General features: G+C 45.8%; 4 protein-coding genes and 4 non-coding genes across 16 annotated transcripts in view; 2 read left to right on the forward strand and 6 right to left on the reverse strand.

The window, feature by feature from the left end:
* Positions 1 to 1,965: 1,965 nt before the first annotated feature.
* On the reverse strand, positions 1,966 to 158,879 carry GDPD5 (glycerophosphodiester phosphodiesterase domain containing 5). 6 transcript variants are annotated; one of them, XM_032201666.1, is made up of 17 exons: positions 158,702 to 158,879; positions 102,184 to 102,347; positions 47,063 to 47,166; positions 40,090 to 40,183; positions 39,552 to 39,611; positions 36,452 to 36,550; positions 35,290 to 35,383; positions 31,496 to 31,641; positions 21,566 to 21,648; positions 18,647 to 18,797; positions 16,946 to 17,164; positions 15,127 to 15,284; positions 13,053 to 13,200; positions 10,216 to 10,298; positions 7,624 to 7,638; positions 3,599 to 3,711; positions 1,966 to 2,289 (listed from the first exon to the last, which is right to left on the reverse strand). In XM_032201666.1, exons 2-17 carry the CDS (start codon positions 102,298 to 102,300, stop codon positions 2,174 to 2,176), a joined length of 1,800 nt encoding a protein of 599 aa, XP_032057557.1. In that variant the 5' UTR covers positions 102,301 to 102,347; positions 158,702 to 158,879; the 3' UTR covers positions 1,966 to 2,173. The 6 variants fall into 6 exon arrangements, with proteins under 6 accessions (XP_032057557.1, XP_032057534.1, XP_032057542.1 ...); XM_032201643.1 differs by having other exon boundaries at positions 102,184 to 102,358; XM_032201651.1 differs by lacking the exon at positions 158,702 to 158,879 and adding an exon at positions 125,540 to 125,569 and having other exon boundaries at positions 102,184 to 102,358.
* A 26,259-nt stretch (positions 158,880 to 185,138) lies between these two features.
* Positions 185,139 to 191,806, forward strand: SERPINH1 (serpin family H member 1). Of its 2 annotated transcripts, none has more exons than XM_032192325.1 (5): positions 185,139 to 185,271; positions 187,635 to 188,251; positions 188,429 to 188,527; positions 189,002 to 189,234; positions 189,418 to 191,806. In XM_032192325.1, exons 2-5 carry the CDS (start codon positions 187,669 to 187,671, stop codon positions 189,718 to 189,720), a joined length of 1,218 nt encoding a protein of 405 aa, XP_032048216.1. In that variant the 5' UTR covers positions 185,139 to 185,271; positions 187,635 to 187,668; the 3' UTR covers positions 189,721 to 191,806. The 2 variants fall into 2 exon arrangements, with proteins under 2 accessions (XP_032048216.1, XP_032048208.1); XM_032192317.1 differs by having other exon boundaries at positions 187,638 to 188,251.
* Positions 191,807 to 193,229: 1,423 nt separating this feature from the next.
* Positions 193,230 to 198,103, reverse strand: RPS3 (ribosomal protein S3). The gene is made up of 7 exons (XM_032207689.1): positions 198,046 to 198,103; positions 197,522 to 197,652; positions 197,099 to 197,192; positions 196,096 to 196,190; positions 195,211 to 195,398; positions 193,880 to 194,076; positions 193,230 to 193,301 (listed from the first exon to the last, which is right to left on the reverse strand). Exons 1-6 carry the CDS (start codon positions 198,073 to 198,075, stop codon positions 193,883 to 193,885), a joined length of 732 nt encoding a protein of 243 aa, XP_032063580.1. The 5' UTR covers positions 198,076 to 198,103; the 3' UTR covers positions 193,230 to 193,301; positions 193,880 to 193,882.
* Positions 193,515 to 193,645, reverse strand: LOC116485226. Its single transcript, XR_004252826.1, has one exon. It is a non-coding gene; the product is annotated as a small nucleolar RNA SNORD15 (small nucleolar RNA).
* LOC116485225 lies at positions 194,423 to 194,571 on the reverse strand. The gene has a single exon (XR_004252825.1). It is a non-coding gene; the product is annotated as a small nucleolar RNA SNORD15 (small nucleolar RNA).
* On the reverse strand, positions 195,593 to 195,742 carry LOC116485224. Its single transcript, XR_004252824.1, has one exon. It is a non-coding gene; the product is annotated as a small nucleolar RNA SNORD15 (small nucleolar RNA).
* An 8,818-nt stretch (positions 198,104 to 206,921) lies between the features above and the next one.
* The window catches only part of FCHSD2 (FCH and double SH3 domains 2), a 136,145-nt gene continuing 54,708 nt past the window's right edge, over positions 206,922 to 288,358 (reverse strand). For 2 of the 3 annotated variants that reach the window (XM_032188308.1, XM_032188317.1), the window contains exons 4-21: positions 274,143 to 274,219; positions 272,888 to 273,032; positions 269,314 to 269,447; positions 268,573 to 268,627; positions 268,010 to 268,138; positions 245,985 to 246,107; positions 241,980 to 242,075; positions 240,895 to 240,966; positions 231,705 to 231,821; positions 230,172 to 230,276; positions 217,771 to 217,932; positions 212,798 to 212,932; positions 211,972 to 212,055; positions 211,662 to 211,839; positions 211,060 to 211,280; positions 209,586 to 209,715; positions 209,346 to 209,428; positions 206,922 to 207,802 (exon numbers count right to left, since the gene is read on the reverse strand). In XM_032188308.1, coding sequence (XP_032044199.1) covers positions 207,719 to 207,802; positions 209,346 to 209,428; positions 209,586 to 209,715; positions 211,060 to 211,280; positions 211,662 to 211,839; positions 211,972 to 212,055; positions 212,798 to 212,932; positions 217,771 to 217,932; positions 230,172 to 230,276; positions 231,705 to 231,821; positions 240,895 to 240,966; positions 241,980 to 242,075; positions 245,985 to 246,107; positions 268,010 to 268,138; positions 268,573 to 268,627; positions 269,314 to 269,447; positions 272,888 to 273,032; positions 274,143 to 274,219 — 2,130 coding nt within the window. In that variant the 3' untranslated portion in view covers positions 206,922 to 207,718. The remainder of the gene's footprint in view (positions 207,803 to 209,345; positions 209,429 to 209,585; positions 209,716 to 211,059; positions 211,281 to 211,661; positions 211,840 to 211,971; positions 212,056 to 212,797; positions 212,933 to 217,770; positions 217,933 to 230,171; positions 230,277 to 231,704; positions 231,822 to 240,894; positions 240,967 to 241,979; positions 242,076 to 245,984; positions 246,108 to 268,009; positions 268,139 to 268,572; positions 268,628 to 269,313; positions 269,448 to 272,887; positions 273,033 to 274,142; positions 274,220 to 288,358) is intronic. The other variant, XM_032188328.1, reaches the window with a different exon arrangement.
* On the forward strand, positions 284,943 to 285,014 carry TRNAP-AGG. Its single transcript has one exon. It is a non-coding gene; the product is annotated as a tRNA-Pro (tRNA).

The raw sequence follows: 288,358 nt of genomic DNA on the forward strand, positions 1-288,358 counted from the left end.
AAAAAAAAAAAAAAAAAAAACACAACTATGTTTCACAGACTCGAGAGAGTACCATATAGGAGAACAGCATTTGGGGAAGGTAAGAGGGCGCATGGACCATGGGCTTGTTCCACCTACATTCATAAAAAACAGGGTAAATGCAAATAAATTAAACTCAGTTTGTGATGCTTTAGTAGGCATCTCCTAAGCAGCGCAATTCAGATTTTACTTGCATTATAGGAGTATTTTTTTACATTACTTTGACACGCCTTCTTTTCTACAACTAAGATTGCCACTTTCATCCCCATTTCTTACACACTGAACACAAAACTTTGGTGCTTCAGAACACTACTTCCGTAAACTAAAAAAAAAGCAGTTCAGTACTGCCAAAACAAGAACAAACTGCTCAAAGCTGTTTATTGAGGCTTTTTTTCCGGCTTTTCTCTTGGTTTTAGGTGTTGAACATGACGTACATCAGCATCCCCAAACCTCCCTTCTTTTTCTGCAAGGGGACTTCTCCCAGCCGCTGAAGGGCTTTGCAGCCCGGCTCAGCCAGAGCCCAAAGACTGAGCTTTGGCTCCTGTCCCCTCCACGGGAAACGACTTTCATGGTCCTGGCATTTTCAGGGCTTCAAAGGAAGCTCGTGCTCAATGGGATTTCCCACTTTGCACGTTGTGTCGACCGAGATCCAGCGAGGCAGGGAGCGACCCAGCAGCAGAAGGCTGCGGGGACGGAGCCAAGTCCCATTCACACCACCAGCAGCCTTCGGGATGGCTTCAGCTGCCTTGGGAACCAGCTCTGTGTGAACAGCAGTGACCCAAAACCAGGCTCCTCTAGCGAGCTGAGCCTGCCCTTGGGCTGGCTGCAGGCTGTTTCAGGGAGGGGATGAAATGTAACTGCCATCTACTTGGTTTCTGAGCTTTTATTTGCTTAAATCTCTCATCTAGGATTTTGGTTTAAAGCCTTTTGTATTGGAAACACACTGCTGAGAGCTCTCTCTGTTGTCAGCTTGTCAGCATCTGCTGCTGCAAAAAAAAACCACATCACTCCGTTGGAGGACACCAACATGCAGCTTTAGAGACCCTGCTTTTGAAGCAAGGAGGAAAAGTCTCCTTGCAGGAATAAATTACTCTCCTGGGCTGCTTCGCCTTCCAGACTATTTACAACTCCTTCATGCACGGGCATCTGCTTGGCACGGAGGGGCTGACACTGCACCATCACCACCCCTTCTTCCTGCATGGCGAAGCAAGGAGCATCTGCAGACACCACTCGGAGTGGCAGGCACTTTAGCCAGACATGAGGGGTGTTGGTGCCCGTGGCGTTGCTTTTTGCAAGCCATCTGGGCTGCCAACAGAGCCCAACTCATGAAGATAGAAAGAGCAAGGACAAAATCCAAGCATTGCTGCCAGCAGAGGCCAAGCTTCAGCTGCCACACAGGGTTTGCCTTCAGACTACAGCAGAACATCTCAAGGCCATTCTTCGTGAACATCCAGGGTTTGGGGATGGGGGACAGGATGGGGAGAAGGTGCCCAAGTGACTGAGCCAGTGCAGCTCCTTCCCCAGCTCTGAGCTTCAGCAGGGAAGAGCAGTCTCCTCTCCTAGGAAAGTTTCTCTCCTCCAAACAGTTAAATTAGAGCTAAAACTTCATTGCCCAGGAAGGTGGAGAGGAAAGGGAACAAACAAAAAAAAAAAAAAAAAAGAAAGAAAGAAAAACAAGGAAAAAAGAACAAAAGTGACATTTCACAAGAACTTCACAACATACGGTTTAAACAATTCAGCTACACCGTCGCTGCACCGAGGGAAGGAATGGAGCAGGGTGGGGAGAGCTGTCCCAGCTCCCCCCCGGGACTCAGGCTGTCACATCAAAATTCAAATAACTTCAGCCATAAGGGTAGAGGATTTAATGAACGTGGTATTTCCACTCATGCCCTGGAAAAATTACACCAAAAAAAGACAAAATTCGGATTTTTTTTTTTTTTTTTTTTTTTTTTTTTTACATATTTACAAAAAACAAAAGCCCCCCCAACCTCGCAACCAGGGAGGTGGAGCAGCCACTGATGGTGGAACGGGAAGGGGCGAGCTGCCCAGCCAGCAGTTCCTTCAAAGTCCCGTCCCATGGCCAGCAGGAGAGCACGGCTCTCGTTGCCGGAGCGAACGTGGGGTTGGCCACCCGTGGGCTTGGGCTGGAAGCCCCTCAGTTCATCCGCAGCTTGGTGTCCCGGTGATCCGTGGGGGTGACCATCTCGTTGGCGTAGCCGTTCTCGGAGCAGAGGGACAGCTCGTCCGTGGTCTCCACGCCGTTGTTGATCTCTGGGGAGGGTAAAGAAGGAGAGGGCATCATCACAGGGGTGAAAAGACCCAGGAGAAAGCTTGTGGTTGAGGGAACAGCCATCGAGCAGCCAGCACGTGAGGTCTGTCTGATCCTACAGGGATTTAATCCCTGGCTTTAGTGACACTGCCACCATTTTAAACCAGTTGTGAATACGATCTGCCCCCAAATTTTGGCTCACCTCTAAATTTCAGACCCTGAGTGTCCTGTCAATATCAGAAGCAAAACTGGAACCCCCCATATAAGTGATGCTATGCCACAGACTGAATTATTTGCCTTTGGAGATGAGGATGCAAGATACTCAAACTTAATCCCTACCCCAGCCACTCTTCTAGAACTGGGGAGACTCCAGTAGTCACTGGTTTCACTGGGAAAACCGTGCCCCCATCAATGTTCTAATAGTTAAACTCCAACCCTAAGCAAAACCATTTGTTTCAGAGGCACAAATCCTTAACACACATCCCCTACCTCACAGGGTGGTTTGTGTCGAAGACAGTTTACGTCTAGAAAATAGTGGAAATAGTTAATTTTGCTATGACCCACTGCTTTCTCACTCTGGTTTCCCTGGATTTATTCCCCATTTTGACTGTTTCTGGAGGGCAGAATCAGGCTTGCCGTGCCCACAATAAGTTCTCTGAAGCAAGAGTTGTCTTTTTGGCTGTGTGTGTGTACATCCAGGACAATAAACCCTGATCCCTGCTGGAGGTCTCTAGCCCCTGATACGAGGAATGAACACCAACAACAGAGCTCCAGGGGCAATTTATATTCACATCCCTCCTAATGTGAGCTCTCCAGCTTCATGTGCCAACTTTAATCTTTTAAAGCTAAACATTTCTTTCTTTGTACACGTTTTTGAGATCTTTCTTGGAGGCTGGATCATTGAGAGGAAGCCAGCATACACTAACACAGAAAGGCTGGGAGGATGACAGGGATCCAGGTCTACCTCAAACTCGTCACCATTATCTGCAGCAACTCACAGCACTGCTTTAATTTACAGTTTTGACAGTGTTGGTAATTAAGAGAGGAGGTGTGAGACAGTGTAAGACAGCTGCATAGCACAGCTTGGGAAGTTAAAAGCAGGATTTATGAGCAAATCAGTGCTCAGGTCTGGAACATTTTGGGATGGGTGAGGCAGGACCACGTCCCACAAGTGGTTCAGTGCAGCTGGATCGGTCCAGCTGCCCTGTCCCAGCTGTGGGAGATGACACCCATATCAAAACCATCTCCCCTCCAACAGGTAGCAGCTGTAGGATGGAGCGAATAGCTTCGTGCGACCGGCCCCATTCATACCCGAGAAGATCAGCTTCTCCTTCATGATCTTGACATCCCGGCTGGACCGGCGGACAGCAGCACTGAGCATGATCTGCTCCGGGTTGTAGGTCCTGATGCTTCCTAAACGCCACCTGCAAGAGAAGAAGGGGTTATCAGGGGCTGGAGGCCTCAGCCCCAGGAGCGTCCTCTCCAAGCAAGTGGCCACCAACACTGGGGAGACCGAGTCCCAAAGACCCTCACACCTTCCTGCCCTGGTGCCTACACAACCCCGCATGATAGGAAGATGTTTGGAGATGAGTGTGTTATCTCAGGGAGGGTACAGACATAAAAACTGGTCATCTCTAACCACCTTGAGCATCCTAAGTGTATTAATTTCACCGAGGACCACATCAGCTACCCAACTGCCCTGTAGGGGTGAACTATTTTGATTCTTAGGGTTGGAAATAGGGAACAGAGACCAAGCCAAGTAAAGAAACCAGAACCTTTTCCTCACTATGTGGCACCCTCACGCTTGTAGGAGAAGAGAGCTCAAAGTCAAATAAAGGTCTCAAGCCTGAGACATCACCACAAGATGGTCTGAAGGGAACTCAAAGCAGTCTCAACACAGGTAGCTGTCACATACGATGCCCTTGATCATAATTTCTCCCACTTGCCTTCCCAAACGCCAGGTCTTTGCTTACAGGCTTTTACCCAAAACGCAGACTTCTTATAAAAACAAAACTTCATGAATACAATGAGGCTGATAGGAACCCGGCTCCCCATTAAAGTCAGCCAGGCTTTTATTCTAATTACTGAATGCATATAAATAAACTGACTGATGCTAGTAATAAGCGATTGCAGCCAAATCATAGGATTTTCCTTTTAAACCTCTTTTTCATCCTGGGAGCTTCCCTGGATCACAGAACCTCAGCTGCAGAGCTGCTGGCATTAAGAGAGAAAGGCAGGCTACTGCAAATAGGGGAAAAGCAGGGCTTGGTGGGCTTTCGTGGCCCCAAACCCACCAATTCTCCCTATCTCCTGCCCAGAGAGGAAGGCTTTCAGTTATTCCCATTCTCCCTGCCAGAACCAGGGATGTAACAAAGCTATTTGATGGAAAAACAGCAGAGACTTACGGTGGTTTATGGGGTTTCTGATCTTCTGGCACCATCTAGTGGCTTACCCACACAGGAGAATGTAATTTTTCTGGTTTGGGGTGACAGCTGCCTTCTCTTAAATGCATAACCTCCTCCCCATTCCGGGGGCAGAAAACCTGAGGAGCACCCCCCAAATCTCAGCCCGACAAAGCAACACCCACAGATGAGGTTCTGCAGCTCTTCCAAACCTAGCTGGTGCTCATTCCCTCTGTTTTCCCTCTTTTTCCCAAATCTCAGCAGGTGACTGTCAGGCTATAACTGAGGTACAGATGAAGGTGGCTGCTGGGATGGCAACACTGCACCACGCATGGGCCCATGGACAGAAGCAACATAGAAGCACGCAGTGGAGAAGACATTAAAGCACTAAAAAAATTAAAACATTTTTCTTTTTCATCTAAGCTGAGCTGCTCTAACTTAGAAGACGATCATTTCTGCCCTTAATGTCCCACATAGGCAGATCCTAAAATCAATATGTGCACAGGATCTCACAGGATAAGACATTCCACAATCAAACCAAAACATTGCTGCACGTCTTCTCCATGCCCACAACAGCCTAATGATGAAAATCCTGGTGCATTGCATGGCCAAGAGGCACAACCATCTCTTGCCCCCAGATCCTAAACATCCCATGGAGGGCATGGGCCATTTTGGGGCCTGGACAGCCCAGCCTCAAAGGGCTGCAGGGTCCTTTTCTGAAACCTCTTGCCAAGAAGAAAGACTACTGCCCTCTGCTCCCCATCTCACGTGGTGGCTGTGGTCAGACCCAGGCCAGCTAAACGTGCACGAGGGGCCTGTAACTCTTGCAGGAGTGCACTGCTCTGCTTGAATAAGCTAAGAAGGTTTCAAATTGAGTTTTCCATCCATATAACCTCAAGGCTCTGTCAACAAATCTTTCCTCTCTTAGCTCCAAACGGGATATCCCAACTCAGGCTCTCCAACAGCTCTTGCACCACTTCTATGGGCAATGTCTTTGCAACCTGAGCTGGAAGAGAGGGACCCCAGGAATCCCAAGTCCTCACTCCCAAAATCCGAGGGCCTTTTACTGGGCTAGTAGAGGGTGACAGCAGATCCAGCCAGGATTTCTTGGGCATCCAGGTGAGAATTTCAGTGCTGGGTAAGAGGAGCAGCTCACAGCAGGGATGTGTTTTCAAATGGGACCCACCCAAGACACAACACCAAAACCAGCCCAAATTTGCAGGGGTCATGCAATTACTCTTTTAGCTTCTGCATGGGACCGCTGGCAGCTACAACAGTAAGCCAAGTTTTCAGCAGCCACCCCCATTTTTTACAAAAATGGCTTAGCAGAGAAGCCATCAGCATTTAACCGTGATGCAATTCCAGCTACACCATATGAAACACTTGCTGCTGTGCTCAGTAGAGTTGGGATGCCAGAAAGCTTGTTTAATAGAAAATAACACCTCTCCTACCCCCTTGGACTCTGTTGTGATCGGCCACAGTTAGGACAGCAGTGTGCAAAAAGGGCAGCCCAGAGAGGGGCTCGTTGTGCCAGCCAGACTGCAGGGAGGTCTTGTTCTGGGAGGTTGGCAACAAAGCAGACCAGACGGACACGGGGTGGGAACAGACTAAAAAATACTGGGACAACAACACAGAGACAGCACACAGAGTGTTAGGGCCACCACTGGGGCCGTTGGGTTGGAGGAGAAATGGCAGGGGAAGGAGATGGGAAATGGCAGACTGGGAGGAAAATAGAGGCGATTGGTGCCAAGGTGATAAAATGGAAGGGAGCAAAGAGCCAAGCCAGCCACAACTGCACATCCCCGTCCTGCTACAGCTCTTCTCTAAAGCCTGCCCCACTCCTCCATGCCTCTCTCCTCTCCCTACCCCCGTGAAAAAAGCAACGGGGAGGTGGCAGGAGGCAAACACCCAACCTCCCTGCACCGCTGGAGGGCTCAGCCTGGCCCCATCTCAGGGAGGTGACGCGAGGACGCAACGCCACAAGTCCAAGGTACCTTGAGGAGCAGGCAATGCTTCCAGGTGGCCAACCCCAAACCCCAAGGCAGTGGGTGGGCAGGGGAAGAGGGGAGGGCTAAGCACACCTAGGGAGTAGCCAGCCCTCAGAAATACAACCCCATGGCACAAAGCGGAAGGAATGGAGAAGGTAACGCGTGAAGAGTTTGGTCCGAGGACGGACGTGGTAAAGGCTTTACTGCAGAAAGGCGGCAGCGCTTCCCTCCAGTGGGATAAAAACTACTGGGGAGAAAACAGCCAATGCAAGGAGAAATCTGGGTGTCCAACTGATGGCACTTCAACATCCCAGGCTCATCCCATTCCTGGCTGCAGCACTATTTTCATTTTCATACTGTATTTCTTCCAGTTTCATAGTGGTGTGGCTGGGAAGAGACTCAATGAGTACAGCAATTGCTGAGCCAAATCTTGTCAGATATTAGCCCTATTCATTCATTTCCAGGGCTGGAGAAGTGATACTTCATATAAGTTTTACTTTTTCCTCTATAGAGTTGGCCAACTTAGAAGAGGTTTGTCTTAAAAACCTCTGGTAAATGCAGAAAGAAGGGAGATATTTTGCAGTGAGATTAATTCCATGGAGAAAGCACTGTCTCCACTGGGAATTTCCCAGTTTCAACACACCGCAGGAGCTCAGAATCAGGGTTGTTTTAAAAGGCAGTGATTTGGATCACCGTAACAAAAGGTCAGATTGCCTTCAAAACATCCACCAGCTTCAGCATCAGGCTCCTGTGGTGCTCATGGCTATGGACCATGCAAAGTTCAGACCCTTGTGGTCCCCCTCTGAAGCCAGATGTTTGAAAGCATCCCGAAAAAGCTGTGCCCTGCACTGTCCTTCTGCAGTGAAGCCATAGCAGAGAGGGAGAAAGAAAGAGAGAAAGGAAGGTTGAATGAAAAAGAGAAAGAGGAAGAAAGCACCAGAATTACCTGATCATGTGATAGCTGTGAGATGCCAGAATGCAGCAGAGAGAAAGAGGAGGAACATGCACAACAGTCAGAGCAGTAAGAAAATAAACAAGGCAAAGAGGCAAAAGAGATTGGTTAGAAGTCATCACGCTCGGTATTTCCCCCTCTGGAGAGGCTGCCAGGATCCGGTCACCAGAGCTGAAGCAGAAGAGCAGGAGCAACCCCTGCCCGTGGCTACGGAGGAGAGAGAAGCCATGCGGAGAGGAGACGACGAGCACATCGAAGCAGTGCCTCTGTTCCCACCCACCCCCTCGTCCCTCGCGTGAAGGAAGCGGCTCCGTTTTGCCCCAAAAAGAGGGCTTCAGGAAACCAAACTAAACCACACCACGACATATTGAAGGCCAAACATTGAGCCCTGCTTCTTGGAGCTGAGCCACGTCAGCAGGTAGCTGGGCAGTTCTGCTGCAGCTTAGTTTTGGTTTATCCTCCGTGCTGCTACCCATTCATCTGCGTGGTGGAGAAGCCATGAACAGCAGGGAGATGGGGGTCTCCTAGCCAGGATGCACAAAGCAGGAGCTCTCAAAAGAGCAAGCCTTGCTGTAGAAAATGCAATTTCTGGTACTAGAGTTTCTCCCTGATTCTGCTAACTTGGGGTTGGGCTGTCCCAAGGCAGAGATCCAACAGAAGACATTTGACCCTCGCCATATTAATCCTTCCATCCTTTACCCTCGTTCCTCTCACCCTACTCCTTCAAACCATCTCCAAGCTGGGAGAAATTCAACTTGTGAAGAGAGGAAGAGTCCAGATAGTGCAGTGTCCATATAGCTGGGACTTCTGCTCTCCAGGCATGCATCGGCTCACTCTGCTCTGGGACCTACAGCTTACATTCAGCAGTATGACTCAGTCTAATTTCTTCAGCCGTGGCCTTCTGATTCAGAAAGCCTGCTAAAAGCAGCTTTGGGAGATGATGCAAAAGACTTCAAGTGTCTTATTGCCTTGGCCTTTGAATTCTGCTCTTGAGAGAGGAGCATTGAGAGACGTCAGACCCTGCCTTTCTGTAACTGGCAGAGAAATACAGGGCCTGAAGAGTAGGGAAATCTCTTGTAGGGAAATCTCTCATTAAACCAGCTGATGAATCTGAAGGGGGGGAGAAAGCTTCCAGACAACGCAGCCACACTGCCCTTCTGGAGGAAAGGTTTAAATGGCCGCAATTTGAATCACCATCATTCTTAGCAAAATTATAAACACATTGGCAAAGCTCATTTGGGTCATTGGTTTCATTAAGTGTTGGTAAATCTAATCGGAGAAGAGGGTTCTGTATCTGTTTCTCATTCTATCTTCCTGTGCTGGAATCGGTGACTGGTCTGGGACTGTGCAAGTCACGAATTTAGAGGGACAATTATCACCAGAGCCGACATATGGCCTGAAGTCAAACCCATAGCAGGTGCTGGCAGGAGCAATAGCCTGCTGTAGCATGGCAAAACTACCCAGGTAATTATCTACCCTGGGGAGGGAAAGGGATTGCTGCAGGCAGATGATCTGGGACGATGCGACAGCAAAATCACCAGCTCATAAGGCTGAAGGAAATGAAATTGCTACTCCTGACACAAAGGCATTTCGGAGCTCAAGAGGGAAGGAAAGCGTAAGCCCCTTGATGTCTCTAGGACAGTAGTTTGTGCATGCTAAAGCAGATGAGTTTATAAAGCTGAGGGAAGAGAGGGGTGCAATTTCAAAATGACACATTTTCCCAGGAGAAGGCTGCTGTTCTCGCCGGAGGGAGCACATCTCCCCCCTCCTGAGCGCGCATTTTCCCAGAGAGGGTTATTACACTGTCATCACTGACAGCGAAAATGCCTCCTAGGAGAAAAGGCTCATCACCGGGAGGAGACCGTGGTTTCCTCCCTTATAATCAAGAGGAGGGTAGTTTGGCCAGCTCTGCCATTAGCAAGTTGATTTATCTCCTACTGACTTATCAGTGTCTTAGCTAGCCCTGCTCCTGGGCTCTATGCTCTGAAAATGTTTTGTTTTCAGTGACCTGGGCTGACGAGAGGCTTCTGCCATGCACTCATTGCTCCCCGTTTTCTTTGAAAAATGGAAAATTTTCTCAAAGCATCAGGCTAAGCAACTGATTTGATCTGTTCAGTCATAACAGCTTTGCATCACTTAATACATTGCTTTAAAACGTTTCCATTTCTTCATCAAGTGGAAACCAAATAAATTAAGAAAATCTAAAAAAAAGCCTACATTATAAAAACTGTGGAATCTCATAATATTCTCTTTTTTCTTTAAAGCATTTAAATCCATTTCCCCAGAAAACATTTACGGTTTCTCTACCACACGCATTTATGAGAGGAGCGAGGAGTCTGTCACTCCTACTGTGAGATGTCTCACTCTTCTTAAAAACAGTGACTTCACCCAATTCAGTGTCATCACAGGAGTGGAATGACTTATTGTTTGCAGTCTTTGTAGGAAGTTTCAATAAACAGTTTTCCTGCATTTGCAATCCAAGTGCCTGAGGAGCACTGCAGCCCTCTCTTCCATCTCCACCCCACGCTCTCAATGAAAGCACACTCCACAAATACACGAGAGTTGAGCCATAACAATGCTACTTACTTCTGGAATATAAAAACTCCTACAATTATGATAAATGAAATGAGATCAGAAGTGATCCAGATTAAGCGGTACTCGTCTGGAGGCTGGAAGACAAAAAAAAAACAGGAGCAGATCTGAAAGTTTGGCATAATCACACGGAGACCACACGTTGCTAAAGTTACCACCAGGGCGGAAAGAAGAGCACAGAGATGAAGGAGTCACGTATAAATCACAAAGTTTATGACATTTCTAATGTTTGCCTATGACCCAAAGTGATGTTATCAGGAAGAATCACAAAAAGGAACAATTTTAATCTCTGCCTCTTTTCACGTGCTGATGTGTTCTCAGAGCTTTGTGGGCTGGAGTTGAGTTTCCTATCTCAGCTGTACCCCTAGGTGAGGTAAGAGGCCAACAAACTTCTGCTTTGCCAGACCAAGCCTGAACAACATGGCTCCAACCAGGATGCTGGTTTCTTACCAGACAGATCCATCACAACCATCATTAACACATACAAGTAATGTTTCATTAGAGGAATAAAATACATAATGCAAAAGGAGGAGCTCATGCAACAGTAGGGTGACATGGGCAACATCAATTGGGAGCCATCAGCTCTGCTGCCTCCATCTCCCAGCAGAGAACAACTTGATTTCTGGTCACTACCTCTTTATGTGTCTCGAGTAACCCTGTGAAAATGTACTGCAGAGCTGGTAGGGCAAAGCTTTAATTAGCCAAAGCTTCTGATGGAGATTTAATCCTTGTGTTTCCCAGCTTAATTACAGAAAGGTGACATTTGGCAGGGTGTAGACATCGCACGAAGATCTCTCTGTAATGTTACATTTGCTGCATCTGCTAAAACAACAGATGCAAAATTGATATTTCACATTTTCTTGGCAGAAGAATGCCATTATAATTGTTTTGAAGGAAAACTCAGGAGTCTTCTAGGTTAGAAGAAAACCTACGCATTTAAATTTTTAATTTATCCAAGCAACAGCATTTCACGACTGAAGATACAAACATCAGGTTATTTTGTGGGTCAAAGGTTAGATGATATATCCCAAGCAATTTGTAGACATGACTTTCTGGGCAAACTCTAGGACCCTATGTTGATGATTTAAAAAGTAAAATAAAAATAAAAATCTGCAATACCTGTAAAGTCCTGCAGAAGGCTCACAGCTAGCAGGATTTGATACCAAAACAAGGTTTTATGAGCAGGTTTATTGAAATTGGAATTTCAATATGGTCAAAAAGAGAAAAGTGGTGTTTTTTGATTTTGTTTGTCTTTTTTTTTTTTTTTTAATTTACTTACTTTTATTGTTTAAAGACATGCACTCAAGACATGCTCTCACCTCTTTAGAGGGGAGCATGGGCCAGCAGACATCTATCATGCAGAGAAAACTCATTGTGCTGCCTCATCCACACTAAAATATGCTCAGGAATTTTCTGTGTCACCCACAGTTTCCAATTTTGGGGAAGAGCTCTTCCTTTGGGGTCAATATATTTAATTTTTTTTAAATAGTCTTTACTCAGCTTAAGACCTATTCCTGAAACCCTCCCATTTGCAACCCTTCAAAATCTTCATCAATTCAGCGTAACCAACCAGAGGGCAGCTCAAATCTGAGGGAGAATCCCCAAAAAAGCAGGGATTACCCACTTTGAGAATATCGAGCTGGGGTCTGAACCCCAGGCTTGAGCTTTTCAAACGCCTCCTCTACAGCATGTCAGAGGATTTAGGGGTATGTGCTCACAGCAGAGGGCTCACTTGGAAATCCAGCAGATGGCAGAGCCCTTTGAGGAGGGCTCCAGCTACACCAGCTGCATTTCATCTCTGACAATGAGGCTTTTGCAGCAAAAAGCTGCCAGCGATGTGCTCACAGCTCCTGCCAGCTGTAGCAGAGGACAGATGTTTGCCGCAGCAGCGTTCAGACAATGATAATCTCTTCTTCCAGCAGCCTCAGACTGGTGACCTTTTTCAATTTTCCAGCGCACACCAGTGTGAATTTGTGTAGTCAGACACAAGCAGAAGGTTAAGCTAAGGCTAAGGACACTGTGCACAGATGTTCATAATCTTAAGCTCCTACCTCCCACTAAAGATGTGGATAACTCACTAAAGCCTGTTAACTTCTTCTTGTGCTCATCTTACCTCCCTTTTCCCAAGGGATCTGCCAGAACAGTGGGCAAAACAGCTGTCTCCTGTCCTACCCCCATCAGGATCTGTTATCAAAAAAAGAGCCCCATCGCATGCATGTATGCCTCCATAGCTGAGCTCGTGCTTTGGGAATGTTTTGATGCAGATATTTTCCCTCTGCTCCAGCACAAATATTTCTGTTTGGCTCAGACACCCAAAGTGCCGGCAGAGATTTCAGAGGGTTTGCTGGCTACATGATGGGTATCTGGCAATAGCCAGAGGTAAACCTCTCCGCATCTGGTATTAAAAGCAGTGAAAAACCTAGTTCTACATCTTGCCTAAAACACAAAGCCATGTTTGCTGTTTCTCCTGCAACTCTAGCAGTAGGTCTGGAAAGTGTTTTTTTGTTTGTTTGTTTGTTTTTCCATTGGAGAAATATGGAAAAGTTGAGTGGATTAAACAGGATGTGTGTTGTGTTCTCCAAGGACTCCAAACCCTGCATGGGGAGAAGCGAGGCCACCTGAAGGAAGGGGTTGTGCAAGAGGTGCTTTAATCCTTTCCCTTTGCAGGTCTCAGGCATACAGAGGGTGAAAAACCTCAACAGCACATTGAACCCAAGCAAACCTTCTTGGAGAAACCCCCCGGCTGTATGGATGCTGTGTTTCATGGCCACCCCTCCACGGTGTCCCCTCCCTCCAGAGGCTCCCAGCACCTTCCTGGCCTTCGTGCTTACCATCAGCCAGATGGGAAAAGGCACCTTGCGAAGGATGTGGGAGCTGTCGGAGGTGACCGACTGGACACCAGTGCACCAGAGGATGGAGTACAGCCAGGGCTCGTTCACAGTGTAGAGATTCACACTCAGGTTTGCCGTGGTGTAGTCCCTGCCAGGAGACAGATGGGGCGAGGGGTGAGTCTTGCGAGCATCAGACCCTCAGCTCAAAGAGGAGAGCTCCCACACCAGCTGCTCTGCTGAAATCCAGATTTATTGGGTTAGAAGTGCATGAAATGGGTTTTTAATAGGGCACAGTCGCCTCATAAGCAACCCAAGGGCATTGCAATCGAGTGGTTTGAACTTGAAAGCTTTCTTATCCTCTGCCACAAGGCCACAGCCACTATCTGCCCAAGGCCACAGCCCATTTCAGACATATCCTCGTGAAAGATGGATGCACCATGTTTCTCTAACCACCACCTCATCATGTTGATGTACAATTAACATCTGGCTCGGATGCCTGTCACGCTTCGAAGGCAATCTACTTAATTAAAAACTGACTGGGTTTGCAGCATCAATTCCTACAGCTCCTATGCCCTTGTTTTGGGGACAGTTGCGAGGTTACAGCTTCCAGTCTCCAGAGGTCATTTTGTGTAAGAGGCTAAAAACTTAAAGCTGGGGTACAGAAGCCGTCAGCAGTGAATCAGGAGCTAATATCGGACTCCTTCTACCCCTGCAATTTGCATAAATTGCTGTTTTTCCTTACCCACAAAGCAGAAACATCACTAGTCTCCATGGCATGGACAGCACAGAGATTAACTTTTGCAATTTAGTAACTACCAAAGCACTTTGAGGAGGAAAGCAGCTGTACAGAATGTGGACAAAGCAAAGCTCACACGATCGAGCTGCTCTGGAGGCTAGGGAAGTCTCAAGTGTGGTCACAGCAACGTTGAGGTGAGAAGACTGTGCTACACCAGGGCTTTTTGAACCTACTCAGCTTGCACTGCAGGACTTGAGCGGTGTTTGACCAGGCACCACAAAGCTTTTAGGGTTCCAGAAACACTCAGGTGGCAGGTCTGATTTTGGAGACAGCTGAGGCGGGATTGATGAGAGTTTGGGATTTATGAGGTGGGGAAGATGAGAGTTGGCATATGGTCCTCTCCATGAAAAGAAGCAAACAAGTCGGGGAAAAGAGGCAGGAATTATCCTGGAGGTAAAGCACAGACTTGATTTTAAGGTCAGATAGACCAAGTGCTGGCAGCCACAGAAAGATTACACTAAACAGGACCACTAAATAGGACCAGTCTCAAAGACCTGCAGGCTCAATTCTTCCTCCCTACTTCCAGCACCTAACATATAATAAGACAACTCCTTCAAAAATACTTATTTCCTCTGAAAATGCTTCTTTTTTCAAATATTTCTTTGTGAAATAAATTCAAACTCAAAAATAATAAGAAAAAAAAGCTCTACTACAATCTACCCTTTTCTTAGAAAAGGGCCAAGCCACAAGATAAAATTACACGTCTCAAATATATACTTAGGAAGAAGGCTGCACATGGTGTACCACTCTAATTAAATAAGAGAACTGACCAGTCTAAATAGGTGACAAAAAATAACAAATCAGGTGAATTTTCTGTAAGAAAGAAATTTCTAAAAGCAAGTTTAGACGTTGGACTAATCAAAAATTCTGTCATAGCAGCTCCGGAGCAGATTCACAGAAGCAAAGGGCAGCTACTAATGAGGATGAAAATGAAGTGAACACCTTCACTTTTCCCCAAGGATGACAGTGGAATAAGAATCAGACTGTTCATGTATTTGTGTTTCAGAAAGGATCATTGTGCACTTGGTCATCATGAGTCAGCTGTGCGATCCTGGGAACGGACTGGTTTGTGGTTAATGAGTAGGGACAAGCTTGCACAGCTCAAGTTTTTAACAGCAAGTCCATCTGAAACAATACCTGTATGCAGACAAGGACTGGAATTGCCAAGAAAGATGCTGCTGGGCCAGGGATGCGTGCAGGGCACGATGTTAGAAAGGAGCTGTGGACACCCACTGTGGTGCAAACGGGCTGTCAGAGCATCCAAACGGAGGACCGTACCTGACATCCTCGTTCGTGACCTTGGTGTAGCGCAGGTTGAGCCTCACGATGCCTTTCTCTCTCATGCGTTCTGCGTCCAGCTTGAGGCCAGAAGTCTGCTGGAATCCCGGAGCAATCTGCCTGACCAGCTGCCGCTCTGCATCCGGCAGCCACATCACCTGCAGAGGCAGACAGACAGAGGGTGGGTATGGCAAAGAGGAGAGGAACACCAGGCAGGGCTGCTGACAGCCAGTTTACACCGAGTCAGAAGCAAAACCACAAGAGACTTTGCTTTATTTGTCGTATAAATTGTCTAGAAGACACGTACAGCCTCCCACATCTCTGTATAAATGCATTTCAGGACAGCTGGCAAGCCCAGAGGACTGGAACATACAGCTTTGGAGGTGAAAAGGGTTGAAGTACAAAGAGATCAAGCCAAGGGCTCAAGACTATGGTGTACCCCTAAAAACCTGCCTCCCCTTTTTAGCACAGAGGCTAAAACTGACAGCACAAGACAGGACACACAGGAGAAACCTTCCATGGTCCCATGTTTGAGACCAGTTTCATTCACCCTCGTTTATCAGGACTACATCTATTCCAACCCCCAACCCAGGGCACAATGTAAAGGGGATGCTGGAGCCAAGAAGGGCAGTTTTATGGCTCGTGCTGTGCCCTACCAGATGATCTCAGGAGCATCACTGAGAATTGCTTTGCTTTAACCCATGCTTAATAACTCACCAACACTCATTTACTAAAGCATCAGACCAGCATGAGAATTTGGTTCAATAAGGAACCATCAAATTTGGGTGAGAAACACGACTTCACCACCTCACATATATGTTTTAACTGTTTTTTTTCTTCCATCTCTTTGTGCAATATTCAAGAGGAAGACAGTACGGTCCTCCCCTTGGTCTAGCAAAGTTTGGTGGTGGGTAATGCTGCCACTGTGACCAGAGTTAACTAGACGTTGTGGGGCAGTGTTGGATATTAAAAAACAGTTGGAAATTAAAAGTAGCTGGACCCATCATTGCACAAGTCAGTGCTGAACTTGTCTGTACACGTGGGTGCACCTAACTGGCACAGAGGAAATACTCAAGCTACCTCCCTCACCAGCCTCAGGACATAGCTCTGAAGCAGTCCACGTCTGCCTGGGGGGCTCCTCAATCTCTCTGGGTCCCTGTCTCAACATTTTCCTGCCACTGCAGGGAAAACTAATTTATTTACATCCAGCAGAAACTTCCCCTGATTTAATTTATGACCCTTACCTCCCATTCTCCAGACACGGAGCTCAGGGAGGAGTTTGGGTCCAACTTCTCAGCAACTTTCTTGATGGTTCTGGAGAGCTGCTAGTAGGTCTTCCCAAAACCTTTTTTTTTTTTTTTTTTTTTTTTTTCTCTCTCCTAGGATGAAGAGATCCAGTTCACTCAGCCCCTGCACGAACATCCAGCCTCCAGTCCAGTCCGGTGGCCTCTGCAGGACTGACCCCAGTGTATCAACATCTGCCTTGTGGAAGCCCCACACTGGACACATGATTTCTGAGTAATGGGAATGATCACATCTCTCCTTCTCCCAGCTATCCTACCAGTAGTACAGCCCAAGATTTTTAAGTCTCCTTGCTACCAGGGCATTTTGCTGCATCAGCAGGTACCAGGCTTTTGAAGGTCCATGCTTGCCACCATCTCTGGGACCACTGGCCTGGAGGTAATATCTTCCCCAACATGATTTCCTGGCACCAAATAGTATTACAAAGTATCTAAATGGATCAAACGAGGCACTCAAGGCTGCAGGGAACCCATAACGAGTACAATTTTGGAACCATCACCAACGTCGCAGTACTCACAGCCTGTTGCCGAATTCCTGACGCCAGGATGGTTTTCAGGGTGATGTTGATGTAAGTGCTGTAGTAGGGATGGGCCGGGGGCAGGTCCCGAAAGTTCAGGATGAGCGAGGTGTTATCCTTGATCACCTCCAGCATATCTGCCAGCTTGCAGACCGACTGGTTGGCAGCTTCCAAGTAGTCAGACCTCGAGAGAGACCCAGCCGTCCAGAAAGGGTCATTCTGAAAGCAAAGCACATCCCAGCGTTACCACCACAAAGCACGGACTCTGCATCTCCAGGAGAAACTCCTTTTCCATCCCACTGTGGCCACAGCAGGGGATGCTGATAGCTACACTCATTGCCCATCCTCCTTGAGCATTTCTCTGTGCCTCAGTTTCCCCACCCATGGGTAAGTCACCCTATTTTTCCTCACCCTACTTTTCCAGGAGAAGAGAAGAGTTTTAGGGCAAGGAGTAAGCTGAAAATGTACTTTCCCACACTGTGTGTTCACCAAAGATCCTTCAGAATCCAAAAATAAAAAGAAGCACCTTTTTTAAATAACTAAGAGGATCAGAGAGGAGCTATGGGATGTTGGAGAAGATGGATCCTTCTGACGTATGGACATTCAGGAATGATTATGGCTCAAAGGACACCCCTGAAAGCAGCCTTCCAGCTGCTATCTTGGTCCTTCTCATGTGACAAGAGGTATTTTCACAGCATTGCCACTCCAGCAAGCTTCTGTGAAACAGCACATGCAGCTATAATACACGGGCACCCCCAACACATCTTCAGACCAGCTCAGATCAGAGCAGCAGTGATGCTACTATGGCTCAGGCTGCCACTGAGCAAGCACTCAGGGAGCTTCAAACAGAGACATGAAACCAGTATCTGAGCTCACAGCACTGCAGAAAGCCTTGTCTGAGCTTGCAGAAGCGTGCCAGAGGGCTGCAGCCCTCCTTCCAGACCACAGTTAATGCTCTCCAAGAAGGTTACAGCTGCAGGCTAGAGAAAGAAACCCCACCTGCAAGCTGGCTGCACACCAAAAGGTGGATCAGCCCATCCCACAGCAGTTTCTTCTTTGAGACTTTGAAAGCTGAACGTGCTTTGTTTTGTTCTGTTTTTTTCCCCCCAAGAACAACTGTCTCCAAAATCAAATGAAGGAAAAAGGAATGGTATAGCATGCTCTCTTCTGTTTTCCTTATAATCAGATCAGAGACCTTTACGCTCTGTGTGGTATCAACCAGGCATTAGGTTCCCTCCTTCCAAGTGGTGGAAGAGGCACAGAAAGATGATACAATTTCTCCTCAGCCCCAAAAAGGCTATGAATGCAAAGGATGGGATGCCAGGCTCTGTGGCTTGCAACATGAACAAGCAGACCAACATCCTAAAATTAACTGCACAAACACCACAGAGGCCTGTTAATATATATGTGTGTATATATATGTGTGTATATATATATATATATGTATATATATATATATATATATTTAAATCCACCAAGTGAGAAGATTCCTGGATTTGATAGGGTCAGATTACCTACCAAGATGCTCCAAACAGCAAAGAAAATGACAGCATTAATTTGATAGAGGACAGAATTAAATAGTTCATGGAGATTTGGTTGAGCTGCGCTTCAGACCACTCTATCAAGGAGCTGTTCTTCACCTCAAAGTGGGTTTAGATATGAGCTTCATCCCACAGTTATGACTTCAGGACCCATACCCACCCGTAGGAACCACTCCCCAGCATTGAGCTTTTCCAGGTCAGTCCAGTTGAACATGGAGGCGAGCTCGTAGGCCCTCTCAGGAAACACTTCTTCCACGTTGGTTGTTCTCCTGAGTGTCTTGTCGTGCATCAGAAATGGCACTCCATCATAGCTGTATGGACAGACAGAGGGCCTCGTTACAGGTGGAGATGAACAACCCTTAAACCATCCTAGAGAAATGCCCATCCCCACACTCTAGCTTCTCCCACAGCTTTGAGGACCACATCAAAGTCGTCGTGAAGATCTTGACCAGCTTAACACATCCTCAGCCCTCTCAAGAGCAGTTGAAATGAGATGCAACCAGAGGGGAAAAACAGTTAGATATCTGCTAGATGTTTGCATTAATTCAATTGCTGGCATAACCCCATCCAGCCCAAGTTTCTCTGACTCAAAAATGTCTAGAGTGCCAGACTCACGTAGCTTGGCCAAAAGGAGACACCCTGAACGCTCACAGCAACCAAAAATGCCTGCAAATTCTGTAGCTCCAAAGCTGTCAGAGGTTTCCCATACCCTGTATCCACAGACACATCCACACATGCACAAGCTATTCTCAAATTGTTAATAGTAGATGATGAGTAAGGCTCTCAGACTATATAGGAACTTAATGTTCATGGGCTTTCAGCATGATTCAAGGGCCCCAAGCTACCAAAATTGCTCTGAAATAACCTTTTCCAATTTGAAATGGGTTTCAGGAATCAGCCAGGCTTGTGTGAGTAGCTAAGTTCAAGCATCTTGAAGAAAGCCCACCTCTTGGAAGAATCTAACCAGCCAAATGGTATTTTAAGCCACCTAGACATTACAGAAGAGCTGCTCTGGGAAACCTAAAATGCTCTTCAACCTCTTTTTCAGCCCAGTTTTCTGTGGCTGGATCAGTGGTGACACCACCCAGAGCAATAAAGGTTTGGGGGACAGCTGGGGGACAGCTGTCTGCACTCAGATATCAAGATATCTGACTGGCCATGCAGGCTTCTACAACATTTTCCAAAGCAAGATTCCCATCTTCATATTCAGAAAATAAGATCTGGAAAGGAGATGGAGTTAAACGAAACCCATATGAACTAAGGGACAAGCACTCCCCCAGAGCTATAAGGAGAACAAAAAAAGATTTTGGATGATGGAGCAAATGCTGCCTCAGCTTTCCCATTGCCTGCAGAAGTCCCTTGTCACAAAAGTCACTTGCATCTCATTTGCTATTTCTAGTGTGCATTATGCCAACTGCTTCCCTCCCCCTCTCCACCCAAAGCAACGTGCTGACACAGCACCACCACGCTGCTGCAATCAGAAGGGTTTTTGGTATTTACAGCTAAAAAAAAGATGCTAAGCAACTGCAGAATTAAGAGCATGGAGCGTTTAAGGGAGACAGGAGCTCAAGTCTCAATGTCTTACAGCAGAGCATCATCAGATAGGGCTAAGCCTTAAACACAGCGTGGAAATCTGATGGGGTGCTTAACATTCACTCTCTCCTGTCTCTAATCCTTCCACTTATGGAGTTACTCAGTGCCATGCAGGGCTCACCATGAAGTGCAAGCAGGCACTGGTTTGAAAAAATAATGGAGAGAAAACAGAGCTTTGTAAGAGAGAGAGGAGGAGGTGGGAGATGGGAGGCCCATCAAGCCACAGGCACAAGAAGCATCTTTCAAAGTGATAAGGACAGCAGTGTGCTGCAAACCCTTCCCATAATTGCTGCCAGCTGTATTGACAGCTCTTCTTTTGGTCTGAAGGTCACTGAGGTCCTCTTTTTATAAAGCAGCTTGGGTCACCTAATGGGCCTCACAAAATTGAGCCATTAAGGGCATTATTTAAGCTGTGGGACACTTGGGATGCTCCTCTGGGATGTCTGATGGGTGGCAACGTGGGAAGCTCTTGGAGCTTTTCAAGATCTCTTCCTCCCAGAGTCCAACCTTCTCCTTGGCCAGGGCTAAGGGAAGCAACCTATTTGGCCACCAGATGAATTAAGTGCTCATCTGTGATTCTGGATAGCCAAGCTGTTCTTCCTTCACAACTGTTAACAAAGGAATTTTTGAAGGAACAACTTTATTGTATACATCCCAGTTTATCGTTCATCCATCCACAATGACATTCCACTCCCCAAGGGGAAGAAATTCCTTTAGTTTTCACATTATTTGCTCTCAAACAGCGATGGAAAGTAGAAAGCACCATGACAATTAAGCTCCAGAAGCCCATCTTCCACCAGACAAAAAGATCTTCCCATCAACATCAACCTTCAAACGGGTCATGAAAAAAAAATAAATCAGCTCAGTGTTTCCCTTGTGTTTATAACTGGAACTAAGACAAACTGAGGGATCACCAAAATAAAGCATCACAGTTCCCTTCATGCCACTTCTACCTTCTTGCACATTTATGTAAAATATACGAGGAAAAGGAGTAATAATACTAGACAACGATCACACTCCTGGCACGAAGCACGGTTCTTGAGATAATCCTCTTTAAATGATGTCTAAATTGGCCTTGTCAATTCTGCTCAACATCCGCCTGCAAGGAAAGACTTTGACAGGCGCAGTATGGCCAGGTTCCTCCTTCTCCCAGCACTGTTGTAGGAGGAGAAGGATTTTACTCCTGGGCTGCTAAATTCTTGTGACAGTTTTGCAAGGCTGGTAAAACCCTCCTAAAGACCTGCAGCACGAGGAAGGCAGTTTGGGTCTTCACTCTCTGCACCTCTCCCAGCAGAAGTCACGTTTAAGTGGAACTATTTGTGGTGTCCATGCAGTGTAAGTGGAGACAGCAGGGAGTTATACGATAGATTCACCATTCAATGGGAGAGAGCAGTAACATCCAGACAGCAGATAGAAGAGACCCAAAAGCAGAGTTTGAGCTGTCCACAAAGCATCCATGCTGAGAGCAAGAAACACTGGGGCTTACCTCAGTACGACATCAGCTTGGACTCCATACGTCTTCTGCTCCACTGCCTTCTGGAAGGACATCAGGGTGTTTTCTGGTGCCAACTGGGACAGAAAGAGCAACGAGAGATTAGCAGAAAGTAGGCATGTTTACAAAGCAGCATCAGTAAGGGTGCTGTGAAGAAGGCATAGAAAAATTAGGGAGCCAAAACAACTTTGTTTCACAGACTACATGCTGGCCAGTTATGCTGGAGTACCAGCATCCCCCACACAGAACTGAAGCCTGAGGATGATCCCACTGATGGTCTTTCACACACAGGATGGAGGTTAGTGCAGAGTTATCGTTGCCTACAACACCAGAAACCCAGTGAGCCCAAGGTCTGTCACAAAATTAGTGTATGAGACATTTGCTCACCAGTGTGGTCCCCAGACTGGCTTGTTGAGGGCTCACAAAGTGATTGTTAATCTGATGCTAATTCTCTATCCACGGATAGAGCTACCAAAAACACCTTAATAGTTTTATTCTCCTATTTTTCTATGCAAACAGTGATCACAACGCCCTCATAGAATGACGTAAGTCCATAAACCAATGTATCATCCATACCATGGAGAACAACCAGACCACAGGTTCTGTAGCACACATTTTATTTTCACATATACCCAGTCAATAAAGTAATCTATTGCTAAAACTAAAAATCAGTTGATTTCTCTTAATAACAAATTTTCCAGTAAGTTCTTACCAATAATAATACTAAAACAAAATATTAAACCTACAAAATGAGTCCTTTATAGCTATCACAGATAAGGACACAAATTTTAGTTCAAATTCAATTGTTTTGAATGAAACAGATGACAGCTGAATTAGGATCTGTTAAAAACAATAAAGTATTTATCTTCATACTGTGTTTTTCTACAAAACCAGTACAGCATAGATAGCCCAAAAAATGTCCATAAACCAACAAGAGGCAGACCAGAAAAAAAAACAAACAGACAACTACAAAGAAAAACCTGACAGGCTGCACTGAAATGTGCACATCACGCACATCAAAATAGCTCTATTTTGAAAAATCATTTTCTTATTTTCCAATTTTGCTTTCAGGTTTAGAGCACCTCTAACATCCTATTTTTCCCCACCCATCCCTGCCACCATCAGGAACAGTAAATTTCCACCAATTTACAAGAGACAATGAGCTTTCACAATCCATGTTTTTCAACATTTCTTGAGGAATTGGGAAAGATGAATCATTTTATAAATAAAGACCTAAATGCACCATGCAAGTAAATTGCACAATAAACTTCTATTTAAACTTATATATAACATATATAAACATATATAAGGAGCATTCGTTTTCTTGTGAACTGAGCAATTTAAACACCCAGGTCAGCAAAGCTTTGGGGTAAAATAACCCAACCACACACTCTGTTCTGAAACAGGAGCAACACAACCTTTATATAGATACAGCATCTCTCTGCTGAATTCCCCTGGCTCAAACCACACGTCGATATCGGTTCATTTTTCTGTTTGTTCAACAAAAAGCAACACAGAGGCATGTTATCTTCCCCAAAAAGGCTCCTGATCAATACCTGAGTTGTCTAGGAGAAGGCGAGAGGCATCACCCCCATCACACCCCCTCGCACAGCCCAGTGCTGGGTCACACCAGGTCAGGCTAGGAGAGCTTTTTTCAGCATTTTTGCACGATGCTCAGAGCTGTCAGCAGGGAGCAGCAGCCCCATAAAGATCCCAGCCATGGAAAACCTGCTCCATCTCCTTGGGTTGCTTTGAGCATCTCGGGTTTCGTCCCGAAGTAGCTCGGGTTTCCTCAGGGTGAGCACTGCAAGGTGATCCACTCGGCGCAGAGCAGTGCTCGATGTTTGCTCTCAGACTGCAGCAGCCACAAGGAAACAAAGCAGGCAGCGTTCAAACCATAAGCAGCTGAGGAAAAGAAGCTGAAGGGCGATGGGAGACCACCAGCCCAAGTCACGAAGGGTTGATGAGTGGATGCAACTCAAGTCCCAGCTCAGGAGGTGACACCACATCAAGCAGCCACCAAGCCCACGCCCTTCTGAGCATCCTCATCAGGGATGTGAATGTACCAGGAACAGAAAAGCAAAGTGTACTGAGTTATAAATCATCTCTTGGGCTAAGGGAGACTGGAGAGGACAGGTTGAACTACCTCCACTAAGCAATCGATGTTAAAGCCTTCAACAAGGGTAGGACAAAGAGGAATGACACTGCTGTCACCCCCCTATGCAATTAAGAGCTCACATTGCACAAAGCAGGGCTAAAGAGGGCAAGCAAGCCTGGCCAGAACAAATTCTCCCTCTAATAAGACCTGGCCAAGGTCTTATGTCTTAGCTAAACATCAAATTCTGGCACAGCAGTCCTCATGCAGAAAGGACACTGGCTGTTGTTGCCTCTGAAGTGTATTTTGTCTTTTTTTTAGGGCCAGGATCAGTTGGGCACCAGCCCTCCTAGGTTGCAGCTGGCTGGAGACGCAGAGGAAGCTTTAACCTGAATGGTGGGGAAGTCACAGTCTGCACTGCTGGAGGCATTATTGGAAGGAAACCGAGCAAAACAGATCTGAGGAAGCAAGTCAGTACACACAAGCCTTCATCACCCTCCTCATCAGACTGGGGAAACATTAGTTAGAGCAGAGCCAAGACTGCATACAGAAGCAATAGATGAGATAGATGAAAGATACATAGAAAAAAAAGAAAAAAAAAAAAAAAAAAAAAGGAAAGAGAGAGAAAGAAAAAAAAAGGCAGTATCTTGAGGATAGGATTTCAGTTTGTCAGCCTCGATAATTTTGGCCACATAAAGATAGCAGTGACATTCATGCATCTTAAAGGCAGTGCTATAAAACAGATTGCAGTGAGCTAAAAACCGAGACTGAGTTTCAAGATTTGGTGCACCATGGCTGTCCCATCCTCAGTGCTCAAAAAGATGCCACAGGTCCTGACCCCACGGAGAGAAGATCCCAGCCCCTGGAGTGGAATATTACACTCCTGCCCCTACAGAGTTTGCAGATCAAACTCTGCTTGTTAAAAGGGACAAAACTTAGCTGAACCCTATCAGGGCTGCATGCAGCTGGTCAGATATGAGGCTCATCCATTCCTTTCCCAGGAACTTGACCCCTAGAGGCAAGTTAGATGAACTCACTAAACTTCATGCTGATTCACATTGAGTTTTGCAGCTGTGCAGAGGAAGCAGTGCTCGAAATTATTCCACAAACAGGCTGGCACTTCAGATCTGGCCATCAAAATGCACGCTTTGGAGCTGCAACGTCACCTTCATCACGACACCACTAGACGTGAAGAGCGTCATCCTGAAGAGCGTCACAGATGGGTGAACATCCCTGGCTGCTCTGAATCAGCAAGCAGCACGGATGGCAGCAGAAGTGCCCTCCTCAATGCCGTGCCCCATGATAGCAGGTGTTACAGATAGCCTCTGTCACACCACAGTGCTCTTAATCAAGTTCACACTCCCTACAGCGTGAGCTTGTTGTGAACAGGGAGAATCGGTAACAGATATTTCCATCATCCCTGCCTGCATCTGTCTTTTTCCAAGAAAGATGGAGATAAAAATATATATATATATAAATAAGTCAGACTGTTTAGTACAGAGATGTCTAAATGGGACAATTGCTGGCGCAAGATGTTTTTTGCTTAGTGCTGATTTAGTGTTTTACAGCAAAACTGCAATAAATAAATACATAATCTTTCTGCTTGCATTACCCTCTCTCCCTCCAGTTTGTTTTTTGGCTCTCCTCCTTGTACAACACAGTTAAGTAAATTACATCTAAAACCCAAATCCAGCCACAGCAACTGGACACAATGCGTTTCTTAAGAAGCCAACATTGAAGTGAAGGAAGCCCTGGGGCACGAGGCAATGATTTCACCCCAAAATCCATCCTACAAACCATGCCAACATCCCCTGAAAGCCACGGACAGCCCCCGTGCAAAGTTTCTAAGAGTTTCTTTGCAATTGGTTTGATTGGCTCATCCCTTGCAAAAAAATCAGCCTGCTATTCATATTTTCCTGCTAGGAGACGCAGGAGGTAATTTCTAGAAAATTGCCCATGAATGAACTTATTTTTGACTATTTTTGTGCTCAGAAGTCAATTGCAAGTTCTTTCAAATGGAGCTCTGAAGTCAGGAGGTTTGGACCTTCCTTAACAAATACTGGGAAAGTATGCTAGGTAACAGCACGGCCAGTTGGACATCACTACACTCCTTTTTCCCTCTAACAGCCAGCTTGCCAAGACTTAAAACATAAGTAAATAAATCACCGTATCATTTGCATGTTAGAGAGGCTAACAAAGAAGCTTGCACCCAAAAATTAAATTTGTTCCAAACCGCACCTGCAGCTACAGCAAGCTTTAAGGATATTTTTCATCCATTTCCATCATTTTAAAATTCATTTTGAATTCTCCCTTCCCTTTCATCTCCTCATAAGCCAATAACTGGACTAAAAAGTAAGGCATGATTACAACAATAGCTGAGAATTGGAGTTTTTCCTGCTATAAAAAGATGCTTTTTGGAAGTTCCCTTTGTGGGACTAAGCCTGGGATCTGTCAGTACTTTGGTTTTCAGGATTAGGTCCCACTATGCCAGCTCACTAGGAGGAAATAACAATACTGTTTTAAAAATATGCATCTTTAATCCCCAGGAATTCAAGGTATTTTAGAGAACATCCACATCCAGCATTTCTGGAAACATCTCAGCTAGACTGAAAAGTAGTGAAGGAGTAAAATAAAGAAAAAAAAATATTGACTTGGACAACAGGATAGGATTTTAAGCAAAAAGCCATTAGAGATTTGATTACTAGGCATTCAGCAATCATGAGGTCTAATCTTGCATCACATGCTAGCACTGAAGCTTGATTTAATGAAAGACTACCTAATCATATAGAATGGTTTCAATGAACTCAAGCCTTTCTCCAGGCCTGACAGAAGACACAAATTGTGATTGTTGCTATTAGTTGGAGCAGTGGACAGGTTACCTGGCCATATCTAATAGGTGGGGGTGCATAAAGCAGACAGCAAAGATGTACTGATTTCAGCAGCACAAGCAGTACAAACTGAACCATTTCAGTCTGAGCCCTTAAAAACCAAAGCCATCCCAATTAGGTGGCTGCAACGTTTTGGTATCCAAGTTTAAAATGAAAGAAAGGCCCTCCAACACACCTAAAACAAACAAAACATAGCAATTAAAAAAAAAAAAAAAAAAAAAAAAAACACCGGATCTTCATTAGCTCAACAAGGCTCTCAATAAGCCACAGTTCCAACCAAAAGTCATAGAATGGCTTGGGTTGGAAGGGACCTTAGAGATCATCCAACTCCAAACCCCTGCCATGGGCAAGGATGCCACCCACTAGATCAGGTTGGCCAAGGCACCATCCAACCTGGCCTTGAACACCCCCAGTGATGGAGCAAATCTTCACCATTGGTTTCATCAATAGTTGATATTACAAGATGACAGAAACAGCACCCCAGAAATGCCAGTATGTTGGAGGCTTCACCTTCAAGGGGTGATAAAAAAAACAACACCCCACATGTGCAAGGATGCATTTGCTAGAATTTTCCTGGGACTGCTATGGTATCCTTCCTGCTGAGGCAAAATATTCCCCTGCAACGCCCCAAAAGGCAGATCCTAAGCACAATTAAACACTGGCTCCCCAAAGCACTATGTCCCAACAATGGGTATTTTTCCATTCTGAACTTGTGCAAAGCCCATGAGTCAGCGCTGCCCAAAAATGCTCTTCCCTGCACCGTGCCTGTGCGCGGCGCCGAGACAGCTGCTGCCTGCCAAGAAGGAAGGAGGTCGACGGCATGCAAGCCCCACGTGCTTCACAGCACGCAGACAGATGTTGAGACAGTGCTGTCGAGACATGCCGAAAACCAGCTGTCTGGGTGGCTTGCCAAAAGCATTTATTTCCATGCTATTTGTAGCCTCCAGCTCTGAAATCAGGAGCCGTTCTTGCCTCCGACATGCTTGGACAATTTCCACAGGTTTAGCCCCGATTTGTTTTCTTTCTTCTTTTTTGGCCACAGTAATAGGAGGTGAATTTCTAGGCTTCATGTAGTTTCTAAGGAAGACAGATACAGCTGAAATAAGTTCTTAATGTTATTAATCTTTTGGGTGATTTAGCTACAATTTGAGATCAAAGATCATCATGATGAGCCTAATTTTTCACCTAAGGAATTAGGAGACCAGGAATTAAGGACTAAATTAGGATTAGGAATTAAGGACTATGCCTAAAATCAAATATCATTCAACATCATGAAGAGCACCTTCTTCGGATCCCAAACCCAAAGACAAATTGCCTCAACTCCCAGCACCATGCAAGGAGAACCATCTGGGAGAATACTTCAAAGGCACAAAGAAGCTGGTGACCTACTGGATGGAGTTCCTCATTTTCATATTAGAGTTGGTCCGAAGTTTCTACCTCTCACCCTTGTTTCAGCTCATCCTCAGCACGGGCAGAACACTAACCATCAGAAAGAGAAGACAAATCCATTGGCATTGAAGACAGAACACAGCTAAATCGATGAAAGAAGAATAAATCAAGACCAAAGACACCAGACGCCTGTTTATAAAACCATCTGATGTGCTTAACTTATTAACACGAACGAGTTGCAGAGCCCCCATCTCATGATTCAGACCTGGGTGTCAGATAATTCTTGCTCCCATCAGGACAAGACCCTTTTAAACTGATAGACATCAAGTGAGGTCTGGGTGCCCTCAATGCCCAGCACACTGCTGCCAAAATCCTCGTGCTCTCCTGATAGGACTCCAGATGGACAGAAATAGACACGGAGGCTGAATAGTTAACTTCAGAAGAGCCCCTGAAAAGAAACTAATTGATTAAATGCCTGCTAGAAGAAGGGGCTTTTAGTTAGCACCCTGATGGGAAAAGACATTTAGCACAGTGAAAAGTGGGGATGACTGGTGACATTTAGGTAATAGAAGGTAGAAGGAATTAGGCAGAAGAGCATTTCTAGTGATGAATTAAAGCACATGGGGGGGAGGAAGGGGAAGGATGATACCAAAGAGACATTGTTTTTGGAGGAGCACCAGGTGTCAGCCATTGTGGGGCCTGTAGCTCTCCTGTACTGCAAAAAGCCACACTTCATCTAGGTACTGATGCCAGGATGCTTTCCAATTTTCTCTCGCTACTTAAAATGCAAGGACATTTCCCTGCACTGGTGTTTTGAGACAATTTATATGAGCCATATGGCCTCTGTTCCTCGCTTTTTTTCCTCCACAGAACAAGGACAACAGTTGAATTGCACTCAGATGCTGCGAATTACACTCTCAGAAATCCTAAAGAGAGGAAAGAAGAGAGACAGGGTGTGTGCACGCATGGAGGCCAGCAGGCTCTAGAGCACAAGAAATTCATTGCCCCTCTACAAGAAGCAGTCTCCATACACTGATGAGCCAACGTGCCAGGTACTGTAGCCCTCAAGAAGCACATATATATGGGCTTTCCTGGGAACTCTCAATTTCACCACCTTTTGCCACATATACCACATGCCATCACCCCAACAAATCCTTTATTTAAGGACAGCAAGCATCTTCAGCCATGCCATGGATCCCCTACTCATCAGAACAGCACTCAGCTATGTGCTTCTTTCTAGCAGAAGAGCACTGGTCATGCAAATGCAGCATTTACAGACCCATTCCTGCCAGACTGGTGAAACAGCCAGCTATCAGGCTGTACCAGAGAGCACAGCTCCCAGGTCAATTTGTCTTGCTTCAGGAGATTTGAAAGAAGCATTGCATTGCTATTTATCATCTCCAGTCCCACTAGATGCAGTATCACCTCAGGACCCAAACTCCCAGGCTCCAGACTTTTGATCTTGATATTGCCCAAGGGTGGATGTCTGTGTCCCACAGCTCAGACTCTTCTCTCAGCTATTTTCTTCTCTCCAGCTCTGCTTGGCCATCTCTTCAAACACCTACATAGTAAATAGCCCTGTGAAACCCTGACTCTGTCAGCAGAAATGCCTTTTGGCAAGGCTTCAGGATCATGAGCTTCCAAGCAGACATGAAGACTTGCACTATATACACTAGATGAAACTTTTCAAAGTCAAGGTGACATTTGATAAAGTGAAAAGCTGGGCACTGATGGATGTCCAGAAGAACATTTTGACCTCCTCTATCTGGTTCTCATCCTTCTTTTTTGCCATTCAAGGGCACAGCCAGAGCACACTCCCTACATATATGGCAAAGATAAAAGTCGTGTAAGCCTACTGCCAATGCACGATGAGACATGCAGACTGCTGTTGGAGCTTGGAGCACGGCTTAATAGCCTCTGGTCTTGCTTCTTGCAGGTTTCAGGGCAAACCATCTGCTGGTAGCAGACAACCAGCTCTTTGTATCAGGGAATGGTGAAGGGCTACATCCTGCTGAACAACACCCGGGCCACAGTTCCACGCGCTGCACCAAGCAGCCTCTGTCACTGCTTTTGATCAGTCTTTGCAGCCCTCTTCACCCTAACGTGCAAGAAGCATCTTAGACATGGTTATTCCATACTGTCAGGACTGTTTGTTGGCTCCAAGGAAGAATATGAAGCAAAGCAAACTACCAAGTCTCTGCTAGGAATCTTGTTCCAGGTAAGGCATGTTGAGTTTTCTGTTAACTAGTTCGATCTGGGGAACAGAAGTGTTTTGTCTACTGCTGTTTGATGCCTTTAGATGGCTACAGGGGGCTGCACAGGCCTAGAAACCCTACAGGAATAAAGTCTAACAAATTTTTGTGGTTTCCTGCCATGCAGGAAGCATGCAGAGACCAGGTTCTCACACAGCCGTCTGGCCTTCAAAGTTGGTACAAACTCAGCAGGACGGGAAAAAAATAAAAATAAAAAAATCTGTCATGCCCAGAACTTCATTCCATCACCCACAGAAGCAATACAGTTAGAAGAGCGGTGCAAGTTGGCATTTCAAGGGGGTTCTTAAAGAAAGAAATCATTAAAGAGAGAGAACTGAAATGAAATACTTCTGGGTCATGGCAGATGTTAATCTCTCCCAGTGCACTCTTGGATTTGGAGAGGAACTCAAGCACAATCCAGCTTGCCAAATAGGTTTTGACAACCTGTAGAGATTTTTTTTCTTTGTAAGTAGAAAAGTTAGTTGGATGCCTAAAAAGAACATTTGCAAGGCCAGTGGCAACACTGCAGTGTGCCATCTTGTATGAGATCAATTAACCAGCAGAGAGAAATGGAGGCCCAGGAGCAGAAGCACACAAATTTCAGACCCAGACCAGCATATCCAAAAGCCACAGGAGAGCATCATCTAAGCTCAGAGCTGTGCCCACACCAACAAGCCCATCTTTAGCCTGGACATGACCAGAAATGTTGGAGGAGAAAGGACTACGACTTTAAGGTCTGCCCAGAGACAGGTGACTGGACTGTTTCATCACCTCCCTCTGTCTCACGATGATCTGCACTGCAAGAGCACAGTGCAGTCATGTAGGGTCAAGCACAGCTCCCTTGTTTTTTCGTTTCTGCAGATTACCACATACACAAGGCATCTTGCTGGGAGTTGAATTTAATCATTACTGGTGAGGTCCTGCAAAGGACACAAAGCCCAAGCCTGAAGATCTAAAAATCACAAATTTCTGCTGCAGTTCAAGAGCCAAGCCAGCAGAGGAAAAATAAATAAAATTTAAAAAAATAAACAAACAACACCCAAACAAAGAGAAGAACCAACATACAGAGAAATGCAATGGCACAGAACCCCCTGGACAAGGCAAGCATTACCCTTTGCTTGTAAGCCAGACCATGCCTTGACTCTGGGTTCATGTCCTGCTATACCCACCACAATAATTCTAGCCAGGAGGGCTGCCTCCAAGTGCCATATATATTTTCTTGAGAGCAGTCTGGAGACCAACAAGTCCAGTATCATATTTTAGGCAGGCACCACAGCACGACTAATGTGAAGCCACTCACCATTGGTGCTCCACGGTGACCTATGATGGCTGGCTTTGGGCCCAGAGCCTTCTTCTCCATGATGCAAGGGGACGAGATGGTGAGGGGGACGAGGTAAAGTGCAACTACGACCGCAAGGTATGCAGTGAACATCAGCATCTGCGAAGCTGGAGTGGAAAGAGAAAGATGGTGAGGACATTGGTCATGAACTCATCCTACTACAAGAGCGAAGTCAAAAGACCTTCCTCCTCCTCCAGAGGGGAGACCAGTCTGCAGCCACTGCCCCTAGAACAACAGGGTCCTTGTTTAGGGAAAAACATAATATGTTATAAAAGAAAATCTCTTTGGACTAGTCAAGCTCTGTGAGAGGTTTCATTTGGTACCCAATTTTAGGTAGACCTGTGTGGAGCCAGGAGTAGGACTCGATGATCTTTATGGGTCCCTTCCAACTCAGGAGATTCTATGATTCTGTAATTTCAATTTACACTGGAGAAACAAAAATTAAACAAGCTGCTTAAAAGCCCCAGCCATACAGCCCCAAACCTGATTATTTCTAGCCCTACAGGCAGGCCAACACCACGTTTTGCCCTGCCCGACAGCAGGAACAGGGCACTCGTTAAATAATAGTAAATATAGTAAATTAATAAATAATAATAAAATAAATAATATCTGCAAGTCGTGGCACCATGGTGCACTTCACATCACTTGGGTTTATACTGATCATTCACCAACATCACCTGTTTCAGCCAGGTTAAAGGCACTTTAACAACTTCTGCCAGCAGAACTAAGTTCATTTGCAGTGATGTTTTACTAATTACGATGGGCACATTTGAATGAATCCCCTGAGTTGTGATGGTGCTGCGCTCCCCGGGGTCTCTGCAAGCAGCTGCACTACAGACTTCTCACAGTGCCTGGGAATCTTTCAAAGGTGCTGACAGCACAACACAAGCACCCCTTGTCCACAGCAAATGCATATTCCTTACAAAGAACAGCAGGCACCTTTGAACTCCCCAGATACTTAGATTTAATTGAATACACAGGTATTAAAGCAAAAGTTGCTTTTTGGTTCTCTGTTCTTTTAACATTTTTTTTTTTTAACTCCTTAAGGCTTTGGAACTTTAGGGAAAGCCTCAAAAAAAAAAATTAAACATATATTTGTAATGAACACAAGGTAAGAAAAGGTTGTTTTTGTGTTTGTTTGTTTGTTTTTTTTAAGGGGAAGGTCAGCCCAACCCACCTATGGTCCTGACCACAACTGATCTGGTTTCAACACACAAATCAACTTCTTTTTGAGTCTAGCATCTAACAGCCTCGTTCATGCATGTTCCTACAAGCCAGGATGTAACACTAGTAACTTTGCCAGATAATTTTTCCTCCTCTCTCCGGCAGAGATGTCAATCACCCACAGAGCACTCAAGGATCCGAATGGCTTGAGTTACTGGCATCAAAACCACCAGAAGGACATAGGAGGTGATCCCAGTTCCTGTGCACCCTAGGAACACCACACACCAGCCAGGCTTGCTGGCAATTGGGCCGATTTTGAAAAGTCCCAGGCTGTGCAAAGAATCTGGTCCCTTCCTTCATGTCACTGCAGTTTAAGGATTAAGCAGCTCAGATTCAGACCAAAGAAATGCATGGGCTTGAATTATCTCTTGATCATTGCCTGCAGGTTCAAGGAAATGATGCCCCAACATGCATCGTTATAAAAATGATCCATAAAAACTACACCCAACCGTGCATTCAGGGCAATTGAGACAATGCACACACCAAAAAAAAAAAAAAAAAAAAAATACAAAGTACTTGCTGTTAACATGGGCTGCCCAGGGAAGTGGTTGAGTCACCATCCCTGGAGGTATTTAAAAGACGTTTAGATGTTCAGCTTAGTGATATGGTTTTGTGGAGGACTTGTTAGTGTTAGGTCATGGGTTGGACTAGGTGATCTTGGAGGTCTCTTCCAACCTAAATGATTCTGTGATTCTGTACCTTGGCAATTAGATAGTCTGTTTGGAAGAAGGTCCCCTGGTGACCACCCAAGCTAAGCAAGCAGGACAGATCTCCCATTTTGTGCAACATGAAAGTCCCAATGACAGTTTTTGATGCAAGCCTTCCTTCTCTACTCCTCCTGCTTTGAGCTCACTGTTCTTTATCTGACCTCAGAAACAAGCTTTGAGAACAACCTGCAATCATTTTATTTGTTAAACCACTAGAGTCATTCAAGAAGTATTAATTCTGCAGGTCTGAAAGACACCTAGATGTTAATTTTTTAATTCAGAAGACTAAAAGGGGGGGGGGGGGGGGCAATTTACTCAAGGGAAAAAAAAAAAAAAGCCAAATGCCAAAGAGTATCAGATGCCTCAAAGGAAGAACAAGAACATACTGTTGCAGCAATGACTCTAGCTGCACCAATTATTTCCAAAAGGTTATTATTGAGTGAAATACTATTTTCCCATTATAAGGAGCTGTATGTTCTCAGAGATTTCACTTTTTTTTCAACACCACCATGTCAAACATATCTGCACCAAGAAGTATGTGAACTCATTTGTATATTTTTCATAAGTAAAATGACCCTGAAAGAAACGGGGAGTTTTAAGAGCCAATGATACAGGTGAGATGCATGGTCTTCTTTCAAAAATTAAAAAAGAAATCAGGAACAGAAGAAGAGAAGCAAAACAGCTTTCTAATTTATATATTAAAATAATTCAGGGAATGCAACTGCAAGAGGAAAGGTATGAAGAATTCAGGAGCATATGCAGTCTCTGCTCTAGGTGCAACCACAAATCCTCCCCCAACTGGCAGCCTAATTACATGCTAGGAAGTATTTAAGAAGAACCAGGTTCAGCTCTTTTGGCATATTTATAAATTAAGGCAGAACAATTCTTTCTTTGAAAGGTCTCTCTGGATATCAAAATCTTTCAATCTCCAGTCACCATCTCCAGACATCACTTCTTCATGCTGAACAGCCACTTCTTGGAAGCCTTTCACAAGTGCTGCCAAATCCTTCCAGGGCTTGTATTTTCCTACAGGTTAAATACCAATTAAAATCATTGTTCTGCAGCTGGCACAAGTGTCTGAGAACATCCACAGACACCCTTAGGAAAAAAAGCCCTGTGGGTACAGAAGGAGCAACTTATTTCTAAGGAAACCTGAAGGAACAGTCCAGGCTTGGGAGAGCCCCTGGCAATGAGGTGGGGAAGGGGAAATCAGAAGAACTTGTTTCCGTGGACGGGCTCATCAACCAGAAGAGCTGGGTTAAGCGTGACCTTCAACATCTCACATGTTTCAGAAGCACCTAACCACCAGGGGGTCAGATCTCTGCTCAGGTAGTGAGGCTTTCAAGCAGCACTTAGAAATGTAGAATCAGAAAGGTTGGAAAAGACCTTCAAGTTCATCTGGTCCAACCATCCTCCTACCAGTGTCACTCACTAAACCACGTAGAACATTGCACGTTATCTGGAGAGGATGCAATTATGTATTGTAATGCGGATTAGGGGAAGTCTAGGTGCTTTTATTCATTACATTGTTGAGAACGGTCCTGCCACCTCCAACTGGGCTGTTGTTCCAACAGCTAAGCATCAGCTATGGGATCTGGGTGCATTCCCAGACCAGCTTCGGCCTGTTTTCTCTGTAAACATCCACCTCCCCAGCACAGCTGAGCTGGAGGTTGCTTACCACCTCGGAAGGGAACCTGGAGGGGCCAGCCCTGGCTTCTGCTGGCTGGATTCACCACCATGGTGGCCACCCACCAGCCCCTGACCACCACACAAGCACAGAAGTGGTCTACAGGTTGAAAGAAGAGATGTCCAGCGGGTACTCACTGGCTTTCTCCGTTCGTGCAAACTGCCCAGCTATCAACCACGACAGGGCTGTGACTGCCGCAAGCGCTCCTATGTGCAGGAAAGGGGCTGTGGCCTGCAGGACACGAGAATAGGAGAGAAAAAAATGATTAAACATCCCAACACCCTCCAAATTCACTCATCTTGCAGGCTCCATAGGACATCAGACGATTCCATTTTGAGTTGGATTTTGCAATATTTCTGCTTCAGTCTAGTGCATCTGTTTTGGATCTCTTCTTCCAAATCCCACTGTAGCCTTTAGCACTCAAACCACTATGAAGAAAATGGAGGAAAGTTCTAACCCCCATTCTATGGAAACAGCTCACCCCATAATATCTCAAAATATATTTGATATAGGACCCTTAAACACCGCACCATTTTCGGTAAGGCTCTTGGTGCCAACTGAGTTTTAAATTCCTTGTTGTCCAACTGAATGTGTTGGACTGGACTTCGCCATGGAGCATCATCATGAGAGAAAGTTTGAGATAGGCCCTCTGAGTCATGCTTCTGCTCTCCAACTGCCTGCCTATATCTTTAAAAAGCAAGGAAAAAAAGGGAAACACTTCTGAGAAACGTTAGTCACTTGCGTGAAGGCTATTTTTCCCCCCATATTTGCATACTACCAAATAAGAAGCAGTAATCACCAGTAAAACCTCAAGCCTTTCATGGGCAAAATATTTTTCATATAACTTTTTGAGGAAGAGAAAAGAAGGAAGAGAGAGCGAGTCTATCAAGAAATTCATTTCTTAACTATTTTCCTCTAAACAGCCCTGCAGCATACCACAAGTCTTTCTTAAAAAAGGACTCAAGCACAGAAGTTCCATTATTTTTTAGATATATATACACTTATACACAGGGCAAAAATAAATCCGGGGAATACTCCCACGGCACTGGGAACAGCCAGAGACACTCCAGAAGTGGACACCATGCCCTGAGCACTGCTGCCCACACCAAGATCATGGATTTTTCCAAGTGGAATTGCTCTCACCCTCCAGCAGCTCCGCGTCGCCCCCAGCTTCAGAATTTCCCACCTCTAACCCTGCAGCCAAGCCCTGGTTTGATTTTAAAGGAAAGAGCCCAGAGGATGGAAACAGAGTGATCGCTTTTGTCCCCACCCAGAGAAACATCCCTGCACAGAACTTACTTGCAGTGAAATAAATACCATCTCCCATTCGTCGTCCCAAAGCTGTGCTATCGATGACATGGTCACCACAGTAGTTATCAAGGTCGTCATCAGGCCAATCTGCAGCAAATGTGAGAGTATTTACTTACTGGAGCATTTGTATTGTTATTATAGCAGTTTTACAGATAGAGAAATGGAGAAAGAGAACTTTTTGCACATAACAAATGGCAGTTTAAATAGAGAGTGGGCTCTGCCAGAGTCCTGTGGGCCTGTGATGCACCAGTGCTATGGGGGATTGCTGGATTTCACCCAGCTTGCCTCTCCAACAGTTCCTTTCAGGAATAAACCTTGGACACTCCAGGCAGACAACGAAAATTGCCCTTCAGCAAAGGGTGAACGTGCACAGGCAAGGCTGTGCATCCCCATCACCAAGTGGTCATCCCTGCGATGGGTCAGCACAACTTTGTGCATGGATGTGACTTCACTTGGGTTTGAAATGGAAAAAGAGTTGTGTGGTCAGCATCCAAACCACATTGACAGAGCAGGGATAACAGATAATACAGCATGAGAAGAGGCTCTGGATGATGCAGTGGCTGAAATGAGATGGCAGGATGAGCCCCAGTCCATCAGCAACCTCCTCTAGCCCTCCCTGCCATCTCCACGTGGAAACACTCAGAAGTCTGAGCGGAGCCGTCAAAAAGGAAACGTCGCCTCCATTCTGAAGGTAAAAAGTTCATCACAATCTGCCTCAGAAATAACTCCTCCTGTAAAGATCCGGGGGACTAAATCTGGGCTGTCTGTCAAAAAATAGTTTGCCATCCTCCGCCTCTCCGTCTGGTATCTCAGCCTCTGCTGTGCTGTGTGCCTGCTGGATTCAAAGGATGCTGCTGCTCTGCCTCCCCGTCCCACACACTGTCTACATCTGAAATCCGTGCAGGAGACTCAGGCAGAAAAAGCCAGCTGATACACAGCAATGAATTGATCATCTAGTTCATACAGGACATCTCTAGGCTAATTTCAGGTTTTCTTATTACCCTAGACAAACACCCCGCATCCTCAAACATTTACAGAAATCAGCTTGGTACGTAAGGACAGGATTTCTCTTAGCAGTTTAGCATTCCTGCCATTCCTTTCCTGGCTTCCCCCAGGGATCTGCCAACAGCACGGTAGGTGTCCATGGGACAGCAGTGCTTTACCCTCAGCCTCCACCTTTGGGGGAACACGAGCCAAGCACATGGGGCCACAAGATCTGGCTGCTCCCCACTGAAAAGGACTTACAAACCAAAACGCTGCTTGCAAACCACGTACTACCCATCTCTGAGTGTACTTGCCCATTTAAAAGACACTCCCAGCTCCCTACAGAGCCACGCTGTTTCAAGAGTTCTCCTTATTAAGGGCTCTGAGTAACCAAAGCACAAAGCAATGCAAAAACAATTGTATTTTGCCGTGGGGCTTACATGTAACAGTCATTCTGCTCCCTCATCCTGCGGTCAGACCTCTGGGCCCTCTGCCACAGCCTAACACCAGCACACATCACGATCCAATCCACTTTTCATCCATTTTTATCCCCCAAAGCTGAACTTCCAACCCAGTGGCAAATAAAAAAAAATTGCCAACTAGATTTCACCCACTGGATTTCCTCAGAACACACCAAATTGCCCATGATGTTGCTGCCCTGTGCAGCACAGTGCTGTCAGACCACAAGTCCATCTCCATTTCATCATCTTCTTCTCCCGTCAGCTTAGATTTATCACTTCTTCCCTGTGCAGCTCCAGCTCATCCTACAATCCTCAGCTCTTTCTGCACAGGAGAAAGTTGGAAGGAATCGTGCTGTCTGCACATATCGGACTTTCCCACCCGCTTTAATTTGGTTTTGAAGGCATTTCAGCGCGGTTACAGGGGGAATATTAACTTATTCCAGCCTCTTGTCTCTCCCTTCCTGGAAATCTGAATGAAGGTGGTGTGGGGAAGGGAAGTGACAGAGCAAGATGCCTTAATTGTTCTGAAAGGTGATTTTTTTCAAAGGGAAGGAAGGGTGGGTTTCTGTAGGCAAGAACTGATGCATCTCCAACACATTCCTCTTCTGGACTTGCTCATCCAAGCCCACCAGCCACCTGGAGCGTGTCTGAAAATACCGTCTCCCCCGACGAAGAAACATATGTTAGACTCAAGGATCAACAACTTATTTTCCAGCACCAGTCAGACGGCCTCCACCCCCTCTTTGCAGCGCATCCTTCCCTCCTCCTGAGGAAGCACCATTTCTATCATTTCTAAATCAATTAAAAAAAAAAAATAAAAAAATAAAAAAAAAAAAAAAGAAGGAGGGGATGTCTGTGCTCTCCATGTCCAAGGGGAAGGTACATCTGCTCATGCTCCGATCCTGCAAGACCTTTCATATGTAGAACTGGTTTCAGGAGGCGCTGCGTATTGACAGATTGAGGACAGGTCCCTTAATTACCTATTAGCAAATTGCCAGTTACAATTTAATCCTGCCAAGCCATTTTCTTTGGCACTGCCTCTCTCTGCAGCTTGCTAGCAACCCTTCCTCTCCCCTTCTGTGTTCCAAACACCAGATCTGTATCTTCTCTTACATTTCTCAGAAATCTTTTTCAAACTGATTTAAATGCAAATTGGGACCTCCTTGGGTTTCAGCAAGCTCCAACCTGCGCATTGTGCACCCCCAGCCCTAACACCTACATCATCTCCAAAGCTGTTCCTCAGTCACTGGCTCCAACCACATCCTGAACAGCTTCACATCCACCCAGCCTCTCCTCTGGGGCTGGGTTCAGCACAGAAAGGAACATAAAAGGTTCATAGTAGAGCGCCATAATGAACCAAGACCAAAGCCAGGTTGCCCTAATGAAACAGCTGTTCTCAATCTCCAAAAGCAGGCCCTCCATCAACAGGGACCCCAAATCATTTCCCCAAACATAGAAAAAAATCCTTGTCCCCAGGCTTTAATTGCCACTGCTGCATAATTTTCTCAGTCCTCCAAGATGGGGACAAGCACCACAGACATCTAAAGACTATCATTTTTCCTCAAAACGTGACAGTGAGTACCCCAGTCAGCACCCTTGTCGTTGAGACCCTGCTTGCTTTTGAGCTTGGAAGATCCATTTACCTTGTGAAGCCAGTGCAGGTTCATCTGCTGTCCCACAGCTATGTGACATAGTGCTAGTATCTGGAAAGAAGAACACAAGAGTCAGACACCAGCACGTCAAGGCCATTCAGTGCTGGCACATGCAAGAACACACCACCCACCCCCAAAATACAGCCAAATGAGCTCCATCAGAAAGCAGGGTTGGGGTGAGGATGGTCCAGTGGGCAACACCCAGATCCTCCTAAACGGAAGGGATGGGGATGAAGAGACTTCAACCTCCAAGAAGCATGGAGTTGGAGAGTCTGGTCCTTGGGTGCACAGCTCCTGGAAATCCCACATGGGACAAGTCTGTTCCAGGGTGTCTAACTTTGCACTTAACCAGCTGGGGTCAGAGACCACACATTTTTCACTTTATTTTAGGCAACTGAAGGCTGAGAGAGAGAGGAGAGAGAAATCCCTTCCGAAAGAAAAATTGCTCAAGTTGTAGGTAGGGTAAGAAGCTCGTGCCCTTTTTTTAAAAACAAATGCAAAGACCTTCAGCAAATGGTGTTGTACTCACCAATAACACTGTAATGTATGTAAAGCCAGCAGCAGTCGTTACAAGTATTGGAATGGACCAGTCACTCCAATATCCCATTCGGTTATATAAAAACCTGAAAGGTAAATATGAAATAGAGATTAAGGGACTCAACGACATAGAAACTCCACTAGGATTAGAGAAGTCTGTAGAAAATGGGCCTTTCAGCTTCTACTGCACGGATAGGCAGCAAAAAAAGCACAAACCATTCTGAAAAGTAAAACAAAAAAGCAGCTTTTGTGCTTTGATCCCTCGTGGGAAATTAACTCTGCAAAGAGGAATCCGACAATTATATCAAACACAGCAACATTGTTACTCTGGGAAAAAAAAGAGAAAAAACAAACATACAGGATGAGTTTTCAGAAAAATATTCCCTATAAACAAGAGAAAAGTATCCTTATATTTGCTGTTGTTTGCCTAAACAATAGGTCCAAAGCTGTCCCGTGTGTTCACAAAGTAATAAACACAATATAGAGATGGTATCAAGGACAGGGGAAGAAAAGACTTGCTGCACTTAACTGTGCTTTGTACTCAAGGCACTAACTCTTTGCAGAGGGATAAGGTGATGGAAGAAATTGGATCTTCTGTATGTATCAGAGACAGTGCCTTTTATTTCAGTGGTCTGGAAAGAAAGTCCAATCCTGCAAGAGTGGAGATGGTCAAGAAGTGAGCTTGGGGCTTCCCAAAATGAGGCTGGAAGAGGATCCACATCCTTCTGATCTTCTCCAACCAACTCAAGGGTCTGTCCACCAAGCCTGAAGGATGCCATGGGGGTTCTTGGCCCAGCGAGTTCCCTTGTCCCAGCCCTTCTGGTTACCTTAAAGCTATGTAAGAGATGAGCCATTCGATGGCTCCATGATCCAATCTTTGCAAGGGGCAGCCACAGGACTGGACCCAGCACTCCAGGTGCAGCCTCAGCAGTGCTGAGCATAGGGGAAGGATCACCTCCCCTTGATCTGCTGGCAATACTTTGCCTCATGCAGCCAAGAATACTGTTAACTTTCTTCATGGCAAGAGCACATGGCTTCCTCGTGTTCATCTTGGTGTCCACCAGGGCTCTTAAATCCTTTTCTGCATCCTACAGGTCTATCTCCAAAGCATTTATCTCCAAAACAGCTTCTCTGGTTCCTCTAGACCATCACTCACAAGCAAATTTCCTTCAGTTCCCCTGAGAACACACAGAAGACTTGCCATCTCACTGAGGTGTAGCAGAACAAAAAACAGAGGCCATATTTTTTTCCAGAACTGCTCTAAAACCAGAGAAGCCCATGCTTGTTCCCTGCCTTAGCTGCTGGAATTGCAGTGCTCAATCCCTACCAGCTCTCTGCTGCTTGGCAGGCTTTGTTCTCCTGCTGAAGCTGATTTTAGTCCTCTTCTCTCCTGCATTCACCCAGGCACCCTCTCTGTTCTCAGTTATCAGGTTTCCTAACCCTAAACTTCAGAGGGCAGATCTGGCTCAGCAGCCTGCCTCTCTCCATCACGTTCACGAAGCCACAGCACAAGAAGAGCTTTGTGAACAGGAGCATCAGGTGAAGCAGTCCATTACTGGCAGCACTGCCAGAGACAGTCCCTTGTGCCCGGCAGTGGGTCTCAAATGTCAAATTTGCATTTAAATAGCAATGCACTTCCCAGTAAAGCTATCCTGGAGATGGACTGGAGAGTCATTAAAGCACATTACAGCAAAACTCAAGACAGACTCAGTCCTGTACTGTCCCTGGCCTAGAAGACTGTCCAGAAAAGCTGATGTAAATACAGCCCCAGGGAACAGCATCCTCCCCAAAATAGAGGTGCCCCTTCATCCCCATCCCTACCTCCCAGACAAAAGCTGGTATAACCAACAGGATTTTGGGGTGCAAAGGCTTTTGAGAACTCTTCAGATCCCCATGCACTACTGATAATACAATTATAGCACATGCATGTTTCCATGGTACTCCAGACACATGCCTACCAAAATTGGTGCTTCTGTCAGTGTCCAAAAGGACCCCCTTCTCCTCCCCGAAAAAAAACAGACAAGATAGCAAAGCAACTGAGACTGAGCTCAAAGAACCTGAGCAGGAGCTGTCAAAAAGCTGAAACGAACACCATAGGGATTAGTTTTATAAAACAGCATCCCCAGAGCTGACGTGACCCTCAGTCTCATGCACTACGGTGTTTAAAAGAGGAGACAGACACCACTGCATGCAGCTGTAGCTATACTTCAGTGAGGCCTGGAGGAAGGAGGCAGAAGAAAACACCCTTAAAAGAGCAGCCATATGAATCACAAAGAACAAAATCTGTGTTTATTTTTTGTTGTTGTTGTTAGTTTGTTTTGTTTTTTAAATCATGTTTTGGGATGCTTTTGCACGTTTTTCTTGAAGCATCACCTTTTCACCACAGCAGGCCAGACACTTGCAGGATCCTCAGTCTTCCCTTTATTTCGTGCACCAATGTCATCTAGGGTCACCATGGAGTCCTATACATTCAATCAGGCTCCCATTAAAATAAGCAGAGAACATCCCAAAAGTACCCAGGTCCCACTGCACCAGCAGAGAGGCAGCCAAATCCCAGAACACTTCTTGAAACTTCTGAGAGTTCAAGTCTGACCTGGACTAAAGTGTTTTCCAGTGAATTTTTTAGAAAAAGACATCACTAGGCTGACTGGATTTGTGTTAATTACCTCCATGTAAATCCCTGTATTAAGGGATTCCATAACACAGTAGGTACTGGGCTTCCAAAATACGTGAAAACTGAGAGCTCATGAACTGGCCAAGACTTTTTTGTTAGAACAAACTACAAATACTGCGTGTAAGCAGCTCAAAGACTCAACCTCCTCCACAGCCCCCTTCCCATCACTAAAAATTTTGCATCATTCATCAGCCACAAACTCTGGCCTGATGACTTCCCCAGTTTGTTGTACCCAGAAAAAAAACTCCCACAAAGGATCTGCAGAGCAAATCTTTGGGCTAGACAAACACAATCTATGTTCAGGTTCTGCTCTAGGAGTCCAAGAAAAAAAAAATAATAATAAGGTTCCTGTGCATTCTTTGCTTATGCCAGCACTAGCACTTTCCTTAGCTCAGCTTCAGTACATTTTGAATTTTGCTCTGATGCCCCTTCAAAGTGGCCTTCAGGTCTTCGCTTGATGTGCAAATGACTGTTTTAAAATGCTGTTTCCATGGTAGTCACAAACCAGATGAACCATCTCTAGAACTAAAGAAGGGGAAAAAAATTGCTAAATTTATAGTCTTGCTCTAGAGGAAATACAGCCAGGTTCACAAGTTACAGCACCTTCTGCATCTCTCGTTAATGAAGGTCAAGAGTTTTGTCGCAGTATGTAGGCTTTGACCTTGCACAGATCTGAAGTATAATGCAACAAAATGTTGACACAAAAAAAGGAAATGCCCAAAGCAAAAAAAAAAAAAAAAAAAAAAAAAAAAAGATTTTAAAATCCATTTAAGAGACACAAAGGGCTTTCACTGACAAAGACCTCATTGCATATTCAGGCAGCAAACCTCACAGAAAAAGGTTAAAAGCCTGCAGCAATACATGCCAGGCTATAATTTTACCTTGTCTTTCTCCAAAGCCCATTTCAATCCCAGAATAGTCCCTTAAGTCTCTACAAGCTTAAAGGCCAAGTACACACATTTATGTAGGTAAACCCTACCACTACCACGATTTAATTAAGAGGTCAATTTGGTTTCTACTTAGGCAGGTGCATCCACTGCAGAACCCTGGCTGCGTGGCCTGAACTTCAGGCAGACTTTGCTATGGTCACTTGTAGGTTTCTGCTTCCTCTTAATTCATCCCTATAAACATGTTCAGCAGCATTTAGCAATGCCTTGCACATGTGGGCTAAGAAATGAAGAACTTCTTAATGAATCCAGGTTTCAAGTGTCATTTCAGCCCAACAAACTGAGAGGATAGCACGCTGAGAAGGATGCTGAGGTTATGGAGAACATAAGGTTGTGGGAGCCAACAGGGTACCTCAGTTGTAGGTCAACCCATACATCAGGCTGCGTTAAGAGGAAAGGGATCAGCAGACCATGGAAAGTTGCTCTCCCATCTACTCAACACCGGTGAGGTGCCACCAGCACCACCCTGTCCTGGTTGGGGCCTCCCAGTTCAAGGAGGACGTTGGAGGAGGTCCAACAGAGAGCTACCAAACCATGGTGGAGAGGCACCTGGGAAACAAGGTTTCCTAGGAAAGCTTGAGGAAGCTGAACTTGTTTAGTCTCACAGAAAAGAGGTTAATAGATGATCTAATTGCTGCCTACGCTGACAGACAGCAGCGAAGATGATGAAACCAATCTCTTTGTGGTGACATTGTCACAATGGGAAACGGCCCTTGGAGGTTTGGGTTGGAAAACCTCCTCACAGCGGGTGGTGTGGAGCTGGAACAAGTCCCAGAGATGGAAGTTTTCATCCTTGGGGTTTCAGGAGGACTTCACAATCAACCTGGCTTAGCACCGGTGACAGTCCTACTTCAAGGGCTGGCTGGACATGTTCCTTCACCTGCCGTGACGAGGCAGGTCAAGGAGGCTCAGTAGTATTATCTGTACACAATGTGAGGAAGGACAGCTCATGAGGATGAGCTTCATGAGGCACGACTGAGCTCAGCAGCTCATCACACCAATATGAAGGCAATTTCATGAAGGCAATTTCTTGTCCCAGGGTCTCCATGGAGCCTGTCACCACCTCAGTGCGCTAGACCCCACATGAGGACTATGTTTGCCCCAAAGAGCCCTTCTTATATAATTATAAAAATACGTAAATATGAAAAGGATTTTAAGATATTTGAATGCATCCAGAGGAGGGCATGTGATTGAGAAGAGGCTGGGTTGTCCAGTTTGGAGAAAAGGAGGCTGAGAGGTGTCCTCATTGCTCTGTAATTCCCGGAGGAGATGAAGCAGAGAGGGAGGTGCAGGCCTCTGCTCCCTGGTCACCAAGAACAGGACACATGGGAACAGCCCAAAGTTGCACCAGAGAGGGTCAGACTGGATGTATGGAAAAATTTCTTTACCATGAGGGTGGTCAGACAGAGACTTAGGGAGGTGGTTGTTGCCCCAGGCCTGTCAGTGTTTAAAATAATAATGAGGATAATGCCCTCAATAATGTGCTCTAACTTTTGGTTAGCCCTGAAGTGGTCAGGCAGTTGGACTTGATCTTTTAGGTCCTTTCCAGATGAACCATTCTATTCTGTACTAGTCAGGGAGAGTTCATGGCTTGTAAATAGATCATGGAGCAGAGAGGGAGGCAATAGGAATGAGTATCAAAAGAACATTGACCCCAGAAGTGATAGCCATATCCAGTCAGCAACAGGCTCACAGCTCTGCCGGGACCGAAATGGTGCTTTTATCTCTTCTGTGTGTCCCATCTGGCTGGGAACTTTCCCCTAATTACCATCATCTTTTAATGGAGCCCACCCATCTGTGTGGGGAGGGAAGGGGGCAGGCTCAGCCTGCAAGGACCCACAGTGGAAATTGTTTCCTCTCTCCCTGCAACTGACGTAGCTGCAATTAAAACCTCACCCCATGTTGCCATCCTCCCCTCCCAGCCTTTCTGCAGCATTTCAGGCTGTTGTTAAGAAACCCTGCTGTTCTCCTCAACCTCCAATGCCAGCGCATGGAGCAGGGGTCTAATTGGGGTTACAGTGCATGCAAAGCACTGACCCATTTTCAGCACTGAATGACAATGCTTGAACGGACAGATGTAGCCTTGTTATTTGGCATCCAGAGAGACTTTTCCATGGCTCTTGTGCACATTGTTTTTGCTTTTCCAGTGCTGTCAACCCAGAAGTGCTTCCAATACCATGCAACCAGTATGCACAGGGCAAGTAAAATGCACCAAAGCCCAAATACCTCTTTTGTACATGGAGCAGCCTTCCCCATCTCCTCCCGTCCCCACATTAATATTTGGGAACCCAAAACTTTGCAGCACCACAGCTTCATTGTCCACTCACAGCATTTCCAGGGCATTCATCATCTTTACATGATTTTGTAGACCTTTCTCAACTTCGAGTTAAAACTAATTTGGCTTTGTACTAGAGCAGAACAGGAACGTTCGCATCCTGAAGGTATAAGCTGAAAGGGGACTTGCAAAATAGCCTTAAAAATGAAAAAATAATCAAGCATTTTGTTCATGTTCTTGTTAGAAACAGCAAGAGCAGTAGTGATTGGATTCGGTTCCGAGTGTTGGTCTGAGCAAAGAAAAAACACTCTCCTGGGAGGAGAGAGCTCACATCATTAAGTTAGTAAACATTCTTCCTCACATAACTCTAGTATCTAAAGCAGGCAGTTTATTTAAGAGATCAACTACCCGCTGTGTTTAAAAATTCTGTTTAAATATTATTTTTGACATGAAGATGTTGTCAAAGCAGTTCAGTTAGTACAGAGCCCAAGGTACTATAAAAATGTTTTAGGATGCTGCTGAGATGGTAAAAGAGAGGATGATTTCCAGCACTGAGGGGGAGTTGGCAATACCCCAAACTGCCCAGCACATTCCCGTGGAAAGCTTTACAGCTTCTTCCAACATTGCAAAATTTTCCACACCCGTGTCTGCTTCAGGCTGAATATTTTTTTCATTTATATTTATATTGTGGAAAGTTTTGGCCAGATTGCTCAGCTGCTTCCAAAAAGAGACAATCATAGAAACAAACAAATGAAAGAAATACAAAAGGCTTCTACATGATTTCAGCTCCACTTCGTTTTCTCAAGCTGTTTCAGGGTGCACACCTGCCCCAAGCTCTTACAGCCGAGAAATGGAGATAGGAGAGCACATTACGTCTATCAACACAGATGGGCAGGAGCAGCTCTCTGCCCTCTCTCTCCACCTCGCTTTCCATTTACTTGTCATTAACAAGTCCATCAGAAGGACCCAAATGCATCCGACCTGGTATTGAAAAAGCCTTTTAGAGGCATACAATAGCAGCCAGATCAGTTAAGGGCTTGCCTCCCCGCAGCATGGAGGCTGTGCTCACCAGTTGATTTCATTGTAGTCATTGCGAACTTCCCACCAGAAGTAAAACCAGACCAGGGTCAGGAAGAAGGACAAGGTGAGGATCAGGAACCAGAGGCGCTCCCACTGTGGACAGAAAGAGAAATCACATTAATAGTATTCCATTTCCACATCTCATCTATAGGCTGTTGGGGTTGGATGGTGTAATTGGGCATCTCCAAGGCAAGGAGCATGAACCTGACTGCAAGAGGCTTTTGGGTTACTTCTAGGTTACAAACTTTATGGGTCAAACACTTGATACAGCTGCCCCAAAAGCCTCAAGTTAATTAGATCAGATCTTTTCCCACTGATTTTGACAGATACCAACAGCCTAACATGCCACGTATTTTGGGGAGCTTGCACAAAGAGGAGGAACTGTGTCAATACAGAGATGTTAGCAATGACAGCTGAAGGCAACTCAATGTCAAAAACCACTTGGCTCTGCTGGCTGGGTGAAGATCCCACCTCTTCTTCTCTCTCAGCATCAACAGAGCAGGAGAGGAGACACAGTAACCTCATCTCCCGCCCAGGAGGTGGGAGATCTGCCCCTTCTCCCCAGCTCTGGTCAGAGGGTTTGCATCATGTTGGTGAGTGTTGTGCGGTGCTGGGATGGTGTTCCTCCTGTACGTGGGGCAGGTGGAACAAGGGAGCCTTTCTGTGTACAGCGATGAGTTTTTTATGGTTAGGGCTGGATGTTTCTGTTTTTTTAAGGAAATTGTTTAACTTTTCCATCCACTTGTGAGATATGGAACATGGCATCTTATTCTGACATCAGTTCAGCCTAAATAACCGAGCAATTATCACACGGTAACGACTCTCCATGACAGGTTAGGGATGATACTGCAATACAGACACACAAACCCTTCCTCTCCTTCCCCCGGGGCACTCATCCTGTAGAGCCAAACCACCCAACCACAACATTTATTCCCACCACCACCACATATGCAAGTCTTTAGCAAATAATAACAGCAGCAGAAGAGACCACACCAGCGCCGGATGAAAGATGTTTGCACCAATATTGCGTTTTGATAAATGTTCCAAATAGCAACCACCACCCAAAATAAAAAATCCCTAACATAGCTGTTGAGTACCCCTCTCCAATAGCATGGGTAAAATCCTAAACCACAAGGACATCCATGGAGAGAACAGTGTTGCAGGAAGACTGTCCCTAACCAGCATTGTTTCCATGTGTTCCTTGTTGGTTTTACCCTGCAGGCATTAAATAGTCCACACATGTTTCCGCTTCAAATAGCATCCAGTTTGTTCAGAACAAAACACTGAAATAAATTAGTTATGGAAAAAATTCAAATGAATCCTCTCTTCCCAGAATGAGCGAGAAGGGATGAAAAATTGAAGAAGTGCATGAGCAACTTTACTACTATAATTTCCTTCCAAACCCCGAGCGCACACCATTAATCTCTTTTCAAAATGTCCTTTTCTCTAGTGAACTGTCTCATGGCTTTTCAATTATGCAAAACATAACCAGTATAAACACTGTTTTGGTGATATATAAGAAATCCTACAGTTCTCTGCCCTCCCTTTCCATCTTAAGGGCTGAAACTATTTACTTGACTGCGTTGCCTGTTTCATCATGCATCACCCTGGATACCAGTCTTGTGATACGGTTCTTCCTCGTATGCTCCGTCTTATAAAAAGTGCCAAAAAGAAAGCAATAAAGGGTTGGAATTATTTAACTTTTGCTGTGCCAAAAAAATGTGTTTTGTACCAGAAATTTCCAGTTCTTGGCCAGGGATTATGGTTAAAATTTGTCTTCATTTTAGCTGTTTATTACCCAACTTCTATCCAATCTCAGTGACACCAGGTGTCTAATTCCCATTAGGGGCTTTGCATCCCAGAAAAATGGGGTAAAAGGGACGAGAATAAGGTAAGTAGGAACTTCTACAGTGCAACTACTGAGTACAATCAGACCTACATGGCCAAACTACTCTGGCATGAGCTTAGAGACTATCCTCTCCCCACTTCACACACACACCTGCATCTACAGGCACAGGTGGGTTCTCTGAGAGAAAACACTAAAATTGGAATTTGGGCTTTCCACCTCAAAAAACACACCTTTAGCAGCAGGTGCCAGGCTTGGTGTTTGTATCAACAACACACGCCAGCCTTCCCTAGCACCAGAAGCAGCAGTGAGGCTGCAACATCTCTCCATGATGAACCACCTCCACAGCCAACCACCACAGCACAGCTGAACCAAGCCTCTCCACCTGAGAAATTGTGGATTAAAAGCCACCCACACAACATCTGGGTTCTGTAAACACCCAACCCAAAACCCTTTTACAGCTCTGCTCCATCCCACCAGAGCTCTCCAGGAGGAAGCGATTCCTTACCCTTTCTGCAGACTGTTTTCCTAGGTGCCTTCTAGTCTGTAGATCTCCAAACCTTCAAATCCCATTTTCCCTGTTGTTTGCTGTGTTCTCCTCCCCTTCTGAGTCTAACACCTCCTTGTACACATCAGTATTGACACTGTTGAATCAATTAACCGGTTTTCCATGGCAAATAAGGTTTAAAGCAACTCAAGTGCTGAGATATCAGTCTATTATATGAATCTGAGTCTTTGCTGGCTCTAAAAACACTACCAAAACCACAGTTGTGGAAAATTATCTACATGTATTAAAGAAAATAAAGTTAAATTGTTCTTTGCTAATACAATTACTACATGTTTTGAAGAAAATGAGTGAAGGTTAGAAAGCAATCCTTGATTTTGCATCAGCATGGCTTCAAAAAAAGAAATAATTTGTCTTTAAAAGGTCTTTATGGGATAACTTTGGCCAGTATTCATGCACTGGATGACACTGATCCAATAAACAAGACAAAGAAAACATTTCAGAAGAGGTTTTTTTTTTCCCCTCCTATATATATATACGTGGAATATATATATATATATATATATATATATTATTCATTGACATGCAAGCAGCATAGCTGACGTCAAGCTCTCCAAAAGCTATTTTGGGTCTGTTCCATGATGGTACACCTGCCAGATACACTTGCCTGGCTGATTCTGTGAAAACCCCGTCAGACTCTTTGTAAGTCAAAATACTCTAGCGAGTTAAAGCACAGGCTTGGATGGGTCTTTAAAAGAAGAGAGAACATCTCCCCAGCACCACTAAGGTGATTTAACACCAACTGAACCAGAGCGAGCCTGTCCCACGTGCATTGGATGTGGTCTGGGTCCTGCACAACCTCCGTCCAACAGTCCCTCATCCAAATTGCTATACAGGCCCCTACTTTGCAGGCTCCCACGTGCTTTATGGAAGGTTGCAATCTGCTACGTGCAGCAGCTTCTAACCTCTACTGCCAAAAATAAAGGACTTAAAATCATGCCTTCCCCATCACTCAATCACAGCCACGGTAGGTGGAGGAAATGGTGCTACCTCACCTACAGAATTTCAGGCAGAGCCACCACAAGTTTGGAAGGTGCTCGAGAAAAAGATGTCTACATTTTCAGCTCTGTTAGACTTCACAAGTATGACAGAGCTGACATTTTTGGCAGTTCTTGTAGAAAGTGTGCTCCTCCCACCCGTTCCTCATTCTCCTTCCTTTCTCTTCCCACTGGGATACGATGAGTAATTGCTGGTTATCTATAACTGAGCTTTACCATGCTCATCTCACACAGCGCTCAGAATTGTCCTGCTATGGAACCCAGCTGAGCACATTTGCATTAGCATCCTCTCAGGATGCGTTTTGGAAGCAGCTTGTCCTTTGGTCCTTCTCTTTGTGCTCTGGTTTGGAGCAGAAGGGTTCTGGGTGCAGCTAAACCAGAAGATATTCTCCAGGAGTGAACCCAATGCATCTCTGACACACTCAGTCCACAGGATGAGACTAGAGTAAGTCCTAAGTGACCACATCATCACCTCCTCCTCCTCCAAAAGGCTTTGATCACAGACAGTGAATCTCAGGATGACACTATTTGCTAATGCAGGTACGGCCACGGTGGCTCGTGGAACGAGAAAAACAGAATTTGTCTTATTACACAAAAATGTAATGCTAAATAAAAGGAATAAATGAAAAGTCACCATTTTTTTCTCCAGCTAAGAGGCTGGACAGGCCATGTGCCATGTGCCAGTTAAGCTAAAAAAAGCCAGCAGATGCATGGACTGGACCTTTGCCAGGAGCACACAGCAACATGGCCACAGCCCAAAGAAAGACGGAGAGAATTTCATTTAATATGACAGAAGTGGCTTTGAAGTAAGAATATTTCAAAAATATTAGTGTTTTATCTACATTCTCACTATTTTTGTTCCTCCCAAATGCCCACCCTATGCCAGGTGGGAGTGTGACCAAGTCCAAAGTGATCAGGATGGTAAAAGACAAATTGAAAGAAAGCCACAGAAAGAGCCAGCTCGTGGTTCAGTTGTGAAGTTGGCTTGAGCACTTTATCTTCTCCTGAGCTGTGAGTTTTAATCTAAGTTGTTAGAAACAGCCCTGAGCTTCATACCGCGGTGCACGGAATAGATTCTCCACTTTGGGGATTTCAGGCTTTGGTGAACTGAACCAGCCTCTTCTGCTGCAACTCCCCAACACAGATGAAGGTCACAACTTTATTTACCACCTGGCACCAGCGGAGCAGGAAAGCAGACAGGCTCAGAAAGATTATTTTGATTTCCTACAGGATCTGTAGGAGATGAAATGAAATTCATCTGCACACAAATCCCACCTACCCCTCCTACAGAGTAGACGTAATTTAGTCAAGCCTGCTGTATCAGAAACAATGAGATTTCTCACCCAATTCTACAGCCTGATTATTGCATTCATGCTGGAAGACAACCCTTGGTGTGATATCATTTTTAAACCAAAGAAATTTGTTAAACAACGAAGCCACGATGGTGGTCTTTTGGTTTTTCTTTTGTTTTTTAAAGTTTCTTTAGAGGAGATGCCCTGGCTATCACTAGAGGGTGATCCTCTGCCAAAACTAGCCATGTGCAGAACTAATGCCCATCTGCCACAGCTATTCCCTGCTGAATTATAGGATGAACACATTTCAGTGCTGTGCTGTTCTGGAGATGAAAGAACCATCATGTCCATTTGATAATTTACTTGAAGAACCCTCATCAAGTCTCTAGATCACCAAATTGGCCACTATATTCTCCCCAAGAAAAGCAGATCAGTGCAGTGTAATTATCTGAATAGGGTGTGATTTGGTCTCAGAAAAGCAAGGAAATATTTAAAATATTAAAAGGGTGAGAGCCCAGTGATTGAAAGAAACATGTGTCCTTCTAAGTTTAAATCATTATTATTTTTAAAGCAAGCTAGATCTATCTAAAATATGTCCTAAACCCCCATCTGGAGCACACAGGCAAAACAGTGGGGTACAACATGTTGCAAGACCACATTAGCTTGCTTATTTACCCCCAGATTTATTCCCAAAGCTCACAGAAATGCCGTGCAATGCTCAAACACGAGCTAAGCTGCTCCCTTCGCCCCTCCTTAGCGCTCAGCTGGAGGAAGTCACTGCATTTTCAGAAGGGACACTACACTGTTGGCTTGAGGCCTACTCTGCTAAAGCCAAAAAAAGCCAACACTGCAGCCAGCTGATTTACTGGCAGCTTACGGATGAAGCCGAGCATAAACAGTTTGCTCCACTGAAGCTGCTGGACTCACCCCAGTCATCACCAAGCCTGCAAAGTTGTCAGAAACTTGTCAGCTTGCCCCATGAAAGCAGCATGGCTTAATGTCCTTGAGATGTGCCTGCACCCCCTGGCATTGGCACAAAACCATGGGAGCCCCTCTAAAAGCAAACCCACCGCCTCCAGCATCCTCCCTAGCAAACAGAAGCAGCGTAGGGTTTCAAAATGAAGGGGAAGGAGAGAAGCCAGCTCCGAACTGTGAGCAGCAAGAGGAAATGCCAGTGCCGGAAGGATTAAGGGCTCCATTCCTCCACGGACAGCTCACAGCAAACAGCCACTCGCTCAGCCAACGTGGGTGAAGTTGGGTCCCTTCCAACCTGCGCGTCCCTCGAAGCCTTCCGGGACAAATGCAATGGGAGCTTGCCCTGATGTGTACTGGGGTAGTTAATTTTAGCAGCTGATGGGTGCAAGCAAGCGTTTTGTGCAGCCCCTGTTTTGATTCACACCTCACCGTGAGGATTGTACAGCTCCTTACATCAATCCTTCCCCCGTGGTAGGTTCCAAAGCTCCCCCAGAGCAGCAAAAATCATGGTGAGCAAGATTTCACCTACAGGCTTTAAAACAGGGGTGAGGTCAGGGGTGCCTGGAAGCGAGGAGATGCAAAACAAAGCAGATTTCTTTTTTCTTCCCTGATTAAAACTAATTTTCTTTAAAAGACTAAAAACCAGAGAAACATTTACACCAAAAGCCATTCAGAGGAAAAAATCCTCCACAAACCAGCAGGTTGTTGGGTCAGATGAATGCACCGGGTGGGGTACCATGCTTTGCTTTTTCACAAAGCACTGCCAAGCCTTTAATGGAGAAAAAAAGGGCTTGAAACAAGGCAAGAACAGACCGGCGTTCACAACTGAAGCGAGTCTGCTCTCCAGGTGCCTCGGTCTTTTAACAAAGTTCAATAAAGCAGAAAGACAGTTCTTCGAAAGCAGGGCTCAACCAGCAAAATGCAAAAGGAAAAAAAAAAAAAAAAAAAGAGAGAGAGAGAGAGAAAAACAATACTCTCTATTGATTCCCTTCAGACTCAAAGCTCTCTTACCCCAAAGGGCCTCAAATCAAGAAGGATCATCGCTAGCATTTACAAACCTAAACCGCTGAGAGCAAGAAGAAAAGCCCTTCGCCAGAGATCGCTATGCAGGGACACAACCTGCACTTGAAAAGCAAAGACAGGAAGGATGGGTAGAGGTTGCTACCAGCCAAAAAAAGACAGCGTGATGGCCGGGGGCTGGAGGCCAGCAAAAGGATCAGACAAACCCACTGAAATCAATAGAAAAACTCCAAGTCGCTTCCCTGTGCCCTGGCTTTGAACCAGAACCTTTTATTGCTAGATTCATTATTTCAGGAAGGTGGATAAATTGAGTTTCCTTTCAATTCCACATTCCTCTCTGCCGTTAATTTATATTTCACACCGCACCAGGAAATCTCTCGTCATTAAGTGCTACTGGCAGAGCGGGCGCCTTCCCTGTCTCGCTGCTACTTCAAGCAGAACTGAGGATTATTCTGCCAAAACTGTTCAGAGATCACCTTCCTTCTGTTAAATGCACTTCTTTTTTTCAACCTTCTTCATAAATCCAAACCCCGAGTGCTCCACGGTACCATATTTTGAAAATTCAGTGCAAACCAGAGCACTAAAAACATCTGACTCACCTCTCCGCATGAGCATTAAGTTATAATAAACATTGTGCAGAGCAAACAATCCTAAAGATCAGGCAGAGCAGAAAATTATTTTTTCCATTTCACCTGCTGATAGCATCTGTTTTCTGGTCAGAGGTTTCCGAGACCAGAAAAGTTTCAGCCTATTTCTAACAAATAGAACCAGCTACAGAAAGATGCTGAAGGAAGTCACTCCACACTGAAAAAATAGCAAGTATATTTATGTGTAGCTACCCCAAACAAAAATTATTATCTGTGCATATGTGAGGTTATAGTGGTCTCCACGTACAGTCATCCAGAGGTTTGCTCCAAGCAAGGGTTTCAATATAAAATTTCAATCTAAATCTCTAAATTTGCCCCGGAGGAAGGCAGTCCTCTCTGCTGGCTACATACAGAGTCTCTGAGAGCATCCTCTCACTTTTAAAAATTACACCCAGATAGCTTGAATTCCTCCCACCATCCAACTCATTGAGTCACTGTCCCTGGGGGTGTTCAAGGAAAAGTTGGACGTGGTGCTTAGGGACATGGTTTGGTGGGTGACATTGGTGGTAGGGGGGTGGTTGGACCAAATGATCTTGGAGGGCTTTTCTAACCTTAATGATTCTGGGATTCTATGGGTCTCTTTCCATCAAGGCTGATGGAAATACATTTCACCTCCTGTCCCCATGATCTCAGAGGGTTTGCATGATAATTTTGTGCACAATGGGTGCAAAACAGTCTCAGCCTTCTGTCTGCTCCCTGTGGTGTCTCTGGGAATGCCACCATCTGAGCCAGGACCTGGGCATGCCACACAATGTGGCAGATGCAAGCTGGGGAGCCTCTCCCGGCACAACTTGTGCTCCCCAGCCAGAAACCAAGCGGCGATCGGAGGGACCGGCTGGCAGCTAGAAATGCCCATCACCCGACATGAAGAGGGCTCTTGTTCAAGCCAAAGCGCCCCTGGGAATTCATGGCTTTTGGCCCTCGTGCCAGATCCCACCCATTCTGTCTCCTGAGCACAGTAAGCCTCCTGTTCATTCCAAAAAAAAATAATATATCAAACTAAAGCAGGAAGGAGCTTTTTGACTTTTTTTTCCCCTTCTTTCTTGGTTAGAAAAATCCCAATTGTCAAGAACTGAAGTCTTTCATAGGAAGCATGCCATTTGAAAGCAAATTCTTGCTGAAGGGCATCTCAGCTGGAGGTTTCTGCTCAGAGGAAACCCAGGGCACACCAAGCCCTCCTCCAGCATGGTAGTGCTTCACTTAGGATGGAGAACAACAGCACAAGCACAAAGAAACCAACCCACACATCTTTCTTCACCTCTACCTGTCCAACAATGCTGTTGGAACAGCTGAGGGCTGGGTGATATGGGAATTTAGAGGGGGAAACACAGAAGCCTGGAGGGGTGACGACATGACATGAGGAGGAACAGACCTCAGCCTCCTGAAGGCTGCTGTTGTAACTCTAGCCACAAACCTAACTGGCTTTTTATTTGCATCCAAACCCAACCTTGGGTCGAGGTTTAGTTGGCTTCAGTCTTCTCCCTGTCAAAGACCACATCCATAACCAGTGCAAGCCATCCAACATCAGTTCTACCCTGCCTGCACTAGGATCTCCAGCCAACAGCTACTCCAGACTACCCGATTGACTTAAGACACCCTGATCAGACCTGATTACTATTCTAAGGACATAACCCAGGAGCAACCAGGGTTTCCCAGCACTGATAAAAGAACATAAAAAACAAGAGCAAGCAGTGACTTGAAACAAGTTGCATTAGTACCTCCGCAACTCCATGCAGATTGGATATCCTGATGCCCACTGGTTTCCCTTGAGATACTGGGAGGTCTTCTCCACTGTGCTCAGCCCAACTGTTACACATCTAACACTGCTTCTCCCATCACTTGCTTTAAATTCAAGCTTTCACTCCAGAAGAAAGCACCTATGAGTTTAAGTGCAGAGCTTTCAAAAGAGGTAAGCTCTATTAGCAGCAGCAGCCATGTGGCCTGTGGATAAATCTCTTTCTCCATCCCCCTGCCACAAGATATTCATCATTTTCCCACTGGAGGCTTTATTTTCAGAGACATCCAAGAAAAACAGATCTTCGTACTTGCAAACGCAGCAAGACTGGGAAGATCTTTTACCTTCCTGCAGTGCACATCATCCGTGTGTCCCTAAATATCCACTGGCCCAGGGCTGCACCTACCTTTAACAAGTGACTAGATTTCACTGAAGGATCAAGGCCACGTAGTCCTAAATAATTGCTCTCTACCTCAAGAGCAAACGCAAGAGCCAAACTCAAATTGGAGCACCACCATTACTCACGTGTGATTTCAGGTCATTTAAACCCACTCCCGGGTACAAAGAAGAGTTTACTAATGAGCCTTCACTACACTATTTTCTGACATCTTCAAGAATCAATTTCCTGCAGACATTTATCAGCATTAGCTTAGAGAGGGAAGGAGACAAGCTAACATTTATCCAGTAAATACAAAAGAAAAATTGAAGGCATGATTCTTCATTTCCGGATTACCCAATTGGACCTCCTTTGCACTAACAAAAGAAAATCATCTTCAAGCAAGTTATTAAATCATCTCTGAAGATGAAAGATGACTACATCTTCCAGCTGCGCCCATTTGAACCAGGAGATGAGAGGAACAAAAGCAAACATCAGCTGAAGGATTTTGTCAGTGAGCAATACTTCGGCTCCTACAGCCAAGTTACAATTTCACGAATAACTTATGGGGTATAAATGCATAGTCCTTACAGCAAAATCATGTACCAGAAACACGGACAGTTCTTCACCCCAGCCAGTTTTGAGCTTATTATCTCTGACCACGCTATCCAAGATCAAACTCGGACACTAATGAACATTTAAAGGCAGAATAAGTGAGGGTACAAGGGGCTCCAAACTCCTGCTGAAAGCAGGGCCAGTGCAGGTCAGGCTGCTCAGTGCAGTGTCCCAGCAAGGTCTGAATGTCTCCAAGGATGACAATTCCCAGACCCTGCTCCAGGGTTTGGCCACCATCGTGAGGAGCAGCTTTCACAGCAACTGTAATTTCATAGAATCATGGAATATCCCAAGTTGGGACACATAAGGATCATCGAGTCCAACTCATGGCACCACAATTTCCCTTGATGCATTTTGCATCCCTTGCCTCTTGCCTGGCTCCCTCTCTTTCTCCCTGACCACTCTATAGTTATAACTTCCCCTTCATTCCCCTTCCGCCACTGCACAACCTTCAGCTTCTCCTTGTAGGTTGCAGGCTCCAGTTTGGTTACCCCACTGGGCTCACCTGGCTGTTACTGCCCACCTGGTTTTGGGGAACCCCAAATCAAATCCAGTGCTCAGATCTCAAACATCAGTAGGGAGGAAAAGCCCATCCCTCAAGCTGCTGGCTGTACTTCCACTACAGCAGGCCAAAATGCAATCAGCTTTCACTGCTCAAAGTGCATCCAGTAGCTGAACCTCGTACTGCAGAGGGATTTAATAAAGGGAGTGCACCTTTCAATCCCAAAGACCCAAAGCATCTCAGTGACCAGATCAATACCTGACTCGTAGATGTTGACCTAAGCAGACCTTACATACATTGGAAACAGAATCAAGGCACCTGCTCTTCGATTTCCTCGCCTTAAGAGGCCACAAAGGGATCAGTCTTTCGTCTTTTTGTCAGATTGAAGACTCACGAGCCCAAGAGAGAGCACACAGCAGCGAGCAGGACTCCACAATGCATCAGTTGGCTCTCGTAGCACTTTGTAATCTGCCCAAAGGCATCATTATCCCTCCATCTAACAACCAAGACCACAAACACTGGGTACAAAACTCCGCTGCAACACATTCCCCACTTCTTGCTTTACTCTTCATTCTCATCTTCTCCTCTTCTTTGCTTAGTACTTCAGATCTCATACAGTATACAACGTTTTTCCATTTACTACAGCCTTCTCAGGGCAGAAGATGGGCTAAGCAGAAGGAAACGTGTGTCAACATAAATTTGAGTCCATCCAGCCACTTCAGAAGCACTGCAAAGGTTTTGGCCAGTTTACTACTCCTAGTATGCACATGATGGTCTTTCATGAGAGACATCTGCCAGTAATCTCGTAAATGGGCAGGAAAATGAAGAAATTGGATCTGACAAACAATGGGACCAAAGTAAGAAGGAAAAAAATATTCCTACTGTTCTGGCTACTGAGGCTTCGATAGCTAACCCAATGCTTCCGAAAGTCATTGCAAATCTCAGATAGATCTTATTTGATTATTGTAAAGACCAGGCTAATAGCTCTCTGCACACCTTGTTAGAGAAGGCCATGAATGAGATTTCTGAGCTGTGACATGCTCCATTTACAGTTCAATTTAGCAGGTCAGAGAAAGTGGCAGAAAACATATTACTGAAATATGGGTTCCTGCTGGGGCTGCCATAATTGAACCAAAGACCAACAGATGCAACAGAAAGAGAGCCAAATCTCTAAAAATAACATTATTACACTTCGCAAAACGCCGCTGCTCCCAGCTTCCAAAAACACAACCAGAAAGGGTAGTCAGGCAGGACTACTAATTCAGAGCTTGCACCTTTGCAAAGCTAAGGAGCAACTGGGCTGTTTTTCTTGCCCAGGCACCCTTCTTCCAAACAAAGGGATGACACTACCTGCATGTCCTTCTTTCCCCCTGTGCTCTGCCCCCTTTAGAGAAGACCATTTTCTCTCCAGGTGCATTTCATTGCACAGAGACAATGTTTAACGGGATCCCAGCAGCTCTGATCAACACAGAAAACACTGGCAAATCCCAACGGCACTGTGATGGGAATTCCTACACCAGAGCAGAGACGATGCACAGCTGGAGACGGTGCTATTAGCGGCCCCAAGGGACATTCAGCAGCAATAATAACGTCCTGGACCAGCTCTGCCTCTTGCAATTACATCCTCCCTCTTTCATTCAGCACAGTAAACTGAACTCCTTAGGGAGACTCTGATTCACAAGGGAACAGGACAGAGCATCAGGAGCTCCCCAATCTATTCCCTGCAGCATGTTCTCTACCTTCACAGCACCTGCCTCTGGGTTTTTAGCTTAGTACATCTACCCTGGACAACATAACCAGAGACACGCAGTACTTCTGACCACACTGATGGATGGATTCAAGTACTGGGGACTCCAGTGCACTGCAAAACGATTACTGGTGCTAATAATGTTGTAAAGAGAAAGGGAACGGTACATATATTGCATACTTGGAGGCCATGGGAAGGCAACTCTTTTCTAGTCTAAATAGGTCCAGGTCTTTCTGTCTCTACTGATGAGGCTCATCTGAAAAAAAATAATAATATATATATAATATCCCACTGCTCTCCTGCAGACCAAGTGGAGGAAGTTGGAGCCTTGCCGGGAGCGGAGCACCTTGCTGAGCACAGCACCCCTGCTGAGGTCTCATCAGCATCAAGCAGCAGGAGGACCGCATCCTCGATGTCTCCTGAGGATGTAACTCCTGCTATCACATCCTAGTCTCATGTTAGTCCTTTTCCCAGACACACAATGTTGTCGACTTGCATTCAGCTTACGGTTCACTTTAATTAAAGCACTGACACCCTGGGGCAATGAGTTTTCAGAATAAAAATACATATACATAAGTTTTTATTATATTTTTTTCTAAAAAAAAAAAAGGGGGGGGAGATATATGCAAGTTATCTGACAATACAGCCAAATCACTTACATGAGGATAAAGCTCTGCATTAGCCTTTGCTGCTCCTATTTCTGCCCCAGCCTGCTCTGTCCAGCTCAGTCTCATCCCAGGCTCTGACATGCCTCCAGCTCTTTCCTGGGTGGTGTTTATGAGCTTAATAAGTATGGCTTTCATTAGGAACAACAGTGAAGAGAATGAATACTGAATGCATATTTAAAGAGAATTACTGTCATTACTGGAGTGCTCACAGGAATTCTCTTGTAAAATGCTCTGGTTCAGAACAAATAGTTCTCACCCAAAGAGCCTGACACAGATGTCAAGTGGATTCAAGGGTGAAGGATACGACAAGGAGAACAAACAGCCAGTCAACTTATTCTTTGGATAATTTCTTTCCTCTGCCACATCTTGTTCTTTGCAGAAAATCCCTGAAAACCCAGCTGCAGAATACTACTTTGTCGCAATGCTGGGCATAAACGCCTCATGTTTCTTTGCTCTCTGTGGGCGAGAGCATCACCAGCAAGTGATGAAACCCTGCACTGGCAAGGCAATGAGCGACTCTTGACATCAAGAAGAAGTCCACCTCTCCCCTCAAACTGGAAGAGGGTTTATATTCGAGCTGAAAGAAGCCAAAAGAGCAGGACCAGATGTTCACAGAATAACCAAGTTCACCCTGGTGGTGGTGATTCAAGAGGGCTTCTATATTACACCCCAGCTACGACTCTGTATCTGGGAAAATCCTATTGATGCCCTGGGAATGACAGAGACCAGCACATCCCACCTCCACACAAGATGACAGGCTCTGCATGTGATATCTGCCATCCCCAAAGCCCCACTCATCTCACGTTGCTCATTTTGGTGCGGGTAGGGTCATGCCCATACAAATACAGGAGGAAAAAGCTAAAAATACAAGCATCAACAAAAGCGGTGCCAAAAGGCAGGCCAGAACATCTCCCTACACAGTTGTCCACATGCTATTTCTCCTGTCCCCATCCGCATCAGAAGTAACAGGCAGTGACAGCTCAAAAAGGCATCTGAGGGCAGACTGTCCAGGCATCCCACCCAGTGGGTCAGCTGAACCCCAGCTGAGGAAGCAGCGAGGAAAACTATAAAGCAGTAGATACCCAAACGCCTGCATTATTCAGAAATTCATTGTCTGGAAGGCACAGAAATGCTGATGACGTTAAGCAAAAATTATTGGCCAATAAAACCTGCAGAGAAGCTGAGGCTCTGCCTTACGCAAGGCCCCTTTTTCTGCTTTCCATCGGCTCTGACAAATCGCACATCGCTGCTGTTGCAGTTGGGCATTTTCTGTGATGTTCATAATTCTGGCGTAGCAAAGCCAAATTACATAACAGCAGCTCTGCCACGCGTGTCTAGAGGGGAGCCATGAGATTCCCCTGCAGCTATCTCCTTTCAGTACCCATTACCATGACTGAAATGCAGGCAGCCTACTTGCAGACACGAGAGGCAAGTTGTTTCCATCCTGTTTTAAGCAAGAGCCTGTTTGCTCTACGCATGTCAATAAAGGCATCACAACTGCTCGGTGTCCTGGTGCTTTCCAGTGGCAAGCCAGCACATGAACCCTTCTAATCCTGAAATTTCTCATGGAGTTAGCTGAGTAAGAAGCCAAAGAATCATCTGCAGCTAAAGCACAAAGACATGCAAGGGACAGGGGATGTAGTGAGATGAGGTACTGGGCCTCCAGGTAACAGGAGAGGCATTCCTGATTCACCTCCCAAAAACAGAGCAAATTTCACATCTCTGCTGGGATGTCAGATGGAGACAGCCCAGGCACACTGGGAGGACAATCCTTGGAGGGAAGGCTCGGTTCATTTCCTTGCCATAGAATTATCTGCAATTTCAGAGAAGCCATTTTAAACTCTCTCATATTCCCACTCCATAAAAATGGAAATAATTATCCCTCTCATCAAGAGCTGCTCATTGATTAGAGCACTCCAATCCCTCCACTGGAAGGCGTTCCAGAAATAGCAAGTCTCTGCAGTGCCACTCTTTCTGGAGCTTGCTGAACTCGAGATTTCTCAAAGCAGCACCAAAGCCAGCCTGATTTTTCCACTGTCCTCTAATAAGCGAGCCTGAACAGAACATTTGGAGGAAGTTTAAAAGAACTCGCCCGGAAAATAACCCAGACAGCTGAAGCTCAGGCTCTCTCCTGGCTCTGCATTGACTGGTTGCAGAAATACGCCATGAATCTTACAGCTTTCCTACAGGACTCTGGACACCTTGCAGGAGTGACCTGCTTTCACAAAATTGCCTTACTCAACAGAAAATACATATTTCCTGAGTTGCAGATAAAGCCACTGTTCTGGCCACAAAATAGATGGACCAGGCGCACGCTGTGCATGGAAAAACAGCGAGGGGAAGCATGCAGGGAAAAACTTCCTGAAGCATCAGCCTGGGAGTTTGTAGGCAACAAACAACGTGGCTTTTGGCTTCGCATCCCAGACACGTGCTAATAAAAAATATTTCCAAGTACAAGAATAGAACATGACACACACACTGCCCACGGCATCAACAACACCGTCCCAAAAGATGCCACCACCCAGAGCCCCTCTCCCGCTGCGGAAGAAACCAAGGCTGTCATTTGCTCCAGCCCCGAATTAGGCACAAGCTGCATTGTAGCAAGGTATAAAGCCTGCATTCAGCTATCCTTCACGAGCTTTCTCATGGAGCAAAGGAATGCCTTTCCTTGACATAGGTCAAGTCACAATCCACCCTCTGTGATAAATAACAGCCCAGTTTGAGCTCTCCCCCGTGCCACCGCAGATTTACCATGTCCAGAGGACTAATATATATATATATATATATATTCATTACTCATATCCTCAACCTTCCGCAAGTTTTAAAGCAATTAACTGCTCACAAAGTTGCTTTTATTGGCATAAAAACAGGCTCCTTTAGAGGGGAGCCAAAAATGCCGTAAGCCCCAGGGCGTGACGAATGGCTCAGCAAGCGCAGGATGGGTCTCCTTGGGGCGAACCGCTGGGTTTGTAGCTACGGGAGCACGGGTGCAACGCAGAGACAGCCACAAGGCTCTGCAAGCACCAAGTTTTATGGGATGTTCTCCCCCCTCACTGTGAATCAGAGATGCAGGAGGAGAAGCCAGCCAGTGCGAACAGCAGGGGGGAAGGAAGAGGAGGAGATCACAGCAACATCCCACCCCGCAGCTCAGAGCTCAGAAGAGCATCGTCTCTCGTCTTATAGACAGCTGTACCAGGCAACTTCTCTGCCTGGCATGTCACTAGCATTATTCCTCCCATTAATTATCACAGATAAAGTTGTTTCCTCACTGGCTGACAAGTTTCAGCCTGTTTCACATCTGGTATTAGTTTATTTTTTCTCTCACTGGGCATCAAGAGAGATGTGGCCACAATCTGAACCATGGGGACGTGAGCCCAGCCATCCCAGCACAGCCCCACAAAATACCCATGGTATGCTGCATCCAGTGCTGGCAGGTGCTTTTACCATGATTAATCTGCAGCAGGTTAGGGTCTGCATGAAAATCCCTAAAGCACAAGGTAACCCTTAAGACAGACTGATATTTTCAACAAGTGTAGATAGTGAATTGCCAGGGCAAGGGACAGCAGGACTCAGTATCTAGAGTTATAAAAGCTCACCTAAGGCCTTTGCAGCCAGCAATCCTTCCCACGCTGGCATTAAAATAGTCAAAAGAAGCATTCACTAGGCATCTTCTTAACAGGAACTTCAGTGGAAGCAGCAGGAGAGAAGCAACGAGGCAAAGCCAATCCAGGAATTAACAGCTCAACACATGGACACCCTCCAAGGTACTTTCCTCTGGTGTAAAAGCCTTGCAGAGAGGCTGAGCAGGCAGCTTGGGCATGCAGGTTGCTACAGGCAGCTTTTCACTTCAGAAAGTTTAAAAGCAGCTCTTCAATCTCTGTTTCTTGTTAGACAACGGAGCAGACCCTTGGCAGAAGGTCAAGATGCTCGTAGGGATGCCGACTGTAATGCTATCAGAAACAACTCTCCTCCTTAAAAAGATCTTGGGCTTGAAGGAGTAGCGCAAAAAAAACAAATGCATAGTTGAGAGGGAAAAAAATTGGATTTCATGTTAAAACGGCACCTCCCCAAAAGGAGTTTTCCAAATCAGCTCTCTCTGTGCAAGAGTATAATTGCTCGTTCAATAAAAGCCACGGCAGGAAAGGTATCTGCACAGTCACCGAAAAGGCATCTGTCATCTCCGTGGGCTTTGACATCAAAATCATTAAGTAGAAGATTAACTTGTTGAGCTAGACATTTGACGGGAATGGATGGCGTGCAGCAGTTCTGCTTTTATTTGTCAGCTTTTTTTTTTTTTTTTTTTTGGGCCCTGAGCTCTTTGGTGTCTCTGGGAGCCACAGCTCCAAGTTTCTCCAGACACACTGGGTCCAGGACACTTTGGTTATGCTCTGCTTACTGCTCCTACCAACAACGCAGCTGAGATGTTGCCTACACAATGCATGGGACAATGGAAAAGAAAAGCCTGAATTGCAAACCCGCCACCGAACACAAGGCTGTCAACTGTCTGCCTGCAGGAAGCCCATCCAAATGCTTCCAGTGACAAAGAAATCTGGATTATCCAAATTACCTACAGCACCTCTACTCCTATTTCACTAGCGCTGATGAGACTTTTAAATATAGAATGTGCAAAGCCATATTTCTATTTTTTTGTTGTTGTTTTCTTTTCTTTTTTTTTTTCTTTTTTAAATACACACGATAAAAATCACTCTTCATCAGTCAGGTTATTAACACCTCCAACCCGCTAAGAAACTATCACAGGTAGCTCACAAAGGCGCGGAAGGACTCTTTGTTCCTTCCCATCCAAAAATAGGCAAGGATGCTCGGAGGCAGGAGGTGTGCCGCTGCTCAAGTCCACAGGATCAAGAGGAGACTGTCCTTGGACTTACTGCAGTGCCAAGCATTTTGCAGCTATTGGAAGAGACAAATAAAATGAAAAGCGATCGCTCTAAAGCAATTCACGCACCAAGTGCACGAGCTGAACTCCCTAAGGGACACAATCTTTTGCATTTTCCTGGTGCATTTAATACAGAATTGCTTGCGTTTCATTAGGAAACTCAGGGCAAAGAAAAGAACTCGAACTGTGAGCTTTGGTCACAAGCAAGGTGAGCCACAAACCCCAGCTCCTCAATGAGCTCTGCTGTCCAGCAATCACATGCACACGGGCTGTGATTTCCAGTAACTCCTCCTATCCCCAGCCCAGCAAGTGCAGGATTACTCCCCCCCCCAGTCTCCTCCATTCAGACTCTGCCTGAATTATTCAAGTAAAGGCTCCTCCATCATCTCCCCTGACATCCTAGCCCCAAATGATCTCCATTAGATGCTCAAAAGTTCAGCAATTGCCAGCACCATCCACCCGCACCTGAAAGCCTGAAAGACCGCTGAATTTCCAATTACTGCCTCGTATCACAGGCGGGCATTTCCCAAAGCATTTGCTGGCTGTGGCCAGTAAGCCCTGGGAGTATCACAAAGGACTGAGGGGATAAAAGGATGGAGCCAGTTCCTGCCTGGCATCAGAAGTGTTTTTTCCACCAGCAAAAAGAGCATGAATGTTTGATGAGCAAAGCTTCGCTGACGACTCTTAATCCATTAAGGAAACAACATCGGGGCTGATTTCCCCAGCCCAGGACCCCCATGAAAGACCTGCCTAATGCAACGACTGTACCATGCCAGAAAAAAAAAAAAAAAGGAAAACAAAAAAAAAAAAAAAAAAAAAGAAAGAAAAAAAGTGTTCATAAATCACATGGCAGCAGCCTGGAAGCAGGCTGTAACCGCAGCCCAAAGTAATTTACAGTTGAGTTTGCAGGAGGTGAGAGACAGGAAAAAGGTGGAACATGACCCCCCAGCCTCAGATTAGGAAGCCACAGGAGAATTGCATGTGGATGTTGGTATTTCCAGCAAGAGAACTGCTGCCAGGGACAGGAGTTAAGACATCCACTTCAGCCAAATCACCCATATAGCAGATTAAATAAGAGCAGATTATTCACACCACGGACTTGGGTTCATCTTAAAGCCCAACAATTTGCTCTGGCTCGACACATCCATACCTGGAACAAGCAATAGGGGAATAGATATATCCTTCTCCATTTGGAAATGCCCAAAGGCATCGGTAGTGTGAACAGGAAGCTATGAACCAAATTCGCTCACCACTCAGCCCAAAGCCCAGGGGTTCATTCAATTATAAGAACAGAATCAGCTCAGACCAGCTTGGCATTGGAGATGGCCCTGCTCAATGCCGACTCTTTGCAGAAAATATTTATTTATCCAGCAACTGGGAAGGTGGTGCCCAGGGGTTCCTCCTTACGGGTGCTCACCCTGACACCTTGGATAACTCTTGCAGGTCCAGAAGTTTGTGTTCTGCTCAAGAGACAGAGCAAAGCTTTCTCCTCACGCATCCACAGCATTGTGTTGGAAGGTCTCCAAGATTCGGACTTCAAGGGAACTGGTAGGTTTAATCCTGTGGCCAATTCTCCTCTCAATGTGCTCAATGCCATCTGCAAAAGCGAGCTATTAGCATGCTGCTGCCACCTCACGCAGCAGATACGGATGCAGAAAACAGCAAGAGAGATGCAGTAGCTGCCTGGGGTCGGGCAAGACAGAATATAAAATAACTGTGTCAGAGTCACACGACGGCTTGGAGACAAGGTCTGAAGCCAGAGTTTTCTGCTAGCAGGTATTTAAGAAAATAATTCTCCGTCTTATCAAAAGTTTAGGTCCCGTGTCACACAACAAACGCTTTACACATGTGCTTGGGTAATAAACGGTATGCACAAGTCAGTTGTGAAAGAAAAACATCTTCACTGCTTTGTCACAGGGCTTGATGTGGTGAAATATAAGGGGATTTCTTGCATTTTCTTGCTTGTAGTGATGGAGTAGAGCCAAGCATCTCGCTACGCTACCACCTGAAGTCTTCCCTGTGAGGTGGAGTGCTCCTTGCGTGGATTGGGAGAGGCTCAGTATGACCAGCACAGCTTTCTTTCGAGTCTTTGAGCTTTACTTTTTCAACAGAATCTATGTGTACACCTCAAACAACCACTGCCTGGGAGATTTCCTAGGTTAGAGTAGTTAAACACTTGCTTAAAAAAAGAAAAAAAAAAAAAAGAAAATAAACTGTCCCAGGCTGTCTAGAGGAGCTGGGGGTGCCCCAGCCCTGGCAGTGCCCAAGGCCAGGCTGGGTGGGGCTGGGAATTAGGTGGCCTATAAGGTCTCTTCCAACCCAAAATGCTTGGTGATTCTGTGGTACTCCACACAAAGCTTGTTTGCAAGGGCTAAACATCCCCAGTCAGCTTTGAAAGTAACAGGACATGACTTTAGAGCAAGATTCACCCCTTCATTCAACAATATTCAGCCAAACCAGTCCCATTTTCCTTTAATTTAAGGCCATTCGAGGGCTTTATTCCTCACGCATAACGCAGACATCAGGGCTGAGCTGGATGGCCAACAAAAGCACCTTGACCACATCCAGGCTTTCAGCTGCTCTTAGAGCTACGCAGTCGGGGTGACCGAAAGCTTTGACCACAGTCCCCATGGAGCACGCAGACTCCTGCCTTATGTCTCTCACGTCACCAAAAATCCCCAGGAGTTTCTTCCACAAAGGTGCTTCCCAGAAACAAGTTCCCATTTAAGCATCCCATTTAAGCAAGCCTCCTCTTCTCAGCACAGAGAGGTTTTAGGGGCCCATCCTCTCACCACACGGGCAGCCTCATTTCCCCAATCAAGATAAATTAGGCAAGCCATTCATGGGTTGTAGCAATAAATTTAGAACATAGCAGCATGCTGGAAAAACTAGGTACTGCCAAATGGGATAAACCAGCCCATAAAAGCAATTGCATTATAGATGTTATTGAGCTTCCTAAAGAGCTTCTAAATTATTAGGTTTGGCTCGATACGACATCCCTGCCTGCCTTGAGCAACAATATATAGGTTTATTGGATTATAAGTTATGGTCAACCCTAGAAAGGCACAAATTAAAAATCTGCTTTGGGAGCATAATTATCATAACGTCAGGAGGAGTGATATATGGCACCTCTCTTTTATTCTGCAGCATGGAAATTTCTCCAAGAGCAAAGCATCTTTCTCTAAAAGCTAAGGAAATACCCCACAAATGAGAACATTTATGTATTTATGTGGGGAGATACACAGAATTTGGAGGAAAAAGGTCCACTATAATGATAAATCAGGAAGCAGAGACAGCTCAGGCTGAGATCTGGGGATATGGATCTCCACCAGCCCATTTGGCTGGGTGATGGAGAAGGCAGGAGAAGAAACTCCTCCAAACAGCAGGAGTGTGGCCAGATTTCATGAAACACATTAACCTCCCTTGTTACAGCGCAGCTGAAGATGATCTAGTTAAATCAGGAGAAAGCATTTGGCCTTAGGAAATTCTGCTTTTATTGGGTTCTGTGAAGGAACAAGCCTGTCCCAGTGGGGCACCAGCAAGAATAGGTTCTGGAAGTTGCAGAGGGTTTGTTTGGTTAAAGTCAGTGCCTCTGAGATGTCTATCGAGCCAGAAGAGTTGTGTGGAAGGGAGAGGCAAGCAGTTTCCACCCTTTTCTTCTCTAGGATTGGGCAAGCATACACCAAGACCCTCAGACATTCATGCGGGTGTGTGGTTTCCATTTCTCCTTCCACATCTCCTACTGTAAGAAAAGGAAAGTCCTTGGAAGCATCAATGCTAGAAAATACATTTAAGAGGGAGGAGAAAAAAAAAATAAAAATAAAAATAACTAACAGCTAGAGGGATCCCTTGAATCTAAAATCCCACCCCCAAAAAGCAGGGGGCAGAGACACAACTTTATTTATCTTACAAAGACAGAGCAGACATGGGAAAGAGATTTACTGTTTGCTCAGTCCACAACCCAGCTCTCCATCCTCCAGCAGCCCAGTGATTTTACAAGCCCCCCAAAATTCACTTTGTCTCATTTCCCACCCTGTGTGCCTGCTCTCACCCCATTTTGTACTCTGTGACTGCAATTTAATGTAACGTATTCAAGGAAAACAGTTCAGCCTTTTCCAAGGACGAACCATCATCAGATGAGAGTCACAGAAAGGCTGAAGGAATCAACAGGTCTGCATCAGGGTTTGAATAGCAGCCAATAACTAATAAAAATATCTTGGAAACTCCCACATTGACCATCCCATATGTGGAGCAATGCAAGGGAAAACACTGGGCTCTGATCTCCAGCAAGGCAGGCTGGCCTGGAGCAATACCTTCATGATGTTTTGCTTGGACCACGTGCAAGCCCTAGATGTGAACTCTCCCTGCTTTCTGCAGGGGATTTTTCCTCTTTCTCTGTTTCATGTGTGAGAAAGGACATCACGCCTGCCTTCAACCACTGAAGAAATGCTCCTCGACAGCCAAGAGGAAGGTGGTGCTGGCAGTGAGGAAGCCCAGCAAGCCTCCCAAAACACAGCCTGAACCTTTTGCACTTCCTCCCCACCTACAAACAGGGAGGACTGTGCATGCTGAGGGCTTGCGAGGATTCAGCCCCTGCCATGGAGACCAAAAATCTGTATTCTTTAAAGAGCACAGTAAGCAGATCAGTCCCAGCTTTGGGACCAAGAAAAAACTCCATCAGCCCAAGGGAGTGGAGATAAATTCATATAACAGGTTCACAGAAATTTGTCACATTTTCCCTAAAAAATGACACAAGGAAAGTTCTTCCAGAGCATCTGCAGTTATTAAGTTCACACAAGAGTGCAACCAAGCAAATCTGGGGTGTATCTGTTTTACTTTTGCCCCTACCTGCAGTTCAGAAACAGGGAAACAAAAGGCCAAGCCTTGAATATTTCATGAGTCTACAACTCAGACACCTCTTTGTTGCTTTAAGGCAGGATCCTGTATGAGAGCTCACAAAAAAATGTGCTTCTTGCATCAAGCCCTCACAGGATGCCTACACTTGTTTGGGTCTGAGATTACAGCGATAGATAGACTTCGTAGGCACAGACAAGTCCTTGCATCAAGATAACCCAACCTATTTCATCCTCCCACGAGCCTTCTCAGGTTCTAAGCAGAAGTAACATTCTCAAAACAAGAATGATCTGGATAATTTAGTTTGCAACATTCCCAAAGCTTATCAAAAAGATGTACAGTGGCCCTGAAGTTGTCTTTCAAGCTTAGAGCCCGCAGAGGTGAAGTCTCTATTCACAGACAGCAGAACAATCCTGACACACTCTCTAGACCTTTGAGAAAATTAAAATCATTTTTAAAACCCTGCAAACACTGACATCTGGAATTTTACCGCAACAGGACCCCAAGGAGGATGAATAGCTGCAATTTTGCAGACAGGAATGACACCGCGATGGAGGATTCCTTCACTACTATTTAAAATAATTAGGTTCATATGTACGTAACCCTCCTCTCCCAAATTATATGAAAGCAAATCTACTGTAGAAAGCTATAATAAAGCAGTAGCCAAACACACAGGAAGCACATGAATTATTTCACAAGCTTTCATCATTGGTGTTAGTGTCCTTACAGAGTAAACATGGCTTAATAATAAAGTCCTCCTTAAGCAAAATTTTGGGATGCCAAGAAAAATAAACCATAATCCTATTTCAAGCCAGTGCTATAATCATAGGCAGAAGTGTTTAAACAAAGCTCAAGAAGTTGATGCATGAATTACTAAGCTCAAAACCTTATTGTGTGTTTTCTGATTCTGTGAAAAAGAGCATTTCATCATATTCCCATAAGCAAGTCAACGGTCCAAAACTTTGCAGTTTCATTTTGCATCTACATTTGCTCAATGATCTTTTCCCCCGAGCATGTCTACATATTTAGTTTTTCTCCATTTACTAATCCTTTCCTGCTTTTAATTGGTCTCTGGCCACCCAGAAAACAGTGAGCTCTCAGTTTTGGGAGAGGTTGAACCTTCTCTCTATCACATCTCCAGGAGGATGGCACCAGTTCATCCTCTCAACTCTATGCAAAGCAATTCAAAAAGGCAAGTTCTATCTCTAGGAATATTACTTCTAGAAGAATGGAGTAAACTCAGAGGGGAGGTTAGAAAACAAAATTCCCAAGAATTTCCCAAGAAAATCCCCAAAACTCTTTTTCAAAGCTTCCTAGAGACCCACAGAAAGGGCACTTTAGCACCTTATTTTCTTTTCTCTGAAGTCAAGAGACAAACAATTATTTCACTTTTCCAGAGTTGTCAGAGTGATTCACTATTGCACAAGATAATCAAAAGGCAATGAAAGTATAACAAAGGCAAAAAAAGATAGCTAATCTGTCATTATGAATTGTTAACTAAGCCTCCACTGTCGCTCCCCAACAACGCTCTCTAAAGCCAACTATTTTATTATTTCTCATTTTATTATTTTTTAGCTGCATTTTCCTACTCTACCCAAGACCTGGGGGGAAGCAGACAAAATGCAGGAAGCTACATGCAAGTTAAAATGCTTGCAAGCCGTTTCTTGCCTTTAGCTAATCCACTCAGTTTTGACCCCATGGCTGAATAAAACCAAACAATTTGCGATTAAAATGCAGTATAGTGATTTGCAGTTCCAGGTGCTTTTACCACAGCTGCCTTAATGCATTTGTTAAACTACCACAATCCTGACACAAAAATAGAAAGGATTTTGGTCTTGGTCAGATGGGAAATGCTTAAATTGTTCTATGCAAGTCTTTAATGTCCTTAGAAGGCAGCCTCATTATTTTAAGTGCCCCTTAATCGAAGTGCTCCAGCAGGCTGGTCATCCATCCTCCAGCTGCAGCATTAAGTGCATGATGACAAATAAAGGGTGCTCCTTTTATCTGGGGACACTCCCAGTTTTGCAAGTATCTTGGTACCTCTCTGATGTCTGAACCATCCCAATTCGACCCAGCATCAAGGCAGGACATACACAAGGGTTTGCCACTGAGTTGGAGGCAGGAAAGATTTTTAGAGTGCCCCGATGCCCTTGCAGTATCAGAAATTGATTTCTGCACTAGTCTTTGAAAACCATGTAATCTTGTGCCATGCCAAAGTGAGGAAGTTATATTCCCCTGCTTCCAATCTCACACTTTCTTCTCTTCAGCCCATTGATCTTAGAGCTGGAGTTTGAGAAGAGCTGAATTCATTCACCACTGCTCAACTCATTTGAAAAAAACAACTATGAGTGTCTTTTCCATTGAGAGGTTAATAGAGAAGACAGACCAAACATGACCAAAATCCTGCCCCCACACCCTTTGTAGCTTGCATCTGTGATACCCAAAGGGCAGAAAGGCAAGGTCTGGAGGGAGCAGTAAATACTTAAGCACTTAATAGCAACACCAGCTGAGACAGCATCAGGAAAGGGAGAAACATTTATGTGCAAAAGACAAAAAATGCCAAAACACCAGGACCTTGTCCTTACACACAATACACGTGGATGCATTTATGTTTCTAGAGATGCTCTTTTCTAACCCAAAACTGTTATGCTAAGATACTGAAAATCCAATCACAATGCAGAACTTAATAGTGCTTTTTCAGAATGAGACAATACACAAAAAGAAGCAAACACAATTTATTTTTTTTTTTTTTTTAGATTTTTGCCTGCATGAATCTGTAAGGGTAAAAGCTGGTTGGGAACCTGTTATCTAGGTTATTTTTACTTCAGGTATTTCTCATAGGCCTTGGAAGATCAGATCCTGTGCATACCAAGGGTGACATCGGATACAGCACCTTTGGAGACATGCAGAAGGCAGGAATGGTCAGAGCTAACAAAGGGCATATAAGCATCAATTCCAAAAGGCATGGCTCCCATCAGATGAGAAAACCTGAAGAGAGGTCCTACACCGTCCTTTAGAGGCCAACACCTCATTCATACTGTCCCACAGAGCAGAGACTACAGAAAAATAGAAGCCTGGTAAAGAAAGAGGAAGAAAGGAATAGGAGAATAAAAGCAGTCTCTAGACCCAACCCCTCAGGGCTATGATGGAGGCAGGTTGGATGCAATGATAAAAGCCCATGTTGAGTGCATTGACTGAAAAGCAGCAGGGCTCTCCCCTTCACAGACAAGAGCTGTGGCAGAACAGGAGCTAAAGACAAGAGCTGAGGGTTTACAGAGCTCAGGGGCTGGAGCAGCTCTGCTGTGGGGCCAGGCTGAGAGAGATGGGGGTGGTGGGCCTGGGGAAGAGAAGGCCCCGGGGGCAGGAAAGCTGGGGAGGGACTCTTGGTCAGGGCTGGGGGGCCAGGATGAGGGGCAGCAGCTGGAGCCTGGCAGGGGAGAGGCTTCGGGGAGGCCTTGGGAAGAAATTCTGCCCTCTGAGGGTGCTGAGGGCCTGGCCCAGGCTGCCCAGAAGAGCTGGGGGTGCCCCAGCACTGGCAGTGCCCAAGGCCAGGCTGGGGGGGGCTGGGGGCCCTGACCATGGCAGGGGGTTAAATTAAATGGGCTTTAAGGTCCCTTCCAACCTAAACCTTTCTGTGATTCTCTGACAGGAGCCCACTTACCAGCTCAGTGGAGCTAGCTGCATGACACTCATTGGCCTTCTTCCAGAAAAGCTGGAGCTTTAGCTACCAAAACATGTCAAACTTATGTTCAGTAGCCATATGGTTATTTGACACAAGACATGGGATAGACATGGCCAGGAGATAGAGATGGGGTATATGAGAACATAGAAGAGAGCATTATACATGTATACACCCACCACAGGCAGTTACAACACTTGATACCTGCTTACGTAGAGCATGAAAGAGCACAGCTTTTATGCAGCTGATACCGTACACTGGTCCAAGAGATGTGCTCTGCATGCCATGATCACATTATCTTAGGAAAAAAATGGGACAAAAACCTCTGGTCCTGCCCTTTCAACCCCAAGTCTGAATCAAATGCTGCTATATTTGACAGGCCGGTGAAGTAATTCAGCTTTCTTCCTGCACACGTGATTGCAGAGTCGTCATCACCTTCACAGCAAGCAGCAGCAGCAGCTTTAGGTTAAACAAACAAACCAGAACATTTGCAGAGTTGGTTTTGCAGCACCATCCATCCCTGAGAACTACATTCCTGGGGCTCCAGAGCTCTCTAAAAAAAATAAAACTTAAATATTATATATATGCAAACAACGTTCTTCCTTTAAAAAGGAGATGAAGGTGAAGGAGATGAAGGATTCCCAGCTAGCTCCAGGGAGGTGGGTGGTCACTGTGCAATCCTCTTCTCTCCCATGAAACCAGAACTGAGCTCTTCATCCAGGCATTTGGCTCCAGCCTCCTCCCTGGGCAAAGGCACACATTCAGACACCCCAGAAACAGGTAACACACTACAATTCCTCTGTACTTGCTCATGAACAGCCATAAAAGACTATACATCCTGCAGTCAGTCCTAGACCCGAAAAACCTCTCAAAACCCTCCAAATGGTCCTAGCAGCCCATAAACCAGCCTGAACCACTTGTAGAAGAAGAGCTCAGAGGAGCCAGCTAAGATCAGAGCCTCCATTACACAGAGCATCATAATTCCCATCTTTCCTAAAGGACATCTTTTTCTCACCTAGAAACTGACTCTCTAGAGATATCAGGATGGCATTTAATGTATCAGCTTGTCTTGCATCTCAGAGGGTTTTTCCACCTACAGGAGGGACACAGTTTTGAAGACCATCACTTGCAAAAGTTTGCCTTCAGCTCCATGTCTAGAGACCTTTCCTGATCCCAAAACCATCTTCTTTTCAAAGCTTTCCTTAAATCTACAGTTTTGTCACAGCCTCTATAGTCTCTTGCCTTCCAGTATGGAGAAAAGGTGATTTTAAAGGTCCAAATAATGTTTGCAAAATTAACTTGATGCTCCCCACTCTGCCAGGTGGTCAACCCTGTTTCTACAGGCTTTATATTCCCCATACAAGCATTTCAGCACATGGACCTAGCTCCCCCATCCACCCCTAAACCTCCAAGGCTCTTTTAGCCAGTGCAGCCATCTGAGCATGCCAGATCAGGTGGCGGGTGACATGAGACGCTGAGCACAGAAATGAATTGATTCAGTCTCATGGGTCGCCTGCGTGGCAAGCAAGAGCTCTTCTCAAATGACAGCCATGTGTTCAGGAGGAGGAAAAAGGGGAAATTCCTTTGTGGGTGTTGTTTTGGGGGCGGCATCACAAGGAGGGATGCTCGCACCTTTAGCTACTGCTGCTATAATTAAACATGGGCACAAACAGCAGCTGCACAGATGGGCTGGGAAGTGACGTGGGTGGCAACATTCACTATCACACAGCAGCTGGGCTCGTCACTGACCCAGGGTAACAAGACAGCCCCAATTTGGCACAGCTCCCCCTGACCCCTAGCTCCCTGGCAAGCGTACACCTGGACAAAGCCAGCCCCTGTATTTTGTGCAATGGAGCGAGGAAAATCTCAATATCCATTCCCCACAACTTCGTTTGTGCAAGAACAAAGGATGCCAAATATGCATATGAGAGTCCAACACTGTATTATACTCATCACTTCAGGGCACTTGCACCCTGTGAGCTGTATGTGCTAGATCTCATCTCTCCTCTGGCCTTTGGCATGTTTTTATGCTGTTATCATCACCTCCCTTTGCTACGAAAAAGAAGCAGATACACAGGGCACTGCAGATCAGCAGAGAAGAAACCAGAGCTGCAGAGCTCAGGTGGGTTTTAATTTGCTCCAGAGGAGGACACAAACATACACAGAAGAAATAATAGCCTGAAATTATTATTTTTTTTCTTTTTCTTTTTCCACCAGAAGCTTCCATCCAATTTTAACACCCACTGCCCAGTGATATTGGGGCAGGTTGCTCCTGAAGAATTTGCTCACACACTTTAAGTAAAAAAAATATTAACAACATTTCCTGGCAGCAGGAACACATTCTGCCTGTTTCTGAGAAGTGCCTGAATGCCACCTAGTTCTTTTCTTTATGGATCTCAAAGCAGGGGAAAAACAATCTGTCTGATGTCGTAAAATCAGCACCATCAGGAACAAGAGTACAAGAACTCATTGTCCTCAGCAAGCAGTAGTGAAAAACAGATATCTGACTTTTAAAAGAGTTTGCCTTCAGACAGTCTGATATTACTTAGCATGGCAGCTCCTCGGAGAGAGATTTTGGCTGTTTCCTTGGCGGAGGAGGGGACACCACAAGCAAAAAATATATATATATTAAAAAAAAAAATACAGAAAAACAGATACAAACAGAGCAGGGAATGAAAGGAGAAGGTGTGCTCTATCTAAATTAAAACCAGAAAGCAAAACATGTAATTTTACTGCCAAAGAAAAGAGTTCATTCACGGCAACATTAAATTGCTAAACAAGCCTGTCTTGGTGGTGTATTGCAGAAGTGGTCACAAGTTGAGGCCTTTTCTTTTCCTCCTATTATTTTTTCTGATCTCAGATCCTGTGGAGACCTCTAAGGAGTAGATCTCAGCAGGAGCTCTGCCCTTATCCATGGCCATCCTTCCAGAGGACACCACTGGGCATCACCCCCAGGCCTGGGAGACCTTTGTCCCTGGACCACGTTCACCCTCCCAGCTTCATCGCAGACTCCTGGAGGAGGAAAGTCCAGAAGCTGCTTCAAAAAGCCATTACAGCACATCATTGCTTTCTGCTTGCTACATTAAGCACTTACATGCAGCATTACAAGGCACCTTGGCGAAACACTTCAATCAGTTTTAATGATTATAATGGGGGCTTCAGCAGTCATTCCAGCCTCTTCTAGCTCCCTAATAGCTTCAAGCATTGGTTGCAAGTGTTTAAAATATCAGATTTTATTTGTTTCCAAGCCACAGAGGCACTGGACTAATAAGAAGTTGAGTGCTGACCTCTCATAGAGCAGCTTTACTGCTAACCTCTCATAAACCAGTTTATGTGCAAACACCAGCAGTTGTTTCCAAAATTTCCCTCCGGTACAACATCCAGTGCTGCCACTGGGAGTCGTTTACAAAGCAAAGGTTGCCAGAAGATAAAGCAATCTGCTCCAAGGACAGCATCGTAAGGGTAAGATGAGCATTCTCATTTGCAGGCTAGTTAGAGGGAGTGAAGGGAGGAAAAGAAGAGAGGTGTTCATCTCCAGAGATGCCTCAGTGCTTTACAATATAGCCCTCAATAAGCAGAACGGGTGTGAGTCAGGTTCTGCTGCTGGTCCTGAAAACAAAATGGGTCCAAAAGCATCCTACATGCAGCACAGAAGCAAAAGGTCAATGGAAAAGCAACCAGCAACTCACTCCAGCAGCCCTTGGGGTTGCTGCAAACCACGTCACCCCATCGCCTGCTGACAGGGTGTCACCATCCATCAGGTTTTGTGCTTGCTCAGCATTGTTTTGAGGCAGGAGCATCTGACTTGAGGTGAACCCATCCATCACTGCTGCCAGCAGCCACGGAGGCAAATTGCATTCCCTTGGGCAGCCAGTGCACCCGGCTCCAGCAGCTCGCATTATCCACGCCGGCAGCAGCACTTCCAGCAGCTGGTAATGACAGGCTGGAGAACAAGTGATAATTGATAAGGAAGACAACCGAGGAGCACAGGCAGTGAATTATCTCATGAATCACACCTAGACAGAGGGGGCGGAGAACTTTTCTAGACCTTAACCCTGTTGCAAAACGTAATGGTTTAGCTCCAGTTGACTCAGTGCCTTGAAGCATCCCTACAGGTTGATGCAGATGGGGACCAAAAATGTGTCCTGTGTTGGCATAGATGAGAATTCCCTCTTGCCATCAACACACTGATCCCTTTAGTAATGGTCCAAAATTCAAAAAAAATGCCCTTCCAACTTGTTGGAACAAAGAGCTAGAACACAAGGAGTCAAAATTTAAGCAAAAACATGGCAACTGGGTGCAGAATTGGTTAAAAACACTCAGCAAAAAGAATATTTGAACCAAGACGACTGCAGGGAGCCTCAGCCAGAGCCTCCCTTCCAGGCCCTGTTGTATCAGGCAGACAACTGCCACAGATTGGCAATTGAAATGGTAATGAGGATGGGCTCCTGCAATCAGGGACTCTGTAATTTAGACTGGAGGACTTGCATTTTGCCAAAGAGATGAGGAACAGAATAAGAGCATCTTGTTCCCGTTCCCCAAGGCTGGTGCGGATTCATGATGGAGTCACAAGGTGCCTTTGCCTCCAGCGAGCATCCACCGCCCAGAGCCCCAAACCAAGCCCGTGCACAAAAACAGCTCGCGCCCAAGCAAGATTCCCAGTCCCTCTCCTTTCCACACAAAGTTTGAGGCTGGCAGGGGACTCTGGAGGTCATCTGGAGCCAGCCCTGCTCCAGCAGGGCCACCACAAGCAGAGGGCCCAGACCCACATCCAGGCAGCTGCTGGAGATTCCCAAGGAGGAGCCCCCAGCCCCCTTCTGGGCATCCTGAGCAGAGCCTGGCTCCGTCCCCTCATCACCCCCCTAAATGTGTTTCCTGCAAAGCCAGGCTAGAAAAAACAAATTTTGACCAAACTGAAAGAGCACGGGGAAAAAAAAAAAGGACAGATATGGTCACTTCTTCATTCTTCTCCCACAGTAATTGCTGAGGTGCTTCCCGCAGGTCTGCTTTTAAGCAACATGACCAGCACAGAAAAATCTTTATTTCCTAGAGCAGGAAAAAGTGCTTTCTTAAAACTTGCAGAAGTTTCTAGGAAACAGAGAAAGGAATAACTTTAAATAATTTATCCTGGCTACTGCGCGGAGAAGTTCATCTGCTGATCCCTGCATCTGAGCACAGAAACATTCAGCCACTGTTTCCCCGGGGGAGATTTGGTTTCAGGATGAAGAGATCAGGCCTGGAGAACTGCTCCTGCAGATCTCACAGCCCTTTAGGACACCATGCCCCATAAGTAAGTGTTTGTAGACTTTCTGCCACTCCAAATCCACCTGTAGACACTTCACATGTGCTAGGCAGGTGTTAAGCACTGCCATTACAAGATCTCACAGAATCACAGAATTTCTAGGTTGGAAGAGACCTCAAGATCATCGAGTCCAACCTCTGACCTAACACTAACAGTCCCCACTAAACCATATCCCTAAGCTCTACATCTAAACGTCTTTTGAAGACTTCCAGGGGTGGTGACTCCACCACTTCCCTGAGCAATCTCAGGAGGAAAAGGGTTCTGCCAGTTCTTTGGCCACACTCCACAGGAGGAGACTGAAAGAATCCTAATAAATTTGGATATATGCAAATATCCAACATAACAGATTCTACTTAAAATGCTAGAAAAGCAGATAAATCAATACGTGCTGCCTACTAAGGCTTAGATGCATTACATGCATTCCTCCCTTATTTCCAAACCTCATTGTGGGTGGCATCACCCACAGCCACTCTCAACTTCAAGTCACATCCCCTAAATACGGGCAAAAGCACATCTTTTTGGCCAATGCAACATCCATTCCCCAAACAGTGGTATGAACTTTAACATCATCATGCCTCCAGCACTTTCACCACTCTGGAGATAAATATGGTAAAGCGTTAAATGCCGTTTCCTCGATATCAGATCAGCCCTCCCCCATTAGCAGATGAGGAAGGAAGATTAAATTGCCACCTTGAAAGCCAAAGACAGAATGACTGGCAATAAAAAGGCCAGATCCCGAGCCTGTATTTAATTCACCAACTCCCCACCAGATCTATCATTCAGGGCTTTTATTATCATTATAAAAAGAAACAGACAAAAAAAAAAAAAAAACACAGGAAAAGAAATACAGAATATTAAGGCAAGAAGCACAGGCACAGTCCAGGCTGCTTAGAAAGATAAGATGACAAAAAAAAACCTTAGGAACAAGCACATTTTTTTTCATTCAGTGAGTTTCAGTCTTCACACAACAGAACACAATGAAATGCACTGAATCATGGTTTATTAGCATAACGCTCGGCTCTGCCATCATACTCCAGGGCTCACTCAGAAAAGCCGTGCACGAAGCAAGCAGCTCCCTGTGCCCCCAGGAATTAGCAGCTCGTGGAGATTTGGCAATAGGGCCTGAGGAAACACCTTGCAGTCTGGGATGGGGATGTTCTTGGCAAACCAGCGGAAGAGCTAGTGATAAGCATCAAAGCAAATGCACCATTCTTTATTTTAATGTAGTCAAAAAGCCAGAGCAAAGGGAACAACGAAGAGCAGCAGCTCCCAGTAGTGCTCTGCCTTCCCCACACAGGAACAAGCCTGGTAAAAAAAAAAAAAAAAAAAAAAAAAAAAAAAAAAAAAGATTCCCGGGTGGTTTTGTTTCACATCAGTCATTTATTTTCTGAGAGATAACCAGCTCAGACACATTCAGGCATTGGAGAGGTTTGAGTTGAGTGGCACCTCTCTCTCCAGCTCGGCCACCAGCTCTGCTGGCCTGAGGGAGCCCAACACAACCTCAAAGAAAACACTGATTTCTGAAAACTGGAGAGTCAAATGAGTTTGCATTTCATATTAATAGATCGACTGTAAAATCAGCTGGTCCCTCACCTCAGGCTCCATCAGACAAGGCAGATAATGATTCTTCTGCGTGTTTGTAACACACTGGGGAGAGGCTGGGGCAACGTGGTTGCTGTTCAAGGAGCACAGATATCACCAGACTCCATCAGAGGAGCAAGATCTTGGTCATGCAACAGCCTGGAGAGCATACACTGCAAAACACCAGGCACACAGACAGGTCTCAAAGCGCACCAGAAAGTCAAATGCAGAATTTAGGTTGAAAGAAATAACCAAATGCAGATGTTTGGCTTGACATTATCCAACAACAATGACAGAATACGGGCTGGTGATCATGAGGGTGTTATCCTATACCCAGATCAAACCTTGGTGGGATGAAATCAGGATAAATCCATTGCATCACCTCTACCTACAGCCTAGAAATGGAGGGTGAAGGCAAAGCACTCCTCGCCCCACCTGCTGTGCCATCACTTCATGCATTGGTGGCAGTTGGCATCCCTTCACACCCATGACCCTCTTCATAAAAGGGGCCACATAATTGCAGAGCTGAGCTAAATGGCCCAGGCTACACCTCCTACAATGGTCTCTACAAGTTTTGCTGCACAGCCACCACCTGCCTCCCATAGGAGAGGGTGCATCCACCTGGGACATGCCCCTGTACAGCACCACAAAAGATGTGCTTTAGGCTGGAAGTACAACAAAGGACTTTGAAGAAGAGAAAAGGAGGGAAAAACACCTTGAGATCACCCATTTTCTCCTTAATTAAGAACTGTTGCAGACATAAAACCTGTGAAAGCAAGTGCTGGTGCTACACATCAATCTACCCACTGGTTATTCCCACTGAACTCAATTAAAACCCGTAAGCATGGCCAGAGGCTGACTGGTAAGCACTTTATCTAGGACATCTTCTCATGTACCATTTCCTTATATATCAAAGGATGAGTTTGTTAGAGGAGAGAAGGCCGTTGTCCTCATTCATATGAAAGCCCAGCTGGGTGCTCTAGCTGTCATTAAGCTGTAGGGAGGGAATTGCTTGGGAGAACGCCAGCTCAGGCAGACAAACATCCACCCTTTCCCCAGTTGTCTCCCCAGTCATGGGACGGCTGCACAGCAACAGCAGGCACTTATTTACACAAGAGATGCTTTACTTTGCGGTGTCTGAACATTGCTGGGTTCATAAATTGCAGTTTCTGGACAAGGGCTGAAAGACTGTCTACACCTCTCCCATACAAAACCCTTCCAGACGCCTGGCTGGGAGCAGAGACCCGGGCTGTGAGGTTGGCCAATTTTAGGATGTTACCCAATGCTCTGAGTAACTATTTACGGGGACAGCTTTGAGCTGAGTGTGTCATCTGTCCCAAAGAAATTCATTTTCCAGCTATCCCTCCAGGTTCATCCCAATGAAACCACAGGAGGACGCTGCCCTAAGAGCACACGTTGCTTTAATGGTGTTTTGCTGTCACTTTAGCCCAGGGTGGGCAGGAGAACTATTTTTACTTCATTTTCTCAGCTGCCTTCTTATAAGTGCCAGGCCACCTCCCATTTGATTTAATACATTTGCAGAGCTCTGGCTGTCCCCATCACAAAACTCTCTCATCACAAGGCCAGAAATAAAACTGGAAGTGCTGGCAATCCAAGTTTTCAACAAGTGCTGGTGAAAACTGCCCATAACTTCAGAAATACTTTCTCTCAAACAAATTTCCATACGCCACAATCACAAGCAGTCCAAGTCAAAGAAAACACAGAAAAATCATTTATAACTCTTATTGAAATAATAATACAAGACAACCACATATGAAACAGGTAACTTTTTCCTCTGGCTCTGACTTAAATAACTGAATGTATAAAATTCCTCTCAGATCTCTCCTTGGAGGCTTATGCATACACAAAGGATGTATTTCACAGACTTATCTGCCACCCATAAACATTGCAGTTTATCATGGAAACAGTGACAGGCTGCTGCAGAGGAGCCAACGCTAGAGCTGATGACATTAAACCCAGTGAGAATACCCACTGAATTACAGAGCGGGGAGTTACTCAAAACCCCATCCCAGCCAGCCAGGGTAGATGGGGAAGGAAAAAAAAAAAAAAAAAAAAAAAAAGACTATTTCCCAGCTTGGCTGGAAGTTTTAAAGGGATATTGTTGAGATTTAGGTTTATATTCCAGAGTCAGTAATGCAGATTTAAAAAAATAATAATAATCAAAAAATAGAATAACCAAGTTTGTTTGTTTTTGTTTTGAGGGAAATTTTTACTCCAATAGCAAAATGGGCTGGTCACTCCTGGAGGAGCCAAGCTCCCCACATCACCTGCTAAATTGTGGAGAAACAGTGCCCTTTGATGATTTTTTTTGTGCCAAACATTGCAAAGAGGACCCAGGCATGCAGACAGTGCTTGTCTCTCTTCTTCTGGATGTATTTACACTACCAGCCTCCTGGGAAATATTCAGCTACCAAATCCTCCTGCATCATCCAAGCCATCATGATTATTGACCAGCATTTCCATCAAAAGCAGACCCATAAACACTCAGACACCTCCTCCTGGTGTCTGTGCTGATCGTGCCCTGGCATCCACCTCTGCCACCAGGGCAGAAGTCTCATCATACCTTCCCCCAAAACAGCTGCATCACACCAGGCCTGCTATGGCATCCCTAAGGAGCTGGGATGAAAGCAGCAGCAGCTTGTGCCACCCAGAAAAAAAATAAACAAACTTAAAAACTGTAGACAAGCTGTAGGATATCAGCATGTTACTCCTTTGGTTAAAAGCAGATATGGATTTACTGCTGAGCAATAGAAGAAAAAAAATAGAAAAAGCATCCAGATCCAAAAGCTCCATCAATTGGGAAAGCTCTTCATGAAATAAACACTTGGGTTTCATTTCCCCTAGTTCACGCATTACAGCACCCACAGCCTAATGTTCTTTACCAATGCTGGCTGTCTCAGAAAACAAAATGATTCATGAACAGCTTGCAGCTTGGCTCTGGGTCAGACATGAACAAACTGCAGTGATTTGGGTGAGCATTTTGGGTGCCCAGCTCATGTTTCTGAGCAACCACGATGCAAAGTAACCCGACCAAGCCATAAATGAACTATGAACTGGAAGTGGGAAGAAAAAGTGTTTTACTCGTTTCAGACCCAATAAAACACATGCTTCCTAAATAAAAATATTGCAAAGCTGGTATGTATCATGGCATCCCTGAGCAAAACTAAACTATATAGAAAAAAGAGTCTTTACAGAGTATCAAGACAACTCCAGCAAAAGTACATGACCCTGAATTTATTTCTACTCCCACAAAAATAAGCTCAGCCTGAGAAGGGCTCAGAGCAGCAGAACAATATCTTAGATTAACAGGTATGTGGAAAAGCCTGTATACCTAAGGGGGTTCCTGCTCCAACCACGCATAAAATTCTCCTGTGTTCAAAGGAAATATGCTCAGAAATTACCCTAATGCCATTTTTTTTTACTCTAAGGCAATAGTGCGCCCATCCAGAATAATCTCATTAGAAAATGTCCCCACACACACACACACCAGATATTTTCAATTGGAAATGTTTTTTCTGTTCACTTCCCAGGTGAGTTGATAGACATCAGGTAATTAAAATCAAAAAGTGCAGCCAACTACTGGATCAGACGCACATCCTTCCTCACCTCTGTTTTATTTACTTGTCTTTCTACTTGCTTTCCTCTTCCCCAGGCCTTGTCTTGAGGTTTTACAAGTTTCACTGCTTCAGGACAGCAGCCACAAAAGTAACTCGACCTCTTCAGCACAAAACATCTGAAATTCAGCCCTTTTTGTTTAGCTAAAGAGTGCTGCAAGGAACAAAAAGGGCCAGGTGGGGAAGAGCTACAAAGGAAAGGAAGGAACAAGACTTCCCACCAGAAATCACCTTCCTATCAGAGTTACAACCCTATAATTTGGCTTCTTTTTGCCAGCTTCCCATGCCTCGGCTACCAAAACTCATGCTATGGACTACCTGGAGCAAGGCTGACGGGCAGCCTGTAGTTACTTCACCTCCTTCATCCTTTTGTCATTCATTAGCTCAAATACCTGGCCATTGGAAAACTTTGTCTTGACACAGATTAGCCAAGTGAATTTCTCATCACCCACATACAAACTTCAACCCTTCTCTTGCTGTATTCTGGGTGTTTTATTTCTGAGGTCCATGGATCTCCAGGTGTGTTTTAATCAGTTTTTTTTGAAAGCAGCCAAGCTCAGCTGGATCTGTCCCTCAGGCTGCTCTTAATCCTCATAAAACAAGGGTGCCAGGCAAGTTGCAGCCTCTCTGTATTTATTTTTAAAGTGGGATGAACAAGAGAACAAGGATAATCTTCCTGGTAGTAGAGCACTTTTCCCCAGCTCATCCTAGGTCAGACCAAAAGCTCAATCCAATGTCTTGTTCCCTATCACCTCTGCACCCTTATGTCCCCCTAAAAAATGGACATCCTCCCACCAACTGCACTGGTCTGCTTCCATCGTTACAGGGAACTTAATAGTAGACCATCATCCATGCAGGAGATCAAGTGGTCCCTGGCATGTAGACCTCCTCTACTGGGGTGAAAACACTAGAAAAAGGGCTTACCAAGTGCACAGGCTGCAGCCCCTTGGCCAGCACCTCCTAACGCTCTTGCTGAGGCTCTCTGCACATTTCTACCTCCATTTATTCCTCTCCTTCCCACCCAAGGCCCAGTTTATCTCCTTTTCATCTTCCTCTTGGCCAAATTGACCAGCCAGCACACTGGGAAGAGGAGATGCCCAGAGACCCCAAGGTTCATGTCTCATTCCGTGTATTCATCACTGGGCAGCGTCCGCTACAGTAAGCGCTACAAGCAGGAAGAGATCTTCCAAAGAAGACCCCAATTCAGATACAAGCCAGCTCCTGAATTCCCAGGAATTCCTCAATGATTATTTTTCAGACCACAAAGCATTTTCTAGTTACGATATTTCTGGAGCAAGCTGGTGGCACAAGGTGACTCCAGATGAGCACAAGCAGCTTTATGGATCAACACTATATTTTTTTAATGGAGCGATGTTTTATGGTTTTGCATCCAAAAAGTACTTGCCAAGAGCTGAGAGAAGGGAGCACAACCAGGATGATCTCCTGCCTCTCTCCAGCATCAATCATTGGACCCTCGCAGAGACAGGATGCCGTGTACAATGACCTTTGGTCTGACCCAGTTGGCAAGATCTACAAGCTAGCACTTTGCTTGAAGAGACACTGCCCCATCAATACACGGACTCATTAATCCCATGTGATGGGGGATCCAGAGGGCAAAGACGTATCTGCTAACAAAAGCCATTGAGCAAGCTAACACACAAAACGCTTTCTCCCCCATCTTTGGGGGCAATCCAGTGACCTGAAAGACTATAATAAGAGATTTAGAGCAGAGAAAACTGAAGTCTCTCTCTTTTAAGGGGAAAAAAATCGATAAGATCAGAGCCCTGCCCAGCCTCCACATGCCAAGTTAACGTGAACAGAGACCGTCTGAAACAGTGGACAGTGACATGTCAGATTTACCAGCGTGAGGTTACAGCTCTGCTTCCCAGAAACAAGGGTGCACTTGTTTCTCTATCTGCCAGACAACGGGACGCTTTGTGCAAGTCAAAGAAATCATGTATTTTTCTAATACTTGACATATGGAAGGGATTTACTTATTTTTGCCTGTAAGAGATTTAAACGGGTTCAGTGCACTGCCAGAGGGGAACCAAAGAACCAAATGAAGTCACAAGCTTCAGCAACAGCTGAGTATCCAAAGCCAGCATCCATCTGGAGAGAGGACAGAAGTTTTCCCTGCAAATTTTTTTTTTTTTTTTTTTTTTTTTTTTTTTTACCTCTCAAGGACTGAGCATAGAGGAAAAAAGTCAACCAGCATGGCTATAATATAAGTGCTGGGGTCTGCTCATCGCACAGCAGTGCCACATTTACCAAGCACAGATAAAACACGCCAAAGCATAACACAACAGCATCAAGGCAGGTTTCATTTTGCATTGCCCCATTTATCACTCCCTTCTTGCTGAAGGAGCAGCAAACCCTGATGGCAGCAGACAAATGCAATAAAATCACTCGTTCAGACTCGAGCGCATTGCTAATAACCCTTGCAAACACACACACACTAATTCACATCGACCTCAAGAACAGCAATGAAATGAGATATCCTTTTCAGATATCACTCAGCTAAAAGCTGCACCACCACACCCAGCTCAGCTTCGAGCTCTTGGCCTTCCTGGCAAGGAAAACACCACGACAACACAGTGCAGCTCCCAGCAGCGCGGTTTGCTCAAGCTCTGCAGCGGTTTAGGTGGTTACAAAGTCGGCTTGTTAAGCAAACCCTAAAGCAAGGCATAGCAGCGTGTTCTGAATTAGAGGAACCAGGAGGTGGTTTGTTTTTCCAGAGAGGCCAGCATAGCTGAGTCAAAAAAAAAAAAAAAAAAAAAAAAAAAAAAAGACAAGAGACAGCAGCTAGCAAGAATGAAAGAACAGCTTTGCGGTGAAACCAGCAGTCTGGGAGAGCAGAAAAGCCAACGCGTGCTCTTCCTCCACCATTAACGGGTGGTGTTCAACCTGGTGATGGGGATGATGGCGCTGGAGCCCTGCACGACACCAAAAAAAATAAGCATCACCCCAAACATCTTGATCAGGAGAGGGGTTGCTTGCTTCTAGTAGAGAGGAGTGCCCCAGCTTCTCATCATGTTCCTTTGCTAAGCCTCCCAGTGATTTCCTCCGGTTGAGATAAGCAAGTTTTGTGACTTCTGGGAAGCTTGCTTCAGGAAACCACACGAGGAAGTTAAACACAGGTGACTCAATTTTTAAATAGTCAGAATGCTCCAAGTTGCAAAGACTTCAAATAAGACCTTAAGGTGCATCTTGGGAGGTTTTTTTAATTTTATTTTCTCCTTTTCTCTTCCCCCTCTCTTATAATTGTCCCAGTAAAAGGGCCTTTTTTGACTGTATTGAAGTCAATTGATTCTCAAGTGCTGGCTGACGTCATGTGCAAAGAAGCACGCTGCCAAACAAAGGCTCAGAACCGCGTGTCAAGGAGAACATGACAAATTATGGGTTCAGACCAGTTCATCAGCTCTTCCCTGTTAACAGCTCTTTGTAGAGGTGACACGAAGGGATAAAAAAATTTTCAAGCTTGAGATGAGCTACAAGTATCAGCCACTAAAAAGCTTATTAAAACCTCCAGCCCTAGACAAGCAGAGTTTCTCCTTGCACATCTCCTACTGTCGCTTCTACCCACCCTTGAAATCACACCTGGGAGCCCAGCAGCAGATCTCCTAGAAACAACCCCTAGAAACAACCAGGAGAAAAAGTTTGAATCCGCATTTAAACAACTCTAAATTCAAGGCTCCTAAGTTTTCAAGAGGAACTCACAAGACAAAGAGGCAGGCAAGTGTAGGTCAACTTCATGGCCAACAGTGAAGAACAGTTATCTATGTTTTTAAGCTTTACTAATAGTTTTCTTTTTAAAATAAGCCAACAAGTTAACACAGAGGTCTCCAGCCCATAAAAACACAAGCATTTTTGGCATCCAAGTTGATCACCTCGGTGTTGAGGCCCTCTGGATCCCCATAGAGATGACAGGCAGCCACATCATCTGCAAAAAGACTTCCCGGCAGACTACAAACCGCCTTGCAACAAGCCCTAGACGGATGCCAGGAAAGCCACATCACCACATTTCTTCAAGTTCTTCTCCCCTAACCACAGCATGCCATAGAGCTATCTACCAGAAGCCAAACCACCCATATGCATGTGGTCATGGGGCATGGCTTCATTTTTGCCCACACCTCAATGACTCCTGAAAGCATTAGAAACCTGTGTGCACTGCAGGACACCTGGTCTGGCAGCCACTCTGGATGTTTGCTCAACATCTATTAAGAAAATTCATCTTCTATTAAGAAAAGCTCATAAGAACAATTTCCAAAACTATAATTCCTAACCCATTTGTGCTTCCAAATCTTTGCTGTGAGCTTCCTAGCTTCAGCTGGCCTTTGCTAGTGCTGTCAACCACATTTATGGATGCCAAAACTCTTTGCTTGAGTAGTAAAGCTACCTGGGGAATAGAGACTTCTCTGATGCAGAGCTTTGCTTCTCAAAAAAAAATAAAAAATAAAAAATGCTTGCAATCGAGAGGAATACAAGAAAAAAAAAAAAAAAAAAAAAAAAAAACTGCTGAACTGCTACAGTCTTTTCCTGGTAAAGATGAAGGAAGCCACAGCCGCAACCATCAGAATCAATCCCCTGAACGAGCATCACTGCAATAACCCACATGCTGCAAGAAAGCTTCAGACTTTCAGTTTGTGGTGGCTTTTTAATTTAATGGGACTAGTTTGCAAGCTATGAAGAGTGATTGCCCTGTGGGGAAATATGCTCTATCCGTCCCTCCAGTGCAAAAGCCAGCTATGTGTCTGAAGCGGCGCGCTGTTTGATTTATTAATAAACGGATTGGAAACTCCAGCAAGGAAATTAATCTCAGGCTGTACCTGTTCTGGGATGATGTTGGGGTGAAGGACAGGACCAGGAACTGTGTGCAGTTACTCTATACGGAAGCTTGGCCAGACTCCCAGAATAGGAGGCATGAATGTGAACATCTGTATTAAAGGCAGGAAGATATTATGCAAAAGCACTCTGGCTTCCAAGCCTTTCTGTTCCAGAACTTCTAGCAGCCTCTCCTTCCAAATTAGGATGAACAGCTGCAATGTATTTGTCAAGCTAACCTCTGCCCTCAATTTAGAAGCTTTTTACATCACAAAATAAAACACATACATTTTGAAAACCAAAGGGACTATTAAATCATCCAGCTTGACTTCTGTACAAGAAATGCCACTGAATGTCACCCCCTTACTGGGGTACTGAGCTATAGTTAAACGTGGTTTCTAGGCACACTTTCCAGAAAGAGACCCAATGGTTTTGGAGACTGAGAATCCTAAAGAGTTGTAGAGAAGGGAAAAACAGGTCCAAGTAACCCATTTGTGCAAAGAATTGTTAGTCTGTTCAAGCAAAATCATCCATAGATGCAAATGAAGATGGTTACATGGACTTTAAACTATTCCTTCAATACTTAAGGTCACAGAGGACATCACTTTCAACTCAAAATATGGTGACCCACTCTCCAAAATATCAGGCCAAACACAATATGGGATAATGCTGATTTGTAAAATATCAACACCATCGAAAAGCATTCATAGCACCAGAACCCACAAGTTTGTCCCCCATTGGACTGTAACATGACGCAATTACCACTCATCATCTTTAGAGATGGCAAGATGTTCTTCATTTAGAGCCACATACATAACTTTGGAGGAGAGCTACAGGCTCAACTGCCAAGAAATTTAATTTTCAGAAAAGTCAGCTTAAAAGAAAGCAGCACAGCAGGATTTTTCAGCATGACCTTCAAAAAAGAGAAAAAAAAAAAGTGCCAGGTTGGGGAAGTTTTCCAGGAAACCACAAGATCTTTCATCAGGAGGTTTCCTAGACCCAGATTACAACTTCTGGTCTAAACCAGAGACCACTGAGACGCACCAGTCCTTATGCTGGACAAGAGGAAGAAAATCCAATTACTATTTGGGCATAGCATTTGGAGTGGCTGGATACACATCCACCAGATGCTATCTGAGCTCACATTCATGGGCCACGTGGCAAGTCAGAAAAAAGGTTTCTTAGCTGCAGGCTCCCCAGTGGGAGAGCAATTCATTGCTCCACTCTTCCCAGATGCTCATTTTCAGCATCTGTAGGAACTCAGTAGCTCCAAAACCTGCCCTCACTGCCAAGATTTCTGAGCAAAGCTTATTGCACAGCTCCATCCCTCACACCTTTACAGTTCTGCAGAAGGATGTGTTTTTTTGCCTTGCCATTTTTAGCCAAAAAACCTTTGTATATAAAATCCCACCATGTTCTGCAAAGGAGCAAGTGCTCAAAGGACAAAAGAGAAGAGAGCAGTGGTATAATCCTCCTTTTTCCCAGTTGTACAGACATTTCTCACCCTTCAAAAGCAACTACCTATGTCACTGAAAACCTACTCTTTTCAAGTCTTTTATTCTCAATTCTGAATTAATCCAATACCAAAAGGATGGGATTGAAGGACAGCATGTGACTTTTGGGGCAGAGGAATTAGGTGAAATAAAGAAATACTAGGCAGGTTCATCTCTGTGAAGTCTGCAGCAAACATCTGAATCCTCAGCACAAGCAGCTCTGTACTGAGCAGTGCAGGGCTTCCAAAACGTTTTCACACAGCAAGCATCCAAGACGGGTTTCTCTCAAATGATGCAGGACACATGAGCATCTCTCCCAGCCCAAGCCTCATCTCCTCCCTCCAGTTCTCCCTTTTCACACCCCCAAGCATTTGGGAGCCCATCACTATGCTTAAAGCCTTCCCATCCCAATCTTGGCTAGGTGCTCCACCACATTCCCTTCCCACAGCAACAACCTGTACATGAGCTTGTGCCCCAACATCTGCACAGCATCTCCCACCCATCCCAGCCGGCAAGAATCAGGCCCTTCGTCACTGTGTCTGCCCTCCTGCTGGTGAAGTACCCTCAAAGCCACACATCTCCATCTCCCTTGGATGCCGATAGACCTCTCTAAGAAGAGCTGTAGGGGCAGGACACCATCATCTTGGACCATTTGTGCTCCATCCATGGCTTCATGGGAAGTTCAACCCCTCCAACTCAATGATCTCTTTAATCTCTTTACTTTCTTGTTTCCCTTCCCTGAAGGCTGCTATCCATAGCCACTTAAAACACCAACAAGAGCAGTGCCAAGCTTAAATTGCTCTTATAAATATCTAATCTGCTGCTGAAAATGAGGAGAGGACCCCAGCAGGAGGCTGTTTGCAAAGGACATCTCACCAGCAATCCCCAGGGGAACGCAGCAGCCTTAGTTCCCAAAGGTGTTTTGGCACCATCACCCCTGGGAATCAGGGAAAGGTTTTGCAAGAGTAGACTTGGACCAGTAGACCAGTGAATTCAAACCCCAAAGTAAAACTAAATCACTGGAGTTCATCTGATAGGCAGCAGGGACACCCTGGTTCTCTCTGAATCAGGATAAATGAAGGCTCCTTTGGAGAAGGACCCTGCTTTGTCACCACCCTTCGCTGGATCAGAGAGGGTTTCACACACCAAAACAGGTCAACCTTACGTGATTTTAATATCACCTCACTTCTATCATTTGCTGTATTTATGGGAAAGGACAAAATATTCAAGTAAATAGCATGACATTGAATTAACCTGTGTTAGAGCCACTGCCACTGCTAAAGCTTGCCCTGGTTTCCATTGCTTGTTTTGAAAAACGATGTTTTTCAGTTCAATCTAAAATACCAACCTCTAGCACTGGCAGAAAGAAAATACACTGCCAAGAAAGAAAATATATTTATTTGTTTTGGAAAGCAAGCAGAAAAATAATATCCTTTTTCCCCCTTTTAGAAAACATTCGGTAAATATTTCACCTTCCTCCCTGCAAGTGCTGGAATTCCCCAGTCCCTCCACAAGTGCTGTACTGGGAAAGTGAAGTATTTGCTTATGTAAAGAAAAATTGACAAAGCAAAGCAGTGCATGCATTTAAGGGAATCAACACGCCATCCTTTGGCCTCTTTAGTTTCAATGACAAAGCTCAAGTGAGCTGAATTCCCACAGCCTGGTGGAAATGCTAAGGCATTAGCTCAATAACAAAATCTGCTGGGTGAAATCCACCACACTTTGGGATGCTTTTGCTGCTGCAGCTGGGGGACGTTCTCCCCTACATGGTGATGGGTTAAACCCCATGCTGGTTGAGCATCCAAACCCTATCTCTAATCCAGCATCTTTCAAATCAGTGAATATTTGGCAGGAGTGGCTGCACACCACTGCCTCTGGACTGGAAGGACATCACTGTCCCCAAGTCCCTGGGGAAAATACCCTGGCAAAACCCAAACTTTATAGCCACCAGCTCTTATTAGCAAAGCACAGGGTCAGATCTAAGGGACCACGACCCAAAGATCCCCCTTCCCCATCTCTTTTTCCAAGCATCTCCACCTGCCTCCCTCTCCCCTTTCTCCAGATGCAGCTCCAGCTCAGCACTGGCCGTTTACAGCCTGAAACACGTTTTGCAGATGCTCTGCAGTAAAAAAACCTTTGACACCTATAAAGCATTATAAATCACAGGGCATGTTAATCACCCAGTCTGAGCCCATAATCCGAACCCAGGCGCGCAGTCAATGGGTTTTGCAGACTCCCTCCCACCGGCATTCTGCCTACATGGGGAATAAGCCAGAGATTTAGCATTAGTCAAACATCCTCACCCTGACAGCGTGAGGCTGCACCAGGCAGCAAGTCAAACCCTGCGGCTTTCCTGGGGCTTGGGATTTCTCATCCTTCAAACGAGCATTACAGGAGTAGGAAACATCCTTCACACGGAGCAAGCAGGAAGGAATTCAGAGAGGCCACAAGATCTGCAGTCAGCGGTGACTTTGCATTGAAGAACAGCTCAGGGGGCAAACCAAATCCATTAAGGCTGGAAGTTCAGCTATTTAATGGACTGCTGTTTGAAGCACAGCCCAGCAGCCTGGACTTTTGGTCAAGCAATCATGAACACATCAGCTTTCTGGGCATGTAAAGCCATGGTAGGATCTAGATGCGACCAACAATGGTCTTCTGCAGACTCAAGTGTCTAAGCAGGCAATGGTTTTGGCATCAGCCTTGCCCTGTGGCAGGTTCATCCCTGCCTCAGATATCCAGGAGCTGAGATTGTAGGTCTCTGTGATAAGCAAGCTCCAGGTTAAGACCAGTTTCTGAGATCCAGTTTGCCTCTAGGACATCTCTGCTCTGTGCCAGTCTTCCGTAGGACTTCTGCCCAGACTAAGAGACATTCTGCTCATTCATGAAGGAAATTTCTACTACTGATGAAGCTCTTAATGTTGTTAGGATTCATCCTCTGAAGTACATCACGGAACAGGAAAACACTTGAACAATCTCAACATTCCCAGGAGAACCACCTGCAGCCCTAGGAGAAGTTTAGCACCTCTCCCTGACTCCTGGGCATCTCCCAGAGCCAAGAGGAAGATTTTATGGGGGAGTGATGCCATAAAAACAGATAGCACAATTCCTACAAGGCAGCCACAACAACAAAGGGAGTTCAGTAAAACCTGCAGCAGGAGCTGGAGGCACTGGACCCTGTGATGTGGGCTGGGTGATGTGTCTGCATGCAGCTGTGAGCATCTCAAACCTCATCCCTCCCCAGACCTCTTCCTTGTGTCATCTCATAGCCTCCCTTTCCAATGAAGGGCTCAAAAGGTAGATTTAAAAAGATGTTGTCAGGGATTTACCCATCACTTAAACAAGGTAGCATTGCTTTTGATTGCAAGCATTGGTTAAAATTAAGTAAATCAAATACTTAGTCCAACAATTGGGTTTTTCTGCATTTTTTCCTGAATTTAGCCCATCACTCCAACATCACCCAATAAATCCAGTCGTGGAGATCCAGCTCTGGATCACTGGTCACGTCCCACCACAGAAGCCAGCATCTGATGCCTTAGAGCCAACCACAAAGCAAACAGGCTTCAAAGAGCATCTTTCATGAAAAGCTCCCGTATCTTCAGGCCTACAGTCACGAACATTAACAAACTGAAATTGCATTGAAAAGAGTGAATTCACCCTTCCTGTAATTGCAGTTTTCAGCAAAGCAAGCAAATTTTGTGGGCTAACCAGTGACCTTTGGCCATTGGGGGATTAACACCAAAGACCCTGCAAAGTTCCAGCTCCAAACCCTTCAGTCACACAGGTGTATCACGCCAGCGTGGCTCAGATCATCTGTTCAAGTCATTTAACAGCTCTTACCAAGCGGGAATTACAAGAGTATTTCACTCCGAAGTGAATTAATGCATGTATCATGGACACGGCACAGCAATCCATTATGTCAATGGATTGCAGCTCTGCATTCTTCTCACAGCTTCATCTTTTTCCAAAAGGAAAAAAAAAAAAAAAGCCATCAGAAGCCCCAGCTTGAAGACGCGTGATGTTTTTAAGCCATCTTGAATTATTACCATTTTACTCAAAGGGAATAAATTTTAACAGCAAACACCTAATTTATTAGGAATGGTTTGATAACTAATTTATATCATCCTGCAGCTACACGAGCAGCACTAGATACTTTGAAGTTAGGGAGAGACATTGTAAGTCTGTCTTCTTCCCCCCGTATCTGCACATTTCAGACACCTTACATTTATTTAACCAGAGGGTTAGGAGATGCGTGCCATCAAAACACCGTATCGAGGACAGCAGTGGTGCACCTCCTCCAACAACACCGCTGATTTCTGGTGAGCATGTTCAGCTGCCCCATGGGCCATAACAAACCCATTGCCTTTCCCTCGCACACCATGCACCAACCAAGGCATTTGCACAAAGCATTTATTTAAATCATAAAGGGCAGTCTGCTTTCTAATCTGTTACAGCAGCTCTCTGCTTTTTCTTGCTAAATGAGCACTGCTGAAGTTAAAAGGATGCAGGGAGATGCATCTGGCTCTGGGCATTTCTGCTTTTCCCCACTGCTCTCTCAAGTACCCCAGCAGTCCCAATTTCTTTGCTTTGACCACAACAGGAGAGCACATACCCATAGAGGAAGATGCTTTGATAGCTTGGCAGCATCCAATGCGTGCCCTAACTCTACCTACAGCATTTATTAGCACTAATTAGACCAGCATTGTCACCCCCTGTAATGCAGCATCAGTTTCATGAGCAGAGACTGGGGTAGCTCTGCTCCTCACCAGGTTTGTTCCTGAAGTGTTGCCTGCCCATATAATGACTGCCCTCTGCCATCATTTGTTGGCTGGTAAGAAGGGGTAGAAGGATGCATCAGCTCACATATATTCTGCCCTTGGCATGTATATATCTGGTCAACAGGTGATACAGAGCACTTTGGAATTTTCTAGACTTTAAAAAGAAAAAAAAATGCTAAGGAAAAGGTGTGTTCAGCAAGCCTGGTCTGCAGTATCCCAGCTGGGACACACTGTGTTAGGAGGATGTAGACGCATCGAGATTTTCCTCCAAGTACCAAAATCTGGATGATTGTCATGGAAACACCAGCACAGTCAAACATCCAAGGAGGAATTCAGAGAAAAATCTTGAAGGAAACAATCAGGGTGAAAACATCTCAAATGAAACCAGAGCACCCGAAGTCGTTTTTCTTGCTGTTTTGGCACCAAACACAGCTTGCAAGTCTCCAATCAACTTTCCTAGCACATAGCACAACACGATGGGCTGCAGCTTCCTCCTGTCCCTTCCAACATCTGACCCTGGAAACCCACAGCAAACTCCAGCCCCTCTCTCCAGAAGCTCACTCCAGCAACAGGTCAGAAATCAGGGTCCTCACAGCCAACCATGAGCCTTTAATTCCTCCATCCACAGTGCGTACCCTCAAGAGCTCCAAGGCATTGATGCTACCTCGCTCTCAGCCTTTTTTCTCCCCAAGCTGAGCACAGCAAGCTTGAAGTCATCACGTTTTGAGTAATTTCTAGCAAAGGTGTGGCTAAACCCCATGATAATATGTAATGGATTCCCTGGGTAACACAGGCAGCCTACTCTTCTCTGGAAACCATAGACAAGAGGTTTGGAGGGGAGAGTAGAAGAGTTACCTCCTCTAGCTGCTGCTGGAATAAAGACAGAACATGGAGATTTCTTGAATATCAGAAAAAAATGAGAAATCCCCTTTTGTCCCAGCTTGCCTGGGAATATTTAAGAGGGATTTTCTAAACCCTTTATCCCTATACTTTTTCCTCGCTTTTCTTTCTTCCTCTCTCCCACCTCAACTTCCCAAAGCCTCCTTTTCCTGCACAGAGAGCATATGGCCACCAGTCCTTGGATTTACTAGTCTCTACATACTACGTGCACACCAACTATTGAGCTCTGTTTTAAGCTGTTAATTCAAGGTTGCTTTTCACTACCATCCAGGATGAAAACTTGGGGCAAGATAAAGGTCCATCCCTACAATCTTCTTTAAGGTTGATATTCTGTGTTTCTGGAGATTCCTTGCCAACTTTGAGACTTTCTGGTATACCTTAAGTGGACAAACAACCTACCAACACTCAGTAATGCTGAGCTCACCTTCCCAAATCGCATTTTAAGGCAACACAATGTGTGCAGTGGCTTCAAGAAGGACAGAAGCAGCAGCATCTGCTACACCCCCCTCAAAAAGGCACGAGAGCAAGCAGGAGGGAGGGAGGAATAATGGGCTCCAGCAATGTAATTATTCACCCAGATAATTAGTACAACGCATAAAGAAAAAACAGTTGGAAGGAGCACATCTGGCAGCTATAACGAGGAAATGCCACAATCCGAATAAAACCCTGGAGGCCCATAACGTTGGAAAAGTCACAAGGCACCTTTGTGTATCCGAGGGGGGCTGGTCTGTCTGTTTATCGCAGGGAGCTTGCACATGGATCGCTTCAAAGTTTCTGAATAAAGCAGTAATGACAAAGTATTAGAAATTTTCAAACCGTTGCTCTAAGAGCTACTCAATCACCCCTAAAAACATCAGCCTTGCCCGTGGGTCACTTGTTACACAGAGCACGAAGCCACAGGCAGCCAAGTTATAGTCACAGCAAACAACCCTGAGCCACCAAGCTTTCTGCAGTTCCCGAGGCATTGCAGATCCTGTGCTCAGCTTCTCCCCTCAAAACCGACAGGAAAAACCCAGCACCACCAGACAGCCCCTAACCATATTCACGGGACCTGGTGAGATTTCAGAAGTGTCCATGTTAGTGTGACTCCTGGGATTCAAAATTCATCCATTCTGGCCACCACCAAGTCATCACAGATCAGCTTTGATTTCTGTGCTTCAGTTTACGCTATTACAGAACAAAAAAGCAAGCTTGTAGAGGGGCTAGTGATGCTCCACCCTGCACAATAAATGTGGGAGGGCTGAAAGCTTTGGCATTCCACCCAAAGATTAGAAATTCCAGCCATTAACACTGGACCACGGGGTGGAGGATGAAACCAGAAGGGTGCTGTGCAAGAACCATCCACGTTGGGAAATTCTCCCTTCCACTTGGACGTGCCCATCTTCTGTAGAAGCCTCAGGTCAGGGAGCTTGAGGCACTCGAAGCCCTGTGAAATTTTTATTGCACTTAATCAGAGCAGCCCCAGGTGTTCCTAACACTTCTCAGTATTTTGCCCAGCACAGGTATAAAAGCCTGCTAGTTGAGAGGGACAGGGGACGGAGTGACACTCCTGGCTCAAGGTGTTTCCAAAGAGCCTCTAATATCATAACCTGACAGCTCCTGAGCTCCACGGACTGTGAAGCATCTGCTGCTGGGTGTAGAGGAGCTGATGCATGCCAAGGCATTGCTCAGGACTTGACAGCTCCTCGCTGATGGGAGCAGCATGCCTACAAAGCAGCAGCGATGAGGAAACGTCTCCGCTGCAATTACTGAAGATGTCAGAAGAGGATGGAGGCAGAAAGGAAAGCATTGCAGCAGACACTGCAAAAAAGCCACTTTAAATAACTTGCTTCTGTGCTACACTGAAAGATGAGGGGTTTTGTTTTGTTGTTTTGTGATAAATTCTGAACAAGTCATGTTTTTAGGACAACAAAAACCTTACTGTTATGCCCAAAAATCCAACCTTGAGGGCCCCGTGTTTCATTGACCATCAGTCCTGACTGCCTCAAAGGCTTGCAAAGTAATCCACTCCTGCACTTGGATTTGCACCTCATTAGCTCCAGTTTCACCGTCTTTCCAGGTTCTTAATGAGAATGGGGTTTATTAGACACTCAGGTTAACACCTCTAGGATTTGGGCATTCAGATTGCAAGTTTCTGAAAGGGATTTCGCCGCTAACACTGCTCTTTTCACTCACAACATCCCAGGGGTGTTCACAAGAGTAACGGGAGGTAAAAAAGATGGTACAAGTCCCATGAAGGGCACTATTCACACAGTAGATGAAGAGACCTCCATTTAAATAGATTGTAAATGATACTGAAGAACAGAAAGCACAGAAATCCTGCAATTTCAGTCATCGGGGATCCAAAGCTGCCAATTTGGGTTTCAGTCCCAGGAGATAGCCCTTCCTTCTGTAGGCAATCAAACCAGGCACCTAGCCTTGCCTCTTTTTCCTCTCCAAAACTGCCAAGAAGATGGTATATGCACCAAAATAGGACAAGATGGAAAGTTTCAGTAGCAATGGGGGACACAAGAAGAGATCCCCGTTACATTTTGTTCACCTCCACTTGTATCTCAGAAGGGTTGATGGCTGGGAAGCATGGTTATCAATCAAACCTGTCACCAAGTAGAGAAGTCCTTTGCAAATAGCTATATTATTTTATCCCCTTTGACAGCAAATTAAATAGAACTGCAAAACTCTCAAGACTTCAATATTTAGTAACCACTAAAAACAGCCAGCCAATGAACATAGCTACTTCTTGTTGCTGGATAGATTAAAAATTATCAGTGCAATTTTCTTCTGCAGAACGTCTCTTCCCCCAGTCCTGCCCAGGATGATTTCCCAGGTGTGGTATTTGCTGTGTACAAACAACATGGCTTTGGAATCAATTAAAAAAGAACAAAACCAGCTGATAAATCTAACTTCATGTTTATACAACACAACCCATCAATATCTCCCATGTGGATACCGATCCTGCAAGAGCTCTGGGTGGATTTTAAAAGATGCTGCAGCCAGCTCTGGACTCTTCCTTGGAAGCAAGAGCTGTTCTGGTGGTGTAATACCCAGCAGCAGGTCATTTCGGGTGAAGTACACAAGCTGCACATGGAGCATTGTGTTTATACACAGCAATTAGCCGTGCCGCTCTCTGTGTGTTTAATTGCTGGCAATCCATCAACAGGATCATGCTGTCCAGGAGCTACCTTGGAAGTTGCCATCTGAACTTTGGACCTTTTAAAGCACGCCTGGCCACTACAAGCCAAAGCTTATTTATCCACATTTTCTGCCTTCAGGGAGATAGAGCACTGTTAAGAAGATGCACTGATTTCCTAAGGACTTTCTTGGTTGAATAACCATTGAACAAGCTGTAGTTAGAGCAGAAATCGCTCCTTCACAGTGGCTACAGAGATTATCATGGTCTGAACTTCAGGAAGAGGATTTTTCTTTTACATACCTTTCACTAAAAAGAAAAAAAAAAAGTAAAGGAGACCTTGCCAGTAAATCTGAAGCCACGCAATAGAAGAAGAAATTTTACAGCTGTTTAAACTCAATTTAAAAAGGAGACCAAGTGTGCAGGTTGCTTTCAGCCCCCCTCCTGCACTCTCAAAAGGAGAAATGAAGAGTATAGGGGTGGGATCAGGAAAGCTGAGGCACATTCTTCCCTCTGAGGGCACTGAGGCCCTGGCCCAGGCTGCCCAGAGGAGCTGGGGGTTCCCCAGCCCTGGCAGTGCCCAAGACCAGGCTGGATGGGGCTGGGGGCAGCCTGGGTGATCCTTAGGGCCCCTTCCAACCAAAGCTATTCTAGGAAGGCAAGAGATAATCACAATTCCAGCACACAGTCTCCCAAAACAAACTTGGGATTCAAGCTTACAATTAAAATCCTCATTTTCATGCAAATTTGCGTTTCATGGGAAGCCTGAGCTGCATAAAATTGGAGGAAGAGGAGCAGAATCATTAAAACTCTGGCTGCTGAGCAGCAGCGCTATTCAGAAAACAAACGTTCGTGATCATCACGTTTCAAGGATGCTCTTTGCAAGGCTGGGTCATAGCCCACTGTTAAGTGAAAGCTTTCCATTCTAGAAAACTTGATCTTTTGAATAGAAAGCAATGCAGGGTGCATCATGGCCATCTAAGATAAATTGCTCTCTAATTATCAGAAAGCAAAGCACATATTCAAAATATATAGATGTAACATATACACACCTTATTTTTCCCTTCTCAGGTAGCTCTAGATTTTTGCAAGACCTCCCAAAGCATGGAATATATATTTTAATATATATAATAAAAACTACACTTACAAAGGTTTATTATACTGCAATTGGCTCTACCCTGGGTTTGCAGTGACTGAGTTACTACAGGGATGGATACAGGGTAACAATATACCACTGCCTTTGTGCAAAGCAAATAGGCACTTAAGTTATGGTATGATATTTTCCTAGCTAATCTCTCACAGATACAGCCAAATACCGTGTCAGTATTCACACACATGCAAATAGACCACTCCAGAGGACAACCAGCTTTCATTTGCACTTTTTTTTTTTTTTTTTTACCCTCACCCCATAGTGCTACAACTGTTTATCTCAGCACCTGACTACCTGAGAGGCAGTTTATTGACAGCAAGATGGGGACAGATTCTTCACACCTTGGTTTTTCATAGTCAGCAGCTAATTTTAGACCTTCTCTTGCTCACACAAAAGATAAGCTTTCTCCATTTGTGCCTTTAAAGTGGAAGTTGAGACCCCATGTAGGTTTAAAACAGGCTCAGAGACCAGCCAAGGTACCTTTAAACACAACAAATTCTTATCCAGCACCAGAAAAACAACTGAAATTCCAAGTAGCATTGGAAAGCTGCCACTGATATTTTCAGGTAAAAGAAAAATCAGTGCAATTGGAGCCAGATTTCAATGAGAAGTTATGTCAATGGCAGTTTTTCCTATGGGTTTTTAGCTCAGATACATATGTTCTGGTTCATAAGACGTAAGGAATAAGGCATTTTGAGTATTTAAATTAGTACACGCATGCATGCCAAGACATTACATCCCACTGTTTTCCTGACCAAGTCTTCAAAACCCAACTACACCCTCCGCTGCGGATGTGCCTGGGTGTTTGCTCAAAGGAAACTTGCTGCTGGCTCAGAAAAAACAGTCACTGAGAATAAGCTGGCCAGACAGAGAGGAGGGAAAACAGCACAAACACTTCTACTCTGCAAAAGGAAATTTGTTTTACGCTGCACAAACACAAGCCATGACTTCTCAATTCACATGGGAGCTCCCAGCCAAGCTGCGCCACCAACAATTGATGCGATTCAGAATCCGGAGGACTCTGGCATGGGATCCACTGCCCAGAAGTGTTTTCTCCTTAACAGTCTCTTTTCCAGAGAGGCACTCCATAGCTTGAAAGATTCCTGGTTATAGACTTAAAAGTGAAACAGCAAGCTGTCACCAGAGCAAAACTGAGCCCTCAGAAAGCAATGAAAGTGTCTCCTGGGAGCACTGCCAGAGCAAGTGAGATTTAAGTTTTGCTTTGTGATTTTTTTTCTCCTTCTTCTTTAAGTAATAAACACACACACAAAAGACAACACGAGCACAGAAGAGCAGTAATTTCATCTTTTGGGTAATAGTTGTTGTACACACGACAGCTTTGAAGCTTTGACAGCAGTTTTTTCATCCTCCTCACTGCAAACACAGAGAGTCCTAGGGATCCATCTCCCAGCCCCAAATGACCAGGGACACACGAGTCTGGCCCCAGCTGCCTGGATTTCCTCTGCCAGAGGGAATATAAGCTGCATTTGTGCAGGGGAGGGAACAGTCACTTCTAACAGCTCCTCTGTTCATCCCCAGCTGATTCTCACCTCCCGCTGCCTTCACCTACCTACAAAGGTATTTCCACGCGTACAAAGCAATGCAGGTTCCACATATTTGGCCAAAGATGGAGCAAACACACAAATGATGGAGGAGTAAGGAGAAAACAAAACTCTCCCCAGCACCAAAAGGGAAAATAAAGGACAGATTTAACCAGACCCATACCACTCAACCCCACGGAGCACCAAGACCAACAACCCATGCCCATCTCTTATATCACCCACAGGCTGAGGGCTTCTTCCAGACGCAATTTATAAAAAACACCACATACAAAATAAGCACCCAGCATTTTCAACCAGCATCTCCCTTGCATTCAAAGCTCTTGGGCTGGATTTTCACGGTTCGCTACCCACCTTGGTGGTGTCATCGTGCGAGCGCTGGTACCGTTTCCAGCGGCAGCCGTAGATCCCCGTCAGACAGGACAAGCATAGCTGCGGCTCGTAGTACTGCAGCGGCTGGTGTTTAACCATGCTCCTTCCAGCCCCTCAGGAATGGGGTATCAGAAATCCATCAGGTCCTGGGAGCGCCCTTCAGCAAGAGGAAAAAAAAAAAAAAAATGATAGAGGGGGGAAGGAAGTTAGAGGTGCCAAGCGATGTTTTAATACTTTAACAAGCAATTTAATAATTAACCATGTCCTCTGGCTATTGAGAGAGAATAAATGATAATCAGATCTATTCCCAGCCCTGCTAATGTCTTCAGCTTGTTACTCAACAAGACTGAGGAGTTTAATTAGTCTGCAAGTTTTATTTCCTCGCGCTGTTTCTCCCACACCACTGAAGAGGAATGCATTCATGGGAGCTACCGGTGAGAGAAGCCACACAAGGACAAGAGCAAGAGATAGACTGCTTGCTGCCCGATGATTAGATTCATAGAAATGATTGAAATGTAAAGAACCGTACCCTCCGCAAGCACAGCCTTAAAATTGATTCAGAGACCTCTGCAAAGCTGAAACCCTGCCAAGCTACATCAGTTTACGGCGAGCATCCTACGGAGGCTGCAAAACAGTCCCAGGCAAGGAGCTAACACTTCCGTGCAGGCTGCAAAGAGGCAGATATTACCCCCCTACCTTTACAGCAAACATTCACCAGGATGCAGAGCTGGCTGCAGCCTTCCCCCACCACGGTTCCCTCTCTACCAAGCAGCATCCACTCCCAAAGGACCAGCCTGACTCTGAGGCTCAGTTTGCCACGTGTGGGAACACCTCTGCTTGAAGGGAAAGTACTCTGCTCTATCGATTACAGGCTCCGTGCGTCACAGGGCTTTTCTTTTTTTTTTTTTTTTTTTCATTATTACATATTTAGAAGCTTTGCTTTCATCTCTGGTGAGATTCATATCAAGAACAGACCGAGTCACCGTACATTCTTACTAATTCATAGAGTAAACGTTCGGGGATGGGAACCTCAGAGCAAATGCTCGCCAGTCTCGTGGCGTCACATCGCCCTTTCAGCTGTGCTCGCTCCCACCAGGGGTTTTCCAGTTCCCTCGTGCACAAGCACACACCCACAGCCCACACGCTGCTGTCTCCTGGATAATCAGTGCTGTTTGAGCGATGCTCAAGGGCCATTGAGCTTGCAAAGTGTTCTGCTACCTTTCCAGAGTGCACGCAGTATGTGGGCAGTAAGCAAATTGCACTTTCTATAGGGTAACCACTTCATGGCCACGTATGTAGGATGCCCAGTGCTCAGGTCTTGCAAAAAGCTGCTACAGCTTTGAGCAGCAACATCCTCACTGACAGCAAAGCCTGACATGGCTTGAAAAAGTATCTTAGCCATCTGAAAACCCTTCATTGCCATGTCCTATGGAGGGAAGCCTTGAAGAACTAGGCTGACCCCCTATTTCTCATTTTAGCCACATCCCCTGAGTTCATCCCCCTCAGGATGGACACAGGATGGAGGCACAAGCACATCCAGTCTGAAACCAGAGCTATTTGCTGATCACATCACATCTGCTCTCTCCCAACTCATCTGCCCCAAGCTCTGTGCCCCCACAACCCCATGGCCTCGTGCCCGAGGTCACCTCCCCGCCTGCACTTTATCTTTTCTCATGCTGTTTATAAAACCCAGCATTAGTTACTGCACAAGTTTCCTCTTCCCTTCTCTCAGCTGCTGTCTGCTTTGGTTTGTCCCTAACCAGAGCTTCCCAGGCTGCCTTCCCCACGTGCCAGCAGCACACCACAGGCAGAAACAACTGTCAGCTGGAATAGGGCATGAGAAGCTTGATGCTATTTAAGGCACTTGGACAAAGCCACGATGTCTGCCCTGAAGATCCTGAACAGCAAGTGATGTCAAGATGCAGGACACAAGCAGGATTTAAAAATCATGCTCAGTCTAACAACCCCACCACCAAGCCACATATCAGTGTCCTGAAGACCACGGTTGTTACGAGAAAGCCTTCATGAACTGACTTCAAAAGGACAGCATCTCTCCCCATTTCCACCTCTTCTTTATTTAGTGATGAGGACAAACAGACCCTCTCCGTCGTCAAGAGCTTTGACCAGGTGTTTTATTTGCTGGCTTACAGGAATCACATTGCAAACTCAACCAGGAGTGCTACGCTTGAGCATTTCATCACCCCACTCTTCTCAGCAGCCACTAGCTCTTGTCCAGCCCAGACACCTGGAGAAGTAGTGCCATACAGCAGAGTGCCAAAGCTGGCAAGGCTGACTTTTCAAAAAAAAAAAAAAAAAAAAAAAAAAAAAAAAAAAAAACCTATTCATCCAAAATGCCAAGAAGCTGTGAACAGAAAGTGCCTACAGCAGTAATAAAACCCATATTCTGTGCAAGTCTTGGATCCACCGGTCCTTTAGGGAAATTACAGCTACAGCATTTATGAATGAAGCTACATGAAGCTTCATTTGCTTTATAATTCAAAGTTTTACAGACTTAGCATCATTACAGCACGATGATGTACCTGGGGTTTCCAGAGACAAGAGCTACATCCATCCATATGTCCTTACGTACCAAAAGAGATCACAATCTAAATGGATGGCAACAAGGGAAAAAAAGGATAGAAAGCAAGAGAAGATGACAGTCAGTGCTGCTGTTTGACAGGGGTGGGCTATAGATAGTCAAAGAGTAAACCAAGGCAAGGGACTACTCGTAAACTTCCAGAAGTCTTCTAGGACAGGTCTGAGACACAGATTGCATGTTCATCCTCTCCCAAAATAATAACTAAATAGAAGTCTATCTGGGAATACAACTTGGACCCCAGACTCTCATAAACACAGGGGAGGGGGAAGCATGGGAAGCTTGGATAAAGCTTCAGTCTAACATTTTCAGGTACACAAAGAACTTTCATCTCAGGGCTACCACAAGGATCCCTGAATCAAGCAGTTCAAGACCCACACACACCTCCTCATGATGGCTTATCCAGCAAAGTCAACAGTTAAAGGCATGAACTTTCACCATGGTAAGCTGCACATCCACAGCTAGAGGTACCAGAGCCTTTTCAAATAGCATTGCATCGCTTTAATAAGGTACAAGTGCACTTCACAGGTGAAGACAGACCAGCAATTGACCCTTCTTCCTAAAGAAAAACCCTCACCAGCAGACAGAGGAGACTCAAACCATTCAAGTTTACTGTCCAGTTCTGAAAAGCATCCAGCAGCCTCCCACAGCAGCATCTAAGCCAACATCCCTCAGACTCCTGACACAGTTCAGGAGGATTTGAGTGCTTTTGGTGTAAAAGGGCAGCCAAAAAAGCACATCTGTTGATCAATACATCACCAGAAGGCACCTCTGGAAGGTTTTATAAAACTTGCAAGGCAAAATATAGCTGAGAAGGCTCCGTGCCCCACCAAGTGAAGCTGTTGCCCTCATCCTCTTGCTGAACCACTACAGGGACACACGCTATAGGACCCCATAGATTTTGGGTGCAGCAGCTCTTTCATCCATTTCAGACTGCCTTCCATAAGAGAAGTCAGAAGCCCAAAGAAGAAATCCAACATAAGTTTAGAAAAAGACATTCCTGAACATAGCAACTTGAGCACCTTTGCCTTGAACTACACAAGGCACAGCCTACAGGCCTAAAATCATCCCCTCTTCTCCATCAACATCATTAGGAGATGCACAGAAGCCCCACGCAGAAAGGAAAATACACAACACAGCACCCATCCTCCCCACCACACCTACACAGACCAGGAGGTATGGGAACAGACTGAAGCACAGCAAGCACGATGCTGGTGCTCAGGACAAACCACGGATAAAGTTGCCAAACTGATACCAGAGCTCCTTGCTCGGCTGAGATCATGGACTGCATACTTACTTCTGCCTCCAGAAACGGATTTAAGGGAGAAAAACAGAAAGTCCGCACCTTACAATCAGTGTTCCCATGACATCTACAGCTTTGAGGTGGAGAAAGCAGGCTATGAATGATTCAAACCTCTGCTGGTTAGCGTTACGTACAGAAATGAAAACAGGAAGCAAGACAACATACATTAATTATTCAAATCCAGCAACACACACCAGAAGGAGAAAAAAAAATAAAATAAAGCAAACGCACATAGCTCATCCTCCTTGATTTTAAAGATGCATCAGCTGCCAATAGCTACAAACATCTTAGGTCTGAATAACCAAGTTTGGAAGCCGGCTTGTCCCAAAAGGGGGAGCAGGGAAGAATCCATCTGAAAATACAGTAGGAGCATTTTCTGAAGGCTCCGGGATGCCTAATTAGCACACACTGCATTCCTGAGGTCCTGGGCTGTGGGTATCCGTTACAGCCCGCGACACATTATTCCTTTCCAAACAGCTTTGGAACAAAAAAAAAAACGGCAAGAGAATCCAAGTTGCAAATTTAAAAGGGAAGCTCTCTGGGGAGATTTGGCCTAAAAATTTGGATTTTTTTTTTTCCTGTATGAGTTAACTCCTCCATCGCTGTAGCCTTACAAGCCTGGAGTTGGGAGAGAACAGAGCAAACAGGACTGATCATTAAACATCATTAAACCATCTCTATGTAATCATTTTAGCAAAGGGAAGAGCAGCAGCACAAATCCTTCAGTGCAGTGAGTAAATAATGTGAATGAAGCCTTGGAGTATCAGGTTTAGTAGCACCTAACCCTCTCGCAAGGCTTGGTACAGCCCAAGCCCTCCCCTGTAATCCCTCTCCACTTTTTTATTTAATCAACCCAGTTTCACCCAGGTCAGGCTGATCTCATCCAGCAACTTGGGACAAATCTTTTAATAGCCCAGAGACCAGCAGCTTACTGCACATCCAGCAGCATTATCGGCATTACTATTCTGAATGTCTACATGGTTTGGCCAGGATGATTTGGGGAAAGAGTCGAGAGCAAGGTGCTGCTGCCTGCCTTACCTTGACCTCCTACCTCCAACCTTCTCCCAGATCCCCTGGGCTGGTACAGTGCAGTATGTGACTTCTTGCTCAAGCCTGCCAAGGATGCTGAAACTGCCTCGGCACAGAAAGAAAACAGAGCTGAGGATGTTCTGATGGAAATTCGTGAATCCTGAAGTCTAGGGAGAAGCTAGAGTATGAAAACCCAAACAATCAGGGAGAGCAGGAGCATTGTGGTCTTCCACAACATCTCCACCCATCAAGACGTGGCTGGAAGGACGTAGCAAGTGGAAAACAGTCTCTGTGAGGTTTGAAGAGGAGGATCCCATAGTTTCAGAGAGGCAGGTTTGTTGGGAGAGTGATGGGGACAGAAGAGAAATGCCATGGTCACCACAGCCTCAGTGTGCTTCCACCACACCCAACGATGCCCAAGGCCAGCACAGCAGGGGGACGAGCAAAACCAGAGCAGGCCCCAAGCACATGAAGTGCAATCTCCCAAAATTCAGGCCTGAGCAAACTTTCCCTGCTTGCGGTTGAAATAAATGCCGAAAACACAGGCTCCAGTGGTATCTGAGATATTTTCTTAACCAACCCATTTTAAAAGGGCTTTGGCATATCCTACCGCTTTCCACATTAAAAGTGTTTTTCCTCACATTGGTGACTCATGGGATCACTGTTTATCAAGAATCTCTGTCAAATTTCAACATCTCCATCTCTTATTAAAGCTTCTATCAAGCTGGTTATGCTTAAAACCTTGTTAAGCAAGTAATTTCCTATTCCAAACACATGAGAACATTACTGATAACCAATTATCCATATTGATATTCTTGTAAGCCTTCAGGTCAATTGTTTCCCTAATTACACTGGAAAATTCTGATTTTCTTAAAATACTTTCTCAATAAAAGAAGTTAATCTCTTCAAGAGCAAGCCCTCCAGTTCTACACGCAAAAGAAATCCTTTTTGCCTGGCCAGGACTGAAGTGGTTCAAAGCTTTTAAAGGAACTGATCTAAATCCTTGTGACTTTCACGGTTTTCATAGCAATCTTTCTTCTTTAACATGCTGAGCTCATCCAAAACAAAGTAATGCAATTTCATTTTCCCCAGCTTGGAAGACAGGAATGGAAGAGGGACAATATCCCCATCTGTTTAATAATAGAACAGCTCCTATAGAAGGGATGTTTGCTACAAGAGGAAATCTATATGCACACGCTGAGCAGTACTTTCCACATTTTCTTGGCTCATGCCCAGAACATCTCTGCTCACAAGACCAAGATTTAATTTCGAGGCAGGAACAGCAAGAGAAGAGAACCTCAAAGCCATGAGCAGCTTCAATCACTGAGATGCTGCCTCTTGTGACATAGTTCCTTGTGCCCTTGATGGTGGTGGAGGGTGCCCAAGGAGCAGAAGTGGTGACCCCTCAATTCCTGAAGCCTTCTTGATGAGCCAGTGGGGTTTTTCTTTCCAGTATCTTGTTATTCCCTGCTCTGGAAATCAGGTCAGGTTAGAGGTCTCCTACCTTTTTTTCCCCCCAGTGACAAGCACCCAATTTTATCCAGGCAACACAGAAGAGTCCCAGCACAAGGAAAAGCATCAGATTTGTTAAAGTGCCTGTCGCCACCAAGATTTTTCCCTAGCAAATAAACAATTAAAAAAAAACGATAATCTGAATCCATTCATTGCTGCGTATGTGCAACAAATAACTGTTCCAGTGACAAAAAATATGGAGGGGAAAACTAAAGTTAAGAAGAGGCCTACAGGGGTTGATTTATCAGAGAACTCTTACGAAGAGAAAGAGCACTGTTTCCCTGATGCCTGGTGATGCCAAAAACCCTACGACTACATCCTAGCCCAGGCAGACACCCTGCAGAGCCACTTTGATTCACAAAGCATTGAGTGATGACCCAAATAGGCAGGAGCTGGCTGACGTGTAGCCCCTATGGGTCTGACCTCTTGTTTATTGTTCTTAAATTTTTTTTAAAAATTAACACTTTGAAACTAGGGCAGCTTGTAGTTCGGGGGTTGTACACTTCCAGTTAATGAGAATTCAGACTTCAAAAGATAAACACTTCAAAGGAATTACAAAAGAAGAACTTTTACTTTAATCTCACTAAATAAATAAGCGCGGCACATGCTAACGCCCTCTGCAATCTAGCTTCTCAAACATTTTCCACAAACTAAGGGCATGTTGGGTGCCTAGCATTTTAAAGGGCTTGAAGAAGCGGAACAGGACACCAGAAAAACCTGTACACACTTCTTACAGAGCAATAACCAAACAGCATCACTGCTTTCTGCATGAGCTTGAGCCTTCACAACAAAACCTTGCAGGTCAAGACACCAGTGCAGCTCTGAAAGCCCAACACCTGCTACAGTCAAATCCATCGAGTAGACTCAGTTGTCTCCCTTCTTCCAAAGTTCAGGAGCAAACTGCACCAGTTTCATAGAGTCCTGCCCTAATCCTGCCAGATTATGGCTCCGCAATAATCCCAGGCACCTGCTATGACATCTAAAACCAAAAGCCTACTCCTTTGTCTTGGTCCACATGGAATGGACAAAGCACAGACCAACCACCTTCAATAAACTTGGTTTCTTCTTGGAAAAATGTGGAGACCCAGCTGGAGACAGATTAGAGTTGACAGATGCCTACAAGGATCTCCATGGGCTGTTCCCATCTGATTTTTAAGTGACTATTTACTGGAAACCAGAACAACCAGCTGAAATGGGTTCTGGTCCACATGCAGAAGTCCAAAGGCCACCAGAAGTCAGACCAACAAAGCAGGGAGGACACCCCACACGTTTACTCGTGTTGCTGTCTGGTCAAAGTAGACCAAAAGGATTTCTGCACAAGAGATATTTAATAGTTGGAAGCAACAAAGGCACTCCAGTCTATGAAATAGCAGGTGATAAACAAGGGACTTGCTGGTCCTTTCTTGTGCCAAAGTGTGTCTGGCAATGAGTGTGAAAAGTTTGTTATTTTGGGGGCTGGTGGAGAGATGGGCAACAACAACAGCCAATGCCTCATCAATTGCTCACATCTATTTTTTCTTTTCTTTTAGAAGTAGCAAAGAAGTTTTAAGCAGCCCAAGAGATGTAAAACCTGATTCGCCCTGGCAGAGAAACTATAGGCCACTGAAAATACAGGTGGCTGGGGCGAGTTGGAAGTACCCAAAAAAGTTAAGAAAATGCATAAAGTGCCATAGCTGGTATGGTAGAGGTCTACTTCCACTTCTGAGTGTATGTCATAGGGAAAGCCCAAGTTGGGCCGCACACGGATGTGCCTCCTGTGCTTGAATGGAAAGGCTGGCAACTGCTGAACAAGGCAGGATGCCGTTTGGCAGGCACAGAAACATTATTCCACTGCTGGAACATAAATGTTAAGCTCATTTTTAAGCAAGGCTGAAAGAGACTTTTAAAAAAGGGTAGGAAGATTAATAAAGGAAATATCAGCAGTACCTGAATTCCCATTCCAAGGAGTTAATTAGCTCTATAAGCACATTTCCTTTATATAGTGCTTTCTGGCTAAGAGCTAAGGCTCTAAGTGCTGCACCAGGGTCACTTACCCAATTAGAAATACAAACAGTTTCACATGGAAAGCCACAGCAGCCAAACCACTGCGCAATCTTTACACTGGGAGAGAGGATAGCCCCATCCTTTTGAGCCAGCATTTGGTAGGCACACACTAATTTCCAAGCCAAAAAAAATAAAATGCCAGGAAGCCAACGGATTTCAGCAGTGCACCAGAACGTGCTGATGGGTTAAAAGTGATAAGAACATCCCCAGTCCTCTAGGCTGTGAGACCCTGAACCAGATCAGCCAGGAGATCCATCCCTGAAGGTGTTCAAGACCAGGTTGGATGAAGCCCTGGGCAGCCTGATGTCATGGGAGGCATCCCTGCACATGGAACCAGATGATCTTTAAGGTCTCTTCCAACCCAAACCATTCTAGGATCCCAGTCACTTTTATAGAGTTATCCTGCATTTAAATAGTATTTAAGGGAGCCAGCATTTGGAAAGAGAGAGGGCAGCCTCCAGGACGCCAGCAGGAGTTTCCACGTTACACCAGCCAACTTTTTACGCCATTGCTGGTAAACAGTGGAGAGCTCAAAGCGGAAGAACCTCTGGGTTACATCCTTTCCCAACCACAGATAAGTTGGGGACACAGTTTTCAGAAGGCACAGGTTCTCTAGTACATGTCTGTCTCAGATCATTGGCTCTGCGAGAGAGGAAGATGTGTGGATCACACAAAAAGTCACCAAATCCCATCACCGCGGAGCAGTGCCTCGGCACCATGCCTGGTGGAGCCACCTTGGGACAGCAAGCCAGAAATGTCCAGACTAGCACCACAAGAGCACAGCAGACCAACAGTTAATAAAACCCAAAAAACAGCTCAACAGTAAACTGGGGTGGAAAAAGGGAAGGACCCAGACAGCACCAGGAGCGGCTGTTGATCTTGGCAGAAGGGGTGGAAGAAGCGGTAGCTGAGTCACAGAAGAAGTCAGGCCACAAAGTGCCAAGCAGGTCTGGGGGAAGCTGGAAGGGGAGGGAGGCTGCGTCTTGTCCGGTGCATCCCACGTTCAACCTCTTTTTGCCTACAAACATCTACTAGTGTGCACTGTGATGCCAGCAGAGTCTGGGAGATGAAACCACATCAGTGGAGACAGCCAAGGAGGAAAGGAAAGTCACCAGCGGGAGAAAATACTAGGACCAAGGAAACACAGCTAGATGCTGAAGAATATCTGAGAGTTCCTCCGGTTGTTTTTAAATGAAATCTCTTGATTCCTCAATAAATTTTAAAAAGATTGCACAGCTTTTCCTTCCCACATACCCCAAGAGCTCTGCCATCTCTGCCAAGATGGAGAAGAAACGTTTATATCGAGCCTTATCCAGGCTCAGCATGTGTTTTTGCTGAGGAACTAAAGGGAAACAGAAGTGTTTTTGAACATGCACACCCTGCCATGCAGTTTCCTTTACAGACAAGCTTCTCCCCCCCTCCCTGATTACCCTTTCCTACCCACACCCCGAAGGGTTCACCATAACCACACGTGAATTGCATTAGCGGGCCCTCCGAGGGGCAGTTTTCATCTCTTCTGGAAGGTGTTAGCAACTAGAGCAGAAGTCGGTCCAACACGTTGCTACAGAGGGCTTGTCATCTGCTTTCCCCAAGACGTGTTCCCTGCTGCACTGCTGAAAGTTTGGTTCACGCCAGCAGGAAGAGAGGAGAATTGCACGAACCACGCCAACAGCGCTCATCTGAGAAGGAGCAAAATGCCTCCACACCCACAGCACACACTTTAATTGAAACAGTAAGTTGAGGGGAAAAAAAAAAAGCAAGATTTATTTTACAATCAATACCATGCACGTCTGCTGTGCGACTGCTATCCAGAGAATTAAGCGCGAATGTCCCTGACTTAATGAGAGGTGGAAAGTCCTAGTTAAATGGATTACAAGCTCTTTATTTCCTGTGATTGATTCCTTCCATGCGGCTGCAAGAAACGTTCTTCAAAACTGTTCTTACACAGCAGAGAAGCTAAGCTGGGGGGCAGTAGGCTCGTTCCCCACATACCAACCGCTCCTTCCCTCCCAGGTAAGGCTCCTGCCCACAGCCAACGTGCACAGCTCTGCACCAAAACACCCTCTCTGACCATACTGAGACCCACACACACAAGATCTGTTCCCTCTGCTTCTTCCAAGACATTATTACCCTTCCATTCCCAAAGCAAACATTCACTGCTCCATCGCGGTTTTCTGCTCCTCTGTAGCTCCCTTGTCCTAAAAGCCAGATACTGTTTTGGCTTCCTACACCGAGAGGGCATAAATTAACTTGATAAGGCTCTAATTGAACAGCAAGCTTCTTCCCACTATAAACACCCTGCGTATCCCGTGGCCAAAGTAATCAAAAAAAAAAAAAAAAAAAGAAGATAGCAGGATCTGGTGACATGAGAGACATGAGGAAGCCAACCCCATCTCTGAGATTTTGGAGTTTCTGACTCCAGCACTTTTTCCTTTCCTTTCCATTGTTCCAAATCAGTCCAGCTGCCACCAAGACAGACCACTGGAACCCTCGAAAGTATTTCCAGGCATTCATTTTTGGATAGAGCACTCAAAAAAAAAAAAACTGATGAAGCCCAGGAGATAACCAAAAATGGCCAGCCTCCATCAGTAGATGGATATAGAACTGTTCGTGTCTCTATTTCTCTCTCCCTGTCTACATTAAAGTGCTGAGCAAAACCAATAGTGTGATTGCACATAACAAGAGTTGAAGAACGCATAGCAACGCCAGAAGTGACATAAGCACAAAAAGTGGCTCAAAAGGTTCATGGAAGATGCACGCAAAGTGTCTCAAACCTGGAGATATGACCGATGACTCAGGAAGACTTGTGATGCTACAGGTATCTCTGGAAGGTTGCAAAAACTCCATCCTTGGAGATTTTTTTATTTATTATTTTTTTTTTTAAGACCTGGATGGGAAAAGCCTGGTCCAAGCTCACATTAACCCTGCTTTGAACAGGGTGAGATGGAGCAGAGCCCTCCAATGGTCTCTTCCCACCCCAGTGGGCTGATGGAGCCACGAAGAAATGAAACATTAAGGACCAGCCCCACAGGAGCCCCAGCTTCCAGAAGAACACGCACACAGGTTTTTCAAGTGGAAACCTCCTAAAAAGCGACTCCATTTTACCACCACAATCCCTTTGTGCCAAGCTGTCAGAGCAGACTTGCACAATTGGCACTTTCCACTTCATCACCTCCACTACAGCTTTTAGATCACTCAAAAAAAAAAAAAAAAAAAAAAAAAAAAAAAAAAAAAAAAAAAACCACAAACTTAAGACAATCAAAGACAAGATCAGGAATTATACTCACACCCCCTCCTCCAGCTATTTCACAGCAGATGCTTTGACTTCTGGCGAGGAAGGGCTCAACTCCTGCTCACCCCTCTCCTGTTCCAGAGATGCTCAGAGGTTTGTCTCGCGTTCCTAAAGCCTCTTTCCACTTGTGGCTGAATTCTTTCCAGTCCTGTATAAATCAGTCTCTGTTCAATGCAAGGAGGCAGACGCGACAGTTTCCCTCCCAGAGGATTTACAAGCTCGATCCAGGCACCGCGCGGTGAATGAAAATGGCATCCAGGGAAACAAGCAGGCAAGGAAAGACAGGTGACAAGCACCAGATCATACAGTCACTCGTTCCAGGTAAATACTTGTCTTGACTGCTGATGTGTGTACTCAAAACCCAGAAGCTGATCTTTAGGAAGACATGAATAAGGACAAAGTGATTTTATTGTTTGCAGCCGCATAAATCCTTCAGGGGAAGGGAATTTTCTCATTTCACTGAGCAAGTGGTTGCAAAGTTCCCCCAACGCGTTCTGCTTCCAGAAGAGCATCTCAAAACGCCGGGCAAGGTCATTGCGACGGCGGCATCAGAAGTGACACAGCAAGGGAAGAGGAGAGAGGGTGAAGCCAGAAAGGGAACCACCCCTCCAGATCCACAGGGTGACTCCCAGAGCAAACAGAGGAGACTCATTTCCAAGCTGTGCCTGGAGAGTCCTGTTAATAAAAATAAAAACCAGAACTCCCTCTGACCATTGCATCAGCTGCTATCTTATTTTCCTTATGGAAGGGAAAAGTCATGAGGGATTCATAAACTCATTTACTGATGCAAATCCAAGACCTATCAGTCCAAGGGCTTTCAAACATTTTGCTTTCAAATGTTTTTGAGGACTTTTAGCACAACGAGCATTAACCCAGCCTATTCCAGAGCCATCCCCAGCATTAATGATGCTCTTCCAGACATTTACCAGTGGCACCACCACTCAGCATGCTATGAACAGTGACGAGCAGAGTGGCAGAGCCAAATTAGTTAATTATTACAGTGGAAGAATGACATCTGCAGCAAGCGGCCTTTGCAGCAGGACAGCCACCTTTCCTCCACCCCTGGTGAAACCCTAAGCAAAACTAAATAGACCTATTTGGGTGGACAATAAATCACGGATAATAGGGGCATCCTATAATTCATGGAGCGTCAAGCACTGCTGCCCATCCTTACAGCTATTTCCACCTTTCCCTCTCATCCTTCACAATGAGAAGATGATTGATGGCAGTCAAAGATACCTGGAGCAAACTGGTGAGGTTACAGCAGGCTTTGGAGATGTCACACAAAGTTCTCCATCGAATGTGCCTCAAAGCATCAATGTCCACATCGGTCACTGCTTACGAGCCTCATGCTGCAGAGAACGTGGTCTTGAGGCAAGACCCCAAGGTGTCCATCAATGCACAGTTATGTAGTTTGGTGGGAATTGCTTCCAGCCCAGAGCAGCTTAGCCAAACATCTGCAGGAGCTAAGCAGCAAGTCCCACAGGAGCCCAGAGGCCAGGACGCAACAGCACCAGTATTTTTCTTCCCTTCCCCATGAAGCACTGAGCTTTCTAGGAAAAAGCCTCAAAGAGAAAGAGAGAAAGCTGATTGTTCTTCGTAGCCCTGTGACAATGCAGTAGGTGAGGGGAAAAACAACCGCAGACTTTTACCAGGGCAGAGAGCTCAGAACCACAGACTAAAGATCAGTTATGCAAGCATGCAGTCATTGCTAATAAGCCTGACCAGAGGGATACGTGCTCATTCAACAAGATGACCTTTCCTTCCCTACCAAGAAAGGCATGGATGTCACCGCAGAGATGACACAGACACCACCTAAAGCAGACCTTTCAGCACCAGGCAAGCGAAAAAGCTTCCTGGAAGTCTTTTGATGAGCCATCCTTATGCAAGCATCAAGAAAAGCAGAAACACTTGCTAGTTTGCAAGGCTGAAACACCTACCTGGGAGCATCATACACCTCATGCACACCTGGAATATGGACCAAAAAGCAGCTGAATTCCAGGAAAAGGGAGGACTTTCTGGAGCACAGATCTCCCACAGAAAAGCTTTTTTTTTTTTTTTAATTGTCCATCCTGGGTTTACTTATTAAGAGGTTCCCAGGAAAATTAGCCCATGTAGCTTGAAAGGGCAGGTCAGCTGCACGCAAACAGTTTCCAGGATTAAATGGTTTTCTTTCAGCCTGGTTCACTTTCTAGCAGAGCCCATTTGGGGTTTTCATCTTTAAGAACCTGTCTAGATAAGAACATTGAGGAAAGCTACCATCCACAGAAAACAAGCAGATTTCCTTGCGCTAGCCGAGAGATAAAAATATCTTTATTTTCAGCTTATTTTTCTAAGAAAACTCCGTCTGCTTGCATAAGTCTCTCTGATCACGTACTCTTCTCTGCTCTCCACTACCCTTCCCTCCCCAAGCATCAATGCCCTGGGGCCTCAGCCTCTTCCAAGGCAGAGCAGTTGTGCACTGACAAGCTCTCCAAAAGATGCTGCTGGGTGGAAAAGCATCGCAGGAGCCCCCCAGGGGAAGAGCCGTCCCAGTCCAGCCCACTAGCCCAGACTACTCCACATGTACAGCTGGAGACATGAAAGGATGGAAGTGGGAAGATTAAACACTTGAAATAAGTCCCAAAGAAACAGATTTCATTTGCTCTTAGGTCTTTTTTTTTTGTTTTGGTTAAATAGAAAAACTTTGAAAACAGCTCATGTTAAATAACTTGCTGGATGAAGGACCAACGCAGTATCTGCTACCTCTTGAAAATACTTAAAAGGTCCTAAAAAAAAAAAAAATCTGGCTTATTAACCAAATTAAGAGAAAGTACCAAGTACCTAACAAAGCACCTCTGCAAGTATAAACCCAGTGAGAAAATTCAGGATTAGGCTTTACAAGCACTAGAAACAAAACAGAAAGGACCATCAGCTAGCAATATTTTGTTGTTGGAATGGTTCTTGCACAATCCTAAAACTCAAGGGCAAGACTTACCCTTCCCTGGATGAGCACACCTGAGTTCAGCACCACCAGTAGACTGGATAAACCAGAAGACTTAATCCTAAAGGAAAAGAACTGGCCAAAAAGGGGGAAAAAAAAGAAAAAGGGACTGCTACAGAATGCTGTGTTTCTTAGCTGGGTAACTGGTCAGACTGGAGAAGAGAGGAGGAAGGTGGAACTGGGAAATAAACTGGACCAAGGTACAAACGATGGTTGCTTATATAGTAATAGGAAGCGGGCAATCCCTATGCAGCAAGGAAGAGCAGTAGTAATCCCAGCTTGTTTCAGGCCACAAATGTGAAGATGAGCAGCAGGGAAACCCAAAGATTGCATTTAGCAAGAATCGGTTTATTCAGATTTGCACAAGGCTGCAATACAAAAAACCCTGCATTAACAGGGTAAAGAACTACCTGAGGAGCAGGAAAAAGGCATATATGTATATTCAACAAGAAAAAGACTTTGAGGCCATGGCACCAAGTTCATAAAAATCCCTGTCAAGCACTCTAGGCCAAGAAACCTTCCTCTCAGGTTATTCAGGGATAAGAAACATCTTGAAAGTTCAGGAAAGGGACTGACCTAGGAGGAATTCACAGGGCCTAGCACAGTTACCCCATTTATAAAAGTGACCGGGGTCCTGCTACGACTCAAGGATTCATCAAAAGCACAAGACAGAAGGCACCTGCATAGCATAACGACTTAGGTTAACCTACCATCCATGAGAAATAAAAAAGAAAGACATGAAAAAACATACTTCATGCTTCTATTTCAAAAAATGGCAGTCCATTTTTTTTCTCCTTAAGAACCATTTTCAACTAAAAACCAGGAACCTGACATAGGTGCTCCCTCTGCTTCATCGCCGCAAGACTTTCTTCACCTCCAATTTCCCCTCCATCTGTGAGATGTAAGCATCATGGTCTAGCTAAGGCATAGGAGATTTAGCTTCCACACCACTTGCTAGAACTAGAAAACGATTTTCCCAAACAGGATACAATTTATAAACTGAGCCAGGTACCTTTACATCAAGATACAGCCCAGCTGATGTGTGACAGCAGCTCTGTATGGCTCACGGTTGATTTGACAGTATCTGAATTTCTGTCGATCTAGCAGACCTCCAACAGGTCCTTTTTTATTCCCGGTAGCCTGATCCTATTTTTGGATTCTGTGGGCTTATCAGCAATATGTTTGTCTATTTTTTCCATCTCTGCTACCTCTTAAGCTGGTTCAAGAACAGTTATGCAAGAGTCCCTCTGGTTACAATGGAAAGGAGACACTTTCTTCTCTGACCTGAATTCTGGCAGTATTAGCGCATCTTCCACGTCTCTCAGCCACGGCCTTCCTCATTTTAGAGGTGTAAATCAAATCAATCAGCTGCCCAACACTCAAATATTTTAGGCATTAGAACACAGAGCACTTTCTTAACCAGAAAGTGATTATTTCTCTTTACAAGTCCCTGCGTGGAGTGACTGAGACTCTGTACCTGAAGAAGTTTTCACTTTTCTGATATGGTCAGCTCACAGCTCAGCTATTACGTAAACATGGATCTGGAAGCTCTTAAGCCAAGAAAGCTGGGGAAGAACAAATACTGCAGCTTCAAGCCACTAAGAAGCTTATCAAGAAGTCTAAGAAAGGATGAGACAGAAGACTGCATCATCCACAAAAGAGTCATTCTAATGTCTGCACCCAGCAGATCTAAACAGAGTTACTTTTGTTGGTTTTAGTCAGCCCATAGGTGTCAAGTGAGATATGTGAAGGAAATTTCTATGTTCTTACTGCTCTCTCCAGGTGAGCAAGTCTTTTCACTATTGTTATTTCATAGCAGTCCAGAAGAAATCTGGATTAATAATTGGTAGAAGTCACCTCCTTTCCTAACCAATTCAATGGGGAACCCTATTTTTTCATGTTGTGAACTTAAAAAAAAAAAAAAAAAAAAAAAGCAGACTTAAACCCCTTGGGTCCACGTTTTTCTGCATCACACAGGACGTGGCAGTTCCTGCTCATCTAGCGATGCTCTTGCAGTCAGCCTCTGCATCCTGCAACATCACACCAGGCTCTGCCAAGCCATGAGGTTCAGCTGTAACGTTTTATTTGATCAGCTTGCTTTACAGATGACCTAAGAGCTGACCTGAGAAGGAGATTTGACTAGGTGACATCATAAGCTCCCTCCCCAGAGGGCTTACAGTTTTCCTCATCTTCCTTCTGTCACTGATGTGCCTGATTTATGCACTGATTTATCTCACCAGTCAAGGGAAAACATGGCTCTGTTCTGCAATAAACACAGCTAGACCCTGTTGTCCATCATACCAGTGGGACCAGTATTGCCAATACTGGACAATCTCATTGTCTCCTGTTAAGAACAATGGTGAATGAGCCAGGTCCATCCACTGAGAAATGCACCACAAAGTATTACGAGAACTGAGGAAGCAATAGTCTGTTCTGCTTGCTTAACAGCCACAGTAAAAGCAAGTCTTTTCAAAATCTTGGAAGCACAAGAAGTGTTGTATTTCATCCGCAGCCTCACGTTAATTCTTCTGCCGCACATCAAGGCGCTATGGAAAAGAATATAAGACACAGCACATGCTTCCTGATAGCCAGCTGCCAAGTAGCTATTTTACCAGGCTCAGGTCTCCAGCAGCAGCTTCCACACAGGAACAAGGTTTGCAGGGAGAAGTTTCGGTGTCTGCCTCCTTGGATAGGGAGAGCACAATGCAGTGACCGAGGAAAAAATGACCACTACTCACACTGTACTCAGAAGCGACTTGGAAAGAGGGAGTTAGAAAAATTGAGTGTTTTCCCCTCTTTCTTCCCTCTCTCAATGGATGTTTCCATTAGAGAAACAAAGTGCCTGACCAAGTTTTAAAACAGTCTGAGGTTTGCAGCCAACAACAGACTCCAAAAGAGTCTGGTCAGGATGGAAACTTTTTTCCAGCATAAACCCCCTCAAGCTAATAATGTTGGCCAAATCACTGTAAATCACCATCTTCTCTTTAATCCTTGCTATTAACTTTTAGCTTTCTAAGCAATTTCACGTATTCCAGAAAGCTGGGGTTTTGGATTGTGCTGCTTTCCAAGAATATCCATTTCTCTTTAGCAGCATAGCAATTGCAAGCTATTGAGTAGGCTGTGAGACTTAAAGCCCTAACCCCTTACCTCACGTCTTCCTCAGCACTATTTAAGAAAGGCTGACAACATTCTCACTGCAGAAAACACTCTGCCCCAATAATTAGTAAAACACGGTAAATTTTAACTTGAATAACTTGAACGTTATGCATTTTGTAATGGAATTGTTGTTCAATCTTCTGCCAAGCCCCCAACAATTCCACATTTCTTCCTTTTTTGTTCTTTTGAGTATTGACTGAAGCCTGTTCAAATTTTTTTTTTTTTTTTTTTTTTTGTAAACAGCTGATACCACCTGCTTCCAGCAGCAGGGAGGAAAGCAGAGCATCACACACCTGTTTCTATTCCTGGGACATTATGCAAGCATCTTCTTCACACGCCACCCACACTTTGGTCCTCAATCTGTTTGGCTTCACAGCATCCCCCTCAAGTGAAAACATGGAGGCAGCTCCCCGTCTCGTCTAGCTCTGTCTTTCGTCAGGCTGTTCGTGTTTCATTTCACAGCTTAATAAGGTTTGTTCCCTTTGCTGGTGAAATCTTTGCTACCCATCGTTTGCTCAGCCCACAGGTTTGAACCCAGCATATGCAGCTTGCTCGGCACACCCCAGCTCACAAGTCCTCTCCACAACAGGTGGCTCAGCTTTTACAGGAACATAAGTGTGACTTCTCTTAAATCTTCTTTCAGCTCAAAGTATGCATTTTAAACAGAGCATCCTGAAGTCTATGGGTTTTCTGTCAACTAAGCTTAGATGTCAAAGCTGTCATTATTCAAACTCTCAACAGAAAGCCCTGACTATTTACTATAATAGATATACAAGTTTGACAAGCCCAACCCTGATACTTGGCCACCATACACAAGGAAATGACCACAGACATAAATGCATTATAGAAAATAGTGGAAAGGGGTGGAGACAGCTATTCTTTGGTGACAGGATGCTCAGTAAGGGAAGCACCTTTCCCTAGCACAGGTTCCTTCCTATTAGGCTTCAAGAAGTTTTTCATGCTCTTGGAAGTCACTTTCTATGACATTCTAAGTTCATTCTTGTCCAAAACACTTCAACCACATGGCCCAAGATAATCCCACTGACAGTTTAGACATGGCTGCAAAGAGCTCCATGTGGTCCACAGCCTACAAGAACCACTGTCTCTACCTTTATCTATAGAGAAGTTTCCAAATCTATAGAGAAGTTTCCAAAATATAAGGCTGCATGACTTTTAGATGGGAAAAAAAAAAAAAAAAAGTGGTTGTGCCACTAAGCTCACATTACCATATTTAGGCAAGTAGGATGGAGGGGAACATAGCATATTTCAGAAAACCCTTCATACAGGACAAGGGTTTTGCTTTCTTCCAGAGTGAGACCAAAAGCATTAAGATGACTCCCAGTTGGGGAACCCCAACCCTGTGCCACCAGCTTTCACAAGATCCCTTATTCAGAAACTTCAGGAGCTAGACATGATAAAGAGTAAGTACTGGGATCTCCCAGGCTTGTTGGAGAAAGATGGAAATGCTTCACTTATTGTTATCACAAATAAATCCCACCAGCTTATCTTACTGTCCCAAAAGACCTCTTCTGCAGAGCAAATGATGTCTCAAAACATCCATCCTGGGGCAGCCCAGTGAAAGTCTTACAGAAAATCTTGAGGGTATTATACACAGCACCTTAGTTCTTTGCTGTCGAAATACAGGGAGAAGAATGGAGATTTGGGGATTTGATATAGATGGATAAATATTTTCACAAGGTTTTGCAAGGAGGGAGCTAAGAGGCTACAAATACTCATCTCACAAGGGCCAATATCCCTGGTCTTCAGCGCTTCCTCCTGCTTCCAACATTAGCTTAGGATGAGCAAAACATGCAACAGTGACATCCTCCAGAGCATCAGCTCTAACCCCCTACCAGGATCTGTGGGAGTCACTGGAGGAAGGAGCAGAGCACACTGGGGAGATCAGAGAGCAAGCACAGCAAATCACTCGGTTTTTCATTAGAGCCAGAGAGTATAAGAGCACAATCTCATGCTTGCCACAATCTTTGAGGTTGCAGAAACAGCTTAGACCCACCAGTACATTGGTTTTCCCCGTTTCTTCTCCCACTCAAGCTATCAAGGGGAAATTACTGAAACAAAGCCCTAGAAGGAAGAGGGTCTGGTGTGCTCAGGAGCACCTAAAATGCACCAGGGAGATCCAAGCAGGGTGGCCAGCTTCCTTTACAGCCCCACCTCAAAAGGACATTGAGACAGCACACTACAAGTTATTTCTTACCCTCAGCTTGTAATATTTTGGGTCTACCCTATTCTGTGGCAGGTTTCATAAGAAACTTGTATCTAGGTTGCCCAGACTTTCCCTGCACTCTAGGAACAAACCATGCGTGATGAGGTGACCTTCTAAGCACTAGAAGGAGCCTGATTTTTTTCAGGAGAGTTCAGCAGGTGGCATGCATAGATTTAAAGCCTGTCAGGTATCATTGCTGAAGGCTGCAAGGCCAACAGGATCATCTGTTTTATCCCAAAATAAAAACAACCTTCTAAAGCTGACCACCAATACAGGAGGAAAAAGCAGGTACAGGATCAGCTCCAGCAGATCTAGGGAAAAAAAAAGTCACAGGCAGAGCAGAAGCAACAAGAAAGAGCTTTTAAGAGGACAGTCAATATTCTTGGCAAGAAGTTTGAGATTCACAGGGTGGTTTTTTTTGCTGCGTGGTCATGCTTTGTTACAAACACTCCTTCCCAAGGAGGCTGAAGCCCTGCACTTCCAAACACAGTTGTCAGCAGCTTACAGAGCAAATATTCTCCAGGGCAGTCTCGCACTACTGACTTCATATTTTCACATTAGAAGCCATAAGCTGTATTCAAGATAGACTCCATCTTTGTATTAAAGCAAAAACTCAAGGCTGTCGTAAGTTATAATGCAGTTTATTAGCTGAAAAGTATTTCCAGCTGCAGTTATTGCCTACTAGAAGCGGAACTGGCACCCATTCATCATCTTACTCCTTATGAAAGGAGGCTGCACAGGCAAGACAAAGCTAATCACCAATTTCTTGCTGAAATCAGGTCCCACAGGCAGCAGAGTCACAGAATCACATAAATTTTTGAGTTGGATGGGATCTTAAAGATCATCCCATTGGCAGGGGACTTGCCCTCACAGTGATGGATGGGTGACCCCATCCAGCCTGGCCTTGGGCACCGCCAGGGCTGGGACACCCCCAGCTCCTCTGGTCAGCCTGTGCCAGGCCCTCAACAGGCAGAATTTCTTCCCAAGGCCTCTCCTAGATTCCAGATCTCTCAGGCAAAGATTCATGCATGGATCTAGTAGCCAATTTGCTATTCTTTGCAGCAATCTGGGTGCTACTGAGCACAGCTAGAGCACGTTATTCACTAGGACACTTGCCCAGAGTACAAATACCAGCTGGGCATCAGCAGCTGAACAGAGAAAGGTGAGATGTTCAAGAGTTCAGATTAAAAATAGCTTCTTCAAACAATACCTGGAGGTGGAAAGAAGGTGAGAGGCAACAACACAGAGCAGAAAAGGCTTTATAGCGACAAAGATGCTGGGCAAAGAGTTATAAGACTGTCACAACACTTGTGTGACTGCAGCATCATCCAGGGGATGGAGCCACATCCCACAGTGGCAAAAGCACCATTTTTATTTATTTATTTTTTTTTGCAAAAAGCAACATTTTTTGCATGCTTTTTGCAAAAAGCAACAATTTCCCCTTTGCTTGCTGGGAACAGGAATACACGACAGATGAAGTGTATTACAGCCCTGAAACCAGGTTACCTTAAAAGCCCATATAAACAGCAACAGTTGAGTGCCCTGGGTGGGGAGGATTAGCTAGATTTGTGCACATACACAGGATGCATTTCATCTCGGGGGTATTTTCAAACAGAAAGACAATAATGCCTTTTTGCAACACCTCTCCTCCCCAGATGATCTTTTATACACCCACGTGTTGCACAAGCCTGAAAAGAGGTTCTCAGCATGCAGACGCGAGGCTTTTAAGAGAAGACAGCACAATTAAAAACCTAGTACCTGAAGGGAACAATGGGACATCCACATGGATTAATGCGGGCAGAGGGCTGGATGGCAGGTACAAGAACAAAACATCAGGAGATGCTTCCATTGCAATTATCTCAATCCCCAAACCTACTCTTAAATTACATTCTTCCAGTGCTTTAAGAAATACTCAGACCATCTTATATTTACTTTTAAGCAGCCTTTCTATTACCAGTGTTTGAGCACGCAAAGCCCCAAGGAAGGAGATCAAGCAGCAGGGCAGGATGGGGAAAACTTCAGCTCCCAAAAGGTGATTCCTGCACAGAGAACTCAATGCTGCTGACACTTTGGGGGCAGATAAACATTATCAGAGGAGCCACAGACAGGAATAAGTGTGACTGCCTGCTCCTTTCACAGGCCTTAGATGCATTCAGGTTGCAGTTTCACTAGAGCAAAGCGGATACGCCTGATAAACCACCCCGAAGCTTCCTTGGAAAAAGAAAATGAGTCACTTCTGGCTAGATGCATGCACACACTACTACAAAAAAAAAAAAAAAAAAAAGAGGCAAAAGATCAGTGAAGTATTGACCCGGCTCAAAAACAAACTGAAAGTCCTTTGAAACAAGGATCACATTTGCTTTAACGTAGTTTCTCTCTATTGCTTTTACCCACATGCTTGCCTTCAGACCACACAGCAATTTGCTTTATAGTTCACACTGGCAGAAAGAAAAAAAGCAAGCAGGCCTCCAGAGCATCTAACCACAAAAACCCTCAGCAAAAAGTCACCTACACTGTGAAAGAGTCCAGAATTGTGCAGCAGGTTTTTCTTTCCATCACATGCTGAATCTACAGGTTGAAACCCTCCCCTACAAAAAGTCACCTATCTGGGCACCCGATTTCAGGAAGTTTTGTTGCATTCCTCTTTTAGTCAGATTACTGAAAAACCCGACAGAGATGCTGAATCACCCAGGAAACACAGGCTGGTTTTGAACTGGGGACGAGAAACAGCAACAAGAGCTAAAAATCCTAAAGGGATGCCCCTGTCCCTAAAACTAGGGAGACAAATTGTCACCATGCTATGAGCAGCAGCTCAGCTCAGGGAGAACAGCCAGTTTCTGCAAATCTCTGGAGTAAGAGAAGGGATAAAAAGGAGATGAATTGTGACACTTTGGACCTTAAAGCCTGCAGGTTCACACAAGGATGGTGCCCCCATGCAGCCCACCAGCTAATCCCACTCTCCTGTCCCACCCTCTACAAGACCTCATTTGACACACTTGCATTTCAGGAGCATCAAAGCTTTCTCTTGCAATGAGCAAAATCACAATGAAATGCTTCAAGTGCCCTGCAGCCCTTCAGCAGTGTTCAGGTGCTTGTCTGGTTGCCACAAGCCTGCTACGCTCCATCTCCCTCTCTTCTCCCCCACCAGGACCATGCAAACCACCACCAGAGCCCACAGAAGTGCTGAAAAGAAATCTCACCATCACGTTTGCAGCACGGATGATTTCATCCCAATTACTTGCTCTTGTCATGCAAAACAAAACCTACAAGAGAAGGTTTAAATCCTGACCAAGAAAAAAACACAACCACCAACATGAAGACACTGCTCCAGGCAATCATTTCAGATTTTACATGCTGGGATCAGCCTTTGAGTCTGAGGAGGTTCCCAGAAGTGCTCTCAGAGGGCAGACAGACATTAAAGCACAATTATACATCTGAATTTATGTCTTCACCCTCTGATTCAGGGCAGCCCAAGGAACACGCACATACAGGAACAGCTCGTTTAAAAAAAAAAAAAGAGGACCTGGAAAAAAGTGTGCATGTTATGCCGAGAAGCCGGGCAAAGAATGCAAATTCTGACCTACTTCTCCCTCCTTGCTGGAGAGGCAGCTGCTATTGCTGCTCTGCAAGCACGAGAGACGAGCAGGAGCCCTGCCAAAACTGCTGCAGCGATGCCTCTTCCAGACGCAGGCTGCGCCATGCCAAGCTCCTTGCAAAGCCAGGGAATCGTCCTTCTGCCTGGACATCGAGATCACAACCGCCTGGTCCAGCAGTCGATGAAGTCAGGGTGGACAGAGGTCACTGAAGGGCCTGGATTCATTTTTTAGGCCTGCATCCAACTCTTTTGCCAGTGCCTTCCTTAGCTCTGCTTCAGGGGTGAGGAAGAGCAGCGTCCTCCAGGTAGATGAGAGGCCAGGTGCCTTCATAAAGCTTCTCCCCAACCAACCTCCAAGAGGAGAAGGACATAGCCATTAAGGTGATGGACACATTGTCTTGACTACAACCCCAACTGAACACCCACAAAGTCTTCCCAGGATCCACATGAGTCATCCACACTCCTCATGCAACGGGAGACAGATGCAAGGAAAATTCCAGAGAGAAGGAACATGGAGAGTTTCACCCAGCAACTCTTCCACGGAAGGAAGTTTCCCACTTATTACACAAGCTGAGGCTCTCAAACTAGATCTTGGTGCTGGATTATCTACCTGAGAGCCACCAAACCGCAGGTGAAGCGGAACCAGTAGCATTTAGGCAAGATTCACCCTACCGTGCTCATCATCTCAGGAGGATTACTTCTCTCATGTACTTGCAAAAACATAGCAGCCTGTTTTGGAGGGTCATGAGAAGCTTTCCTCCCAAGCTATCCCACGCTCCTTCCTGTAGGAGAAAGCCTTTCAGAGGAAGAAATTCACCTTATCTCACACGGATGTGCACTGATAGGGTTAGCCATTGGCTTGGGTTCGATGAGTCACAGAGACGCGTCATTGCAAAGTATTTTCATTAAGGCAGCAAACTGTTTCAGCACAAGGTGATGCAAAAATAAACGCAACCAAGAAGCAAGAGCTATCCCTTTTACATCAAAGATCCAGCTCCTTTTAGTCACCTCTTGCTTCATCCAGGGCACAGGATGCAGCTGGCATTTACAGGACACCTTGCACAGCACAAGGTGCCTGGTGCCAAAAAAAAAAAAAAAATCAGGTAGAAGTTACTGGATGTTCCCAGCTTATTGCAGCCAGCTGAAAAGAAATCAGGACAAGCAGAGCAGCACTGAGAGCAGTTTTCAAATAGCTCCAAGTCTCAGCCTGTTTCCAACGCCAGCGTAAAGGCACAGTGTGCACACAGAGGGTGGAAGTTACCTGGCAAATTTCAAGAGATGGGAACGTGAGAGGCACTGACCGTCCCACACCCCAGCAGGAGACACAAGCATCCAGCAAACACTGGTTTCTCATCAGTTCCTGCAAATCCTACCATATATTACACACATTAAGCTCTTAATACAGCCTAAGGTGTATTATTCACCATCTCTCAAGTCTTATGGTTAGCATAAGTGCCGTTACAGGGAGATCCATAAAACCCTAGCTGTACTGGCCAGCAGTTGCCATTTCTGGCCAAAGCCTCCTGCAAACCCTGATTATAGAGAAGGCTTTGTTCAACCTCCCTGCTTCCTTTCCCTCGGGAAGCCTATATGTCAGAAGACCAATAAATGCTGGCAATTTATTACGTGGAAAGACAGCCATGCAGCTGAAAGAGAGAGACCCGAGAGCTGAGCTGGGTTTATGATTGAAACAGCCACAGAGCCCTGCGGTGGCAAGTCAGATTTGTTGATTCTGCTTATGCACACACAGATATCTGGGGGTGAAGGGACATAAAGTAGAGAAGGATTATCGGCTTCACAGGAGAAGTTGGACAGAAAGACGTAGTTCAGCCTTAAAGACCATTCGGGGACTGTGTTGGAAGAAAATAGAGGAAAAAACACAATTTACCAGGAATCAGATAGTTCCCGTTTGAAGAGGCTGTTTGTCAGTGTTGATTAAGGAAGGATTGTTTTTATCCTGAAGGACAGCAGGTCAATCTCCACAGCCCCAAGAGCTCTCACACCTCATTACTGTGATGCCACTACCCCAGGCACTAGAAGCACCTCCAATGTAATTGTGGTGTTTAAATAAAAGAGACTCAGCCAGTATTTGGGGTACTTCTGGCCACCCAGGCACCAAAGTGCTCATTACCACCTATGCAGACACCTTACGCACTACTTTCAAGACAATTGATCATTTCTCTGGCCTCTTCCCAAGGGACTGGGGCATTCAAACACCACTTGGATAATTTGCTTTCCCAAGCCCTTTCTGCTGGGCTGCAGTCAGGGCAGGCATAGAAGTGCTCCTGCATTTCAGCGCACCAAGCAGAAAAGCTTTCTCCACCTTCATGGGATGTGGCTTACAAAGATCTCCCTCTCCCACCCTACAGAAGAAGGAGCTGGGATGTTAAGAAAAGCAATTTATCCTTCTCACCAAAAGCAACAAACAGCCCCAGGACTGAGACCAGTACCTGGGACATGCAATAGATGTTTAAATGTGTTGCCTTCCTCCCATGTCCTGCTGTAAGCACCCTGCCTTGTCCACCAAGAGCACTTCTATTCAAACCAAGATGAAGAGAGCTCTCACCTGTTTAGTTTTATTTAATGCAGAGTGGCAGAAGCATACCTTAAAGGTTTTTTTTAATTATTATTTTCTTTTTTTTTTTTTTTTTTTTTACTTGTAACAAAAGCAGCTGCTTTTTAGCTAAGACACACCAGCACATCCATCCAAAACCAGCAGTGAGGCAGACGAACCTGAGTTCATGCAGATCCTGCTCCTCATTCTTCTTCGTCCTTTGAGGAACACAGCAAAATGTTCCCCTAGGAGAGGCACGGCAATTTTTTTGTTGTGTGCAGGAAATCACACGTACAAGCTGTGCCACTTGCTGAATGAAGCAGAGCTGATGGCTTGGGTCACTCTGCTCTGTTCTTGTTTAATCTTTTCACCAAAACTGAAGGCTCATGGGTTTTTAATGAAGGCAGAAATTCTCAGGTTTCTGTAGACCTCAGACAGAAGATTTCAGAAAGTGCCGACAACCACACGCCAAGTTCAACAGAGGAGAGGTAGGTGGTGAAAATCTGAGCTAAGAGCTCATCCCAATCTGTCCCAAAGTGCTGGGCACTTGCTTAACATCACTCCATCTTTCTCCCAGCAACTCAACACAGAACTAAACAGCTTCTCAGCCATCCTCCTAATTCTCCATGAGGGAACTGAGAACCTGTCCTGGCCTTTTCCAGAGAGCCTTTGCTAATGCAGATGGGCTCATGCACTAATGCACATGGGCTACCTTTGGGGCATCATCCCCAAAACACCACCACAAACTATCACCAACCCATGCTAGAGGTGCTCTGTACTATTTTCAGCAGGGAGAGTAATGTCCTCCCTTTCCCTGGAGCAGGGCTTCAATGGTTTCAACACTGTCCTAGTGAACAGCTTCTGGACCAGATTTTTCTTCTTCCTCAGCACTGTGGGAAGCAAAAGACATCAGCCCTTCTCTTTTTTTTTTTCTTTTTTTTTTTTTTTAAAAAAAAAAAAGAGAGGTGACCATGTAAGCCAGCTTCCTAGCATATTTGGATAAATGTTAATTAATGGCACCTCTACTCTTACAGCCCTGGCTGTTTTTAAAGCCTCAACCGCAATTTTTTTAACAAGGAGAAGGTCACATCTGTGTCTGCTAGGAAAGCTGTATTTTGTTCCTCACCACCTCTATGGAGCCTTTTTAGATGCAGAATTAAATCTTTCTTTATACACAGCTTAGAGCGAGATGAGAGAGAGTATGAATTTCTCTTCACCTCCAAGGCAAGTTAATACCGATCAATCAAAAGGAGCAAGCAAGTCATACAAAACAGGGTTTAAACCTTTATAGGAAAGTCATTGTCACAGCAGAAAAGACAGACCAGCTGCTAAGAGAGTAGCATTTAATCATGCCAGGGATTCACGGAGCCCAGGGAAATCTCAAGTCCACCTTCTGCAGTGGACACACCGGGAGAGGAGACCTCAGGTCACCCTCCCCATTTCCTGGCTTCCTACGGCTGTCTCCATCCTTTTGTGAGGGACGGAAATTGCATCCTCTGAAATTGGCATTAAACCAAGGAAAACCAACTGATTGTCTTTATTTTCCTCCTTGCCTTAATGAGAATGGCATTCACCAAGAGACAGGGGGAAGGGGAAGGAAAGAAAAAAATCAATACATTACACACATTTCCTGCTTTGCAAGGTTAATTGCTCCAGCAAGCTATTAGCATATTTCAGAACACAGTTATCTGCCAAATATTAGATTTTCAGTTACGCTGAACAGTAATTAAGATACTCAAGTCTCCATGAGTCAAAGAGGTGGTTGTGCTACCCACCAAGGTCTCAACCTGGCTTCCCACAAGCAGCTCCAATGCATCAGCTCGCACAAAAATGCTGTGTTCAAGGCTCTGCCCTCGCCAAGTTTTATTGAATCCGCCCCACAGGTTCACGTGTTAAAAGGAAAACTTTCCTTCCAAAAAAGGAGGAAGAAATTAAAGTCAAAGCACTGATTCATAAAAAGGGGTTGATTTATACACTGCAAACTCATGCTGGAAGGGGTAGGAGGATGAATTAGCAGACGGTCCAAGCTGACACATCTTTGTTATTAGCCTCTTGTCATCCCTGGGACAGGGATCCAACTGCAACGGAGAGTGCAACACCAATCCAGCGTCTCCGGGTCTGCCAGTCCTGGTGATTAACTGCACAGACGTTAATTACAGGATGTAAACAGTGCCCTCGCCTGACCCATAACTTGACGTCAGGCATTTAGAGCCCAGCTGGTGCTCTGGGGAGCTGGTCAGCTGCACAGCGCGGTCACACACGTGCCACCTCTTGCCAAGCAAGTGCAGCCTCTTCCCACCACCCTCCCAGTCTGGGGCTGCAGATGACATCGAGCATTGCACCCACCTTTACTTTGCACCCTATTTCTACCCCCACTGTTTCCATTCCCAGAAATAAAGCTCCTCAATGCTGAGAGCTTCTACCACAAAGAACAGAGCAGAACAATCACATCAGCCCAAGCATACACCTGAAGGAAGACTGATTAACACTTGGCACCCCTGGGCCAACACCAGCCCATGGCATCCACAGAGATCAGGGATTTACTCAGAAGCAGTACAGCAAGATCCATAAACACCTCCAAAATTTCCTCTGGCACAGTCCCCACTGCTGTCACAGTGATTTTTAGCAACGAAGGACTCGCTAGGCAATGACCAGCAAGGACTGCCACTGTGCCACCAGAGACAGACAACGGCTGGCATCTTAATACGTGTCACCGTGACCTTCTGCAACTCCAGCTACAAATATAAAGGCATAACAAGATAACAGGAGTGCAAGTGCAACTAGGAATAAAGCAGTTTTAAGCAACCCTGATGAATATTCATTAAATTTTCTTTGCTGCAGTCTTCCAAGCATTTTTTTGTGTCCGAATGCCTGGGAGAGGGAAAGAGCTGATCCCACCAGCCCAGGAGATGCCTGACTCTGCTAGTTAATAAAACTAACACACAGCTCAGCAGACAAACATACTCTGAGCCTTTGCACCAAAGGAAAGGCAGAAACAAACACTCTTCCATCTCCCAGAAAGTCTTCCTTTGCATTAGCTTTCCTCCCAGTATTTCTGTAGGCCACTTCTAAAACATCTGAAAAGCCCCGTTTTGCGCTAAATCCATATCCAGAAGGCACCAACGCTGAAAGATCACATGAAGCAGAGTCAGGATTCCCACACTGCCTTTGAACTATAAGCACTTAAATGAGCAGACAACTTGAAATAAATGGAGTGAGCTGATGTTCATGTGAATTCAACACCAGCTGCTGGTTCTGGGGACTTGCTTTTAGAAGTGTAGTGCTGGATACTGACCACCAGTTCTCAAAAAAAAAAAAAAAAAAAAAAGAAATAACTATGTACAGCACTTCCAAGCACCAATTTTGTGTGTGGTTATGTATGCACGTGCAATCCTCTCGTGTTACATGAGAAAACTGTTTCTGTACCTCCATCCAACCACCCCTGCAAGACCAGGACTCCTGCTCATCTCACAGGGATCATTGTGGAGAAGCACACAGGACCAGCAGCCTGTTCCTGCCCAAACAAACAGGGCTCCTGCATCCTACAGCAGCCTAGAAGACAAGATGTTCGGTTGTGGCCCCCAGGCACAGACTCATTTTCCCCTGTGAGATCCCAGGGACCAGGCTGCACATACCAAACCAGTGTCATCCATACCAAAGGGGTGGGAAAGACATATGGAATGAGATTTGTAACAGCACAAGCCACGTTCATTGTTGCTTCCAGCTTCCTTGCCTTTATTTAATCCGTCCTTCCCTTCCAAAAGCTCCTCCAATAGTTCAAAAAAATGTATTTTCCTGCTTATTTCCCTTCACATACATCACAGCGTGAAACACAAGCTAATAAGCTCCCTCAGGCCAAACGTGACGGGCACAGATAAGGTCAGTCTGGTGCTTATCTCCCACAAAGCTGCCTATTATTAGCAAAACAGGCTTGACTCAAACAAACAGTGCATTAGTGCAGATCAGCCAGAGCAACGCAGACAGCTGGGCCATGCCATTGCTGTCACCTCAAAGGCACCCAGTGCAACGCAGGAGGCAAGCAGAGAGCTAGGATGGCTTCACTTTGCAATGAAGGAGCCTTTGCATTAGTTATCCCTTTGCACTACAGCCCTTGAAGCACAAGGGGCAGTTCTCTAGCATTTAGTTTGGAGCAGAAAACTTAAAATAATAGTAATAATCATAAAGGAATTTCAGAGCAATTTTCAGCTCAGGAGAAACTTCCATTTTCTCTCCACACTTGTGCAGGCAGCCTCATTCATCCGCCTCTAATCTCCGCTCAGACACACTCTGACAACAATTTTAAATAAGTATAGGGATTAAAGGGGTGATACAGACTGCCAAGGTCAGGATGAATGGGAGGTGAAGCCATCCTTGCAGCTGTAGCGTGGACCTGCCCTGTGCACACCATTCTGGGTCCCTGTCCAAAGGACCACAAGGCAAAAGTCGTCCCTGACATTCTGCATCACCAGGAGTGATGGCCACCAAGTAGCCCACCTGCAAAACTTCTTGGCACAAAACACTGCAAAAAACAAGTTTATAGATTTCCAAGGGGGATACTCTTAAAAAACACCCCACCAAGGCCTACAGTTTTTAAGAAGGCATTACAACATGTCTTTAAATTATTACACAGCTAATACAGGAGGTCTCCAAGCAACAAGCTTGGAAAAGCATATCTGATGACAATACCTTTAAGCTTCAGCTGTCCCTCTACTCTTTTCTATGCCTCTGGATCAGCTTTGCATTGAAGACTTTCCAGAAGTACCTTCCCTGTGGCCCAAACCCTGCGGTAATTCAGCTGAGAAAAAAAAATGATACAAGAAGAGCAAACAACTTGTGCAGAGTCAGCAGTGTATTCCAGCGCCTAAATCAACTGACTTGTTTTCTTTTGAGGAATTGGAAAGGAAGGAAGCAGATCAGCACTTCAGAAAAACACTACTACAGCTGTATCCGTGGAGCATTTCTGATTCAAAACAGGCTCCAGCAGTCTCAGGGCTGCTGCAGATTACACGGGACCTGTCTTGGAGACTTATTTGACGCTTCTGGATAGACTTGCACCCAAGCAGAGCTGTATGGAAAAGTACCTGAGATGGTCTCTACAGGATTTCTCTCTAAACTTCTGCCCTCCAGCAAGGGATATCACAGAAAATAAATTATCACCTCACAATAGGAGGAAAGGAGGTATCTCAGCCCACCTCCCAGAATGAATCATCCAAGAAGTGTTCTGAGCCCCAGCTTCTATAGCCTGGTGGGAGCCAGGTCAACATTTTGGTGTTTGGACCTCTGCTAAAGGGAAAACACACTGCATTATGCTATTTCTGTGTACTATGTTCAGTTTTGGGCCCCTCACTCCCAGAAGGACATCGAGGCCCTGGAGCGTGGCCAGAGAAGGGCTCCGAAGCTGGGGAAGGGCCTGGGACACAAGTCCTGTGAGGAGCGGCTGAGGGAGCTGGGGGGGTTTGGGCTGGAGAAGAGGAGGCTCAGGGCAGAGCTTATTGCTCTCTGCAACTGCCTGAAAGGAAGGGGTGGGGAGCTGGGGGGCGGCCTCTGCTCACAGGGAACCAGGGCCAGGAGCAGAGGGAACGGCCTCGAGTTGTGCCAGGGGAGGCTCAGGTTGGCAATGAGGAGACATTTCTGCTCAGCAAGAGCGGTCAGGCCTTGGGACGGGTTGCCCAGGGAGGTGGGGGAGTCCCCGTCCCTGGGGGTGTTCAAGGAGAGGTTGGACATGGTGCTTGGGGTGGCCCTGCTGGAGCAGGGTGGGAGCAGCTCACCCAGGGGTGCCCCCAGCCTCAACCTCTCTGGGATTTTGTGAAGTTTATGCAGGAAATGGCAAATTTGTTTATATCCTAATAGCTCCTCACTTTGTGATTTTTTTTTTTTTTTTTTTTTTTTAGTTTACAGAAGAGCCTAGATAAACTCAGTCCTCCCAATACCATGTACACAACCTGAGCTAACTGCGTTGCTCAGCATCTCTGGGGTGAAGTGACAGGAACTGCACCAGCATGCCCTCTGCGTTACCGCAATGCCCAAATGAGCTCTCCGTACAAGAGAACAGTCCTCTGTGCAATCACTCTTGTCCCCATGAGACAGCATTAAACAGTTTTGACGATGTCTATTTAAACACTGTCTAAAAATACATCTGGCTTTTGACCACTGCAGATGCAGGTATAGCCTGAGTGACTGTGGTAGGGCAAGGACAGATGCTAAACTACAGCTTAGACTGCACTGTTTCAGGGACTTATCTGCCAAGTCAGCAAACATTTCCAAGCAATTCTCAGGCAATAATTTCAGAGGATCGCCTGCAGTTCCTAATCTCCATATGCCTTGATAAGGCCAGGAAAAGGTTTGGGGTTTTTGTTTGTTTTTAAAGAGGAGCATAGATTAAATAAAGAGGAAGAACAAGAGGAATAACGAACAGTCCAGAGGAGAAGCCAAAGTGAGAATCTGCACTAATTTCAGGCCTTTAAAACACCGGTCTCCATTCCTGCATGTGTGGGAAGGCAGTCATCTGGCACATCATAGTACCCACGGCCAGTTCAGCAAACAAAAAAGAAAAATCCACCTTGGCCTGAACAAGTGTTAGATTTCTCATCAGTATTCCTACAGCTACTGCAGATTTAGACCATTATTTCTGTGGACAAGACATCTGCTGGGGGGCAATTTCTGGATTTCAGATCTACCCACTGGACACTACTAGACGCAGAATAAGGTGTTAAATTCTCAGATTTGGCTGATTATTTGTTACAGCTCTACTACAGACCTCACATGTTCTGGAATGGAAATCTATTGTCAGATCCAAGCTAGATACAAACAAATTCCAAAAAACAAATTGGCCTCATTCCCCACGTTACTGTATGAAATGTTTTCCTTAGAGGATCACACTCCTGCAGAACAATCCAGCTACGCAAGCCTCCACGGCAGAAAGCCTCCAGTTTAAGTCAACACAAATTTGAGCTTTCCAAGAGAAGCTTCTATCCAAAGTCATCATTATGGCTATGATGAATCCCATGGAGACAAGTTTCTGCAGCAGAGCTGAACTAAATCACCTCCATGCACCTTCCCTGCTCTGTGGAGGGGAAGAGTCACTGATGAAGCATTTCAGCCACAGGATGGACAGCAGCCATCTGAGTTTCCATCCCACCCCACCAGATAACTTCATATCCAGTTATGCCAAGTGGAAAGTTTTCAGATGCTCATCAGCTTTGTACTCCAGGGAGACAACACCCTCTCCTCCTCTACACGAGGAATTTATTTTTAAGCAGGGAAGTGCAGACATGCTCTTGCTTTTCAGTTTCTTTTTCCTCCTAAATTCCAACCTCAAGGCTCCCATTTGCCAGAAAAAAAAAAAAAAGTGTTTATACATCAACTTGCCAGAACGTGTCTCGTAGCTGTAGCATTTTATTGCTGCTCTGCAAACTGAGGAATGAGAGCAGAAAGCAAGCTAGGGGGATTGCACAAGGTCAAGGGATCCTGGTCCAAAAATCTAAGCACAAAGGACAGACCAGCACCACCCCAGAATCCCAGGACAGACCTTGGATACCAGTAGAGCCATTGAAACTCAACTACGTCATTTCATCACATACAAGTTGAAGCTGAAAGGGTTAGGATCATGTCTGTCCATAAAAAATAATGACATACTCTATGCAAGAAGGTACCGGTCATCATTGCCCCAGGGAACAAGTTTTGTAGGCAAGGTTTTAAATATCCACCAAGGGTTTTCTCCGAGCTTCTAGCCTATTCTCAAATTACAGCTTTCCATTAGAGCATCTCACACAGGCTCAGGCTGTTAATAACAGTGTTTACAGTGGGCGTTGGCCTTATCAACAGGATGAATGTGCTCTGGCTGCATGCCCCATCCCACTACAGCGTGATATAATCCCTTAAAAACATTATCAAGAACTGCTGTTGTTTAATTAGAGCACGTGATTTCCACCTAACAGGAGTGGGCAAAGCCCACGAGTTTGCTGCTGCCTTTCCTAGCTCTCTCCATGAGCTTAGCAACACAAAGCCTATCATGAAACATTCACACCAGCCACCTTTCCTCTTCCTCCCCAGCATAAATCACCAACAGCTCCCTGCAGGAAGCTCTTCTGATAAGAATTGCCAGGTCTTTTCAGCATTTATCTGCTCTGCCACGGAGTCTAGAGAACATTTTCAAAAAGAGAAGTAGGTCAAATTTAAGTAACTGCATAATCAGGTGGTTACTTATGTCCTTAAGCCTGCAGCATCCAAGGATTTATCATCTCTGCATACAGCACTCCACAAATTGCTCAGCTCCAACCTATTGCACCCATGGTGAAGGCTTAGTGAATTGATGAGCATCTTCCCTCATGCTGCTCTATCAAGGCTTGATTTATGACAGCTTGTCTTTGGAAATGCTCGTGGAGAACAAATCCAGTCTTATGAGTAATATTCAAGGCAAGTCTACTAGCTTTGGTATAGTGGATGGCACAGGGGATTGAGATACCTCCGAAATAAGGATTCTCATGGCTTTAGTGTATCATGAAATTATTCACAAAATCCTGTCTGGTCTGAGATGAGCACCATCTCCACTATATTCTTCTTCCCCTGCACCGAAGAGGTAGGCATCCATCTCCATTTAGCCATGTGGCAAATAGGTGATCAAGACCCACTGCCTAGTTTGTCCTCTCCTCCTCTGAGCACACCTTGGTGTGGTCCAAGAAGAGAGGATGCAAGGCCTGAGAGGAGGAACCAAGGGATTCTCAGGCATTGCAGAAGCAAAAATAAAAGTTAAGCTGAAAATAAAAATTTAAAGACTACAGATCACAAGGGTTTCCCCCAAAATGAGTGTATTTGAAAGGCTTTAAGAACAGGCTGACCACAAAAAGACCAGGTTTCATGGACCCTGCGATGGGGATCCAGACAAAAATTACACAGGAATAAGTGGGACCTGAGCAGGAGCAAGAAAAGCAAACCAGAGACTGAAGCTGAGCCCATACATCATCATCGGAGCGCTTCCCACGATGGAGAGGAAGAGGAATGAAAAGAGTCAGCTGCACAGGGAACAATTGCTCCAAGGAAGAGGAAACAACATTGTTTGAGAGATTTAACCAAAAGCCATATAAACCAATCCCCAAACCCCACCTCTCAAGAAAAAAAAAAAAAAAAAAAAAAAAAAAATAAAAAAAAAAGGAAAACCCTATGTGCTTTAGGAAGGCTTAGCACCACCTTGATGTTGCCTGCCTGCTCTGAGCCAGAAGGGAAGAGAAGCAGCTTTGTTTGATTTTTCCAGGTGGTGTTACCAGCCCTTTTCCCCAGGAAGGAAGCCTTCCCCATTCCCCTTCCCCCCAAATTCACCAAGGCTGAGATCGACTCCTTATTCCACCTCCCCCAGTAAAACAGGCCAAAGGACAGCAGGACCACACATTTATTACACTGCTTTGAGAGCTCCCACAAGTCCTCACGGCACAAGAAAGTGGCAGCAAAATGCAGCAGCTCACCCACAGGTCACAAATTCAAATCCAGCCCAGGTTTCCAGGGCACCTGCAGGCTTTTCAGCTTTCATGGGCAAGCCTACAGACTCAACACAGCTCTCAGATGCAGACATTTCCCTTTTTCCCCTTTCATTGAGCAAAGTTGAGGGCATCATCTCCCTCTTTCCAGCAGGGAAGACCCCCTGAGGATGCTTGCATAAGCAGGAGAAATGTGGCCGTGCACATTCCATTTAGCAATGGTAAAATTCATTGCTTCCCCCCTCAGTTAATTCCAAGTCTCCCCGCTGTAACATGATCACAGCTGAATTTTATTCCACTTAAGCCTTCCCAAAATACCTGCATGTCCTTTGAGGTAGTTTTATTTCTCATCAAAAGCTTTGCAGAAATTAAATCCTATTAGCACACAACAATCGTGCAATAACCGTACTTTTTTTTTTTTGCCGACACTGTCTCAAAAGCCTTAGCATACCTCCTCCTTCAAACAGGAGAAGTTCAAGAAATGTTTGAAGCCTCAAAGCACCTTCCTGTGCACAGCATTTAGTGCTAATCCCACCAAAGCCACCCTGTCCTTCACCACTAACACCAGTAACAACCCACTGTTGGATCTCAGCCCTGTGCCACCCCAGCCTCCAGGAGCTCACTATGCAAGACCCTTCCTGGCCCCACAAAGTACAGGTCATGGCACACAACTGAATTATCTCTATCTGAACTAACACCTTTAACTGATTATTAATCAGGTTCCCTGATGACTGGCAGAAGCAAAGCAGTTGCATGCTTGGAGGTTCTTGGAGCATTTAAGGTAAATTTTTCCCCCCCATCTGCTTTTTTAGTGCTAAAAACATCATGGTTTTGCACCTCTTCCCAAAGGAAACTGGACACATCTGCTAATCATTCACATGTCCCACTATCTTTAACCTTTTTCCTACAAATCCCTCTGCATTATTCCACACTACCGCTACAATATCAGGTCAGACACCACTCCTTCCTCTGCAAGATCTTACAAGTTCCTATAGATGCTCTGGAAATGAGCTTTCCACCAAGCAGAGGACAGGACACAGGCAAGGGACAAGCCAAATGATCTTGTAGGCTGTCTTGGCAACATCCAGGAGAGGGAGAAGTCTAAAGCACAGTGCCTGGAAGACCCTTGAGATGTCACCCAACTTGATTCCCCCTATCCAGAGGTGGATTTGTCAGCCTTGCACAAAGCCTTGTCCAAATGGATCCCAAGACCTCCAGCATCATCCTACAGCCCTGCCCCAGCACAGCACTACCAATGGAAAGAGATCCTGCTGGTAAGCTTAAATCATCTTCCCTAAGCCAAGATAAATTCCTTCCTCTTGTTTTCCCCAGTTTTCATGGATTTCAACCTAAAACAAAGTACACAAGGCTGCTAGAAAACAGTATTTCCTTTCAGTCTATTTGTTTCCTCAGCGAGTTATCAGCCACATTATCACATCCTCCTAGATTTCCCCCCTAGGTAATCCCTGTTTTGCTGTGCTACTCACTGGTCCTCGGAGACCAAACAGCACTCAGCCAGGACCCAGGACCAAAAAATCTGCTTCCACGTCCCTTTGCCTGATTTCCTTCCATTTTCTCTTAAACCAGTGGCTGCCACCCAGCTGTCCGTGGTGTTTCATGTGTATCAGGACAGGAGGAAGGTGCTCTGGCACACCTGGGTTTCATCCCCAAAGGTAAGAGGAGCAACAAAACCACTCACCTTTAGAAAAAGGTCTTCAAATCTCCCACGTGGCTTGATATTAAGCTGCTCTTTTAAGTCCTGGGGTTTACAGCCAGATCTCACCCCAGTTACCAACAAGCAGATGGGTTATAAGATACTCCTGCACTACACAACAGGGACGTGGTTATCCAAAACCCACCCCTCCAGGACTTCTGCAGCACAGGTGCCTTCTGGAAGACCTCTGGAGTTCTGCTATAGCAACCAGCTTCCCATACACACACAAGCACTCCACGGGTCTCAAGTTAGAGAGACTTATAAAGTTTGAAAGACAGTCAAATTTCTGACATTTTTAACATTTTTTTTTCCTGATCGGTAGCTTTTCAATCAGCATCTCCACAGAGGCAGGCGCTGGTCTCTAAGGAACGCTTTCAACCCAAACGCTAAGGGAAGAAGCATGCAATTCAGCCCTGACATCTGCTTTCCAAGGCCATTTTCTTGTCTGAAAGCTTGCAGGATAAAAAAAAAAAAAAAAAAAATCCCTATTTAGCACAAGAGGAAGTCTTGCAGTAACTCCAGGAGACAAAAGTTTTTAAAAGGCATATAATTTTGTCCATTTTCTGTCCCCATCCAGTACATCTTTCTAGGTTTCATTAAGCCCACTACAAATTTACTTTTTTTTTCCCCCCCAATGGAAGTACAGATGCCGTTTGATCTAACGATTAGGATCACATTTCCTTCCTCCAAAGCAAAAGGCAAACATTAGCAAGGGCTGCTGAGGTTAAAGTTTAATTATTGCTTAGGAGAGGCCCAAACTCGCTGAGGCAAGAGACAGGGGGGTTAAATAAGTTAGTTGCAATGTATTAAGGGGCATTTAAGAGAGCTGTGTGTTGTAGCAATGGTCAAGTCTTGCCTTTATTCCACCTCCTCTAGCTTTTGACCTGGCCAACAAGCCAGGCACAGACAGGCAGGAGCATCCACGTGTGCTGCTGAAAGCTGTACTGCAGTATCATTACTCTATCAGATTCCCCTGGACACCCCAAAAAGCTCTTGATTGAGATATTTACACCCCGTTCAAGGGAGAGCAGGGGTGGCTAAGGAAACAGTCCCATCCCTAGCTCAGTAAAAACAGCTGATAAATGAGAGCTTTAGCAACAGACAACAGGCTCAAGGCAGGCAAGTTTTGGAGCTGTTTTTCTTTCCTGGCATATAAGTGACACCAGAGGCTGAAGAGACCAGGACCAACATTCAATCCAATGCCTTCAGAGAAGTCTTTGCTAGCAAAAAGGAGAGCTGCAACTTGCTGTCTCCTTCCCTGCCAAGCATTAGGGTAGTTCCACAGATTGGTTTTCCATTTTGGGGGGATGACAGGTCATTGCATAGCTGTTAACTAGCCCTATAAATGTAGCTGGAGGCCTCAGCAAGCCACTAAAACAAAGCTGGTGAACAACTCTACCCGACAAATCGGGGGAGCCATCCTGAAACCACATTCAGCCTTTCCACAGGTTTGTGGAACGACCACAGCAGCTCTTCAAAGATTTAAGTAGCAGCCTGTGTAGTCCTGGAGCTACAGAAACCTGAACGTACCAGGAGACCCACAGCACTGCCAGGGTCCTGCATCTCTCCCCAGAGAATGAAAAGCTAATGTAGAAGCTGCCTTTGGAAGGCTCTTTGGTCTGCAGCACCAGGCAGCTTTTCTGGGTCCATGGCAGAGCCCAGAGGATGGCTTGCAACTATCCATGGCCCAAAGCACTGTGCACCTTCATCCGGGCACAAAGCTGAGATCCATGAAGGCTGCTTGCCCTGGGCACGAGAGTGCTCTGCAAAGTCTACATCAGGCCCTTCTGCAAGATTAACTTCAGTGCATGAAGCACTGAAAAGGAGAGAAGGGAAATTAGAGGAGACTGCTCACAGCTGGCTGAGCACCCCAGCAGGTCCCCATCCAAAAGGCCTGCCAGCAAGGAGAGCACCAAACTATTTGGGGGAAAAAAGAAAGAAAAAAGCAGGTAAGCCACATGAAATTTGTTCCATTTCTGTGCTCATTCCCAACTACACAGCTGGCCTAGTGTTGGAGGTGACCATCAAGAGCTGCAGAGGAAAAGAAAAGGACTCGAAGCTCTTACCTGTTAGGTCCTCACCCCACTCTAGTGTGACATCCCTTCTCCAAGAGACTCCTTCAGCTTTGGGATCTGCCACCAGGCTGCAATCAAGAGGATGCTTTACAACGCCCTGCTTAACACCTTCCCAAGCAGAGACCTGTGCAAAGAGACAAGTGCAGTTTCCTCCTGGTGGCCAAGCTTCTGGAGCGTGGAAATAATCAGCGTGCACACCAGGCACCGCTCTCCAAGCTTAAATTCCTCCTTGTCAGCATCCAGGCTGTGGCAGCGCTGCACCTTTCCGCTTCCTCTGCATTGAAATTAAGTTATTCTAGGCAGCTGATTGACACCAAGTCAAACTCCATCTGTTTCCACCCAGATAAAGATTCCTCCGAGGTCGCTCTGCTAAGTACCTGTGACTTTGCTGCCCTGCACAGGGAGCAGAGGGGTGCGCGGTGCCAAAATTAGCACCCGGGTTTGCTGAGGGTTTATTCCGGTCCAGATGTAAGGTAAAAATCTTTGTGCTATTTAAGCACCCAGATCGATGCAGCAAGCTCAGTGCTATGCACAGTGTCAATAAATGGGAGTTTTACAGTCACTGCCAACGGGCTAGAGAGGAAAATGTAAACACTGCAAGGGAAAAAGCAGGAGGGAGCATTGCTGAAGCCCTTTTTGCTACACTGAAGGTTCACAAGTGAGGTCCATCACCAAAAACTCCCACACAAAGCTCCCACCTCTGCGTTTCATTTCTTGTTTAAATTTTAACTACTTCTAAGAAAAATTAAAACCTTCCTAGCAGCGCTACAGTGCACAGAGAGTACCCAGGACAGGACAACTGGCAAAAGCCACGGCAGCATTGACCTTCATGCCCCACAAAAAAAAAAAAAAAAGAAAGGATTATAAAACTGAAACACCACAGCCTTTGAAGCATAGGATGCATGCAAACATCAGAAAACAGGAGGGGCAGAGAAAGGTAAACTGCAAGAAAGCAGGTACACAGGCAGGAAATAAGAGGTGTGATTTTCTTTGACGTTATAATTACGAGTGATCGGGCTCTTGGGTGACAAATGCATTTGAGCTTTATAAATAGAGGCAGCCAAGCCAAGCTTTCCCCATTGCCAAAACCAGCACCAGGAGGCCAGTGACTTGCTGTAGAGTCGTTGCCCTGAGTGACAGCTTGGATGCAGCTCAACACTGTCACTGCTGCAGCCAGCAGGCAGGAACAGGGTCAGCAAGACCAGCACGCTCACCAGCATCTCCTGAAGCCCTGCTCAGCCAGGTGTTGCACGGGAAGCTTTGTGGCACACGTGGTTCTCTCAAGGCACTGAGATGTCTAACCATGCTTTCAGCAGCCACCTGGATTAAGTATCCACCTGATTTTGCTCTGCAAGCAGACTCGCAAGCATTCTGGGAGAGAAGATGGACATCTTTGCACAGCAAAGCCCTTCCTGCAGTAGGGCATCGAGTCCCTTCTCCAAGTGCTGCAGGATCAAGGGAAAACCAGAAGGAACAAGGCCTGAATGATTGCCTGGGCAGCCTGCACATGTCTGGGCACCACGCGGAGCTCTGAAGTCACCACCTAATGGGCATCCCATGCCACGTCAGAAGCAGTTTCGGACCCACATGCCCAAGCCATGCTGCGTACGACCCAGTGGCAGCCTCCAGACTGGTCCCAAATGACCCTGAAGAAGCACCACTGCTGCACCTAGCAAGAAAAAATTTCCATGAAGCAGCTTGCCTTGCTCTCCCCTCCATGTGTAATGGCCACTAAGCCACCACAGCTGCATTTTACAGAAGAGGCTGGAAGTTCTTCTGCAGCTACTCATCAAGTGCTCACAGGAACGCACACCTAAATATGGGCACCAAAATACTTGCTCAGCAAGGGTTGGCAGAAGCAAAGCATCCTGCCTCACACCGCAAGGGGCGGCCAATCTCATTAAAGGTCAAGCTCTTGCCGTACCAGCACTGCAAGTTCCTATATTGCCAGAAAGCCACAAGTTTGAGTAAGGTTTGAGTAACACACAAAGCTCCCCACACCTAACAGCGCACAGACCACACCGCTGTCCCTCACAGTCACTGACTTTCCAGCAAAAACTCAGGTAACAGGGAAACCTTTTGGAAGATGACATCTCAGAGCAGATTTAGACCAAGTATTTTAGGGACTGAATACTTCCTCAGCAGCCCCACCTGCCCATTAGCTTGTGCTGTGCCACAGGAGGCTCGCCAATTTATTAGCCCCACTAAGCAAAAATTGGGCTTGACAAGGTTGGCAAGGGCATGGAGCAGCCTCAAACTCTGTCCTGATTAAAACAATATTCACTTTTTTCAAAAAACAAAACAGCCCCGTGTCACTGCCACAGCAGCAGGAAGGTTTTCCCATTACCACCTTCACACCCCACTGGCTCCAGAGATGCTCCACGAACTCAGCCCATGGGCACGTTTGGGATGAAGACACCAGAGCCCCTCACCAAGCGCCAGCCCCCACAGAGCTCCCAGTTATTTTTTGGCAGGTCACATCCAACGCTGCAAGGAGTTGTGGTGTTGAGCTACCATCCATCGCTGGGCAGAAATCACACGTGCTCATCATTTGGTACACACTAGACAAAGACCATTAGGAAGGAAATGTGAAGGATGAGAATTGTTGCAGGTTCTCTTTTCTTATCCCTATAGTCCCCCAGTGGCTCTGCATCACTGCTCACATGGAAGAATGCCATTACGCTCAGCTTAAAATACCAGAGCAAAGCCTAGCTCCTCAGCTTGGGAGCCAAGTACAGAGCCCAGCCTCCAACACAGCACTTTCTGCACCCTCTCTCATCTCTGCTCTCACCACTCCCCCAGAAATCCCATCCTTTGGGCATGTTATATCACCTTCGTGCATGCCCCATCTATCCCAGCCCATCACCAAGATGAATCTCCACCAAGTCACCTTGCTCCCTGCTGATGCCATCCCAGTCCTCCCGTGGCCTGGAACCATCACCTTCAAGCTCTCCATGGCAGATTTTGCCCATTGCAAGAGGAATACAGACCTACAGGGTGCACACAAAGCATTTGGGGACAGGGATTGAAGGATGAGGCTTTTAATCCCAGTTTCACCACAAGCTTAACAGTAGTAGCTCAGGTAGGTTTGGTTTTGAGCATCTCACCCCCAACAGAGAAAGCAGGGTGCATGTGATTTTGGGTGGCATTTATCTACACCAGTGGTGCATCTGAAGTGCTGCCCACCCAGCAAGCTCCCTCCCTCTGGCCAGACAGCTAAGATACTCTGAACACATCTCTGGGGCTGTATTTCCATTTGTTAGAGCAGGCATCCAAAAAGTTGAGTTCACCAGCTCAAACCACCAGCATCACTGCAGGAACAGGCCGAGCAGCCCACCTAAGGGAGGCATTTTCCAGGAATGAGGCTTTTCTTGACATGCGACAGCTCAACAGCTTCTTGTGTCACATCTCTGGGTGAGTATGGAAAATTGGTGGAAAAATACTCCTGCAGGTGGCTTGTACAGGCTTTTAACTCCAACCTTCAAAGTGGCAAATATTGAGCAAAAACACAGTGACCCCCCAAAAAACAATTATCAGAGAAAAACGTGGCTCACACCAGGTTTTCTGGTATCCCTCCCATCTCAGGGGATGGCCAGAGCTGGTGGTAAGTGTACTTGGAAGCAGACACCTGACATTAAACAACTCATTTTTGAACCCAAACTCTTCTCCAGAGCAGTCATAAAGTACAGTCAGCCCAAGATCAGCACCAGGGAAGCTGGATTTGTGAGAGGATAACACAAGGAGGGAAAAACTTACATATCTACCTGCCTTTCTATGGTATTCAAGTCTTCACATCCTCGTACTGCCCCACCACCCATCCTGAAGGAGTGCTGTGTCCTCAGCTGACATTTTTCTCCTTGACCAAAGCCACTGAGAATACATGCGTAGAGCAGGCAAATGAGCCCCAGACATCACCCAATGCTTCAGGCATCCTCCCTTCATCACCGCAACATCAACCCCAGGCTTCATTACACATCACAGCATCCAAGGACACGTATCCAAGCATTTCTCACGTTAAAATGCAGGATGAATGACTCTGCTTCAGCTCTCCCAGGCTGAAACAGGAGGCAGATGGCACGCACAAGACCCAATGCCTCTTCTCCCTGGGTAATCACTTTCAGATGCCTTCATCTTGCTGGGTAGGAAGGACTCAGAGTTCTCCAGTTCCTCTGAGCAAACATCCCTCTTGAGGCCAAGGGAGAAGAAAAGCTTCCAGACCACCAGCTAGCCAAGGACAGAACTGCTCCCAGTGATCTCAGGAAGGTCAAAGCAAACACTTGCCATGAATCTCAGGACAATTACTTACTCATAACATCCCACAAAGCCCCGTTCCCAGCTTACACCATTCTTCAGTCATCTGTAATAGAAAATAATTGGCCACAGGATAGCGTTGGTAGGAAGAAAGGAGCATGTTCCCTGTCCCCATCTCTCGCGTGGCTTGAGGAAACCACACAAGGAGCATCAGGCACTCTTTGGGAAGGTCAGAGACTGATACAACCACAGGACTGCAGTAGAGCTAGTCTTATAGAATAACACCATGGAAGTAAAAACATCCCAAAAACATTCCCCTTCTTTCCATGGGAAGATTAGTGTTGAGGGTCACTGTGTTTTAAGCTTAAGAAAATCCCATTGAAGGGATTTTAACCCCCCCAGGGAATAAATACATTAACACCCACAGCAGTAATCCCCAACACTTCGTTGTACTACTTATGCAGAGCAGGCATCATCTCCCCTGGAAGGGGAGAAAATCCAAGCTCAGGCATGAAGGATGAAGGACCTTCATCTGCAGAAGCAAGACCCTCAATGGTTTTTAGTCCCAACAGTCCTAAGATTTCTGTCCAAGCCCACAGGGCTCTGTGTTTGCAGCAAAGAGCTTGAAACACGTTGTTTGCACTTCACTCTGTCCCCAGCTCATCTCCACTGCTTCCCACAAGAGATGTCATGCCAGTGCTTTCTGTGTCCTCGTCACACAGCAAGGTTTTTCCTGAAGGAGATGCTGGACTGGAGCAGTAGGATATTAGTTTTCATGCTGCCTGTGCCATCTGTGCTGGAACTGCAGAGCAGAAAGTTGTATTTTAATTTTTTTTTTCAGGTGGTAAAGGGAAAAAAATAAAATCAAGACCAAGCCATTCTTACAGAGATGTGCATTCAGACAAGTCCTGCTTATCCTGCCCAACAAATTCTGGTGTTTTGCAAAATAACTTCCAGAAAATAAAATTTCTTAAGCAGGTATTATCAAAAGACAACAACTCGAGCAGGCCTCCAGCACCCGAGAGCTGCAGGATGGCCATGGCACACAGGTCTTCACAAAACCCATGCCTCTAGGGCACCGAGATCTTTCAGCCCTATAAACCTAAAAAAGAAGGAAATGACCAACCCTACTTTGGCCATCATTTACAACATTAAAAGAAGCTAGAGGATCCAACTCTGTAGCTGCTTTAAATGCTAGAACAGGAAAACGATTTAAATAAAGCCCTTGTATTTCATGGCAAGGAAAGGATTTATTACCACTGGGACACAACATTTTCCCCATGTGCAGGTAGTTGCTGCCTTCCCAAGTCTCCCACCTGGCAGCGAGCCTTGGGGAGAATCCAGACACCTCAGCAATCCCCTCGTATCCACTCACCAAGCATCCACAGCACGATTTATTTGGAAGCTCAGCCACTTGCAGCCGTATTTATTTTTTTTTTTAATACCGGCTGCATTGCCTCAGCCCAGTGCTTCCCCTCAGCAGCTCTGCCATTTAGCAGGCATTAAACTTGATGGTGCATGAGACATAACAGGGTTTTACTCACACCCCTGTAAAAGAGCTGGCTCGGTAGAACTGACAGCCACAAGTGTTTGAGGCAGTATTTATCTCATACCTTTCCTTCCAGAAAAAAAAAAAAGCCAACCCTTTGCAACCAAACATATGGGAACTGTCACCCCCAAAAAAATAAATTAAAAAAAGGTGAGTTTGGGAGCAGAACATCACATCAGCCTCAGGCAAAGCTGAACCACAGCGATGTGTTTAAGGGTAGGCAGCTAAAATTAGCAGTGGCAGAGCTGAGCCATGTGCAAGGAGGGTGTGAAGTCCTGATTTTTGGTCAAGCACTTGGGTATTCTCCAGAAACAGCAACCCTCAGACAAGGGCTTTCCTCTCCAGTACACATTCCTCCTGGGACTCCACAAGCCTTTAAGTAGTTATCTTCTGGAGCTTTATAAGGTGTTGGAGGAAAAAAAATAAAGAATAAAGACCACCACATGAACACAAAGTTGTGCTGAGATCCAAATCTGATGCCAGCACGTGGAAGGTTTGAGGGTGACGGTACACAACCTAGACACTAAGCTGTTTGCTGCCTCCTCCTACCACCACTTATCTTCTTTTCCTTCTAGACCTAACCCCAGGCTCCACTGTGGTTTTGTTTCATTTCCAACTTGAAGCAGAGAATCACCTCTAGAAGTATGAAATGGTCAGGGTTTCCAGTTTGCAGCTTCCAAGGCAGAAGATGACCCTGTGGTCACTGCAACCACCTTCCCTCAATGCAAAATGCTGTTTGCATCTTCCAGCTGTGCTATTTAAGCAAGAGAAATTTCACAGGAGATGCTGCCTTAAGCACAAGGTCTTTGAGATGTAATAAGTGCCAATAGATGTTCTTTATCCCCAGCTTTATAACATTTCGAGTCAGTTCTGATGTAACTGTTAGTGCATTAATCCTGGTAGAAAGCAGATGGTTTCTCTGTCTGGTACTGGACTTGGATAGCCCCAGGAACTCACATTTCCACTTATTTTAACTCTGGCCTTTTTTTTTTTTTCTTTTTTGATTACGTTGCTAACACAACACTGAGTTAGAAACAGTGGACGCCGTGTTAAATCCTGTTAGCTGATTACACAGCTGAGCAGCAGCAAGTGTTTGCTGAAACACTGAACCCAACTGCCCGATTTGGGAAGCCGACGGTCACACTGACCTTGTGTGTAACAGCAACACAGCGTTTGCTCCCGGTTTTGTCTGAATGCCATCTCCTCCAGCAGCTCAGACTACCTGCAGCACCTCCAGGGCTGACATTCCTTGAGCAAGCACCCAAAATCCTGGAGCATGGCTTCATAGAAAGCATGAGTACTTCTGCCACCAGAAATATTTGGCTATCTGGTTCCGACCTCCAGGCTCCATCCCTCCCGGGGAAGGAGTTTTGGGGAGGACAGAGATGAAAGGTCCCATTTCCTCGTGCCAAAAGGGAAAAAGGATATTTCTGAACACTTCTGATTGCACCACTCCCCTGTACAGCAGATATCACATCTCCCTCCTCAGGAGTTTAGCCCAGAATTAATTCATATTTTTAGAGAGAAGCCGTGGGCACCCGCACTCTGGAGAAGGCCACAAGTTGCAAATCCCAAGAGAATGGAGAAGTCTGCGTACAGATGGAGACAGCTGCCCAAATCAGGACAAGATCTGCTCGTGCTCAGACTACAGCCCCTCCACTCATCTCGGTACATCTGGGCAGCACATGGGAATTAGGTGCTTCCAAATCAAGGTGGGAACCAGGCGATTCCTGGTCTCCATCCACACCACTGCACCCTTTCAGCCCAGGTTTTCACCATCCCTGCAGGTGCCCTAAAAGAGCATCAAGTCAAATCGGAAGATTTGTCGTCTCTGCACTGGCATTCAAGTCACACAAAAGCACCGGGAGCTCTTTCTCCAAGCACAGAGCAGCCCAGCAAGATGCAGGAGGAGGAGGATTCCTTGATTTAATTCAAGCCCACACTGTGACCAGCTACCACCTTCCTCAATCAGCAGCCAGCTCCTTACACGCACAAACCTGCAGGGCAGTAACCAGCTGGCTGCAGGCAAGCCAAACCCTTGGCCAACTTCACAAGCCTCATTCCCCAGATTATTCCCTGCTTTAAAAAAAATAAAAAAAATAAATAAATAAAGCACATTTGAGCAGGACTTACAGAGCAGCAGTACTTCAGTGCAATTCCTCATTGAGCATTTCTCCTAAAGGACCCGAAACACCCACCTCTCCCGAGCCTGGCTGATCCGTAAAGTTTTAATAGGGTTGATAAGCTCCCGGCTGGAACAGCTCTTGCGCACAGCAAGTTTTATCTGCTGCAGAGCACACTTGTTGCCGAGCCTCTTATCGCCACTGCAAATATCAGCAGAGATAGAGAGCAGCACGTAATGCCCATGGAGGGAAGCTGCAGAAATGCAAGCGGACACGTTATTTTTTTTGACAGTTTTCCCCAAGTTCGTGACCTCGGTGGCTCGCTGCTGCTCACCCCATGTACCCCCAAGCTCCGCAGCAAAGTCATCAACATCCAGACCACAAGGAGAAGAGCAGGACAGCCTCTGGCCCTTAAGTCAGCAGCCCAGATCCATCTCTCCAGGGAACCCTCAGCTGAGTTGCAAACTTCAGGAAAATAAGGAAAAAAAAAAAGACAATATTTTCCTTATGCCTGGAGGGAAGAAGCCAAGAGAACTTAAGCAATGGTCTCGTGGCTCTAATACACCACTCACCACTACCAGATTATTGCCCCAGAAGCTTGGATTTAAGGACTGTCATGATATAAGGGTTTTTAGCATCATAAGCTGACACTTTTAGAAATAAAGGACCCCCTGGTCTAAGCTCGTTCTGCTCTTCGAAGGAGATCTGTAACTCTTCACATCCCTACAAGGCTGGACTTCAGGTTACAGCTTCACAGTCAAGCTGCCAGGCTCCATTCCTGCTAACTAATCACATTCCCACTGCAATACAACGGCATTTAGCACATCGAGATAAAGCCATGAGGGGTTTTCAGGCCAGCAGGAGCCTTTACCTTCAGGTCACCGGCTCAAACCCAGCCTTGTTATTATCCAGCCGACCTCTGTCCACTCCTCCCAGCACAGCACAGCCCGTTCTCCAGCCCAGGAATTTACCATCCCACACCAGGTGACAGAAGGGCAGGTCACCAGCATCATTAAAGCTTCCCAGCATCATTTTTCAGCCATGCAGCTTGAGATCAGCATGCACCAAAGCTTTTCCAGCCTGCTAGATGCGTTGCAGCAGGCAAGTTTTTGCAACAGCCCCCCAGAAGCAGGGGCATATTTCCAATCAGCAACTTTTGGTGGAGATAGATTTGCATCACGATCCAGGACAAGAGCAAACCAAACAGGTTTGGAGGGCTGGAAACCCAAAACCTGTAGGAATCAACCTTGCATTCAAGATCGAACCCAGAAGTGGAGCAATCAGCTTTGTTTTCAAGAGCTTCCTCCCCACGTTCTTCTTCCAGAGGAAAGAAATGGGTACGCTCAGGCTTTATCTGGATACCTAGGTGGGTGCATTTCTCCAAGAGCTCTGGCAGATCCTAGCTGGAGGCCATGTAATTTCATCTTCCCTGGGGATAAAAGAGGCACAGAAAGGCTCCTGCTTCCCCCAGATGCCAGCAGGGTGCTCTGCCCCGACCCCACAAGAACCTGTGTGGGGTCAATCCTCATCGAGCCAGAGCAGACAGTAGCGTTAGCTCCTGCTATTTTTCCTTGCCTATGAAACTGGTTGTTTCACTGCTTCCTTGTGCTCTTCACTGCCCAAAAATACCAATCTTGGCCACCCCCTAACCAAGCACTAAGCATGTCCCCAGATGCCAGCAGACGTGGTGGCATCTGCAGCATAGCCTCCCACCTTGGTGGCACCGCTCACCTTCTCCCCAGCACCCTCTGATTTAAAAAGGGAGAACAATTTTCCGGGCTAAAAGTTGTTGATGGAGCTTGGGTTGCCAGATACATCCACCTGGTTACAGATTGCTCACAGCTTCCAGCTTGCTTCACTTAAGGACTTTCCACTTAAAAGCAGAAGGAAAAAAGGTTGGTAGATGCTAAAGCCTAGCAGCCATACACAAGGAGCTCTGGAAGGGTTATTTTAAAGGGCTGACAAGGTAGGTGTTACAATCCCAGAATCATTAAGGCTGGAAAAGCCCTCCAAGATCACCTGGCCCAACCACCCCTTACCACCAGTGTCACCACCAAGCCCTGTCCCCAAGCACCATGTCCAACCTCTCCTTGAACACCCCCAGGGACGGGGACTCCCCCACCTCCCTGGGCAACCCGTCCCAAGGCCTGACCGCTCTTTCTGAGAAGAAATATCTCCTAATTTGTTGTGTTGACCCCACTGATAACATCAAGGAAGCCCAGCAGGTTCCTGCCTCCAGCAACGCTCCTGTGACAGCAGGAGAGATGCTCACCTCCCCAGGGAGGGCTTTCAGGAAGGATTTGGCACAAAAGCCAAAGACCCTCTTGCAAAGACTCCCTTCCAGCTCCAGTTTTGAGCTCATTAAATCAATTGCAATCACACAAACTAAGAAATAGAAGTTAAAATGCCTACAATGATGGCAGTTTTTGCAGCTTCACCTAACCAGTCACCCTGCACAAGGCCAGGACCAGAGCTGAAACCCCAGCACGTTGCAGGGCTGATAGGTGCAGCCACAAGGACGGACGCTTCCTTGGGTGCTGGCCTTCAACTCCACCCTCCTGCCCGTGTTTTCAGGGACAGCAGCTCCCTTGCTATCACCACACGAGCAGATTTATTCTTCTTTGCAAAACAAAACTGCGTACAGAGGCCCTGCACAGTTTGTTTCAGCAACACACGTCTATGCAGCGGCGTGACCTTGCAAGGCACAAAGACTTCCCTGACAGCTTAAGAGACACCAGAACACGCTTTACTCCCACCACATTAACATTTTAACATACACAGCTGGCTTGCCCACGAGCACACCGCATTCCTTTAACGTGCAGCTCTCAGAGCAAGAGCCCCGGGATGCAAACAAGAAACATCCTCGCGCAGAGGGGGCGGATTAGGAAACACTCGTGATAAAGGGAAGCGTCTCCAGCCAAGCTGTAAACCTTGCACTTTAAATCAGGCTTTTAATGAAGATGGCAAGCGCTCTGCATCAGTGATTCATTCAGAGCAAAGGATGAGTTTTAGCTGCTTTGTTTTAACGCTGATGCTGTCTCCAGGCTTGGGGCGGGAGGAAAAGCAGTAGAAAGGAAGCAGAACTGCAAAAAACTCGCAGGCTGTCAGACACCAGCAGCTTTCCAAGTTAACGCCAAAGCCCAAGCAGGGGATAACTCACCCCAAAACATGGAGCCACCCTCCCCTGTGCATTTACAGAGCACATCTTGAGCATTTCAGGAGTCCACAGGATTGTGAACATGGGGAAAGTGTTAAATACGTGTTTTTAAATACATATTTTTGGTAAGCTTTTCGATACCTCAGTAGAAGCTGGAAAGCAAGGCTTTCAAGTTCAGCGTGGCAAGCGCAGAGCAGTCCTTTGCGATAAACACAATTTGCATGTTAACAGGAACAGGGCTAAAAATAGCAGTTTTGAGAAGCCGAAGGTCTCACCTCACCTCTCTGCTCGATGAATTGCAGGGCTCCTGACAACCCCAAACCCACACACGGGTTACGAGGATCGCTCAGCCCTTGTTACAGCACACAGCTCCAAGCCATGGACGGAGAAATCCCAACCCAAAAAAACTCCAGAGGAGGTTTGAGCAGCTGTTTAAAGTCTCATTGAGGAGATGCATGGATAACGAGCAGGCAGAGTGACACCATAATTCCCACCCTACCTGCAAACGCAATCACTGCTCCGCCAGGTGAATGCCTACAAAGCATCACCGACTTGACAGCCTCAAGAAACTTTTCTACCCTGGGCTTCTGCCTCCAAGAAAGCAGTCGGGTAAGAGAGAAACAGGTTTTGTACACTCCTTGCCTCCCCCACAGAGCCTTCCTTGTCTCCAAAGAGCCAGAGGTCAAAGGGTTGGATGAGTCCTTCCGACACCAACAGCTGAGACACACAGGAAATATTTTAATCCCAAGGAAAGCATTAATTACCCCTTGTTAAAAAAAAGAAAAACAAACAAAATCCGCCCAAGTATCACAGCGAGACTTTGCCTTGGTAAATCCCTGTAAACAAGCCTAAGCCCTTGGTATCCATCCCAAAGCCAGGGCGTTTGGGCAGAGTTTGGGCACTGGTGACACACACAGGGCACCTCAAAAGGGCCAAGCCTGCCTCTTAACACCACACTTCTACCCTCACTGCAGGACAGCGAGCCCAGACACAGCCCCAAATCCCCTCCAAGCTCTTTCAGGGAGCACTCCAGGATCACATCAGCTTCCCAACAGCCTCGCTCGGCCCTCGGTGCATCACCCTGATGGCCCACAGCCTTTGGGCACTGCGTCCCAACCAGTAACCACATTTCTCTCGCTGACTCCCACTCCAAAAAATTTAATCTTGTATTTTTCTAATGTAATCCTGACTTGACCAGTAACTTGATTTGAGACTGAGGCAATACAATTTATGATGAGGTGACTGTCAACACAAGAGGTTCATCAATACAAGGCAAGTGGCTCAAGATCCACTCTATTAGAGCAGCTCAAACACTCAGACACCAAAGCATACAATCAGTCCATTACGCCTTTTTTAATGCCACATCCAAAATACCTGTTAAAGGAAACACTGGTTCTCACCTTGTGCTATTTCAATCAGAAGCAAGATGCTTTCCCTGAGCAACCTGTGCGTGTGTGAGCCCAAAGCTCAGCACAGCTAAAACCAGCACCCAGACAGAACATTTCTGCACTCTGCATCTGACCTCAGGCTGGGGGAGGAAAGTTTCACTTCATCTTGCCATGGGGGAAGGGAAACCCATGGAGTGGCTATTTTATAATTATAAAAGATTGTACAAGTTACAATGGCTAACAGAAACTGCAGGGATTTAAAAGAGAGAAACGAGGATTTAAACATTTTAAAAGGCAAACTTGCTTTAAAGGCAAAGCTGGAAGATAAAAGCTGTGTGAACACAGTACCACATGGTAAAACTGAAAGCGAAAGAGGCTCTTTTAAGCATTCCTGGAAAAAAAAAAAAAAACTTACAGTCCATCACATCCAACTCCTCCAGGATGCAGCAGCTCAGACCCTGAGCACCGCACAAGGCTTTGCTGAGAGCCCGGCTCCGAGCAGCACGGAGGACGCAGTGGTTGGAGAGCAGGAGGATTTGATTTTGTCATGGCTCAGGAATTACATCAAAACCAGCACAAGCTATTTCCCAGGAAGAGATTCGCCACCAGCAGGACTGCACACAGATAGGGGATGGAGCTAGCGCCCAGATTTGTGCATCATCTGGGGCGAGGCACGGCTTGCCTCTCTCCTACCCCCATCCCACCCTTCATCCGTGGGAAGAAGAAAAGAAAAATTTCTTTTAAAAAGAGCCCATTTCAGCAATACCTGGCGCAAGAGCCACAAAAACCAGCGCCAAAAACACATTTGCAAGAGGAACGTTTCTCATCAAGCTGATCCTGCCCAAAGGCCAGACAGGCAAAAAGAGACAGAGCTCAATCAAGACGGGTAATGGATTCAGTATGTGCAAACACGCCGTGTGGCGTGATAGACCCAAGCACAGGAAGATTTCCCACTGCCACCCAAGAAGGTCCTTGTTTGAACACCCTTCGGGGGAACACGCCGTACCTTGAACCCCTCTCTTGGCAGAGGCGTTACACAAATATTTAATTACGTACAAAAATAAGGCTTTCGGGGGGTTATTGAGCAACGAGAGGCTATTTAAGCAAGCGTTCAGGCAGTTGTCCTGCCAGTATCTGTGGGTATTTTTGGAGGAAGTGGGGAGAACTCGGCGGTTAGCTACAGAGGAAAAAGCAGCAAAGCCAAACGCCAGCCTGCAGCTTTTTCTTTTTTTTCTTTTTCTTTTTTTTTTTTTTTTTTTTTTTGAAAGCAGAGCCATGCATTAAAGTCGCTGCACCTAATCACTGTTTATAGACGGGCTGGCAAGCAAAAGCAACGGCTATAAACAATCCTTTAAATCCCTTTTCCCCGCATCATGCACGGAATATGCCTGCAAAGGTCTGGTAAACACCGTCAGCGCCCTGCTGCGCACAGAGCATAGCTGGAAGGGAAATGATTTGTAGGGGAATGGGGCACTGGGATCCCACAAGGGGACTGGGAATGGCACCCTAGGGACCCTCCCGGAGCCCTGGGTGGGTGAAAAGGGGGTACCTCCGTGCAGGGCTAGGGGACAGCAGCAGCTCGCTGGTGTCACACTGCCCTCTTCTGAGCAGCAGGCACTGCTCAGCTCCATGTCCAGCTCTGTGCGGTGTCCCCGGGGAGCTACAGCCCTGGGTGACACCCTGGGACCTCAATCCTAAGTGACAAAAGCACAAGGAGAAGCCAAGAGGCACCGCTCACCCTGGAAGTGCCCTGGTTGGCATCGCAGAGCCAAAACCAGCCCCAGCCTCCTCACGCAGCACCAGCAGAGCTTGTTGTGGTGCCACCAGCAGAACCAGAACCTCCCCCAGCCCCATTTGGTCTCCTTGAGGCTTAATTCCCACCTGGTGCAGCCTCTTTATGGCAGCAGCCAAGTGGTGGCCAGGTGGATCCCATTGCTTCATCTCCCTACCAGCAAAAAGGTGCAAAGCATCTCGTTACAGCACTTTTGGGCAGGAGCACGGCCCCCCCAGGGATATTTTCCCATAGAAAAGCAGTTTCAAAGCAGCATCACCCCTCAGGGAAAGTGTGCTACTACACCCCGTGTTTGCAGGAGTCCTAAACACCCATCCACGTCCAACCCCAAAACTCTTCGCGTTGGCTAAACCCAAGCCACGACGCACAAGCCCACAGCTGCACCGCAGCAATGCCGTGAGTATTTCAAAGTGCAACCATCTCCTTTTATCTTCGCCCTCAGACAGACTTAAAAGCCAGCTAAAGGACAATATCCCCTGCAGGTGCGTCTTTTAAAAGGGCACCCAGGTCTGACTTCCACCACCTGCCAGCACCGAAACACCTCGAAGCAAACAAGAAGGGGGAAGGAGCCATTCCTTGCCAAGATCTTGACCTCAACTTAAAATATCATTTTATTGTAATGCACACTTAACACAACCACAAAAGCACCCAATACATACTGATTTTTGCATTGGGCAGAGTGAAACACTACAATAATATTCATGCAGTTATTTACGATGAAATTTACCCAGCACTTTCTGGATAAAGGTGCAAGAAGCACCCCCCGGCCCCGCAGATGTCTCGGTATCTCGCTACAACCTTCCTGGCTCATAACAGCGATTTGTTGCCTTGCTAAAAACTCAACCTTTTATCATTAATTCCCAGTCAGCAGCTTCTGAATCTACAGCCTGACACCGACTAAATTGATCGGAGCCGAACTCATTTTCTTTGCTCGTTGTCGAGGCACAAGACAAACATCAGTCATGCTTCGCCTTCAAGTGGAGAATTCATTGCAGGGAGGAGCGTAACGTGCAGAACATGCTTATTTAATAGAAAAAAAAAAAAAAAAAAAAAGTACAGCTTGACAGAGACACCCACTCCAAAATTAACTCTGCCTCGAAGCAGGGCTTATTTTTGCTGCCGAAGCCGTACCTGGTGCATCACGGAGCAGCTGGGTGCTGCCGAATATCGGCTTGGAGACGCATCAGGTCTCGGCGAGGGGAATACAGGTTAAAATAGCAACTTTTAAGGATGCACCATGTGGACAAAGGGTGTGCAGTGCATTGACGGACTGCTTCCCGCAGCAATCTGACAGCCCACGAACGTGGAGGTGCCAGGTGAATGGCAAGGCAAGGAGCCCGCTGACTCCAGCTTTGCCCCAACCACACCTGCCAAGAACAAGCTGGAGATTTAGGAGAGGGAGAGCAGGTAGATGGCATTCAGTGCAGGATCCAAACCCAAAAAAAAAGCTCTTTAAGAAGCAGCCCTGGTGCTACTTTTGCTCAACAAGCAATGCTTTGAATTTCCCAGAGGAGAAGGCAGAATCCACCCGGCGTGGTGGGGTTCCCCGTGCCCCGCGTAACTTCCTAACACAAAAAGCCCTGGGGGGGCTCACCGAGCGAGCACTCCTTTTCCTTCACACGGGGACAAAGAGCCAGCAAAGAGAACCATAATTATTATTTTTTTTTTAATCTCACATGCAGCGTTGTTATGTTCATGTACCAGTTATCCCTTCCCAGCCCCAAAATCAACCTTAAGACCACACAATTACAACTAATAATAGTGGCTGTGCAAGCCCACCCCCAAAAAGCAAATCCTTGTGAATCCTTATGAGTTAGAAGAAACCTTTTAAAAAAAAAATGCTTTTTGTTGTTTTCTTTCTGGCTGAAGAATCCCCATTTCCATCTGGCCAGGGCGAAATTTAGCAGCTTCCACACCGGGAATTGCTACAACAGACCTTTTCCAGAGGCGAGCTCACATTTCCACTGCGACTCAACTCCTCAACGCCCAGTTTTCTAGGCAGCGAACGCACAGGACTAGCGAGAGAGCTTCCATAAAACAGGGACGGGATTTTTTTCCCTCTCCCCTTTTCCAGGCGAGCTGTCATTAAACCCATTGGGGATTTTGCTTTCTCAGGATTTTACAGCACCGGACAAGCCCGGAGTGAAGCCCCGGGGCTGTGGGACACGGCGGGTGGCGTTATTTTGTGAGCGGTGGATAAAAATGAAGAGTTACCTGTAAAACAAGTATGGCCTAAAGGAGACCGGGGGGGGGGGTGGCTGGATCCACACCCTAGAAGCTGGGGGGGTCCTGGGGAGCCGAGGGGGCACCCGGGCACCCATCCCAGGTGGGTGCCCACCCACGTCCCCCACCGCGCGACAGCTCCCATCGGCTCCCAACTTTGCTTGGGATGCTCCCAGCCAGGTGAGGTAAATATTTATTTACTTTTTTTTTTTTTTTTTTTGGGGGGGGGGGAGCGCAGAGGGTAAGGAAGCGCATTTTGGGCGAAAAAAATGCCTTTTGTCAACCCCGCAGCACCTTTTGGGTGTCAAAAGCTGTGTATTGGCCAAACCCCAACACCCCTCCAGGCTCAGCATCAACCCCCCGGGCACACCCTGCACCCCCGGGGCCGGTCCCAAGGCTTTGGGGAGGGGATACAAAAAGCCCCCCAGTCCCCCCCAACACCTCCCCAGTCCAACCAGTCCAGCCCTTTACCTGCTGCCACTGGGAAATCCTCCGTGTCGCCAAGGTGGGGTGGGATGGGGGGGGACACGGCCCCTGCCAGCGATGTCCCCCCGCTGTCCCCTTGCAGCGCGGGGGCTGGGGACAGCGCAGGGTCGGCAGGAGGGAGGTGGCACCGTCTTGTCCCTGTCCCTGTCCCTGTCCCTGTCCCCGTCCCTGTCCCTGTCCCCGCAGCCCGGCGCGGCTCGGCTCGGCTCCGCCGCCCGCTCCCGGGAGCGGGGCGGGGGCTGGGGGCGGGCGAGCTCCGCCCCAGACAGCGGCAGGAGGAGGAAGAAGAAGAGGAGGAGGAGGAGGAGGAGGAAGGCTGCGCCCGAAAGCTGCCAGCCCCTTCTTAGTAGGGGTACCCCTATGGGGATGCGGCCGGCTGCAAGCATCGGGGTACCCACAGGGTACCCCCCAAGGTGCCCCCAGGGTGCAGGTTTGGGGGTTCCCTTATGGCCCTGAGACCCCTGAGGGGTTGGGGAAGCTTTGGGATGCTTGATCCCAAAGGGGTCAACCCCAAAAAAAGCCTCATCACTTAGCAATGAGTCCCCCCCCTTCTCCTGGCCAAGCCAGCCTTCCTCCACCCCCATCTTCCTCTGAAGCAGGAGGTCTGGAAATCGTCCGCCCCGGGAGCGATGTGCACACACACGCACGCACGCAGGGTGCAGCGAAAATAAAATCTTTTCCTTGGAAACCTCAGCAAACAAGAGCAGAAATCCAGCCCTGCACGCCCCGGGTCGCAGTTAACTGGGCACCAGTAAATCCCCGTTTGGCAGCAGGGAGCGGAGTGGCCGTAAGGGAAAACACTTCTAAGGGAAAGGAAGAAAAAAAATCTGTTTCTGGGATATTTATATCGAAGGCGATTGCATCCCAAAGCCTGCTCAGGGGGACGCTTTGCGCAACGGGGGGTTCCCATCCCAGCTGATGGAAGCAGAAAGGGAGCAGAGGAAAAGGGTCGGGCATGGATTTAGGGGTTGCAGCCTGCTGACATCTCCTCCTCCTCTAATTGTGCCCTTTCCAACCCAACAATTATTTATTTTTTCCATCCTTTTCCATCTTGGTCTTCCCCTGCTCTCCCAAGCGTGCACCGCGGAGGGGTCCCCAGGACCTCACCTGCAAGCTCTGGGGGTCCCGGCACAGGAGGTGCACGTGGTAGCAGTTTGGGGAAAAGATGAGTGTTTTGATGAGTGTTTTGCTCTGCCTACACCACGCTCGGGATTTGATTCCTGCACGCTGTGACAGCAGGGATGAATCAGAGCAGCCGGGGCTTGCTCCGAGCTGCCGGGTGCTGAGACCTGCTGAACTTTGTCCCCTGCGTCAGGTTTTAATGCAAGGTGGAAAACACCTGAAAGCAGCAAGTCCCTTTTTTTTTATTTATTTCCTGCAAATTGGCTGTTTTTCACCCTTTTGGCCCACGCTCTGAGCCAGTCCCAGGGCTGTGTATGGTGCAAAAGGAGGAGACGTGCTGCCAAAACAACACGCGAGGTGACAGACACCAGGCTCCTCTACCAGCACGGGCAAAGCCAACAGCTCACAAGCAGCTTTTCCAAAAAAAAAACAAGCTCAGAAACAACCCAAAAGGTTGCACCCTCCAGCAGGGAAACCTCATGTGGAGGAGAACACAGAAGGGAAAAAATCAGCCCCTAAAACCTGATCCAGAAAGACGATGGCTGGCCACAGCAGGATAGGAGCGGGCTGGCATTGCATCTGGGAGCGCCTTGCAAACGCCTTTCCCTTCCTCTCCTTCAGCTCTGCGGTTATCTTAAATCCTGACGAAAATGCATCCCATGTGGGCACTTTATTCGCTTGCTTGCTGGCTGCTTTGAGGAGCTCGGGGATGTTTTTTCATTTTTTTTTTTTTTCCCTGTGTGCAGGGTGACGGGGGACAGGCGCAGGTATTCGGAGGCACATAGCAGAGCCGTGACCGCAGCTCCTTGCGACTCTGCCAGGCTCTAAACAACCAGGATTACATTTTGCATGCTTGGGTGTCTGCCTAGGGATGGTCTCCTTGTAATTTCAGCAGAAATAGCTCGACCGTTTGCAAGATTCGGGGAAAACTATTTTCTTTTTTGGCGCTGCGGGGAAAATATTCGTATAACTCTTGAGGTTCCAGAAACCGCAGCTGCTCCCAGTGTCAGCCAGTAACTTGCTTTTTCCCGTCCCCGGGAACACTTGCTGAGTGAAATACCTCCGAAAAGAACCGCAGTTTGCACATTTTCAGGATTTTTTCTCCAACGTTGCCAGTTGAACCCGATGCGGACGCCGGGGAGCACGCTGGGCTGGGCAAGGCTCCCTTTTCCAAGCAGCTGTGAAGGGAGGAATGAAGAGCAGCAAGCCCAGCCTGCCCCCAGCAAGCACGTCCAATGTCCAAACCTTCATGGATTGACCAAGGGAAGGAAATTTTTTATTGATTTTCGACCTCTTCTAGGAAAAGAAATGCAGTTTTGGAGTGGGAAAATGTTTTCTGGTTTGAATGTTCCCGATCCCGTTTAGAGCCTGGAGTGCTGGGAGTATTTTAAATATCTCCTTTCAGCATGGCTGGGACTCTGCTGTGCTCATTCCTCACCATGTAACCCCAGCGATGCTCATTTCAGGATTTTACCTATAAAACCTCATTAAAGCCCTCTTGCTCCCCCAGTGATGCATTAAGACCCGGCGAGACCCCGATGCTCGGAGCCAGGGGTAAGTTTCAGTGGGCACATTTCTCACCTCATCCCATAAGAGTTTTGCTATGTGCTTATGGAAAAGGATCATTTTTTGTGCCCTGTCCCTTCCTAGTAAGTCAGAGTATTTTGGGGTGTTGTCTTTTTGTGTTTTCTGCAGTGCTCAGAGGTGGGAAGGTGAGCACAGGAAGGTTTGGGGAACAAGACCAGGTGTATGGTGAGCAGCACAAAGAAAACACAGAAATCAGAGAGCATCGCCTTAAAATAAAGTGGCTGCCACTTACCTTTTGGGGGACAAGACCCCCAAAACAGCCACATGTATGTGCCATATGCAGTCCGTACCCTGCTGCTGTTGGATTCCTCCAGTTGGATTTGGGGACAGAGCAAGGAACAGCTCACAAATTTGTGATGGCACTGATGTCCCATTGGGATGGAGACCCCCATGTTCCATTGGGATGGAGACTCCAAATGTCCTGTTGGAATGGAGACTCCAAATATCCCATTGGGATGGAGACCCCGATGTCCCCTTGGGATGGAGACTCCAAATGTCCTGTTGGAATGGAGACTCCAAATATCCCATTGGGATGGAGACCATGATGTCCTGTTGGGATGGAGACCCCAAATGTCCCACTGGGATGGAGACTCCAAATGTCCCGTTGGGATGGAGACCCCAAATATCCCATTGGGATTGAGACCCTGATGTCCCATTGGATTGGAGACCCCAAACGTCCCATTGGGATGGACACCATTGAGCAAGGGCTGGATGTTAGCGTTGCCATCTCCATTTTGCAGAAGAAAAAAAACAAGGCATGAAAGAAGCAAGGCCAAGCTCATCCCGAAGCCTCCTGCCAACGCCACACTGCACACGTCTGTCTGTCTGTCTGTCTGTCTGCCCGTCCGTGCGTGGCAGCAGAGCTGGTGGGAGGCAGACCCCACCACGGCGTGCCCCAGCATCCGACCAGCCCCGGGCGAGGGGAAGGAAGCATGGCGAGGGACACGCTATTGTTCTGCTCCTGCCAATGCTCGGGGAACGCAGGACAAACAGGAGGGAGAGCTGCGTTTTCCTGTGTTTGTACTGCAAATATTTTCATTAAGGCGCTTTTTCTTAATTCTTTCTCCCGGCCTTTTTGCCTCTAATAAGGGCAAGGAGAGTTCTGACTGCCGGCATCCCCTCGGGCCCCATTATTTCCCCATAATAACAGCCGCAGGGAGAACTCATGGAGCTATTTTGCTGTTACAAACCCTGCATTTCCACCTCTCCTTCACCCTTTGCTCTCCTCACTCCACCCCCACGAGCCCGCACCAGGCACCCAGCCCTGCAACAGGGGCAGAAATGGGTCTGGGAGCCCTGAATTGCTCATGGGCTGAGAGCATGTGAATGTTTGATGTTACCCAGCAACTGGAGGCGAAGATATCGCGTGCCCGCTCAGCCAGGAAACACTTTGCCTGTTTGCACAATAGCTTTGTTTGCCTGCTCTGTGGCGGGTTAACCCTGAGCCCTTTCAGGAGGAGATAAGGTGAGGATGCTTAAATAAGACGAAAGCCAATCGCATGGATTATTGCTGTGGGTAAATCGGGTCCCAAACACACCCTGTCTCCCCTAATTACTGCATGGAGAAGAACCCGTGGCCATGCAGATGGCCCAAGAGCCATGCAATAAATGGGATAACGTTGGCCTGGCATCGTCTGGAGGAGAGGATTGCAGCCAGAACAAAATGCTTTGTGGCACGTCATCGGCACAAATTTAGCCCTGAGCACATCTTCACATAGACCAGAGGCTGCAAGTCAGCAACAAAGCTTCAATGGGGATGATAAATGAGCATTTTTTTAGCTGTTAGGGAAAAACGACCATGAGAAGTGATGAACAGAGGCAGAAGTCACCCCCTTGGACATCTATATCTCACTTTAGATGCTCCTGCTCTGTATTTAAATATGGACTGATTTTATAAATAAATACAGAGTGTGACATCGGGTGCACAATCAGGTCAGTACCCAAGGCAGTTCCTCTCCTTTCCTCTCTGAAAGGTGCAGTTGAGCCCCAAAGCAGGTGAGCAGAGTATTCCCGAGCAAAGGTTAACCAGCCCTTTATCACAGATATTTTATCGCAGCCCCATCTGGCCTCCCTGCCACCGTCCTCCAAATCGATGCCTAGGGAGCAAAGTGTGAACTCTCCCAGCAAGCGGCTCTAAGCGCACTATTGAGGAGGTTTTGGGCCTTTTTGGAGTCATTCACCAGCATCTTGCTCGCTGTCTGGTGGTTCCCTGAGTGAAGACAGCTTCGGGGAGGAAAATCGGGGGCTAACAAAATAATTTCAAACCTGTAACTCCCTTTTTTTGAGATGTGCATTTAGCTGTAGGTGGGAATAGCTGTCCACCCACCGCCAGACTGCGTGGAGGTTCATTGGGAGAACCTCAGGGCAGGTGGGTGAAGCTGTCCCTGAACTAATTACTCTAATTACGTGTTTAACAGCATTCTCCAGATCCTAGATGTGGTCCAGTTAATAAACAAATGTGGCTGAAATGGCGAGGAAAGAATTACTTTTTTCACCTTGTGAAGCACTTTTCCCCTGCCTACGTGGGAAGCAGCTTTACCAAAGATGCCCCAGATGTCATCTGGTCCGAAAAGGATGAGGATGAGGATGAGGACGAGGATGAGGATGAGGACGAGGACGAGGACGAGGATGAGGATGAGGATGAGGATGAGGACAAGGACAGGGACGAGGACGAGGACAAGGATGAGGGTGAGGACAAGGATGAGGACGAGGACAAGGACGAGGATGAGGATGAGGACGAGGATGAAGGCCAAACTTCACTTGCATCAAAATCCAGGCGGGTTTTGCTGCAGGAGCTCCCATCCCAGCCATCCCCATGGGGGGCAGCGGGTTACAGCTGGCTCCAGATACCTGCTTACACCTGGTTTCAGATAAGATTTCCCTTATCAGAAGCATTAATCGGAGGCTTTCGGTGATGCCTTTGTTCTGTGCCCGCTCAGCAATGAGCACGGGGAGGCCGGGGCTCACGGCTCACACCCCTGGTGCCAGCACAGAAATCCCTTTATCGACAAAAGCCCTCACCGACACGTCTCCCTCCAGGAGGACTTTCACCTGCTCCAGCCCGTGCAAGGCTTTAACCTCATTAATTTGGCTCCGGAGGCGACGTTTATATAAAAGCAGAGATAGACACACAATCAAACCCTTCATGGATTACGGTTAATATTAAACAACCCCTCGGGGCGATATCCCTCCGCTTCTCCAGACCGAGGGGAACCTGCAGCATTCTTCTCATAGCTCCTTTGCAGGTCGCTGAAATAAAACCTGGGCGGCACAGAGCCGACCTGTGTCCCCGAACAAAGCAGCTCTTATCCAGCCAGGCAGAAGGGGAACGTGGCTTTGCCGATCGTCTCCGTCCCAGGTTTTCCTCGGGTGGAGACGCCGGGCTCCGAGGGCTGCCTTGGGTGACCCTATAACGGGGGCTTTATACGATGAAAGGCCCCTCACAGATGGCGGCAGCGGGGCGTGTTGGCACAAACAATGCCGAAATTGAACCCCGGCAGTTCAAAACCTCATTGTCCGGGATGCACTACGTGAACCCTTTTCCCCCCTTTTCTCATAAAGAAGCGGTGTTATTTTCTCCCTGCTGCAACATAAGGTCGTTTCTCTATAATGCTGCTCTGGCCTTTCATACAAATTTAATCAGTAAATTGCTTTTTTTTTTTGATGGATGAAATAGGAACAAGGGGGGTGTTTCCTACGATTTCACTTGTCCGAGCTTCGGTGTGCTACGTGCAACACGCTGCTAAAACCACGTGGGGGTTTTGGGGCGTATTTGGCCCATCAGGACCTTAATGGCAGTGGAAAGTGGAGTCCTCCTTGCAGAAGTGCCTGGCCACTGGCTCACGGGGAGGATTTTAAGCAGAATGGGGCTTTTGGCTTCCACCTCTTCCTGGCCACCAGCAGGAAAAAAGATCCCAGGGGACTGGAGGCACTGGTTGGGCCAGGATTCATTGCAAGGTCTCCTTTGTCCCTGGGTTCCAGGGCAGGACAGAGCCCAAGGGAGCTTCGGCAATTATCCTACAAATTCCAAAGGATGCAGGACGGGCAGGACAGGCAGGGCTGCCTGTGGTCAGGGCAGGGTTGGGCACAGCAGCGTTGGAGCATCCCACGGTCCTGGTGTGGGAGCCGCTGCCCTGTGGATGGATTTTGCCAGCCCCAAAGCTGGGAGGCTTTTTGCCTTCGTCCCCTGGACTGCAAAATCCGTCCTCCTCCTCCCCAGCCAGCTCATGATGGGAGGAGAGAAGAGAAAACTGCTTTGATCCCAGTAGATATTAAAATAATTCAGGGGAACTGTGATCCATGCAGCACGTTGTCCTCCGGGGACAAGCAGGAGGGCATTGGAGGCAAGACCTGCCATCACTTGGGCAAATGAGCCCAAACCATCTCCCAGGCCTCACCCAAAAGACACCTTGGCCATGTAAAAATCCTCCCTTCGAGCCAGGAGTTAAAATCCCCAAAAGCGCTCATTTTGACCCATTTCACGCCTAATTAGCCCCGTGCCTCGTTCTTAGCAGAGGGTGGATCCCAGCTCAGGTCCTGCTGGTGGCCCCAGCAGCACGGAGAACCTGCTGGTCTCGTCTGGCCTCCAAGCTCCTGCTCCACCTGCCGAGACCAGTCCTGGGAGGAAGGCTCCCATCCTCCTCACCCGCTGGGAGCACGGAGAAATGCGCTCAGCCTCCGCTGCCGTCCTCCTGGGGCCAGACCTGCCCCTCTTTGTCTGGTTTCATCTCGAGCTTCCCCTCCTCTTCCCGGTCCGGGAGGCTTTTTTCCTGTTTTCCCATGCTGTAACCTCACTTTTTATTTAAGTAGAAATGGTCACGTTTTAGGAACAGGCACCACAGGGGGTTACCAGCAACCCTACACCACGGGGGCACTGCTGCAAACGCCCCCACGTCCACCAACACAGCTCCTCTCCCCCGGGCACATTTCCCCTCCTGGATCACGGAGAGGCCACGAAACATTTATTTTGAACATTTTGTAGTGTTTGGGGTGGAAAGGTTACAAAGAAAACTCTTCCCCTATTTACGCTAGAGACACCAACAGCCACCGACCCGCTGTGCGGGGCAGCGCTCTCGTAATAAAGAGAGCAAATATTATGTTGTGCAGGGCTAACGAGCTCCTGCTTTGTGATGCTGGGCCCATCCAGGGAGAGAAACCTCCTTAAATACTTGGGATTCCTCCGACAGGGATGAGAGGAATAATATTTGGGAGAGGAACACACCCCGCATAACTGCATCTGTGCGCGGGGTGGAAAGGAGCCGGCATCTCCCGGCCACAGATGGTTCCCATCAAGAGGAATTTTTTCCTCTTGTTAATCCCAAAACAAGCCCGAGATATATTTTTATTTCGGAGTTAAGCAAAGAAAAAAAAAAAAAAAGAAAGAAACTCCAGCATGACCCCTTGTTTTTCTGGCCTCGCTCCCTGCTTGGCCTCTGCTCTGAGCGAGCACAGAAAATTCATTTCGTGTTAGGGGCAGGCCCTGACAGGGACCCCAAGCCCAAAAACTCCTGGGTGGTTCCTCCAGCTCCTCTTGACCTGGAAATTTATCCTATTAAGGCTGGAAGAGGGGGGTGAAAATCCAGAGCCAGCGCTGCCTCGCTCCATTTCTGGTCTTAGCCAGAAGAGGGAACCTGTAAGAAAAAATTGAACGTCGCCAACAGCAGAAACGTCAAACCTAAATCTCTTTTTGGGATTTGTGCCCCTGCTGTATGTCCATGCCCTGCCTGTGGCCTGTTTTTTCAGGAGGAGGATGGGGGAAGAGACAGCAAGGAGGTTAAATCTGAAATAGGATGAGGGGAGGAAGACCTTGTGGAGGAAGATCTGGCAGTGCCGTGGTGCAGACAAGCTCCAACCCCAGCTGCAGAGGGGAAGGTCCCCCCATCCTCCTGAACCTTATGCCATCCTCGGGGCTCATTCTTCCCCCATTTCATATCTGAAAGGGAAGAGAGAAGAACTCAAGGGCTTCATAAAAATATCTAGGTAAGAAAAAAAAATCCAGGTATCCATAAAAATATCCAGGACTTCATGAGGGTGGTGAGGAGCAGCCCTACAACCAGCAAGTGCCCGCAAGGAGGGGACCTGGGGATGTGTGTTCAGCACTGCCTGGGGCACTCGGAGCTGTTCTCTGAGGGACTGATCATTTTGGGGTGTCTGTAGGGTTTGGAGTGCCACAGCTGGGGGCCACAGAGAGGGGTTTTGGGGGGGAATCAGGGCCAGGCACCAACCTTTCTTCATGGGGTGAAGCAACCCTAGGAGGTGGCGATGTGCCCTTGATTACCCAAGGGGGTCATTAAGAGAAATAGGTCATTAACAGGACCCCACAAGGGGGTCATTAATAGGAATTCATCTTCAGTTGGCCCTTCAACCCAGGATATTTACACCACCACTCCTGATGAAGGTGGACGGCCTCCTCTTCCTCACCGCTCTTCCTTGCCCCCCGGTGACTCAGCACACCCAAAGGCTGACTCAGCACAACCTCCCAACAGCATCGGGCTCCCCGATTTTTCCTGAGACAGGAAAATTCTCCTCCTGCCCTCCCCTGGGCCACGGGGACACATCAGGGGGCAACGAGGACATGAAGGAGGAGTGGAGGAGCCGGGACGGGATGGGACAGCGCAAGGGATCTTCTGGATGGGGATGTATGGAGATAAGGTGATCTGGTCTAGGAGATAAGGTGATGTGGTCTGGAAGATAAGGTGATCGGGTCTGGACCTGCCCTCCTGTAGGTGCCCTTCAGGACGAGCAGAATTGCCAAGGGAATGTTTTCAGAGAAGATTTTGTAGAGTTGAGGAAGGGGATGGGTAAAGCCAGGGCTGGTGCCTTGTTTCGGGGTGTTTGAAGGGTGGTGGTAAGGATCTTGTGGGGTTAGGGAGCTCGGCTGCATGAATTACGGGTCTCTGCACAGACAGCAGGAGACAATTTGTGCAGGCAAGGATAAAAATAAGCATTTTCTGCAGCAAACCATGTGGATTCTCTGGTGTCTCATAAGGGTTGTGCTCACGTCCAAGCCCAACAGGACGTTTATCTCCTCTCTCTCCCTGCTCCATGCCACAAAGCCTGGAGACTTCTACTGCCCAAAGATCGTGTCTGAAATTGGCCACAGGCTCCAGAAGTGGTTGGATGGGAGAAAGATGCCAAAATTAAGCCCACCTCAGCTTATTTTCCCTGCGCAGGAGAGGCAGCAAGGCTGCGCGATGCAGCACCGATGCCCGTCTCTGGCCACGGAAGATTACAGGCTCATCCCGAACAGAAGGATTGTAGGAGTCAATCCCACTTAAGCCTTTCTATTTAAAGGAATAAACTACCCAGGAAAAGCAGCCTAAGATTAGAAACTTGCAGGATTTCCTCAGATTCCAGCCATTGGCCAGAGATTCAGCCCGGGGGATGGTTTATTTTTCTCCCCGTGCACGAAGCCTGCACCCCAGTGGAGCTAAGCACGGATTACGTTCTGCAGCTCCATCGCAGAGCCAAAGCCCACGCCGAAAGCTGGTTTAATGCTGCTCCCTCCCTGCCTAAGCCCTCCCTGGCATTGCCTGGGTGACAAATAATTCTTCAGGCAGGAGCGTGTTGGCTTTGCTGGAGAGGCACGAGCAGGGGATGCTTCCTGCAAAGTGCATGCAAGGGTTTAGTGCACGAAAGGAGACTTGTGTAGGAGCACCTTTCATAAAATTTGGTGTTAAATGGGGTGGGAAGCAGAAAAAAAATGCTGCAGCGTGGTTAATTCCCAAGGCCAGCACAAACACAGGGAGGTGGGTGGCAGGTTTTGCTTGATCTCGAGGCACAATGTCACGAAAATGATTGGAGAAAGAGATGTTAGGGGGAAAAAAAAGACATGGGGAAGAAGGAGTGGGTCACTGCAGGGGTTTGGTGTGGATCCAGACATTACTTTGCTGTGATGCTGGTCCCACAAAGCATTGACCACCAAGGATGCTCCCAGACCTGCCAGCACAGGCAGCTGTGGAGCAGGACACATCAAGGAGGATTTAGTTAAAAAATCCCATACTTTGTGCCATACTTTGGCTGGAAATTGAGCATTTTGGGGGGATCTGGGATGAATTCCTGCCTCTGCTGCTCCTCCTCAACCTGGGAGAAACTCAAACCTAAAAGGATCTCCCCTTATCTCGGAGCAAAAAAGAAACAAAGCCACCTCATGGAAATTTACTGAAACACGGTGAGCACCATGCAGGCTCACAGCCGTGCATGCAAAGTTAAGTTCAACCAAGTTGCATGTTCTGGAGAAATCTATTTTGGCCAAAAAAAAGTCACCGAGCCAACAACAAACCCAGCCATGTTAGCAGCTCACCCTCAAAGGAAATATGCCAAGCCCCAAACTTGGCTGGATTTGACGATCTTGAAGCTCTCTTCCAACTTAGATGAGTCTGTGGGAGATCTTGGAGAGCTGAAGGTGGGAGGAAAGGGATCCAGAGGTTGATCATGCCTGGGACGTGCCTGGCTTGATGCTCGAGGGATGCCTTCACCAGGAGCCACCTCCACACGAAGCCGCCCGTGGCTGCTGCGAGCCTGAGCTCTGTCGAAATCATTGCCCTGTGTTGAAACCGCCCAAAACTCAGGGCCTTCCACGATTTCATCAGATGTTTTCCCTGAGCTTCCTTGAGGGCTCAGCAGGAATTTGGGCACCTGGGCGCAGTCCCCGGTTGCACCAGGGCATTCAGCCTCACCCGGAGCCTGCTGAGCTCCTCCTTAGTGGAGGCCCAGAAGATCCTTGATGTTTTGACCAGCACCTTGTGACTCTCAGAGCCTTCCTCCTGCCTCACCATCACCCAAACCACACCAAACCCCATCAAAGCTGCTTCAATCACTCTTTCCTCCCCCCTGTGTTTATTGCCCCTGACCCCCTACGGACTTACAGACAGCGATGTGTCATCCTCTGCTTCCCCAGACTAAACAAACCCTGCTCACCCGGAATCCCAAAGCCTTCCAAAAACCACCGAGCCTTGCCCCAGGCAGGCCCAGCTCCATCTTTATCAGCCACGTGCTTTAAAACCTCCAGCAATGGGGACTGCAAGCCCTCTCCAGCCTCCTCTCCCCACATCCCTGTGATTTTCCCCCCGTGTCTGACCACAGCAGTGACATCTGTAACATTTCCTCCTCTCTACCATGGCCAGGGAGTTTACTCCTTCCTTATTTGTACTATTTTTTTTCTAGGAATTTGAAGTTTGTCTCATGTCTCCGCTTCTGGCAAAACAAACAAAGAGAAAAAAAAAATTAATTCTCTGTCTTTCCCCCAGGACTTGCATTTTCCTGACTGCACCAGGCTGTGTACAGCCCAGCAGCAGGGCTGTTTGCAGGACACGTCCCAGGACATCCTGACCCTTTTTGCCTCGTATTTATCATGGGATAATCCAACGTCCCCTCCCCAAACCTGCCCCGTCTTGAAGAACCCAGCACTGCTCAGCAGCTCCCGTTCCAGGCTTGGATTTCTCTTGATCCAAACTGCAGGAGCTGTACCAGGCAGCTCGAGTTCGATGCAATCAGTATTTCCCCATCTCCTTTGTAGCAGTTTTGGAGTTTAAGGCTGCTGTGGGCCAGCTCAGCACGGATTCAGCCCAAACCAAGCCCTCCTCCCATGGCTCTGAGCTCGAGCAGCTATAAGGTGAACACAGGAGAGTGCCAGCTCGGTGCTCCCTGGGCTTGTTTTTAATGCAAGTTGGGCATTTGTTGGCTGGAAGAGCTCTAGGTTCAGCACCCTGTGTGTAAACCAGCATCTGATCCAATTAGGAATGGAAATTCAGATGTGGATCCAGTGCCAAAATCAAATCCCTGCCTTGCTCACATGGGCTGACCCGTCACAGAGATGGAAATGTAGGCACTGCAGCTTGATTTCTGTCCACATTTGGGGGCTTGAACCCACCTCTGGTTTAAAAACACCCATAGCTAAGGGAATATCCCCAGCAGCATCAGTCTGGGCTAAGAAACAGGGTGTCTTGCACCAAGGGAAGCAACAGAGCAAGGCAGAAAGCAGCGTTTCTATTACAATGATACTAAGGCACACTTGGAATCGAGTTTGATTTCAGAGCAGAAAAAAAAAAAAAAAAAAAAAAAAAAAGTAAATAAATCAGGCAGCCTGCACTGCCCAGACCCCATAGGCTGCCACAAAAGGGGAGTTTTCACTAAACTTTTTTAGAAAAACTCCCTTTGTGATGCTAGAGGTGCTTGCAGAGCCAAAAGCAGAGCGAGGGACGAGCTGCCTGAATGGTGGCAGCTCCTCTAGGACAGCAGGAGGAGGCACAGCAGGCTTTAACAATCTTCCATCCCCTCTCCATTGGGACAGAAAAAATGGAAATTCAGTGCAGAAGAGGGCAGCTGGGTTCGGGAAGGGGCTGCAGGGATGGCAGAGGTGTGCCCCCAGCTTTTCCTTCACCCTTTTGGCAGAGCACAACAGCTCGCCTCCCCCCCGCAGCTGACGCAGATCGAACGTCGCTGGAAAATAAATTCCTTTACCAAGCACGCCGGGATGGATCAGCTGACGGGGTTTGCCTCGGTAAATCTCGTGGTCACACAGCCCTAAATGTGCAGCGGTGGCTGTCTAAGCCTTTCCATTTATAGGACAGGCGGGAGCCGAGGGGATGGAAATAAAGTGTTGGCGAGCAAAAGGCCGCGGGGTCCTGGAGGCAGCTCCCCAGGGACGCGGGGTTTTGGCTGCAGAAATTTGCAGGGTGGGAAGGCAGCGTGTGCCCAGGCATGAAACAAAGCTGATTGAATCCCCTGCATGTGTTTGATTCATTTTTGGCTCCGAGGTCTGGGGCAGGGCTCTGGGAAGAGGGAGAAAAATGCTGGGGCTGTGTCTGCCCCAAAAACCCGCTGAGCTGGGGCATCTCTTCCAGGCTGGGCTGCAGTGTTAAATAAAGTGGTTCCAGGAGGGATAATAGAAGGGTAAAACCACCTCCCCAGACCACCCTGGCTCACCTTGCCTGCCCCACTTCTCCTTGCCCAGCAGCAGAAACCCAGCTTTGGGACAAATCGTGGCTGCCTCCAAGGCAGGGCGCAGCCCTCGCTCCCCCTGGGTGAGCTGCCATGCCCTAATAAAGCAGATTTTCCCTCGAAAGCAAGACCCTGAGCTGCTTCTCCTCGGGAACCTGGCCTTTTGGTGAACTGTGTCAGTAAATAGCTCATGCCTCCAATTCCTCTTTCATTCAGCTGATCCCTGCAGGAAGCACCATGTCCGTAAGAAGGGCGCGCACGAGGCACCCAGAGCTGCGTGCAGAGGCACTCGGCTGCCCCATAAATCACCTGCAGACAGGCTGTGCTAATTACAACAGGCTCTAATTGCTCTGTCTTTGTTATATGTGGAGCAAAACTTATTGCTTCAGCCGGTTGTTCTCATGCAGGCAGCTGTTAGAGCAGGTCTGAGCGACTCCGCAGGGGGGTTCCCACCCTCTAGCGACTGCAAAGTTGATGCAGAATCTGCCCTATTGATGATATTTAATTTAAAATGTCTGTTCCCTGAGCATGAGATGTTTCGTGGCAGATCTGTAGGGCTTTTTGTCGGGTTGGTTGATAGTTTTTTGCTGGCGGTGGCGATGACACCGGTGAGGCCATCAGCTCCCATCACACACCCAGGGCTTGCTGGTCTCCAGCCAGGTCGGATCAAAGTAATTAAAGAAAAAGAAGGAAAAAAAAAAAAAAAAAAACACTTTCCTACAAACCAACCCCTCTTTTTGGTCGATTTTTCATCTGGGATTGCAGCTCTGGACTAAGCCCAGGGACAAATCAGTGCAGAGCAGACGCTGCCTGTGCCATTATCCACGCACCCCCCAAGCCACTGCTGCCATGGGATGCGGGGGGACACAGCCTTTCCTTCTCCCCTGCATCCCTCAGAGATGTCTTGAGCTCCCTGCTGGGTGCTGAGGGGTTTTGCTGGCTTTTGGCAGGATGTAACCCTGTAGGATCCCACCATGGGGCCGCCCCAGGCTCCTTGGGGGACTCCTCGCCCAGCTCCTCCAGCTCCATCCACGTTTTGTTCCCCCAGTCTGAAGGAGCCTCTCCAAATCCCTCTTGCTGCAAGGTTTTTCCTGCACAACCCGCTGCTCCCTGCCTATTTTTTCCCTCCCCGAGGATGAAATGGTGCTGAGCATCCTCTGAGCGGTCGGGATTTGGGCAGGGCGAAGAGCAGAAGGAGAAGGACTCCCCCTCGCTGCCCTCCAGCGGAACAGCAGCGTTGACCAAAGCCTTGTCTTTTCCTTTCTCGTGTTTGCTCTAATAAATTTCATCTTAAATGATATTTTGCAAGTTTTGAGCGATTTTCTTACCCAGGAATAGAAGGGGAGTGAAGGACCCGAGGGCATCATTTCCAGCCGTGCTCACCTCTGCTAGGCGCTGGGCAGAAATTACCCTATCCCATGGAAATCTGCCCCATTAGCCCCAAAATAACCTGATGTTATAACCAGGGGTCTTGCAGCTAGGGGGATACCCCCTGCTCACCACTCGGGGGGGCTCCAGGACTTCTCCTCCAGCATCCTCCAGCATCCTCCAGCATCCTCCAACCTCCTCCAGCATCCTCCAGCCTCCTCCAGCCTCCTCCAACCTCCTCCAGCATCCTCCAGCATCCCTGGTACCACGAGCAGCTCCTGCTGGGACCCCAGGGATGCCGAAACCTCTTCACCACCAAACCCCACAGGCATTTTCAGAGCTGTGCGAGGAGCAAGGAGCTGGACAGACTTTGGGGAGAGGCTGGAAATGATGAGGCCAAAATGAGGATGCTCCTCTGCATAGGAGAAGCATCTGCAGCAAGAGCAATGCGGTGTTTAAGTGGCTACAGCACCCATCGCAGGGAAAAAGGAGCCCAAGAGGCAGCCCATGAGGTCTGGAATCTCCTCCAGCCCTGTCTCCTCCTCTTTACTATTTTTAAACCCATTTCCGCTCATCTCTCCCTCCTCGCTATGCTTCACTGACACTAATATCCTGGAAAGTCCCCCGAAATATAATTGTTCTCTCATGTGTCAGCCCCGCGGGGATCAGAGGGAGCTCAGAGACAGCAGCGCGGGACCTTGTGCCATTTCTTGTGGTTTTCTGGCACTTTTTGAAGCATGGGAAGCTGTTGTCCATCACCATGCACAGCCAGAAGTGTGTTCCCAGGGCAGGATCCGGGGCGTGGGATTGGGGCTGGGACAGGGAATGTCAGCCCTGGAGGCTGGGGGAGGCTTTTGCCTCGATCTCACCCAAAAGGACACAGAGGAGGTGACATCAGGGGAACAATTTTCTGTGTATCTGAAGCAAGAGCATCAAGATCCTTCAGCTAACGGGAAAACGTGGGTCATGGGGCCCTACAAAACCTGCTGGAGAAGCAGCGAGCTCTCCTTGCTTCTCCAAAACCTGATGCCATGGGGGTTTTGGGGTGTCCCCCAGCCAACCCACCCCTTCCCAGCACTCCCATCCCCAGCCCTTCCTGCACACCCTGCACACTCTGGGATGTCCCCAGTGCAGGGTTATGGGGTGAGCAGATGAAGGAGAGGACTCGTTACACATCCCACGTTTTATGAACTTGCAGGGCCAATTATCCTATTAGCTGGAATTAGGGAGAAAACTCTCGTTAAATCGTTAATTCACCAGGGCATGCGCTGTCACAGTGACCAAAGGCATTTCTAGTCTGGGGGAGTGTTTAAAAAAAAAAAATGATAAAATGGGGATAATAACCCAAGCAGTTTGTTTCAATGGTTTTTTAATTTATTTTTCTTTGTCTGATAATTATATTTAAGGCTCCATTTAGCCCCTTTTTAGTGTAGAAGAATGGTGAAATAAAAGAGAAACCATGTTGCATTCAAATTAAGTGCAGTGAATTTCCCTTTGGGCTAGAAAATTGCCTCTTTTGACTTTATTTGTCCCAAATGAACAATGAATTTCATCTCCTGGAGCGACCCTTTGTAAAAAATCACCATTCCTCCGCCAAATTGTGTCCGTAACATCAGAGAGGATTTGCCCAGCTCCACCACCACCACCACCAGAGAGCCATTTCTGGCAGGCAATTCCTCCCAGCATGGACACAGAGCTGCAAGAGCTTCATCCTACCTTGATTTATCTTACCTTGATTTATCTTACCTTGATTTATCTTACCATGATTCATCTTGCCTTGATTTATCTTACCTTGATTTATCTAACCTTGATTTATCTAACCTTGATTTATCTAACCTTGATTCATCTTACCTTGATTTATCTTACCTTGATTTATCTTACCTTCATTCATCTTACCTTGATTTCTCTTATCTTGATTTATCTTATTTTCATTCTTCTTACCTTGATTTACCTTACCTTGACTCATCTCACCTTCCTACCCCTTCCTACCACCACCACCAACGGGATTCTCCACCAAATCAGCTCGCAAGCTGCTTCTCCCTGGACAGGACATGGTGTGAACATGAGAAAATCTGGAGGGAGGTTAGGAGTGAGGTAGAGGGCAGCCCCACCACGTTAGGAGAGATGGACGTGGACTCCTGGATGGACTCCTGGAGGCTCTGTAGGGATGGGGGAATCACATCCCTCTCCAGGCCTTGCCCTTCTCCAAATATACAAAGCTCCTGGGCTTCAGACATCCAGGATGCAAAATCACAGAGGAAATACACAATCCAGCCTGCAGGTGGACTAGCAGCTGGAGAGAAAGCCTAGAAAGAGGCTCTACACACTCCTTGAAACAAAACCTCATCGCAGCCTCCATGCAGCCGCAAGGAGGCACAATGTCCATAGAAATGTTTTTTTTTTTTTTTTTTTTTCTCTATTCCTGGCATTGCTTCCAGCTGGAGAAGGGGGAAAGGACAAAACAAGCAAACAAGAAAACAGTTCAAGAGTTAAGAAATAAAACGGAGAGGAAGGGATGCTGATGGGCAATTCCTGAAAAAATAAAAATAATGTGAAACCAGACCTGGAAAACGAGCCCTTGGAGGGCAGTCACGAGTCCGGGTGATGAGGAGAAACCAAAACTTCTGCATTTGACCCCAAGCCTTCGTTAGGTGGGACTAGGTAGAGCAGACTGCTCTCCAGGGCATTCTCCCAATTGGGCAATGTACAAATTGCAGATTTTGCACTATTTTGCACGTCCAGCATGGCTCTGGAAGCTGCACTCAAATACGCAGCTGGGTATTACCCTACCCAACAGATACCTGTGAGGCTGGGAGCTCAGGCTTGGAGCGTTTCCCTTTAAATAAAGCACAGCCCCGTGTTTCGTGGCCTGAACTATTCAAAGCTCGGGAGCTGCCGTTCATTCCTCGCTGCTTCTTCTCTATGTTCGGGCAGCGAGTGAGCCTGAAATAAATCCCAGCTGGATGGGGCCGCGCCAGGACCGCGGAGGAGCGGAGGAGGGCGGCTCTGAGAGGCTTTGATTCACGGCTCTTTTAACCACATCGTCCCCCTCAGACTCAAAGCAGGAGGAATTATAGGGAGACACGAGCCCTGTCCTCGGTCTGACAGAGGCCAGAAGTGCTGATGATTTTGAAGGATTGAATCCAAGCTGTGCAAGGCTGGTAAACTTCCCCCAGAGGTAATCAGGAGCGAAACAACGGGCCCCATTCATCGCCTCCCCCTACACCACCTCTCGCCCCGCCTGCCCACCCACCTCTCTGCCCCGTGCCGAACAAGAGACCTTGTGTGCAAAGCCCAAATTCCCAAATTCACCTCCTCCGGGCTTCGAAACAGCTCGTTGAGCCATGGGTGAGATGTAAAAAAGGTTTCATTTGCTGTGCGTTGGCTGAGAGCGTGGACTGGGCTGCTCCTGGACAGCACCAAAAGTGGAGATGCAAAGAGGGAATTTGTCCAAGCTGCTTGTCCGAGCAGTAATGGGGCTCTGTGACTCCCTGTGTGGTGCTCAGCATCATTTTGGGAGGGGACGCAGCACAAACCAGTAAAACCAGTGCAAGACTCACAGTGCAGGACACCTGGCTTCTCACTCTAGCCCCAGACTTGCTACCCGTGCCTCGGTTTCCCCAGCTCTTAAGCCAGGAAAATCGGCCTTGCTCAGCTTGACAAAACTTTTGGAAATCAGCACAAGCAAATCTTTCAATGTGATGAGTCAGGATGCTCCTGGGGAGGCTCAGTTTGCAGCTGCTGAGCCCTGCATGGCCGGGGCCATCTCCCACCAAACATCTTTGGGGCTGTCCCTTTTCCAGGACCCTTTCTTTCTGTGGCAGCGCAGCCCCAGATTTCCAAATATCAGCCTATTTTGTGAGTTTCTGGACCCAATTCGGTCGCAGGGTCACCATCTTCTTGCTAACACTCGTGTGACCAGCACAGGAGTCACAGCTCCGTCTCCATCAGCACGCTGTGAATGAAAGAGAGAAAAGCCAGGATATTATTTGTCTGCAGTGGCCAAAGTGCTGTCGGTGCCCACAGCAGCTAATTGAGCTCCAGGAGGAGCCAAAAGGCACTTCCACCAGGTCCCATCAAGGCTCCTGGTGCCACGGGAGCTGAGCACAACTCAGCCACGTGTGCAGCAAAAGCCTTGCAAGATTTGCTGTGTCCAGTGGCTTTCTGCAAAGGGAGAAGCAAAGAAGAAAGATCTGCGGGAGCTGGATGCATTTTTTTGTGTCCTTTTAGTAAAGGTTTCAGGCTGTTGGGTTTAACTCTGATCTGGGAAGAAGAAAAAGCTTTGCTGGATGATCGACAACTCCTCTCTGCAAGATATAAAAGAAGGAAAATTGAAATCTAGCAGTGGTTTTTGCTGCTAAATTTAGAAGTCTCCCTGATGCATGAATGTGGCTCTGCACCACCGGCAGCGCAAAGCCCGGAGCTCTGGCGGGACGCAGACCTGACCCTGGAAAAGTCTTTAACGGGTCGGTGCAGCCCCCGAACATCTGGAGTAAAATGCCAGCAGCCCCTGCGAAGGATTACGCTCGCAGACGGCGCTCTGCAAGAATGCAGCGGGGTTGCATCATGTGGGCTCCTTGACATTTCCAGAAATCCTGCCTGCCGCCACTTTTCTGCCAGCTTTTCACTCCAGATCCACACAGTAGCTGGAAAATGCTCGTTGCAATTCTGTGGTGGCATATTTTAAATGGGGTATTTAGGTTAGATATAGTTTGTGGGGTTTGGTGCATAGGGATATATAAAAGACACTCCTTTTTGGTAAGGGTCCTGCATGCAGAAACTATATTCTGGGATATAGGAAAGTTTGGACAGAGAGAAATTATGGTTAAATATTTTGAACGTTATGTGAAGTTATCAATCAGACGCCACACAATGACATCAAAAAAACATTATTAAAGTTGCAAAAAGCACTATAAGTCTTGGGTCATGCTCCTTGGCCGAATTTGGGCCCAATCCCACATTTACATGTAGGGCCCTGGCTGGTGTGAAATTGGATGTGGGTGCATGGTGTTATCCTAAGCAAAGAGCCCCTAAAGAATGAAGCCTCTTCTCCTCTTCTATCTCTCTGGGCAGCTTTTCTGTTGTCTGTGAGAGTGGAAAAGATGAAGAGGCTGCCAAGACCCCTTCCTAAGCATCCCTTTGCTTATATATCCGCAGCACGTGGGCGATGAGCTATGTACGTGCCGTTTGCTCCTGCTGGACCGCTGCCCGGAGCAGGGGCTGCCGAGCCCAGCGTGGCTTTCCTTGAATTCATCTCTCCCCTCCTCCCTTCCTGCCTTCACCCGCTGCTCCGAGCACCCCAAAAATCCCCAACGCAATGAAAACACCGATCCCAGGGTGCCCTGCGTTCACCCCCATCCCATCACCAGCAAACCCCACTTCTAACAACCACGCCACTTCGAGGGACACCAAGAAGGTTGCTGGGGCCTGAGCCAGCCTGGTTTTGTCACGGTGACACACGCAGTTGTGCAAATGGTGCGCCCACACGCGTGCACATGCATGCACGGGAAGCACCCGCCCCGTTGCCTGTCCCAGCGCTGTGCTGGAAGGAGAAGATTGGCTGGCGGAGGATTTCTCTCCAAGCAGGGTCAGCTTTAGGGGCGTTTCTGCTCCCTCAGCTGGCTCCGGAATAAACGGTTTCCTTTTACATCCCATTTCCTTCGAAGGGGCCCAAAACTGTGCGGCGCTGCAGGGGGGTGGAATGTGGGTCTGCGCCTCCTCTCAGCTCTCTGACAGCTTCAGCATGACTTAAAGGAGAGGCACCGAGCTCCAAGCTCCACATTCCTTCTGGAAAACCAGAAAAAAAAACAAACAGCCAGGACAAGATGAGGAAGAGCTGCAGTGGATGGGAACGCAGCTTTTTACGAGACACCAGAGATTCCACCCCCGGGAGTTGCCCTCGCTTCATGCCCTGCTCTCAGCAGACTGACCTCCCCAGTCCCAGACCTTCACATTTTGGAATAAAGGGTCAAAAACTGGAGGTGGCACATTCCCTGCCTCTAAGGAGGACAAGGACCAGGCGCTGGGAATGGGGAAACTGAGGCCATGGCACCCCAAAGCACTGGGCTCACCCTGCCCTTGAGGTGGCCCTGGCATACATGGGGCTGACGTGGCTGAAAAATTAATTGCTTTCTTGCTCTTTTGGATAACTTCTGGGAGGATCCAGATGGTCCCTTTCACTGCAAGGCAGGGGGAGGGATGAGGAGCACAAACACTCATCCAGCCAGCCTGGAAAGGGAAAGGGAATCCTCTTGGCCTTGCCACAGCCCTAAATCAGATCTCCTGCACCAGTGTAGAAAAACCATGGGACCCCACAGCCATGGGTGTTCCTAGGGAAGGCAAACTCCATCCCTGAGCTTTGGCAACCCACAAAGACCCCTATTTTTTGTTCTTTTCCCCATTGGGCAGGACACAGGGGTGCACCAGCTGACCTGCCGCTACCCACGTGGGACCTGCGCCGAGGCCAAATTGTTGCCCTCCTTTCCACACGAGAGCACCCGAGGAATTTCCCCCTGTCCTCACTGGGTTGGCAGGGGACCCTGTGGATTTTGACCTTTTCTCTGGAGTATTAAACAGGGATTACGAAGCGGGATCAAGGGAGTCTCTCTCCTCTCTGCCCTGCGAGAAAGCAGCAGCTGGGGGCCTGTGTGCACCACGACATTCCTGCGATGCAGAATTATTTCCTCCGGGGCAATTGGGGTTGTTTTCTTCCTTGTTCCCCATCACATTTGCTGAAGGAGTGAAAGCTGACCACTGCAAATGTGCACCCATGGCCAAAACTTGAACTTTTAGGGCACGTAAACCCACCCCAGCACTTCCCAAGAGGCAGCACCCCCTCGTTGGAGGCATGGCAGGGTTAGCGGGGATGAGTTTGGCTCGTCGCTGCTACAAACCAGGCGGGCCAGGGCACACATCCACGGGACGCTCAGCTTTCAGCTTCACTGCCATCCTTTGTGTGCTGTCTGCTCACACAAAGCCGGTCCCGTCCAGCCCCAGCCAAACTGGGAGCCGGGCACGGCTGCGAGCCAGGAGGGAGGAAAAGGGCTACGAGGCTGCAGCGGCCGTGGCTGCTGCCTGGCTCCATCCAAAAGATTTGCTCTGGCTTGGGAGGGCTTTGTTCTGGCCTGCCAGGGCAGGAAAGCTGGGGAGGGACTCTTGGTCAGGGCTGGGGGACCAGGACAAGGGGCAGCGGCTGGAGCCTGGCAGGGGGGAGGCTTTGGGAGGAAATTGGGAAGAAATTCTGCCCTCTGAGGGCGCTGAGGGCCTGGCCCAGGCTGCCCAGAGGAGCTGGGGGGGGGGCCAGCCCTGGCAGTGCCCAAGGCCAGCCTTGGTGGCCTTTAGGGTCCCTTGCAACCCAAACCATTCTCTAATTCAATGATTTTATGATTCTACAATTCAGGGTGGAGACTGCCAAGAGGATCAGTATTGCCTTCACCACCTCCACTGTGATCTTTGCAGGTGCCATGGCTTTCAATGCTCCGAGGCCTAATCCCGCTGTGTGTCGTGCAAATACAAAATGTCCTGTGCAGACAGTCCTGCAGTCCATCCAGCAACACCCCACCAGTGACATGGGAGAGAGAATTTAGGACAAGCACCTGGTCCTAGCTCACCTATGGCCCTTCCCTTGTGCCACCCCAGCACCGAGTCTGGCCTGTGGATTTTCAGCATACATCCCCATCAGTCCCCAGTAGCATCCACTCCTGGAGCTGTTGTCCATAAATTTGTCTCTGATGCAACTTTGTGAAAAAGGACTGCCAGGGATCTCTTTAAAATTGATCACCTGATGTCTTCTTCCTAGCTCTTAACTGTGGGATAAGGCAGACAGCTTTAATCCCCTGCCCCATTACAGCCTAAATTACAAGGGACTCCTTCTCTGGTATCTCCTCTACAAAACACCTTCCTTTCTAGCCTTGCTCATGACCGTGCTTGGTCTTGAAAAGCAGAAATCCCACAGCAGCACTGTCTCATTGCCGTTTTGGAGACGTTGGACTCTACCATGGGAAAACAACATCAGCCTCATGGGTCACTGCAGCATACGGGACAGGGTAACCATGCAAAGCTGCTGGTATTTACATTTAAAAAGTCCTGTCCAAAGAGCCTGGCAGAGGGCAGGGTTTGGTTTCACTTGCTTTCGTAGGACTAAAGCACTCCTGTAATATATAATCGAGTGAATTAGTAACACTGCTTTACAAAAGCCAGGCCAACCGACCACAGCGGCCATAAAACGTCTGGGCATGCGTAGTGTACCACAGGGCTGGCTGTAGGACTCCCAATACCGGGCAGATTTACCTCAGTAACTCCCCCAAACCCAGCTCAGATGCAATAAATCCTTGCCTGCTTTGTCGAGCTGTGTTAAATCAGACCCCTATGACATGATTTATTACGATTATTTTTAATTAAAGTATCTCGTAGCACGGTAGATCCGCACCCTCCTATACCCAAGGCTCGCCGTCCCCAGGGACCTTGCCCACGCTTGAAGCAGCTGGCGATGAAAGGAGCAAAAGTTTTGCCCTGCACAAAGTAAAAATAAATAAATAAATAAAAAGCCGGCTGGCTGGAGGGGAGGAGCTGGGCTGCAAAAGTGGATGTGTCTTTTGGCAGCCAGGCCCTCTCATTATGGGAGCAGAGAAGACGGAAGAAGGCAACTCCCAGCATCGCTCCCCCCTTTCCCGGTCCTCTCCCACCCCAGCGCTGTCGTCGGATCTCCTACGTGGCACTGTGGGGGCTGGGAGAGCCAAAAACGTCCGACTGTGCTTGGATATCACTCGATGGAGAGAGAAATCTGCCCCCCCGCCAAGCAGATCGGCCCCATTCCCAGCGCTTTTGCCCTGGAAAATATATTCCCCATCGCGATCGAGCTGGGTGCAGATATTTTGGTTGAACGAGCTCGTTTTCTGCATGTTCACATCCTAAAGCCCTGCAGATTTGCTGTGGTTAGCTTAGAGGAATGCAGCTGGGAATGTGCTGGCTGGGGACATAAATTAGTAAGGCAATAGGGGAAAATACATTAAAAAATCAGGCAAAAATTGAAACTTCTCAGTGCTGGGCTGCCTGTCCTCAGACACAAGAACTGTTTTAGTCAACTCTAAATTTCCCTTATCGAGGCAAGTCCGTTTAAAAGGACTGAAGTACAGAGCCCTGTCCTTCTGTTGAAATAATTTGGTGCTGGGAGGCATTGAAAGAGATGAAAAGTTTTAGAATTTCACTGGGAATAATTAAAAATAAATAAATAAAATCTTATGAAAAGTTTTAGAATGTATTTTAAATTTCACTGGGAAGAATTAAAAAAAAAAATCAAATAAAATCTCACCTGGGAAGTAATTATTAGAAGGGTTTGGAGGTGAAGCAAATCAAAGCTTGGCAGGGGAAGCTGGCTGACACGGGAGGTTTAAAGGAGCTCTTCTCATTTCTCAGCTGGCGCGTGCTGCTGGTACAGACCAGCACCACTTCACCTGGGCACTGACTGTTTGCAAGCAGGAAATTCTTTTTTTTTTTTTTTTTTTTTTTTTTTTTGCTCCATAGCAACACAGTAATAAAGCAAAGATTGTGCTGTAAAAACCCTGGGGCTGAATTTTGATCACTTCGGTCCCACTGAAGGCAAGAAAATTGCTCGAAATGTACGCTAGCATGTAAGGACATGATGCTCAAGGTACCACAGACCTTCTTCCCCCACTGGATCCCTCTGAGCATCACCACTTGCTCTGAGATGACGGGCATGATCTCTGCTAATTAGGACCATTTCGGCATCCTATCATTAAAGACCTCAGCCTCAGGTACCTGCTTGGATGCAAAACGCCCAGGGAAGGCATCAACTGGAAACACATTTTGCTCAAGCATTTCTTTCTCCAACATGCCACTGAAATAGAAATAGAAATAAAAACCTCACATAACACCAGGAGATGTTATGACCTCCTGCTTGGCACCCAAAGGTCACCCAACAAGTGAGCCCCTTGGCACGCTTCCCCTATAACAGTTTTTGTGCAAATGTCACCGTGCGGATCAGTTCGGCCGTGCTAAATGCTGCTGGGAGTGGATGAATGGGACAATCTTCCTCACAGCCAGCAGCAAACTCGTTTTTTTGTCTCATTATTAGTGCTCCAGGAGCTGGCACATCGCTGCTGGTGGGAATATTTGTGTAGGGAAGGCTCCAAGACCTCACCTCGCTTGGGGTGGGAAGTAAATACTCACATGGCATCACCCAAATGGTTTAGACAGCACTCAAATATTACAAATATCACTAGAATTGGGGGAGCAATAGTGTGTGGTGGGGTGGCAGGTGGAAAGATGGGCTGATCTTGGTGCTTGCAGGGCAACAGCTCAGGGGTGAGGGCACAATATTCAGGCTAAACCAGGGGCTGTTTTCTACCCCAGCATCAAGAGGTAGTGACGTGCTGAGACCCCTGCCTCCTGAGGGGAACCTGCAGAGCCAAAACCAGCATTAAGAGAGGACAAAATGAAATCAGAGGTGATTTAAAGTAAGGGAAAAAGCTCACCAACGCGGTGCAGCATCCTTCTAATGTGGTCACCGTTGAGCACAGTGCTTAATTACTGGGTAGTACCTGGAAAATGTCCCGAAGGGGCTGCCAGATTGCTGTAAAAAACATCCCAAACCAGCTCAAAATGTGACAGGGGTGAAGCCGACTGGAGTTCACCACCTGTGAGTCAGCACAGAAACTTCTCTACGGCACAGTCTTTGCTGCAGGCGCTCTCAGCCAGGCGCACACAGGCACCGCGAATATTTAACTCCTTCAGCATCACTTTGGGGCTGCGAATATTTGCTGCCGTAACACAGACTGAAGGCGAGCCCTTTCTAAATTGTGGAAATTTGCTGGAGACGAGGACTTTGCCACCGTACTACAAGGAACAACCACCCACTAACCTCACACCTGTGGGTTAGGAAGTGCAGAGGATGCGATGGGTGGAAGAGGCTCAGCGCCGAGAGGGGGAAAGAGAGGGGGGAAATAGGAGAGAGGGCGTTATGCAGGAGGGGAGAGGGCTGGCAAAGCAGTGCCTGTGGGATCTGGTAAGAGAAGGAAGCCTTTTGGGGACTTTTGGGGACACCTCAGATGACGAGCGGTGGCTCTGAAGTGATGCAGCCGTGAAACTTTTTGCTGCCCGTGGGCACGGCTGGTGCACGGGGTAGGGCACTTTATATAACCAACTTCAATTACGCAAAGGATGACACCCTGAGAATAAATAAATAAATCAATCAAAGGTCAAAAAAAAGCAACGATACCCTACCAAAAAAAAATAAAAAAGCCATCAACCCCACTCCTCCTCCACCACCGACCACCCAGCCCCCCCTTTTGCAGCAGCAGGGCTGGCCGCTCTCAGCCATTGGAGGGTGGCCGGGAGTGCTTTTTACGGATCCTCCCCTTCCTCTCCCTCCCCAGGCGTTTTCTTTCCTTTTTTTTTTAGGTTGGGAGAGGTTTTTCCCAACTTTCCAGAAGTTTCTCCCCGGCCCCTTATATACCCCCTCGGCCCGCCCGGGAGGTGCACAAGGGGAGAAGAGCAAAAGCAGCAGCCCCATTCCTCAGGTAAGGGGAGTGGGGGGGAGAGACACCACTTTGGGACCCCTCTTGGGACCCCCACTCCCAAAGGGATCGGATGTGCCAAGCTGAGATTGCAGGCCCTTAGTTTGGGGTGTTGCATGCTCCCCAAAATATGGGTGGGATTTTTTTTTGGGGGGGGAAGAGGAGGAAAGGGAGAAAATGGGGGGTGTTGCATGGAGGTGTTGTGTTTTTTTTTGGGGGGGGGAGTATGGGTAGGGCAACCCAAAAGCCAGCTCTGTTTTGCCAAAGGAAGGGAGTTAAAAGGTTTGCTGGGGGCGATGGCAGAGCGGCTGCAACCCTGGAGAAACTTTACGGGGGTGGAAGAAGGGAAAAAGGGAAGCGCCGGGATGGAAAAAGCCGCGAGCTCCTGCGCCTGCCCAGCCTGGGAGCCTTGGGGACCCTGGGCACCAACCCAGCGCAGGAGGGCGAGCTCTCAGCCTCCCCACGACAATCCCGATGAGCCCTATTCCTTTTCCTGCCTTCCCAAAGCATCACCTCCTTCTGCCAACACACGGAGATGGCTTTTGCTTGAAGTCCTGCGGCTTCACCAGGGTGACAGCGTGGTCCCGGAGGGGCTACGGGTGCTGGCACCTCCAAATCCTGCCCGGAGAATGGGTCCCTGTGAGGTCTACGGGATGCCACGCTGGCACGGGGCGTCCCCTCGCAGGGCTGGGATGTTCATCCCCCGCAAGGATGCTATCGCCTGCACATTCCTCCCGTGGCATCTGGACCTATTTTCACCCCGGGTTACAAATTCAGCGATAATCTCACCCTTCCTCCAAGGATGGGCAACATTTTTCTGTCTCGCCGCAGCGGGCTGAGGCACTGCTCATCCCAGCCCGGCTGCCAGGCCAAAATTTTTCGCTGGTCTCTGAAGTCACGGAGCTTTTTTAGGCTGAGGATGTAAGCAGCACGGGCCGTGGGTTGCTCGCGGGAGAACTGCTCCGTGTATCTGTTTTCTTTCAGAGGGAAAAAGGCAAGCGTTGACCTCCCTATGAAACAGTTTCAAGGTATTTTTAGAAATAAAAAGGGGAAAGAAAAAAAAAAAAAAAAGAGAGAGATAAAAGAAAACCCCTCAGCTTTTAAATGCTTGGTGCACCCAACACTATTTTCACCTTAAAGTGCACCAGGGACAGCTCTGAGCCCTCTGCACACATTTTTTGGCTCTGAGTTAGCCGGGACGGCGCTTCCCTTCAGCGGAAGGCTTGCTCCCAGAAGGGCTTTTGGCTATAAATTGCCTCCCCTTCTGGAGCTACGTAATTCCCACTCTGGCAAGAGGTCCCCGGTGGAACTGCGCACTCGCTTTGCTCAGGGCTGTGTGCGTGCGTGCTTCCTTCCATATGTAATCCCGGCGGGCCCTTCGCTTCCTACTCTGCTCCCTTTTAACCCGTTGCAGTTCTCCTCTCTGTGGACCCCGAGCAGGGTGGGGGGACAGGACCACGGCCCTGGTAGCCTTGGGGATGAGGCATCCTGCTGGAAAAGCTCGCTTGGGGTTGAAAATATGTTTGCGACCTCAGCAAGGTTGCAAATATATACGCTCAGCAGAGAGGGAGCCCAAGCAACCCATTTGGAGCAAATGTTCACATTTTAGTTGCAACTTTTAATGAGCATTTAGGACCAGTCAATCTTTAACTTCATCTAAAAACCCTACAGTGGCTCAGAGGCCTCACCGGGCCTGGCTGCGCTTGAGTTGTGCTGAGATGCTTCAGCAACGCGTGTGCATTAGAGGAAGGGGGAAAGGAGGGGATTCACCACCTCCCTTTGTCCCCCTACTTCTCTGATAGAGCTGAACAGGCAAAATTGAGTCAGCCGGAGCTGCCCGGCCAGCTTGGAGCTGCTCCGAGGGCCCCTTTGATTTGGAAGCTCCTGTGCTCCACCTAGTGCCTAAAATGCAGGGTGCTGAGCTGGGATCCCCAGAGGGGACAATCCTGCCACACACTGACCCTGATAACCCCAGGATGGACCAGCTACGTGGCCCTTGGGCAGCAGAAACATCCCAATTTTACCTTTTCCTGACCAATGCAGAGGTTCAACCTGCGACTCTATGGAGAGAAATAGCTGTCGCTCCCATCCCCTGGCCCTTCCTTAAGTCACGTACTGTACACAAACATAAAGTAATACAGCAAAACTTGCTTAAAAAGGAAGCTTTCATTCAAAAAAAATGTGTTTCAGAGCTTGGGGGAAGGCCCAACGTGGACTTGGGATCGTTGCAACCCAAGCAAAGTGTTGACGTGGGCGCTCTGGCAGTCGCTGGAAATTAGGAGTGGATTTCACTGATGAGCCCTTGGGGCCTCTGAAGGCCCTAGGAATGGTTTGGGACATCCTAATGGTGAACTCTTCTTGCCCAGCAGGTCCCCAGGGGTGTAAGGTGCTGCCAAAACCATGCGGATTATCGTGGTGCTCGCCCTCTGCGGCCTGGCCATGGCCGTGCCCTCAGAGGACAGAAAGTTGAGCGACAAGGCAACGACGCTGGCCGACCGCAGCACCACGCTGGCCTTCAACCTCTACCACGCCATGGCGAAGGACAAGGACATGGAGAACATCCTGCTGTCCCCCGTGGTGGTGGCCTCTTCCCTGGGCCTCGTGTCCCTCGGGGGCAAGGCCGCCACCGCCTCCCAGGCCAAGGCGGTGCTGAGCGCCGACAAGCTGAACGACGACTACGTGCACAGCGGGCTGTCGGAGCTCCTCAACGAGGTGAGCAACAGCACGGCCCGCAACGTCACCTGGAAGATCGGCAACCGCTTGTACGGCCCGGCCTCCATCAACTTCGCCGACGACTTCGTGAAGAACAGCAAGAAGCACTACAACTACGAGCACTCCAAGATCAACTTCCGAGACAAGAGGAGCGCCCTGAAGTCCATTAACGAGTGGGCGGCTCAGACCACGGATGGGAAGCTGCCGGAGGTCACAAAAGATGTTGAGAAAACTGATGGGGCCCTCATTGTCAATGCCATGTTCTTCAAGCGTAAGTTCTGCCTTCAGTTATTGACCCAAAACCCAGCGTGAGCCCATATAAAGCAGCCTAAGTGGGAAGATAAATAAATCCTGGGTCCACGGGAGGCCAACTGTTTTTTGTAGTTAGGAACCAGGCATGAAATTACCACTTTTTTTTTCTCACATGCTGATTTTCTCTCTCCTGTAGCTCACTGGGATGAAAAGTTCCACCATAAGATGGTGGACAACCGTGGCTTCATGGTGTCCCGGTCCTACACCGTGGGTGTTCCTATGATGCATCGCACGGGTAAGCTGCAAACCTCCTGCCCCTTGCCAAGACCTAGAATTACAGAATCATAGAATAACCCGGGTTGGAAGGGACCCACAAAGATCATCGAGTCCAACCCCTAACTTGCTGGATTTTTACTCACTGCTGCTCAGTTTTCTACCAGCTGCTTCCAAGATCATTTTGCTCCATGGGCAGCGAGTGAGAGAAAACAAAATAGGGTGTGCTTGCTCTGTTGATTCAGTCTTTGTGAGCAGAAATAATCCGGGTTTGCTACTGCATGCTTGGCTATTAGGAATAAATGCTAGTTCATCACACGAATGGCATCCACGATTTTGAGCTGTTGCCAGCTCCAGTAATTCCCAAAATAGCACTGATTTTCTTCCCTTGCTTGGCAGGGCAAGTCCAGGGTGAATTGGCAAAAAGGTCGGGGGTAGCTCTGCTCTGCCTGTGCTCTCCTTCTCACCATTTCCCACTTCTGATTCCAACTTCAAGGTCTCTACAACTACTACGATGACGAGACAGAGAAGCTGCAGGTGGTAGAGATGCCACTTGCTCACAAACTCTCCAGCATGATCTTCATCATGCCAAACCACGTGGAGCCCCTGGAGAGGGTCGAGAAACTGCTGAACAGGGAACAGCTGAAGACCTGGGCTGGCAAGATGAAGAAGAGATCTGTGGCCATCTCGCTGCCTAAAGTCGTCCTGGAAGTCAGCCACGACCTTCAGGTAAAGGAGGTCCTTGAAGAAGGCAGTTAAGCCTTGCATTTTTTTGGGGTGGGAGAGAAAACAGCGGGATAATGGGGTACCCGTGCTGGGAAGCTTTATTTTCATCAACTGGCGTGACAATGGAGGGAACAAATCGCCCTGTGTCCTCTCCGGGAGGGTTGCTGACCTCTTTTCTCCTCCTAGAAACACTTGGCTGGCCTGGGCCTGACAGAAGCCATCGACAAAACCAAGGCTGACCTGTCAAAGATCTCGGGCAAGAAAGATCTTTACCTGTCCAACGTCTTCCACGCCGCTGCTCTTGAATGGGACACAGAAGGGAACCCCTACGATGCTGACATCTACGGCCGGGAGGAGATGAGGAACCCCAAGCTCTTCTATGCTGACCACCCCTTCGTCTTCCTGATCAAGGACAGCAAAACCAACTCCATTCTTTTCATCGGCAGGCTCGTGAGGCCCAAAGGAGACAAGATGCGCGATGAGTTGTAGTTCTGTTTTATTTTTTTTTTTCCAGAGCTCGTTTTGGTTTGTGTTCATTTTTTTTTTTTTTAGTGGGGGATTTCAAAAAAGGGGAAACACTATTTTGTATCCTTCTCGAACTATGGGTGCTATTCAGACCAGGGTGCATTGTGATGAGAAACCAGCATACACTTTACCTCACCCCCCAAATACTTTTCTTATTGCACACAAACCCACCTCCAGAGGAACAGGGGAGCCTGGCACGCGAGGGTCACCAGGAATGGATGGGAACTGGCACCTCAGCTGAGCTGCTCAGGCTGCTGCCTCGCTCCTCCCTGCACTAAAATTCAGCCTCCTGCTACTACCAGCAGCCCTGCCGAGGCACCAGCCCTCCACCCTTCCATCTCAAACGCTTGTGCACGTTCAGCTCTGCTTTTTTTTTTTGTTTCCCCTTCACTTTGGTGCTGTGAATCGCTATGCCGTGGCTGCTCTGATCCCTCTGCACTCGTTTCTGGGCTTGTGATGGAAGGCAGACGCATGCTCACCTCTTCTTTCATAAGTGATACAAAACAGAGCAAAACAAGGGCTGGTTCTGGGGTGCAGCCCCCAGCACGAGCAGAACAGGAGAGAGCCAGCAGGGAAGAGCTGAGGTCGCACGGAGCTGTGCCCTTCTGCCCTGCCTCACCCCTGCTTCAGCAAGGCACCAGCTCCTTAGCTAGAATAAAGCCAGGCACAGCTTTGGTCTGCGCTGCAGAGAAGCCAAAGAGAAGAGGAGCCTCTAAAACGAGGTCCTACTTGAGGTCCCTTCAAACGCTCCTGCGAGGAATTCCTATAAATGGCTGTGCTCCACGTTTCCAGGAATCACGGAGGGGGCCCTGGGGGCCAAGATCTGTAAATAAACATCCTGTCCCGGGCCGACAGAGGAACTTCTCGCTGCTCCTGCATCAGCTCAGAGGGATGGCAAAGTTTACACTGTGAAGGTTCCCCCAGTTACAGCCAGGGCTGGAACCCGTCAGCTCCCGGGGCAGGCTGAGGTTTCTCCTGCTGGCTTCTCGCAGGGATCAGGTCTCACCCCCTCTTTCTTGTGTAATTTAGCTTTTGAGCTGCCATTACCCGGCTTCCTAATGACCCTTTTCTGAAGCTCCTTTCTCCTCCGTGATACTTTAGCTCCCTGTCGGCTGACCTGGACGAGGGCACGCTGAAAAAAGCAATGTATTTATGGTTATATACGTATTTATGTCTGATAATTAGCAAGTTTCATCGCCTGCTCCAGCCTCTCCTGGGAGGCTTTTCCCATCTTCCTCTCATTCAGGGACGTTGTCAGGTTAACACTACTTAAATAAGCGATGCAAGCCCACACGCATCAAAGCACAGGTCAGGTAAGCCTTGCTATGCACTGAGACAGAGCAAATCACGACAAATCACTGAAATGAGAGAAATCTGAGTGTCATAAATTGGTGGCAGTTATTCGGAAGCAGCAAGGATGGTGTGAATGCGATGCTTTTGTTTTCCTTCCAATGCATTCCCTGCCAGGTTGCTTCATCCAAGCCCAATACTGCATTATTTTTTTTTCCAGACCATATATGAGACTGCCTCCACTTATTTATTACGTAAAAAATGAAGGAGTTAGCTCTCAAACAGCCCAAAATACAGCACCGTGTGCCCCCAGGTTTAACCTGACCGCGTCTCCTCCAGCTTCGCAAGGACACACGATTGCAGAACAGCAGCTCTGCCCCAATTCCCATCCAAGCCAGCTGGAAAGGGAGCTCTTTGCCCCGTTTTTTTCCTAGCTCATGCTCCCAGGTGCTTTCCAGGGGGAGGAGGGAACCCACAGGGATGTACCCAAAGGAATGGGAAGCCGAAAAAACCCAGCGTGTATGCTAGACCCTAAAATGTGGTGGTGAATCAGCGCACTGAAACCCAAATGCTGTAGCACATTCTGGAGGTTGGGGTTTGGGGGGGGAGAGACGGGGAGGGCAAGGCAAGAACACACTGTGGGATATTGTGAATAATTCACGTCGTGTGGATGCAGCTGTCCAGTGGCTTTTGTCGCCTCGTCTTGGATCCACACGATGACAGTTGTATAATTTTGCAATAAAACCTTTTTTTCAATGAACCTCCCATCCTGTGACATTCAACTGAGCAGCAAATGCCTCTTAAAAAAATAAATAAATCTCTCTGGAGTAGGAATAAAACCGACCTGTTAGGCACAGGGACTGCCCTTCCTGAACCTGCAGCCCCAGATTTGTGTGGCTGGGATCCAGCTGAAGGAAACAGATAAAAAAAAAAAAAAAAAAAAAGAGGAAAAAGTGAGAACCTGCAGTGTTGTTGTGGGCACACAGCTAGGTGCTGGAAAAGCCAGCGAGGTCAGAACCTGCTGGGCTGTGCATTAACCTGCTGTATTTGAGCGTGGCACCACCTGCTACAAGCAAAAACTAAAACCCCATCTCAAAAAAAAACCACACACTGATCACTTGATAGCACTCTACCATTTAACAAGCAAGAACTTTGGGTTTTTAAAGCTTTCCACTGGAAGATGTGCACAGGAACCTGAAAATCAGGCTCATTCCGTGACACCCTGAGAGGACACATCTGTTTCTGACAGACCTGACTTCCATCCCAGCCAGCTCCCTGCCGGAGCCAGGAACAGGACGGCCGAGGCTCGCACATCCACTGCCAGACAAGTTTCTGGCGCTGTCAGTTTGAAATTCCTGTTCAGAGGCTGCCTACGCAGCTCTTGCAGAGGAGCCCTCAGAAAATGAGGAATTGGATGCAAAAGCTACTCCCAAAAAAAAAGTAAAATAAAAGAAGTAGCCTTGTAACCTCATTATCAGCTTCAGGATCTACCTACGCAACCCTACAGCTCCTCACCAAAGCCAGTTTGTAACACAGCAACAAATTAATATGCTGTCTGTTCGAGCCTCAAAGGATGACAAGATCTTTTTTTTAACCATTCAAATGTTTGCATCTAAATATTTAGGACAGGTTTGAAATCTACATACACACACACACATTTTTTTTCCCCAAGTAATGTGTGAACGCCTGCCCAGGTTGTCTCACCTCGTATCACCACTAAGTGATGTTACCTCTCCCTACCAGGAGCTGCAACACTCTTCTCTGTAGCCCTGAGAGGCTCACAGTGAAGGAAGGTCTTAGAGTGAAAAGGAAAATGGAATTATAGAGGTGAAAAAAGCATTTAGTAAAAAATAAAATACTTTAGCTGAAGCCTAAAAGATCGCAACGGCTTTGGACATCACTAAAAAGCTCCCCCTTCTGGAAACCTTGGAGAAAGACTGGTAAGTAATTAAAGATTTGCCACGACTCCAGGTTTTGGAGATAATTGTGACACCCTAAGCACCAGACTGCTGCTCCATCTCTATCTAGAAACCAGCATTTCATCCCCTCTCTAGATCAGGATCGATTAAGTTCACTCCAGAAGGTAACACAGGCTAGAAGAAACGCAAAGGAATTCCTTCCACACCAGAGATGGGAGTGGGGCTCTCTCTGAATGCACCTTGCAAAAGAAGCACCCCCACAAACGCTGTCTTTTGTGATTTTATTAAGAGATGTTTTCAGGACAGCCAAGCTTCTGCTTGCAGATGCTGCAAAACCTGTAAGAAAAAGAAAAAAAAAGAACAAGATACTGAGTGAGATGGTAGCAGAGCATTTCCCATTTCCGTTCTCCTACCCAAAATATTTATTTAGAGACAGGAGCTCAAACCTGGATCATTTTCTTATGGAATTTGCCTACAAATCATGTTCATGGGGTCAGCTGCGTGCTGGTAGGTGGGCTAAGGGGTGTGAAAACACCTCAAGCACGGAGCCCTTCTCAGACAAATGCCTCTAGGTCACTCAAATCCCAGCCCGAGGTCCCAGATCTCATGCTGTAGAACACAGCACGAGGCAGGGCACTCGGACGTTCCCTTTCAGACTCGTCATCGTATCCTCACTGAAGGGCAAGCCCCGGTGCTTCGCAGCGTGTCACTAAACCACCTCAGTTTTGGGGACAGCCGCCCCCAAAACAGCCACCGCAGCTGATAATTGCCCCCAGAATAGGGTGAAGCTGTCTGAAGGAGGAGAACAGCTCCCTCCTGGTTTTCTTCTCCACGTTTTAGCTACCTCCTGGTGCCACAAAACCTCTCCCACAGTACCCTCACCCCGTTAAGTCCCGCTGCTCGCAGGCTCTTACCCCTCAGGCAGTGGGAACTGGCTGAGGCATGGCCGGCTGTTCTGGCTTGCCACCTTTCTGCTCTGAAATGGGAGTGGTGGGCAAGATCTCTTCTTTGGGTTCCACGATGCTGACGTGATCTGGCAGAGGCTTTTTGGGGCCAATCTTTCCGCTTGGGTCCCAAGGCAACATAATCTTTACTTTGATTCCCAATACACCTGCAAAAGAAGGGGAAAGACCATTCAACACGAGGTACCAAGTGCACAGTCAGCAGTGAAAAGCCCCAAGGCTATAAAATAACCTCCCTGCATCAAAAAATGTTCCCTATCAAGAAATAGATGGCAGCTAATTAAGACAAAAGGGGTAAAGCTTCAAAATCTAGTTACTGTAGATCTAAATCAGAGTATTTTTTAATGAATTTTGCTAACTGCAGCTCAGGATGAGTACAACAGAACCATGCTGCATCCTTACGTCACGCTAACCCTGATGTGAAACACTTTTTCCTTGGGGTAACAGCTCAGTTTCCCAGCCAACTGCCTTGTTTCTTGTTTTTTTTTTTCTATCCCTTCTCAGACAAATGCCTCGAAATCATCCAATGCGTAGGACGTCCTGCCCAACGTGGCCTTGGCACGGCACCACAGAACATGGCACCGAGCGGGCTGCGCTGATGCGAGGACGTCACTGTCTGACTCGTCATCGGATCGTCACCGAAGGGAAGGCAGAGAGAGACCTAGGGACCTCGTGCTGCCATTCCTACATGGGATGCTCTGCAATTAAGTAACCCGAAGCTAATTAAGATGCAGAAGTCACTTTTACCCAGGGGAAGGACTGGGGTGAGCAGGCTCGGCTGGTTTAGCTGGGAAGACCTGAAACAGCACAGCTATGGGGGGAAAAACTGTCAGTGGGTGGTGTTGGACTTTCTGTGGGGCTTGTAAGCACCCGTTTTCTGCCCGACTTCCCCCCAGGAGCCAGAATCCAACTGCAAACAGCCTTTGAACAGTCAGGAAGTGCTTCTCTATGTTTAAGGTGTTTTGCTACCAGCCTCAGAAGCCATAAGACACAAATCAGTGCCTGGAAAATCACATTATCAGCTGGAAACGTTCAATCCCCACTGGTAGCAAAGGCAGAAGACTCAGGGAGACTACAACAAGTCCTGTTGTCTGCTAGAGGATGCTTCTCCATCTCCCATGAGATGCAATTCCCAGGGGGAGCACAACAGAAACACTCTGCAAGATCAGAGGGGCGTGAGAGCTGAGGAAAACCTCCCACCTGCAGGCACGGAACGCCTGCAGCTGAGATCTCCTGGCTCCAAAACACTTGGAAACAAAAAAAGAGCAGGGAAAGCCGCTCACCCTGCCGGAGAAGGACGTGACGCACGGCTGTGTCGACGTAGTAATTCACGGGGTCCCCGCTGTGGATCATCAAACCGTCCACGAACTTCATGGACTTGGCACGCTGACCTCTGAGTTTGCCCGACACCACCACCTCGCAGCCCTTGGCGCCGCTCTCCATGATGAAGCGGAGGACACCGTAGCAGGCTCTGAAGGCAGAAAGCAGAACAAATTTTGGGTCAGTTGAGGGCACCTCAGCCAAATCTGCACTCCCCGGTGCCATTGTACACAAGCTTCAGTGCCAGGCCTCGGGAAGTTGTGAGCAGAGTGACAAGCGGACGTTCTGAGCAGCTCCGTAGCTGAAGGTGGACAATTCTTCACGGCAGGAGCCAGCCCCTGTGTCCCTTTCTCAGACAAATGCCTCAAAATCGATCAATGAGGATGGGATGCTCCTGCTGAAGAGCCACCCGCAGCACCACAGAACGTGACACCGCAGGGGCACCACTCTGCAGGAGCCACCCGCTTCTGACTCGTCATCTTATCATCACCGAAGGGATCTGAGGAGCAGGGCCGCTGTCACCTCGACCACAGTTCAGCCAGAAGGCCTCAAGTTGTGATTTGAACCATTTATTCACAAATAAGCGCAAGCTTTATCCACACCAGTCACCCAACTTTTAATCCAATCTGCTGTGGGCTTCAACATTTACTTCTGAAATAGCAATTACTACAAAAAGTAACAGTGTACTACACAAAAAGCTGCATACAGCAGGAATTAAAACTCCAAACTGCCCTCTCCAAGCACACCATTACCAGGTTAAATTTTCAAGCTGAAAATTTAAGGGGTTCTAAGGGGTTCTTTGGAAATGGTGCCTGAAATCTGCACTGCCTCACATTTGCTGTACTCACCGACGCACTGCTAAGCCTCCCAGAAGCTTGTACCGCAGGGACTCTGCCTGAGCGATGGCGCACAGACCTCTCGTGGCCACCTTCTCAGCATAGAGCTACAAAAAAAAAACAACAAAATGGTCAGTAAACTCAGCACTGGCTTCATTTCCAGATGTTTTTCAGTTAAAATAAAGCAGGAGCTTCCTACTGCTCAACGTCCCATCCCCATTAAAACACGTCTGCTGATACTTCAGGAAGAGACACTCAAAAATCACACGGACAATATTCACGGAGCCAACAACTCCTGATGTGCTCCGTGAAGGTCGCTGTCATAAAGTTTAAGCATTTGATGAAGATCAGCAGCAGCCTTCACTGTATAATGTGATCCAGCAGCACTGGCTGGGCAGGAATAAATGCAAGCAGCACCCCAGACCACAAAATACCACCCCCCAGCCTCCCCCAGAAGTTTTTAGAGGAAAGTACGAGCGAGGACACCAAATTTCAACCATTAAAAAGACATCAGGAGATTGCTGTTGGGTCACTTGATTATCTAATTCATTACAGTTCTCACACAATCTCAGAGCTCATTCTGTAACAAAGCTCTAAGGGCAGAAGCATTATGAATTTATTAATTAGGAATGGTAACATACAAATAAAAATTACTCTGCTAGACTCCTTTCTCACCTCAATGTTGGTACAACAACATCCTCTACAAAACAACCACAGAAATGGTTTGGGTTAGAAGGGACCTTAAAGACCACCTAGTTCCAAACCCTACTATGGGTTTTTAGAGAGACGTGCTTCTCAGATATTGGGAAAGCAGCGAAAAACAGCCCAACTGACAGCACTCAAAGTACCACTAAGAGCCAACCACCTCCTCTTTCAGGGCAACAGCATTTTGTGAGAACAGGTAAAACGCGCCCCAAGATAATCTCCCAGCAAACTTTCAGCTGAAACCACCCGAACAGAGCACGCAGCTAAGTGAACAGCCCACTTACTACTGGTTTAACTGAGGCAGTTTTACCTCAACGCTTCCCTCAGGAAAGCCAAACCTCTTCTGCACGACAGCTGTCAGCTCCCGGATGCGGCGCCCCTTCTCACCCAGGACATTCTGGGTCCTGTAATTAAAAAAAAAAAAAAAAAAAAAGAAAAAAAAGAAAAAACACGAAACAGTGAAGTATAACTGAGAAAGTATACTCATGTCAGAGACAGACACCATCCCAAAGAGCTTCCAGAGAGCATCTAACCTCAACCAGCCTCGACTAATAGGGGTTGTAACGTCCTCACCCTTGACTAGCAGGGGCTGTAATGCTGCTGTATCACTGAGTATCACTTCAGGATTTCTTTCCCAAGTGTCCTTCCCTAATGATATCATCGTTTAAAGGTTCAACAGCACCACTTGCAGCCTGGCACAGCCTCCAGGACCCAACAGCAGCGTCCCTGTTACCTGGTGGCGAGTATGATGATCTCGGTCCTGGTTGGAGTGACCCGGACTTCTACTCCCGAGTAGCCATCTTCAGCCAGTTCGCGAGTCAGGAACTCGTTCAGCTCAGCTTTGAAGATGCCATCAGCGACAAACTACAAAACGAAGGGGCCTAGTCAACCTCCGGCCAAGCACTCAGCCTCAAGTCAGGGTTTTCTGTTTAAACCTAGGCCAAATTCATCCCCGAGACGGCCTGCAGCCTGGCAGCTCCTCTCCTCACGCAGAAATAAGGAGAAAAATAAAACCTTCCGCCTTGAAAACCCCAGGCCCGGCTCCCCTCCCTCCTCTCAGCACCCCGCCAGCCTCCCGCCGCCATCTTCCCCACGGGGCCTCCGCGCCTCATCCGCCTCCATCCGCCTCCATCCGCCGCCATCCTCCCCCATCCGCCGCCATCCCCCGCCGCCGACGAAAGCCGAGACCTCCCTCATCGCGGCCCCGCCGATATGGAGGCGCCCCGAGGCCGCGGCGACGCGGGAGGCCGCCCTCACCTTGCGCTTCTTGGAGATCTGCACCGCCATCTTGCGCCGCGCCGCCCGGCGGAAAGGAGGGAGCGGTCCTTCCTGGGCGGGCTATATCGCCTTCCGCCGCTCCCCATTGGCCCGCTGCGATCACGTGGGGGGGCTACCGGGGGGAAGGGGATGATGGGAAATGTAGTTTTTTCCTGGCGCCGCCATGTTGGCGAGGCTTAACCCGCCCTCTGTCAAGGCGTTTTTCCGCCTTCCCAAGCGGCTGCGAGCGCCCTCAGTCGGTGTTAAGATGGCTGGAAAGCCGGTGTGAAAGGGCCTGGGCGCTGACAGGGTAATTCACCTCGATATGCAGCTTTCAGGGTGGTTACAGAGGCCGTCCCCTCATGGCTGCCGTCCCCGTCGCCATGAGGGGAGCGGCGCTGAGGGGAGGGCGCCAGCCCCGCTCTGACCGCGGTTTTTTTTTTTTTTTTTTTTTTACCTTTCTCCAATTTTTAGTCAGTCACAAATGAAGGAAACGCCCCTGAGGAAAACCATGTGAAAAGCACACATGAGCTCTCTGTTATTTGCAGGGAAACATCAGGAGTCTTGGCAGCTCGAGAGTGTCAAACTCTTATCCCTTATTTTAAGTAAAATTTAACAATAGCTGTTAATTATTTACAGTCACCTATAACTATAGGTTATGGTCAACTGTAAACTTCGAGCTATTGTAGGTCTTGGCTGCTGTGTTTGTGCAGCATCTCGAGGGTGGGCTGTGGTCCCTCTACCTCACTCAAGGCAAATTAAATAAATATGACAAATGGAGTTGCAGGACAAGTCTTTTTTTATACCTCTTTTGACATATTGTCATGTCTTGTGTCCTCTTTTGACATGTCATCGCCCCTGTGGTCTGGGCACTGGGTTACGTGAATACCAACTGGACGGGATTTCTTGCTTAAAACTTCCGTGGTGGCCAAAGATGGGAGAAATTGGTCATTTTGTCAAAAATGTTACAATTTTAGGGGGTTGCAGGCTTTTTGGATGTGTTGTGTAAATGAGAAAACATAACGGGGAGAACTAATAAACGAAAATATCCACAAACATGCAGGTAAATACAGACTGCTTGGGAGGAGTGAGAAAATGGAAGTCCTGCCTTGCAAACCTCCAAGGACGGAGCCAGAAGATTTGGAGATAATGGTGAAAAACGGGATAATAGTGAAAAAAAAGGTTGAAATAAGCTGCTGGGCTTTCCGTAAAGCTTCTTTTGGATAGCTTCACTAGAGGTTTGACAAAAAGTGAGCAGCCAGGGGTGAGGGCAGGGGCACTGCACGGCTCTGGTTGTACAGAGAGGGCCTCGTGTGGATACTGCAGGGCTTCTGTGCCAAAAATATATATCAAGAAAGGATGAAAAAATGGGATATCATCATTTCGTGGCTCCGTAAATAAGTCTGTGGTCCACCTGCGTTGTGCCAGCTGGATCTCCATCTCGGAGGGGTAGAGGAAAGGGGTGTTGAGAGGCCTGGGAGCACCTCTGTGTGCAGTAAAGATAAAAAAAAACGTGGTTAAAATCCAGCAAACCCCACAGATTTCACGATCACGGTCCTCCCACAGCAAGCAGATGAAGGCAGTGGGAGGTGGATGCTTGCTGCGAGCAGATTTGTTGTGTTTTCAGGTTTCCCTGGGCTTTTGGCTATGGACAGAAATGCTGAGCTGGGTTTCTTCTGAGCCAGAACGGGGAGAGAGTCTTTGGGAGGGAGAGTGGTGACAGGATGAGGGGTAATGGCTTTAAATTAAAATAAAAATGGTCCGTCCTGCAGCCACCTCCTGCACTGCCCCTGTTTTCAGCCTGCTCAGAACCACCCATGGGGACCAGAGAAAAAAAAAAAAAAAATAAAAAAAAAAAAAAAAAAAATAAAAGAAGCCTGGTTTGCCACTAGATGTCAGTGGAGACAGTTTCCAGGGTGGGGAAAGCTTCGTGTGTTGTGCTCAATGAGGAGCTCCTCTTGCCCAAAATTCAGAGCCAAACTCCATCCATCTCCTCCTGATTTCCCCCTGTAGGGACTGAGGCTGGAGCCAGGTCAAACAGGGATCGAACTGGGAGCACTGGGAGCCCAGGGCTTGGACTGGGCTGGTGTAATGTGGACAGAAATACCTGCTTAGGCGTGCTGTCAGCTCCTGCTGCTCCTTTCCGTCTGCATCCCTGTAGACAGACAAAGCCAGCTCGTGGTTTAGAGGAGGTAAGAAAAGAAGAGGAATTTAGAGGAGGTGAGAATCACCTTACGAGAGACTTCAGCCACTAGGTTGGGACGTGCCTCCAACATCCCTTATCCAGCGGGATGGATCATGGGGCTGACCAGAGGTACGAGAGGGAGAAGTCCCCTCTCTGAAGAAGTCATTCCTTTTTTTTTTTCCATCCCATGCAGAGGCACTACTGCATTTTCCCTGGCAGAAAAACGTTTTTTTATGACCTCTTCTCCTGCCCCCCTCACCCTGCCTTGTCCCTTCCTCCCTCCTCCCGGACCCATCCTTTGTAGGGCGGCCAGGAGCCGAGGACGTCTCTGTGCAGGGATCTGAGCCTAAATCCCTAATAACCTGGCTCTCAAATCAGTTTTTAGGACCCTCCTAACCTAAACCAAACCCACTGCTTGCAGGTTTCCACCTCGGGACCACCTTCCTTCAGGAAATACCTGCCCGAGGTCTTTCTTTTAGGCCGGGTTCGCCGAGCCGATGCATTTCTGCATCCCCTAAAGAGAAGGGGAAGGCACGGCGTGAGCCAAAAGCCTGGCCCTGACGTGCGTCGCCTTTTCCATGCCCTATTAAGGAGAAACTATGTGTTGTGTCAGCATTTCGGGGGCAGCATGGCCCAGAGGAGAGCTCTGGGGGGGGGTGTCAGGCAGCGAGGGAATGTCCCCTCTCCCCCCAGACGTGGCCTGGCTGAGCCAGCGGGGCTCCGAGCCTCGGTTGGGAAGGTTTCAGTCCCACAAATAGCAGCGTGGGATTCCTCCTTCGGCTCCCTCCGGCCCCAGCCACAGCCAGGAGGTTGCTTGGCTCTGCTGAGGAGCCAGGACTGCCCCTAAAACCCGGGTTTGTAGGTTTTTAGGTTTTTAGGTTTTTGCTGCTTGGGTTTTTGGGGTGCAGAGGGAGCAGGGAAAGAGCTGGCCGCCCTTGAGGGCATTTCCCTGCTGCTGCTCAGAGCTCAGGGGATTCACACCCCCCTTGGATGTCACATCGGTGGCACCAGCATCCCCGACGGGGGCCCCTTTTTAGCGAGCTGGGGGTGAGCAGCAGGTCTCCTCGCGGCGGGGAAGCCATCCCGGAGCAGGTTGGGGATTTGGGAGCTGTCCTGCCTCCCCCCCTTGCTCCTTTCATCGCCCAGACAGCGACATGGTTTATGGCAGCCCCGGGCCATTGAGCGGGCTCAATGAAGCCGCTCGTCCCCTGCTTTGGCTCCCCAGGAACCTGGCTCCCGTTCAGAGCAGCCAGGAGGGGCTGGCAGCGGCCTCGCAGCGAAGGGACCGGGGTAAACGGTGACTTTTCCCAGCTCGTAGGCACGTGGGGTTTTCGGGGGAGGCCCCGGTGGCAAAAGGCAGCACTGGGGGAGAACGAACTGCTAGGAAAAGCCCACGATTCCTCCTCCTGCTGCTGCTTTCCCGTGATAAAATCATGTCCCCGTCACAGGGAGATGCTGCAGGAGCAGGAGGAAATCTGATTGCTGCTCCCAGAGTGAGCCCTCACCTTCCCAAGAAGAAAAAGGAGCCAGCTCAAGGTCAGTGCTGCGTTAAACCTGCCTCCCACCGCCTTTTTTTACACGACCTGGAGGCCTGGAAGAGAAAAACCATCCCACTCACCCGCCCCACAGCCAGCAATTTCATCGGGCACACCGCAGGGCTCATGAGTTTTCCCCCCAAAAAAAGGTGGAAAAGTGGAAAACAAAACCCAGGACAGGGATGGACAAAAGGAGTTGGGTTTCTGCTCCCCGGGAGAAGGAGTGCTAAGGGACAGGGGGAAAAAACACAGCCCGAAAACCTCCACCTGCCTGCTCTTCTCGTCTCCTGCAGCATTTTAGCTCTTCTCTCTGCTCGGCAGTGAGGTGATTTGCAGCAGGCACGCAGCCACCTCCCAGGGGACAGCGCCGTGTGTAGGAGCTGAAACCCGTTCTGCTGCGGGGTGATGAAGATTTAGGGTTATTTCCGCGAGGCTGGGGGTTTGGAGGCTGTAGGATTTGCTTTGTTTGAGGAGGGGTGTGCATCCCAGCCCTAATGGCTCCTGCATGAGGACAACCCATGCACTAATGGGGCAAAAACGCTCCCCGAGCTCCAGCCGCCAGCTGAGTCTCGGGACCCGAGCCTATTCTGAGCAAATTCACCCCATTTTCAGGCTGCCGGCTCGCTGAGAACCCCCTCCAGCAGCAAGAACCAGCACCAGAACAGCAGGGAGTCCACGCACAAGGTGATTTTCTAGGACATTAACCAGAGCCCTCGGCAGCCAGCTCGCAGGGGACCCATGAGGAGCACACAGGCACCTGACCGGAATGCAAAAGCGGAGCCAAAGATGCAACACCTTTTATTTTTTTTCCCGATCTTTCAGAAAAAGCTCTAAATAGCGAGCTCAAAGCAGCGGTAGCAGTTGCGAGGGGCTATTTGCTTTTGAAAATGAGCAGTTTTGGCAAAAATATCAGATGACTGCCATCCAGGAAGGGCTTATTTTCGGGATCGCCGCTACTCACGTCGCTAAATAAACCATTCGGGCTGCGATGCGACACACCTGCTTGGCAGGGTCTAATAAATAAATGAAGCGTGTTTACCGAGCCGGCCTTTCTGGAGGAATAACACCTCCTCGCATCCTAAATTTATCTCCAGCCAAGACGATTCAGGGAGAGCAGGAGCTGCAAAGCCAACGGCAAGCAAAACCCAACCAGCACGAGCCGTTCCCAAAACGAGGGCTGGGTTAAAGGAGATCACAGCGGCCACGATCCCCTCTTTGTCCCTCCTCTGCCCTTGCTGCTCCTTTTTGAGGAGCTGCACTCATTTCTGTCGCCTCTTTTTGGAGGAAAATGATGGTTTTGTGCTCAATTCAAAGCAATGGAAGCAAAGGAAGGGCGCACAAGCAGGTAAAGGCACGCTGCGATCGCTCACACCTTGCTCCTCAGAAACCAGGATATTCTTATTCACACGGAATTAATATTAAAAAAACACCTCGTAACCATGCTTTTAAATCATCAGCCTCTCATATCTCCTCGTGCAAGCACATTTCATGAATTAATCCGAGGTTGTGGCTGTTTTCCGTCCCCGCCCGACAGCCTCGCACCCAAACGTGGTGCCTGCGGTGCCCTCCCGCTGTCCGGCAGGAAGGAGGCCCCACTCCTGGAGAAATTAATTAATCAGTGCAGTAATTTGCCTCTGTGACACGGAGGTGAAGCTGGATTTGGCCCCACTCTGCAGGATTCAGCCGGGCAAAACAGCTGCGCTACGGGGTTTGGAGAAGCTGCTGCCGTCAGCACTCCCCGCGCAACTGATCCTGGAAATTCATTTGTCTTTTAACAAACAACGGGAAAAAGGAGAAGCAATTACAGCAGAACACACCTCACAGCAATTGTTCTTGGATTTGCATTGTAAAGAAAAACCTAAACCAAACCCAGGAGCCAAAATGAGCACCCAAGAGGGGACAGAGCCTCCCCCACCCCTGGGTTAGGACAGCGCCCACAGCCCAGCACGATTTTGCCCCAAATGATGCATTTAGGTGCCGGGAGGAGTGGGAGAACCCACTTCTTGTCATGCTGCTCTGACAGCTCCACTCCTCAAAAGCCATTTCCAACCCATTTCCAGTGCACAAAGCAGGCAGGCTCCTCAGGAGTGTCAGAATATTGTTTTTTGGGGACATTTCTCCTGGCACACTCTGCAGCCTCCATCCTCGATCCTGCCACGGCAGTGGGCAGCCGACCGCCTGCTGAAGACCACGAAGCTTCCCAGGAGACCACGGGCAGCCGAAGCAGCAGCCTGGGATGCACAGAAAATGACAGAAAGCCTCCGACGCTTCCTTTCCGAAAGCTTTCTGGCTGATCTGAAAGCTCTTCTTTTCGGGGAGAGGCTCAGAGGGATGCTGCAGACCGAATCGCTCGATTCTCAGACGAGAATCTCATCAGCTTGCAATTAAAGCAGCCTCACGTACCCGGACCGGCAACCCGGCGATGGCTGCATCCAAGAAATGGCTTTAATAATTTACTCTCTTCACTCTGCCAGTCCTGATTTTATCTCCCGGAGGGCCTGCCGTGTGTGATGCGAACTCAACCACTGTCTGCTACAGCCCAAACCCAACCCAAGACATATTTTAAGGGCTGAGCTTTCCCCTGGGACACGGCACAGCAAAGCAGAGCCTGGCTCCTGCTTCCCTGGCTGCTGGTGGTTTTTTTTTTGGCTCAGGCAGGGCCAGGTGGGTGTGAAACCATCGTCCTCCCCTTGTCAGTGAGTTTTCATTCATTCTTTCTGTCACTTTCTCTCAAAAATTTCCATCTTTGCACTGGCCAAGCTCCACGTGCTCTTTCCCTAAATCCCCCACACCAAACACGAAGCCACACATAACCTCTGCTTTGTACCAGGCTCCCTTTTGGCCTCAAAACGAGAGCTGTTAAAGCCACAGCTGTCTCCTTCTCGCAGGCAAAGCGCTTTGGAAAGCACTTCAGGGTGAGGAGCTCTTCATGGAAAAATCGGAGGTGGATTTGGGGATTAGCATCGTTTATAAGCTGTGCTGATAACGAACAGAGGTGTGTGAAGCAGCAAAAGGAGAGATGCAACAAGCAAGGCGCTGAACAAAAGGACAAAGCAGTCGGGACAATCATTTTCGGAGGAGCACCGCGAATGGATCTAAAAAACAGGAGAAGATTTCTCAAAGGAGGAGACCTCGCGCAGGGCTTGGCCGAAAAGCACTCACCTTAGAGGAAGGAAAAGGAGCAAAGCAAGGCGCCGGGCTGCTGAGCTGGGAAGAAAATAACAGGGAAAGGCAGAGCACGAAGGGAGCCTTGGTTCGTGGTGCAGGGGCAACGATTAGGCAAATCGAGCCCATTAAAGGACAATCGGGATGAAGAGGTATTATCAATCACCTTCCCCCTCTTTCTTTATGCAATTATCCTAACGGGGCCGTTAAGCAATTATTTCGATAGCTGGGGCTTTGTTGCCGGCTCTGCATTTGGGGAAGGATTTTGTTCCTCATATAAATACCACCTCCAAGTGATATTTTAAGCTTGTGTGTGTTTTTCTGAGCAGGAGTTTCACATTTCTGCATAAAAGAATAATAAACCATAAAAACGATGCCCCCAAACCTCTATATTTTTGTCCCCAAAGGCCAGGCTCTCTCTCAGCCACAGATCTTCCCCCAGTGGAAATCTTCCACGGACTTTTTGCCCCAAACGTCGCCAGGTCTGGTATCAGGGCAACAAAAGGGCTTTAGTTCCACTTTTTTTTATTATTCAACTTTTTATACATAATAAATACAAACTTTTTACAGCCAATATAAAGAAAGCATTTGCACCCATGCTTTCAGTGTACTGACGCTGTACATGATGATACGTCGAATACATGCCCTGTATGAAGAAATCATAGTTAAAAAGGAGGCATATTTGTACAACTTTTCTTTTTTTTTCTTTTTTTTTTTCCTTTTTTTTTTTTTAAATAAAATTAGCAGCTCTTACAGAAAATATTTTAAAATACAACTAAAGAGACTTTAAATAACACTTTCTGAATTTTGAAAGTCCAGGTATGAAGGACACAGAAAAACTGGCCAAAGAAATTGAACGTGAACGTTATGGCAAAACTTGCTTTTCTTCTGCGTTGTGAAGCTTTCAAAATTTTTGCAAACAGTTAAATCTTTTTAAAAACTTTTTTTTTTTTTTTTTTTTTAAACTTAAGAACAAGTTTGATAAACACATAAAAAGACCCCGAACAGATCAACAGGACAAGAGGTGCAAAAGAATGAAAAATATGGAAAAGACTTCATTGGACAGTCACTGATTTCATAACTGATCAATGAATTTTTTTTTTTTTCTTCAAACAGCCCCACTCTTGGTTCAAGATCCCACTGGGAAAGGAGATTGGCAAATGCGAATGTCTCAGAGACCCAGCTTGGGTTGGGATTTACAAGTATGTGCAAAGTTTATGACAAAATCTGGTTAGATGATTTTTGTAAATGCAGCCTCAAAAAATAGCCCTTGTTAGTAAACTAACGGTAGACGATTTACTGGCTTAGAAAATAAAAAAAAATGAACACAGAAGAGCGCGTTCACTCGAGCCCATACAACAGCTCAAAAAAAGCAACCTTGTGATGCCTCTCAGCTTTGATCCGACGGATATTGCTATTCTGAGAGCAATTTAGGAATCACATATGAAGAGAAACCTGCTTTCACCTGGTTTTCCCCTTTCCTCTTCGTGTTACAGCTTTGAAAACCCTCTTCCTTTTCCATCCCACCACCAACAAAAAGCCTCCTTCCCAGAGATCTCTGATTTAAGCCTAGCTTTGAGATTTTTTTTGAGATTTTTTTTTACTCTCTACTTGTTGCCTAAGAGGAATTTGCGACCATGCTCTGTTGTGCTCTTGGCCACTAAGGCAGTCTGAAGGCTTGGAATAAACCAGAGTTTTTCCTGGCTCTGGCTTCAGGTGGGAGAACACTACAGGACCATCCAATGCACGAACTAAATAATGCATGTAAATACTCTAAAGGTAACGTCTAACTCTAGCCAGATCTTTTGATGACAAAGATACACTGCTAACGTTGGATAATAAAGTACACGGCAATAACTGGGGTAAGAGTGACCCAAAAACTTTAAAAAAAAAAAAGAAAAGAAAAGCAAAATTAAAAAAAAAAAAAAGAAGAAAGAAAAAAGAAAACCCCCAAAATCTGCTAAGAAAAAAAAAAAAAAAAAAAGAAAGAAGCTCAATTTCCAGATCTAGACAAAATCTCACTTACTTTCCTACCGGTTGGTTTATGCTATGGAACAAGATGTTGCTACTAATTCAGCACCTCCATATTAGATACTCTATTACTAAATGTACTGCATAAATATTAATACAAAGAACATTTAGTTCTGTTTAACTGTTAATTATTGAAGAGGTGTGCATTAACGTAATTAACGCCATATGATCTGCCTCACTTTTCCTTATCTATAAGATTATTTTCCTGTTTCTTCCTTCCTCAAGGGGAGTAAAGAGGAGCCAGCCTCTCCTTATACTTATTTTTTTTTCAGTTCCCTTTCTCGTTCCGCAAGATCTGATTAATAGCTAATCAGACAAGTAATGCTACTTGGAGAATTGACAATCTTTTCACACATTCCTATGGCAACAGTAATATACTGTACTAATGCACGTGGTAGAAGTATGCTATGATTAAGTTGCATGAACGAGGCTCTTTCCTCGGCCTCCGTATAAAAATTGACCATCTTCAGCCAAGAGAGAAACCTGCTCCAAGGCAATCCTCTGCTCGCTGCTTGGCCCGGCTTGGTTTGTGCTAAGAGAGGAAGAATGATGTCTAGAAACCAAAACCCAAAAAAAAAAAAAAGGCACGAAATAGTCATGACCGTGGGAAGGAATCCAGCATGTCACCGTCACAGAAAATCCTCCCTATCTCTTGCTCTATTCAACGTCTTCATCATGCAAAGGTGCCTAAAAACGAGATCGACCAAATGCGGCGTTTGGCCTTGATTGTAGCACTACTGCTCGACCAGTCCGCTCGTTACACCAGAGTAATTTCCACGTCCTCTATCTTCTCTGTTGGCCGGCGATGATGCTGCGTAGGGGGCGGTGGGGCTGCTCGCACCTGAAACAGCCAGAAAATGCCAGTAAATATCCCCAAACTCAACCTTGGGCTTTAACAGGGTTTAAAGGGCGTTTAAAGTCCACGCAGGGTTTTTGTCACGTTTTCAGAACACACCAGAATGACTTGCTGTGAAAAACATGAATTGTGGAGTATGAAACAGCTGCGCCTCCCTGGTTGGTACTGTCAGCAATACCCTAAAAAACTTCACAATATTTTAAAAACATGCATATTTAAAATGCAATACTACGAGAAATCCCTTTAATTAAGACATGGCACTGTTGTAGTATCTTGAAAAGGCACTCAGCTGCAAGAAACAAATTAAGTAAATACAAATCTACAAAATGAAAGAGTTGAGTCTCATTTCACCAGAGAATATGATAACTTGCAACTTCTCTGTTCAGTACTTAAATGTTTAATAATGCAGCGCTGTATCTTTCATCTGTATTTCACTAAGGCTAACTCACTGCTGGAATATTTGAATGCATTTTTGAATATTCATTCAAAGAATACTTCTTCTGCAAACTCATTCATTAAAAATGTTAGGAAAACACAAATATTAGATCTTAATGTGATTTGTTGCCGGACTTTGAAATCCTCAAAATGTGATTCAAAGTTAACCCTAGCGGATGAACTTTGCAAGATTGAAGTGATGAATTTTTTCCTTTCCTTTCCTGGCAGGAGCTCTCTGTCTAAGCAGCAAAGGCATCACAAAAGGTACAGGATATCACTGTTAAGAAAATTTTTAATTCAAAATTCTCAAATCAAGCAGTTTGGAAAAAAAATTAGCCCTAAATGCAAGAGAGCTCCAAGGATTGCGTATTACATCAAACTGCTGGCGAGCAGATTTGTCTGCCAGCGCGTTGTGTGGCTGGGAATACAACCTCTGGAAAAAAAAAACACAAAACACTTGTACAAATCATACGATTAAACTGTTCTGGCATTTATTCACCACCTCTTTATTGGTTCTGCTCAGTGGGTATTACGTGTGGCAACAGCAGAAGTAATCTCCCAAAGCCTCGCAAGGTGGTGTAGGTTTATTGACTAACATCTACATTATAGACGTAACAATTTCCTCCCAGCTTACATCTCACAATTCATGTGCCTCACAAAGAGACACGAAGCTATTCCAGCTACCAAGGCAGATGCAGAAGGGCAGGCTGGATACAAAGGGGCCAGATAAAATTCAAGGTCATTTTTAAGCCCAGTCAGGGACTTATTGTTTAAACAAGCGCAGCTTTGTTTTGTTCCAGTACCCACTTATCTCCAATAGCTCTCGTGTCCCACAGCTTTCTGACACATCTGTGGGATTATCAAAGGGGAGTGAGCAGACTTTTCCTCGCACCATTCTCCCGAGATGCTCTATTATTATACGGAGTAATTGGATTTGCAGGGCACTGAGAGCCAAACCATCAGGTGTTGTATCACAGGCCACAGGAATTCCACTGCTCCGAATGCCCCTGTGCGGGTTTTAGCTGGGCTAGCGACACGACCCAGCTTTAAAACCTGGTAACATCAACAAAAAAAAACAGCATTTGAAACTCACAGGTCGCAGTTTGCCGTATGAAGTTTCAGGAGGAAGTCGGGGAGGCTGGGAGAATCCAGGGGACTCTGAGCTGAAGCTGTTTTCTGAAAGAGAAAGCATCGACACACCACCACCGGGTCACTCAATATTGCTGAGTAAGATTTATGTTGCAAAAAAAAGCTTTTTTGTTGTTTTTGTTTTCCCGAAATACCAACATTTTACGAGCTGAACTGCTTCTTTGTCTATCACAAAACTTCTTACCGTTAGTTGACGGCGATCTGGGGAAGTACTGGGACCCTCTTTTATCTGGACTATGGTAGGGGCTCGTGGGAGGCTGGTCGTACAGCGGCAGCGGCGGGAGGGCATTGTTGGGCTTTGGAGTCGGGGATACCTGCGTGAGAGAGAGGTAAAGCCTTACTCCTCCACGGTTTTTATCTACAAACCACGGCACGAGAAGCTCTCCGGGGCATTAGCATGCTAGGAACTTTCATCTGGAGAAAAACTATCTGACAAAAGAGCTGTTGGGTACACCAGAGGACAGCCAAGATATCCAACAGTGATTACAGATCTATCTTTAAATCACAGGTTGCCACCGAGCAGAAATTTTCATCCTTTCCCAGGTATAATTTAGACAGGCTTTTTGAAGGTTATCTGAAAAAAAAAATAGCCATTTGGCCAAGCGTGCCTCTCCACACATACACAAAAATGTGATAAAAGTGTTCTGACTGCTCAGTTCTGTTTGTGCCGTTAAAATGTTGAGACAAACAGAAGCAATAACACTCCTGCATGTAATTGGGACAAAGAATATGAAACAAAATTAGCATTGGTATTGTATGGCACAAACACGTGCAAAGTTTGTCCAAAAAGCTCCGTGAATGTCTCTTTGGTTACCTCTGACATTCCTACCCATTTAAATACAGGCAGCACTTCGACATTTTTATCTCAAATGAAATGAAGCTCAGTCAGAACAGAGGAACTCAGTGTGCCCAGGAATGCAGCTGAACACTCCTCTGTCTTCGTGGTCTTCTCAAATCAAAGAATAAAACACTGGAGAAATGTCTGTAGGACATATGGAAGTCCAGTTTCCAGCACCACAGTTACAGAAGGTGCCTGATTTTCTACTGTAGCATGGGGATTACAGAACTACACTGAAATGAGGACATTTTGGCAAAAAGTACTGTGCTACAATATTCAGCAGCATTCTCCCTTCAAAAATTGAGAAGACGCAGACCAGCTTTAAGTATGAAAACATTAAATTAGGGCTAAGAGAGCCTGTAATTCTCTTTTTGCCAGGTTCTGTTCGATGTCTCAGTCCATGCCATGAATTAATTACAAGAAGTAGACTGCGAATTTTCTCCTTGGCTCATTTCCTTTCTACCCAAATACTTTCCTTTATTCACAAATCTGCTGCATTTGCCAAAACACATCAGCTGGTAATTATTAGGCTGGGTAAGGAGCTAAAAGGTAAGCATTCACTTTTTTCTTTTTTCTTATTTTGTTCTATTTTTTTTTTCCTGTTAAAGAAGCAGCAGATCCTTGTAGTCTTGCAAAACTTCCCAAAGTGGGTGATTTCTAAATCACATTTTCATAATATCGAGTACATCACTACCCAAAGGAATAGCTCAAGATTATCAAAGCTTGTCACTGAGTGAAAAGGGTTAGTGTGCAGAAGGCAAGATTTCCTACAGGAACATGCCCCAACAAACTAACACCACACATACAACTCTCCACGTACCTGAATATCTCCAATCCACTGAGTCTCTCCATTTTCTGAGGCTGTAAGCTCTTCAACTAACACTGATGGGAATACCCCAACACGTCCGTTGAATTCTCCTTCCCAAAACCCATCATCGTCTTGATTCTCCTTGTTCAAGATGCGGATGATCGCCCCTTCTGGGAAGGACAGCTCATCATCTGTCTGGCCCTCATAGTCATAAAGTGCTTTTACAAAACAGACTGGGGAAAGAAAAAAAGTGTAATCAGCATCAGACTGAAAAAAAAACAACAACCAAGAGCTATATGAATAATTGCTAAATCAAGTTATTTTAGGTTTCCTTAATTTTGGTTAATGTTAATTGCAACTCTACAAGACAGACAAGTCAATTATGCAGATGTTTGATTGTAAGTAGATCGTTGTTAAGAACAGTTGTGCTCAGGTGCAGCTCAAGAAGGAGAAATTGAGAAATAAGAGGCTGGACTGGGTGATTTTGGAGGTCTCTTCCAACCTAAATGATTCTGTGATTCTGTGAAATTCTCATGTGCAACCTCCAAACTCACTGAACAGACCACGTTTGAGAGCAAGCTTAACACACCACTTCCTGGTTTATTGATATTTACCACTGGAGTCTCCATTCAGGCTGCCTGAGACCAAGTCAGCCTCCGTTGAATTATTTGAGGTGTGTGACCGACTGTCCAGTGCTGCAAGGGACTGGAGCATGCTCAGCAGGCTGCTCGATGTCGGGAACTGCAGGTACTTCTCCGGGACATAACCCACCTGGCCCGCCTTGTTCCGTGCCTGGAAATAAACGACAGGAAAGATGCTCTGCTTTTGCCTACTACTCTGAAAAAAATCCAAATACGTTCTTACGTCACTAGTTCTGTTTCTAAAAGTAATAGCGGAAAGAAAACAACCTGAGGAAAATGATACCTTTACCCAGTCTTCCATATCGCCGTCTTCAATAACCTCCAGCACCTCGTGCTCCTCTATGGTCAACTCATCTGGCTGCGAAGCCTGAGGTGTATAACAGGAAAATTAGAAACTAGAAGTGTTTTCGGGTGCGAGGGACAGAGTTCTACTAGAAATTAGAATTCTCATGCAGAACTCTATTAGAAATGAGGTTTAAAATAAATAAAAGTAAAAAAAGTCTATGATGTAGCTGACTTTAAAGCAGATTAATAAGGGGTTTTTCTGAGTGCCCATGGCACCCGCAAGGCCTTTTTCAGTCAAGAGGACAGATGGAAGCCCCCTGAATGCCACCCAGCCTGCCGAGCCCTGTTTACTTTTGTAACCCTAATTACTCCGTACTCGAAGGCTGCCACTGGCCTCGGCTCCCGGCGCGGTGTGATTTACGGCTGGCCCAACAGCATGAGCAGAGGTAAACTGCATGAATGCAGTTTGTCAGCAAAGCTTTAACTCGCCAACAGTGGCTGCACTATTCCAGCACAAAGAGCAGCTTTGTCGCGCAGCGCACAGGCGCGCCGGACGCTGATACCACTGCTAGTGCAGCCCTGCAGACTCAGCAACAAACATGAGAACACCTCCTGATGGCAGGAGCCAGACAGGGACATCTCTACGTGCTCCTCTCTCCTTGTGCTTTTCACATCTCGCATTCAGACACAGTTAATGTGCACAATTACCAAACGCTGGCGTCCTAACTCCAATTCCCCCAGGCTGTGCTGTGTGTGTTATATATCATGGTGGGATTCGTTTTTCGAAGCAGACACAAATTTAAAAGAAAAAAAAAATCACAAACCTTATACGAATAAACGACTTTGCAGGTGAGAGGGTAATTTCTTAGAGTACCAGAAGGACTAGAGCTGCTGTCATCAAAAACATCCATGCTGTCTTCAAACTCCTCACCTTCTTCTTTTTCCGCATCAGCATTAATCTATTAAAAACAAATAAATTCATCAAAATGAAGTCAAACTGAATGTGAAGTCAAACTTAATCAAAAGCCAAAATGAACGTGTTAAATAAAAAGAAGTGAAGAAGTAACAATGAAATGAATTAACCACTATTCTTCAGGGTTTTTTTTTTGGTTGGTTGGTTTTGGTTTTTCCTGTTTGCAATTACTGAATCATCAGTGACTGCACAAAAACACAATGCAAGTTTTTCCCTTAAAAAATAAAAGAAGGAAATCAGGACCAAAAAATATTCAGCCTGTGAGTCTCAGCGTCGGGAAGACAATCATCAAACAAAGCCAGTAAGGGAAGCAGATGAATAAGAGCTGTCACCAAATCCCATCTTTGCCCAACTCAGCTGTAATTCTTTATTCAAACCCAGCCCCGTGTACTTAAAACCCATCACTAAAAGATTTTGGAGGCTGTAACTCAACTGCCGGACAGCAATTTTTTACATAAGCTATGAAATGTGACCAATGTGCTTTGGAGATGCCATTTCAGAGCCATAGCAAATAGTTTCATGGAAAAAAAAAGGTCGGTTACGGAGAATTTGTGCTATTAAGAGGCTAATGTACCTGTGACCACGAGCTACAAAATGAAACTGCAGGGGAAATACTCAAATTGAAGAAATAAAAACCTCAGCCTTCCATCTGGTGCGCTCTGCGCGAGGTATTTGCCGCAGTTTATTAAAAAAAAATAAAAAAATCCTGAGAGAAAGAATTACGATTAAAAAACTAGCCATAAAAGTTGAAATAAAAGCTGGAGTCAACATGCTGGAAGAAGGCAGGTTTCTGTAAATGCAGCCGGGGCAACATCGACAAGCACTGTGCTTTGGCCGCGTGCCCAGACTGCATTTTGAATAAACATTTCATCTCGTGCAAAGATAGCAGTGTTGCCTTTGATTTGAAGGACTTGCCTACGTATTTGCCGTCTTCTCTTTATTTATGTTTATAAAAATATACTTAAACCCTTATAAATATGTAATATATATGCATGTATATATATATATAGTATTTAAACATGAATATACTCCGAGGAGGAGGGTATTTTGCTCCTCCAGACCTGGAGCAGATCACAAAGCTTGATGATTTTCTGATTTACACTAATTTTTATAACACCTCCTTGTAACTCCTATGAATTTCTCCCAGGCATTTTCACTCCAGAACTGTTTCCATCCACTGCTACCCCGCTGTTCATGGATGTACTACGAAAAACTCACCGTCCCGGCTAGCTAATGCTTTGATAAATCAACAACCTACTAAATTATGGCACATGTAAGGTTTCCCCTCCAGTTTCTAACTGGTTTGTGCTGTGTATGCTCTACGTCCCAGCAGCCGGAGCTGGCATCCAGCTGACAGCCACACGAAACCTCATGGAAATTGGTGTATCATGTCTAGAGGGCCGTGTTCGTGGAACATCTGGTGCTGGTTTTCTAACACGAGGAGGAGAAATACGTTTTAATTTGCAGTGTGTGGGCTGCTCAAGCTCCTTGAAGGGAATCATTTGCGAAGTTGGCACGCAGAGGGAAAACAGCATTAAGGATACAGAAAACTTAGCAGTTTGTTTCATAAAGCTCCTTTTTCTATGCAGTCTGGTAGCGAAAGACACTGTCAGCAGAGACTAAACGCAGCAGCCAGAGTGGTACCAAAGGGACAAAACAGAAAAACAAGGATAAATGAAGATAAGAAGCTGACAAGACAGCTTGATTCTACGTGTGAAACAAAACGCAAATATATTTCTAGTTTTGTTCCACAACTGATAGCAAAAGAAAACCCAAAGTCTTTTTTTTTTTCCTCCTTATCTATCCTTATCTATCCTTGTTGACCCTGTCAACAGCAGAGCACACCTTCATTCCTGGAAAATAAATTCCATTTATTTTGAATAAATAATAATGATATAAAAATAATATAATATTAAATCATAAATTCCTCCTTTCTGAATAAGTTCCTTTATATATACACTTGCTATCCCAGAGGAAAGCACCAGAAAGGTTTCCCAGCCCCATCAATATGTCACAGTAGCCCTGCGTACGTCTTCCAGATGACACTGAAATTCAAAATGATGATTAACATTTTTTTTTTTTGGCATCTACACGAGGAAAAAAAAAAGGTATTCCCTTCCAAGATGATGCATTTCATCGTGCTATCAGAAAGTCAGCCGACTGGATAGGTGATGGGATATTAACTCCTCCTGCTTACTGTAAATAAATATATTGGAATTGGATGATCTTGAAGGTCCCTTCCAATCCAAGACGTTCTATATTAAATCTCTATTAGAGTATTTAATATATAATAAATGGTATTTATTAAATAAATAGATGGCTATCAAGCCACCAGTGCTGTTTTCCTCATTTCAGTCGCTTTGAAGAAAACACCCTGGGAGCCTTGCCGAGCAAAGCGCGACGTCAGGAGGGCAGGGAGCCGACTTGTGAGCCAGGCTGAAGTGAAAGTGCTGCTTGTTTCAGGCCGCAGTAATTCTCCGATAATTGCAGCGTAATTCCTGTAACAGTTCTACGAATTCCATCCACAGGCTGTCCTCATCCGGCCTGCCAAGGTCAACAGCGTCTCTTTTATTTTATTTTTTTCAAGCGGGAGCGTACGTAAGTGTAAAAAAAAGGGGAAAACAGGAACCAGAGCTTTAACCTCCCACGCCGTGGCATCCGCGAGCTCGCCAGGGACCCGCGGGGTTTTGGGTGCAGGGCCAGCTGTCAGCATGTGCGATGGGATGGAGAACAAGGTGCTGGGCAGCAGCCAACGGGATGCTCAACGCCCGACGGGAAGCCGAAGGAGGTGGAGCACAAGGAGAAGAAAGGGAAAAAACATCACCAAGCGCAGCAGCGATGTGGCTTCTCCTCATCGATCACGGCCAGGAAAGGCTGAAAATAAAACTCAGCAGAAGAATTTCTCCAGGTTTTGGGAAGTCTGAAAGGTAGATCTGCACAGTGTGATTTGAATCGTGCTACTAATGATGGGAATAAAGCCTGCAGAGACTGCCTGCAAGGAGCTGTGGCTCTATCAGCCTTTGTATATCACCACCAGCATCCGAGCCTACGTGGGACATCCTCCAGGAGACATCCCAACATCCTGCAGAAGACTAGAGTGGGTTCAGGAGGTGTTTGCTATTCTGTGCTCACTCCCTCTTGTGAACTGAAGTGGACATGAAAGTATCTGTACATCCAAAATGACCTTCCCTGGAAGGGTTTGCCCCTTAACCATTACCGAGGAACCAGTAAAAAAGCAGAAAACCATGAAAAGACACAAGAAAAAGCAGGACTTTTTGTGTGTAGGTAATGCATGCTTGCTGCAAAGGACATTCTCCATCCATCCTCAGCGCTATGAGAAACCACCCTGCCATTCCCCTCAACTTTTGTTATGCAGAAAGTACGCTCTGGCTGCCCAAAGAATTGGTCAAAAAGATTTAAAAAACAAGTGTGAATGACATAACTTTAATAGTGTGTGAAGATTACGAGCGAAGGAAGTACCCACACCCAAAGTGAGACTTCACAAAAGCCTCTGAACTGGGTGGAATATTCTGCCACATGCTAGACACGCAGAGAAAAAAAATTCAGTTTGTTTGAGGCAAGCTGAGTCAGCCTTCAGGAATTTTATTTTTGTTGGTTGCTGGTGAAGAGCAGCAGATTGGCTAGCAGGACTGCCAAAGGTGACAGCTCAGCATCGCATGCCTCGCAGGGGGAGAAAAAATAAATAGATGATGAGCTCTTTTAGAGCTTCCTGTTTTCTGAACAGGATTTCTCGGTTCAGGCAGCTGTTTGATTCAGCTAGGGCTGCTTGTTTTGAAACACATCATTCTGTGGGACAGGAGAAGGGAGGAAAAGGAGTTTTCTTTTTATTCTTTCTTGAATTACATAAAAATGTGGTGTATTTTTTCCCAAGCTAAACATATAGAAGATGTCTCTGGCTTATTTTGCAAAGGAGCCATAGACATTACAAACCCAACTGGGCTTACCCAAACAAGTAAAAAATCCTTATCAATCTTACGTTGGTCCAAGCCCCATTTTAGTTAAATTCTGTGTAATGTGGATGAAATTTTCAAAAGTGTTGGAGCGACTGAGGATATAGTAAGACATATCCATGCAATTGAATTGAAGAGGTGCAGAATTAACCAGCTGATGAAATGCAGTGGTGGTGGTGTTTGCTTCCAATTTCACTTCGGTTTTGCTCTGAATTCTAGCTACTCGTGCGGAAAGACAAGGTGCAGACAAGTATTTGGTGGTCCCCAAATTCTTTGGAGAGGAATATTAACACTGCTCAGAGCGATTCAGAGGAAACCAGCCTGATTTCCAAAGCCTTACACTGACTTGGAATACATCAAATTTTCATCTTGACTGCCCAAATCGATTTGGAAAACAGGCTTAGCTTTCCTGACGGCTTTCAAAGCAATCTGCACATAAACTACTCGTGAACAGAGGATGTAGAGTCAACATTTTTCCTAAATATTCGGGGAAAAAAAAAAAAGGAGCCTTTCATCCCAATAGCTCAGCTAACATCCTAAACTCCTAATGAAACTTCAAAGAAACACGCAGACATTTTTTTCTTTTCAGGAGATGGAAAATAAATGGTATGGCACTCGTCCAAGGCCAGAAAATCAATCTAAAGTAAACCCAGCAGCAGAACCCAGCTTCCCAGCTTCTTGCGTTAAATTCAGGAACATGCTTCAGACAAGTTAAGCTACCAGAAGATTTTTCTGGTTAGCTGAAGGACCAAAGGCTACCAATTTTGGTTTCTACTCGATACGAAGTTATGAGTTGCTACTGGAAAAGAGTGACGTGGAGACAAAGAAAAGGTTTACATGCTGGGAACCGTACCAGGTGCGAGGAGCCGTTGTTGGTCACCGAGGGAAGACTCGCCCAGCGCTCGTTTTCCAGTTCTTCCATCACTTGGTTCATTGCACTTTTTAGCCACGTGTCCACAGAGACGCCGATCTGCTTCAGCAGGTCGAGGCGGGCTTCTGCTTTCAGCTTAATTATCTGAGGAAAGAAAGAGGCAAAAATCAGAACTCGTCCACGATTACATTTCACTCCTCGCCCCGTTTCAATTACGTCCTTTCCGGATCCGGAGATTACTCGGGTGGCTCAGAAAGCTGCTCCAAGCAGAAACGAGTCCAGTTCTTCATTTCCTTGCCTGCAGAAACGCGGCGTGAGGCCAAGAGGCAGGGAAGGGCTTTCTAGAGGTGTAAAACTCCAGGCATATCCCATTTCATAGGGCGGTGTTTTCACCAAAACATCTAGTTCCCACTAACTTCCTATTCATCTATAGGGCGGTCAGTTAGTTTAGATGATTTTAGAAGTGCAAAAACCCCGACAAGACCCAGGGCTTCAAAATATTTTTAAAATCAGGAATTCTCTTGGGCTGCAAGCCCCCAGAGCTGTTCAGAGCACACAACCACAGCTCACACAAACCCCAAGGGCAGCAAGAAGGCTGCTTTCCAGGGAGCTTACTGGTTCTGGGAACAGCCCATTTTAATACCCCCCAAATTTTAATCAACCTCACACTTCGCCAAACGCTTCCATGATCTCGTCTTTGTGACAGAGCGAAAAAATTAAGTTTTCTGACAGCTGGGTTCACTTGAGCATCCTGGCACGCTTCCTGGCTGACAGAGCCAAGGCTTTAATGAATTCAGGGTAAACAACGACCCCGGTCCAAATTGTTTGACAAACCGAAGGAATGGGAACGGTAGCACCGAGAAACACAGCAGATTTTTCAAAGAAAGCACGAAGCAAACCTGGGATGAAATTGAGGATCTTGATACCTTGTCCAGCACCGCCACCATCGCCCTGCTGCCCTTGTTCATCAGAGGAAGAAAACTCAAGGGATTTAGCAAAGGTCCCGCAGTGAGTCACCACGGAGGCAACAATACCAGCCCACCAAACCGCCTGGCAGATTTTCCTGCGTTTCCTTTCACAGCATTGTTCATTTTTAGCAAGTTTCGGTGCAAGCAGCAAAGTTTCAGCCCCTTTTTCGCCCCCGGAGCTGGGCAGCATCGTCCTGCAGCACCACTGCAATCAATGGGGCGCGCCCCCAGCCACCCCTGGAGCCCAAGGAAAACCAAATTCCAGCAAAACAGTTGGGTGTAAATAAAAATCAGAGGGAAATTACTTTTCCTGGAGTGCAGCAGACTAGGTAGGAATATATTTACAGTGCATACAAATGTTAATTGGTGCTCCATGGATGTCTCTGTCCCTTACGCATCCAAAAAACCTTCACTAGATGCAAAATTTGGCGGTGTCCTGACATGACACCGCTGTTTTTCTTGGTTTTGCCAAGCTGCTGCTCTTTACCACTGTATTTCTATTAAGCCAGGTCAGAAAACAAATGACTAAGTCTTTAGGTATGACTTTCATCCAGCTAGCCACCTAACCGTGGGGCCCTTTTCCCTTTGAACCTAACAGCACAGGTGGCTCTAAAGCACTGAAACCACTTCTGCCAGCCATTAGTTATAATTCTGCTTAGAATAAACGTGATTTTTAGAAAAAGCGGAGAAGCTAAGAGCAGAATTTATTATGTGGAATGCATCTCTGTATGCACACAAAAGCTCTCCCGTGAAATCAGGGAGGGACAGCAAAGGATAAGGTGCATTTCGGGAACGTTTCCCATGGGAAAGGCCACGGGCACTTGGCCATGAGTTTCCACTTCTCCATTCGAGCAGCCTTCAGGTGAATGATTAACGTGTACTGCAAACAGTGCTCATATAACCGAGAAAATGAGAAAAAAATAGAGTAATACACACCACGCTGCTTCAGCCAAGATTTAGGAAACACCAAATTAAAGAGAAGTGACGTCCAAAGAGTGACCCATCTGTCTGCGTGCACATTAGAAAGAGATTCAAAGCATCGAGCTGAAAACCTTGCAGTTTAGTAGGGCCCAAGCTCTGGCCCTGACTCTGTAAATATTTACAAAAGCGATACCTATGGGAAGGTAGAAAACCAGAAGTTTTAAATGCTTTTATAGCTTTGTGTGCCAGGATGAGTGGAACGGGCCTTTTACCCCTCTACTGCTCTCAGACAGGCAACACCTGCTGCTCTTTTTCTTTTTTTTTCTTCTTTTTTCTCTTTTTTCCTTATTCTACAGTTTGTAGATTTTAAAGCTGCCAGGACAGGGAAACAATTATTTTAATTAATCACTAACCTTTCTACTTTTTTAATGTTTCAGGCATGCTTACCAAAATGAGAAGTGGATTTCTCCCTAAACGGAGCCAGACAGAGACTTTTAAACCCGAAGTGTGAGCACAGAAGGGCTGCACCAGAAAAGCTGAACCCATGGATGCCAAGTGTTGAAGATTTGGAACAAAACCACTTTCTAACCACTTTTCCTTTGAGAGAAGGGGGAGGAGTGGAGGGATGCTGCGGCACCGAGTGGAGATGAGCATTGCTCCTGCCTCACTGGGATGCTCTTGGCTGCCTGTGGCCCAGCTGCCAAAATTAGAAATGCTGAGCTGAAACCCCAGGCAAAGCCCAGAAGTATCGTGGCATCTGCCTATCAGCAGGCTCACGGGGCATTTGTGGTGCAGAACAACCTGGTAAAAGGCTTGTTTCATCCGGGGCTGGTTTGGTACCACGGTGGGGTTGGTTTGCAGCTCCTGTGGGTGCATCTCATCGTGCTGAAAACCTGTGATAGATGGACTTAATGCAGGATAATGCAAGTCATTTGCTTTTGTTTGTTAATGAGAAACCTTAATCTTACATTAATTATTGAGCTGACATCTTTCTCTACACATAAAGCTTTGGCACGAAGAAGCCAGCCCCAATTTGTCTTTGTTCTGCCATCACATTACGGTACAAAACCTTTTTAATGCCCTCAACAGAGGCTGCACAGCACCTCCCAGCCCCGCTGTTGTGCTGTTTTACCTCCTTATGCAATTTCCAATGCGCTCGGGTTATGCAACAGCAATAAACATTCGCCTGGGCGTGCTGTAAACATTTGTAGATGGTATTAGTCCGCTGCGAGCCGTGTTGTTTGGACCAACTCGTTAGCTAAAATAAACAGGCTGCTCCGAGCCCCTTGACTGGGCTTGCTGGGAGTCAGACGAGAAGTTTTTAATTCATGGTACAGGCGAATCCGATCGGGTTCCTTCCCTCTATTTACACGCAGCGCCCTTAATCTTCAACAAACGCCGCTTCCCAACCACAAATGTTTTGGGTTTCATTCCACTGCAGGCACACCATAAAAGCACTGACAGCGCCGGGTCAGGCCCGCACTCGAAAGATGGATAACGCTATTTACGAGCCTGGATATGGATTTTTTTTTCCTCCCCCGAAATAATTACAGCGTTAGACCCAACTTAACAGCTTCCTACCTATCCATGTAGGTGTACACATGCAGACAGATGTATATAAATATCTATAAAAGCCAGATGGTATTAAAACTTCATTCTGCTTCTCACACGGGAGCAGCTACATATTAAAAACACAAGCGCTCCACTCAAATATCATCATGTCCAAATTAGCTGGGGCTTGGTGCTTTTGTTATGCTGGAATAAAAATTAAATTACAGAGGATGGTGTGGAGGAAACCTTGGAATTGCTCCATACCAGCTCGGGTGCTGCTTTTTGTCCTGTGCCCAGCCCCGAGATGCTTTCGGGAGGTGACAGTGCCATGAGCTGCAGTCCCAAAGCCTTCGACCAGGCAGGGACCCACCTTGCACAAAGTTTGCTCTTGGCTTTGATGTGGGAACGTAGCCAGAAGCCACCGCAGCAAAATCTGAAGAAAAATGGTGCTCTTTCCAAGAAATGAGTGAAGGAAGCCCCTGCATGCTAGCATACCCCGAAAAGAGGATGCAGCAGCTCTCAAAGCCTCAAAAAGGGCATCTGCTTCTAGATAACAACTTCAGGCATTGATTTTCCCTCCCTGTGAGATGGAGCCCAGCAGACAAGCACGTTGTCCGTCCTTCTGGACCGATCTCCACCGACAGAAGCTTGTAAAATATTTTTTAATGAGTGTTAAAAACGAAGAGCTTACATCCCCTGCAACATGAGGCATCTTACCAGGAAGGCAGCTGAGTTTCCAAAGCACTGCAACGCCGAAATCCAGCACTCTGAGATCTGGACCCTGCCCAGATTTCCTTGCTATTAAAGCCTCACTGCAGGACAAATATTTTCCTACTTCACAGCGAAATTGCTATTTACTGGGACTATTTACCAATTACCCTTTAATAGCTGAGGACTAGAACACGTTTGCACTGATTTAATAACTGCCAGCCACCCACCACGTTTACAAACAGCGGTCTGGGTGGTTCCCACTTCTCCGAGCTCTTCTTTTCCCTTAGCTGATGGCAGGTTGTAAGATGATGAAAGGGAAAAAATAAAAAGAAACAACATTTAAAAAAAACATAATTACTTGTTTCTCACATACCTGTCATTGCTCTACATGGAAGAGGGAATAATTTTGTTTATTTACCGTTCCAGTTTTAATTAAGAGAAGTCTTTAGACCTACAGCTTGCATAAGATGAGGAGCAACGACTGCTTCAGAACTGATGGAGACCAAAAGCAGCAAGATTGCAGCGCTGCACGCCATGGGCTTAAGTCTTAAACAACCTTCACAGGTGTTGGGGTAAAAAGCAAACACCAACATCCACCAAAATTGATCCGATGAATTTCCTCAAATATCCTGGGCTGTGATGGTTGGATTCTTTTTGAATGGAGCTGCCAAGAAGCAGAGTTGCTTTATTTTCCGTGATTTTTCAGGGGGCACAACAAGACCGTGATGCTCATCAGAGAGAGCTCCTCTCCCTGCTGCCACAAGTAGAGATTAATTTTTTAGATATAGGCTATACTTAAAATATGTACAAATATTTAAATCGTGTGAAATTAGGATTACAAGTAGACCTAAATGATTTTTCATGAGAAAGATCTCACTCTACTGCAATATTTTTCTACTGGCAGGAAAAAATCATTACCAAATTAGATAGCCTCATGTTTTAGCAAATTGTTTTAGCTAAGAAGTAAAACACCACAAAAAGGTTTTGGCTAAATATTCTGGAAAAATATCTTTTTTTTTTTTTTTTTTTTTTCCCATTTGGAGAAATTTTTGTTTATATTCCAGGCTTTTTTAATTAAAAAGGTCTTAAATTGAAAGCGTTCTCTTAATGAGAAGCAGCGTAGCATTTAAATTTGGGGCCACACCAGAACTATTTGCACCCTGGTAGGTGGAAGGAGCTTTGAGGACAGTGAACACAAGCCCTGAAACGCCGCTGATTTCTCAAAACCAAGTGTAAGCCCTCCCCTGCAAATGGGTTTTAAATTGGTAAAGTAGGGATGCACAAGGAAATAAGCCAGGAAACCAAACTTTCTCAGCCTTGTGGCCATAAAAGATGTTTGGGATGGAAATGCCAAATGAACCCCCAGCCAAAAAAGTCCTCTCCCCAACCAGGCTCACCTACGATTTGAGGCACAACCGAGAGCTCAGCCTTGAAACGGGAGCTGAAGAGGAACCCTGGCCCTATTGGAATCCATTTGCAGCACAAAATCGAGCCCTTGTGGTGCCAGAGCCTCGTAAAAACCAGGTGAGGGAGAGAGTCTTCTGGATCCGCTGGGGAATTAATTGATAACTGGCCATTTTTCGAGGTGACACGGAGCCCTTTTCCAAGTAGGAGCACGGGTGGGGAGTTTCTGCCGGTGTTACAGCCGAGTCACTTCATTTCTATGCTAAATACTCTGCCTGGATTCAGAGGGTTCAATCAGAAGAGGCTGCTGGGGTGAAACAAAGAGGAAATGAAACACAGCCGCAGATAACGTGTCTCGGGAGGGAATGGCAGGGTTAAGAAAACACCAGGGGAGCTGTGAATGAATGGAGAAGAGCTCACCTGCGCGGCCCTGGCCACACCAGCGGGCTTCTTTTTCCCAAGCTCAAGCACAAAAAACCATGAACGAGTGCTAAGGTGGGAGAGGAGGTGGTGGGAAAGGAGGAAGGGGGAGGAGATGGGAGCAAGAGCAAAGCGTGGGGGGTTTGGAGGGCTGGAGAAATCGTTCCCAGGCTACCGGTAACTGGACTGGATGGAAATCACCCAAATTCTGCAAGTAGAAATGTAAATAAAATGTCTGCACATAAACATTGACTTGCCTGTTTCTCTGCACTCCTGTTAATGAACACTGCTCCTTAATTTACTGGATAAATGTGGTGTATTTCTCGCAGTCCAAAGATCCAGAGATTTCCTTTAATCAGAGCCCAAAGACACCCCATAAACGCACACCCCACGCATTGAAACCACGGGAAACCACAGAAAGCTGGTTGGACTTTTAGTGTGATCCACCCTTCAAAAGGTGAAAGCAGCTGGAATTAAAAAATGGCAGCAAGAAAATCTCCAAAACGAGCAACACCGATGGTCTCGTAGCCCCAGATAATCGCCGGCCCCTTTACCTAAAAGATTTCTGAAAGTCTGCCGGAGTCCTAGAGCAATTTTTCTTCATCTCGGACAAATTTCAAGTCTCTGTGACTATTATCTGTGGGATGTTTTTAAAAGCACTTGCTCATTTGTTTCCATATATAAAAATATCCGTCCTCTAGAGTTCATAGGGTCTATAGGATATATGCAGAGCCAGCATTTCTTCCAGGAATCTTTACGACCATTTTTTATCATTAGCTCCACAGCATCCCCGTGTTTGTTCCTGACACTTTGTCCCATAGAATACCTCTTAAATGTCCACTAATAATAATAAAAAACACCTTGATTGTCACCATGAGTTCATGTAACCCAGACTTCTAAAGACCTCCTTTCTCGTTGTTCGTACCAGCACAGGCAGGTTTGTCAAAAAACACCCCGTGAACTCTTTAAGCCGGGTCTGAGAATGCTGCACGCCGTCCAAATTGCTCACTCAGAGCAAATCCCTGAAAAATAATTACCAAAAAGCATTACCCCGAGATAAAAATGCTTGAACGCAGTAATATGATTTGGCCACGTTGCAGCCAGCATAATTGAATTTTGGGATGTAGCCGACGCCGTCCTCAGCCTTCTACGTCTTCCTAATCCCCCAACACAGCTCCAGGCCCCTGGGGATGTTCCTCACCCACAAAATTCCCATCTCTGCAGTTGTCCTCGCTGAGCTGCTGCTCCCCAGACCAATTCAACAGTCCTGATCCGTGGATGTCAAAGGCTGGGGAGTTTTTTAGGGTTGCCCAGGAGCAGGGACTAACCCCTCACTGATTCTCCCAGGGCGACGGCAATCTGCTCCCCGGAAAGGTTCAGCTCCAAAAAAAAAAACCCACAAACGACCCTACAAATAGCAAGGGGCTGAAATGTAGCTACACCTCCATGAGATGTATGCGGCACACGATTAAGAGATCAGATCCTAAGATAGGAGAGGAGCAGAGCCAGCAAACACGGCTGTTATCGCAGCCCGGTAATAAATATTCACAGCCAAAGAGAAGGGGAGGGGGAGGACAGCCCTCTGCTTACAACTGGAACTGGACCTAAGCTTTTGAACTAATCAAACGAGGTAAACAGCACCATAACGAGTCTTAATCAAATCTTATCTGGCACAAATACTCCCCTGAGAGTTGTAGATATCCTAATTATGAGACAAAACGCGTCCCCGTATAATTAAGTGGAAATAGGATTAATTGCTGCGGAGGCCCCAAGACCTTCCTAGAGCCCAGACCTCAGCACAAGAGGGAAATCTCCCATCAGGAGAGGAAAAGTGTTTCAGCCCTGAGACCAACTCCACGGCTCGATGCAATCCAAGGGTCGAGGGCTTGAGAGAGACACGGAGGTGAGCAGCAGAGGTAATTCCAGTCCCCCAGCCTCCGGGTGTAGGATTCAGGCTGAAAGGAAGGGGTGTGGAGACCAAGGGAAGAGCTTCGCCTTCTGCTTCCCCTTATTTCTGCTGGACGGATCTGTGGAGACGGGATTTGATTTTATTTTTTAATCCCTGATGGTTTAAAGACAGCGCCAGAGGTATAACCAGGCGGATTCTAACCTTTCCTTCAAAAGAAGCGAGCGAAACGAAACAAAAAACCCTAAGCCCTTTAACAAAACAACCCAATTCTTTTCTTCAATGAAGAAAATGTGTTGTGGTGATCAATTACAGTCATTGTAGAGCAGCTAGCATTTATCAACTGTACACAAGCACTCGGGTTTAAGCTGTATTTTTCCCAAACTTTTGATCGATCCCTGCTCCCTGAAAGACCACAGGGAAAAAAAAAAGTCTATCGCAGGGAGAGGAAGATCAGAAATAACCCGCTGAGGATGCTGAGGCCATGGCTCAGGCTGCCCAGAGGAGCTGGGGGTGCCCCAGCCCTGGCAGTGCCCAAGGCCGGGCTGGATGGGGCTGGGGGCAGCCTGGGCTGGGGGCAGGGGGTGGAATTTGATGACCTTAAGGGTCCCTTCCAACCCAAACCCTTGTGTTTTTGTAGGATTTTACGATAAATAGATGCTATACACACTGCACAGCTCCTCAGTTCCTCTCAACCATCCGATTTCAAAGGATTTGGGATCTCTGAGGAAGAGGGCAAAGAGATGAATACACCTATCCACAGGACATATCCTGGAGAAACCGTATTCCCAACACTTATCTTCCCCTTTCCAACCGATATCCACATATGGGTTCACCACGGGAAGCTCCGAACTCGGCCTCGTGCACTTTTCTGTACATCTGTTCTGAAATGACCGGCACCCTCAGGACGGCCCGATTGCACAAAGGTCATTTTTGGGTGCCTCTCCGATGGCTTTCTGCCTGGTTTAGGAAAAAAAATGAAGAGAACAAAGCTCCAGGTGGTTGCTTAGCAGATGTCCACGGGGAAAAAGCTTCCAAGAAGGTTTTGGGAGAGGCTGTGGCTCAGCCCAGGTCGTGTTCGATGGCACGTAGAGGTCGACGGGTCTTTGGGTGTTTAAGCAGGCTGGCACTGGGGCAATGTGGCAAGAATGAAAAATTCCCCAGGGAAAAACATGCAAGTGGAAGCATCCAGCGATGACCAAAATAGCTTCGTCAGAAGAGAGGCAAAATTTAGTCCTAACGTGCTTGTGAAATTATCTTCCCCTTCCGGAGCGATGGAGAAAGAAAGGGGAAGGGCAGTTTTGCTAAGGAAAAAGGACCAAAGAGCAGAGAGAAATCCCCAAATGGGACAGACTGATGGGCAGGCATTTCAGAGAGGAGAGGAAAATAAAATGCATTTCAAGAGAAAAAGCACACAAAAAAAAAGGAAGAAGGGAGAACGCCTCTGGAATGAGGAATTTCAGTGCACTCCAACAGATCGTAAGAGGTTAATCCAACCACACTCGTGGGGAAGCTTTCTCCAGTTTGTGTAACTCCAACCTTTTAATCCCTTTCTTCTTCTAGATGAGCTGTCCTCTGGTTGCTTTACTGAAAATGGGAGCTTTCCATGCCTGAGACTTCATCAGCACGGCAGCAACCACCACATAAATCAATACTTGTTGCAGCTGCAAGCTAAGTGCACTGACACCTCCCCAGTAATATATATTTTAACTGTTTTCTCTTTTTTTTATATACAATCCCCATGTTAGCATGAAATGCTTTCAGACATGGTACCAGAACACATTACACATCCTGATTTGCATGCTATGGGGATGCTGCCTTGTTTTACGAATGACATACATCAAACTGCCATCCACAAAAACGCCTGAATAGTTGTTTTTTTTCCCTTTTTCCATTTTCCGAGTCTTCTTTTTCTCAATAACACGGAGGTGCTGCAAATTCCTCCTTCCTCAGCTGGGCCTTTCCAATACGTGTTGGCTCCGGCCAGCTCCCCAGACATTCTGTCCAGGATCTCTGAAGGACAGAGCTGATTCAGGTGTCTCCTTGCTTTGCTTTACTTACCAGCCAGCAGCTCCTTGATCCGAGCACTGCTGCCCCAAAGGGAAAAGGTCGTCCCAGCCCTCCCCTGCAGCCTAAATGCACGGCTGTAAATTTTGCACAAACGCCCATCCCATACCCACCCATCAGTAATCCCAAATCAACTGGTTCCATTTTAATACGCAAGGAATCCTGGAAACGTTTGGCTTTCAGACAATGAAAAGAATTATCATTGTATTACAGAAGACAATGATTATTTTTTTCAAGAAAGTTTATTTTTCTGCAGATAGCAGGTGTGGCAAAAATCTCATCTAATTAACGGTCCTGAAATTACCTTAGTAGTGCCACTCCTAAGGGCTGAAGCTAGAAGAAGGGGCCATCCCTAAGAAAGCCAGAAAGCTCACTGAATTCACTTAGTAGCTTTTCGCAAAGAGAAAATAAATCTATGTTGTAAGTAACTTACTCAACATGCAGAGGTCGCAAACACAGTGTGGTAAAACAGACCATGCTGAACAGTGGGAAGATGAGGGATGTTTTAACTGCAGCTCGCTGTCTAGCACCAGAAAACCCGAGAACTGCATCATTTTTCTGTCTTAGCCTTCTACCAAACACTGTGAAACACAGCGCAGAGAAAAATATTCATGATCTCTGCCTCTTCTGAGCGCTGCTTGGTGTTTAGAAGGATGTGCACATATTACTTTGTATTTGCTTCTCGTTAGTTCTGAGAATTGCATGTTATTTTTTTCCTTCTTTGGTGCTTTATGAATCACCTTCCTGGCTGCGTGCTTCCTGCCCAGCGTGCTTCCCAACCCAGCTCTCTCCATCCCTCCGCTCCTGGAGAAGACCATTGTTTGCTACAGAATGAGCCTGGCTTTGTTTCTGATCCCGCTTCTCTTTTCTTTTTTAAATATAAACCTTCCACTTCTTGGCACTTTCCGTCTGTTCTCGGCCAAGCTCTGTGGCTGAGGCCCAGAAAACTTGCAAATTTGTCTCTTTTTCGGTAATTCTCTCAAAAAAGCCAACCTTCTGCTGGGCAAAAGTCCTGAAATGCTCTCAAATTTCTTCTCTGCTGTATCCATATGGAGAACAACTGGCACGTTATCCCTGCCTTCGTGTTCTCTGTATCATTCACACAGGACCACGGCCTCATTTCTACTGTTGAGACCCTTCTTAGCCACGACTATTGCAACACTTGCTTTGAAAAGTTCAAACTTTCAAGACCTCAACAACTCAAAATACTCCTGTCAATTTTTGCTCTCCTACCACCTCCCCCAAGGAAATGCCATCTTGCTCAAAAGAAAAAAAAAAAAAACAACAAAATAAAACAAAACAAAACTGGCCCAAGCTGCTTTCCACTGATTTATTGGGTTCTGTTAATTATGGCTTCTTAAAAATTCACAAGCATTTAATTTCCGGAACTGATCTCATCTATACTATTTTTGTGCAAGAACCTTCTCCTCTGCAACTTCTTATCCTGATTTGATTTCTTTCTGGTTTTATCTTCCTTTCTCATGCTCCCTGTCCTTGTGTATTCAATCATTAACTATATATATACATCGAAGTACTTTGGAGTACAGTCTGTGTGAAAGAGGTTACTCAAAACAAAAGGCATTTTAAAAGATTTGATGTTAAGAGAATATATTCTGGATTTATTTTAAAAAAGAGAGGCTAACAGTTATCACACTGGTGGGAGGAATATCTTCACTCCATATTTTCTAACCTCTTGAACTGTAAATCCCATTCCTAATTACAGCAGGTACTCCGAACATCTAGTGGCATGAGAAGCACTTAACTGAAATAATTACGGTTCTACAGTTTTAATTAAGCAACCCACTCAGCTGAAAACTAACAGATTAGTTCCTCTTGCTTGCAGTAGGTTTTTTTTGAAGCACTGGCCAAGAAAATGGTTAGCTTTACCAACCTAATTTTTAACAGTCAGATATGAAGCTCTCCTAACCCTGAGCAGGTCCGTAACCTTTCCAAAAGTAAGAGCACAAGGAGATACAAAGATCACTTCAAATGTTTTCCCAACAACATTACAAATATGTATACCCAATAACAGCAGAGCAGAAGCCCCATCAGCACGTGGTAGTTCCTTCTAGATACGATCACTATTTTCTGCTATCAGTTCTTTCAGGCAGAAGGAAAACTGAGATTGTTTTTTCTCTGCTTACGACCAAGCCCCTAAACAGAGAGATTCGTGACCTTTGCACAATAGCAGGAAACACAGCAAGTTTAATCTCCCTTTATCAGGAGGTTTTTTAAAATACGATTCTTTTTATCTTGAGTCTTTTAATAAGTTGATTCGGTGATTTGAGACGTAAGAAATCAAGGAAACGCGACCTCTTAAAATTCCCTGGGTTTCGATGCTGGGAGCTTACACTTGCACACACAAAATTCAATAGCTGTAACAGAAATCATTCTGTAGTACGAAGGTGAACATGCCAAAATGATTTCTTCCTTACCTCAGCCTTGCGAATACTCTCTCTGGCTTCATCTATTTTCTGCTCCAGTTCTGCTCGGGTTTGCTCAGACATCACAGGCCCGTGGCATTCTAGCTCTTCAAGCGTCTGTCAGAAATAAGAAAATACAGCCCAGATGTAGGAAATGCTGCCTGATAAATATTTATGACAAGTCACAGAAAACGCTGTTTGACCAGGTTGGCTGACGATAGCTCCTTCCAGGAAAAAAAAAGATGACGACCACGGAGAAACACCATTTAAAAGCACAGTACTTCAGGTGGAAATTCCATTTAGGAGAACGTTTCAATATTTCAATGAAAACGTGACATTGTGGTATGAATCAACTCATCTACACCTTGATATTTACGTGTTTAAAATGGACGTGCTGGTCCGTGTTTATGCCAGGTTTAAAAAGGCATCCGAAACACGGAGTGGAAAGGTGCTATTAGGATTACAGCCCTGCTGCAGTGGAAACCCAGGCAGGTTTGCTGCATTTGCAGGAGCCTTGTGTGCAGAGAATTTGCTGAATCACAGAAGACACGCTGGAGTTTCTTGCCTTTAAGCACATAGATGTTGACTGTACCAGTCCAAATGAAAAACAGCAAAGGGATGCGGTTGCACAAATTGTTATCTGCAAATCTGTGACTGGTTCAGTGACTGCATTTTGTGTTAAACGGTCCTTGGAGACAAAGCAGGAGCACCAGGAGCTAGGACCAGAATTCAGGATGCTCCCTCCTTCCTCGGAGGTGAATTTATTCTGTCCTGCTTTGGCTACAGACTGCCTGGGGCTACAACTTCTGCTTTTTAGCTGTGGAGTGCCCCAGGTTCAGTAGAAGACAGGTAAAATGGCAAACCTGTTTCGGCCTTCTTGCTTGGTGCATTTTTCTGGGAATTTTGAGGAATGGCTCGAATCCACTCTGTGGGCAAAAGCTCGCTAAACGCTGTGCAATATCATAAGATATTATAGTAAAGCCTCGTGACCTCTAATTAGTAGTCTACACAAGTTGGTCTTGACCTTAGCAAGTGAAATGTGTCACATCTCCTCAGGCAGAAGCCAGCCACTTCCCCGCTCATCTCCGAATTGTGGCAGTCAGGATGCTTCCATCTCACCCTTCGGTGAGACAGCAGCACGACAGCCTTGTGACAGGCATTTAAGGAGCTCTGCGACCCAAACTGCTTTTCTCCTGACTTTATTCCCGTTCCCCATCAGTCCCAGCTGCATTCCAAAATACAGCCACCTAAAATCCCAAACGAGGCGCTCACGATACCGCCCTGGGTTACCTGCAGCAAAACAGAAGCTGTAACTTCGGATTTATACGGGAGTAACAAAACGTACTGACGAAGCAGACAGGCTGAGGAGCTGCAAACCTGGCAGTTTGAGCATACTTTACCACGAAAGGACAGGATGAAAAAGGCAGTTTGCCTCGAGAGACAGCCACCACGTAAATAACTCTGGGATGCTTGCAGCAGCTCCTCCTTCGTGCGGTAAGGAGCTGCAACAAATCAAATCTGTACACGAGTGTTTTCCTCACGTACCCGCTGACTGTGGACGATGTTTTTGTGTTCCCGGGCTACCCGGGTAGCCCATTTCCGAGCCTCCTTGTTGAGGCTGTGCTCTTCGGTTGTTCCAGTTTCCGATTCCAGTTGTCGACTCTGCAACAGAAAACAAGCAAACGAGTCGTGACACGGACCCGGGGCTGCCTCTGGAGATAACGATGCTATTTAGTTATAGGGTGACTTTATCTTACATTTATCAGCCTGGGATCTTGGTTCATATAAAACAAGAAAGATTCAAGAAAAACAACTCCCTTCCTTATGAACTTTGCTTATGAACACGCTGCAGAAAGCCAACTGCAAAAGCAGAGCTGATAAGAATTCACAACTCACTGTCTCGGGAAATCACCGAGCGGCACCGAGAGCCAGACACGGTCTCACTGCAGTCAAAAACACTCCTGGTGAATAAAACCGAGACACTATTTCACCAATAAACCACATCAAAGAAATGACAAACAGCTCGCCAGGGAAGCCACCACGTATCTAGACTAAACGTGCACCATGGAAAGCAAAGATGAAAGTTAAATGGGATACACGTGGCCGTTTAGGCTTGTTCTTTGTGACAGGTCGTCAAATCGTAATGCCATCAAGTACCTTAGAAGAGCACAGCCATCTCCAACAACAACATTTTTGATACTCTTTCATATCAGGCCTGCTTTTATTGTGTGTCAGTAACAAAAAAGAAATAATTTCTCCCTCTCAAGAAGTGCCAGCTGAAGAGAAAGTCGATTTCTACGCTCAACAGGTTGAACTGAACCCCTTTGGAAATCCAAAGACACATATTCCAGAATTTAATTACTGAAATCACTCCCAATATTTCTATAATGTCCATTACTGCCACTGCAACTACCCCGTGTGTTGCATATCTCAGCCTTTAGGATGTAAATCGTCCTCCAGCTTTCTGTTAGAAGTACGTTTTCTGATATTCCTTCTGTACCTGTGACCGATCTGTACATATTTACTGCACCTGGACTGCGTAAGGATAACTCAATTCAGGATAACTCAAAAAATAACTCAACTCCTTTCCATGTGTGGCTTGTTTACTCATGCTCATTTTGCTACTGAGACAGTCACCGCGTTCCCTTTTATCTCAAGTCCTCTTTGGACTGATAAAATCTTGCACAGCCTTTGAGAGCAACTGAAAAAAATCCCCTAATGAAATATTACTCAATAGGAGAGTAGCAAAAGGAGTGAGTGCAAGTGATGCTGCTCCAGAGAAACAGAGGTTGTGTATGCACAATTTCTTTCTCTGTTCCCTCCTTGGCTCAAAAGATGGGCTTTTTATCCACCAGGTGTGGTCTGAGATCCCGCAGGCAGGCAAAAGTTGTTTTTGAAGGAGATGTCCAAGGTCAGCCAGCTGGAGGAGGGTAAGGGAGCTGAAAAACGAGGAATTATTCCCAGGACAGGTGAGAAACCTCCAGCTGCTGCTGAAATAGAGATGGGGCAATCGGGTGTTTTCACAAGGAAAGGGATATGACTCGGGTCAAAGAAGAAAGACAATTTTAATAGCAATATATGGAATTGGAGGAAAATGAAGAGACACGGGGAAGGAAACCGCAGGGATTTTGAAAGCAAGATTTTTGTGCCTTTGGATTGCAGAGAGGCAGTGACACTAACTTACGCTAACAGGCTACCAGAGGATTTAATTGAAAATGAGGCAAAAATTGGTTCAGCTTATCATTTTGTTCAGCTAAGCTACTTTTCATCAAAATTGAAATCTGGCCTTTATTCTCATTCATCCTCTTATTACAAGAGAGCCGGGGGTTGTGGATTCGAGGGGCTGTGAAGGAGATTTCCAGCGGTGGGGGCAAGCGAGGGAAAGGAAGACAACCCCTGGACTACCATGCACAGAAACACGTCCCTCTAAATTTCAGGGCTCTGAAAGAGAGATGACAATCCTGGGGACTCCTGGGCCACTTTCTGCATGATTTTCAGGCCTGTAACTTAGCCAAGAAGCTTGTAATGCTTTGCCTTGTCCCCACAAAATGCCTTAGGCAGGCATTGCTCAGCATCAAAAGGGGAGTGGAGGGGGGAAGCATCCCTGTGCTGCTCGTAGCAAATAAAAAAAAAATAGGGGGAGGCTTTTAAAATCAGGTTTAAGATGCCAAGATGTGCTAGCTCAAAGCCAAAACCAAACATTTCCGTGAAATTCACAAGCTGGAGTGAATAGAGCTCGTGTGAATGACATTGTCAAAGTAAAAGGAAATATCAGACACAGCGTAGAGCAGCCAGAAGAGGAGGAGGGAAGCTCTAACCTCCAGCAAGAACACGTAAGAAGGCAAAGCTGTGTGCTGAGCAAAGACCAGACAGGTGCAGCTCCCTTCACACCCTCTCTCTGTTTACACACCAAGTTGCCTTTTGCCTGCTTTTATCGAGGTGGCTTTATATAATCAGGGTTTTGCATTGCTGTTTGAGCTCTTATTTCCTTCTACTAAGTAATTGCAAACCATAAGAGGACAAACACAAAGATTTATATAGGCACATCCAATCCTTAAGATAACATTTGACCTCACTTGTGTTTTTTTTTCAGGCTTAGTGGAATCAGCAGTTTTGTACGAGCTCTTCTTTCACGCCTTCCATCTGAGCCTTAAAGGCTGCAAGTCTGAGCAGAAATGACATTGCTTCTCCCCTAAAAAGGATTTCTTAATAGGTCTTCAGTGTTCCCGTTGGTCTTGCTCCTGCTCAGCATCTCATTTCCATGAAGGAAGGACACAGGCTTCTTTGCAACTGCTCGATAACCTTCTGCACGATCCCAAGCGTGGTTTTGGTTTTTAATCTATTTATCAAAAGCACTTGACCAGAAAAAAGAAAAAAAAAAAAACAAACGCAAACTTTGTGGCTACTCTTAAAGGCTTGTTAAAAAATAAATGAGTTTTTATTGCATCGGAGTGGTTTTATTAGCTACTCGTAAGGCAGTGCTGTACCCACACAGACCTCACCCTTGCTTAAAGGTCTAAATATAAACAATGTAAAATGGAGTAATAGAAAGAGTTGTGAAGAAAGCTCCTGCTGTGGTCTGTGTGGAACATCAGAAATACAAGGAAAAGCAGGAGACAAGATCTAGAGGCAAAATTTAGCCTCCCGGGGAAGGAGATGACTCCCAACCTGCACAAGACGAGGGAGAGTGGAGGAAATGCCTGGTTTGAATACTCGGCTGGATGATGGTGCAAGGAGAAAGGCTTCAACTTCACCAGGACCTGGAACTCTGCCTGAATAAAGGAAGCTGGTAAAGCAGGGATGGACTTCACCTGACCTGCAGAAAGACCACCAAGCTGCTGGCACCTCAGGAGGCTGTGAAGGAACTTCTGAGCCAAGAAACAGGAGCAAGCTGAGTGCCATGGAGGAATACGAGCTTCTGGAGGGCTTCAAGGATGATGTGAGAAGTCTGCATCCTCAGGTAAAGATAGCGCAGATATCTTTAAAGATAGCAAATATCTTTAAAGATAGCACATCATATAAAGGGAAAACTGACTGCCATTCAAACAGGCACGAAGAAAGGAGTGAAAACTGAGACTTATTTACTATGGACATAAAAAGCAAGTGTAGGGAAGAGGTGATGGAACTGAATTAACCTGTCCTACCCAATTCCCTAAGCACAGATTTACTGGGCATACTAGAAATGTGGTGGAAGACAAACAAATCAACATCCATTTATTACTCCAGGATGCAAAATATGTAAGACTAGAACACAAGAACAATCTGGGGTTTAATTACATTAAAAAAGAAATTATTGTAGGGCGTTACAGGATCGGTGTGGATTCAGACACCCAGGTCCAAACAGCAAGAACACAAGGCTGTGTTTGCACCAGTCTCCTGCAGCATCACCAGACTGCTACACAGCCTTAAATTAGTTGCTTGCTCACATGCTTTCAAGACTGGAACTCGGTAGCAGCAAGATGTCCAGTGACTGAATTTAACCTTGTCCAAAAGTGAGGGAAAACAAAACCACTTACCATGGCCAAGGAACGAAGGAAGAGCCAAAAAAAAAAAAAGAGCTAAACATAGACGAGATTTCTGCTGGTCTCTCAGGGCTTAGATTACAGTGAAAGCAGTGTTTAGTGCTAAAAATTCAATCAGTAAACCAACAGAAAATGCTAGATGACTCCGACCAGCTAAAGAGCTTAGAGGCTAGCCATGCTATGCTGTTTCTTAAATTAACAAACACATTTGGTCTGTAGACACGTCGGCCTCCAGCTTTGTCTGAAATGTTGTTACAGGTGCAGCAGTTGCCCTACAACAGCACCAAACACGATGCTTGCATTTATTTTTTATGTAATTATATCTGGATGCAGACGGCACATGCAGTTTAAGGAACTAAAAAAGAAGTCAGCTCTTGAGCCTAAAAACTATATTTTTCTAGCTGAAGACTAAGAAAGCTCACTTCAATGAAAGCAAAAAGGAGTAACATTTATTCCATGCAAGCCACTAACACAAAACACACCTAAAATCACAGCCGTTTCTTTCAAAAAGCTGAAAATAAGAGGTTACCATGCCAATGCGAACTTGCAAGCTCAACCTTACAATCAGCACTTCTGGGGAGAAGGAAGGGATATGCATGACATTTTTCACACAACTGATGGCTAAACATAGCAGTTTAAGGAAAATCGTGAGTCAACTTTGGGGCTTGTTTCTTGTATTACAGTGAAACTCAATTTCTTTTAGTTTAACCCAAAGTGAGCTAGGACTGGCTTGGATTTCAGTTTTTTAGTGTTACAAACAGGACACCCACCACTCTTAGAAGTAAAGAATATTAACTTACAGTTTTTCTTCTACTCAAGTATAAAAAGGGACCTATTCACAGGTTACATAAACCTCTTATCATACGTTATGATAAAGCTAAAAACCAACCCAACCTACTATTTCAACTCATCACAGAAGGTAGCTCCAGGATATCTGAAGAGAGAAAGAGGGAACTGGGCCTTTCTGCCATAATCTGTGCTGAAAAACATCCCCAACATGACTGCATTTTCTTAAGTACATTTTATATAGCAAAATATTTGATTCCCATATCTGCTTTTTTGTTTTTATTAAGACTAGAATCTAAAAGTAGCAGTTTTTGTTAGCGGTGATCGATATGGATTTGTTGTTTGCAGGGCCTGATGTTTCATATTAGGCCCATTTGTTACATAGCAAGGATTGAAACCTACAAATCTTATTTTTAATTTTATTCTCATTTAAAAGGTTTTAATCTTTTCACTGAAATTGATGCCGATATTAGGGTGTAACGTATTCTTTTGCTATGGTGCCTTTCCTTTCTCATCCTTGCATTACTCTGATTTGCCTCAGTTATCAGCTGTACCCACATCTAACTTTTCCAAAAACCTATCATACATTCGATTATAACAAGAAATACAGAGAAACTGCTATCATTAAATAACCAAAGGAGGAAAAAAAAAGAGCTTTTGCTTTGACCTTGACACAGAGAAATTGATTTCGCAGATATTTTCCATAAACAACAGTCTGTTCTTTAAGTGGCCACTGCTTTCAAGTATCACTTCTCTCGCTTTCACCAATTACTGAGAGCTTTGCTCAGTGTTTACTGACTGTAAAAAGCATTAAAATAAAATCAATTTCAGTTTACGATACTTGAAGTAAAGCAGAAGCTAGGGTAAAATTGAACGCGGGGTAAGGCAGCCGGTAACCCCAGGCTGTGGGCTTTGCGTTTCCTTCAGAGTGCCCTTTCAGTACAGACCTTGGACCTCAATCCTGAATCTCCAACCTTTTTTTAAATTAATTTGAGGAGGCTCTAAGGACCAGCTGCAGTCATGCCAGAGGTGTATATGAGTCAAACTGAGGGGGATTCACAAGCCCAAAGTGCTCCTGTGCCTGGTAGGCCTCCTTTGGGCCTATCCAAACGCTCCCATGCCTGGATGGCTGATTTTTACCTCAGCAGCAACTCCCAACACTTCAGGTTGGGAATGTTCAATCGTCACTCCTTTTGTCTAATTAGCTTCAAAGATGTTAGAGGTAAAAAGAAATCACCTTACTCTGCTCTGGCATTAAAGCCCAGACCACTCTCAGTGCAGAGATGGGAGCGCATCCTCTGGACCCCTTCCCATGGGCTAGCGTCCGCTTATATTTCTTATATTCCAAATTTACATTTTTGTATATTGAAATATTGATGTCAAACATCAAATATGTACACTAAATAATTATAAAAAATGTAGTTATTTATAAAGATAAGGTGGTTTAAAATATTTAAATACATTTAATATTAAATAAGCTTTAAATAGGTCTTGAAATATTTAAATATATTTAATATTAAATGCCGAAATGTGTAAATACAGAGAAGAGAAACAAATAGTCCTCTCTGCCTCTATATGAATGTGCAGAACCCCTCTAAAATGAAAGCCTGGCAAAGCAGAGCCCTCAGCTGAGTCCTCGTTCCCACTTCCACAGTGATTTCCAGTCACTCTCGAGCCCCTGAACACTTTGAGAGCTGAGAAAACAGCCTTGCCACGAACAAGAACGGTCTCCTTTTGTAAGCCAGGCTGCTCAGAAATTCAAGAAATCCATCTGTGTATGGCAGAGAAGTGAAATTATGCCTTGTTCCCACCACCTAGCTGTAAACCTCGCACTCCATCCAAGTGACGAGGGGTGAGGCTGTAAAACCTTGCACCCATCTCACTAAGATAATAAAATATATAAATTAATAGTATCATAATTTAGATAAAATAATATATAATTTAATAATATATAATTTAATAATATATACTGTACTATACTATAATATAATGTAATTTCTCTGCACATTACACAGAGAAAAAACTATTTTTTATGTTGATAAGCAGCCATACAAGTAATTTTTGGCTACATTTTTTACTTGTGTGCTCAAAGAAAATACCAGCATCAGTAATGTACGGGGAAAACTGCAGTCAGGGGCAGCAGGCAGCTAAAAAACAGGAAAGGGACCTACCTCGAAAGCTCGGTGTCAGCTTTCTGTGGCCATTATCCTGCAGCACTACAGACGCCCTTTTTGCCATTTACCCCATTTTCTCACCTGATAACACACGGTTCAAGGAAAAGAATCTTTTCCAAGCAGGAAATATCGAAAAGCTGGCTCATTTCCTTTACGCTTGGCCCTGTTCTTCTAGCCACGCTTATCTCTGAAGCACGGGGACGGTGTGTTTTCAACTCAACTCATTTCTGTGGATTTAATAAGCATCACTCTCCTCAGGGGAGGATGTCGGATGATTAAACTGTCATTCGGTTGAATATAGCAGCCCCCATGTCAGGGCAGCATGTGCTATTATCTCTTCTTGGGAGGCTAAAAGTATTTCAGAAGATCCTTTGTTTTCTTTTTTTTTTTTTTTTTTTTTTCCATCTTGTAAAAGCCCAATCCATTTTGTGAATTCATTTATTGAGAGGATTAAAGCTGGTTGGGAATTTATCAATTATTTCTTGCTGAATACTTCTGAAACAAACAGCTTCCTTGAGGGATCTTTTTTTTAAATGAATTTATGTCAGTGAAAATCAACTGAGAAGCAATAATTTAATAATTTAACTATTTTAGTAACATTAATAAATGTACAAACCTAAGGTTAAAACAGTTCTTAGATTCTGGAAAATAGCTGAATGACATAAAATATTTTGTAGCAGGTTTCTCTGTGTGGACCTTCAAGAGTCCACCCATCAGCCAGTGCTAGGGGGACACTGGGGGAACAAAAGCCTGAACATGCTGGTAGGATGGAAAACTATGTCATACCTATCCCTTCCCCCAAATAGTCTCTTTTGGAGGCTCTGGCTGCACATTCTGAGAGTATTTGGGGAATAAATCGAGCTGTGGTGTTTGTACCTGACCCAAGGATTGCATGGCAATACATCCTATGTTAGTCTGTCAACTGCTCTCCCTCCATAAAACAAAATTTTAAGATAGACCCTGTAAAACTGGAATTTGCCAAAGCATTCATAGCTTTTCCTGTAGGTGAGTTCCATTTCAAAACTGTTTATAACACTCTCCTTGCCTACGATATTCGCAATTGTTACTTCTTCATTCCGATAATACTTCCTATTTATTCCAAATTTGGACCCCAGTCTCACTGTATCAGGCATTTAGTTTGATTTTTAAAATTTGTTGTTGAACAAGGTAAATATTAAACATTTGATTAGATGTACAAACCACTGTACATGTATTTCCTTCAGTGTTAGTGTTTAATATGAAAACTATCATGCACATCCCACAAAAACTAAAAACCAACTGATAATCTATGCAGGTCATTTACAGAGAGAACACATGGCAAAAGAATGCTTGTCGATTGATCTTCCATTCCAGTTTGTTCAATTCGTTACAAAACATGCAATTTCTGACAAATTTGAAAGCCAAATCCTGATCAAAGCCTTTCATTCTCGAATAGCGACTAAATAAGAAGTGGTAAAAGCGTAACCTGCAATTTTCTAGGCAGGATCCCGTTAGCTGAGCATAATTATTTGGATCATGAAGTGTGTATATATTTTTTTCTGTTTGGTGTAAATTGGTTATAGCAGCTAGGAGCTCAAAGAATGCAGTGCAATGAAGAAACACAGTAATTTGACAGCCCAGGGGGGTTAGCCAAGTAAAGAAGTCACTGCACCAGATGTACAGAGACAGCTTTAGACATGTACGACCCATTCACTGTCTTCTAAAACAATCCTGCAGCCAAGCAGCACGCGCAGCGCATGTGTTCACTGTCAGGCCACACAAGTGCCATGCCAAAGAATCATGTAATTTTTCATGTTGAGGACTCGAACAATAGTGAATTACAGTTTTATTTTACACGGGGATGGCCCTCTGGAAAAAGAAGAGAATTAAATTAGTCCTGGGACTGCATTTCATCAGTGCAAACTAACAGCCTCCAGTTGTTATACAAGCTTCCCCGCTCGCACCGGAGAAGCAGCCAATTATACACATCGCTGTCGCGAGCTGCGAAATTTTAATTCATGCCCCCAAAAGATCAGAATATCAATTGCTAATGCTGTGCAAGTGCAAAAGGTAGGTGCGATGCGATCCCCATAAATAACACCGCTTTCTCCTTCTTTAAGTCTCTTTGCAAAAAAAGCTTTTTTTTTCCCCATTTTACAGACATATTATGCATTCTGTTGCCACCTCTGCAGGAGGAAATTTGAACGTCCCAAGCCACATGCACGCCAGGAACAACACAGATGCCACAGGCTGATGACAGATACTACCAGATACCTCTGCTATAGTCATTCGCATAGCACTGACAGGTGAGGGCTCAATGTCCACCAGCTGAACCGCGTTAAAACTCTAGATGCGGAGATTGCACAGAGATGAAAACACACAGCAGCAAAGGTTAGAAAGGCAGCACGAACAGCTAGAAAGATTCTTCTCACTGTATGACAAACAACCTAACGCTTTATGTGAATAAGGGCTCCAGACAAAGGAGCTGGAAGAACAGCCAAAAATCATTTACATTTTGTTAAAAGGGAAAGAACAAGGGAAACGGTGTTACAGATGTTAATATTTCTGCAAAAATCATGCTTACAATGCTACGTATCCATTAGGAGAACTCTTCTATTTGGTGACCCAAACTGGAGATCATGACATTTTCATCCAAGTCAGTTTATTAAGGAATTTCAGTAATATAAAGCTGCACAAGGTTAACTTCTCTTTAGTCTAGACAGATTTTAAATGGCTGTTGCTTAAAATAACATTAGTGGTGTCGTTGGGACATCAATTCACTTTCTTTTAAAGTGTTGACTGGAAATGTATTTACCTACTGTGATTTACTCACTTTTAATATCATTAATGATTGCTTTGGAAGCAATGTATGTCAAAGCATAATATTTTCTGAGACTTTTTGGAGTACAATATTTTAACAGTGTTCTAAATCAAGAACTTATATGCATCTATAGATACTCCTTGAGTAAATCAGAGGAATATGGACATTGTATTTGGCATAGCATCACACTATTTGTAACCCAGCATTAGAAAACGTTTTGAGAACCTCACCCACACAACAAAAAGCTAGCAGAATATAGGAAGTATCACGATGAAAGCAGAGAAACACAGGACTGCTAGCCACAATCTGGAAACAAAAAAGATTCAGCTTTTCTGTGGATGACACTGAGCCTGTCTGATGCTTCGTTACCCACCTACCGCAAGCAAGGCTGGGGGAATCAGGGTTTTTGTTCCAAAAATACAGCACGAGGTTAAAACAGACTGCTCCACCAGTGAGCGCTTTCTCTCACCCATTTATAACAACTTTCTTAAAAACAGAGCAAGAAGAAATAAATGAAGGAATTCAGCGGTGTTCTTACAGTGTCGCTGTCACTTGGTTGGAACTGGAAGGGCTGGGGTTTGTGAAACACTGAGTTCTCCTGTAGAAACAGCTGTAGATTGTAGTCCCGCACCACCTAGAAAATAACACACGCCGGTTAGGTTGGTTATTTTACAGTCTTAAAAGCATGCAACAAATGCTGCTAGAGTAAACTCAGTGCAGTTTCAAACAGAGACCAAATCTGCAGCAGCAAAACCTTGAGCACAACAGAAGGAAATATAAAACCTGGCTCCGGGCAGTACTAGCCACAGGTATTCAGAAGCGACTGGTAGGACACACACCGGGAGACAGAGACCTAAAACATTTCTGCCATGACCCAACGAAAAATGTCACAAAGGCAAAACGGGGAAAAAAAAGCCAACTACCACGCAGAGAGCCATGTCGTATCCCTACCATAAATATTTTGCTCTCCTCTTGTAGGTAATTTCTTGTAGGCAGCTCTTTCTTAAACTGAAATGTCTTATCTTTACACAAATTATTACTTGCAGGAGCTGGAAAGACTATTTGGAATAACGCACACAAAATCAGTTACAAAATTAATCTCTCCATATTAAATTACTTTCAGACAAAACTTTAGTAATTTGCATTTTGCTAAACCAAAGCTACTTCGGCTACCCAATTTGTTTAATGATCTATTTCACATAGCAGGGCACGCATCCCTAAACAAATCAGCTACATCACAAGTTGCACATATTTACAGAGAAAACCTCAGTGACTGCAGGATGACACAGAGCATCGCCAATTTAACAACACTACAGAGTATTCAGTGCTTCCGCTGATGGCTGTGCACAAACAGCAGCAAATTATAGAAATGTAGAACCAAACTGAGGCTTTAAATGTGCAGAAGTCTCTAATAAAGATGGCATTTATCCATAAGTGTCAGCAGCGTTGCACATGGCCAAGGACACAGAGTGAAATTGTTGTAAGCTGGTAAATGGGACATCTCTTATGTATTAAAATGTTGATGCTTGCAATGCAGAACTGCAAGGAATTAATCCTGAGTTAACGAAAGAAAAGTAAATAGTCCTCCAGGGCCAATAATGCACTAATTTAAAACAGTAAACTACATAATTGCTGTTCCAATTGGAGTAGTTTAACGTAAACGCATTGAGATGCACAGAGATGGACAGAGAAGGCAAACAGAGAGCCTGTGTCAGGGATCACCAAACCCAGAAATTCCTAAAGCACTGAAGGAGGAACCATCTGCAGCTTCAGAAGATGCCGAGCACTGATTATGGGATCGCTAGGATGTGGTACAGGACGCTACCCCCTGACATCCTTATTTGCAGGGCACACTTTTCAGCAGCAGGTTGCACCAGATCCTCCAACACAAAACCCTTCTGCTGTGCAAGGCAGCCAGCCCTCCGTAACTGAGGGCTTGAGGGATGTGGACAGATCCAATTCTTCTTTATTTTCTATTAAAAGGCCTCAAAAAAGGCAGAACTGCGCCTAGCCAAGTAGTCCGTGATAAATTCACTCTATACACCCTTTAGATTTAGTGCAGATTTTTGTGCCTGAGGACAACTGTGCCACCACGACATCAGACCTGCTGTGTGCACGTCCTGCAGATTAAAAACCTGGAGCATTATCCTGTAATAATGACTAATCATGAGTGTTCATTATTAATTATAATAATTGTCAGATATCATAAATCTGATAACTGTTAAAATAAAAAAGACTTCTAAGCAATACAATATTCTCAGGACCAAGGGGCAATTTTTCCAAAGGGATTTCTTGTTATTCGGAAATTAATTCAGTGTTCTCATGGAGTTTCTTTACGAAGCCAATGTCTGTTGGCATTTTTAAATAGATTTGAAATCAAATGGTGAGTATATACCATGTGCAGGAATAGCACGTAGTCAGACACAGGCATACATGAAATGATCTGCCCTAGGCTGGAGAAGATTCTTGAAATTTTGTTACTTAAACCAGCGAGTGGAGCTTTAAGAAAACAGTCGTTAGAAAAGCAAATTTTCCCAAAGGAGAAGTGCAAGAAGTGCAAATCTTGAGCAAGACTGTTCGGCTGAAAAGGAACTTGAATGACTTTTTCATTTGCTCGGTGTCAGACAGCCTGGGTCACCCCAACCTCTCAGTAACAAAACCTCCAAATTTGCAGCAAACAGCACCAAGATAAATTGTGCCAGAGCTTCGTTTTGTACAAAAAGCTTGTTTCTGCAGTGTTTTCCTGCCATGGACCATCAGCAGCTGCTCTGCGTTTGCTCCAGGGAAGCAGCTCGTCCTGCCCTCCATCCAGCACACACAAACACACCTCAGATGGCGAGGAACAGCAGAAGCTTTCCCATCAGTGATATTTTCTAAACGCAGCTTGGCAGTGATCTGGTATTTAAAACTAACAGAAAACAGGTGAAGCACTGAAAAACCCAATAAATATTTAAAATCTCTGCTCAGATGGCAGGCTGGCTTTTCCTCCAAATGACTGCATCACTAACAAATTTGTTGGACTTTTACCACTCAGGCAGCCTTTAAGACACACGCATAAAAACTCTTTTGCTAAGCTCCTCGTCTGGATTCACCTCTCCTTTTTTTGAGCTGGTTCCTGCAACAAAGACCCACCAGAAATGCTGAAGGTTCAGGAGAAAGGGTGAGGAAAAGCATGTGTCTGTGGGATAAACCTCTAATGAATGTGTTTAGCATTTCAGAGCAAGTGCTAACGCAGTACAAACTTTTCCTCCCTGCATTCTTGAACAGCAAGGAGAGAAGAAAATTGGGGCCGAAGAGCAGTTGTAAAAATCCTGTTGAGACCTGACAGCTGTATTTACGTTTTTGTTCCTTCTCCAGGCATTGTACTAACCTAGTAAAGCAGAAACAGAAGAATTTTGCTCAAGCTTACACCACGGAGTTGTTGCTGTGCCCAGGAAGGCAGACCTGCAGGTTGTGGCTGCTCGGGGGCTTGCTAACACGACTGTCACAAGCTCAGTGTGACAAAGGTTTTCCTGTGCCAAGGAGCCACGTGGATGTGACAGTTCAGCTGGATCACGGTGCTGGTCACCAAGCTTTTAACACAACACTGAGAAACGAGCTGGGAGTACGTAGGTATTGCAGAATTGGTTAAAAGACTCAAAACAGCATTTTGGGGGAAGGTATTTTAAGCCGACCCGGATGATGCACTGCAAGGTCCTTTTCCAAGAGAAAATAAAAGAAAATTTCCCTGTCCTCACTGCCAAGTAAGTTCAAAGACTCCCTAGAACGAAGCCAGTTTTTAATCCACTCTCATTACACCTAATAAGGTGCACGTTAGCCTGCTTGCAGGTGAGCAAGGAAGGTGTTAAACATGTTGGTTTTCCATAAGTCTCTGCATAATGGGCTCTGTCTCCGTGCAGGTGCTTAAGGGCTACGTACAAAGGAATATTATGACTGCACCAAGGCAGCTCGTTGGAGCTCAATGGCATTTTTATTTTATTTTTTTTTAGCCCAGCACATGAATTATTTAAGTATCAAAATGATCCTGGAAGCGATGGCATATTTCAGACTCGGGCTGCTCGACAAAGCAAACAAACCACGTGTATGACAAGGCTCTAATCTGCTTTCTGTAGTTCTCCATTCAGCGGAGAGAACGGCGTAATATTTTGGGTTTGAGTTGACAAACAACTATTAAAAAACGATCCAAACAGTTTGGTACAGCTTCGCTGTGACGGATGACTAATGCTGTTCCAGATCACACAGACCCTCAGCTGCAATTTCTCTTCTAAAACATGCAGAGGGAGGGTAATTAGACATCTCTCGGTTGCTGTTCTCCAAAGATCGTTAACCGTGTAAGTGCACTCATGAGAACACAGTCTGGGTGGCAGCAGGCAAAACTCTCTCCAAGAAAACTGTCTCGTTTCTTTTAACTTAATACCACTCCGGAGGAACCAAAAATAATAACCCGTCAGTTCTGTCATTATTTTGGAAAGAAATCTTAAGCCCGGGACCCTACGTATGCTCGAAGTATTCGGTTACAAAGAATCATTCGGTTAAAACTTACCCTGCTGGAAGTCTCCAGTAAAAACTGGAATGTGTTTTGTACAGCTTGGCACGCCTCGAGTTCAGTCCTGCTGAATGCCATTAAATAATCCTTAAGGTGATCGTACACGTTTCCATCAAGGGCCTGTAGGAAGAGGGGAAACATTACAGAAAAGCAGTTCAGAACATGATTTATTGATATAATTGGTTAACTTTGCAAGATGTCCATTGAAAACCTTTTTAAAACACGTCCACCCAGGCTTACTGGAGCTTACTGGGAAGGTGATGGGTGGACACGTTTCATGGCAGGGCATTATTCCCATCAGATGGCACCACAGAGTGCTAATCAATACCTGCCGCTGCACACCTTCACAGAGGAGCATCAAGTGCACGGCAAAAATTTATCACGAGCTTAATAATTACCTGAGGGCAACATCAAGGCTCAAACTCAGAAGCCCTGCTGTAGCAAGAGCTGTAAAATCCCATCGCGTGGCCGAGGTTATGCAAAAAGTTCAGTGCAGGTTCTCTACAAGCACGTGCTGCTTAGCAAGAAGCCAATAATTTCACTCAAGTGTCACAGATGTCGCTTAAAGTCATCATTAAAGTCAGCATTAAAGTCATACAAGGTCATGGAATGGACCCGATTTCAACTGATTTGAGGGTGCATTTCTAAATAAAGTCACATTTGGTTATTTAAATCGTTTGGAAGTCAAGGAGGAAAAAATAAGGTGAAGTTGTGAAAACCTTAAGAAATAGCTTCTGTCCCTACAAAATCAAACCCACATTTTAAGATGAGGCTAAGAGACGGAAAATGGACAAAATCTGCTCCGAATCTGCTCAAAATCTGCTACTGAGCATGAAGCTCAGCACCTCCTAGCCCAGGCTGAGTTGTAGCTCCCACCGTCAGCATTAAACCCGCCTCTCATCCCAAACAAATCCCCTCCTGCGAAATGAGGGCTGTAGGAAAACAGACCAGCCTGGGGGCACGCCAGGCCAGCAGGAACACAAGGATTTCTCTACCAGCACCGGGCAGCATCTTGGCCTCCAGGCTCTCACAGGTGATGGCAGCAATACCTATATTCCACTAAATACGCTCTGAAGCATGGCTATTTTTTAAAATTTCTTTTAAAATGAGTTATGTAAAATGAGTTCGCGGCTGGAACAGTCACGAGACAAAAAGATCAGGAAATTCATAAGCACAAATCCATAAAAAGCAGACAATGAGATACATACACAGCCTCAGGTCTTGCCTACACGCACAGCTCTACTGGAAGACTTCTCTCGCAGCACGCAGCTGTAAGGCCCAGGATTTTGACACCTTGCATGTTTTGATGATGTTAAACCTTTTTTATAACATTAAAATCTTCCGTGTCTTACTTCTGCAAACACCAAAGTTGCTCTCCCATTTCAAGGGCGTTTATTTTCATATCAAGTACACGTGGTCCCCAAAGCTGCCTTGCACTTTTGGAGACTATAAATGATGTGTAAAGTTGCTGAGGATGGGTCGTGCTCTGATGGTGGCAATCCTAAAATTCCCCCCAAACGGAGCCTGCAGGCTTTTATGATCCCATGTATCTGTTCCCAAAGCTTTTCGGATCAAACAGCGGGCTGGATTGCGACTCGACTAATAAATGTAAATAAGTTGCAAGTTGGCAAGGCAGTTATAAATGCTCAGTTTGCAAAGCAGCTGCGATTTTTATTCCAGTCTGCTATAAACAGTGGTTCACAATCCAAACAAGTGACTATTTCGGAGCTCCCCCCCCTGCTCTCATATCGAGCCCATATGTTCTTTTTATGTCGGACCCAGCAGGAGGGATTCGTGGCATTTAGCTGCAGCCTGCCCCGATGCAGGGGTCTGGATTCGGGTTTGTTGCTCCGGGTCCTTTCTACAGCCACTGGAGAGAGGTTGGTGTGACTTCTCTTATTCTAAGGTTGATGGCTGATAGAGGGAAGAGGAAATACTGCATGATAAGTGCCTCTTCCCCTGCACTGACCGCACACAGCACCCAGGTTTGGATTTACACGTCTACCTTGGGGAGGCAAATCCCATCTCAGCACCTGTTTACTCCCTGTGACTGCTACCTACAGCTCCTTAGGAATTCGCTTGATAATCCCCAGCTGTGCTCTGCAGGTCTAGAAATATAAAAGGACACAAAACATTAACTTCGTTTTTACCCACACCTCTTGCAAGCACCCTGAAGTTTTGTGCTAAAACGCCGGAATATTCCCCAAAATTGATGTAGAGGGTACATAAGGAAGACAAGGGAGAAGCGTGGCTGAATTTTAGCGAGCACACAAATCTGTCAGCATGGGAAAACTGCCTCACAGCCCTCCTTCCATTAATTAAAAGCCGTTTCAATATGATGAAGTTCTTAAATACTGAGGAGAGCTGCCAGAATCGGAGTTATTGAAGTCGATGCAGCACAACGTGGTCACTTTTGTCGGCCAAGTAAGCTAACAAAAAAAAAAAGTAAGTGCTAAAAACACTCAGGATGTGCAAGCGTGGTTGTAGGGAAAGATGACAATCCCACCAGGTAGTGGATTAGAGAGATGGTTGGTTACAAGTTGCTTTCAGTGATAATTTACCCATCCTCCTATAAAACGGTAATTCTTACATCAAGCTGGATATTGTCATGCTAAAACAAAAGGTTTGACTTTGCTGAGCTATACAATGCAAACGAACATCCCCGTGGGATTTCGTAGTACCCAGCCTGAACCTCGTTTACGTGCACGCAGGCTGCCCCAAACCACCACCCGTCGCCGCTGAGGATTGAAATAAATCGTCTTTTCAGACTTGCTGATCGCACAACTCCAAGAGGAAACTGAAAAAAAAGCCTCCAAACCCTCACGCGTTATTACACTACAATGGCTTTTGTTCTCCCGCTGAATCACAGCTGAATGCTAAATCACTCACTGTATTAAAATCAGCCCGAAAAAAAAAATCCGTGGAAGAGTTTTTTTTTTTCCAACCAAAAAAAGGAAATTAGTAATTTCTTTAAAGGCGTTTCGCATTACAACGAAGATAATGTGAAGTTAAGCAACACAGAATTACAATTTCCAACGAAAAGACAGAAATGTTTTTTGTGCTGTAATTTCTTTTCAGTGGAATTGAACGAAAGGTGCAAAATTACTTCTCCACCTGAGTCCAAGCAGATAATGGTCGAAATTAGGATTGGGAAAAACGGAAACTGTAAACACAGGTAATGAATACAAAACCAAATTAAATAATAATATTAAATATTAAATAAATATTTAATAATAAATATTTAATAATTCCTGTACTGCTAATTCAGATCAATGGAATAAAATAATGGGGAGAGAAATTTTTTTCTGGTTTCAGCATAAAGCGCCCATGTAAGACACTTTGAAAATAATTTTTCTAGTACCAAAATTTCTCAGTTTGAGGTTTTCTTATTTCAAGAGATTGCATTAAACCTTTTAGGAACTTGGCAGATGCTCCGGCTTTCATCATTCCAGCTACTACAAAGACTTCGTCAAAAACAAAGATTTGAACAAAGCTATTTCAAGTGTTGTTAGTGCATTTGGCTGCCTTTTGGCTGTTGTTTTTAAGCACAGATGACACGCAATGAATTATGGAGAAATGACAGCGTGTCGAGGGTATCTTGTTCATTCATGCAACTTCAACACCTACAAGTCTCCTTCCTTTAAAAACCACCACTTCAACGCTAAAACACACACCAGAAATATTGTCAGAGCCCCTTGGGTTCTGGGAGTAGGTGGGGGAGAAGCTAAAATACCGTGTATTTTTATTTTAAAAGATTAATTCTTTCCAAAATCCCCCTCAAAAACATGTTGGATTTGACCCGTGCCCAACATAGATCAACGTCGTGCTAAGGCACCAACGCAGGTCTCCCATCCCACCTCTATTTCCCAAATATTCCTGCTAAAAAAATCATGATTGTCTCAGGGAGAAACTGCTAAGATGTGCTGGAGCTTTGGACGATATTTTTACAGTTGGTACTCACACGGTCAATTAAATCAACTAAATTTAGAGACTTGAACCCGCCAGGCACCAAAATCTGGACCTTCAAAAGACCACAGAGCCTCCCTGCTTCACACAACACCTCTAAATCACCTGGGCTCTAAGTACCTGGGCTTTCCGAATCACCTCTGGCAGCTTCCTAAAGGGATTTGTGTTTTTATACAAGGGCACCAAACCCCAAACCCTTTTCAGACCCCAACCCAGCTTCCAGAGCAGCTGGGAAGCCGGCGGCTGATGGTGAAGGCGAAGCATTTCCTTGCCAGGGTGGAGGTAAGAGACCAAAATTAGCCCTGCCCCTGCCCCACCCTGCCTCCAGGCTGAAAAGGGGAAGATAAGGAGAAGTTTTCAATGAACTGCCCCCAAATCATTGTGCTGGGGGAGCGATAAGTCTTCCCGTTATCTGCTCACTCAATGCTGTTGCATCAGGGCAACGTGACCTCATTTCCTTCTGGGTAATCACAGCAAAACCCCGAAGCAGTAAGGGAGATCCGTATCACAGATGCCTTCTTCCATCTATTTTAGGAATAAAGAATTAAGAATTAAATTCTTATACCACCCTATCCTCGTTCACAGCGGAAGCCGTGTTTTGTCCGTCCCTGAGGTTTTGTTCTGAAAGCAACCTGTAGCCCATTAAGAACGGGGACTATTTTTAATTCCTGTATTTTCCTCAACCCTATTATCAATCTCTTAATACTTAACATTAAAAAAAAAAAAAAAAAAAATCTAAATTACACAGCATGCATGCTGAGTCCAGCTTTTTGGGTATTTGTCTTTAAAACTTATGCCCATGATCCATTAAGATTGTGATCTCATGGATGGTGCAGTTTGGGCATTTTCAGCCAAATGAGCTGGGCAAACGGGACTCCAGATAGAGAAAATTATATAGAAAAAATGATCAGACATCAGAGCTTTGTGGTCAAAAGGGGAAATGGAAAGGAAAAGCTGGTTACGTGCAGTAATTGGGGAATAGTTAAGTCATTGTTGCTATTAAAACACCAGCTTCAGCATCCTTTAGTCTCCCAGGGGTTAAAAATAAGGATGGTTTGGGGGCATTTTAACCCAAGCATGGCGATGGACCTTGGCTTATTTGACAACAAAGGCCAGGGTATCTTAAAAATCCTTCTAAGCTCACGGGGAGCAAAGCCAAGAGCAGGCATCAGCTGGCTTTGGCGGACTCAGCAGCTCTCTGAGCAGGGGCACGCAGCCTTTCCCAGGGACCTTGGGACAGAAAGGAAGGAAGGTCAGGCAAACCTCGTCCTTTTTGGTTAAAAGTGCCATTCCGCAGCGATTTTCCCTTAAAAACGCTGACTGCTGTTCCTGCCCGGGGTTTATTCCAGGCATCTCTTTCTCCTCCTGCGTGTTTTCTTCCAGCCGTTATCTCGCTGAGTTCCTCCTTCCAGCATTTGTCACTTCTTTGCCATCGAGACACCCGAACATGAAAGTAAAGCGAGTGCTTGTCGACAAAACACGACTTCTGGCTGTAAATTACCAACAAAAAGCCGAGATCAAAGCCGTGTAAGCGGCCCCGAACAGCCTGCCTGCAGCAACCACGCAGCTGATGATGCAAAGCTCGTGTGAGCTCCCTTCTTTTTACCCCATCAGAGCAATCCCGGAGGAATTACTGCACCGGGTCTGCTCTGCTCAGGATTTCGAAGCCTGAAGTCTGATTTAAAAGAGACCATCCTGCCCTTTACAGGCTCTCCATTTGATAAAAAATCCTCCTTTTCTGCTAAAACGTACGTGTCAGGGCCTGCTGGAAAGAAAGCAGATGACAAAAACCTACCCCTGGGCTGGCTCAGAAAGTTTGTGCTGGATTTCTCCAGCCTACAAGGAGCAAGGGACCTCTAGGCTTAGCTCTCTGAAGTCAGAAGTTCGAGTTACGCAGCAGTTTGCATCCATTAAAAGATAGTGTTAAGCTAATTCCATATAAATTCTCCATTTTCCAGGATATTCTTGCACATCCACGGCTGCTGTAGTGCTAGGCATGCCTCAAGGTCATCTCCAGGTCCAAACCACTCTCGGTGATGCATCCCAGCCAGTCTGCTCCATGAACTTCTGCAATTTAGTGGGTCCATAAAAAAAAAAATACACAAAAACACAGAACTGCAGCATGGCCTTTATAGCCTGCAGACTTTTCTACTTTACTAGCCCTTTAGAGCAAACTCTCCTACCTGCCCAGTTGCTGACCGGCTCAGATCTCCTTAAAATGAAGGAGTTTTGGGCCCAGCAAGCTCACAGCAGAGGGAACAACTCAGGAGCTGGTCCCTGCCGAAGGCTCCTCCGCCACCCGTCTGCCTTCTGCACTGCCTGCGGTTTCCCAGAAAATAGTGAAAGGAGTTTTTATAACTGTCTTGCTGTGCTGTTGCTGTCAAGTTAATTAGTTGCTTGTGTTTCTTTTTTTTTTCTCTTTATTTTTTATCTTTTTTTTTCCTTTTTAATCTTTTTTTTTCCCTTTTCTTTTTCCTTTTTTTTTAATCCTTTTTTATCTTTTTCTTTCTTTTCTTTTTTCTTTTCTTTTTTTCTTTCTTTTCTTTTTTCTTTCTTTTCTTTTTTTTCTTTCTTTTCTTTTTTTCTTTCTTTTCTTTTTTCTTTTTTTTCTTTTTCCTTTCCTTTCTTTTTTCTTTCTTTTCTTTTTTCTTTTTTATCTCCTCTTTTTTTTTTCCCTTCTTCAATCCACACCCTGCATTATCACTTTCTCTTCTTCAGGAGCACGTCCTCACGCAGCCAGCTATGAACAAGGAAGCAGAAGATATCCCAGGGAGGCACTGAGACAAACCCACCCTGCTCAGGAGCAGTAAAACGACGAAAAAAAAGCTGGTAAATAAATCATGCAGGCTAAAAATGTAGGAGAACACGACAAAAAAGACAGCAAGAGGTGTAATGCGCCTATGTATGAACAAACAAAGGCAGCAGAAATTGTATCTGAGCTTTCTCCTCTTTTCCCCCAAGCTCCAGGGGGAACTTTCAGCACGGCCGACATGGGAACAACAAACACGAGAGGACACCAGAGGCTGTTGGCTCGCCTTTCAGCTCGTGAGCAGGCTTTGCACTTTCCCTTACCCCAGAGCTTTCTGTTTTCCAGTGTCAATAGTTTGGGGCTTGTTTGCAAGTTCTTTGTTCGGCCTCATTAGTCACTTGACAATTGGCCCGCACGTCGTTTTGTTCCTTTACAATTTGGGCAGGGTCATTGTTCACCAAAGTCTGCTTTGAGCAGAGAAAAAACACGAAATAGCCACCGACACATGGCTGTAAGCCTTCCCCAAGCCACAGAAAGTCCTTTTAAGACAAATATAAGCTAAATTAATGACAATATGGAGTACTGCTAGGCACCAGCCCACATGACAGTGCCCCGTGGTGGTCACTTGTGATGGTGGGGAACACCGAAGCAAATCTTCTCTACAAGTCTCTGCCCCGTGAGGCAGATGGCCATGAGTTACCTGATGAAGATGGCATTAAATTAACACGTAAGGGCCCAAGAATAATTCCTCTTCAGATGGTGGGAACACCCTGATGTAAGACGGGCATGAAATTAGAAAAACAGATCTTAAATTCTACTGTGTAAGGTTTTTTAAGAAAAGGAAGACGAAAAGAGATTCTTTGCAACCTAGAAATGCACCTGCTTTTTTCCCAGAAGTGTGTAAGTATCATCTCTGAAGACTTCTTGGGCCTACTTGTCTTTCACAGCACAGGGATAAACGCCAATCCTTCTGACAGGGCCAATTTTCAGAAAGTTGCACTGGTTGCTTTTGTACTTCCTTGTTCTTGGAATAAAAAAAATCTGGATTGAATCCAACACTCGGAAAAAGGCTTTGTGGTGGACCATCACCGTCGCATTATCTCAGTATCTGAAGACACTCCATAGTGCTCCTGCCAGTGACGTTTGGCTTCCTTTAGGCTTGAAAATTGTGGATTTAATTTCAGTGTTTTGCTGCTGATCTCTGTTATTCAAGTATTCTTATGCTGCCCACAGCATCACCACGACTGCCGAACAACTGTGGAGTTGTTGTAGTTGTTTAGTAGTATGGGCTATGCCCAACGCTCACCACGTGCTGCTGGTTTTATTTGTCCTTCAGTGGGGAAATAAATCCTGCAGTGAATTATGGCTCGGTGTTACAGACTTCATCCTTCACTCGGTTAGAAGGTAGCTGGAGGAAATGTACTCTGCTCAGCGATGGACAAGATCCTCGATGAATCTTTGGTCCTGCAAGACTTGATCACACAAAGACCAATCTCCAAGAAAGTTCTTGAAAATTTCCCTTATTTCCCTTTCCACCATGTCCAAGGTGTGGATTTACCTGCTCATCCCCACAAAAGCTCTAGTTAAGTCTCAGAATCGTTTATGTTCTACAAGAGCGTAGACTAAGGAACAGAAACCTTAAATTCACACAAACATGCAGGTGAAAATGCATTGCATACCAAATCCTCTGGTTCTTAATAGTTAAAAAATACTCCTTTGGCAGATAAAATGCATACAGAAGTGGGAAAAAAATACTGATGATATGCCTTCCTTGTGACTTTTTAATTTTTTTCCTTGCATCCTTCCATTTTTTAACGATCTATTTTGCTTTCAGCTTTTGTTCAGTTTCGTATCTTTCTCAATCAGTTTCTTTATTATCATTTTACCTGCACTTAATGCAATTAATGTTTTATCCAGTGTGCTTTTCATTCACTTCTTCAAATAAATCTGTTAGAACAAAACCTTTTCTGCTCCAACAATGGCTGTTGCTCCCAACTGCTCTTTGGATTTATCACTTCCATGCGTGCTTTTTTCTTCCCTTGAACACAGGTTTAAAGTTACCTGTCACTTACAGCAAACTATTCATTGCACAGGCTTCCCAAAAGATGCTCTCAGAATAATTTCTGTGATGGTAATATGAAAAAATAAAAGATATTTCAATAAATTTAATCTATTAATGGACATTTCAGATTCTTATCACGCCAAATAGACATAACCAGCGGTTACAAGGTCCTAGAGTTGAACATTGCACTTTCTGTCCCACAACATAACGGGTGTTTTCAGAATAACGATGGCACTTTCCAACTTATTTTTTGCATTTTATGATAAAATATCAATTAATTAACCAGTATGAAAAGCCCATTTCATAAGCACATAGCATATGCACGTTCATTTCATACGGCATATTTCTTATAGTGACCATTCCTAAAAAAGATTAGTAGATACCCTTTACCAATCATAGGAAAATTTGAGGTCTAAAACAAGCAGAACTATTTTTAGGAATCCTTGTAATGTCCACAAATATGCAGCATGTTCTTAAAAGGCCAGCGGCTCTGAGTCACGGCAGCGTGATTACTGCAGTAATTATAGAAGCGTAGAACAATGAAGGAAATCATCCCGAACAATAAAGGAAAAAAAAAAAAAAAAAAAAAACCAACATCACAGCACTATGCCAAAGGTGTAACAGCTGCACTGCAGCATGAAAGATTAATCCACGGTTCCCAAAAACCTCTTGGGAATTCCACGTGCCAATTAGGCTTTATTACTTTTCGGAGTCCGTTCTGGTCTGGTCACGGGGGAATCGTGCTAAGGATTTCTCCTTCGAAGCACCGGTGGGTGAGGAGAGAGAATTTTAGTCTCAAGTCTGCAATTAAAAATATTGTGCAAGGGCTGTGCCTTTGCAATAGATGCGCCGACACAAAGCAAGCAGGGCAAGCAGCATTCCCAAACAAGTCTGGATGTGGTTGTACCGTTTTCTCCAGAAGCTGCTGTTCTTCTCCAAAGCTTCCACTGTTGGATACACGATCGTGACGGGTAACAAAAATCAAAAGAAAAACGAACAAAATAGGATCCGGTGTTGTTAGGCTATCTTTTAATTAAATCAGCTCCAAGCGTGGCCTCGTTGGAATCCCCTAAATGCCTTATACTCCCCTAGCATCATTTCACGAACATAATTTCATTACAGTAAGCTTCTTTCCAGACTTATTTCAACAGTGCTGCACGCTCCGTGGAAGTTGAAGGCTCAGCCCTATGTTAAAAAGGGTGATTATTTCATAATAATACTGCTTCGGTGCCCTAACTACCATACGCAGCCAGAAATGTTTAAATCTCGGAGGAAGAGACGGCTTTGCTTGTATAATTTAAAGTTTAAATAGAAAAGAAAGGATGAAGGGAGGTCAAGAGCCTCGGATGATGGCTCACAGCAGACGGTCTGCACAGCTACGACTACAGCTCGAGCTTTCTCCATTATTAATAAGCTCTGCACCAAAAACCTGGCAGCTTTTGGTTTTCTTTGGGTCACTGCTGGGCGTTGCTGTTAAAGATTCTTGAATCCACCATAAAAAAATCCCCTGCGATAATCCTACTCAGCGAACGCCCACTGAGAAGGGCGAGGAATGACAGGAGCAGGTCAACTATTCTGATATGGTAAATGATTTGGGCAAAGACATTTTCACAAATTACTGTGAAGTCGTTGTCCTCTGCATAAAGATGCTTCTCGCTCAGGTTTGTCCTCTTCCTTTTATCCACCTTCTTCCTAGGGCTTCATACGTTGTCAATTTATTAAATTGATTTTTCGTCTATTAAATTACATCATTATACCTGAAATCTAATAGAAAACATTAAACAATTTAATCAACGAGAGCAGTTAAAATTATTTTTTTCCTGATATTCATGGGCTTCAACTGGAAACCTGTTTCCTGCGTATCCCCACGCAACTGCTTTTATACTTCAAAAGCAGCTCCTTCGAATAAACTCAGACAACCACAGATCGGGATATTGTCATGATTCTTCCAAGCAAACAAATTTTCTTCCAATATCCCAATATCTTCAGCTATGTGTGTGTTGTTTTTTTGTTTTTTTTTTTCCAGGACAGTTTTTGTGCTCCCGTAGCTTTGAGACACGGGAAATTAAATTATTGATGAAATAATTGACGAAACTTCCTAATTGATGAAACTTCCCCGCAGGTTTTGAGGTGCCCTTGGACTTGCACAAGGTTCCAGCTGAGGGTGCTGCTGCTCAGAGCCTGATGCCTCCAGGAAACCTCTCTGAACGCTGCTGTCACCAAGGGGGAAGGAAACATGCACACAGCAGGCAGGACTCGTGGCGAACGAGGTTTTCACCTTAATGCCGAGCAACGCTGGCTATCCCACCAGATGGATGGATATTCTGTCTTTTAATTACAACCAGAATCCCATAACCAGTTAATTTAGTGCTTCGTTGGATGAACTACTAAATAAGACCCTCGTTCAGCACCTTTTGGTCATCCAGCATCCAGCAATCGACTGCCAAGGAATTCGTGCGGTCTGAATTTTGGGGTAGGCAGGAGCTGGACTCGATGATCCTTGTAGGTCCCTTCCAACTCGGGATATTCCATGGTTCCATATTTGCCTCCCTTTCAGGAAAAGGGGATTTGTCCTCGTTAGAAAGCCCTTTTAGCAGAGATGACAGCTTGAACAGATGGGAATTGGTTTGTGTTACGAAAACTAGCAGGTAGCCAGACAAATCATATTGCAGGATTAACACTCCACCTCCCCTGAGTGATCCCAGCCGGCTTTCCAGTGGCTATTAGGAAATGTTAAACGGGAATTTCTTGCCTCCTAATGCCTGTCCGTGGGCTAGATGGAGTGGTGCGTGGTCCTGCTTATTTGCAAGAGGCAGAACAATAACAGATTAAAAGCTATTTTTTCCAATAACTTTTTTTTAACTTGTAGCAAGATTAAGCTTCAAACACTTTTTAAGACTTCCTACCATCCCTAGAGGCTTTGGCAGAGGATTAAAACCAGCTGATCTTTGCCATCAGCTCTGACACACCCAGATGACCACTTTTAATTTGCAAACTACGGCGGTTAAGTTGCTGGGACACCTGGACATTCATTTCTGGCCAGGCAGCAATTATCCCCCTAAAACTCTGGATTTCACTTCAAATCATCCAACTGAGCATCCGAACATTTTCAGGACTGAAGTTATGAGCAGAGGGTTTTGGTAACCTTACAGTTTAAGGCAGTAACATCTCGTTATTGAAGAGGGCAAAATCTGTACACATGCATTGAATTGTAAAAATAGTCCAGGAGCTTTTCAAGTAGGTTCAGCTTAAATAGGTGTAAATTCCAGATAACTCCCGGAAACGTTAGGTGGCTGTAAGTGATAACAGCCAGAAATGTCTTCAGTTCTTGAAGTGAATCCTGAGTTGCTAAGAACAAAACAAAAAATAAACCCACAAGCAAACACAACCCCGCGAATGATCTGTTCGGGGCGTCTGTCTCCATGGCTTCTGAAAGACGAAAGACTTCTAAAAAACATGTTTCTAGTTAAAAATTTCAGCCGTAGCCCCACCTGGGTCCCAACCAGAGCACGCCAGGTGTTTCCTGAGCCTGGCCCAGGCACACGGGCTGGTTTCTGGCACAGCGAGGGGCTCCGGGAGCTGTTCTCATTGCATCGCAGCATGGCTTTGAAATGAGCTGGCAAACTTTCATTTCCTGTTCCCAACGGCTAGCTTTACGACGTTTGCCACAAAAACCTCCTAGCCTGAGCTCTGCTTCTCCATCAAATCTGGAAAAGACAAAATAATAATGGACAAAATAGGAAACACGGCCTCTTCCCAGGCAGCCATCCGCAATGGATCACTTTCCAGTTGTCTTCCTTGCTCTACCGCCTTACGTCCATCCTTCATCACCGACTGCATCTCTTTTCTCTTTATTTCTTCCCATTTCCAAGTCACTCCCATTCAGTGCTCCTGTTATTTTCTTGCATAAACCATCCGTGGCTTCTGCGCAGCCTCCTGGGCAGGAAATACCTTTCACGAGCATCTGTGAAATCACACCACGTGTTTTGCAATCAAGCCTTTTCCTAACGTTATTTCTGTTATCTGGCCAAAGAAAAACTATGGGACAAGTCATTGTGTTGTCAAGAAAGAGTTTTATTATGCCATGTGAGATTATTTGTTTAACATACTGAAATTTGTTTAACATACTTAAATAAATTGTCTTGGTTTAGATATTAGACCACGGATGGATGCTGAGCCCCCTGGAAATAAACAGCCCCTTCTGCCCAAATGCTTGAAGAAGGAATTGAGACTCGTGGTTAAAACACGAGGTGAGACAGCTGCCGTCAGGCAAATGTGACCATTACTCAGTTTTTCATCTGGAAAACAGGAACAGGTCCGCTCCACACCCACTCTTTGTCTTGAGCCACCTTGGAAACGCTGCGTGTGAGGTAACGTGATATTCCTGGGGGCGAGTGGTGGATTTTAAATTGAAGATAGTGGATGCTACCAGAACATTTACGAGCAGTACCTCTTGCTGTAGGTAAACTTCATTTGCTTGTGGTTTTGCCAAAATCACCTCCAGGAGTGGCCTTCTGTTGGGAAGTCATCCTTGTTAATGTTTCCTCTCCATCAGCCAGAATACCAATGCTCAAAACTGCTTTTAGCACATATCCAAGAGTTATCTGGAGCTCCTGGTCTCCAAGGGAGCAATAGAGTGACTACGGGGAGGTGTGATGTAGGAGCACCTAAGGGAAAGCCTAAATAAGCACGCACCATTTTGCATTAATTATTCACCAATTTCCGTGGCTGCGTAATCACATCCCAGCCTCTCATTAACGGAATTCATTTCCCCGAGGTTTAACGAGCGCACACTCACACAGACTGATGCCCTTGGAAGGGAAATCAGCGTGGCAGCAGACGCTGCAAAGCCCCAGTTGGCATCTTTGGGATCGCTCCTACCCCAAAGTGCAGCTGCCCCCCTTATTCATCCCCATTCATAGGAGCGAACACGTGAAAGCAACGCTCAGTCGCTGGCTGTCTTCACAGGAAAGTGACCGTGCCCATCTGATACTGGTGATAAGGCAATCTACGGCTGGCTTAATTGTAATTACAAAATATTTGTGGCTTGCAGCCGACAAGAGCAGGAAGTGGAACAATAGCTCTTTCACTTGCATAAATTCCCTCTGACTTTTAACGGGAGCCTTACGAGACCCGAGGAGAACAACGAGTGCTAAATTTGTAGAAGAGATTTATAGAAGAAACCCGAAACCTCTGCTGACATCAGAAATGCTTTAGAAAAGCAAATAGTTCCCTGGGCGCTTCTAAATCATTCTAAAAAGCACAGAATGTATACGTAGAGGGATTTCTTGAGAGCGATAACGTCGGTTCGACTAGCTCTGGAGTCTGCAGAGATACTGATGGAAATGTTCTCATTTATTCGGGGCACAAACTGCCCGGCCACTGCTAGGGTAACATTCCTGAGACCATTTAAGACCTTCTTAAACATGTCAACTTAAAGCCAACGTCAGCTTAACAAGTAATGTCAACTTAAAGTCAAAGAGAGCCACCGGAGTGAAGCACCATTTGGCACACATACCCTATTCATTTCTGGGTTTAAAACCAAATTATTAAATGAAAACCACCAAGGCCTCAATCCTGGGTCATTTCTGTTAATACCACTAGCTGCAGCTGATTCTCATTTGCCTAAGCAACATTTGGGGTTTGTGTTTGCGTTGGTTTTACATGATGGCTTAAAGTGCTCCATCGAAGTGGTGCATGGCCATGCTGCAAACACAGCTGGCAGCTCGGCTCCACAAAACCTCCCAACACCACTTAATGAAGAAAACGCTCGTCAAGACACGACTATCCAAACGCTGTGTGCTCACATGGATATTCCAGTCAGTGGCAGAGAAAACGGAGGCTGGAAGCTCTGTGTTCCTGAGCAGATCTTCCAGGAGATCTTCCTCAAGAGAATCGTGGAGTAATTTAGATTGGAAGGGAGATACCAGCCCAACCTCTGCTCAACGTGGGGCCAAACAGATCAGGTTGCTCAAGGGTGCTTCCAGTCAAGTTTTAGATGTCTCCACGGTGAGACACTCCTCCCTGTCCTGGGTCCCTGTTCCTGCATTTGACCACCTTCACGGGAAACCTTTTTCCTTGTATTTAATCACAATTTTCCATGTTCCTACTGGTCTACGGCCCTCCGTCCCACCACTGCACGCCTCCGAAGCCTGGCTTGGTCTTCCTCACACAGGTAGCTGCAAAACATGAAAATTGTTAGATGTCCCTGTCATTTCTTAGGCTGAGCAATCCTGGTTTTCTCAGCGTCTTCGTCATGTGCTGCAGGCACTGTGCTCACTCTGGGTGCTCCCTTGCTCTACCCATCTCAGTCCTTGTGACTGCCAGCTCATACCCCCGAAGCCAGACCGATTTCTTCCTCTCTCGGATCCTTTTTAGACAGTACCTAACGACAGGCAGAGATGTGAGAAAGGGAAACGTCACCCGTGTTTCTAAAAACTGCTCTCCTGGCTTAAAAAAGCGATGCTGTAACATGTCTCGGTGCCGTCATCCATGCGAGATGTGTTTGGCCAAGGGAAATTACATAAAATTAAGTTTCTATTTCAACCTGCCGCATCACCGCTGGAACTCGGGTCAAGAACAAGAGCCAAACTGAACGACTTCCTCATAGCAAGCAAGCTGGAAAGTACAGAAAAGCCAGAAAAGGCGACAGAGATTCATAACAATACAGAAAAACCTAACTGAAACCATGGAGGAAAGAAACAGTGAGGCACGCTCCCTTTTGACACCATTCCTCTAATTCAGTCTGCAAAAACGACTGCACTAGGGTATGAAAATTTAAAAAAAGCACAGAAAAATATTAGTTAGAAATACCTGCTCTCACTGCTTGCTACTATATTGAGTTTTTTTTTCCCCAAAGTTGTTCATAAAAGTGCATCACTGTCTGCAGGCACTCCCACAACATTGATATCACACCTGATTGTCGCTGTTTCAGAGCTTTTTTTTTTTGTTTTAATACCCTACGGTAGCAGTGAGGATCCTTAAAAATCATTTAGCTATAAAGGTTTTTAGCTTCTGGCATCAGCCCCGAAGCTCTGCTGACGACCAACTCCATCATTACAAACAGCTCTGAAAAAAAATCAAGGCAGACTCTTGGTGCTTTGAAGCACAAGCATCAAAACGGAAACCTTAGTGAAAGCAGCAGAGTTTGAAAAACACACCGGAGGGACAAAATAAATTATTTCATTAAAATGTTTTGCTTTCTGTCAAAAACCTTGCTCCTCTGAGCATGCAGCCCCAAGCCCCGCGACTCCCACACACTGCAGGCCACCAGGGAATGAGCGGCTGATGCTCGTGACATCAAAACGAGACGTGGAAATCAGGTTAAGTTTTACTTCTCTGTCTGTCCGCCAAAATAATCAAAGAATTATTTTAGATGTTAATGATGCTTCCTTTTTTTTTTTTTTTTGATTGACCTTTCCATAGTCAGCAGCGTGTTATAAAGTCATGATCAGGGGTGGTTCACAAGAGGAACTTACAAAAGATTTAGGGGTAGAGTAGTAAAAGAGGAAACGCAGTAATAATAAAGTTTAGAGCAAGACAGGTATCAAACAAGCCTGAACTTCCTTCAGCCATCATCTTACACTTCCTTCTGACCTCGGTTTAAACTCTTGCAGAAGCCTGAGCACCAGGCAAACACCCTGAGCTTAAAAGGGTTTGCACCCTGTGCCTCAGCACCAGGCAGCCCCTCCCAGGCAGCTTGTCAGGAAACTGGCACAGAAAAAAACATTTTGATGCCTTAGCCTAGGCCCTTTTTTGTTCTTTCTTCTTCTTCTTTTTTTTTTTTAAATCTCTCTCCAGATACCGAAATACAGATCTCAGGTCTGTGACAGCCCAGGGAGGTGGCACAGCTGGTGCGGAAGAGGCACAAGATGTAAATCCTGGACAGAAAGGAGAGCTACAGGAAAAAAAAGCGAAAGGATTCAAATCTTTTCTAAAGGGAGACCTAAAATAGTTGCGCTGCTCATTTGCCGATGGAGTTGGCATAGTGGGATGGCATTTTAGAAGTAATTCCCAGTTCTTTGAGAAGTGCTGGAAGCATTTGGTACATTCGGAGCATCCCTGCTTTGTTTGTGATGGCTTTTCAGAACTAACAACCACAGCAGAGTGAATCATTTTGTTCTTCTTCAGATAAAAGCGCTGCTAACTAAAATACCGTACTCTAAATACTGCGAATGATCAGGAGCTGTATGTCACCAGGAGCTCTGCCAAGCGAAACGTCGATTTGTTGCCTGTTCCAGAGGAGTAATTTGTGATTCATTTGTCACAGGACAGCACCACAGCAGCATTTCGGAGTCAGCTAGGACGAACAAAACCAGCGCTGGCTTGTAGCAAACACCGAGTAACCCTCAAGCCCAGCACGAATTATCTTTTCCCAGCAGTGGCTTCCCAAATCCCTTGTGCCAACATAAACCGACACGGGTGCTGAAATACGTCACCGCCCCTCCTCTCTCCTTCAGGTGTTGATTTTGCTGCTTAAAGAGCTGTCACCTGTTGGCAGTGCTTGAACTTTCACTGGATTTCACTGCTTAAAAGCCACCACCACCAGCAGCTGGAAGCCAAGGTCTTCCTCGTCGTTCCCTGTCTGCATTCAGTTCATCTTGCACGGGATGCAACGAGCAGCTTTTGGTGGAAACGGCCCACAACGGGCTAAATAAATAAATATAAATTTCAAGGAGAAAATTGCAGGTTTTCGAGGAAAGAGAGCGCCGCCTGCATACGCAGCAGGGTCCCCAAAAGCCACGCAGAACAACTTTCATTGCAAACAATAACCTCATTAAAACCAAAACCTGCAAGGAAATTGTTTAGGATGGGCACAAACAGAAAGGGTCTTTGAGGCATTTGTAAAGAAGCTCGGGTTTTACCTTCTCACACAGCAACACAGCCAAGGAGCAGCTGACATCTCTGCAGGGCTTTTTCCACTCCTGAAGTTTTTATCATCTAAAGAACTATGGAAAGCTTTGACTCTGCTCAAATCCATACTGCTGCACTCCAAACAGTACACCAAGCAGCTCTCATTTTATACCTAAATTCAATTTCAAACAACTTTTTTAGACAACAGGTATGTAAGATCAGTCTTTGAACCAAAATTACTTTGTTTTTTTTAAATCTTTCCACGTGATTTGTAACATCTGTATTGTAAAACTGATGCTTCAGGTGAGGATTAGGGAGATTTTGAGGGCAGGGGAGGTGGGGCAGTTTGTTTTTCAAGCTTGAATGTTATATTAAACAACTTAGATGCTGAATATTATTTAGATAAAGGATTTACCTACGGGTTACTGAGTAACTCTGAAAGCCAGCCCGAAAATAATTTAAAGTTTATCTCTCTGCCACATACAAAAACATTTGCCCCGAAGAAAAGGCGAGGCAATGAACCCGCTTCCAAATAAAGCAATGAAACTGGTCCTGCAATCACACCTCCAGATCTCACAGGGTAGATGCTGTGTGCTCCGGGGATCTCAGGCTCACCTGGTGCAGAGCGTGGATAAAATCAGCCGATCTGCACAGCTCCTCAAAGAGCAGACCCTAAATAACCCCGTTAAGCCCTGTGGTGTTCAGGGTGCTGCTGATTGCACGCAATGTTCCCACCTTACAGAAGTCCGGCTGCTGTCTTCCAGTTTGCTTTCAAACAGGGCGGGTGGCGAGAGCTGAATTTTTCAGGAATGCTGGAAATGGATGGAGATTTGGGACTTTGGGATGGGGATTTTATGGAGAAAACGGATGTGACCTGGCACACGGGCAGCCCTGCAGAAGGCATATGGGCTCAGTCACAGAAATATGGAGAAATTAGGGTAGCAAGGTGCTCACCAGGTAGCAAGGTGGTCAACATGGCATGAATGCCAGAAGACTCATTAAGAAGGTGAAAAAAAAGAAGGTTGACATCTTAAAAATGTCAACCTTAAGATATAAATGGCCACGTTTGGCTTAGACACTACAACTGTATGTAATGTCTGCTGGGGTCACACTGCTAAAAGAGGAACAGGGCTGTAAAGAAAGTGTTTTAATCACCTTTCGGTAGGCCGCCTTTCCTAGTGATGCTATGTAGAGATGGGATTAGGATCACATAATAGTCAAGTCCCCATTTCTTCATCCTTCATTCCAGCTTCTCCATCACAAATGGTAACGGCAACTCCGAGTTCTTTATCCCGTAGGCAGTGATTTTATCTCTAAATACTGCTTTTCACTTTTTAAGGCGAATTTCAGGTGCTATTTCCTTGCCTGGTAATCCCAAACCATCAAGATTTTATGACGCTTCTTGGTCGTAACCTTCACGTTTGCTTATACGGAACGATTCTGTACCTGCAGACCACCACTGCTCTTCTTCAGTTTGTTTTCCACATCATTTCTGTGAAATCATGATGCTAGATAAAATAGTCATTTTCTCAGCATTTAAACAGCATGGATCCTCCGGATTTCAGTTGGAAGGGGGAGGGATAAAAGGAAAAACAGGGCCCTGCCAGCAAATCTCCTCCCATTACAGAGCCCAGGCATTTGCTTTAATCCCACATCTTGGGTATCTCTCCATCGGGTCCTGATGTGTGAGAAAACCCCCGCCCTACCTGCAAGGACGCACCTCTTCTACGTAAGCAGAGGCTGAGTGGGAAGCCTGCTGAGAGCCCTTGGCAAGCTCTAGACACTGAACCAGATGAATCACCCTTATCCCTGGGCTTACTGAGTCTTAAAGACGGCTTTTGGAGTCGCCGTCCCTCTTCTGAAATCGTTCTCATCGCCCCACTATATCGCATTTACTTACGTGTGTACTGATCCCATTCACGAGTCAGACTTCTTGATAAATGATCCACCCCTGAAGCCCTTTTTAGAGGTTGGGGCACACTTCTGTTGATGCTGAGATTGGTTTTAGCCCCAGATTACACCCAGTTGCTCGTATTTCAGCAGCTTCACATCCAAACTTACTGGATAAGCCCAGTTGGATCCCAATGACACTATCCTTGATTTTCCTGATTATTTTTTTTCTCTCCTCTTCTAAATGCATTTAGTAGACATTCAATTTGAAGCCCTGCCTTCAACTTATTCTCTCCCTTGCCCCAAAAGACCTTGTTGCAAGGATGTTGTGTGCGCCCACTGATTTTTACTCATACACCAAAGTGCCAAAACCAAATTGACAGATCTTCATTATTAACACAGCTCTTTACCAGACCAGGAGGTTTAACTGCCACAAATATCTGAAAGAGACGCAGAAAAAGAACCCTGCATGTTGTCCTTCCCTTCCAAAGCAATTTGGCTCAATGGGAGTACTTGCAATTTAGGTTTGCAGCAAACCACGATTATTTATACGGGAGAATAGGTTGCACAGAGAGATTTCCATATCAAAAACCGTTCACATTGAAAACGACTTCAAAACAAGTTCTACAAAAGAAAGGACTGGGCAAGAGGGAGCCTGGTAAAGGAACCACCACGAGCTAACACGGATCAGCAGCAGCTTTAGGACAGGACCCCGGGTAAGCAGAAGATCTACGGACAACAGCACACACGCAGAGGAATGGCACCAGCATGACTTTGTTATCCCTTACTGTATTTTTCAGCCTTCCAAGAATGATTCAACAGTTTGTTGTCTGATTTCTTATTGCAGAAACTTCACAGCACAGAGAACTTGTACCATCCAAAAGACAAACACTTAGGGAAATTCAGAGAGATGACAATCCTGCACGGCTCACTACGCTGACACCCGTTGTGCCTAGTTCATAACACACAAAATGCAGCTGGACATACAGAGAAAATGAGACACTCGGTGTGCTCTGCAGCATTTTGCAGGCATTATGTTCCAATGCCCTGAGACTTGAGCAGCCATCACCTACCAGAGCCAGCCATCATTTCACCTTTTTGTTTTTTAATAAAAAAAAATCAAATGTCCATATTATTTCTTAGGTTCTGAACATATTAATTTCACTTCTGGCATTACCTACACGTAAAAGCAGTAACTGCTGACAGCTAGCCATGCAGGTAGTACAGAATTACCTTATAAGTATTTATTCATAATTTTATCTTCAACATTATAAGGAATATTTCCTCTACAACCATTTCACAGCTTCAAGGACCATCAGCTCTGCATTGCCTTTGCGATGCCCAGATCTGTTTTGGCCATCCAAGCACTTATATACGAGGCAGAGCAATGAACATCCAACACAAACTGTGATTTTCTTGAAGAGGCATCCACACACCACCGTAGGAGCAGTTAACCTAGTCAAGACCTGATGGAATTTCACGCAAGAATCCCTCAGAGGTCGTGTTTTGCTCCCTGAGTAATTTGGTTACCTGCATTTCAGATGAACGTGATTTATAGATAGATTTCTTACAGATAGATTTCAAACAGATTTCTTCGAGTACGCAAAAACATGCTGGTAACACTGACTTGTTCCAACCTGCCACCCTTGTTCCAGGTGAGGAAGTCTACTCAGAAGTTTAAGTTCACAGAAGTGATACGTTATCCAATAAAGCAATTTTAAATGCAAATTACAGGCTAATGAGTTGCCACGATCACATCACCTGGAAATAGTTTGTACACAGCAAACTTAAATACACCTCGAAAATGTCAAAATATGGAACACAACCACATAAAGCCTGCATTAGATTCAAATAGATGAAATTGCAGATTTTACACTTTATTCATAACTATTTAATTCTAAGTTAAAAGAATTGCATACATTTAAGTAATTCTAGAATGCTGTGGAAAACCTGTCAGCAATTATATTTGAACTTTTTAAGTATGTCATTTCCTACGAGTTCAAGCATCTACTCAGCTTGACGTGGCAAGCTGCCATGTGTAAGAACAGCAATGCTGATTTGCTATTCTCTAAAATTCATGGCTTGAAACCGACATCTTTAATAGTTATATTTTCGTTAGCTATACCATAAAGAAATGTTCTGATCAGACACAAAAAAAATATTTTGGGATAGGCACTGAGGAACCAAAAAGATCTCTAACTTAAGGTCCACCAACTTGATTCCTTTATTTAAGTATATTTTTAAAATATAATAAATAAATAAATAAATGGTTTAAAAAACGAAGTAAAAATAAAAAAAGGCAACTGCTTAGCTTTGGGACTGGACAATTGTTACCAAGTATCTGTATGTTATCACAAGATCCATTGCAGTGCCTTCATCTACTGCAATACACTGTAAAAGTCAACAAAGTCAACAGTGCTGCCCCAAGATTTTGCATATTATTAATTTTGCTTTCCAGATTTTCACACTTCTCAACTCCAAAATGTAAATTAGCTTCCTTACCTTCATAATGTTTACTAAGTCTGTTTGATAATAGCGATCTTGGTGTGCATTAGCAGCTGCTAAAGTGAGAAGATAATCATTCCTTGCATGGATAGCCTTTGAATTACACTCCGATCGTCGTGCTTTTAACTACGAGAAGAAACAGAAGTTAAAAGGTAGGTACTAATGAGAAGTTAAATGACTAAAAAAGGATTAAGAGCAGATTAATACGCATGCATGCATATATTAATACAGTCAAAACTTTAAAGGATTAACAGATTAAGATTTTTCTTAATGGTAAGGAGATTTTAAAATTATTTTTTCTCTCATGCAGTTTGTAATTTTACATGCAATTTTTATAGAACAGCTGTAATTATGACTAGAAATAACTTCCTTGTAAATTTGGCCTCATGTAATTCTGCACTCTGACTGCTGAGGAGTCTGTTCTTATCTGATAACTCATTCTAACAAGGTACCTTATCAAATGTCAGTCATCTATAGATTCCAGACAACTTGGGTCATACACCTCAAGAAAATAGCTTCAAAGCACTTACATCATAAATGCAAACTTTCCTTATACTCACCTTTACACTTGCCTTTTGCAAGCTTATTCTTGACTGAAAAAGACTAAGTTTAGACCTGAAACAAAAAAAAATAACAGAAGAGATTACTGCCTTGTACCTTTTCTACAAAAACACAGGATAAACAGGCTACCGCGCTTCTGTAAAACTTCCATTTTTCATGCCTAAATTTCTATTTGTATAGTTTTAAGCTTAATCTGAGAACACTACTGAGGATTTCTTTTTTAAAATAAAGAAATGAACAAACTTGCAAGAAATGGTGAAGCAAACTCAAATGATACAGGCAAAACTCCAAACTGAAAGCATGGGAGTTGCTTGCTTTCCTGAAACAACGGGAATCAACCTCTTCAAGATGTCAAAGAGCATAAAAAATAGTGTCCCCGTCCCCCCGCCCCCTCACATGGACTGATACCAAATCTGAGATCTGGAAAGAGAGAGAGAAGCAAATAGCCTTTAATAGCAAAAAGAGTGCTAGGTCACACAGTATCCTTCAAAAAGATTAAATTAAAGCAGCTAGTTTAACTCCTGTCCTAAAGAAGTTATCCTAAATAAGTTATACTAAACTATCAGGGTAAAAGCATATTTGAAATGGTTACAAAAATGCATATTTAAAAAAAATGGCACAAGCTTATTGAAAACAATTATCTTTCTTCTAAACTAATATCAAGTGTAAAAACTAATACAAATAAAAATCTGGTTTATACACATGCGATTATTTATACATACGCTATTATAAAAACATACTTGGCCTCAATATCAGCTTTCTCCCGCACTGCTTGAGCCATCTGTTCAGTCTCAAAATATTTCTTTTTGCCTTTAGCTAAATCTTTTACTGTCTCTTGTAATTCGGCTTGGATCCTTGTCAGCTGGTCCACATACTGAAACAAAAAAAAATACAGGAAACAAAGCATTAACATCTTTTGCATGTAAATAATTCTATTATCATCATCTGACTTCTTTTCATTAAGTTTTATATGGAGCTACGTCGTCTCCGAGTCACTCCTGGTCAATTATTCATGCCTTCCTTTTAAAGCCGATCAGAACATAAAACCATATTTCTTTGTTTCAAGTGCTGTATTAACTGCTCGAATTCAATGATAACTCGCAAATTAAACATAAAAGTCCTGAAAGATTTTGATGAGGTAATTAGTAGAAATAATTGGAATACAATGGGGAAAAATCCAAAGGCAATCTATCAGAGGTGATACCAGAAATGATTTGTCTCTCCTTCTCTAAAATTTCAAACACGAGACAAAATTTACCGTGGAAAACCTAACGGTACAGTAGCACCAAGAACAATTTGATAACATTATTTTAAGGCCTCTTTTTTTCTAAACTATTTTGTGACTTTTGAATACAGACTAGGGGTGGTCAGTGAAAGCTGCAGGCAATATTTAGAGACAGATCCTCAAATTCTTGGCCTTCTCTTCCCCAGGCCCACCACCCCCAGCTCTCTCAGATCAAAATTCATATGAGTTCCCATTAAAACCATTATTTCGTGTGTGCAGATTAATTAAGTATAGGGCTTCGTAAGGGAAGCTTCATGGTGGAGGACAAGACTGTGCTTTTTTGGAGATCTTTGAGTATACGATAGGAAAATGAAAGGTAGAAAAACCCGTATATATTGGACTGCTGACAGAGACCTAAAATCATTTTAATAGGACTGGGTTTTTGCGACATCAATCAGCGTTTTGATCCCTGAAGCCTCCTGCTGGCATCAAAAAATTAAAATATCAAATAGCCCCAGTTGTTAACACGATCATTTTGGAAACATCAGATCAGTTTGCTTTTACATCTCTGAAGAATAAAATAATATAGTCAGGAGGCTGGATGCCCCTCAGGGGTTTTGGTTCGGGCAGACGCTGGTTACATGCTGAAAGCTGTCTCAGGGAGCTCACAGAGATAATTTCTTGTTGCCCTGCCTCCACGTAGAGCAATTCTGCTCTATTTGCCTTTCAGGTGGGAAATGAGGAGACATTTCTGCTCAGCAAGAGCGGTCAGGCCTTGGGACGGGTTGCCCAGGGAGGTGGGGGAGTCCCCGTCCCTGGGGGTGTTCAAGGAGAGGTTGGACGTGGTGCTTGGGGACAGGGCTTGGTGGCGACATTGGTGGTAGGGGACAGTTGGAGCAGGTGATCTTAGAGGGCTTTTCCAACCCTAATGATTCTGGGATTCTCTCTTTTCTGAAGACACGTGATGAAAGAACACCACAGGGCCTTCTTTCCCAAGGCCAGCTATGAAGCCACCCATCACTTACAGGATGAGTTTACAAGGCCTCAGGGGAAAGACGATGGCTGAGGGTGGGCTGCTGCCCACAGAAGAGCCTCCTCATCACATCGAAGAGCCTCCAAGTGAAGGCAGGGGATCATTTTTCTCAAGAGGCGAGACATGGCCTACAGAAGACACTTATTGCCCACGCGCCAGGACACCAACCATCTAGCAATGTTTTTCAACAAATCATGATGTGATTGTCCAAATGTTTCAGTTAGTACTAAAAAGGGTCATAAAAATGAATTTGATGTAAAGCTTCTACATGCTACCATGTCAAGGAAATAAAGGCTGACAGAAACATCTGGAAAATAAACAGAACAGGTCATCAATAACCACTCAACACCTACTGCAATTGTGGATGGAGACCCTGCTCCTAGCAGAAATTTGACTTTGGTTGGGCACTCCACCTTACAAGTATTTCACTGACTCCAAAATTTAAGTTTAGTAAGGTTTTAGCTGGATGGAGATCAGCATGACACATTATTTACCTTTGTGGAAAGCCAAAGGACCGGGTGACAGATTGCACTGTATAAAACAATTAATTTGTCATGGAGGAAAATTACTACTACTAGGTGGAGGATTGTTCCAGCTCGTAAGAAAAGTGTATGGCTGTTAGAATATTATGAACCAGAAGTACTGCCCTGATAATAGTAACAACATGTTCTGGTAATTCCAAAGTGAAGAAAAATTGTTTTATTTCTGTATAATTTCTACAAATTTAAAGCAGTGGTCCTCCCTTCTGCCAACCCATCAACTTTCTGAACTAGCAGAAGAAAAATAACTGGCAATTATTTACCAAATAAAGATGCTATACATTGTTGGAAATCTTCACAGAAAAAAAAAAATCCCCTGGACAATAAACAAACAATATTAATAAAGTTATTTTTCCCCTAGAAAAAAAAAATATTGCACATGATTCTAGGAGTTATGCAAAAATTCATTGAGAAACTGAGAGCTCATGTTACACTAATATCTATTCAAAAGTCTGTAGCCAAATATTTTACAGTATACTGCTCTGAAGGGGGTAAGTTGCAACGAGATGTGGTCAAAAAACTGGAAAAAAAATAAATTGTTTTTCTTTTTGTCTTTTACCATGAATACATGGTTCAGCCTACCCGAGATTAAACCTAGAGGCAAAGCTCAGTAATACGCACAGAAGAAATATTTACAACTATTAGTAATATTTGAGATGTTTGCAGTGCTGATGTTTCCACCAGCATTTTTATTTCCCTCCTTATTTTATGCTTCATGGAAGCCACAGAACGAGCATTTCAAAAGATCATTTTTGAAAACTTCCAAAAATGTATGGTTGGTGCAGTAATGAATTTTTGTAAACTATGCTTATTCCTTAAAACAGCGGGTTTTCTCCTTGCTCCAGCAAAATCCACGGAACACAAACACAAAATAATGAAAATACGAAGAGCACTTAGCCTTCACATAAATACATGATTATTTTTAAAAAGTGTCTTCCTGCCTTATGGAAACAGATGGAATATTGCATCTTACTTCAAACATATTCTGTGTTAAGTAGCAAGATAGAGACCTTTTAAGGCATAAATTACTTTAAAATGCAACAGCCAATTACATTTTTTAATGAAAATCATGCTTACTTTTTTCCTCGAACTACAGCATTTTCTTTGCATGAATTAATAGATCTGTTATAGCAGCTTTTGGAATAGTGACTTGAGATGCTTTTACAGCATGTGGCTGAACAACCTGCACTCGACATCTCAAAGACTGCACAAATCATTCCTTCAGGTTAAAGACAGGCTTTTTCTTAAAATCAGAACCTATTCTAACACTTGCAATTGGCACTACCCAGCCAATTCAATCTAATTGTCACAGCGTGATGTTAGACTTGCAGTGGTAGTTTTGATCAACTTTGTACAGCATTCATTTCAAAGCAATTTAAATGTCAGATGTCAGCACAGAACTCTGTTCCCTCTCCAACAAGCTGGCCACTTACTTCTTTAACATGCACATAAAAAGACTATGAAGTACACAGATGCTTTACTAAAACACCTCTATTAACCAAAGAAAGGAAAATTACCTTTTTCAGCTGCTGTTCCTTGAAGCACCTTACAGTCCTGGCTGGTTCGGAAATCAAGTTTTTATAGTTCTCGCAGATATTGAGGCGGGATTGGGCCACTTGCATTGTGCCTTCTAACAGCGATTTCCAAACTGAGTACATGCTCCTAGAGTACCGAAACACAGAAGGAAGAAAGGGAGGTCAGGCACTGCTGAAAATGTGTTGATTTGTGTAAATAGAAATGATACATTCTTCAAAGAATGGCTTTTAAAACTAAGCTGCAGCACAATTCTTCATGCAGATCTAGCAAATACCTACAGTTTCATGTAAAAGTTTAATCAAAGTTTCACAAAAAAATAAGTTTTTCTCCTCCTTTCCCTGTTTTCTGATTTAATTTTGGTGGCAATTACTCCCATGGAACACACCCTACTGGAAGCAGCAGCTAAAACCCACCAGATCAGATGATAACTTGTGATAAGATCATGCAATTTTAGGCATCTTGCAATAGGGCTCGTGGTTATAGCTCATCCATTTTGCTTCAGCTACTGCAGTTTCTTTGTCCAACCCCCTCCCCACAACTAATCTGAAGATGCTAATAATCCAAACCTTAAATCTATTAACGGATTATTCCTTCTGAACCAAAATGTGTCAGAATAGGAAAATGAGGTATTTTAACACCTTTCCAAAATACTTAGGAGGTACTTATCCAAAGGTGGGAGGCATTTAGCAACTGAGTCAGGTCTGCTTTCATGTTAAGATGCACTTTGCTTCTTAATGAAACCCAGTTTTGTAAACACCAGTTTCGTGCCTCCTCGCTGTCAGATGGGATCTTCATTACAAATAGCCCCCGAAAAAGAAATTTGTTGCTTTGTCTCATCCTGTGGAGTAATCTGCATGCTTATTACTCTAACCTTAAAGCTATTTCATAAAAGATATATATTTATATACCAACTTCTCAACTGGTAATACCCAAAGGAGGCACACGATTATGTTTTTTATCCTGTTGTGCCATTTGTTTTCCCAATCCTCCTAAACTATCCAAGTTATAAACAGCTATTTAAGCCTATTTCAAAATTTTAGAGGAAAACAAAGCTTCCTTTTTAACTGACAATCCCCTACAACAATGAAAAGCTTCCTTTTTAACTGTCAATCCTCTACGACAATGAATATAAATCATTTAAAATACAGAAGAGCAGCGTTTCATTGTTGGGAAAAATAATTACACAAATTGAAAATATAAAGACGGCTATTTCAAGATATCCAACTGTTAAATTACCTATAATCAGCTCGCTCATCAGCTTTTATTCCCAGCCAGTCCTTCTTTAAGTATTGGCTAGCCAGCTTCTGAATGCTCTGTTGAAAGAAAGAGAAAAAAAAGTTAAAACGAGATACCTAAAAAACCATTTTTGCTCTTATATCTGACAAATGATAATCTGATATATAAGGAAACAATTCATTTTTAGTCTTAGCAAACTATGATAATACATGATATATATTCTCTATATATATTTCTATCCCTTTTTATATTTTTTAAGTTTCTGGTGAGATGTATTGATGAATTTCATGTTGATGTCTTAATTCATAGGGACCCCAAGATCTAAATGCACACCTCAGCTCTGAAAATATTCCTGCATGTGATGACCCCAGCAAAACCAGAGTGTGGCCAAATCAGAGCCAGGAATATTGACAGCAAAACGTCTTGATGTGTCACAGACAGCACAAACAAAACCCTTATTGAACTGCAAAGGAAAAAGGGTTCTCGGGAGCAAGAAAATGTCAGGTCATTTGTGCCCCAGGCTGACACGGCTCCATCCCTGGGGAACCGACGGACATTTGGTGCTCTCAGGATCAGGCTCCAAGGGCGACAGCAGACTACAGATTAGGAAAAGCATTTTGTTTTTAATTATTAATGTTAATTACACTATTTAGTCTCTGCATTTCACTTAGCACAGTCTCATAAAACCAGCAACGTCAAGACAGCAGCAAAATGGAGCTGTAACGGTGCCAGGGGGGCTGGTGCAGCAGCATCGGCATGGTGGGGATGGGGGGAAACAAAGCACGAACCAGCACCAAAACCCACAGATGAGAAACAGGATAGGAGCCAGGTGCACCCCCAGAAACAATTAAATGAAGACACTGCAGCAAAATCCTCATTTTTTAATTAGGTCCATCACCACTGCTAATGGTGATTTCGTGCCCACTGGTTCCACACTTCCCTGATCCAGTTTCCATGGGTTTACAAACGCTGCCGGTTCCTTCCATACCCCAAGCCATCCACTAGCACAACCCAGAAATTTTTGGCGGAGAAAAATAATCAATCCCTCAAACAACACAGTCCTCAATACTTCTCACGAGCAAAGTTATGCCTGTAACTCTTATTTTTTGCATTCCCATTGCAATTTCTTCTCATTTTAAGAGTAGTGGATCGCATTAGGTAGCTGTTAAAAGGAAAAAGAAAAGGGATATTTAATTTAAGTCAGTTTGCGATGAGATTTGGAGCCCTGTGAGGGGCCTCTACCTGCAGCTGCTTTCACGTTTCTGCCCCTTGTGCACCAGGATCCTTCTGTGAGATGTGACCCGAGGTGCTGAACAAACGTTCAAAACCAGAAAATGAACCAAGAAACATGTTTGCTGGTGGCTGAGGATAAGCTCTGCCATAGGTAAAGGTGTAAAAAGTCACGGTAGGGGTATTTTAAAGCCATTACTGCCCACCTAAACCTCGTTACTCGCGATGCCAGCAAATCAGACACAAAACCAGCGTGATTATACGGGCTCGACCGTTTGTGTCCAAAGTGAACAAATGAGCCACAGAAGTCAACGAAACCCCAAACACGGGGCTCCAGCTGCGTTTTGAGACGCCCGATCATCCACTGAACTCTCCCGAGAACCGATAAACCAAAATGTTTGCCTTCCGTGCAAACTCCTGCAGGCGAGTGCATGACTTTGAATGAGTTGAGAACAGCAGATTCCCTTTCTTAAGATCAATTCCAATCGCCGCTTTGTCGGGACAAGATCCTTCTTGTTCCTTCCTCAGCAAGGCTCCTCGTTGTGCTCCACTGAAACAAAGCGCGGCCTTGTTCAGCTCGAGCCGGGACGCGAAACGATTGCTTAGCCCCTGGCCTGGCCCGACTCGGCCCGTGGCCTCCAAGGGCCACTGCTGCCCCCAAGGTGCCCGTCGACCACGTTCGAAGGGCTCGGGATGAAAATGTGCACCCAAAATGGGAGAGATGTGACGAGGCAACAAGAGGAGTCCACGCAGGCTGGCCTGGTCGCAATGTTGTTTGAGGACGCGTTTCCCAAAACTTCACGTTTCCTTCAAAGTAACCCTAGAGCTTCAGTTATTAAAAACAGATTAATTACAACCCGAAGTTCCACCAAAACCCTCCAGACCTCTCCTCCTTCTCGTTTCAGCAGGCTACAGAGAGCCAAGCAGCATCCTTGATGTTGCACGGCTCGGACGTGCAAGGCACGGGGTTGGCTTCAAGAACAGCAATTTTGAGAAATACAAAAAAAAAAGGGTTATTGTAAGCATGGAAGGTGACAGCTCACCAAGCCTACAGAAAGTCTGCTCATTGGCTGCTAAACAAGGAGTTTTTTTCATTTTAATTTTTGCTTTTTGTCCTAAGGAATGTATAATTATAATTGAATAAATGTTCAGTTACTTATTTTTGAATGGTAGGAGCAATTCAATCCGTTGATTTATTTTCAATCCGTTGATTTCTTTCAATCCGTTGATATCTTTCAACACATTGATTTATTTCAACGTGTTGATTTATTTCAACGTGTTGATATATTTTCAATCCATTGATTTCTTTCAATCCGTTGACTTCTTTCAATATTTTTAATCAACACGAAGACTGTGAATGCCTGGAATCTCCTGCGAGCGCCGTTCAAGCTCCGCTCGTGCTGGCAGAAGAACCATGCTTGGTGAATCCTACCTCGTGCGTTGCTCCCACGCCAGGCAGGATTTAGGAAGAGCAAATGTAAAAGAGTGGAAACAGACAGGCTGTCACACGAAGCCAATTTCAACTCATCACGAGACGACACGCACCCTTCCCGCACCTCGGTTTTTCCTTCCTCGCCCCCAAGGCACTGTGCTGTGAGCATCAGTGGGGAGAAAAAGAAAAAGAAAAAGAAAGGAACGCTCTGGGAACATTAGCTATCACACTGATAGATAATAGAAAGTAAGTAGTTGGTGACAGGGAAGTGAAAGATGTCCCAAATTAACAGGTAATTGATAGAGATGTAGGAGGCTTTTAAAAAGACACACTAATGACGATTTTCAAAGTCTCAGGATCTTTATTAGTAAAAACTGAGAGCTGCTGCTGACAGCCGGCCCCCCCCTAAAACCTATTAGGGATTGCAGAAAGCATCGCAGACACCATCTGATGCTAAACTCAGTTTGGGTACAATATCAGTAGGACAAATTTCGTGCTCTTGTGTCCTGAGCACTCTTCCAGCAAGCAAACACTCCGCAAGGGAGAGCTTTATAACCTCGCTTTGCTCGACTTGTTTCTCCAGGAGGAGTCAACCAAATCAACAGAAGTTTGAAAGATGCTGGCGCAATTCAGCAGTGCCAGGCTCTACAACAGCAGGAGCAATCTATTTTATATATTTATACATATATATAATATATATGCAATATATAATTATATTTATATATTTATATATCCATACACATTATGCATTTTTCACTATTCACTATTGAATATCCACCATTCCCTATATTCACAATATTCACTATTGTGGTTGCATATGGATGGAAAATTGTCTTATTTCATTACTGCTGGTTCTTCGTAAGTCAAATTGAGTTACTTTAGGACTTTCTTTTACATCAGAAAACCTGCAGTTTGTCTAATATCAGATTATTTTTAAAATGGCATGAGAGTAAGAATGGCTGAGAATGAGGAGAAAGTGCCATACACGGTGAATCCTCAAAAAAAAAAAAAGAAGAAAAACCCCACACAACGAGGCCATATGAAATTCCTGAATCTTGAAGAACACTTCTACTAGAAAAATTCAAAACCCTATGTCCTACAGCACCTCCCTTGATGCTCTCAGGTTCTCCTCCATTAATAAGACCCCAGAATAATTAGTAAGAATCCAAATGAGTCGCACTAGTCAGTGATTCTGGCTCACCGCAACTGCAAGATGTTTCTTGCCAGCAACCCTCAGACAGCTTTAGCAATCGTCCAGATGTTTTCCCACAAGCCTGAGGAGCAATGTGAAACACATTTTGTAGGGTTTACCATCTCTTCAAACCCTCGTGGGGGAGAGGGCACGGCAGAGCCACGCAGCCTGCGTGCTGCTCCCCAGCGCAGGCGAATGAGTCAGTGTCAATATTGAGTCCCAAAATACGATGCTGCGTGTTCACAGCAACTGCTTGAAGTGGCATTTTATTTACTAGGGCGAGAGTCAATAAAACCTGCAATGATTTAACAAGAACGAACTCTGTTTGGGACGGAGTCAGTTCGGGGCTTCCACGCAGGAGGGGACCTCAGGCAACGAGACCGGGACTGAAGAGCTGCTGCAGAGCAAATCAAAATGAGAATAAATGTTGAAAAAAACACAACACGGGCAGCACGTGGACTTCTACAGCACATCCTAGTACCTCCTAAGGGCACAGATATGCCGGGACTGTTTGTCTGCATCGCCTTGAATCCTTTAATTGCCTTTAAAGAATCGATAGCGTGGGTTTAGGAGGCCTGCAGCAGCAATTTGAAGCTCCCTAGGAATATTAAAGGAGGCTGATGTAAAGGTGCAGATCTAACAGCAACGTGTCCCTTTTGTGTTTGCAGTCTGGGGTGCTCCTTCCTGTTGTTAGACAACTCCTGGACAAGAAAACACCGAGTTTGCCACCAACGCATCTCATCCTCACATTCGTAATCTCTTTCCAAGCCGCTCCATGCCTCGTTTTTTGATATTCGACACATGACAAGGTGGCACAGGAAAAAAAGGAGAAAGCTGAAAAATTAATTTACGGCAGTGAAATATCCTCTGGCAGTCCCAACGAACATCACTCATGGCACTCGCAGTGGGGCTTCGCCACATAAAGGTCAACTCTCATGTCCTTCATGGGTTTTGTTTGTTTTTTACCTTGAAGTTAAAAGCTAAAACCATTACTTCACTGCAAGCGTGCTCTCTAATTCTTCCCCAAACAGCAGTGAAATGTGGGGTCTCATCCCAACGCCTAGCTATTTTTGACTCAAATGTGCCTTATATCACTTACTCCAATTCCAAGAATATTGTAGAGTTGGTAAAACAAAACATTACTTGTTCCATCTCTTTTTACAACGTCTTTTGTGGTGTTTCAAGACTTCCTTATACTCTAGACAAAGCATGTCCCTATTTCTTCCAGTACATTTTTCAGTCTTAATTTGTAACCTGGTTACTTTCCTTGCCCTTGATTTTCATTGCTCTACGCTGGTCTCTCTTGAGTTGGGCCAAATCTTCCTCGAAAGGTAGGAGGCAACACTTGAAAGACCTTCCTCTGATTTTTGAGGCTGATTTTGAACTTCCAGCACTGGTGGTAGACCCACCTGCCACCAGTCCTGGGTCAGCATCAGTAAATTTAATAGCATGAATCCCACTCCATACACAAATGATGATGATGAAAAATACTGGAGTAGGGACAGACCCTATGAAGCTTCATTCATTTTAACAAAAAAACAGCACAAAAACCTATTTGATATCTACATGATTTGCCAAATGGCTTTTATCACCCTTTTGTGGTTTTATCCTGACCACATTTCCCTAGCATGTGTGTTAGACCACCACGAGGATCAGCAAGCTCCCCAAAGTCAAGGCATCCAGCACTTTCCCTATTTATGAATGTTAATTTGTACAGAAAAGAAAGAAAAAGAAAAAAAAAAGCGTATGCCCAACTATCATGAATCTGTTTTTCTTAACACTTCCATTTGTTGCTCCAAAGCTTTTCTAGGAACTTCAACCAACCAAAGTGATGCATAACTTCAAAACTCACAAAATCATGGAATCATTAGGGTTAGAAAAGCCCTCCAAGACCATCCCTGGTCCAACCATCCCCATACCACCACTGTCACCACCAAACCCTGTCCCTAAGCACCAACTCCTCAGCCTTTTGGAAGAGGGAGCGCTACCAAGCTGAGCTTCCCAAGCCAACACTCGCAGCTTTAATGGGGGAAGCGACCTGATGCTGAATGCTCTGCAGCCAAGCTGACTGCACTCAGAGCCAAATTGTGTTTATTTATCAAAATAGCCTCTAATCTACTGTATTCCTGACCTTGCATCAGGCCAAGATCTCTGTGAAATAATATAACAACTCGGGGATTAACAGCAGTCAATCTACCTGCGATGCTCTAGTTCACCTGGCAACAAATAAATGTTGGAAGATTCTCTACCTGCATATATCCATTATTAAGAGCACCCTAACAGGCTATTTCAATAAAAATTAAGTGATAAAATCATGTCCTAGCAGGCTTCCAACTGTTTGCTTTCTGTCTTCAGCTCCCAAATTCCAGGAACATACAACTCATGCCGTACCAACGCCGCAAGGCAGGATTTGCAACACTTCTCCAATATTGTTCAGTCCAAAGGGAGGGTTTTCTCTGCACAAGATGCACGTGCAGCAACAGAAAATATCAACATTTACATTTCCAGACACATGTAGGAGAGGCTGGGAAAATCTAACTCGATCTTCCTGCCCATGAGCTTATGCTGCCTTCCGAGCGAGTCTCCTGAAAGAAGAGGGTTTGAGAAAACCCGAACAAATGCTACCTTTACGATGAGGCACCGTGTCCATAACTAAACAGCAGATGCTTGTAACTCTGAGCTTACAAATTAGAATAAAACTAGCTAAAACGATCAAGCTATGTATTCAGCTTTTTACGTTATTTTTACTTTCTAAATTACACGCTTCAAATCGCTAAACTAGGAGTAAGTTGCCATTCAGAAACATTCCTGGCTATTTTTAAGGCCTTTTTCTAAAAACGTCTAGGTCGATGCAAAACTCACTGCTTGGTCCAGTGAGATTTCGATGTGGTTTTCCTTCTGCATCCACTGCCATGCAGAGGTAGGGCTGATAGACCAAGAGCCACCAGGAGCTACTACATGCCGAGCAAGCTGCCGTCCCCCCTCGCCAAGACCACAAACCCAACGGGCTGAACAAAATTACCCCCCAGTCCTCAAATTTGAAATGAGTGAAACCACTAAATTGTTTTTTTTTAGTCATCTTGTCTTAAAAGGAGCTTGTGTTTAGACTACAGGCAGTTATTCTTCCCTATACTTGTATTAACTTTGTCTAGATTGGGAAGTTCTTCAAAAACCTAAATGGAGAGTCCTTTTTCATAGCTGCCTTCCTTACGGTCAAAACCTATGAAATTGTCAGAAGAACCTCAGATTATCTCTAAGAAGTTGTGAAGGCCCCAGCATAGCACCTGCATGTGTGGCTGATGGCAGATCAACAGCTCTGCAGAAGAAATTGGTTTGCATCTTGGTCAAAAGCCTGTGTTTCTGGAGCAAATCCCCACTCCTAACAGACTGAGCAAAGTCCTGTGGAGTGTTTCTGAACGGCATGCCATTGCTTTGCGAAGTTTTGTGTAAGGCAGATGTTTTTACCCTAGCACTACAATGGATAATAAAGCTTTTAGCAGTGTTCGTTTTGTAATTTTAGGGAATCTAAGAATTGAGGTTGCCCAAAGCCCCAGACACATCCCAATTCAAAAGACAGCCTCCAAAATCCATTTAGGAGTCCCTGAACATTCAGCATGGAGAAATGCAGAATCAATTAGGTTGGAAAAGACCTTCAAGATCTTCAACCATCAATCCAACCATCAACCTGACCTACCGAGTGCCGTCACCAGACCACGCATCTCTTAAATGCCTGCAGGGATGGGGACTCCTCCACTGCCCTGGGCAGCCAAGCCCAGCGCTTGAGTGAGGAGGAGTTTTTGACCAAGAGATTGAAGTCACTGCTAACCACCTCTTTTTTCTGCATGTACAGGTCTGATTGCTAGCATTATTTCAACACAACGCTTCTCAACCTGCCACAGAGCTCCGGAACAGCAGGACGCAGCATCTTCAGCCGTGCAAAATAAAATCAAACACCACGTGTAAAAGTGAGTGTAAAAAATCAGCCTTACTTTTCACTCAAAAGAGCAACTTTCACACTTAGCGGATCCATCGGTCTCCTCTTGAGCACCTCACCTGAGCAAGTACTGCCTGAGAAGGAGGCAAGCGGATGGGACAAATCTTTTTCTGCTGTTTTAAGAGATATAAACCAAAAGCACGAAGAGGTCCTGTTATTTAACATGACTTTGAAGGCGCACGATGCAGGGTTTGAAGCAATGCTGCTGTCAGGTGGAAATATTTCTCTTCCCTACACAACCTTTTGTTATAACACCTGAGAAATACCACCTGAAGCCTTACAGGCTCCTGAAATGCTGTCTGCCTCCTTCCTCTGCACTCAAGGGGCAGCTTCATGAGAGAAAAGCATCGCAACCGAGTTGCTGTGGGAAAGAGCAAAGCGTCACTGATGACCAAAAACCCAACAGCTTCTCATATTCTCACCTTCCCTGTGCTTATCTCCACGAGATCCGTTCTGCAGAGTGAGACCACAACCTGGCACTTCCTAGTTTTGTCCCGTGTGAGGGTTTGGTGTATTTTTCAATTCCTGATTTCCTGTAATTCACCTCTCGGGCGGCTGACGAAGCGTGGCACCCAGCTTCGCCTCCCGCAACGTTTCTGTCTGGGAGAGGAATCCGGCCACATCCGCCCCAAAAAACAGGAGGCTGGACAGGATCCCGTAGGCACAGACTGAAGTGGGGTGTAAGGAATGATGCTATAACCACCTCACCTGCCTGATGGAGGAGAGAAAAGCCTCATCATCCTGCCAGCAAAACACCTCCAAAGGCATCGGTCTGCACCAGCGGGCAGCTGCCCCGCACCAACGCCTTCAACACCGCCAGCAGAATCGCTGTCGGGTTCACATCATTTGTTAAAGAAAGTAGCAAAAAGGTTAAAGCAGCTTTGTACACCCCAGATGTGATAACCCATCCACACAGCTCTCCCACCCACGGTAATTTCAGTCCGTCCTGATCCACGTGGCTTTTTATTCCATCTAAAAAAGAAAATGCTTTATTCACCAAAAAAAAATAACATATTTATAATCTAACCAAACCCTTTTTAGAAGAGACTGGTCAAGCGATGCTGCCAGCAAGCCTTACCCATGCCTCGTTTGGGAAGTAACCTGCAAAATACAAATTTTTGCTTGCAAACTGCCGGCTGCCTTATGGCAGGAAAAGAGGACAAACCCATTCTCACAGCACAAGCAGGTTCAAGTGTGGTTTTTTGGAAGCAAATCTGTGGTATTGTCGATCCTAGGATATTTTCTGGGAGGTGAGAGGAAGCCTGGCTCATGTGGATGCAGAGAAAAAATAAGCAAAAAGAGAACTGCACAAGAATAAAAACTAAAACACCGGAGGGGACATGAAAAATATGACAAGCCACAGTAAACCTCATTTTCCCTAATATACGTATTTTCTTCCATTATTACACTAAAGTGCAGAAAGATGTTAAAAGATTGTAAAATAAAGGCTGGAAACTTCATGAAAAGAGGATGACAAAACTACACACTGGTAAAGTCATCCACAGAGACAAATTAAGCAACAATGAAAACGGACTCATTAGCAGAACGTGCAGATTGCAACACAGGGAATTTTAAGAAAATTGTTGGAAAACACATATGATAGCAAAAGTAGTGTGCTCGTCGGGGAAGTTCAGCTAGGGAAAATTCCATTTTGCTTCCACTTGATCACAAGGTTACAGAACACGTGTGGCTGAATCTCGTTGTGACAAAACACAGAGTTTCAGGATGAAATTAAATGAGTGGAAAATTCAAATTAAAACTTTAAAAGCCTGCAAGCGCAGCATTGCAGAAAGATGGAAATATTCTAATAACTGCACTTACTGTTTCACCCTATAACTAAAACGGAGAATTATGAACTAAGCAGTGTAAGACCTTAACCAAAATTAAACTCATCAATCTTCAGTTAATTTAAAGACATGTGATGCATATAGAAAGAGCGTAAAATTAAGAACAATATTTAAGAGACTCAGGCCAGGAGACAGAGGCAGTGATAATACCTGTTAAACTAAATATTTGTATTAGCAAATACAGCTGATTTACACCAAAGTCAGCGGTTACAAAGTAAAGAAAGTGAATGCACGGCAGTCAGCAAGTGAAATTATCTGACATGTTGATTAACAACCCTCACAGCTATCAGGCTGTAGGGGCACGCAGACAGCTTATGGCAGCCCAAAGACTTTGCTCAGTCCTCAGAGCACTTCTTGTGGTTTGGGAATTACCAGCAACCTAAGTGAGCTGTACTTTGTACCTGAAAAGCTGCTCAGTTCACAGAATCATTAGGGTTGGAAAAGCCCTCCAGAATCATGTGCTCCAACCACCCCCTACCACCAATGTCACCATCAAGCCCTCTCCCCAAGCACCACATCCAACCTCTCCTTGAACACCCCCAGGGACGGGGACTCCCCCACCTCCCTGGGCAACCCGTCCCAAGGCCTGACCGCTCTTGCTGAGCAGAAATGTCTCTTCATTGCCAACCTGAGCCTCCCCTGGCACAACTCGAGGCAACAAGCACAGCTACACCCAACCCGTGCAGGGCAGGCCGTGTTTTGTCCCACAGACCTTTTTTCCTTCACCAGCAGAGCTGTCACAGAGCTGCCACTCGGTGTGCTCGCTGTCTGAACCCGGCACAAGAAACCTCCTGGATAGCTTACTCCTAAAAAAAACGTTTTCCTCCCCAAACGGCGCCCCTCAAGGTGGGCAGCGTGCAGCTGGGCAGGGAGCTGATCACCTCGGGAGCCCTTCCTGCTGTGCTGGGGATTTCTGTTTTGCTGGGGATGGAGGAGGCAGCCCGGGGATGTGGGCCAAAGGCCGGGCTGGTGTCAGCTTTCCCAGCCAGCGCCGGCCTCTGGGAGAGCCTCAGCCCTGTGGGCAGCGAGGTCCCAGCCCCGCACCGCACATCCCACACGGGCACCCGGGGCTGGGTCCTCAGCTGCCTCAGCACCCCAAATGTGGGGCTCGTTGGTCTAGGGGTATGATTCTCGCTTAGGGTGCGAGAGGTCCCGGGTTCAAATCCCGGACGAGCCCTTCTCTTTTAGGACACCGAGGCCAACGGTGTCCAAAGTGCTCGTCCCCCTGGGCTCTGCTCTGCTGAGGCCGCCCCTCAAGTGCTGGGTTCAGCTTTGGGCCCCTCACTCCCAGAAGGACATCGAGGCCCTGGAGCCTCTGCTCACAGGGAAGCAGGGCCAGGAGCAGAGGGAACGGCCTCGAGTTGTGCCAGGGGAGGCTCAGGTTGGCAATGAGGAGACATTTCTGCTCAGCAAGAGCGGTCAGGCCTTGGGACGGGTTGCCCAGGGAGGTGGGGGAGTCCCCGTCCCTGGGGGTGTTCAAGGAGAGCTTGGACGTGGTGCTTGGGGACAGGGCTTGGTGGTGACATTGGTGGTAGGACCAGATGATTTTGGAGGACTTTTCCAACCCTGATGCTTCTGGGATTCAGCAGTTGAACAGCACTCATTTCCAAGCCCTCTCCCAACTTACTTTCGACTGGCTAACCCCACAGCCACAGTGGAGGCAAGGTTTGCCACCGCCCGTCAACCCTGCTTGTGCACAGATCAGTAAAGGAATTAACTGGGCTGAAAGGGCTGCTTCAGCCAGGAAATGTAACCTGTGGAGCAATATTTCAGTAAGAATGTACCAGAAGTATCATTACAAGTGGTAAACATGACAGAGATGATCACCCACAATTTTTTAACAACAAATGAAGAGGATTCGCCTTGGCTGGACTTCCATCCAAGTGGTTTTTCTGAAGAATCTCCATTCATGTAAGGAGGTCACAGAGTCACAAAATGCTTTGGAAATGGTTGGAAGGGACCTTAAAGTCCATCTAATTCCAACCCCTGCCATGAGAGATGCCTGCCCCCAGCCCAGGCTGCCCCAAACCCCATCCAGCCTGGCCCCAAGGCTGGGAGATCCCACTGGAGATAACAACCAGCCTGGCTGTGTCCTGCAGGGAAATACAAGAGAATCTCAGAAGCTCCAGCAATATAATTTCAGGAGAAACGCTGCCAAGGACAAATAATTCCAGTCCCTAGTCTGCTGTGACAGCTGATCTGCAGGCTGGTATGAGCAGATAAACTGGGTTCACAGGCCTTTAAGAATGAAAAAAGAAGAAAATACAAGTATTGATTCCTTCCCTTAACTCCAAACTTCGTTACGTTATCAGTCGGAGCAACGCTCTGTGGATTACCTAGGTCAGCTCAAATTTTTGCAATTTGTGTTTTTTTTTAACACCAGCAGAAGTTTCTTCAAGCTTTCCAGCTGAGATAAGACGAGAAATGACATTACCAAGAACCTTTAACCCATGGTTTGCTGCTCCAGTAGTTCATGTCTGAGATGCCACCACTGAAACTCTCAATGTTCATACCCCAAGATGCCAGAATAGAGCCAATGTTTCCCAAGGCTTCCTACAAAAACTGAATTTTCCGCTTTTGGGCTGAATATAAAAAGCAGCCTTGGCAACCCAGCTTGCTGCTCCTCTCACGTTGGTGGCTGCCCCTGCCATGGCAGCAGCACGGGCAGCGGGGCTGTGTGCCCCTGCCTGGCCACCCGTAGGCAAGATGTAGGCAATTATTTCCTTCGTCTGCACTGCAGACACTTACAGATGTTCATCTGTAAAAGGTCTGAACGCTCAGGTCGTATTGCAGTTTGCAATGTCTTGTTTTATCCCTGCAAACAGATTGGGAGCATTCTTGCTTTTTGTTCATGGTCACAGTTAGCAAAAAAACATAAAATATCCTGAGCTGGAAGAGACCATCGAGTCCACAATAAAAAAAGCATACAAACAAAAACCCAAAACAACCCAAAAAAGGACAAAAAACCTCCCCAGCCCAGGATACAGGTGTTAAAGCACTCATTAAGCGCAATATCCGTCTACTAGAAATTGTTTTTTTCTCTGAAGTTATAACGCAAGCCAAATCTTGGAAGAGCTGCCAAGAGAAGGCGAGTTCAACTCAGCTTGACTTCATTCACATAAAACCCCCTCCTTCCTGCTCATTTACAAAAGAAGTAGACAGGAACAATTGAGAAAAAAAAAACATCGAGCTCATCTCCGCACAGAAAAAATGGCTCGAAAAAAGGGAAAATTGGCGCTCAGGCAGCTACAGCACGACCCCGTCCCATCTCACGTGGAAATTCCACTTTTACCTGACATTTTTCGGCATTTTTTTCTGCTTTCCGAACGGGTCCTGTGGTTAGTTTTACATCACCAGGCACCTGCAGCACCCGACTTTGCTGGTTTTGAAAAATCTTTGATTTGTTGGCTAACTCCCAAATCCGCTTCCAAGGCAGGTCAAGAAAGGAAGCAGGCAGGACTGAAATCAGTTGGTAAAATCACTCCAGGACTGTTTGCGTCAACCTCACCTGGGCTCAAAGTTGATTCTAAACAATCAAAGTTAATCTTGTTTACCTCTATATTTACTAATGGCCAACAGACACGGACGAGTTTACTCGTGCATGAATAAAACAAACCAGCGAGGTCTGAACTTACCACAAACGGGACATTGAAAAGTCTGTGATGGTAAGAAAAAATGCTCTTTTTTAACTTAAAATTGTCTGAGCAGAGGACTGAAATGATGTACTTGGAAACATTATTTCACGGACACTCACACCAGCAGCAGAGAGCACCCCGGACTCTTGGAGAAGCCAATTTATTGCAAGGTGATACATGGAAGTTCCCAATGATATTTTCAAAGCATTAATTTAAGAGATATCGATAGATATTGCCTCGGATTTTTCTAAGTGGGTTCCTGTGGTGCCTGGGAGCACCACGACACCCTGAACGGGTCCGAACTCTGCAACATCAGGGGCAGAAAAAACAAATGCAGTGACAAGACAGCAAATTTAAGATTAAAATTATATCCCAGGATTTACCTAATGTCAACCACAATGTGCAGGAAAGAATGAAAGCAGCATTGATCTCATCAGTGCCCATCAGCACATTACCTGACATCTGGGATCACGCAGCGGTTATGGGAACTTACAGTAATTCACATTTTGGGATGTTCAGCCCTCACGTACTCAAAGTCAAATCTTGCTGACTGCCTAATATCACTTTTTTTCGCTCTTAGTGGCAGCTTTTCCTTTCCAAAGATTAGCGGCTACTATTTTTAAAAAAGATAAAGGGATTTAGTAAAAAGCATGCAGCTTCCAGGAGGGGGTACTTTAGGAGCAGCCTCATGCAAGGACGCCTAAAAAAACACAAATTGTTCCTGCCGATAAGGCACACGATGCCCAAGAGCTGGAGGGATGGGGAAAGGGTGCTTGAGAAGATGTGGCTGCCAGAACTATACAACTTCAGATGCTGTCTTCACTGCTAAAAAGGTGTTCAGGAGATTTTCAGGGTGTAATCATGATAAGAGAGCCATAAAATTAGG

Source organism: Aythya fuligula, chromosome 1 (assembly GCF_009819795.1).
Source record: "Aythya fuligula isolate bAytFul2 chromosome 1, bAytFul2.pri, whole genome shotgun sequence".
NCBI classification, from domain to species: Eukaryota; Metazoa; Chordata; class Aves; order Anseriformes; family Anatidae; genus Aythya; species Aythya fuligula.

Coding starts and splice junctions, on each gene's coding strand:
- GDPD5 (XM_032201666.1), bottom strand. CDS start 102,300: ATGGTTAAACACCAGCCGCTGCAGTACTACGAGCCGCAGCTATGCTTG. Junction 39,612..40,089: donor CATACATTACAGTGTTATTG/GTGAGTACAACA, acceptor TCTTCTTTCCAG/ATACTAGCACTATGTCACAT. Junction 18,798..21,565: donor CAAGCTGATGTCGTACTGAG/GTAAGCCCCAGT, acceptor CTGTCCATACAG/CTATGATGGAGTGCCATTTC.
- SERPINH1 (XM_032192325.1), top strand. CDS start 187,669: ATGCGGATTATCGTGGTGCTCGCCCTCTGCGGCCTGGCCATGGCCGTG. Junction 188,252..188,428: donor CAATGCCATGTTCTTCAAGC/GTAAGTTCTGCC, acceptor TCTCTCCTGTAG/CTCACTGGGATGAAAAGTTC. Junction 188,528..189,001: donor TCCTATGATGCATCGCACGG/GTAAGCTGCAAA, acceptor TCCAACTTCAAG/GTCTCTACAACTACTACGAT.
- RPS3 (XM_032207689.1), bottom strand. CDS start 198,075: ATGGCGGTGCAGATCTCCAAGAAGCGCAAG. Junction 196,191..197,098: donor TTCCTGAGGGAAGCGTTGAG/GTAAAACTGCCT, acceptor TTTTTTTTGTAG/CTCTATGCTGAGAAGGTGGC. Junction 194,077..195,210: donor TCACGTCCTTCTCCGGCAGG/GTGAGCGGCTTT, acceptor CTTCTTTTGCAG/GTGTATTGGGAATCAAAGTA.